Here is a 222,762-nt window from a genome sequence, read left to right on the forward strand (position 1 = left end):
TCATGATTTTGATCGATGCCCTTCTTGTTCTAACAATTTAAGACCAGTTTTATTATGATTAAGGGCCACGTTTGACCTCAAATTGACGACTGTGCAACTCGTCCGACTCCGGGATACCCAACTTCGTGTCTGGAAATATCGGAGCCAATAAATTATTGTGAAAAATTTTATTAATTAAATTCTACCTCTTAAAGTTTAAAATGCATTTCGATTTATCGTGATTATCATCGATATTATCATTAGTGATAATAAAATTTGTAAATAATTGTAAATATTGTAAATAAATGTATTTATTTCGATGAATAAATTCTATGTAACTCAACTATAAACAGTAAAACACATGACAATCACGTGGTCATTTTCTAACTGCCCGCGTGACGCCGGAATATTTCTGTATTCAAAAAGGTTTTTCCAACAAAAATACTTCTGGGCAAAACTAGAACAAAAGAAAAATTGACCTAGTAGGTATATAGCATTAGCCCTTGCCTGTTAAGCCCATAACCCTAACCCTAGCGGGACTTGAACCTGAGACCTCTAGCGTGTGAGCGGAGCACGCTAACCACTAGACCATTGAACTGGTGGTGACTGGAAAAGCAGTCAGGTTAGCTGGCTCGTGACCAGTCAGGTGTGGTGACTACTTGTCAAATGTTCTCTATTTCCACCAACAATCTTTTGTATCAATTTTCTTCACTTGAAAAGGTTTTTCTCCGTCAAAAGTTGCATTTGATATCATAGCGTTTGAATCAACTGCAGCGAGAGAGCGTGGGACTCAATTTAAGATTGAACCCGCAGTCTAATAATGATCATTAAAACCCAATCATTTCACGTCCCATAATTAGCAGAGTTAAACGCGTTATTTGACTTATAAATAGAATGCAGTATCTAACCGAGCGCTTGAGAACCCGAGCGCTGGTCCTGCCGCGCAAATTAGATACAGGCTCCACCGTGATGTCATCCTACTTGCATCCTACTGCGCCCGCTGGTAACCACCACCAGTCTCCATTATTCACTGTTCAAACAACCGAATGATTCAATAATCATTTAATCACATATCACATTATTGTTCCGCAATAGGTAAACAAAGTCACCAGCAGTGAACGTTATAACGTTTAAACATCTGTTATATTTAACTAAATGAACTTCGCTTTCATTAAGGAGATAAAAGTACGAACATGTAGAGATAGTATAGAAACATGCGTGTTCTTGATGCGTGTGCCATGAAAGTAGGGCCAAGTTGCAAGGTCCAATAGTGGTCTTCAATCTTGAGACTGGTTTTACATTATTAGATCGAACTACGGTCGTCTTAAATCCAAGCAATGGCTGAGCAACTGGTCCCAGGACTTCGGACCTATATGTCTTGACTGGGCCCAGGTTCCGCCTACCAGAAATAGGTTTTATCAATTCAACGATGAGCTTGAGTCAATACTAAACTCAGATCTGCCGCACTGCATGGAGAGAGAGAGGAGCCTTTTATAATAGGGAATCTCATGTGGAAAACAAGTTCTAGTGGAGATGATATGTTCTGTCGGAACTGTTATAGCTGGGGGGGGGGTTGAGAGGGTGCGACTCAGTAACTGACAGGATAAGGGATTGAACGCGTTGGACACGGACATACGTGCGTCATATCGTAAGCGAACCACTTGTACTCGATGGTAAATCGTTTGATTTGTCCTCAACAATAGATGGCGTCCTAGTTAACAGTGTCTTACAACTGTTTCTGTAAAAAAACTAAACTCAAAATCCGTCTCTATTTTTACTTAAACAATAAATATTTATTTTCCATTTACATACAATAATAGAGTGTATACACGACTAGATGAAACTCCAAAGAAAATATTTCAAATCATTTTTTAAATCATAACGCATTGTTCTGATGATGGTTCGTAATCTGCCAAATATTTCAAGCCAAAAATCTAGCGGAATAATTTTCAAATCGACAAATTTCAAGGGAAAATCATTGATTCCATTATATATTTGAAGCGGAAAATCTGCACATACAACAATGGGTAAAACAAGTAGAACAGCGTCATAATGCTGATTTTATCTCTTTTCTATCTCTAAGGACTCAAACTTCGACCCGTAACTGATCAAGTGATGTGGGTTCGAATCCCTAAACTGTGACAACGCTTTTTCTAGATTAATCTGATAAATTTAACATAAACACCTACAACATCAATATCGATAACACGTGTTTAAACGAATGAACTCTTTCAATGATTATTAAAACATGCATTTTATACTTCATATCTTACACACTATGTATATTCATAATATATATATATATGTATTAATATTTATAGTACATTATTCATTATTACCTCATTATTATTATTATTATTATTATTATTGTTATTATTGATATCAATGGTTTTTATTATTTGTAAAAAAGTTACCAAATCTTTCTAATCTATGCACGTATGTACCGATATAAAAATCCATGAATCGCCACTATGACTAATGTTATATTATATCTAGAATTGGTATTCATCTGTATCGAGGTTTTTCAATTAGAATTAACTTATGTTTCCATATAACATTTCATATTATGTCTAAACTTTGTTGTTGGAGTTGTGTAGTACATAATGAAGCAACGATAGATTTTGCCAGATTGTCACTAACAAATCAAAATCAAAGAATTGTTAGTTACAAGCGATGTTTACTCTCGAAAGTCTCTCTTTTTGATGTAATCTCCTTTTGGGTTGCTGCTTCCTGGATTGTGGTTCGTAGCTTGATGGTTTGTTGAAGATGTGATTTGTAGCTAGATGCATAGTTGGTGTTCTAAAATCAGTAGTTCATTCTCAATCCTAGATTTATGGCGTATTGAATATTGTTAGACTATGGTGCATTTACTTCTTTCAGCCCAAGGGTTATCCTTTTTGTCTTTTGGCGGAGTCACCAGACCGTCCTTGGCCAGGTTTCCTTGTACGAATTGGATCATGCTGAAAATAGAACAAAATATCATTTTTATAGATTATTGCTATTGACATCGATAAAGCGTGGAAAGCGTTTTTTGTTTTCACGTCGTTTTTTTCCCCGATGACAAAAATTACGCAATATTAATTTCTATTCACAGCCGATGAAATATTGGCACCGACATCAAACAATCAGCAACCCCAGCGCGGTTTTAGAATAAATTCATTAAGACATCTTCTTCGGGCAATGCTCCAAATATTTATGTAAACTTTAAGGACCTCCACAAGAACGAACAAGAACAAGTAACGTAACCGATAGACAATATCTCAAACTCGCTCGCTCTGATGAAATGGGATGAGGTGAAACGCGAGAAACGAAGAGTTTCTTTTTATTGGTTATGACAATATTACACATGATGGACGTCGAAGCAAACAAATTATGCCTTTGTAGATTTTCGAAGGATTATTATGAATTCTAGTACTGGAACATCGCAATCAAAATTCTAATATAGTTTATTCCTGTCATCTACAAACAGTGATGGGTTTATTGAGAACACGACGTAAAGACGTAATTTAACAAGTCGACCGTGGATCAAGTTGCAATGATGAATATGAACTCTGAAGCCGCCACACGACAAACTCGTTTATCGCTGATAAATATGTTACAATCTGTAATACGGTCGTCAACAACTCGTTATGGTTACGCGTAACTAGTTACATGTACAGTATCCCGTACACAACCGTCTCCACACTCCCTTCCACTCTCTCCCCCATCACTCCTTTCCCCTCTCTCCCCCATCACTCCTTTCCCCTCTCTCCCCCATCTCTCTCACTCCGTTCCCCTCTCTCCCCATCTCTCTCACTACCTCCCCCTCTCTCCCCATCTCTCTCACTCCCTCCCCCTCTCTCCTCATCACTCCCTTCCCCTCTCTCCCCCATCTCTCCTTTCCCCTCTCTCCCCCATCTCTCTCACTCCGTTCCCCTCTCTCCCCATCTCTCTCACTACCTCCCCCTCTCTCCTCATCTCTCTCACTCCGTTCCCCTCTCTCCCCATCTCTCTCACTACCTCCCCCTCTCTCCTCATCTCTCTCACTCCCTTCCCCTCTCTCCCCCATCACTCCTTTCCCCTCTCTCCCCATCTCTCCTTTCCACTCTCTCCCCATCTCTCTCACTCCGTTCCCCTCTCTCCCCATCTCTCTCACTACCTCCCCCTCTCTCCTCATCTCTCTCACTCCCTTCCCCTCTCTCCCCCATCACTCCTTTCCCCTCTCTCCCCATCTCTCCTTTCCCCTCTCTCCCCCATCTCTCTCACTCCGTTCCCCTCTCTCCTCATCTCTCTCACTCCGTTCCCCTCTCTCCCCATCTCTCTCACTACCTCCCCCTCTCTCCTCATCTCTCTCACTCCGTTCCCCTCTCTCCCCATCTCTCTCACTACCTCCCCCTCTCTCCTCATCAGTCCCTTACACTCTCTCCCCATCTCTCCCACTCCCTTCCCCTCTCTCCCCCATCTCTCCTTTCCCCTCTCTCCCCCATCTCTCCTTTCCACTCTCTCCCCCATCACTCCCTCCCTATTTCTCTCTCCATCTCTGAGATGAAAATATTATTCCCCAATCGTGCATCCATTCTACTAGGAACCCGCTCCGTGTGTGTGTTCCACGTCAGCAATTATTGCGAAGCTGATAACGGTTGAAACGACTGCCTTTTTGACAACGACTAACACGAACATTCTCAAAGAACAGTAAAGCAACTCGGAAACTAATTAATCTGCACAAGGTTGGCTGACTCTGCGTGCGAACAGTAATTAAAAATAGCAGGGCAGACGCAATGCAATTACCAGTGTATGTAGTTACACGGAATTCGGCGATAGCAAAATTAATGCAGTGAAAAAATGTCCAGACCGAAGGGAGAGAGGGAGAGAGGGAGAGAGGGTGAGAGGGGGTAGATAATCTGATTAGTACATACTCGGTACTAAACACGTAAACAATTCATGAAACACCCATCACCAATTTATAGTTCCACGTGTAGTCAGGTAGGTGATGGTGATTATGTTGATAGTACTGAAGTCCAAGGTGTGACTTGACCTCTGTCAAACAAACGTATCAATTGTATTTTTGGCAAAAGCTGAATTTTTGACAAAATGAGAATTCTACATGCACTGTTAATCCTCGCTTGCCAAAGGCTTGCTTAGTTGCCTTCCACTGATGCGAATAGCAAACTTATTGAATAGTTTCAGTTTTTTAGTTCCTCGAATATCTCTCCGGCTCTGATTGGTCGGTAGGTAGTGGTATCGCGCCTCACCGGACCCGCTTAGCGATTACTGGCTAGTTTTTCCCGATCTGGTCACGTGTGATCTCGATTAACAGACGGCAGACATAACGGGATGATGTGCGGATGTTTTTTGGCCAAGTCATTCACATCCCTGAGGGAAACAGAGTCAAACAGAGTCAAACAGATACGCGCTGACAGTCTATAGAAACCAGAGGAAATTATCACAACATCCGACGCGCGATATGGAAGCCACAAATACCGAATGAAAATGTCATTTGCTCACTGCTATTTTTCTAGGTCTGTTTCGTACAATTGCGTCGTCGTCAAAGACATATTATATGATACCTTATAATATGCAAAAGTCTATTGACGCAACAGACAGACGCATTTTTACTGGAGAGATGTAAAAACCGAAAGACATTTTCTATCTCGTGATGACAGTTTATTAGATTCTATCCGAAATTCTAATACGTTTTATGCGTTCTTTTCTCGGAACACTTAAACGCGCAATTTTATACGTTTTCACCGCCATTAAGAACAAAAATCTTCGAATGACTGAATCTCAGACGGTATTGACAATAACAACGCGTTTTACAGTTTCAAATTGTCGAATATAAACGTTATTTATGATAGCTGCGTTTAGCAATTAAAGTTTCGTCAGACGTCTCTCGTTATTCGCGATCGTCGAGAATTATGGAAATCAGTAGGACATACGCGATCGATTATAGAGTGGCGATCGACGACACTGACTGAGAGGGGACCGATCGTGTGCGCCGTGTGCTGTAACCGTCATGGATCATTAGGGAAATCTCTAAAATTATCCGATGCAGCCGTAGTTCAGTTTATCCGTCAATCCGACAGTCATCATTCTGTCTGTATTCATTACGGTAAATACATTCGATCATCGACCGGATTTAACAACAGACAGTCAACAGTTCAACCTCTGTCTATCAGAGAGTTTGTCTCTTTCCCTTTTCCTCCATCTCCTCTCCCTCTCTCCTCTCGACCCTCTCCTTGTCTCTCTCTACTCTCCCCTCTCGCAATCTTTCGTCCGCACCCCGCACCCTGTCTCTCTCTCCATCTCCATCCCCCTCTCCCCCTGGCTTTCATCACAGCGATGGAAATTCTCTATAATGAATTCTTGACGCGAATTGTTTCTATATGACTGACCACCTTTGAAATTATAAGACGGTCGGTATTCCTGAGTAAGGTCTACGGAGCGTGTTACCTAAGTGTGTTGAGTTCAGTTGACATATCAGTTGTGACGTGGCAATTTCGCGCGGTGAAATGGCGACATTCCTTGCGAACCTATCTGTCAGTTTGATTACTTACTGTGATGTGTCTTTACGTGTAATTGTGTGTATTTTTTATTTCGTACGGTTGGTTTTTTTTTACACACCGACGCCAAAACGAGCGCGCACTCGACAACGCCACGTTGTATTATACCTATGGCTAAAAGACACACTTTGCTCTTTTAAAAGGTTAGAATTACTGGTGGCAACGTTGGGTTTGACATTTGACAGCATCGAGGAGGGAAGTGAAGAAACAATGATGAAACCGACGCGAAGGCATCTGATATATTGTGATCTTAGCGCGGAATTCATCTCGGAAGTGAAGTAATCGAGTCAATCAGACACCATATTGCCACGTCATAGCGCTTTGGGCAGTGAGCTGAATATTGATTGCAGTGTCCGCACCGTGTCGTCTCTAATTCATTGTTTGTTTTCAGCTCAATAGAAAGGGCTTTAATAATTGTGAACCCGTCGATCATGTGTTGAAATCAATGCTATATTCATTCGATGCTATGCTTTGATATCTCATCAGTGAGTTATAATTGACGAACCTATTGATATTGATCCACGCTCTTCTTCCTTATCAATTCCAATAATTCGAAGCAGCCTTGGATCGAAGGCTATCGAATTCTCAGTAGATGTCAACGTGTACCAGAATATCCAGTATTTCAGCAGATGATGTCAAGGCCAAGTTTAAACTAACCGCGATATGTTATCGGTATAAGTGATTGAATGCGTGAATAAATGACCTATAGTTGCTTTTTGTTTTAGCCCGCCCGAACCGTTTCAGCCAGAACCGGTTCAGCCCGAACCGTTTCAGCCCGAACCGGTTCAGCCCGAACCGGTTCAGCGCTCATAACGTGCAATGTACGTATCTTACAACGAAGGTCTATTCGATTTTAACGATTTAAATTCAAGAAATTACAGAGCCGATATAAAATCGATGGTTCGGCGCGTGTTCTAGGTTTTGGTGTCATGTTCAGACCTAAATGAGGCAGTTACCCCAAAAATTCATCAGTTTATTAAGACACATGCAATAGCACCTTCCAACTAGGAACATAGAGTTACAAAATACGTTAGACATGAAGTTGATTCTGTGATGTATAAGGGTCCTATCACGTGTATAACTCATGATTAACACTGATTCAACAAAACGATTTTCTGTCAAATGAAACGTAAACTACAAGTGTCTTTGTCTGCGCCCTTGTTGTAGTAAACAAGCGAGATTTCTCTCTCTCTCTAGTGACGCGTCCTGACTAAATGAACCCTCGATCTAAAAGCTTTTTTCACGCCAGTACCTGATTTACGCATACAATGCTGCTGAGTGATAAAGAGGACTCGTTCTCGTAGTTTGAAGGACCCATCGTTTTATATTCGCATAAATACATCGATTCATGAATATTCATTGGCTAGTGTTGGTACTGGCACTTCAGATTATATGAGCACGTTCAATATAAGGTAGTAATGAGACAAGGAAGGCCTCCGAGCTTAATTCTTTCAATATCGAATTCCAAAATACAAATTTGCCAAAAATATCAGATTGCTGAAATTTTAGTCTTCGCATAGCGATGGCAAATGGAGCATTATACATGATGCAGGTCTATAGAACAAATTCAGCATAACTTTGAATATAACTGATTTTTTATTTGAGTAAATGCAAGTTCCTCTGTTTGGTGGTCGAGATGTCCAATTGTGGGTGGTGTCCCCCCCCCCCCCGGAAATTGGCTACGATATCATGATATTCCGGGATTTTCAAAAAGAGAGCATCGGAGTACCCTGATTTCACGGTATGGAAGTTGCCCGCGATACCATCCGGTTCGAATCCCAGCCGAGGTAGGATAATTTGAGGATTGGTCTTTACCGCAAGTATCTTTTTGATGAAGTGTGTACCTTTAACGCCAGGTAGCGTGTTACAGTTCATATGCTTTGATCTATCTACGTTTTTAATCATGTTCCGTTCGCCGAGTTCTCCATCCACAGTTGCTAAGGGCACCGACGGGACAATGTAACGGAATACTATGAGAGAAGTTATCAATTTCCATCGTTTGTCAGCTTCCCAAAGAGCTACAGAGGCTGTCTCCCGACGAGTAGTATGATATACGGGAACCTGTGTCGAAACGACTACCGCGCGAGAGCTTCAAGGTTACTCGTATCATTCCCAAATGGGAATAAACGCTTTCGATATTCTATGCAGTTGATTTATGAATCTGTCAATCTGTATTTTACAAATCGTGTTGGCGTGTTACCGCTTAGAAACCGCTTCTCAAAACGATAAAATCTTTGATAATTCCGCCGTTAGTTTCGATGTATTTCCGTCAGCAGATTTACTGGGTATGTTTGGACGGGTCACGTGACTCTAAAGATATACAAGTTCCAATCGATGACACCTCAATTTCAACACATATCCTCCGCGAAAATACCATCAGGTTTTTATTATCAACCGAACGTCTGTTTAATTGAACTCCTCTGGGGTAAAACAACCTCCTCACACTTTCCCTTAAAAGCATCACGAGAAGGCGTGGCATATATGCGCTATATAGGTAAGAACATGTTGCCATGGTGATTAAAAACTAGTTCCCTCTTCTTTTTACCGATAATGTTGTTTTCCGCTTCTTGGAATCTGATTTCGTAGAAAACCGAAAAACGGCTGAAATTTAACACGAGTTTGCGCTGCATCCAGTGGGTGTGAAGTATCAACTAGAGTTTGTGGAGATACAGGCACCGTTTCTGTGGCAAGCGAGGATTCTGTAAGGATCCGCCAGGTGGTGTCTTCATAGTTTATTCCACATTTCAATTAAATTCGAATCAACTTTTCCCGTCATTAAATCAATTTTCAGTGAAATCTATACCAAACACTGAGTGTGAAAGCGAATACTGATGACTGATGACTTGTTTGATTATATTTGGATTTAGGGGCTAAAAAATCCAGTTCAAAGTTCATTGTTCAAATCGTTGATGAACCAAGTGTATTGTTGCGCCATCTGGTGTGTGTGACCGATACTTCATTGAGATGATTACCACCATGAATCGCTAGGTTTTTTACGGTTTCTTGAATTCCTCACCAGACCTGTCGACACTTAAACACCATTCTCTATAAACGACACACCGACTGCGCATGTGCCGGCTGTATCGTTCCGCTAATCAAACTGTAATGCGGTTTATTTGGAAATTCAAATAAATCGTGACGTCTCCGGAAGTCGTTATTTAACGGTAAATACAGCGAGCAACTAAATTATCAAACATACATCACAAAGCGTGATTAGGAATATATAGCTGTCTCAGCAGTTAATGGGAAAATAACACGAACGGTGCTTTAGTAGTCATCAAGTTTTAATGGTTCTCTTGCTGCACATACGACGATCTGTCTTTAGGATCAACCGGCTTCGCAAAATGTGCACGTAGCATCCAAGGCCACGTAATTGAACAACGGTGGCTCTTTCCTACACAGGAGATGCATTTTTATATTTCTTCCAAACTACTTATACAAAGTGTAAATTTGAACACGTTTTCTGTTCGGGTCCGATGGGATTTTTAAAATTCAGAAATCTATCGACATTTTGTCGAATATTCATTCTATCGATTGAAGAGTATTCTCGGAGGATTCCATTCGACAATACGAGTGTATGAATTCATGTTTTCCTTTTTTGTTGTCAAAATGCGATGTAAATTGCGAGATGGAAGTCGTATTTATCGGGTCAGGCGCCAGTAGGTTTGTAAATACTGAGGGTAAGTTCTGGATGGAGTATGTTGACTAGGAGGAGCGATGAACCGGACGTGTACTTCACGGCACCGTTACCGGATAATGATTTTGTTTGTATAATCATTTATTCAGCTGCCTGCTCTTCGTTACCTTTCTGTCACACTCATTAAGTGTGATTTTTAGCGGCTTAGTTTTTCCATCTGCACCAGTGACATTGCTAACCCTACGGCCGATGGATTCGAATTTCGGCCAAAACATAGAATTACTACTCTAAAACTTGTATATAGTTGACAAATTATTTGAAAGCAAATCGCACAATGTGTCTCAGGAAATTTCTGCGAAGCGTCCCCCGTCTCTGCTCCGAGCGAAGCTTCCTTCCTCCGGCCCCGGTCTCTGCTCCGAGCGAAGCTACCTTCATCCGGTCCCTGGTCTCTGCTCCGAGCGAAGCTTCCTTCCTCCGGTCCCCAATCTGTGCTCCGAGCGAAGCTTCCTTCCTCCGGTCCCTGGTCTCTATACTGGCCTTTACCGTGTCATCATAAATTCAAGTGGCTGTGTTTGACTTGTAAGTGGTTATACGTGATTCACTCTCACAGATTGGTGGTCATTTAATTTAACCGTCGACTAATCAGATTTACCACTGATAATTAAATCGGTGCAGTCGACATCACAGACACCGCAGACACCGCAGACACCGCAAACACCGCAGACACCGCAGACACTGCCAGCTGCACCGCGCGCGGCCACCAGTGAAAATATCTACAACTCGTATCCATCATGTACATCATAATTAATGAACGGATACCGATGGTGCTTGTGCTGCTGCTGGTGCTGGTGCTACTGCTGCTGCTGGTGGTGCTGCTGCTGGTGCTGCTGGTGGTGCTGGTGCTGGTGCTTGTGCTGGTGCTGGTGGTGCTGGTGCTGGTGCTGCCGTTACTGAAGTTGATCGGAACTGAAATATCCGGCAACGTTTGAACTGTTCAGATTTATTGACTGGATTTCTGATGGACAGAGTATTGATTATGTTAGCCCCTTATGTTATAATAACTTGATTGAACTCGGCATGTATAATTATAATATCTCCGAGTACCTGCGGGGAACTGCGGAGAACCGAGCGGAATATCTGTCGGAGTATCTCGGAGAACCTCGGAATATCTCGGAGTATTTTGGAATATCTGGGAAAACCTCATCGGAGTACCTCGAAGTATGTCGGAGTATCTCGGAGTATTTCGGAGTATCTCCTCGGAGAACCTCGGAGTGCTACGGAGTAACTCGTCCATTTCAATCAAGTCCACTAACTTTAATCTTGACGAATGATATGATATTGGCGCCTTTACTGAAACCGCTGACACTGTGTTAATCAGCGCTAGACCGTGAATCCTCTCCCCCTCTATCCCCCCTGTCTCTCTCCGTCTCGCTCTCCCTCTAGGGTTTTGATGATCGATGTTTAGAACTATTTTAATTTTCGAAAGGCCACAGCATCATCAGTGTTGGATTAATGGATAAAAATGATACCACTCGAGCAACGTTTTTTTCCACTATTAATCCTAGTCGATCTGTCATCACTGTATCGACGCGGCGGCCCTGTCCTAAATAACTACTTAATTAGGCACATTGAAGCTCGTTGCATTCAGCCACAGTGTGGTCCTGTCTCTGGTCCACTGATATATTGATACATTCAGCCACAGCGTGGTCCTGTCTCTGGTCCACTGATATATTGATACATTCAACCACAACGTGGTCCTGTCTCTGGTCCACTGATATATTGATACATTCAACCACAACGTGGTCCTGTCTCTGGTCCACTGATATATTGGTACATTCAACCACAACGTGGTCCTGTCTCTGGTCCACTGATATATTGATACATTCAACCACAACGTGGTCCTGTCTCTGGTCCACTGATATATTGATACATTCAACCACAACGTGGTCCTGTCTCTGGTCCACTGATATATTGATACATTCAACCACAACGTGGTCCTGTCTCTGGTCCACTGATATATTGATACATTCAACCACAACGTGGTCCTGTCTCTGGTCCACTGATATATTGATACATTCAACCACAACGTGGTCCTGTCTCTGGTCCACTGATATATTGATACATTCAACCACAACGTGGTCCTGTCTCTGGTCCACTGATATATTGATACATTCAACCACAACGTGGTCCTGTCTCTGGTCCACTGATATATTGGTACATTCAACCACCACGTGGTCCTGTCTCTGGTCCACTGATATATTGATACATTCAACCACAACGTGGTCCTGTCTCTGGTCCACTGATATATTGATACATTCAACCACAACGTGGTCCTGTCTCTGGTCCACTGATATATTGATACATTCAACCACAACGTGGTCCTGTCTCTGGTCCACTGATATATTGGTGTTTGTGAATGATGTAAAATTGCCTGAGTAGATGTAAAGGGAATTAGATTACGGGAATAGGTCGATAGAGCACCAATTCGCTTCCTTTTCGGTGCCGTGTCATTTTGTATGTTAAGAACGATTTATGATTGATAAATAAATGCGAGGCGCGTAGGAGACAATATGACAACTGTATTTACACACATCTCCATCCATCAATTCCCGGGACTCGTCTTCCTGGGACGCGTGGAGTCGATATAGCGATACTGCTAAACCAGATCCTTCTCCTTCTGATGTTGAAGAATCTCTAACAAAATACAACGAGCCAAAAATATGACACGCTAAAACTTAATTAGAAAATGCAGCTCGCTGCTATTCTTACTGCGGCATGTGAGTAATGAATTAGTTGTTATATTTAGGGGCAGCACGTGACGGTCACAGATCGCTATGTCTACTGTGGCATGCGAGTATTTGATATTCGCGCAGCTAGTCTGTAAAACGTGCGTCTTAAAAAATTTTAAGTCAAAAATGAATACGCGAAAGTAATTGTCATTAAAGACGAGACGTAATTCACGGTAATAAAAGGTTTCAACGCGTCTTAATGAAGTCTCTGTAAATCAGGGGTTTAACTGGCTTAGTGCACTGGGGAACATGAGTTATACAACCGTGGGGAAAATTAGTTCGCGAGAGGATCCATAGATTCGTTACACGCTTTTCACCAAGAGCGCCTTCTGAAGTGGATATTTTTACCTCAGCTAGGATTATGGTAGAGTCACTTCGGCTTTCGCCAATAAATCGTTGATCTAATATAAAACTATTGAAAAGGAAAATGAATGACCTTTTATGAAACCTATAAATCGATACAGTGAATAAATGTCATTTGCGATCGATGTCACTTTCAAAAAGGTCTCCAATAAGTAGAGCAGTTTTTTCCCGTTTATTTGAAAGAACTGAAAGAGATTGGAGTATAAATAATTATTAAAGGCCGAGGAGTATGGATGCTAGTTAACCGGGTGGCAAACACTTGAGATCGGCCGTCCCACTAACTAAAGTATCTTGTTTATAATGTTTAGAGTGAGCGAGGTTGGCACACAACAGAAAAGCAGGTCACACACAGTTAAATTTGACAAATTCATAAAAGTTTTCATATCAAGTTCTAAACTAATTTTAAGTAATCTAGTCATAGTGGGAATGAAAATCTGATGCTAGCGATCTTTTTTTGAAGAGATAGGGCCAAGATTAAAGATTTTAGAGACATTTCAATTTTTTTGAAAATCATTAATTTTTATCCGATTTCGATGAAATTTGGACACAACATTGATGGTAGATAGCTAAACAAGTGTACGAAATTTCAGACTGATCCATTGACCATGAAAAAAGTTTTGATGTTGCCAAATTTTGGTACTATGAATGAGGCTATGTTTTGTTTATGTATACTGATGACTATAGGTATCAAATTACTGTTCATGTGCTCTGTGAGCTACACTAATTCACTGGATAACTCCTCCCTCTATGTCATTCAAAGATTCAAATTTTGAAGGAAATACCAACTAAAAAGCTTAATTTCTCGTAGAGGAGGGCCTAAAACACATTTTTGACTGCAGAAATGAATATATTACACATTAATACATATGTCTGACAAAAAGGAGGGTCCAAATCGGATAACTGACAGAGAAAATAGGAGAATTCCAGTTTCAACCGTTGGAGCTCTCCACTGCACTATTGCTTCATGGGTACTGCCATCTTTGACATTGATTGGGCTTTTATACTGCTCCTCGGCCTTTAAAGGCGATGGCAGTTATTTGTGAATAACGCCGGGAGACCTGCGTGTACATGACTGATAAGGGTCCACGCTACTGTTTATATAGTGTTTATTTACCAGACTCGATCGGGTCTTTTCAAACCAAAAAATGACTGCCACGTAAATTGAGCGTTTCTTTGTCCACAAAAATACACCGACCGAATCCATGAATAAACTGGTTGTAAATAGTTTATCGGTCGGTCACCAAGGTTACCTAATGGTGGTGATAAATTTGATGATTGTAATACGGTGAATACGAGGGTCATGATATACACGATTCACTGACTGCGTGATTTAATGTTATCAAACACGGAAATCTAGACCAGTGCTATCTGCGGAATCTGGGCCGCTATCTGCGGAATCTGGGCCGCTATCTGGGAAAGACCAGTGCTCTCTGCGGAATCTGGGCCGCTATCTGTGGAATCTGGGCCGCTATCTGGGAAAGACCAGTGCTATCTGCGGAATCTGGGCCGCTCTCTGCGGAATCTGGGCCGCTATCTGGGAAAGACCAGTGCTATCTGCGGAATCTGGGCCGCTCTCTGCGGAATCTGGGCCGCTATCTGGGAAAGACCAGTGCTATCTGCGGAATCTGGGCCGCTATGTGCGGAATCTGGGCCGCTATCTGGGAAAGACCAGTGCTATCTGCGGAATCTGGGCCGCTATCTGCGGAATCTGGGCCGCTATCTGGGAAAGACCAGTGCTATCTGCGGAATCTGGGCCGCTCTCTGCGGAATCTGGGCCGCTTTCTGGGAAAGACCAATGCTATCTGCGGAATCTGGGCCGCTATCTGTGGAATCTGGGCCGCTATCTGGGAAAGACCAGTGCTATCTGCGGAATCTGGGCCGCTCTCTGCGGAATCTGGGCCGCTATCTGGGAAAGACCAGTGCTATCTGATGAATCTGGGCCGCTATCTGGGAAAGACCAGTGCTATCTGCGGAATCTGGGCCGCTATCTGCAGAATCTAGGCCGCTATCTGGGAAAGACCAGTGCTATCTGCGGAATCTGGGCCGCTCTCTGCGGAATCTGGGCCGCTATCTGGGAAAGACCAGTGCTATCTGATGAATCTGGGCCGCTATCTGGGAAAGACCAGTGCTATCTGCGGAATCTGGGCCGCTATCTGCGGAATCTGGGCCGCTATCTGGGAAAGACCAGTGCTATCTGCGGAATCTGGGCCGCTATCTGCGGAATCTGGGCCGCTATCTAAGAAAGACCAGTGCTATCTGCGGAATCTGGGGCTATAGCGCAATCTGGAGTATCTGTGGCTAGTGCTATCTGGGGAATCATGATTTTGATGTCACTGTTTGCTAGATTTCAAAGCAAAGCTCAAGCAACTATTTCGGATTCTTTTTTCTTTTGTTACGCGAAATTCTGTATGATCGGATTCAAGGTGTTTCATCAATGGCTATCCTAAAATCAGATGATTATTAAGTCGAAATGCCGAATATTAACTTGATCGTGGGTAGGACTGTTATTCTTAGCGTAGGATTTTGAAAGGACCTTTAAATGTAGAAGTAAGAGATTCGGTTGATAGTAATGTCAATAGGTCTGACACTGCACAGACAGTGTCACCAGCTGCTGCTGCTGCTACTACTGCTGTTGCTGTTGCTGTTGCTGCTGCTGCTGTTGCTGCTGCTGCTGTTGCTGCTGCTGTTGCTGCTGCTGCTGCTGCTGCTGCTGCTGCTGCTGCTGCTGCTGCTGCTGCTGCTGCTGCTGCTGCTGCTGCTGCTGCTGCTGCTGCTGCTGCTGCTGCTGCTGCTGCTGCTGCTGCTGCTGCTGCTGCTGCTGCTGCTGCTGCTGCTGCTGCTGCTGCTGCTGCTGCTGCTGCTGCTGCTGCTGCTGCTGCTGCTGCTGCTGCTGCTGCTGCTGCTGCTGCTGCTGCTGCTGCTGCTGCTGCTGCTGCTGCTGCTGCTGCTGCTGCTGCTGCTGCTGCTGCTGCTGCTGCTGCTGCTGCTGCTGCTGCTGCTGCTGCTGCTGCTGCTGCTGCTGCTGCTGCTGCTGCTATCGCTCGAGTTCAAGCTTCAGATTCCAGATCGTTGCATTCTAAACCTCATTAAGTCGTCGTAAAAGCGATTAATTCGTGAGACGGAATCGAGGGTTTCCATCGTAAATGCTAATAGCGGGATAAGAGTGAGTTTTTACTAATAGTAATTAACTACTGCTCGCCCTACTACCCTCGAGTTCACTGTGGAATAAACATCGGGCGGCAGGAGAATGGACTTATGATCGACAGAATACACTGGGAATTCGATGGCTGAGTGCATGTTATAAGGTCTACTGTACAAAATCAAATCCGTCGAAATTTGGCGGTGTTAATAAATGGAACTGGAACTCGAATCATCAGACCTCTAATTCATCCTGTGAAATTGAATAAAGTGATCAATCACAGATACAGATAGACAGGCAGACAGACAGACTGTCCGATGTCTGTCTAGTTGTCATGCCACGAGCTCTGTTTGAAGTTAAACAGTGCATATAAACCAATTAACCATTTTTAGACTTTGAAATGTAACAGTGACATTAGTAATCGACGTGGGAAATCATTGAGTTAAAGAAACAATATTGCAACAGAGCAGCAGAGGATCTACTTTATAAATAATAGAACATTTTATAGTGGTTTCCTCCATCGACTGATTCACACGCTTTACACAACACTGATAGTTCACAGAAATGCGCTGTTTTATGAATTAAACACGATGGATGACGTTCCATTCTTTACTCATCCATATTACAACTCACACTGGTCTATTACTCGTGCGTAGTACATGTAGCAGTTCATTGAAAAATAGATAATTGCTTTATTGGCAATTTTGAGAACTTGACTTCTAAATGAGATACTGGGCTGTGGTTTCTACCTAGTCATCAGTCAATGGACGATTACTTGTTTTTTCCATCAATCAACACAATACAATATGACGGAGGTCTCATAAACCCAGTCGAGCAACTGAATAGTTAAACTCGGGTTAAAGTTGTCGTAGCTGGATCGATTGTTATAACGATGACTTGTACAAATGAAGGATTAGTAAATCGAATTGAAAATTCAAATTGAGACTGAAAAGATTCGATGACTGTAAGTCGTGAATATGATGATAGCGGCAACTACAACAACATAGCGAGTTTAACGACTGTTTCACCGTTTAACCATTCGTGCTATTCCTGTTCGAAAACGGCAATCTTGCGATCATCTTCTTCAGTTTTAAACACTTCACAAAAAGTGTGTAAAAATCTTCTTTGATCGATCGCGCGATTGATATGAACAATATTGTTAGGTTTAATCACCCGTTCAGCGCGTGACTCTGCCACACGTATGCCTGGAACCTCCACAGGAGATCTATTATAGCGAGACTTTGATCTTTTTCATAAAGGCGTTAAATATGCTCGTCTTAAGTAATACGAATCTTGTCATTTAGATAATTGGTGTCTCTAGTTCTTGGCAACAGAAACGAGTTTGAGCTGAAAGGTTCTGCCGTGTTTGGTGCTCTATCTAAATGGCAAATTGTACGAATTCAATTTCCTCATTTATAGAGTTTTGAATAGTGTTCGAGCCCAGCGGGTAACAGCCACTTTCAGTCAATATTAATATATCATTGTTTAATCATTGTATGAAAGTCGACTCCGAGTAGCAAACAAGACGCCATGCAAGCATATCCATTTCCGGTGGTAAGGCGCCGCACGCGAAGCGCCTTTCACGGTACTAATACTCGGTGTGGAGCTGAGTTATATTGTACTAATTACACGTCGATTCCACATGAATAGTCACCATTGAAACTAGTTTTAAATAGTTAATTACTATTCATCGTAAAAAATTTAATGACACTACAGTTCAGAACAGGTTGTACGACACGAGTTGTCACAGTATTGCTAGAGAAGTGGTTTTTCAAGTTTCAAATATAGCTTTAACGATGGGTTTGATAGTGGATAATGCTTCTCTTGTCAGATATTCGATAATGTACGCTCATTAATATAAAAACAGGAGGATTCACTAGTGCTCTGAACATCATCATCCTGATGCGACGTATCCTGCCTGAATCGGGTAACGTTTCTATGATATTGTACCCATTCACAGTTGCAATTAACGACCTTCTGCCGGGTATAATGTGGCTTTTAAAGATTTAACTACTGCCGACACTGCGGGGGTCATTGCCTTGTCAAGCTCTTCATTAAATTTCATCTTCCGGCTACTTTCAGCGTCCTCTCGTTCAATAAGTGATGTTGTTGTCGTTGCTGTCGTATTGTGATGTGTTAAATTGAAACGGGAGAACGTTTAATTCAATATTGACTCGCGTGAAAGGCAATATCGCGCGCTTATTCACAACAGCGGAAACTTTATATCCTATTGGACGCGATATGAAGTATTAAAGATGTGATTTGAATATTAGAACACCGATGAACTATTTGCTGCCACGACCCCGAACTTGAGCCTGGAGGACCATGCAATAACGCTTCAGCCTGAAAGCTACAGGCCCTATGCAGACATTCAAAACTTATTCACAATATTCTCCCATTTTGGACCGTCGATACCTCCCGTGTTCAGTGCTTCACCTGACACATTATCAATTGAAAATGAACAATACAAACACCAGACATTTTATCAGCACACTTTTAAAAATCGAATGTCCACACTTCACTAAAGAGGTAAATGAGTTGTGGTTCTAGGCTGCGGACCGATACCCCTGCTACAGGTCTATACTAATTATCATCACGCATTTTCTATATATATATAGCACAACGTGGCGATTATCACTGCAGGATTCCCTGTCATGTGACACGTCGGTAAAGATGGCGGCGAAACTACTGCGAAATGCCCGGAGCGAACCATAATTGTATTGTGCCATGACGGATCTGAATTCTTGGCTAATGCGCCATATTTTCTTACACATAAGTTGAGTTGGTTTGGTATTGCACGACGCCCGAAAGGCAAACGCAGGAATTCATTGCTTGATTCTATAACCAGGGTGTAACGTAGGTATTCACGCATAGATAATATAATGATTAGATGGATGGAACAGCCTCCGGTTGTCTGCAACCATCGGCTACTTACCGCAGTTTATTTATTGTTGCGCTGAACACAATGAGACACACACAAATTAAAGACCACGGTTGTGACTAGCATTAAACTTAGTTAATCATTGCATTTGTTTACGTCACAACCGGTTTTAAACCATCTCTAAACCTGGATCAGTTCGTTCTAAAAAAATCGCGTCTCAACAAAGTATCGCGTCTGAACAATTTTGAAAGAAAGACTAGAAAGACAAGAACTAATGATATTTCGAAAGGGCGCTACAGGCAACAACAACACTGACGAGTTTAATTCAATGTTTAATATCGAGCTAATAGATTTTCGATCGAATTTTCAATCAATTGTGGAAACGCTTCGAGTAAATCACACTGGGGAAAGTTTCGTAAGAAGACTCGTAAAATTCCTATAAATCCTGTTAGACAGAAACCGTAAGAGTGGCAGTAATCGATTTCTCCTAGCGCCGTTTGGATTTTGTAATAGTATGATTTTAAAAAACTGATACCGCGCCACGGGAGGAAAAGAAAACATGGACAGACATGGAAATCATCGGGTAGATTCTCATCCGTCGAGTCGTCAGCGAAGAGAGGCAGAATTTACAGAGCATCAATCTTCAATTTGAGGAATAACTGTTGGATCATTTAACACGGATCTATTACACGAAGAATTGCGCCGAATCGCGTGCGAGATCAAGTTTTTCGATATGCAAAAAATTAATCGTTGAAAGGGTAAAAAATGTCTTGCTTTTCTTGCTTCTACGATGGATCTTTTGATAAGAGTCTTATAATAATTTTGCGAGTAGGAAATTAAGCCGACTTGGCGCAGCGGTGGAAAATCAATCTATTTCCCCCGTTGAATTTTAGTTGATGTCGTCCTGTGATCTGCTTTGTCGTGTTTCTTAATGAAAATACAAAATCCGCAATTTATTTCGCACAGATTTAACGCGGGGCAGGAGGCGAAGCTGCCACGAGAATCGGCTAATAACGTTTGGAAATTAAATTCTATTTGACACTTTGTCGCTAATCCTGATCCGGATCCGTCATGTTTTTCTCATTAACAATGCCACATAAAATATCCACTTTAGATTGAATTCGCAGTTTGTATTGCTGCGTAAACAAGCACACCATATTTGGAATTACGGTTGTTTTTCCCTAGTGCTGTGATTGGTTTAAAGATGACCACATATGCATATGCAAGTAGCTCAAGCATTGGGCCTAGTATCATCACTCATTCACCTGATGAAGCTTATATACATTAGAAGCGAAACATCGCGCGTCAAATAAAATAGTTAACCTAAATAGTACTACTCTTCTCGTCTCAACTCGTCTCGTTATTCTAAACCCGGTTAACACCAGGACCCAGTTCCACAATCGTGAGTTCAGATTTGACTCTGAGTTAAAACATTGAAAATGAACTAATTTTAACTCAGAGTTAACTCTAATTCACAACTGTGGAACTGGGTCCAGGCTACTCTACGAATCTTATATGATCATAGTTAGTGATTGGTCGAGAGCTGACCACCTGACAGTACGTACTCGGGGTAGATTTGGGCCCTCGCTGTTTCCAAAGGTTTAGTATGACGTGCCCCACCTCGTATGCACGCTATACTTCCATTAGTTTGTATAGAATAAAAAGAAGATCTTTCATAAATCGAAAATCAATTTCCTTTTAAATCGGGGATGTTGTTTGTTTTTTGTTAGAAAGGCAACACACACACGCGCGTAGCATCGTGTAGTACAATCAACTAGTTGTATTAAATGGATAATAGTTTAGTGTTGAGATGATTGCCGCGGGGATACAACCATCTACTCTACAGTCAATATCTCATCCATTTGAGCTCCTCTTTTTGCTTACAGCGAATACGCGCAGCATTCTACGTTAATTCGAAAATCAATTTGTAAAAATGGAAAACGCCACGCCGCCATTTTATAATTTGAAAACGAAGCCAATTGTAGTAGATTTACGGGCTACATTATTTTAAATCGCATAAATATTAATGATAGAATTTCCTGAATGTCTATTAGTAGGCCCTAGGTCCTCCATTCTAGATATATATATTTTAGAATAAAGCACGATCTCCTTTTCGAAGTTGTGACGCGAAGCATTCTAATTTTCCCGAGCGACCGAATCCTGTTCGTTGTAAAAATCTAATCGATTTAGGAATTTTAACGAAGAAAGATCGCTCGCATTACTCCGACACGTTTCATGAAACTGCGTAATCAATTGTTATTCAATCTATAACAGGACCCGCGGGAAATGAATTGAAGCGGCGAGCATTAGAATATTGTAAATAGCTCATGGAGCTCACATACACACCCACACACACACACAAAGATCGATAATATTCATCGATTGTGTTGGGTTCGAACCCAATTTTTCATAAGCCTGATGTACGTGAGGGTTACATTCAATCTCCAATCGAGCTGACTACAGCAGTCTCCGATCGAGCTGACTACAGCAGTCTCCGATCGAGCTGACTACAACAGTCTCCGATCGAGCTGACCACAGCAGTCTCCAATCCAACGAAGCTTTCAAGTGATGATGAACATAAGATAAATGTTAAAGGTCTCAAATCAAAAGACAACGATGAAGCTCAGTACGGTTCAGAGAAATGTGTCAGTGTTAGGTAGGACTACGCTAGGATTGTATCCATTTCTAGGACTGGGTGAAGGGAATGTGACGTGTCTTTCATCCACCTCCTGTTTAAGGTTCTTGTAGCATTTATTCGTACAGTTAGTACAGAGGACAGTTTTAGAATGAGATTATTGACGGTTCTACCTCCTGGTCTATCGGTCGAGGATGAGAAACACGACTCCTGTAAGCAGGCTCTGGCACGTGAGGAGGGTATAATCTTATCGACGCAAAGATTACGTGTGTATCAGGTTCATGCCTTTCTAATTTAGGCCTACGCAGCATGGCGGCGGCTGCGGCGTGTGGTGTATTAGGCCTACTACAACTTCTTTCATCCTACGAGCAATTATCTAACTAATAATTTATAGATATTAGTTAGATAATTGCTCGTTTCATCGGTCTTAAAACATATAAACTGCATACTGACCACACCTATAAAACAATGGCTGAATCAATGGCCGACTTAAAGCTCGTAATTGGTCAAGAGCTGGCCAATGTAATCACACACTGTTTTCCAACCATCTTGGGTAGAACATGGACTATGGAAGAGTCCATGGGTAGAATTTATGCTCTTTTTGTCCAGTCTTCATCGGTGTTTTGTAGTTACCAGTGAAGGCTCGCTAATTTATAGTCTAAATGCAGTCGCCCAGCAGCAAACAGATCACTGGTATCATTTTAGAAATAGTTCAGTTGTTCCGACAGTGATACACACACACTGCAAGAGCAAGACGAATGACATCATACGCTAATTGAGGATGTAATATTGACAGTGTGTAAGTCTCACGAAATCAGTAACAATAATTAACCCTGCTTCATGTCGACAATTCATTGATTTCCAATTTCAAAGCAATAACTCAAAGCTCTCGTGTATATACATCACAGGACGGGCGGTGATCTGATAATCCTACATAGGTGATCACCAATCTCCTATACACGAGCAGCCAACAGCCCATTCCTACAGCCAATAATCGAAATACTGGCGGCCTGTTCACTCACATCAACCATTTGATACAGTTGTACGTAGTCATCAGTAAATGCATCGATCTTTTCCACTCATCTGCGCAGGAAGAAAGAATCGACGTAAAGGCGACCACCACCGACCACACAGAACATCCAATCAAATCAAGCGTCCTTTGATGCTACATCCGGTGAAAAGAGGTCCTCGAAGATAAAGGTAGCAGCAGCAGCAGCAACCAAAGTTTCCGATTTTTTTTACTCTCTTGTCGTTAGTCGCACAAATGAACGAATAGCCTTAGAGATATCTCTAGATATTTTGTGCATCGAGTACTGTTCAAGTATAGACATGGATAGATTTTCAGGCTGTAATTGGGTGACCTAAGTATCAGTTGCTAGGGGTAATGAAACTGGCGCGGTTGCTGCTACTAAATGACACTTCAATGAGAAGAGTAGTCGCGCCTTCAGCTCGGGATTCGAGACGCCAGAATATTGTTATAGTCTATGTAAAACACGTTCGTAGTGATCCCATGTAAAGCGTAGAATGAGTTGATATAATATAGAACTATGATAAAAACTGATTATGGTAAAAACTTTAAAATGTTCCTGAAGGGTTATTTTCTGCCTCACATCTTTAAGCCGGGCCCCGCGAGCTAATGAATGCATCGTTACGATAGCAAATGATTAACGAATTGACGTAAACGAGATGTTTTTATCAGATATTGTGCAGTAGAACATGACAGGTTGAGGGGTTGACTGAAGCAGTGTTGAAGCCAATGAACTGCGGTAGGGAACGAACCCGTTTACACAAAGCCGAGGAAATTACATTTGAACAACTGCCTCATTAGAGGGGAGCAGGCAGTGGCATGTGTGGCAATAAGTGACGCTGTAAACGTGAGACTGTTGAAGTACATACGGAAAACGTTGATAAATTGCTCTTTCACAGACCGGGCACATAAACACACATAACTCAATATAGCGGCAATTTTTATCAGCAAATCAGAGAAGGAGTTATAGTAAGAACCCCATGAGATCAGTCTCAGGCCATTTCTTAGAGCCAATCTTACGACTAAAGACCAGTCATAAGATTTAAGACCACATTTGGACCTACGTAAGTCACGACTGCGCAACTGGGTTCAGAATCCAGTTCTCGAGATTTTGGTTGCTTTAATATCAGAATATTGTCAAGTTAACCTTTTCCCATTGAAAGTACTTGAAGCTGCTGCAGTTGCTGCTGCTGCTGCTGCTGCTGCTGCTGCTGCTGCTGCTGCTGCTGCTGCTGCTGCTGCTGCTGCTGCTGCTGCTGCTGCTGCTGCTGCTGCTGCTGCTGTTGTTGTTGATGCTGCTGCTGCTGCTGCTGCTGCTGCGTGTGTTGCAGCTGGTGCTGGTGTTGGTGCTGATTATCATGCAAAACGAATCATCACCGTTGAAGAATCTTTCGCGTGCAACAAAGGCTTCATGCTAATAGGATGCAAAGATAATTCAAACGATTGTTATGAATAATTCATCCCACGGCAGAAAATCAGGCTAAAATCCTATCCATCCCCAACAATCCTCTTTACTCGCATAAGCCTAGGGTATTGTTGATCTAAACCCTCAGCGTGCTATGTATATGATGTGTTCTCTCGATTAAACAGGTTCCATTAGTAGCAGCAGCCGCAGCAGCAGCAGCCGCAGCAGCCGCGGGTTCTCTATATAAACATATAACACTCATCAACTTAATGTTTGTCACCTCTATCTCTCACTCTCTCACTCTCTCACTCTGTCTCTGGTTTGTATCGTGAGAAAGCGGAGAGAGTTCGGTGACAAATATGAATTACGATGCTGATCTTCACTCGGAAGTCAACCTGTACAACTTTACACCGCAGCAATCTCTTCACATCTCACTCGTAGTCAATGATCTACAATGATCGCTTTGACTCTCTTATCTACAGTAGACTGCGCACGCGTGTCTAGAATGGATCTCACAGGACCAATAAATTGTCACCGAGGCTGCGAGGGTCGGAGTGACGATGGGTCGTCATGGCGCGAATTCGAGTTGAAGAATTTTAGATATTTTGTCACAAGGGGCATGGGATAATCAGAGGCAATCGACTCGTATTTTCTCAAGCAAACTACAGGTGTGATAGCACCATTGAAAGCGTTTTAACTAGTGCCATATTTCCTTTCAGTAGTGGCCGGAATCACTGCTTTTAGTGGGCACAACCCGCCTGACATTTTCACATAACAACTCACTATTTCCTTTCCGTAGCTGATACCTGACGACGTGGTACTCATGAGCGGTCAGTGTGTATGTGATGTTGTTACGGATGTGTTTATGTCGCTCGTAATGATTTCCTGCGCTATTAGGTCAGGTGCTGTAAAACAGGTAGACCCAATTAGCTCGGCTTGTCCATCCATTAGAGCGACAGAGACAATCAGACCATCTGTCACCATCTACGAGCTTTACAGGATGTTTCACTACTTAATGTAAAAATATCAGGTACAATAGTTGTAAACCATAACACGAGAAGTACAGATACTGACACAGTTTCTGATGCTGATACTGATACTGGTGCAGTTACTGCTACTTATACTGATGCAGTTGCTGATACTGGTACGACTAATTTTGTTGCTGAACCTTCAACATGCCCACTAGAAGCACCTACTGAGCCAGAAAAGAGATCTACCAGTTTAACTTGTGCCGGTGACGTAGTATTGAAGGAAGCAATTGGCACCGTCTGGGGGAGGTTAAAGCGTTCACATAACTGCAGAAACCGTTGTCGGTACACAATTAACAACACATTGTCCACAACCCCTTGAGGAACGGAGGTTACCGTTACACTGTCCTCCAACGTTTTCAAACTTTCTCAATAACTAGTCAATACTTATATGTACCATCAGCCTGTTGGAAGGGTTGGTTTACAACGTGCACCTATTTTACATTATCTCCTAAAACATTTATACACGTGAAGTTGTTGTCGGATACTGCACGCACGCTGTGCAGGAAATACAATACTGATTTACCGGTCTAGTTTACAACTCGATATTATCATCTGTTTGTACCATCGATACTCGCCTAACAACTCTTAAATAACAACAAACGAGTTCTCGTTATTATAATCATGGATGTCTCTCTCGTGCCCATTGAGTGAATCTGCCAATATTCTCTAGACTCCTTTCCTCCCAAACACACTCGTATCTATGTCCAATACATGGAAGGTTTTGTTGTCTTACACTGGTGGTAATAACTCTGAGAAAATATCATCGCGGGTATCCTTTTTCAGGGCTAGGTGAGAGAGAGGCCAGACTTCTGGGCCCATTGCGACTTGATAAGCGCTCTTAAAAATCCTTGTTAGCGACAGAACAAAAGATTGGTTGAATCTAAACCCTGATTTTGCGACTAGCTCTTATATTGCTGCCACCAGCATTCATCAAATTATCTCATAAAAGATGTTTCTTTTTTAGATGGTTACTTTTTGATAGAAATAACGAACGGCTCACGCTATTTTATAATCGAAAATTTATCATTTTGCCCCCGGCTAAATTCAAGATAAGATGAATATTTCAAACCGTTTTCAGCAACAGTAAAGAAATAACGCCCGCGGTGAAAAGCATGAAATTGCCGAGGTTCTGAATAATCAGTGAATTCTTGTCGCAGAAACATTTTACAAAATTCATCAAACCAACCACAATACAAGACATGCAAGTTAACGAGATGTTAACTGTAAACTAGTTGTTTCTTTCAGTTCTTAATTGCCATTACATTCTTAACATTATCCATGTAACTAATCCCTACTAGCAATTAAGCTTAAAACTGTGGCGCATCTATTTCAGTATTTTTGTTCATTTTCAACAGTATTGTCATTTTCTACTATGTATTTAGAAATGGGATTAAATGTAAGAAAGTGATTATTAGTTGTCATCGTCAAGAATTAACCAAACCTCTTTCTTGGCCCATTTGCTCACGGTCGAGGCCCAGAGCCCATTTGCAAAGTCATAGCTTACAGACAAGTCTCATAGGTCTAATAGTCAATCGAACCTCATGACCCGGTTTATAAGCTTAGACCACTTTTGGATTTAGATCGCGACTGCGTAACTTGGGCGCAGGACTAGTTTTTTATACGTTTTATACGTTGTCTAAGCCATGGTGCAATAGGCTCCTATAGATCCAGTTCACCTGTTGTAAGTTGACTCGTGTTAGACTGGGTCCTGATAATTAGTTTTAGTTAAATGTCGTTCTACGTCACTATAAGCACGGCATAGTTTACGTATATTCATGATCGTCTGTCGTGAATTATTGCTGTCACCGGAAAGACAAGATCAGATATTGAAAGATGTGGCTGTTGCTGATCTATGCTTTATTCATAAGCGGATTCAATAGGATAAATCAACGGTGATCTGAAAGTAATGACAGTTACTGCTGCTGCTGCTGCTGCTGCTGCTGCTGCTGCTGCTGCTGCTGCTGCTGCTGCTGCTGCTGCTGCTGCTGCTGCTGCTGCTGCTGCTGCTGCTGCTGCTGCTGCTGCTGCTGCTGCTGCTGCTGCTGCTGCTGCTGCTGCTGCTGCTGCTGCTGCTGCTGCTGCTGCTGCTGCTGCTGCTGCTGCTGCTGCTGCTGCTGCTGCTGCTGCTGCTGCTGCTGCTGCTGCTGCTGCTGCTGCTGCTGCTGCTGCTGCTGCTGCTCCTCATCGCGGTTATAAATAACAAATAATTCATTGTAGTCTTTCTATTGATGCCACCAGATTTTAATCGTTTTTGCCGCTTTGAATTAATTCTATCATATTGTCAACGGTGAAAGGTATTTTCAATCGTTTTATATATTGCTGCTGCTCACATTTTCCTCCTCTTCTCTCTCTCATCCTCTTTTTTCTCTCCTCTCCTTAGTTCTCTTCTCTTTTTTGGAAACAGCATCCCACGAATACTCTTAGTAACTTAACCACCTATCTATGTGGTCTAAATAACCTTCATTTTCGAAATTCTGTCACAAAACCCAATTTGTTACGTAATACATCATTAGGTATTCCATGTCGCATTCGATAATACGATATTCGTCATTCGATATTCGTTATTCGATATTCGTCGTTCCTGGTAGAACTTATCAGCGATCTCTAATTCTATTGTGGAGTTGTTTGGCTTCGATTGGCGACTAAATACGCAGAGCATTTACCAGACCGGATTCGGGTTCGATTAGAACGGTGGTCTCTAAAACGTCGATAAATTACGCGGCGGAGATTTGCAATTCATATATGGAAATTACATAATCCAAATTGAATCTTCTGTTCAGAAATTCTTTGTGGTGGACTAATCAATGAAACTGGATAGACTAATATCATATCGAGTATATCTGCGTGTGTGTAGTTTCTCATAATTAATAGTCGGACGCGATAAGGGACGCAGTGATCGTATCGCCGCTAGTATTTACTAATGGTAACACACGAAAATCTATATAAGCCATATTTCATATCATCCTATTTTCCTATAATCTCCTTACTATATGTTTATCCCCAATCAAATGCAATTCTTTCCTTTTCCTCTTGACGCGTGCAATACCGACCGGCACGGCGTTCTCCTGTGCGCGGATTAGACGGGGTTCTACCTGTATCCATTCATTAGCAGAAGTTATAAAGCTAAAATAAATGCTGGATAATCGCATTTGAAAAATATCGTTTTAATGCAAGTTCCATTTAGCTAATTAATTGTTTTAAGTCAGAACTGAGAGTACCTCTTCACGTGACACCGATGATGTCATATTTGCGATGAATGCGTGCGCACTATACTAATATAAAAAACGTTACTAACGCGAGTCAAACAGTGTTTGTAATTATTTCCAGGTTGTATCGATGTGCTACAAGTGAACAGTGTTAGAGTCATCAGTATAAATGATCAGAGTAAACTATAGTTAATGAAACCAAACACGACCGAGTTATTACTCAAACATATCGTTAATTAACAACTCAAACACGTACAGTTCACTGTGGAGTCAGGAGAGCCAGGAGAGGGAAAGGGTAGGGGAGAGACGAGAGGGAGAGGCGAGAGGGAGGAGAGGGGAAAAGCCAGGAGAAGGAAAGGGAGTGGAGAGCCAGGAGAGGGAAAGGGAGTGGAGAGCCAGGAAAGGGAGTGGAGAGCCAGGAGAGGGAAAGGGTGGGGGAGAGACGAGAGGGAGAGGCGAGAGGGAGGAGAGGGCAAGGGAGTGGAGAGCCGGGAGAGGGAGATGCAGAGCCAGGAGAGGGAAAGGGGGCGGCAGGAGAGGGAGAGGGAGGGGAGAGCCAGGAGAGGGAGAGGGAGAGGGAGGGGAGAGCCAGGAGAGGGATTTTATTTCTCACGCCTCAGATGTATAACTGGTTGGTTATTTGTTTAGCTCTTGTCACAGTCTTTTCCGCTCGCTTTATTTTCAAGTATTCTATATTGTCGCGCGCACGCGCAATCCGCACCACATCGTTGACGTGTAGATGTTTGTTTTATCGAGATGGAACACAGTGAGTAGTGATACACGGCGTATTTCAGCTGATTCTCGTTATTCTCGTGTATAAAACAAGGCAGTTTCAGCATTAATTCAGCATTAGTTCAGATTTCATCTTTGAAACACTTCATGTAGCATTCCTCCCAATATTTCCTTTGTTTGTTTTTTTTTTAATTTACAGAACTCAACGACTTGTTTATCAAAAAAGATCAGAAAAATCTCTGCTCTACCAAGTATTTGCAAAAAACTGATTGAAAAATAATTATTTGCAAAAAGAACTCACTTAAACATCATGTAGGATTTACTATAGATAATTGAACTCTATATAGAAGATTTATTCATTGTTGTGAATTTCAAAATTACTTATAACTGACAAAACGTGCAACTTTAGAACCAGGGGCCACGGTAGATAGATAGATGTTCAGTATTCCTGAAGATGACTATTAGGATAAAGTCGGGACGTCACTAGCTAAAGGAAAATACTTAGACTCTATAATATCGTATCAAATAATATTTGAAAACTGGTCGAATTGAAGTAACTAGTAACTGAAGATGACGGTTAAGATAGAGTTGAAACTTTGAATATTACATTAACTGAAGGAACTTTATTTTTCATTCTTACTGACGGATTTTCTAAATTATTTTTACGCCATATGAACTGAGAGTGTTAAGAATAAAAGTGATAAAAAGCGCACTTACTCAGCTATGGACTCCGACAGTAACATACGATTAATTCCTTGCTGTCGCTGTAAAATATCTCGTTGTCTTTTCAGTTGATCTTTATCCATGTTGTAAAGGAGTTAGTGAAAGTTGTTATCCTGAGGAGCAGTAGTATATAGTTGTATGCGGATGTGACACTGGAGTTGCTGCAGCTGCTGCACGAGAACGATCTAATGATACTGTTTGACTGGAAACCGTGAAAGTATTGCACGACGTCACAAACTCCGGCGCCGACGCGACGACGCAGCGTCTGTTCTCCTCGCGACCGTGACCGACCGACCACTCTAACTAACATTTACCTATTTACACAAACATTAAACAAAGTCCAACCATCAGTTGAATGTTTTTTAGAAGAAGTTTTGAAAACAAACTTTTTGAAAAGTTTATACTGATCTGCAACTGATCTTAATCATCTGTCAATTTCAACTTTAATTTATTCAGGGACGAGTTTCATGAATTGAATACAGTTGCTAGGTTTGTGTTTGACTCTTTGAGTAAAGATTAGTTCGTGTTTGAACCCAAGAGTCACATTTTAACTGTGGAATCGGGTAATGACAGTTTACTTCAACTATTTGGGCAACTGGTCTCGGGTAACGCAGTCACCTTGACCTGTATCGAGGATCTACTGGTTTTAGCCTAATTTTCGGACAATGAGATACATACGTAAATACAAGCAGACTCGCCGCTTCTAATATAAACCTGGCGTCGTCGAGATTCAGAATGTCATTAGCATTCAGAAGTTATCTAATTACATGCAGCGTGTGTAATCTAGTTCTGATGTGGTTTTTCCGGCCATTTGAGACAAGATTGGGGAACAGGAAAGTGTCCTCTAACTATGATACAATTATCAGCTTTGTTGTCGCCAATAAGAACAGAGGAAATCCTGTATTCAATTGCATAGCCGCTAAATATCAGATAATAGAAAAAAATACACGGCACCGTCCGATGATTTGTCAGTGGCTTTTTTGCACGAAATCATCGTCTGGCGAGTTCGGAAGTCATTTGATGCATATCCGCCACTTATATCTCGTGTTTATCGTGATACAAACATGGATGTAATAAGCGATGACGAAACGAAATGACTTTTCATTTTGGCGAGAAATACCGAAAATAATGAGATATATGTATGAATGATTTTTGTTATAGTTTAGTGAGTTTAGTTTGAATTCATGGATTACTTCGAAAACCGATAAATACTGATCATACTGGACGAGATCAGTGTAATGAACTTTTTAAAGCTGTTCTTTGTAAACGGATCTGTTTTTGAATTATTAAATTAAGTCGAAAGAAAGGTCAAACGATTTCCGTGGTATCCCTTTTAATTGAGGGTTTTTCTTCAATACATCGATGTAAATTAATCTACGTGGTGCTCAGGAAATCCTAGTAATGTCTACGTGAACATAATAACCATTTCACATCGATTGTGCCGATGATTTACACAGTGTATGTAATTAAGGTAAGGGTTCGCGGGGATTCATTGAGATAGAGTCAGTAAGACTGCCGCTGCTGTGCTGGTACTCATATTACTAGTGCTGCTGTACGACAGGGCGATGTTCGTCAGTAATTAAATACCAATATAATCATCAACCTTAATGTAATCGCTGTATAGAGAGTAACGTAGCGTAACTAATTTCCCTCTGAGGATTTTTTTGCATATATTCGAGTTGACTGAAGTCTACGCTATACCCCCACCTTGCGCTAATAGATACAGCTCGCTCTAGTCTCTCAATGTTGACCATCAGGAATTGTTTATGGACGACTCTCTTAGTATTATTTCCCGTGAATGGTTCTCCTAGTACGGGAAACATTGACCGATCAATCACAGCTAGTTAACTCGACGTTTCTCGCGTAACTACAAAATGTATTTCATTTCCCTTCGGTAAAAAATGGTCCCGGTGCTTGAATCGATCGCGTATTTCTTTACAGAATAGATTCCGAGATGTCGAACAGCCATTATTTGGGAAATACGATTTATTTCTTATCAGTTTTCTCCACGAGTCCAGGTTCGGGCGGCACGCTTGTCGTTTGTCACTCTTTCTAATTGTCGCACTACGGAGTCTTAAACATTACATGGTAACTTTCATAAGAACATAAGTGTGATGTCAGTGTGTACTAGAGAGACAGAGATTGGCACCCTGTAGTAGAGGGTTGTAGAGGGGTTGTATAGGGGTTGTAGAGGGCTGTAGAGGGGTTGTAAAGGGTTGTAGAGGGGTTGTTTAGGGTTGTATAGGGGTCGTATAGGGGTTGTAAGGGTTGTAGAGGGCTGTAGAGGGGTTGTAAAGGGTTGTAGATGGGTTGTAGAGGGTTGTATAGGGTTGTATAGGGGTCGTATAGGGGTTGTAAGGGCTGTAGAGGGGTTGTAAAGGGTTGTAGATGGGCTGTAGAGGGTTGTATAGGGGTTGTAGAGGGTTGTAGAGGGGTTGTAGAGGGCTGTAGAGGGATTGTAAAGGGTTGTAGATGGGTTGTAGAGGGTTGTATACGGTACTGTGGATACAACCACTTCCTATAGGACTGGTAGCTCTGATCCCAGCCTCCTGGTTTTCTTATTCAAGTTAACATAGATGTGTTTATAGCTCAAGGATATCTTCCAACGATGTGGAAATTTCCATATTCATAATATCAGTAATAAAAGCGTGCCTTGATGTCATTTCCGGTGTCGATGTAAGATACCTCTGTCGGGGAAATAAACACCTAGAATAACGATGTGTTCCGCTGATGAAAAATGAAGATAAATTCGAGGAGAAATTGGGGGTAGGGGGCTATTAAACTCTGTCCCGGTTCTCGTCCGTCGCTGATAAACTGCGTCAGCGCGAAATCGACAGCAAATTACGCGAAGCAAAATTAACGGCATCCGTCAAGGCCAAGGTCAAGGTCAAGGTTCTCGCGCCGGTAGTGATTGGTCATTATTCCGTTGGTGGAATATAAACGAATCTGTCGCAACATCGCGGACTCTCTGTACTGGGCCAGTTCTCTAGCGCCGAGCTCAGATTATAATTAAAACATGATCTGTATTTCATATAGATATTCAAAGTGTATTTAGTTTGGAAAATCAGAATTCTCCATCAATTATTGAACACGATGAAATATGGATAATGAGGTAGTAAATATCAGGCCGTAGCAAGCATTGACAAAGTGGTAGGGCCATGGCTGCAGTGGCCGCTCCACTTTAGTACTACGGCCTTGGATATGTGGTAATTGCTGCCGTCAATGGTTCGTTCTCTTGTTGGAAACTAGTACAGCGTCTTCGAGCGGCTTCCGGTTCGTTTCGGGCAGATACAAAAATACCAGGACTGTCACGGAAATACAGAACGTGAAATATACAGCGTACGGTACTGTCCAATGAATGGCGATACCCTGCAATTAGAAATAACAGAATAACCGCGTCAATATTTCAGCAGAAAGAAACGACCGGTGAATAAAGAGACGATTCAGACCATCAGGACAAGTGACCTAGAGCATGACACAGCTAGCTATAGTAAAACTCGCCACATTAACGAAGTTCTCTCTATTTCTGAGTCTTAATCTTTATTCCTAATTCAATTAACTACATTGTATTGTGTATGTCGTCAACAAAATGACCTTCACGCCTTCAACGACATCGGCAGCGAATTTCGCTGTATCAACCACGAATTTGATATCAATTAGTCGAGTAATTAGTAAGGTCGATCACTTACCATATAGGCGATTTGAGGAGCAATGATTCCTCCTATACGAGACGCTATGCTGCATGATGACATACCTAGATTTCTATAGATAAAAATAATAGAACACGTTATAACAGAAACTATTAAACACCTATATCCATGAGCAAATAGTACATCAATGATCATCTTAGTTGTACAGTAAATCTATCTTAACAACCAGTGTAATCTAACACCTTGAGACCACATTTTGGACCTAAAACTATGCAAATGAGCCCAGTTCCTTATAGGAATTTGCTCCTCAGGTAAATGCGACATCTAATCTGAAATAACTCATATTTATGTAGTTTCGCTCCCCTGATATTTAGTTCATATGTTTACCGTATAACTGTTGGGAAAGCCTCATTACAGTAAATAATAGTTAGTTGCATGCACGCTAGAACTGCACCCTGTCCCACTATCACCAAAATAGTCATCAGGATTCCAATACCGGCTTCAGATTTCTTATCCAGTAAACCTATGATTAAAGCAGATACCAGACACACAACTGACACGGACATATAGCCGAAAAATGACCTCCGTCGACCAAATCTGTAAAAAGATAAACATATTTATTCTGGATTGTTAACATATAACTTCAGTCGTTATGACACTAGTATTCTTGAAGGTGACTGATAAAATAAAGTCGTAACGTCGAATAAACCACGAGTTCGAGGAAACTTTTTCGACTTTATTTTTCATTTGTCAGTATACGAGAGTTTTTCTACATTCAAGCATTTGCCTTTATAGAATAGGTCCTTGTGTTTTTCTCTTACCTGTTGCCGAAATATATAGTAGACCAGATGAACGGTATCAGAGTGCACGAGTTTACTATCGAATTGATGAATATTGAACCTTCAAATGTGTTATACATAGTACTGATTCCATAGAAAATAGCAGAAACACTGAAACTTTAGATGGACAAAAATGAAAGTAGATTTTTGGACAAGTTGCGTCTAGATTCCAGCGAGGCACTGTCGATGAATTCTTACCCGGCATACATCAGTGTTAAAGTCTGAATGGCCAGTTCTCTAGTACAGAATAGATCCAGATAATTGTGTCGTTTTCCCTCCTCCTGTTCAGACTTATCCTGAGCAGCTAACGCGCGTAGTAAACCTAGATCTGGTACTTGAGTTCTGTTCACTCGCGCCATCCAACGTATCGTCTTTTCAGCTTCTTCGAATCGACCTTTCATCGTCAACCATCGAATACTTTCAGGAACCCATCTACAGCGAAATCTCGGTACCGTATCTACGACGACAAACTTGTGACTATATTCTAAACGAAGAAATACTTACATCACGGCGGCCACGATTGCTGGCATGAATATAGCACCTGTCAGGAAAGCAAGGTGGTCCCAACTTCCTACGAAATATGCACAGAAAGCCAGCAACATTGGTCCAAATCCAAAAAGACTAAAACCACCGATAAACGTGCGCCATTTTGGACCACAAAACTCCATCGGTAGCGTGAAACAGATACAGAACGGTCCGGCTAAAATTATAGTCTTCGAAATTAAAATGTACACATTGTGTGATTATACGTCAAAGTTAGACAAAAAAAACTTACCAATACAGAAACCAATAAAGAATCTGAGCACAATGAACATATAATAGTTAACTGATAATCCGACAAGAACTTGTAGAATCATCACTCCGCTACAGTAGAGGAGAAGGATTATCTTACGACCGAGCCAGTCAGCCAGGTATCCGCACACTAGAGCTCCGATAAGTATCCCGGCCATTTGTATACTGATTGATAGTTCCGATATGAATGCTTTATCGCAGACAAGATCCCACTGAAATCATAACAGCATAGCTTCAATATATCGGGAATTAGGGTATAAGTAAAAATGCCCATGGACTTTTACAAACAAGACATGGACCCCGTTTCTTCGAAAGTTTCAAACATTTGGTTTGATTGCTATTGAATTATTTCCCATTATCAATGAGGACAACTATTCTTAAACTTGTCATGAAATCGGACCCACGTGACTCGAGATTCATTGATCTTACCTCTGTGACTATAGAATAAACGGTGGTTGTCGTATCATAATCAAATTCTACACATTTACTTCCATTTATTTGACAAATTCCACTACAAGACGTATTCAATGTTAAATTTGATGAAAATGTCGACGATGTCGTCAGATTTTGACCGGAAAACCGAACACATTTCCAATTGGGAACAACATTGGAAAACATGTAATAAAGTGTAATCCAACCGGCGGAAAAATTCAATATAACGTTTATAGCAACGAGACGTATTTGAAATAGACCGAAATAGCCTAAAACCTTGAGCAAACGTTCGAAATGTAAATCGGTATCTGATGCGAACGTCTCAACTTCAGCCGAATCAACGACCAGAGCTCCGTCAACATCGGCTACAGTAGATACATTCTCATTTTCTTCCTCGTCACCCATAGCAGCTAATCACCGGTCTCGCGACCTACACTAGAGGCACCGTCGCTAAAAATGCTCTAGTTGTGCATTTTGCAAAGGATATCATTTTCCAACTCGGTCACGTGTCAAGATATTTCCATTAGGTCACGATTAGTTATTTACACTTCTACCACACAACCTGAATTCAGTTTATAAACATAAACAGGGCTTTAAAAAGTGTAACTCATAAGGAAGATTTATGAGTTGATGCCGGTGTAGAGTGTATATATCCCTCGGTGCTACAGGAAGCGCGGTATACTTTACAATTACATGTCTGGATATATGATTAATAGGCTGTGTTGAACTGTCGACGGTTTCATCCTCCCCCGGCAAGGTTTCGAACCTGATGACATCGAGACGATCGCGGTATGACGTCACGTGTGGCAGTCTCGTTCTCGATGCCATCAGACTCGAATCCCTGCAAAAGGAGGACGTGCACCTGTCTAAGTATGCTCCATTGCGTTCCCGTTTCAATGATGCACTCAACAGTTGAAACCGTCTTGGCCAACTCGTGTATAGACTCGACTTCTGTGATGCCTTCACGGCAATGTAAGCCTAATCCTCCCGCGCCTGTCCATGTGTTGTATAATATCTAGACCTTTAGATCAGTGTGGTCGACTCTAAATATCCGCTACTTACTCCTTTGCCTGGTGACTCGTTATACAAGCCTACAATGTGATATCATGTAGTCAATGAATTATTTATGAATAGATTGGCTTATCAGCACTGAGGCTACTACTGCAGCGACGTATACGCCACCTGTCGGATTATTCATATGTGTTCTATCTTTCGTTTTTTCTTGTTACTCGAGCAGATGGCTTACAGTCGCGGTGCCCAGGCTGGGGTGGCTCCAGGCTGTCATTCCGTTCAGTAGTGGGTGGCTCCAGGCTGTCATTCCGTTCAGTAATGGGTGGCTCCAGGCTGATTCCCTTCGGTTTAGTAATGGGTGGTTCCAGTCGTAGGTTGGAGCTGAATTTGGCATGCGAGGGTTCACAGAAAATTCTTATATCGGAGGGGGACTAATGTGAAATTTTGACTTAAGCAATGACCAGTACAAATCGGGTTCTGCTTTGTCACAAACTTGACTAGGACTCAAAGATAGTTCTATCTGTTAACAGGATTGTTTATTTCTTGATAGATTAATTATATGAATACAAAAGTAAGTTTCAAAATCAATGTATATACAATTTCTCATGAATGACGCTCTCATCAACTACACAGCATCTTCATTGAGGCAATCAGCTGATGTCTCCTCTTGGATCGGTTCCAATTCGCTTCTGGTGCGGGACATTCTGGCCGTGACTGGCACGGCGTCTTTCAGCGGCTTCTTGTTCGTTTCGGGCAGGTACAAAAACACTAAAACTGTTGCCGAAATGCAGAATATAAAATAGACAGCGTACGGTACTGTCCAATGAATGGCGATACCCTGCAGTTGGAGAAGAAAAAAAGTTTTTGAAATCATTTCATAATTAAAGAAATTCGAATCCCGGGACCCTTTGCAAGACGGGACAGATGCGGCTTTTTCACAGAGCCCAAGTGCCATAGACTGCGTATCTGACAACCACCTTTAACAATGAGAAACCATGGTAATATCTGACAAATTTCAAAATGTTCCCAGCTAGGATTATTTTCTCCCGCACATCCATGAAACTCAGAACTACACAATGATTGAGCACTTACCAAATAGGCGATTTGAGGAGCAATGATACCACCAATACGAGACACTGTACTACAAGATGATATACCCATAGTTCTGTATATGAAACACAAAATTAAAAATAATATGCACAATATAGGATTCTCGTTCAATAGAACGTAAATTCATTGAAGGATCATACGAAATATTCGAGACCAATAACGAGAGAAATCCCACAATAAATTCAGCCAAAAATGAAAAGTTCTATATCAAAATGATTATATTTCGAACAGTGTTTCGGTTTAATTCATTGGAGGATCATTCGAAACTAATACATTTACCGTATAACCGTTGGGAAAGTTTCAATACCATAAATACCGATCAGCTGCCAGCCTGCTAAAACTGCACCCTGCCCTACTATAACTAAAACAGTCATCAGGATTCCGACACCAGCTTCAGATTTCTTATCCAGTAAGCCTATTATTAGAAATATCAGCAGACACAAAACCGGTACGGTCATGTAGCCGAAAAACGAATTCCGCCTACCGAATCTGCAAAATAGAATCAACAGTTGATTGTAGCCTATATTTGCATATGAGATGTATTTGATAATGAAATCTATCCTGATCACTTGTAACGGCCATCTTGAATAATGTCAGAATTGGAAAAAATGTAGTCTTTTTAGTTCTTATTGTGGGTTTTTCGCTTTATTGAATTCAGACGGTCGCCAAAATGATCGTGTTTCCTCCAACTTGCCCGCTTAATGTAAAATATATGGATCATGTTACTTTATTTATAACTTCGTTAAGCCTTGATAAAGTCTATCTCTTCCATACCTGTTACCGGAGTATATAGCAGTCCAGACTAACGGCATCACCACACATGAGTTTAATATCGCATTCATGAATATTGTACCTTCGAATGTACTGTACATCGTACTGACTCCGTAGAATATAGTCGAACAGCAAAAACTGTTTAACAATAAGGAAAACTTTATGAAGAGGTCTCTCGAGGTATTGGTTCATTAGAAAATGATCAAATTGAACTTTATCGGGATCCAGTTTCACCGGGTCCAGTTCTACACTTGAGTTGCGAGGATTTAACTTAATTAATTGAAAATGAACTGAAAAACTGTGGAACCAGAAGCAGGTGAGTTAAAAAATTTGCAGAACTTAGCACATGCGAAGCATTTATTATGGAAATATGAATTTTGTATTCTACAATACATATTACAAGTTAGATAATGTTTTACCTGGCGTACATCAGTGTTAAAGTCTGAATGGCCAGTTCTCTAGTACAGAATAGATCCAGATAATTGTGTCGTTTTCCCTCCTCCTGTTCAGACTTATCCTGAGCAGCTAACGCGCGTAGTAAACCTAGATCTGGTACTTGAGTTCTGTTCACTCGCGCCATCCAACGTATCGTCTTTTCAGCTTCTTCGAATCGACCTTTCATCGTCAACCATCGAATACTTTCAGGAACCCATCTACAGCGAAATCAAAACAAATATGATAATCTAATTCTGTATCTATAAATTTATAGATTGCAAGTGAAGAATGTTATCCACTAAACGTGCATCATGGCAGCGATGACTGCTGGCATGAATATAGCCCCCGTCACAAAAGCAAGATGTTGCCAGTTCCGTAAGTAGTACGCGAAGAAAGCCAACATCATTGGTGCAAATCCAAACAGACTTAGGGCTCCGACAAACGTGCGCCATTTTGGACCACAAAACTCCATTGGCAGCGTGTAACATAAACAGAATGGTCCGGCTGGAATGTAGTAAGAAAGGTGCGTATTACTTCAATTGTGGAGGTGAAGAGAAAGCAGTCAGAAACAAGAGATTACACTTACCAATACAGAAACCAATAAAGAATCTAAGTACAATATACATATAATAGTTAACTGATAATCCAGCGATGACTTGAAAAATCATAACTCCGCTACAGTAAACGAGAAGAGTTTTCTTACGACCGACCCATTCTGCCAGGTATCCGCAACATAGCGCTCCTATCAGTACTCCAGCCATCTGAATACTGACCGTCAGTTTTGGTATAAATGATTGGTCACAGACAAGATCCCACTGTAACAAATGCATAAGGATTTTGAAGGTTATTCAGCATTTCGTAAGGAACTGTATCTTATGAAAGGGAGAGTGGGCTGTATGCGGGAAAATACGAACTTAACATAGAAACCTTTTGCGAATCTTATGAATGCGGTATTGTTATATAAAGTCACACACACGTATATAAGTATATAAGTACACACACGTATGAAGTTAGGAAAATATGATTTAAAAATGTATATCTAATCATGTTCACCCTTCACCTATAGACTGTGCATGCACCCACCTCTTTCACTATGGAATTAATAGAGTCAGTTGTATTGTATTCAAATTTAATACATTTGTTTCCATCAATTTTGCAAACACCGGAGGTTGAATTTCCTACGATATGATTGGAAAAAGATACCACCGTCTGATTTCCGGAATATTCCGCGCATTTCCATTTGGGAACGACATTAGCAAATACATAGAATACCATGATCCAACTCGCGGAGAAATCCAGTAGACAAGTTATAGTAAATAAACGAACTTGAAATTTTCCGAAATATCCTAAAACTTTCAGCAACCGTTCGAAATGTATTTCTTCTGTTGTCGGAATTGAATCGTTACTTTTTAACTCCGTAGCAGCAGATTCGATGACGTCAGGAACCTGCTGGCCTGCAACAAGTCCTCTCTTCGTCATCATTTCGGGCGATTTCACTTTTTTTGTTCTCAATCGCTTCTTCTATTCACGCAATAATAATATTTGCACCCGCTGAAGGTGTTTAGATATATAACTGTAGTTTTGCTCGATACTGGAACAGGTCGACGTAATCACTGTTTAAACAACTGAACGATAAACTGAAGACACTGATCGAATTTATTAGATTTCAATGTCGTTGTTAACCCAGCACGATCACGACTCAAGCAGTAAACGTGACTGGTCGACGTTTATCACAGAGTGGTAAACATTTAGCTGCAGTGACCAGTCAGGTTTGGGATAACCTCAGTCAGGTGTGGGGTAACCACAGTCAGGCATGGTGCCTGGTTTGCAATCATACTCTATCCGTTAACAATACAATTGATTTCAAATAGTAAAACCTGAATAGCAAGTGTTCAGGTCCATTGGGCATTTACCAAAAGGTGCCATCTAGAATAATGAGAATAAAAAAATCATGGGCTATCTCTTAAGTTAACCTTAGCCTCGAATACGGGATGCTAACCAAAGCCATAGCTCTTCAAGCTTAAAGTAAGCCAAACCCCAGCTCTAGCTCCCAGAAACGTTAAACCTAGATTCGAACCCGGGCCTTCGGCGCACCAGCCGAGCACGCTAATCACTAGCTATCACTATCACTTATCACTAGACCAACGAACCCAAGTGACTGGCGTCATTTGGAAGTTTATGCAGTCAGTGTGATGACCAGTCAGGTGTGGTAATCAGTCAGGTTTGGTGACTGGTTGTCAGTCATTGTATTTTCACCAGAGATCCTCGGCTATCATTCGATATGACCTAAATTTCTCTCGACAATCAGTTCGCTTGCTATATTTTTATTTTTTTTTTTGGGGGGGGGGGGGTAATCTTATCGTAGACGGTATTGCACCTCGCGTGGTTTACGTCATTGTAAAACGATATCATTTCCTGCTGCTCTGACGTTGTAAACAATCGTGAAGACAAGACCTCTTTATTCATAGCTTGTAAAAAACGCCCAATTATTCATTCATTAGACGGAGAGAGATTGATCAGACTTAACTCCACCAAGATCAATGAGAAAAGATACCGGACAACACTTAGACTTGGATTACAACAAGACAAACATAAGTGAATTCGTGGATTCTACGTGTTGCCTGATATAAAGCCTATGTTGTTGATCGTGGTAAGACCGGGTAAGCTGAGTGGGTCAAATGGGCCTCTGTAAATTGCTTATGTAACAGTTGCTGATGATCCACAGCAGAGGCAACGGAATACGCTTTGATTTCTTTATGGCTGATATGTACAGAATCGCAGTTTACCATTTTTATTTTGATTATTCCATTTTGCCTTCTATGGATTACTTTATGTTACAGCTGAATTTGAATGATGGCTGATTTGACGACCTGCGATCATGCGTTACTTCAATACCAGCAAACCGCCTCTCCTGCAACAGGACAACAAGGAGGAAACTCTGCAGTCCAACTACAGATCCCACCAGCACTCCAGCCAATGGTGATTCAACTACAATGCATTCAGACATCGGACATACAAGAACCAGCTGATGAGCCACTCTCCCAACGGACTTCAATTTCTTGTAGAAGGATCGATGCCAGAAGGTTCACAATTTGTGGAATCGTACAAATGATTTCTGGCATCATCTGCATTACTTCAAGTTTAGTTATGATTTTTTTTTGTTATTATATAGAAGGTGGTAGTATCGGTATTTGGGGAGGGATTTTGTTCATTGCCGCTGGTGCTTTTGGGATTGTGCATGGTGAAATGTTATTGAAATGTTATATGATCATATGTTTCAGTTTGTCCATTTTGGCTGCAATCTGTTCCTTCGGTTTAATAATAGTGTCTATGATCTGGCTGCCGCACAGAATGTGTTTCACAGACTGGGTACTAGCCATGTACTGTGTATCGGTACTTACTGCATTATCAGAATTCATAACATCTATTTGTCAGGCTTTATTTTTCTGTCGATACTTGATACGAATGTGCAATGATATGGAAATTCAGCAAACCGAATGACCAAGTCCCGATTGTAATTTGTCCGCCAAACCTTCAACTTATAATTCTGTCACTGATGACGAACGTTACTGCTTGATTGGACTTGTAAATTATAAGTTTATCCATCCTCGCCTGCTGTGTTTGATCACCTCACGACGCCGAAGCTCACACCGAAACAAGCTTCGACGGGGATAACCTATTATCTTGTAGGCGAGGATGAAGTTTATTATGATACGTTGTGTACAGAGCTATTATTACCAGTAAGTGCATTATGTAACAGAATTTTAACGAAATACAAAAAGTAACGACCTTTATTTTGTGCAACTATCAGTGTTTCTTGCTCTAGTTTTTATTCGGTGTAAGAATCTCGTCATCTCATCATCAACTTCCTGCTGCACCGGATACTGGATTACACCGGATTACACTTGGCGCGTTGTGACGCAACAACCCGGATGTAGCATCATCACCGAAAACAACTGCGCAGTTAGTTTCATTCTGATTCAACAGACTATTGGGGAAACATACCAGTAGATCCTCTTCTCATTTGGACTCATACAACAAGACGAACAAAGGTAAAATTCGTGGATTCTATTGGGTATCTCGTTAGGCCTATTGCTGCTGAGTGTGGTGGTGAAAACTAATACCGGTTAAATAGAGAGAGGGTTTGATCGCGGCCTCTTCACTTATAGCTCATGATAAACCCTCTATATCTGATGATTCAAACGAGGGTAACGAACAGAAAACGCCGTTTGACTTTCTTCATAATCAGCTCTCACAGAATCGGAAAAAAATTGCGACTAATATCCGCTGTCACAGGATTTACGTAGGTTTCCCTGTTGCCTTATAATGATCCACGATGTTTGAAAGAAACGCACGGGTTATTTCGTAATTCACTTGTTCCAGAAACAACTTCTAAACACAGGATACTGAAGGCACGTGACTTGCTTTATACCATGAATTACACGAAACCATACTATTCGACCTACACGTTTTATTTTTTATTGGCACCACTCGTGAACCAGTCGCCATTTTCTATTGCGCAATCGATCGATAAAACGTCTAGCCGTCTACAAGATACACGGATATCACACAGAGAATATTGATTATTTTGTGGATAGAAAGAAAATACATTGTACGTACATCAACTCAGTAAATTTTTCAGCTAGTTTACCAGGGTTTTGATTATCAGTAGGTGACGCCTTAGTTTTATCGTTGTGAATACAGCATTAGCAGTATTCTCGACAGTACAGTAGATGTATGTATTGTACTGTATTATGACAGCGCGCAGACGAAACTGTGAACGTTTTAATACGTTCTATTTGAAGAAGAATTTTGGTTGAGTATCGTCATTTTTTTTTTTCATTCAGACTCGCGCACAAAACACCTACGATATAACGTTAAGAAGGTAAGTTCCCGGATTGATTGAGTGATTGTTCATTCTATTTCTATGACAATAACTGGTGCCTGATTTAGGCAACATGGTTTTGACAAATTTGTTGATTGTCAAAATCATTCCTATATATATTTCAAAATGAATCATCATTTGGTGGTTTCTAGTGCTTACTTTATGGCCGTAGCGAAAATAGAAATTATTTACATTGACCATATATGTTCGTGTTGTAGGTGAAATAGAGAATTCAAATGATGGCTGATTTGACGACTAATGATCGTACTGTGTTACTTCAACACTCGGAACAGACTACTGTCCCAGCAGCCCAAACTGCTGTTATGTTCGCTCCTCAGCAACAGCTTCAGTACGCCATGCCTGTTGGTAATATGACTTACAGCATGCCCACAGCCCAAGCTGTACCAGTAAATGTTGGTATGCCATCTGCAGCACCAGGACAACAATTGTATGTTTTACAAGGAGGAAACTCTGCAAACCAACCACAGATCCAACCAGTAACCCAACCACAGATCCAAACAGCAGCCCAACCAGGGATGATACAACTCCAGTATGGCATGACACCAGCCGTTCAGACACCAGCCATGCAGATGCCAGCTGATGAGCCACTCTTCGACCAGACTCCAATTCCTTGTAGCAACATCGATACCAAAAGGTTCACAATTTGTGGAATCGTCCAAATAATTTCCGGCATAATTTGCATTGCCTCAAGTATAGCTATATTTGCTTTCCGTAGGTACTTAGATGATGGTGGTATTGGTATTTGGGGAGGGATTTTGTTCATTGTCGCTGGTGCTTTTGGGATTGTGAATGGTAAAAAATTCCTAAAATGTTATATGATCACATGTTTCAGTTTGTCCATTGTGGCTGCATTCTGTTCCTTTGCTGCGATTCTAACATCTTTGACCTGGGTTTACTACCGGTCTTACCTAGGCTGGGCACCAGCCATGTACTGCGTATTGGCATTTGCTGCATTGTCAGAGTTCATTACATCTATTTGTCAGGCTTCATTTTTCTGTCGATACTTGGTAAGAATGTGTAATACATGTAGTATGACGATTCATCAACAGAATGCAGACCAACAAGTCCCGATTGTAATCTATCTGAATATTCCTCCTGGGTATTTACAACAGCCATCGATAGATAAGGAGATGTCCGCCCAACCTCCGACTTATAATTCCGTTACTGATAACGTCACTGCTTAATATGATATGTACCAACAAGTCGTACGCTTATCAGTGGGAGATGAGATCTAAATTGTCCTAATTTCAAATTGATATCTGCAATCGTGGATGTTGTAAAAGAACGTTTTCTTGGACACAAATTAAGATGCGCTCAATATAAACCAGAACTACGATTAGCTTTGACTAATTATCAATAAGCTGTTATATATAGTTTTAGATGGTCTAGCTTTGGTAATATACGTAGTAAAATATGCGGATATGTACACATAATCTATCCTTAAATGGAAAACCTTACCGGTGGCATTATAATATTTTCTCACTGTCCTATTGGGCTCAGTGAAATATCTGATTATTGTTTTGCCTTTAGTAGCAATATACGTTTCTGTATATCAGGATGAATAACAGTTGGATGAATAAATTCCGAATTTCCTTAAGTTCAGTCTAGGATCCCACCTCCCTGGTCCAGTAGAGATGTGGTCCAAAGGTCAGTTAAAAGTAAGCCGTTGCTTCATTTTAACATAATTATATCGCTATCGCTCATGATTTCTATTATTGTTATCATAAACAAAACTAATTCAAGTTAATTATAATTTTGTCAGTACTGAGCGTAATTAATGACACTTGAATATGATAGATGGAAATAAACATCACAGTAAATTCGTCTAAAGGAATTGTTTTTACTTATTCATTTATTCCGGTTGTTTCAACCATGGACGAAGTTTCTTATTTCAATCCTTTACGTTATTTGTGGCTTTAAGGCAAAGTATCTTTACACTAGAATATTGACAATAGACTGACCACTGGAACAGACTTACACGCACCCAAGTCCAGGAAAATGTGAGACAGTATCCAAATAAAGGAAGGACATTTTTGGACGGCCACAATCGAGGGTTTTCCGTCGGTATTAGAAATCTCTGAAGAAACGCATTCGAAAAGATACAATTTCCGAGAGGATCAGTGTCAATTTTGCAGATTATCGACGATCTCTTAGTTGACAAAAATAGCAACCTGAATGGTAAAGGGAAGGCAGGACCTACTTCATTCCCTATTTGTTAACGTTGTTTATGGAATGGTATTTCTATCCAGGAAATGCCTTACAAAACGTTACACGTAATCATGTATTTCACTTGACTGGAAACGTTTACAATAACATGAAAGTAGATGTCCTATTTTTTACTGGCGCTACGTAGTTACGGTTGTTCACCATTCGTTCCCATTTCCCTGAACAAGTCGCCATTTTGTTTTGTGTTATCAATCGATAAAAACGTCTGGCGGCTATCATACAAGGGATTTTATTCATTGTGTGGATAGAAAGAAGATACTTGTACGTACATCAACTCAGTACATTTTTCTGTCGGTTTACCTGGGTTTTGATTGTTATCAGGTGACGCCTTATTAATGTGGTTGAATGTATATAGTATTCATACACTAGCTATTCTAGCATTATCGACTGAGTTAGTGTATATACATGTATTATCAGCACTGTGTATTATGAATGCGTATTGACGGAATTAACTGCGTATGTCTAAAATACGTTCTGTATGAACAAGATTTTTGGTTGAGTATCGTCTTTTTCTTTTTTCATTCAGACTCGCGCACAAAACATCCGCGATATATAGAGTAAAAGAGGTAAGTTCTAATAAAACGAATTCGTTCTTTATACTATTTCTTCTACAGTCAGAGCCTAATTTAGTTCGTATCGACCAATTCGTTAAATTATCAAAACGTTTCCTATATCTACTCCAAATAATCATCCTCCAAACAAATGGCTTATGGAAAAAAGTCGTTAAGAATATAAAGTTCTTCATTGTGTTGCAGGTGAAGTAGATGATTTGAATGATGGCTGATTTGACGACTAATGATCGTACTGTGTTACTTCAACACTCGGAACAGACTACTGTCCCAGCAGCCCAAACTGCTGTTATGTTCGCTCCTCAGCAACAGCTTCAGTACGCCATGCCTGTTGGTAATATGAATTACAGCATGCCCACAGCCCAAGCTGTACCAGTAAATGTTGGTATGCCGTCTGCAGCACCAGGACAACAAGTGTATGTTTTACAGGGAGGAAACTCTGCTAACCAACCACAGATCCAACCAGTAGCCCAACCAGGGATGATACAACTCCAGTATGGCATGACACCAGCCGGTCTAACACCCCAGTATGGCATGACACCAGCAGTTCAGACACCAGCCATGCAGATGCCAGCTGATGAGCCACTCTTCGACCAGACTCCAATTCCTCGTAGCAACATTGATGGCAAAAGGTTCACAATTTGTGGAATCGTCCAAATAATTTCCGGCATAATTTGCATTGCTTCAAGTGTAGGTGTATGGGCAGATCGTCGGTATATAGAAGGTGGTGGTATCGGTATTTGGGGAGGGGTTTTGTTCATTGTCGCTGGTGCCTTTGGGATTGTGAATGGTAAGAAATTCCTAAAATGTTATATGATCACATGTTTCAGTTTGTCCATTGTGGCTGCATTATGTGCCTTTGGTACAATACTTGTATCCCTTAACTGGGTCTACAGAATGTGTTACCTAGGCTGGGCACCAGGCATGTACTGTGTAACGGCTCTTGCTGCATTGTCAGAGTTCATTACATCTATTTGTCAGGCTTCATTTTTCTGTCGATACTTGGTAAGAATGTGTAATAATATGAAGATTCAGCAACAGAATAACCAACAAGTCCCGATTGTAATCTATCTGAATATTCCTCCTGGGTATTTACAACAACCATCGACAGATAAGGAGATGTCCGCCCAACCTCCAACTTATAATTCAGTTACTGATAACGTTACTGCTTAATATGACATGTACCAACAAGTGGTACGATTATCAGTTGGAGATGAGATCTAAATTGTCCTAATTTCAAATTGATATCTGCGTTCGTGGATGTTGTAAAATAACGTTTTCTTGGACACACATTAAGATACTCTCAATGTAAACCAGAACCACGCTTGGTTTGGACTCATTATCAATAAGCTATTATATATAGTTTTAGCATAGTTAACATTTAGTATAGTTCTAGCTTTGGTAATATACGTAGTAAGGTACACGGATATGTAATAACACAGAATATATCGTTAAATGGAAGTTATTATTCCAATTGGATTATCATTATATTCATTGCTATCTATAAGTTACCCTGTATATGATAGCACTATACACCCGGGCTCTGGCTAAGCTAAAGTATGAGTTTCTTTACGTTTATTGTCCTTGGTATATAATAAGCATAATATCTTCTCATTGTTCTATTAGGACGGATATCTTTTTTTGAGCTCAATAAAAAATATCTGATTATTTGTTGGCCTTATAGTATCTTTGAGCGAAAAATTAAATTCCGAATTTCCTTAGTTCAATCAAGGATCCCACCTTTCTGGTCCAGTAGAGATGTAGTCCTATGCAAAGTCGCTCATGATTTCTTTATTATTATCAGAAACAACCCAAGTTAATCATAATTGTGTCTGTACTGAGCGTAATTAATGACACTTGAATATGATAGATGGAAATAAACATCACAGTAAATTCGTCTAAAGGAATTGTTTTAACTTTTTCATTTATTCCGGTTTTTTCAACGATGGACTCTAAACGAAGTTTCTTATTTCAATCCTTCACGTGATTTGATCTTTACACTAGAATACTGGCAATAGACTGACCACAGGAACAGACTATACCTTACCCAGGTCTAGGAAAATGTGAGACAGTATCCAAAAGAAAAAGATGCGATTTCTGAGAGAATGAGCGTCACATTTGCAGGCGACGATCTCCCCTGATATAAAAAGGCAACCTGATTTGCAATGAGAAGACAGCATCCACTTCACCCCCGAACTCGTTTCAAGGATTGGACTGTTAACTGGATTGCAGGGCTAAATACCGAAGTTTATCCGGGACTAGCTGGTGGGGTGCATAACATTTTACATAGGAAATACCTTACATAATAACGTTCCATGTAATTATACATTACATAACCAAAAATTATACATAATTACACATACATTAATATAACTTCGCCTAATTGTTTATTGCATATATTACTCAATAAGTAATTTGCCCTACATAACATTCTAAAGTCGCTCGATTTTTCTTGGCATGATTTCACAATGCGTCATATTTATTTATATGCAAATCAATGATTCCGATTTTTTTCGCTAAAGCGACAGAACTGTTGTGGCGTCAATATATCAGTGCGCCAACTGCTGCCAGCCTTAGTCAATACATAGTTCTTATTTAAAAAGCTACGTGTGGTTCTCTTAACTTCAGTTCTATACATGGAGTCTCGGAGTAAGTTGCACAGACTACATGCACATCCTGCATGTTTTTATTCGTTATATATGTCGCATATTGCTATCGACCTCGTAGCACTGCGACGATGTAAAATAGTACTGTGATAGTGTGCGCAATAACTGCGTCATGGATATATACACAATAATCATATAAGATCTTTCTCTTTCATTTAGCGAGCGCCAACAAAGTTCAATCATAGACCACATAAAACTCGAGGTAAGATTCGAATGAGATTTACAGTTTATCATTTTGGATGATATTGATTGTATTTACGTGAATTGAGTTTTGAAAGTTGAAAGAAAGAAACAAGATATTGAAGAACGTCCTTATTTGGCAGTAGATCGAATGTACATTAAGATAACTTTCACTGAACTAAATTTATGACCGCCTCTAAACAGGATTGTATATGTTAATTTTTAGGTGAAATAGAGAATTTAAATGATGGCTGATTTGACGAGTAATGATCGTACTGTATTACTTCAACACTCGGAACAGACTACTGTCCCAGCAGCCCAAACTGCTGTTATGTTCGCTCCTCAGCAACAGCTTCAGTACGCCATGCCTGTTGGTAATATGACTTACAGCATGCCCACAGCCCAAGCTGTACCAGTAAATGTTGGTATGCCATCTGCAGCACCAGGACAACAAGTGTATGTTTTACAAGGGGGAAACTCTGCAAACCAACCTCAGATCCAACCAGTAGCCCAACCACAGATCCAAACAGCAGCCCAACCAGGGATGATACAAATCCAGTATGGTATGACACCAGTCGTTCAGACACCCCAGTATAGTATGACCCCAGCCGTTCAGACACCCCAGTATGGTATGACACCAGCCGTTCGGACACCCCTTGATGCACCCCTTATCAATCAGACTCCTATGTATTGTAGCAATAATGATGCTAGAAAATTTGCAATTTGCGGAATTTTACAAATAATCGCTGGTGTAGTTTGTATTGTATTGAGTGTTGTTCTGTTGGCCATGCGTGAATTTCTGATGTTATTTGGAGTGAGTCTGTGGGGAGGGGTGATGTTCGTTGTAGCGGGAACATTTGGATTCTTAAATGCGAGGAAGTTTTTGAAGTGCTACATGATCACATGTATGACTTTATCAATCTTGAGTTCCCTGATTTCGTTCATCTCGCTCGTTACATCAGCTCTATCTGTCTATTACTGGTCCTACATAGGCTGGATACCGGCCTTCTTTTGCCTATTATGTGTCGCCTCGGCGATGGAGTTCGTGGCTTCAATTTGCCAGGCTTCACTTTTCTGCAGATATGCGGTTAAATTGTGTAGTAAAATGGGAATTTCTTATGACCAACAACAACAGGTTCCTATTGTAATCTATCTAAACATACCTCCCGGTACCTCTCAACAAACACCTGCTGATGATGGCGATTTCGTTAAAGATGATATTGTTAAGAAAGCCACATAAAGGTTCCATAAGGACAGACGTAATCTATATAATCTATATGCGAAAACCTAAGCTTGTACCACAATCTACGTTTCTTATAGATCTAATGTAAAAACGTTCACCTGAGATTGAAATTCTATATTAACTGAGAATAAGCAGTAGTTGCTTTGCAACATGAATCAGTGGACGAATATATATAGTTGAAATGCATGTGTAACTAGGAAGATATTAGGAACACTTTAAAGTACATCAACTGTCGTCCTTACTGAAGTCGTTTCTATTTAATAATCTCGTTTTGTCGTATTCCTAATTCAATTCACTAAATCGTCAACTTTTAATGATCGTCACAGTTATTACGACTTAAAAGCAGCGAGTTTGACTGTACATAATTTGATGGTTTGATACTGAGGACATACATTTTTTCCGCAACAGTAAATGTAAAAAATGTTACAGTAAAAGTCCTTAGTAACCGTTGGGGCTGATAAAAAGTATGGCATTATAACGAATTTGGTGTTGAAATTCTCCGAATTAGAAATGACAGGGCATTACCGCTGTTGTTTGACGTTTATTGAAGATTATACACCAAAATATGGATACAAAATTGTTGTACATACAGAACTACAAAATAATCGCTTATGTATACGAATAAGGTCAGCGACTCATCATAGATGTAGAAGCATGTTTCTTTTAAGTTTGATATCTATTCGTGTACTAGTTGAAATATGTCCAAGCACTGGTTGTTACTTACGATACAGCTTCAAACTGTTGTGTATCAAATGCGCTTTCATTTTTCTGTAAATTACATTATCAAATAAACAATGTGACAAGAAATTTACGAGTCCTTTCGTTTGTTGTGTTAACTTAGTACCTTGAGGAATAAAAATACAATGTAAAGTACATTCATGTGCAGCCTCTTCAGTTGGAGTCTTTGGGAGGTACATTCATGTACAGCCTCTTCAGTTGGAGTCTTTGGGATGTACATTCATGTACAGCCTCTTCAGTTGGAGTCTTTGGGATGTACATTCATGTACAGCCTCTTCAGTTCGAGTCATTGTTTCTTCGGTTTCGTATAAAAGTACGTCTGAAACATATCATGAACAGTTAACAGATTCAAGGAACATTTCTCCTCGAGACGCTACTTAAGCTTAATTGCCACCATCGGAATAACGTATTAGGTTTCCTATGTCGACTGAATCTGCAAACACGGGTGCGACAGTTGAGAGAGGTATAAAACACTTAACACATCCGTTAGCTGTGACTACGATGCAGTAAGTACCAGCAGTCAGATCCAGGCAGTAAGTACTATACCAGCTACGAGCAATTATCTAACTTGCTCGTAGGTACCAGGTTCTCCATCGTGAAAACAGACGTGAAATCAGACAAGGGTCCTCCTGCTAGAATCGAAACAAAACGGCTACCGGTACATCAATAGCGGAGCACATTTAGACCGATGGATAACTGCTCTTGTTTTAAGTTTTTCTCCAATAGACATGCTTAGATATATACGTGTTATGAAATATAGAATAATTCATCTGTAGTATTCACTGTCGATGGAACCGAGGGCTAATAGTAGATCTACAGACAGAAAGGGGACCGAGCAGCCTTTTATTTTCAAAAAGAACATGTCCTCGCCTGTCGAATCGAATCATCAAGCTTGATGCCTCTCTTCACTTGAATATGGCTCCTGGTTCATACGTAACTCTTCAGCTCCAGTGCACCAGTATGAACACGCATTGAAGCTCAGGTCAAATCAGGTGTAATTCTGATATCAAATTAATGCGTATAAAAATGATTAATGATTCCTGACATCGCCATCAGGCAAAAGATTATTCCGGAGGAATTCATTATCAAAGGAAACAAAACTAAGTAGAGGGGATCGTTGTAGCATCCTAACCCTAACCCTAGCTACAGTTCAAGCTCCACAATTAACCCTAACCCTAGCCTCAGCCCCATCAGGATTTGAACCCGGGCCTCGTATTTGTCAGTCCACTCTCTGAACAACTAGACCACCGGTCTCTAGTGACAATCAGTGTGTGTCAGTTTGTCTGTTCAGTGTGGTGACCCATTATGCTGTGGTGACCAGTCAGGTGTGATCTTCACCCAGTCCTGTAGTCACAGAGATCTCCATCGCTCTACGATCCTAGTGTACCCACCTGTGGTACATCAGACACTAAGGTTCTTGGTGAAGTGTGATCGAATCCAGTCACTAACGATAGCTTTGTTTAATGGCATTTTAACCACCCATTAATGCCTTCAGGCTACATTAAAGTTCTATCTCCGGATGTGAAATATTTAAGTATTTTAACAAGCTCCTCTCTTTTCATCCACTTTCTCCTCGGTATTGAGTTATACACATCGTTCTATCCTGTCCATCGCACATTCATATCGGAAACAAATAAACTTTAACTTCGTCAGTATCCATCGTCATCCGTTCACACTTACAAACTGACAGTGTAGCGGTTTAGAACTGATGTGGAGAGCGTTATGAATACGGTTAATGAGGAGACTCTTATTTAATCAGAGTTGACGGCTGAACTGTGAGAACTTACTCAAAGTCGATGCGGCTTCTCGGTTACAATAGTTTTACAGTATTGAGAGCTTCTATCGAGTCATTTATACCGTTACGAAATCTGTGTTGTTTCCAACAACATCCACGTTGTAAAACAAAGTGTAGCACTTGATTTGAAAAACTACGCGTCCTCGAGTTGGTGCTATGCTACATCAATAAGGTTTTACCATTGCTGAAACGTGGCTGGACTCCCGGGAGGTCGTCGTTGCCTGTATTCGTTGGATCATGAATTCCGCAATTTTATGTAAATAATGAAATCATTTCGCACCGAAATGTTTTTACTCAGCGCGCTACTAAATCCTGCTAAACTGGTACAATTTTTGTTGGTTTTGATTATTTTCGGGAGATTACCAATCGTTTATTCCAGTTACCCTGCGGCGCCATCGTGGAAGTTCGTTTTAATAAAAGATACGCAACTGAAGGCGAGATTTATCACTGTAAATGGAGTAACAACGAGTGATACATCTTTGTACTGCGCAGCTGAGTGCGTCAAACAACCAGATTGTATTGGATTTAGTTTTGATAAACAATCAGCAGGAAACCCATGTATTTTGATATTTGGCATTGAAACTTTCGATAAGAATAAGGATGGAGTTGTTCATCTCAATAAGTTTTACGCTAAAGGTAACTCAAATATCTGTTTATTTGTATAGTCACGATCGCACAGAGCGTGTTTGGCCCGACCGAAAACGCCCAAGCCAAATTTTAGCACGGTACAAAATCATGTGAAACATGTTTCAGGATCCAGTTCTACAGTTCTGAATTTAACTCTGGAGTTATTACTCCAATAGAAAATGAGACAATATCAACTTAGATTTATTTCAGAAGTGTGAAATTTGGTCCAGCACTTCACTCAGTCTATAGCGCTCAATTTGTTGAATTTGTTATTTTGATTAATCATTAAAAAGCCAACTAGAAAGAAACGTCAGAGCGCATGTTGAAATTTCGATTTATAGATTTCAGCGGGTTGAATCTCCTCACCACAAATCCCTGCATCGATGTTTGTTTTTAGCGTTGTTTTCCCTGTTGCAAGTCAACGATTCGTAGAATTCTTTGGCAGCCATCTTGCACTACGAGGTTCTATTTACGTCATTTGATCGATGATTTATGGCAGTTAAATCAGAATGAAATATTTCGGATGATGAGAATTTGAAATATCGCATTATTGTGGTAACAACATTGTAAAAAATGTGTTCGTTGAAATTTATATTCGATAAAATGCATTAATCATTTTTAACAGTTGTCGATCGTATTCGATGTTTAGAAATATAACGTAATTGCTTGTAAAACAGCGACACGCAAGTTCCATTAGGCATATAATAATAAGACCCCATTAGATCAATGGACCGTATATAGCGAACTGGTGTTGAAAAAAATAAGGTTGATTTATCTGAGATCCAGGGGGCTTGTGAGCAACCCCATCACTAGGTGGCGTGGCGAACAGTCGGCCATACTTCACTAGCACAACTGAAGTAATTAACTAGTTCCCTTCTCCTCCGGAATCCAGTTCCACAGTTAAAGCTACCTCTGAGTTAAAATCAGTTCATTTCCAATGAGATAATTCCGTGCAACTGCTCTCAAGATGGGTGCATTATTTCGTAATTTTAATGATAACTGGTTTTTGTATTTTCTATTTTTAGAAATGTATATATTCAAAATCGGTGAAGATTGGTATTTTTTCAATCAACAAAAACAAAGTGGTGGGCTGTCGAAATCGTTCTGTTTGGGTTTGAAACTGATGGGCAAAAACAGTTGTTTGGGAATAAGAAAAATTGTCTCCGCTATCCAATCTGTCGCCGATCATTTAGCGCAAAGTATGCGCGATAGTCAAGGTAAATACGGTTTTATTCGAATTAGGAATCTACATCGAGTTGAGAATCAGGGAAATGAGGGTTTTTGGCCGAATAAATCTCAGTAGAACTTCGTCCTGACTTGATGAGAGAGCGGTTTACTGAGTTCACCGGTACCGAGTAACCAAGTCGACGTGGATTCGATGTGGATTTCGAAATATTCAATTTGACCAATGGCTTTCTTTCAAAACCTAATACAGTATACCAGACACACGAGGCGAGACCGTAATCATTCTCACCAGGCATAATGCTTACGTCATTATCTTCTCTTGTTTCAGACTCACGATTCGTTGATGCTTCATCTTTATTTTTCCTGCGCACGCTCGTCACTTCGAATACATGCGACCAGTTTTGCTATACCAAGAACAGTCAAATCGTCAACATAAACTCTCTAGAAAATTTGAATCAAATCGTTTCTGGATCCTCGTACAACATGCTTTTCATGGAGTTAGATTTGACCGTCGTCGCGGATATTAGAAAAAGTCTCCTCATGAAGCACTATACAGCACCTGCGTATTCACTGTGTGTTGCAACATGATAACCGTGATACTTGGAACTGGGTCCAGGACAGTGGAACAGGGTCCAGAATAGTGGAACTGGGTTCAGTACTGTGGAACTGGGTCCAGAAAAGTGGATCTGGGTTCAGAACTGGGTTCAGTACTGTTGAACTGGGTTCAGAACAGTGGAACTGGGTTCAGAATAGTGGATCTGGGTTCAGAATAGTGGATCTGGGTCCAGAATAGTGGAACTGGGTCCAGAACAGTGGAACTGGGTTCAGTACCGTGGAACTGGGTCCAGAACAGTGGATCTGGGTTCAGAACTGGGTTCAGTACTGTGGAACTGGGTTCAGAATAGTGGATCTGGGTCCAGAATAGTGGAACTGGGTCTAGAACAGTGGAACTTGGTTCACAACAGTGGAACTGGGTTCAGAACTTTGGAACTGGTTTTATTTACAATCACGATTTTACGATGAATTTGCATGTTATTAAAACCAACTTAAAGAAATAAGAAAAAAGCGACGATTTTTTCCAACAATTTACAACTTATATTACAATGATATCACAATATAATATCACAAATAGAAAACATATTGAAATCTGAGATGATCTCAAATGCGGATAACAGCAGCTGAAAAAGTGTCCATGTTTGATTTTCTATTTTATATTACATTTATTCGTTCTTGCGTCGTCGCCGTCGCCGTCGCCGTCGCCGTTGATTTCAGTTTATTAATCAGGTTATCAGCGCACTGACTGTGAACGGAATATAACTTCCAGTGATTTAGTTTCATATCGATCTCCTCATCGACTTCGCGTTCTCCTCGAGCTCCTCGCTTGCCGCAGCATTTACAAACATCTTTAGGGAATTTCGGGTGTTGATAGTATTTGTCCTCCATTGACGAATGACAAGTCAGATCTCGATTCATCGATATCTGTCGAATATGAATGAATTCAATGCGATTTTTAATCCAAGGACATCATGTAACAAGCCAGGGACCCGTTGAACAAGTGAAGTTTATGCTTATGACCAGTCTTTTGTTCTATAGCCAGCAATGATAATAATTTAACAACGTTTATTTCGTCGTCAATCTAAAGTTTCAAAATTACATGGAAAAATTGGTAAGTTGGTGATAGAGACCTGAACAGAGCCATAAATGCTGCTGTACAATCACTAAGACGTTCTGGGGTCCCAGGTTTAGTGATCTCACAACTTAACCACTTTACCTAACCTTAATCTAACAACTTAAGACCAGTCTAAGCTCATTCTGTTTCGAGAGTGAAAGGCCACTGTTTATGATAATTCTCTATTTTCCCTGACCCCAGTTGGCCCTCAGTGAAGTTTTGGCGAATAAAACTTACCGCTTTACACAAACCAGACATTGGATATTCTTCCAGGATCAACGACGAACCACATCGGTAATAATCTTCCCATCTCTGACGTAATTCCAGCATTTCATCCGATGTAAGAGGTCTGTTTGAAGATACGACTCTCCGTTTCTGACAACAGTTACATTTCACATACATTTCCACAACAGTGAAGTCATTCGGTGATGGCGGCTACAATTCAAAATCAAAGCCGATATTTAGGCGACGGTATAAGCTTTATATTTGTTTACCTTTTAACGTGTCATGCGCAGCATATGAGTCATGTACGTAAAACCTGTTGTCAAATCAGTAAATGTGAAAAAACTGTGTGTAGGTTAATTCTAATTGAAAGAACGAGCTTTAGCTATTGCACGTATTATACAAAGTAGCTTCAGCAGGAATATGAGTCTCTAATTGACTCTAATTAGTGTCACTCTCCCTATCATAGATACTGTTCTCTCCCTATCATAGATACTGTTCTCTCCCTATCATAGATACTGTTCTCTCCCTATCATAGATACTGTTCTCTCCCTATCATAGATACTGTTCTCTCCCTATCATAGATACTGTTCTCTCCCAATCATAGATACTGTTCTCTCCCTATCATAGATACTGTTCTCTCCCTATCATAGATACTGTTCTCTCCCTATCATAGATACTGTTCTCTCCCTATCATAGATACTGTTCTCTCCCTATCATAGATACTGTTCTCTCCCTATCATAGATACTGCTGTTGGTGAAGCCACTACATGCACTAGAAGAAGCGAAAGCAAGTTAACCGACAAGTACTTTACATTTGTCTTCACGTTTACTGATATATTGAACTGATGAATCATTTGAGGATTTTTTTGTAGAAATTGTAGAATTCCCTGACCAGAAGTAATGACCACTGTCAGATGATTGGATCCAGCCAGCATATATTCTTCTGCCTAAATTTATAAAATATTTCGAATATTCAAAAATTGTCTGCTTACCTGTTCTGTGCGCGTCGTGTTTCCGGAGTATTCCATCTGAACTATTTTACAAATTGCGGATTTCAAGGAGCAAATGCTGAGAGACAATTTTCTATAGAATCTGGTGTTTCTGTTATCGAGATTCAAGGCGATAGTTTGTTTTTAGTTTTGTGGATTTAACACAGCTTTATTTCTTATGACAACAGAATTTAATGGCACACGTCAAGCCTTCGGTAATAAATATTCGAAAATGGAAAACGCTTCAGCTATAGAGCTTTTATACTGGTTTGGTCTTGTTGACACATAACTGATAGTGGTAAAATCCCAGTTCCTCGTAAACGCAATCAGCACACCTATGTCTGAGCTCGCTCACTGCCTGTATTTCCCTGCCTAAGCTTGTATAGTCCCAGGGGAAAACCCGGTTTCACTATTTCCAGATCGTAAAAACTGTGTTACTTAATTCAGTGGTGCAATTCTAATATATTTATATGCGCAGTACTTTGAAAACGAAAGTAAGATTTGATAAAAATATTTCGAGGAACTTTTTCTTCAGAATACATATTGAACCCACCCGTCTGCGAGTCAAAAATTGGTAACTTTAGGTGAGATGAATAAGAACCTGTCTAAATGTAAAATGTAAATTGTAATTTTAAAGGCCAAATTTTACGGTCAATATTTTATCTGTTTATGCCCTAAACAAAGATCGGGCACGACAAAATCTTACTAAGTTACAAGACAAATTATTAAGTATTCAATGAACAAACACAAATGATTATTATAGGAGGCGATTTCAATTGCATAACAAATAAAATAGACAATAGATCGGACAGGGCCCAACTCGACAGACAGAGCCGAAATAAACGAAATGTGTAGAAACTTGAATCAAAGTAAATTAATAATATAGCGCATACAAAATCTGTTAATCATTTTAACTCTTTTCAATCCGATCACAGACTTGTTGATATCAATGCGTCACTATCCGAATTACCACGAGGCATTGAAAATGATTACTCCAGGCATGGACTCAAGTCCATATGCTCCAAGTTTCAATAGTTCATTACCGCAATTACTAACACTAACCACCAACGTGGAAGCACAATCAGATTTGTCGTCTCTAGGTGAACGGGTCGGACGGCCACAGTAACTCAAAACTAACATGAGCACCAGTTACATAACATTCACTTTAACAGGAACTGACACATTTGTAAAATCATAATAATCCGTTCACATACAACCATTAATCAGCTAGAACAGAATGAAGAACGATCATCTACACGACCGACAACACGAGTCGTGCGTGAATTCATTCACTATGTCAAATCGTCAAATTTTTGCATCTAAATCGTTTTACATATATCTTTGGTAAAAAATAATTAAAAAATTTCAACTATCATATATTTGAAAATTACCCTAAAAACATAAAAACGGTCCTTCTTGTTATTTCAATAAGTTGTAAATCGTTTTTACAAATCTCTCGACTCTCCGAAGTCAGAGTTAGGTATGCTGACTGTTTCCTGGAAACTTGGTACCCGTTGTTAAGGTAACATTGCGGGAACATCCAAACATCTCAGGTCGGAGTTTTTTTTCGTAATTTCATGAGTTTGAAATGAACTCGAAGCCGGCGCCTATGTCCACCACCATTCCAGCATTGTCCGGCCCGCAGAACGTCATATTCCGCGGAGCAGTCCGATAGTTTGTGTCTGGGATTCGAACCTGATCAGCGCTGCGGAGTAAACAATATGGCGGCGCCCATGGAACGTGTTTGAAATGTCAAAATAATGCGATTATAAAAGCGATTATCTGTTCTTTGATCCCGAAATATCACTCAAGATCTGCTTCTGTAAATGTAATACTTTAGCGTCTTATTGAATTTTATTCTGTTCCGTAGTTCATGTGGGTGACGTTCGGCATAATCGACGTCAATCCTGCGGTTTCAATCCTGCGACTGCTGAAGCCTTCCGTTCCGTTTTCCGATCCTACCTCCCCATCCTTAGAGTCTGAATGCCACCAGTTCGTGTTATGGGGTCCCCTTAAGGTTGTTTGGGAACAACGGCTAGTATTAGTCCTCCCTGTTCCTTGGCTCCGACCCCATTCCGGCCCTGGCCTACTAGTTAGTTACCTAATCGTTGGTGGTAAGCATTTTATAATCAGATGGGCTGTGGTTTGTGAAAATATCCGAAACTAAACCACAGACAGGTTACTTACTAGCCCTGGCCATGCTGGCTCGATTAATTTACAATTTAAGACGATATGTATGTTTCTTTTGTTATTATTTTAGAGGCAATTCACAAATTTATGATGGGTAAAACTAACATGAAACAGAGAATTGGTAAACCGCAGAAAGGCAGGAAACACAAGAAGTTGAAGGCTGTAGATAGTAGTTATTCAGCTGAATGGGGCGTGCGAAATGTGAAAAAAAAGTAATCACTCGAACAACTCCTCAGACCTGATTCTCAAAATCAATATGAATTCAATCCTGACCTTGGCCTAGTTGAATTAACACCAACAACTGTGGAGCAGTTTAATAGCAAATAGACTTTCGAGATTTCATATATTCACTGCCATTCTAATCTTTATGGTTTAATCTTTAATCTAATCTATTATGGTAATCTTTATGGTTTTAACAATCTTTTCTGAATTATTTCAGGGAACCGATTAAAATAAACAGCAGACCGAAGAATATCAACGATCAAGAAGTTCCGTTTGCTGCGAAGATGATTTTATCAAAAGATTCTCGATTCAAGAGAAAACGTAATAAAAACCATGGCCCGAAAGAAGGTACAACTAGAATTTCATTCATTGAAGTCATCTTTATTTATTTAGTCACAATTTGTGTGTTTCTAATTCTATTCACTAAGTGTAAGTCGTCATTTGGTTAAGTCGTCACAATACTGAAGTCATCTCTATTTTTGAGTCTCAATTTATATTTCTAAGGCTAAGTCGTCAAGTCATCCACGTATAATGATTGTCCAAATGATGTTTTTGAGCTGATTTTTACAATGTGTGTTTGTTCTACTGTTTAAAGAGTTTCCAGATTATGAACATCTAAAGAAAGAGAAAGGAATGACGCGACCTGTCGAACCGGTTCCTGTTTTCCAGCAGCAGAAAGGTGAAAGTGATTTAAAATTCATGCAGCGAGTTGAATCTAAATGTCAAAGTGTTTTAGATGACGTTAGATTCCAAAATAAATACGGAGTAAGTTTTCAATCATTTTTCACAATGATTCTGTTTTCACTTTCACAGATATCGGTTATGTTTGACTAAAATTAAAGTTAGTTCATTGTCAATGTTTTGTAGACCCAAACTTTACCCGATAACAGATAAGTCGGGTTCAGACTTATCTTACTTTATCTTTTTGTCTACAAGAAAATAAACCTCTTGAAAATATCCATTATTCATCGTCTACAGGTTTATCAGTGAATTTATTTATTTCATAAAGGAAAGATTGGGTTATCATTTACCATCGCTTTAAACTTTATGGAAAGTCTTTATTATTGACAGAACCTATATAATTTCTATTTGAAGCATTTTACAATTTTAAAGGTCTATATCATGAAATATTTACCCACTTCTGGACAAATATGCAATATTACTTAGCACAGTTCATTGAAACATACGGATAATGTCTTGTATATTGTAAAGGGGGGCAGGACCTCTGTAAATGTGCAGACTTGCTGATCATGTGCCCTCGTTTAAACATGTACCTATATTCTAAATATGGAAGTAGATAAAATTATCCGCAATAATGTTTAGGGATCATTTATTTATTACGTACGCATAAAATTTGAAATTTTCAACCCCCTCTCCCTCTGTACGCAAAATCGGACATTTTTTCATATACATTAAGCATTACAGTACGCAGTTGCACTGACCCCCTCCCCCCTCCCCTAATGTGTACGTAATAAATGAATGACCCCTTAGTGCTGTATTTATAATTTCAGTTAGAAACTAAGATGGCAGAAGATGAGACATCGGTCAAAACCGCGGCGTCTAAAAAACAAAAAAAACTCCAGGATGAGTAAGTTTTTATAGGCTGTTCCTGATGAGATATGCTTCGTTCCGAAACGATTATTCATGTTTTGATGTTTTCTATTCGTGCAGGAAAACGATAGAGAAACAAGAAAAAATGAATAGTCAAAAAGTTGAAAAGAAATTGAACACGAAACATGATTTTAGTCAACTTTCAGGTAACAATCAATCATTGTATGAGAATTAAGTATTATTACATCACCCATTTTCAACCCCTCTTATACTGTTTTCAGATAAAGTGAAATTTGGAGAAGTTGTCAACGCACCTCCGACATTAACTGCTAAACCTAGAAAGAGTAATAACATCCAAACAAAGGTAAAACAACAATTAGGTTTTATCAGAAAAACTCATTGAATATAGATTTATTTTTCATATCAAATTCATGCTCACTCCTAGAAAATGTGTTTCTAGTTCTATTAGTTATAATTTGCTGATTTAATTTGTTTCAGCCCGGTCTCAAGAAATCATTGCTACTTCACGAAGTGATTCAGAGTAATACAACTAACACTCTGAGTAACAACCCTGGTCCAAAAACCACGAGCAGGGAAATAGGAAAAACTGTTAAACGTAAAAATCTCTCGGAAACCGAGAAAATTCGAATGGATTCTGAACAAGAAAGAGCCATAAAACTTTACAGAGAAATGAAAGCAAAACGACAAAAAATGAAAAATGATTTTAATACTTGATAATAAATTAAGAATAGTCGTTAATTTAATTCTTCTCGTAAACTTTATTTTGACTTTTTTGATATCGTTTCTAAGATGAGGACATAGAAAATTATGGATGAGGATAATCTGAAAATCACTCGCATGCCAGAGTGTAGGAGTATCGACGGCAACCGTACAGTGCTGCCGCTCGACGGCGGTCACGTCTAAACTCAGTAATATTTTTTCAATTCAATTTATTGGATTGATATTTTCGAATAGTTTTCTTAAAAATGTTAAGGATCTACACGGTAGACGCCTTCGCGAGTGTTGCGTTCGAAGGAAACCCAGCCGGTGTGTGTATTATAGATAATGAAAAGGTTTGTCATTGAATCAATCGAAATAAATCCTCCCTTTTACTAACATCGATCATGCTAATTACCAACCAAAAACATCCCTGAAAACTGCGGTGTTTTTATTTCATCGTTCAGCTTCCATTTGATGACACAAAGCTGCAGAAAATTGCGTCTGAAGTCAATTTATCTGAAACTGCATTCATAAGCCAAGTGACAGATGGAGGAGACTTTAAAGTAGGTAGGTAGGCTCTGTGTAGTAGAAGCCCTACCCCTATTTTAATTCCAGTAAGGTTTATTTCAAAAGGTGCGTACCGGTACTGATGATAAATATATAATGTTTCTTATATTCAATGATTCGATACACGATCGGCAAATATTCCACCTTTAGAGAAATTGATTTGAATTGTGTGAAATTTGAGTTAGATTTATCTATCTTTGAATAGGAGATGAATTCAACTTGCGATGGTTCACTCCGACTAATGAGGTTCCATTATGTGGGCATGGGACATTGGGGGCGGCTGCTGCTTTATTCTACTGCATCGGTAAGTTTTTAGATGGAAAGTAACTTAAAGCTCCTATTTCACCACAGACCAACAATCAACAATCTTTTTTTTCAAAGGAAACAATTCATCGAGTTTGAAGTTTCATACGTTGAGCGGAACACTCCTAGCCAGACGATGCAATGATGAAATTGTATTAGATTTTCCACTGAATGAACCGACACCAATGACTGAGGTAAAAAAGAGAATTTCATCGAAAGTATGTACTGTCTTTTGGGGCAGATCCAATTTATTAGAAATATCTCCTATTTGTTTCAGGATGATAAAGATTTGATGTCCTTAGTTCAGGTACATTTTATTAGTGGGATTTTTCCTGCAATATTCGAAAGAAAATAGACTCTTTACTAATTTGTGGTAATTGATATTTATTGTAGCCAGTTGTTGGTGATTTATCAGTTCATGAAGTTCAACTTTCTGGTTCAACTGTGAAGAAATTGCTCATTCGCCTCAATGATAAAGTAACCAGGTAAAAGGTTCACTTTTCCTTTGGTCTGAATGCGGATTAATGTTTTAACAAATGTATTTATATTGCACTACTAAAGAGCAAATCCCACAAATTATGATAACGAAAAAAAAGACTGAAAATATTCCTTGAGCTAGTGTAGTTTATTCAACGTTTCGACTATATTCTGATAGTCATCTTCAGGAATACTGTATTCCTTGAGCTAGTGTAGTTTATTCAACGTTTCGACTATATTCTGATAGTCATCTTCAGGAATACTGTATTCCTTGAGCTAGTGTAGTTTATTCAACGTTTCGACTATATTCTAATAGTCATCTTCAGGAATACTGTATTCCTCGAGCTAGTGTAGTTTATTCAGCGTTTCGACTATATCCTAATAGTCATCTTCAGGAATACTACATGTATAACTGTCAATTGAGACTTGAATATTGAATATTCTAAATTACCAAATATCTCTGGATTTGTTTAGGTCCGATCTGGAGAAGTTATCACCAGATCCACGTGAGCTGCTGTCACTTCACGATGGCAGCAAAATCAAGAGTATAATCGTCACAGTAGCTGGTAACGAGGCAACTGACGACACCCGTGAAAAGTATGATTTCCTGTCGAGAAACTTCGCTCCGTGGCACGGCATTCCTGAAGATCCAGTTACAGGTAGGAGTAGACTGTGGCGACATCTACCGACGCTTATGATGAACTATTACCGACGCTAATGCAGGAGAATTCAACGTTTCTTTTCTTATCAATCTAGGTTCCGCCCATACCGTCCTAGGTCCTTATTGGTCTGAAAAACTTGGCAAAAAAGAGTTATATGGTATGTTTGATTTAAATTCCTGTGGAAAAAAACAACAAATCATGATATTTGGTAATAATTTGTTTGTTTTTACAGCGCGTCAATGTTCAAAAAGAGGAGGCAATATTCGTGTGAAACTACGTGATGATTCCAGAGTTGATCTCTCAGGGAAAGCTGTAATTGTTATGGAGGGTTCTTTACGTGTCTGAAACTATTCATCCACTTTAACTATGCACAGAAAAGACTGTTATGACTTAGGACTCATAGAATATATATTGATGAATAAATGCAATTTGTTTCGAGTTTATCTTCGAAAACCAGGATGTCTGGATCAGTTTTGTGGTGAAATTGAGCCTTGCGTTAAAGATGGTTAGAAGCAAGTCTACTTATTGAAAAAAAATTGGGTCTAAGGTTGGGTTGGGTCTGCGCTCACTTTTCTTCACTTAGATTGTTGTATCGGTGAAATCCGTCCCATGAGATCTATGGAAACTAATTCGTTAGTAAAATATTGACTAAATGGTATCAAGATATTGGCCAATAAAGATTAATTTGCTTTGAATTCTTCCTGTGGCATGTGAGTCTGCCGCCTTACCGGATGCTAGTACATACTCAGAGCGAATAGTTCTATCAAAAGTGGCTTGAAAATCGTTTTCAAAAGAAGATTCCCCTAAAATGTAGTTTTGGTGTTGCAACAATTGTTCATTTAAAACAAACTAATGTCGAGCGATGAATCAAATTTGACTTGGAAAAGCATCAATATTCCTCGCATTCCACAGTTAGAATAGTGAAGCCTTGTTGGATCTTAACCGTTCAGTGCTGCCCCTATCAAAAACGATAGCGGAATTTCTGTGAACTAAAATCTCACTGCCGGAACTTGAACTCGTACAATGGACTGTCGCCCCATTTCCATAGTTTTATATTATATTTTAGCAAAAGCTCATTTTTTTCAATTGTGTAATATATGTGTATACACAATAAATTATTCATTTAACATTTTTGAATCATATCCGATGAAACATTGACAAAACACGGGCCGAAGAGTCTGGCAAGCGAATATTACGCTAGTTCATGTTTTACCCGCTATAGTTATACACTGGGGCAGCACCAGACGGTCAACACGGACTAACTGTGGCCGGCTAAGATTCCGTGACGTTTTATCTAATGACATTATTCTCTCAATTGAGCCGGGTTTGAACTGAAATAATTGCAATTCAAACCTGATTGATTCTCACTCTTAGTGTTGAAGTTGTTTTTAAAAGATAAGAACTGATTCGTGGCGAACGAAATTGTCATGTTTCGGGCCGCGGCCCGCTTCGGATCGGGCTTGTCAAAGTCGAGAGTCCATGTCAAGACTTACCCTATTTGAGTGTTCATTTGCCATGGCATTTGAAGTGTAGCCTGTATACAACAGGACTCGGGAGAACCCGCTGGCCGCGCAGTATTTCTTGAATACAAAATATGGAATAAACTCCGCCAATACTCAATTCGAAAAAAATCATATTCCATATTCGCGGATGATTACTATATATATATTGTAGATCAAGAGCACATATGGCGATTCAAAATAGTCATGAGGCAGATACTTGATAAATGGGTTCCCAGATGTGGCCATTAGCGCTAGCGAACTTGAAGCACCACTTGTACGGCCTGTTTTGTAGTGATTGAACGTCGTACTGCAAATGGGTGACATTGTCGTCGTCATGAGTGCACAGTTACTGAACGTTATAGAGAACGACTCTATTCACAGCGCGCTGTGGTGTTAGTATTCAGTCACATCTGTAGTTTCTTCGATAATATCATCTCTGATTTAACATTCAACATATCCATGTACTATACTCTGTTGCAAAAAATTGTTGAAGCATCCGATGAAAGATTCCGCGTTTAAAATCTATGATGCCCACAACTATCAAGATGCAGGAATGACAAATCTCGCTTTGTTCAATGTCAGTTTGGAGAAGTTGAAATATCAGCCTTGTTCTGGGGGTCAATTAGAATTGATTAATATGATTCAGTCTCCTTTTTTTCCTGAGAAAAATGCACTGTTTATCAGTGATATCGTCTGACACGTCAACTACTAGACGCGCGGGGCGTCTTCGGACCATTACTGAAATGTGAACTACAAACACCGCTGCTGCAATCTGCGGTTCTTCAAGATATTATTATTTGTACTGATTATAAGTTGGCGATATTTTTACTTTAGACAATACTATCGAGTTAACCCGCAAATATTCATCGGCGGCGCCTAGGTGGTCGTCGAAATAAAACGTCTGGCTCTGTTCCAACCGACGGCGCGTCGGGAGAAATGCAAACATATTACCGTATACTATGTACACACAGCTGTGGAAGCTTTGGCTCAAAAAACTGCAGGTAGAAATCTTTCCGTAGGGAACGTGATACGTGTAAATATACACAGCCGACGTAAAATACATTTTTTATCGTCGAAACCTTTTAAAAAAATTGACGAAATTTATCCTATAGGGATTTCTCAATAGAGGTGGAATTCAGGTTCAGTATACGAGCAAAATTCAATTTTAAAGAATGCGCTCAACAAAGGAGCAGTGGCAAGCGATGCATTATATGGAAAATTAATGCACAATACATTTTTTACGTAATTATGTGTATTTCATTTTATGTATATCATGTACAATATATATTTCCACACTTGCCACAATCACCGCCCGTCGTTACGTCACGAATAAACGGGTCACATTAGGTCGTATTTACGATACGTTTTATTTACTCATATTCAACCTCACCTCGTATCGACTATTACCCCCTTTCCTCACTCGCCCCCTCACCCCAACTCGGGGACGTAATAGCTTTTTATTCCCTCCAGAAATAAGAGACAAAAGATCGATGAAATTCATCAATAATAAACCCAAGGAACTGCACACATCTGTATCAGACAGAGACCAGCTGTGCAGTGTAAGTCATTAACCGCATTCAATGCATTAATCACCCGCAATACGACGACAAAAACCGGGGGACCTGATTTGTGTCGGCAGCCGGTCGCGGTCCTGCGGGCGTACAGCCAGCCGGTCGCGGTACTGCGGGCCTACAGCCAGCTGGTCGCGGTACTGCGCGATATATATATATATATATATATATATATATATATATATATATATATATATATATATATATATATATATATATATATATATATATATATATATATATATATATATATATATATATATATATATATATATATATATATAATATAAGCGAGATATATATCTAAGCGAGAGAGACTGATCGAGGCAGCTAGCGCGAGTTGCTTGGCAGCGCCCATCTGGATGTCACCTCACAGTCATTTACTTGCATATACGCGACGGTACCTCGGTAACTAATGGGAATAGAAACCGTGCATTTTGATTCAAACCAGGGATAGATGATAGAGAGAGAGCTCGAGTGTTCTAAACAAAAGCTTCTGCTGTTCGATCGATTCATTACGTGCGTGCATCGTTCCCCGATATTATGCCAGGCACACCTGTCAGCGCGCGCGCGCGGTGCATAGTCAGGTATAATTGGAAGTAGACTACCATCAGCTACATCAGTACCCACCCATTTCATAGAATATTACGATTATCGATATAAATCTTGTATTACCCGCGATCCGAGTGCAATTCTATTTTTGTAACAAGTTTTACATAGCATTTAGAAAAGTCAATTTTACACCTATAAAAAAGCGAATACTGTTCACCAAAGCTGCCTGTATAACATAGATCTTCAGAATACGAATTTAAGACGATCACTTTCTATCGTATTTGTTTTATTTGCGATATCTTTACCAAATTTTTGGGCGCTGCCTCGATATCAACGGACCTTGACATTCACTCGTGCGTGATCGTATAGATGGCGCATTGGTGTAAATTTTGCACCGGTGCAGAATTGAGCCCGCCATAAATAATGTACGTAATACATTGTAATACGGCTTATGGATTATCATTCTGGCGTGGTTTTTTTTAAATATTAATTCCAATATCACGCGACAAAAGACTGATACATACTAAAATCATTATTATTAATTCCATTATGACAAGCCTTCACAGAATCGCATCAATACAATATGTCATAAAGCAAACCGTTAGTTGGATCGTGGCTGTTGTGCTATAGCAACCTTTGTTGAAAGATGAATTGACACATCTGGCGAATAGAGTAGATTATACACTATTGGTGGTAGACACACGTACTCTCAGTAGCTCTAGCAATACATGTACGACCGCTGCCTTGAACATCTGTGCCACACGTCGCAATATTGTCTCCCGGCCACAATACGAATAATGGCTTTTTTATTATGATATTCCGTATACCGAGTGACACACAACACTCTTTCAATACCCACCCGTTTTTTACCGCTCACAAATGACATTTAGAAAAAAAGCCGCTGCTGAGAGATGGATGATGTGAATTTTATATCATTACAAAAAAATGGAACGACGTTCGATGCTTCTGAAAATACAATACAACAAAAAAAAACGTTCTGCAGTTTTTGAATAGATATTAAAAAACGTCTGTTCGATGATGAATCCTGAAGGCTGTTTGACAACGGCTGCAGTAAATGTGATAACACGACGTGTTGTTTATCTCAAACAAAGACGGCTAAATATAAAAGATGTGACGCGCTGCTATATCGCACAGGAACCAGCAATAGATTCAAATCCAAGGCATTAGTTCTTTAGCCGATTTAGTAGCGAGACCAGTCTTAGGATCCAAGACCACTTTTGGAATCGTAGAATGTGCAGCTGAGCTATGGCTAAACCGATTTTTGCCCAGGGACTCGCTACAGTCGACTCTCGAATTTTGAGTTAATTAAGTCGGACAGCTTGTGGAATGTGTAACTGGAGTCGGTGACAGCTTTCAAGAACACGGTGACATTTAAATATACTTACTCGACTTACAACATCGCGAGGAGACATCAAAATATCAACAGGTGAAACTTAGATGACACGGATGCCTTTCCAGTGGACAGAATAACAGCTGAATAACAGTATAGGCCTACTTCCTGCAACCGGGGCCTTGACACGAAGATCGAATATCGCTTCATTTACCTGTCCCAGGCAAAACCTGCTGCAAACCTGACCGTATGACAATGAATCATCCGGTAGTAACTGTTTATCATCTTACCCCGACTCTTTGTTTGACCATGGACGGTGGTCAAATTACGGATGTGAAGTGAAACTGTATATGATACGTGTCCTTGGTTTTGATGATCCCGAAGAGTAAAACCCGAATACCCAGACGATCTTCACGCTCCTTTCACTTTCGTGACGAAAAAAATAACGTAGTTAAGATTCAGAATTAACCCATATATCACCAACGAGCTGAATATTCAAAGTAGAACCTCGTTAAAACGACCTCGGATAAACGATAAATCAGTTGATTATAAAACCTAGAATGTATCATTCCAACAGTTTCAGTGATTTCGTACTGAGATTTTTAGGTGCCGTGAAGTTCGTTGTAAAACAAGATTCCACTGTTAATAAGACAAATGGTTGAACTGCATCAGTGTCAGTGAACACAGTGGTTTATAATATCACATTTTATTGAATTCGTATTACATCAGATTGATAACAGGAGTAAAGCGCACGTGTTGAAAAACACGAGATGAATTTTTATAGTGTAAGAATAACAAATATCAATTTTTTATATTCGGTGTGCATTTCTTGACTTAGATTACATTATTACATATTCATAGATATAGCGGTGGTATAGTATAGATATAATAGTATATAATATGTGTATATCGATATACGTGTACATGTATATGTACTAATAATCAGAAGAATTATTTACTCTAGAATCAACAGTATATTTGTAACAAGAGATGATCGAACGAAGCACACTCGCTTGCCGGAGATAGACTAAGAGCTCGCTTCGGCAAGCGAGGGCCGCAAGCACATTTTAAAAGCGACAACACGACACACACACGGAGTGAGGAGACACTCGTCCATTTTTTCAAGAGTTAATTTACGGCGCTTCACTCTCAAAAAAAAAATTTGTTCATTGGGCCTTGTAGAATTTATCGTCGAAGTTATTCATGCGTAAATTTCAATTTTCCAATTATCCCCGACAAAAAGCGCGCAGTCCATGCGTGGCTGCGGTGTGTTTCATTTCATATATAGTAATCTAATGGCAGTTCGCGACGCACAGAACCTAGCAGCAGGCCGTCGAGATGACGTTTAATTCCGTCGTCGCCGTATATTTTTCAGATCAGGGTTTTTGAAGTCTAATGGAATGTGGCAGTTATTCGCGATCGACCGTAGAAAAAATTCAGTTCATATATAATATACACGTCTATTATTTATCAGGGCGCCATTAATTCGTGAGTGAATTATTAAACATTGCGGCAGGCCCTTATCTGTTGTTTGCCATTTCCGCATTAATAACCATGTCCTGCATATAAGCGAACATCTGGCAGCGATTAGCATAATAACGGTTGTTATATGTGCCGTGATATATACGTGTGTGAGGAATGAGACACTGTACTCTTTCACACACACATATATACACACACAGCTGGTCTCAAATGTCGCCCATCAAAAACTACTCCTTTTAAACCAGATTTTCAGCGCCGCGTGAAAAAATCTATACTTATATAAATAAAGTATGAAGAGATAATATAATGGTTCTCGTAGATTCGATTATTTGGCGAAGGATACTTGTAAGTGAAATACCGCCGTGCATTCAGCGTGCACACATAACACAACACACACACACCTGTGCGTAAAGGAAAGTATTTATGACAATACATACAGATATAATCGTGCGCCAGTTGTGTACAATATGTAAAAATAAATACAAGTCTTGCATACTCCGGAGGTGTGTATTATTAACAAACATCGATTCATGATTCAAGTATTTTCAAGTTGAACAGTTGTTTGAAAGAGATGGTGGTGGTTGCGTGAAGCTGCGTTTATTTTATTCGAACGCTGCTGCTGCAGATGATTTTACCGATGCCAAATATCGCGGATGTAAATGTTGAAAAAAGAACCCGAATACATTATTCATAAGATGTCTAGAATATCAGAAATAAATGGAAATTCATTACTGAGGTTTACCAAAAATGACAATCGGTGAGGTCATGTGACGTTAGCCGCGATGGAACCCTCGTTATAACGAATTTCAGGGAAACCAGAAAATCTGTTCCGATACAACCGATAAAGTTCGTTGTCCAGTATGGAATTTCTGAAATTGTCCTATTTCGAATGAAATTCTAGATTTGCCAAACGGATAAATCGGTACGTCCGGAGGTCGTTATAACGAGGTATCCACTATAGTCGGAATCTATGCGGGGATGACATGAGAAAGGGAGCTGTATGGTGCTAAATGACAGGCCTGATATAAATGAGAGAACGCGATGCATCAGTTACATCTCTCCCTCTCTCCCTCTCTCCCTCTTCCTTCTCTCCCTCTCTCCCCCTCTCTCTTTCTCTCTCTCTCTCTCTTCATATCGGGTATAAAAATAACAAAGCTTTGACTTAAGATATACATGTATAAATATGTGAATGACGTTGAATGACTGTTTGCGTGACGTCTTATATCTTAAAACTGATAATTTTATCATAGAAAAAAATCGTCTCCTAAAATATACGGAGATAATCTTATCAATATTATCATCACCAGCATGGCGCGACGTGAAGCGGCTGTATGCTGACACAGCTGTGTGTTATAATAGTACTGATTTATCATACATTCACTCCGCTATATCGATTTATAGCTACTTAAAATATATATATATATAAGATAGCGCCAACAATATATTCTCTTCTCTTCTCTAAAAGGAATGCTTCTTAATTAAACAGGACTCTCTTTAGCCACATATACACAATTATTACATCTCATCACAGTCCACATTCAACATACAGACAGTATATATCTATATCTATATATATATATATATAATATTCATTTTCACAAAAATATCCAGTAAATTAATTACACGTATTAATCATTCGATTTAAAACTACTATATAATATTAATAATAACAATCATCATAATATATATGTATATAATAATAGTTATCATTAGTAATAGATTTGTTCGATTTAAAACCAATTTGTTATTGCACATAGATTTATAACGCGATTTCGACGCCTGGCCGAAGCGACCGTCAGTGACCGTCGCCGCCTGGCCAAAACCGGCCCATCGGTGACCGTCGCCGCCTGGCCAAAACCGGCCCATCGGTGACCGTCGCCGCCTGGCCAAAACCGGCCCATCGGTGACCGTCGCCGCTTGGTCAATGCCGGTCCATCTGTGGCTGTCGCCAGCTGGCCGAGTCGGACCATCAGCGACTATTCCAGCGTTTACGGCACTCGGCGTGAAAAAAAACTTTCATTCCCAAATAAATTCCTTCAAACTCCAAGAACTACTTGATATTTTCGCGGATGGCAGGTGGTATTAAAGCGGTGGGTTTTAATCCTTAATGTCGTTTTTTTGCGCGACCCTCAGTTTGAATGGTGCGCGTGCACAAATCGACACATTCTCCGAACGATGGGCGACTCTGATCACGGCTGTAGTCCATCTCGGCTAATCTGGACAACGACAAAATATAACAACAGGCGATTCGTAATATTGCTAATTTCGATAGTTTTTGATTATAAGAATAAGACGGTACTGCTCGTCTGAGATTCTCGAAAGCGGCGCTGATCGTGTGAACCCTCGACCGTTCACGGGCATTAGCCTCGATACGGCGTTCCATCGTCATACTTTTATAATTTTTGCGCGGTTTTCGACCGGACTGGTCCTCGTCGTCTCCCTGATAGAACGAATTCGGAGACTGGTTGCCGGCTCGGTTCATCTCGTCACCGGACTGATTGTGCGAGAAGAACGCGCCGGACATAGCGCCGTATTCGAATCCTTGAGGTACAGGTATAACCCCGGGTGGGAGGCGAATAGCGTCTAAATCCGGATCCGAACTGGACGAGACCCGAGACTCACGAGTTCTCAGCGTTAATTCCTCCTCGTCATCGTCTAAAGACGGAGTCGCCCCATCGTCGGAGCCATCCGAGCGGCGCGGACATATCTCAGGTGGTTCCAACGAACCCTCCATCGACCCAGGACTATCCGGACAAAATCGTTTAGTGCTATAATCACTCAATCGTCGCGGCTGGCTCATTTTGCGTTTATTTTTACGCGGATTGTGATGATTTTTGCCGCTGTTTTGAGAACCGGTCTTTTGGTTAATCCGTACGCATAATACATCATCATTATCGGACGATGTCGAATTGTTCGCATAATTCCCTTCGCTAACACTGCAGGTGTCTAGTGAATCCTCCATTCTCTGACACTGTGTATAATAACCAGGCTCTGAAGGAGAGAGAGAGAGAGAGAGAGAACTCGGCTGCTGCTACCAGATGTTCCACCGTTAAAGAATGCTTTCCATGCGGCGTGATGTATTATTTATCGATAAACCAACTCTAACTAATCCGCATTTTAATCTCGAATAGTACTGCCACATCAGTATTAATACTCATTACAGTCAAAACGTATCTTATACCGGCACCGACGAGGTCTCAATGACTGATGAAATAGCTCAGCTGTTGTTCGAGTTTAAACAACAATAGCTTATGAAAATCACAACTCAACGCGTCCTGCGCAATCGCATGCTATTCAATGATATCACGACCAGGTGTTCTATGCTGTTCGGCGAGCGTAATTATTTAAACACACGGGGTGACGGCTGTCTGTTAGATTTCTGGTCGACGTTCAAATTCAAACCGCACAAAATCAACCCGACTCGACTAACGGTAATTAATCTTGTCGGCGCGTTTTAATTTTCGGAGGCATTTTTGTTTTATGGCGCACTGCGACATTTTACAGCGCAGCCAACAACCTGCCACCCCCAGGCACTGCACAATAGCTGCAACCTTAGCAACACAAAGTCTGATGGAGAGAGAGAAACATCTGTCTAAATGCAAAATCAATGGGGACATAAATTACAGGCAGCTGGCAAGGCAAGTGGTCGCCTGCACCGCGCGGCTGTGTGTATGATTGGTGCACGAATAATTAATAAGGCGCAGCGCGGTTAATTAACCGCTAAAATATTTGCAGCCGAACAAAACCAGCGCCCTAAATAACAGCGCGAACTGAGCGCTTACACGGCGGCACCAGTCAAATTAAACACAGGTCATAGCAGCAATTCCGATAGTTTACTCGACGAATAAAAATCCGCGAGATATCGGTGACAATCCCGATACCGGTTACCAGGGATACTGTCGAAATTTCGAGAATTTTGGACGGGGAAGCGATAACTGGAATTGGTCATCTAATTGCGGAAGTCGCGATGTCACCGATGACTGCGTGGGTGACGCTAAGTCTTCTCGACATAAAAAGGCAAAAGAAAAGGTTGTCGTCGGTTTTTATTCCTAGAAATGGCAATTAATGCCCGCTAATGATTTTCTTATTGACTGCATGTCACTTCGCATAGAACCTTAGCGTCGTCGACAGTTTGGTATAAAACTGGACCGTAGAGTGGATACAATCAGTTCCTCTAGGACCGCGAGGACACGTCGGGGTGTCTTCTACACCAACCCGTATAAAATTCACATAAATGCCTCAACACGATTTGAGGTTTCAAAATTCTCGGATTCCTAAACCTACCCACATTCACTGACTCTGACTATTCGTCACAGTTTCTTGTGGGCGCAGCTGTTTATGTGATATCATAAAATAAAAGCTATGTAAATTTGCCGTGAATCATCAAACAAATATATGTGAATACTATCGATATTCCATTCGGTAAATACTAGACAATACACGATATGTGTAGGACTGATGGGACACAAGTTGAACGAACCGAAAAATCTATAGCAATAGTGACCGCAAGTGGTTGTTGATGTATCCACACCTGGCATAGTAACGACCTTCGTTCCGTGGAGTGCGTGAAATCTATTCTTAAAAAGCCTCACAATCAAATGCAATAAACCAGCCCCGCAGTGGATGATTCAGTTTGGACGATATTTAGTTTATCTTGTAGCTCGAGACATCTGGTCGAACAAAAATCGATCTATTGTATTCGATTGTGTGGTGTTTATTTAGCGCAGTTTCCCGGCACTTGTTCTGACAAATAGCCGTTTGCTCTCGCGACGACCTGCTGGAAAGAAAGGCGAGAACAAGTGCAATATGGGCCGCGGGAGGCAGACACAGGTCATCACTATTCAATCCATTGTTTACCCGGGTTAATCAGGTGTATTAGGACCTCCCGGTGTCGGAAATTAAATCGCGATAGTTTCTGCCCCTCGTTCCGGGTCGAGATTAACGACACCGGATAAATAATTTGACGGATTTGAAATCACCCCGATCCGAATATCAACGATCCGTAAGACCCTCAAATCGACAAATTCCAAGAATTGTTTATTTAGCACTGCTCGCTAAAATGTACGCAGCCATAACGTATTGCGATGATTAATATCACCTACATTGAACATTGCACAGATGTAACGAATAAAATAATACATTTTTAGAAATCCAGATGGCAGCACCTTACAACCTGAAAATTTCAGTCCAACTCCACGATTTTCCGAACACTCACAACGATACCAAAGTCCAAAACCATGATTTAGCGAAAAATTATCATACATTTGATTATTATTACCAAATTAAACACGCATTGTGTGTTATCGGTATTCATTTATAATAAAATCAATATCCCGAATGTTTCTTTTATGTTTAAAACTACAAAATGCAACAAAAATTGCACATGCAAACATCGCCACCACCGACATCCAACGGACCTTCACTCTCCTCATAGCACCTTATATCTGCCTTTATTATGCGGCTGATATGAATTTTGCTGAAATGAAAACAAGAACATCAATATTATAGATAGAATCATATTTTTGCTTATACATTTAGAATTTCACGATGATTTTATCTTCACTTACCAATCGCACAAGTTCTTCCTTAATGAGACGGACAATTTCTTTTTTCGCTTTCTGAATCGCTAGTTCGCTCGTAGCTTCCATTGCCAGATATAGTTTTGGTTCTTCTTCTTTCGGTTGTTTACCGGGAGGACAGTACGTACCTCGTACAGTGATACCGGCCTCAGAATACTCACAGATCTGAGCAAGAGCTTCCTATAATTATAAACAACATGATACATAACACACCAGATCTCTAAATCTGAATTTAACTAACTTTTAACATGTCTGCTGTTTGTAGTTCATTTTCAATTAGAAATATCTCTGGTGAAGCGCTGAACACACGTGAAGTGTGAACGATCAGTTTTTGAATTGAAAAATACGAACCTTAGAAGTGACTTTCCATCGAGCGGTTTGTGGGAAATCATTGATTTCTAATTCTTCCTCGTAGCGTTTAAACGTTTCTACTTGTGATTCCTGTTGTTCTTTCTCCTCCTCGGCTTGTGGTCGATAACCCAACTTTTGATTGATCTTCTCAGCCATCTGTTCAGCTATCGTCTTTGACTGAAAAACGTACATTTTTTAAACGATAACTGAATTGAATTCGACGCTCTCCTCAGAGTCGCTCTCACTAGACACCTCAAGGCAAGACCAAAGTAACCTGGAGGCATTCCGTGTCCAGGGGATCTAACATCATTGTAACATTCAACAGTTTGAAAGATGGTAGCTAATCCACACGCCTAGTCGACCCTACCCAGTATCCCATACGCCAGCTAGGGCACAAAGGGTCTGAAAGAAGAATCAATCTTAATACAATCAATTGCGTTTAGCTTTAAGTAAAACTTACAGATACGTGAGGAGCTGCTGAAACCATTCCACCTTTCATAATAGCAGCTGCTGCCACCTGTGTGATATCCTGAGCCTCCGCTCCCAGATTACGCTGCATGTTGATCTTCGACGCGAGACGTTTCGCTAATTCGAGTTTCTGTTGATTCGTCGCCGTCGGTTGCGATTGTTGATTAATCATCGGTTTAGCGACGTCTGTTACGCGTTTACGACTCGCGAACATATCCTCAATTTGTTGATCGATCTAACAATAGATAAATATTACATTCAAATACGATCAGACTCTGAATTCAAGGAGCACTCGTCGTCAGGTGGATACTTACATCACCCCCGACATCTTCATCATCGGAATCCTGTAAACCTAACGCCGCTTTCTGTAGTTTTTTACGCTCAGCTGCCAGTTGTGCCTCAGTTTCATCGAATTTAAATCCTTTACCCTTAAATCCACTTGTCGTGTTTATTTTACGCCCTTCCTGCAACGAGTAGAATCAAATAAAAATTCATTTATTCAATCGAAATGATGATTTTAGAAGTTGAGTTTTGAATTCTTACTATTTCGGCTTGTAGTTTATAACTCTCCCAAAGTCGTCGTAAATCGAAAGGAACCGGTGAATTCGACAACTCTAAAGCTTTAATGATGTCATTAGCGTGTCGTCCTTGTTCCGGAGACAGGAACGTTACTGCGAATCCTTTATTTCCTGCTCGTCCTGTACGACTACAAACATTGATAAAAATATTACAGTAAAACTTGCGCGACGTCGCCGTCATCTGATTACTGAAGTCATCTCTAATTCTGAGGCCTAATTTCTATTTGCAATTTATTCTACCAAGTATTTATTGGATAAGACATCGATGATTCTCACAACTACAATGACTTTGATTGTATGCACATTTTCAATCAAGAAACACAAAGACTAGATTTACCGTAAAGTACACAATAATTCGTACAACTTACCCACAACGATGCACGTAATCCTCGTAATGATTCGGACAGTCGTAATTAACAACCAAAATTAAATCTTTAACGTCGAGACCACGAGCAGCGACTGAGGTAGCAACCTACAATAATACATTCTCTTTATAGTCGGAGCGATTCAAGTTTGGAAGTGGAGTCAATTATGGGATGAATATTCTAAGTTAACACATTTATAATCACAGTTAAACCTGAATTTCAATCTGCTATTGTACCCTGAAACTAGTGTTTATAAGAAGTAATGAGATCCCTAGATGTTCATTATCTGAGTTTTACAAACACTATGTAACATAACTTTCAACAAAACAGGGCCCAGTTGCACGGTCATGACTTAAGTCCAAAAGTGGTCTCATATCTTACGACTGGTCTTAAGTCGTTAGATTGGCTATAGAACTAAAAGTTGGTGTTAGACTTGTGACTATGCAACCGGCCCCAGAGTCCAACTTCTGTAAATCACTTACCAATAGTTTAATATTACCATTCTTGAAATCGACTATAGTACTATCACGATCGTATTGATCTATACCGCCGTGTAACGACATACACGGATACGAATGTTTCATTAGATTTTTCATTAATTCATCGGCATGTTCCTGTTTATCAACAAATATCAACACGCTGCCCTGTTCCTGATAGATACCCAACAACTCGAGCAGTTTGAAGAACTTCTGGTCATCTTCAATTATAACCTAAATAATCAAATAAATCAACGCTTGATTTAAACAATTCTAGACAGTATCTTCTCAGAATACGAGATCCACCACTGTCAGTATCATTCCCACCACGTCAAAGTGAGTGGTTTATTCCAGTTCAGCCTTCGATTTAAGTTTCTAATCATCAAGAAAATACAGGAAAGAAATGAGTTAAACTTCTTCTGATGGTGAAATCAGTAAACTCTTGAAAATGATAAGCAGATTTGATATGTGTTTGGATGTTATATGGTGAGGTTATTGCTATTTCCACTTATATCTGATTTCAGCCTCTTAAAGCCAAGTAAAGGTGTTCAAAATCACTTACAACTTCTTGAGAAACATCTGAACAAACGACACTTCTTCCTCCGACCTGAATTTCAATCGGTTTTGTTAGTATTCGTCGAGCTAATGCTTCCATCTGACGAGGAAACGTCGCTGAGAACATAACAGTTTGTCGATCTGGACGTATATTATCCATTATTCTCATCACCTACGCAGAAAACATACATTTTTCTATTGTAATTTTCCAAATTTTAATCAAGTATTTCATCATTGGTGATTTTCTCAAATAGACATGGGGCCTTCATATAAATGGACCTCCCATCAAACTATAGGGATGTCAACGTTCTAAATGTGACTGGTTAATAAAAGTTATTTCTAAGAAAAATTGCTGAAGGAAGTTGCCCTCAGCAAATACTAGGCGAAGTGTAGGATGAATTTCCGAAATATTGCCCGAAATCTGTCAAATATTTCAAAACTGTGAAAATATCATTTTGATATTCGCAAGTTTTTCCTGGAAATACGAAAATAAACCAGAATCAGGTATGGATTGAATGAAGTGTTTACCTGCGGTTCAAATCCCATATCAAACATTCGATCAGCTTCATCTAATACAACATACGTACAACGTCTGAGATTAGTTACACGACCTAGAAAAACAGACAAACCAAACCAAACTATAATTAACAATAGAAATCTCGTTAGAACTAAACATCTAGAATCAGTTCCACATTCACAATCCACAGCAAATTGAAAATGAACTTGTTTTTTTACTTCAAATTCAACCGCCCAACAAGGAACTAGGTCAAATTCAACCGCCCAACAAGGAACTAGGTCAAATTCAACCGCCCAACAAGGAAATCGGTCAAATTCAACTGCCCAACAAGGAAATCGGTCCTGATCTTCTTCTCTCCAAAAGGGAATACCGATGATACCGGTATTTGCTTTGCCGACAATCAGTATTTTTGGCTTCAACCACACTTCCAAGTTACAAATAGGGACAGAACTTTAACTGACAAAATGATATTCAATCCTGTTTATACAAATACCTTACATCAAGCCAATAAAGGGCGCACTGAAAACAAACTACAATAGAGTCAGTGGCGACACCTATATTAAAACAAGAGCGAGAGATTAAAAACACGAGATGTGTGGGAGACAGTCGACCGACCAGGTGGCGCTACCTACAACCATCGTTCAGCGTTGAATTCCGTTTTTGATCAGGTTGTCTCTTTTACGATCAGTTTCCACATTCTCTGATGTCTGTTCCAAAAACAATCTTTTCAACATCGCACGTGATCTGTCTACATAACCTATACATAATCGTAAACCTTTTCTATAGCTCTTGTTCTACAGCGTTGAGTTTGGTTTAGGCGCTAAAAAGATACTTCCTATCATCATTTCAAAAATACAGTCTTTATAAGACTTAGGCTATTCTCGACACTTCAAAGAACTTTAAGGACCGAACCTTCCTCCCAGACCTACGTATCTAGCTATTATGAAACCGGCATCAGTAAATTTGATTGAAACAATCTTTACACTTGTCAAACGAGTTTTCTTCTGATCACCTGTCAAACTGAGGAGGTAAAATTATCTACTTACCGCTGTTAGCGGCTAACATGTCGATCATTCTACCAGGAGTACAGACGATTATCTCACAGCCGCGACGCAACTCAGCGATCTGTTCAGATATACCGGTTCCACCATATACACACACTACACGTAATCCTAACGGTTTACCGAACTTCTTCGCTTCCTTAGAAATCTGCATCGCTAACTCACGAGTTGGTGTCATAATTACAGCTACAACAAAATCAATCATAGAATTTAGAAATATACCTCTGAATGAACCCATGATACAAAATAATAGAGAATTGTGACATTTCTGATTAAATGATATTAGCCATTTTCAGTTCGTTTTTCTTCAGTTACTTGTTCATGGAAACTAAGATCTATAAATATTTGTTCGAAAAGTTCCATAGTTTTATAAGTGTTATTGACTCTACAGTTTTAAGATTTGTTACACACAGAGAACTGATAGTTAAACTTACAAAGAGGTCCATCTTCAGCATCTAGAGGAGGCTGGTCTAATATATGTCTGTACATGGGAAGTAGAAATGCTAATGTTTTACCGCTGCCTGTTTTAGCTATACCGATAATATCTCGACCGGACATTACAGCAGGGATCGCCTGAGCTTGAATCGGAGTCGGCTTTTCATATCCATTCCTGAAAATATGCGAAAAAACTTCAATCACGATAGAAACAGGAACCTGAACAGAACTATTTAACATGCACGTGGGGCACCTCACGTGGGGCACCTCTCGTTATCATCAACATATTGATAAATGAAGTAAAAAATTTTATGAGCAAGAGGAGATTCTTCTAGTGTTACATAGTTTTAGTTTTGAACTAAATACAGATTCTATATGAAATCTGGGGACAGAGCTCTAAATGTTTTACATCCTCGTAGTGCACCTCTTTATCATATTGATGAAGAGATTTTAAACTTGACAGTTTGTTTCAAACTGAAAATAATAGATTTCTTGTGAAACGATGACTGTTTAAACCTACTTTTTCAGGACTTCCAGACTCTTTTTAGTGACTCCACATTGCGCCCAGGATTTGATTGGTTTAGGGCAACCCTTTCCATTCACCTTAATACCTTCTAGTTCAATACGCAAAGCGTTTACATCTGAAAACGCGAAGTTTGATATTACGTAATTTGCAATATTTTACAACGATTAATTTGAAATTACGAATGACGAACCTTCTTGTGTCATTTGAGCGATTTCTGGAACCTCGACGTAAAAATCTTTACGGAACGGAGCGTAGTATATTTTATCATGATTTACGACCTCAAGTTCCTGTCAATCAAAATACATCGATATTAACTCCTCCCACTTCAAACACTTCTCAGTTTAGCTCGACTCCTCAGTTACAACAGGGGTCAAAAGGTTCATTGTGCCACCAGTAAGAACAAGACACAAAACCAAAAATTTCCTGATCTTGAATTCCCCAATTATCCCTGATCTGTAAGAACCCTGGACCCAGTCGCACAGTGGTGGATTAAGAGTTGACTCTTGAGTTGAAAATTGTTCATTTTCAATGAGTTAGCTCTGAGTCAAATCTTAACACAGAACTGTGGAACCGGAGCCTGGAATTTGAGTAAGTTCAGTTCTGATGTTTTTGAGTCAGACCATACATGTGGAAGGAATACTATAGTGTTCAGAATTATGGGGGAACAAATAATCTTACAGACCTTTTTCTTTTTGTTATTATTAAAACCAGCCATCGCTGAATCTAAATCTTCTTCTTCTTCTTCCGACGAATACTGCGAATATAAAAACCAATGAATTTTTTAATCTCGCGAAAATTTCAAGTTAAAACCACCACGGCAGAAAACGAACTCTTACCTCCATAGCATCCATATTGTTTAACATCAATTCACCTTTTCGTTTCGACGGGTCAAATTTTCTCTTTGAAACACCAGTTACAACTGTCACCTTGCTCGCCGCAGCCGCCTTTAAAATTACATTCAAATTCAAGTCAACAATTGAACATTGGATGTTTTTCAAATGAATAAAACAGTAAATAGTTTTATCGCTACTGACCAATTCAGCGCCGTTTTTAGCCTTGTCTCCAACTGTTTTATCGGAATCTTTGATAGTTTTTACTTCATCATTGACACCCTATAATTAAACAGATTTATAGGACATATATATATACATAATAGGTTTGATTGATACAAACTCATAGGTTTATCCATAGCAGTCAACCCCGATATACCAGTCAACCCCTGATATACTATTCCCTTATCGGTGATTTATGATTTTGGTAGTATAGATTATGGAGAGTTAATTTGCGGTAGTTCCAAAGATATTCTGTTGACTCTCAGAAACTAGGGGTCCAGGAACACCACTTGGAAAGTGGTTTCAAATGCTCAAAAATCTGACAATTTCAATATTCAAGGCCCCCTGGTAACCATATGCTAAAAGCCTGGAATAAGGCTAGTGTTAGGTGATGGTTTATCAGGGGTTGACTGTAGTTACACAATTCCCTCCCTGACCATAAAATACTTTTCTCAATTCTCCGGACTCTGCTGAAAATTTCCTGAATATCTCGAGAGGAGGGAGAAGTTTTTGAAAAAGTTGATTGATACCTGCATGAACGCGTCTAACGGATCGACCTCATCGTCACCGAGCGTACTCGTATTTCCCTGATCATTCTCATCATCATCGTCATCATCTTCTAAATTCCACGCTTTTTTATTGGCCGGAGCGATATTAATCGGAACAATGTCTGCGTTCTTTCGACGTTCATTTCTCCATTTCTCGATGCGTTCTCGACGTTTACGCATTTCTTCTTCAAGACGTTTCTGTTCGGCTTCCTATTAAAAAATACAATTTCACGTCACATATTTCATCAATATCAACAACTCAAGGGCTAGATTTATACAATTCTACAGAATGGATTCTCCATTGTCAGTAGATCGTCGTGGTAACCTAGTTTCAGGAAAGAATCAAACATCTTCATTAGGCGAAATCAGAAATTTCTTGTGTCCTGTCGGGATATAAACTGAACTCGTACGTACCTTATCGAGAGGTTCATCTTTAACTTGTAAAGCTCCCTCTTTGAATTTCTGAGGAGGTTTTTCAGTTTTTTCTTTGCTTTTGCTGCGACTTTTGCTTCGGCTTTTCTTGTGTCGAGTTCTTTCTTTACGATCTGATCTGTCTCTGCTACGCGAGCGCCTACTGTGAAAATACAACCAAAACCTCAAAATACAACTTTTTAAGGACATCTTTATAACATTTTGAGGATCAACGAATAAAAAAGAAAAGTGCACCTTCTCTCTCTGTCCCGTTCTCGCGATCTACGACGATCTCTGCGATCACGACTACGCGATCTCCTGCGATCACGGGATCGCGATCGTCTATTGTTACCGCTGCGTGGATTATAGCGATCTCTCGATCGTGATCGCCGGGTATTACGTGATCGCGACGACGATGATGGACCGGGTGAATCGATACGTTTCTTTTTCTTGCTGCTCGTCGTCGTTGCTGGACTTCGCGATCGAGATTTCGAGGAATTGTTCGATGAACTCGATTGAGAACGTTTTCTGTATGACCTGTAAATAAAAAATCTGTATCAATTATCTGTGATATGTACTCCAGCCCCACTATAGTGTCAGTGGTAGGTATAGACTATAGTGTCTGGGGGGTCGGGAATATGCGCGAGCCGTTGACGTGACTGTGTGAGTGCCGGTTCGTTGTTGTTCGGTTCACAGATTTCCGAACTCAGAGTCAGAGCAATATCTCAAATACGTTTCAAGAAAAATCAAACATTTAAAGAGCTATTTGGCAAATACATAATCAATTATAGATTGAAAACAATTTAGAGGAAATAATTACCTTCCACTGGGCATTTTAAATGATTTTAAACCTTCAAGCGGCAAAAGGTTGAAAGCCTGTTTTGGTCGATGGCGAGTGACGTCACTAGTACAAATTCCGAGCGGTTCGAATCCCACAATACGCCAAAGTCACTACGGCCGCTCTGAGCGCACATCGCATTTCAACGTTGCCGTTTAATAATTGTAAAATAACTAATAATAGTTTAAGTTTTATAAGGGTTAGAAGTACATTGTATTTACTGCTAGTGTATGTATATATCATGTACGGTTGCGAGAAATCCCTGCCCTGGTTAAACAGTAAGTCCACTAAATCTTTAAATTTTAAGTTGTTTAATGAAACTATTATTGTTTTAAATTGTTAAAACTGCAAACTATGGTTGTCGAAGATGCACCTTCTTCACATCCTTTGAAATCCTGGATAGCATCGCTGTCGGCAAAGACCTTCAGGTCTGTCTTCAACGGCACATCGCTTTGGAACAAGCGACTACTGTGTTATCAAATCTGAACTAGGTAAAAAAATGTTCCCCAAAAATAAAGACAAGTAAACGGATTAATTTGAGGTTTGAATGTTTTTGTTTATTTGTTGGTTCAAATCGAACCCTCGTCATCCTGATCTCCATAAATCTAAGAAAAGTATTCGCACACTTAAAACAATAAAATACGAGCAATAAGCAATAACATCAGACTGGAGTAAGTAACTTTACTTAATTCACAGATACAATCCTACACAAAACAATAGCTATTCAGTGGCGGATCCACCCCTCTATTTTTACCGATGTAGCCGCAAATCTATGCGTTACTGAGTAAAAACCGAATGAAATCTTTCTATTAAATAATGCTCAGAATGCACCTGCTTGCATCTATTTTTCCAAAAAATTTTTAGGGAGGGTCTTCGCGTTATCGGTGCTTGCTCTGGAATGGCTTACAGCCATCTGTTGTTGCTTTCATTTGCCCCCCCCCCCTTCAAAATGCTAAATCCGCCCCTGAGTGCAGACAAAATGATCGACAAAGACATACAGAACTCTAAAACAACAGTTAACAATTTAAGCAACGATAGACAAAACAGATAGCTGATTACTTTACAAACCTGTTGTCAGAACCTTAATTATTTTTACATGTACATACAGAGGACTGTTAACAATTCAACCAATGAAATTGCGATAGAGATACAGAACAAACAGCTTTAACAGTAATTAACAGCTTAATTGTTGGCTAACTAGCTCAGTGAAACTGGGACCAGACCTAATGCATACACCCTCAGTGGCCAGGGCCAGGATTAAACAGTTAGGCTACGTATATAAATAAAGGAATGAAAAGTACTTATCCTGAAATTGGTTAGGCTATCTATCTGCAACAAGAAATACATTTTCATTGACTCTGAATACAGGGAACTACCATTCTTCTGTTTCGAGGCCTTAAAATTTATTGTTTATTTTTTGTTGCTGGATTTGGAATGGTTGTTGGAATATTTAAGGCCTAGTAGGTGGTGACTGTGAACGGGCAACATAGGCCTATACCCAGTGGCATGGCAATGGCATGCCACTGGGTACCCACTACTGCACTATAGTATACTGCCTACGGCTACTGCGACTGGTGGTTCGGTTGGCAGAAATTACTTGTTAACATGGGGGGGGGAGGGGGGAAGTAAGCGTGGATGAAGACAAATTAATTTAGCCGAGTAAGTAGCAAGCAAGTAAAGTAGTGGCAGTACAGTAGGCCTAGCGACAATGTGAGTGTGGTGGTAACGTGGCCGTGGTGGCAATAACAAGACTCCAAAACTGGCAAAAGCCAAAATTAAAAAGCCCTGCCGCCGCGCGGTCGCGACGCCTCGCCTGCACCACCGTGTACGATGCTCGCGGCGTTCACCAGTGTTACCCAGTGAGTTTTTTATAATCTTGCAATCTACCTCTTTTTTCAAACCAATATTCCCACCAACTGGTCCGGAGACAAGCTTAACACGTTCGGAAAACATGATTCACAATCTTTTAATCAACAGCCAGCAAGAATACACTTGACAGCAAATTCAAATTCAGCGGTTAACCGTTAAAAGTGAGTTGTTTAGCTGTGGGAGTAACAAAAAGGCGATCTTGATGACGTCACTAGCCATCGACCAAAACAGGCTTTCAACCTTTTGCCTTCAAGCGCAGAAAAAAACGTAAATTCCACTTGTGATTAGATTCAAAACGCCAAACACCGATTGAACCAATTCAATTCAACCTATATTCGTTAACCCTTTACCCTTTAATCAAATACAAGTCAATATTTATTTATTGGCAGTAGTTTAACTTGGAAGTTTTACCTTGAAGTTCTGAAGGCCTATACAAACTAAACGGGTCCATAAGTTCAGTACAGTAATTCGGTATGCCGTGACACGGTGGTGGTGGAATGACGGGTTGATACGGGTTCAGGAGTAATTCTGGGCCTATAATAGATCATTTGAGAAAAGAACTTATAAACATTGACCAGTAACCACATGCCTCGAGTTCACTAGGTAGACTGTGACCGTGACTAGCGTTGTGTGAAAGCTGAACAACCACTAAAGACACATTCGATCTCGTCATATTCATATGATACACCGTGGTGATAAGGCATCATGGAGAATAAATTTATAGGATTTATCGTTGTTTTAACGCTTGGAAATGTCGTTTTATCTGACGGTCACGATCCCAAATGGCGCAGCGAATATCTCGACAGCGCAAATAAATTCAAGTTAGAATGGCGAATGAAAGATATGAAAGTAGAGTTTCGAGTTTCGGTACACGCTGACGGCTGGTTCGGGTTCGGTATCTCTCCGGATGGGCGGATGGCCAATAGTGATGTCGTGGTTGGCTGGATGTCTGGCGCGACTACAGGAAAATTAGTGGTAAGTATTTATAAGGAGTAAAATGGAACGTGAGCATTTTCTTCGGGGAGCAATTTCGTAGATCTTAGGAGAACAGTTGATAAATAGATTTTGTGGTCATCATGAAAACGCATGCCCCTATTACTTGGGCTCATAAACAAACCTATATTAACGTTACATTTGTTTTATTGATAAATGAAATTCTAATTAAGTCTTGATGAAACCTTACGAACATAAAACTAATTCAACGTGTTCCAGTACGCATATGCGAGTCCCAAGTATTTCCGCGTCATAGAATTCTGCGATTTCTGGGAAGGTAATTTTGCTTAAAACCATTTTCGCACCCTTTCTCTGCACGAACGCTTCTTATGAATCGCAGATATTTATAGTACTAGTTAGATTTCATAAGAGTTTAAGATATGAAGGGTTAATTTTGTTGTGAACAAACCGACGACATGTCACAAAACGCCGTGTTTGTTTCGGTTATTCTGGAATGCTGGAATATTTACATTCTATAGTGCATGCTATAAACTTTTGAATGTGAATGATTGATATCATCTACAACGATACTCACATCTTCCAACTAACTAAATGAACACGAAATTAATTTCAGGATGCCCATGTAGGAGCGGGTCATGCTAAACCAGTTGCGGATACTGATTCCAATTGGTTCCTTACCGAAGCCGCTTCTACCAATCAGCGACTGGTTTTTACCTTTCATAGATTACCAAAAACTGACGACAGTAAACAAGACATGGAAATAAAACCTGTAAGAGAAGTATTGTATATTTGTTTGGATTTATTATGATTATAAAATAGTTTCAATTGTACGTGATTTTGTAGAAATCAAAGAATTTGGCAAAGTATCAGAATTTGCTTTCACGATTGACCAGCATTTCCGAAAGGAAATCTAATTGACATAACCAGTTATTAGATTAACTAGACTCTTCTTTGCCGCTTCAAACAGCGACACAGGGGGTCGCGCAGAAGGCAGACTGTGAGATATATTCAATTATTTATTGAATAGATCTTAATTATTTATAGAGCGCCGATTTCTCTGATCACAATGTCCAGAGGCAAATTCTTTTTTGTCTATTCCGACCACAGGAAATATTTTCTATTCCAGTTTTATAATACATTTTGAAAATCATGGCTTTTTTATAACATTTTATAGCAGGAATTATCAGGAATAAATTAATAGACTTTTAACCTGCAGTGTTTGACTTGTGAAAGCGTATGATATTATGTTTTTAATTTTCATCCTCTTTCGTAACATTAGGGTATGACGAATGTAATCTGGGCGTACTCTGACAGTAAAGCCACATCAATGGACTCGATATCGTATCATGGCCCGGCCAACAGGGGCAGCAAGTCCATCGAGATCCTACCAGCGGTAACTGATCCGATGCCTGAACCAAAACCGGAGCCCACCCCGTCGACAGAATATCCTCGAAAAGCATACCTCGATCATAAAATGAAATATTTATTGGAATGGAAATACGACGAAAAAGAAATGAAGGGTGGTAAAATAACATTCCGAGTGACAGTAAAAACGACAGGATACGTGGGTTTCGGGCTGTCCGAGAACGGCGCAATGAAAGGATCTGATATCGTTATCGGCTGGGTGAACGGTGGCAAAGCGCAACTTTACGTAAGAAAAAACACATCTTATTTCTCTTCAATCTACGTGAAATTTAAACCTCACAGAAAATGTCAGATGATCTGATTTTCTAATAGGATATGCACGGTATCGGAAATCAAATACCCGTCGAGGACAAGACAAACAACTGGAACCTGAAAGAGGGAAAAGAAGAGAATGGTTTTACACAACTGACGTTTTATCGCAGTTTGGACACGTGTGACGAAGATGGTGATATTAAGATCGGGGTAAGGAACCTCGTGACGTGTTCCATTTTTGCCAGTTTCCCATTTCTCAATTGATTCTGTAGCTTAGAAGCTCAACACAAGTTCCATTAACTTACTGAGATTTACGTGAATACGGGACCATGCGGCCAGCTAAGCAGTCGTGACTAAGATCCTGGGGCCGGTTCCATAGTCGAGATTCAAGTCCAATCGTGGTCTTAAATCTTAAAACTGGTCTTAAGTTGTTAGATTTGCTATAGAACTAAGTTGGTCTTAGAACGGTCTTAAGTCTAAGCCATGACCATGGAACTGGCCCCCTGGTCTTAAGATGTCATATTGGTTATAAAAATACGATAACCCAGACTGGTCTTAACACTAAACATGGCCGCGCAACTAGTTTGTTTAGTCGAGGACTCTAGGTGAACATCTAGTGAGCTCGAATTATCTCCTATTCTACATAAACATCTTCTTCAATTGTTATATCAAGAACGAACTCTTTTTGATACATCGATGTCCTGATAATCTTTCTCTCGTTTCACAGTCTGGAGCGACGAGAATAATATTTTCATTTAACGACGAAGACCCGACTGATGTCAGCAATGCTATATACCACGGTTCAAACCGAGGCGTACGCACTCTGTATCTGCTGGATGAACCCGAACCGACCGTTAAACCGGGACCTGACGTAAAAACTATCGAATTAAAACCACGTCAGGTACAATATTTCGTTAAAGTCATGAGTTTAGCATGAAACTAATTCATTTTCGATGACGTCGAGGTATTAAGATAACTGGGCGATAGTTAATCTTGATTTCATCGTTTTGTTCAAGGTCACCCTTACGTCTGCCAGGACGACCTATTTCTGCTCGTTTACTAAGATGCAGTTACCGACCGCGCAGAAATACCACGCTATCCAGGTAAACTGATGGCTTATTACGTGTTTTACGTTAACAAGACAAATCGGAAAGAGTTAATATTTCAGTTTAGGCACAGACCATCTGAAACCACTGCTTTTGATCACATCATTCTGTATTCATATTGTCATATTGTACAAATAGTTGTTATTCATTTCTGAATAGATTCGTAGCTATCATAAAACATTCTGATTGTTTTTGAGTCACAAAACATTTTAGATACTTTTGGTATATTTGCCCTCTCAATACCATGTGCAAAATATCATTTTCTGTTTTTTTTTTTCATAATTCTGTAGATGTCACAAAAGCTCGTTAAAGGCAATGAACCGTACGTGCATCACCTGCTGGTCTACAAATGTGCGGTGGGGAGGTATAATGATTCTATATTAAATGTTTACGGTAATTGTTTCACGCCGGAATTCCGTAAATTGAGATGTCGCGAAATTCTGGTTGGTTTCGCTATCGGTTCACATGTACGTACTTACAATAAACGACTCTTTCAAAACTATTTCAAACTTGTTATATCCGTTATTATAGTGCATTCCAATATACATTAGAATGTTTTATATATCATTCTAAACCAAGTAGAATTGTCCGTTGTGATGTTCGTAATCCAATTACTTAACTCAAGATTTGTGTCTTTCTAATTGCAGGAAACTTCATTCCCCGAAAATGTGGGAATGCCAATAGGTGGCGCTGAAGATTCAATGTACTACATGTTCGAAACCCATTATGATAATCCAGAAGGAAGAACTGGTAAATATTTCATCTTAAATTAAATTTCCGATTTCAAAATCAAACCCTCTGTTTCGTTCCCGGAAGGTGTAACTGGTGCGTTCGTAGGGGTCTGAAGGCTATAGTGTTTATGAATTTAAAAGTGGAACATTTCCCTTAAAAGATATTAAACCATAGAATTCATCTGCGTTACTCATCATGAAGTACATTTCTAGAAATGTTAAAAGTTTTTTTCTGAAATTATTTTCCAGATATCGTCGATGATTCCGGCATAGAAATAACATACACGAGTAATCTACGTGAACAGGAAGCTGGAACGATGTTTATTGGATCGTCAGTGAGTCCTCTAGCTATGGTTATACCGCCTCGTCAGGAGAAATTCATCGCCCGAGGAATGTGCTCAAATTCCTGTTTAAGCAAGGCAAGTGAGATTTCTCTCAAAATGTTAAATCGTTCAGGGAAATATATCCAGAAGAATTCCTGAAAATGAAACACAAATTGTGATGCCGAGTTATCTCTATATTGTAGGCTTTGAACAAGTACACTAGCCAGAAAGAGATTCACATTTTTTCCGTACTAGGCCACGCCCATTTACTGGGTTCAGGCATACGCACACGTCATTTCCGTGAAGGATATGAGTTGCCATGGATACTGAACGATATGTCCTACGACTTCAACTATCAAACATGGCGACCGCTGAAAAAACCCGTGACCATTAAATCGGTAAGAATCTTATTGAAAATGTTAATAATCTATAATCGTAGAGAATCTCAGTGAGCATCAATGATTTCAGTGTTCTACTGCATCCGGTGGTCAGTTTATGCACTGTCATGGTTTAGATTTAGACCAGTCTAAGCTCTTTTTAGTTCTAATGCCCATCCAAAACAACTTAAGACAAGTTTAATGATTTTAGTCAACCGGGTCCCGATATTCAGAAGAGAATGAAAGGATATATATATATACATGTATATTTCGTCATGATGACCGTATTCAATTAGAATTTTCAATATTTTCTTTCATATTTGCAAAGACTGATACAATTGTTACTGATTGCTACTACAATTCGGAGAAAAGAGAGGGCGTTACGTTCGTAAGTTATCGATATAAAATCAGAAATAGGTTCTACAATTCTGAGTTTGAATTTAACGTTTTCAGCCGTTCAGGAGTTTAACTCGCAGGTTGAATACAGAAACATCAATTCCATTGTGAATGTTTCTTTTTCTAATTTAATTTCAAGGCCGGTGAAGGAACTAATGCAGAAATGTGTTACACAGTCATCCTCTACTACCCCAAATTACCGATGTCGTTCTGTACAACAAATGCTGATACAACCACACCCGCCCTGCAAAATATGAACTGGGTCTATAAAATGGGCCAGTAAGTTCGTGTTTCTATCCATGTCGATCTTAAGTCTAGTTTAGTTCACAGTTTATCTTGCTTTTACGTCGTTCGGATATTGGTTTCCCAAGACTAAAGGAACCTCACCACGGCCTTTGAAGTGTTGCCTGATCATGATCTTGTTCTGATCATCATAATTAAAAGAATTTGAATATCATTGCAAGATAGAGTTCTATAGTTTAAGATGGAGCTCATTTGAAATATTAGAATAGTTAATTTATCTAAAACCCGAATGGTTAATTGTGACAATTTTTTCAGAGTAAACAATTGGAACGATTGGAAAGAGGTTCGCGGTAAAATGATGAAAATGTACCAGTCGAAGGACACGTGGAGCGATCAATCCGATATCGATGACTTCCAGGAACGAGTTCTTCAGACTGATTACTATCCGGAATGTTTCGCAAAATATTCAGCCCTTGTAAGTTTCTAATTGATAATTCCAGTCGACTGTGGCAATCGAGGATTCTGTTTGTGGCAAGCGAGGATTGGTGTTTTTGTTTATATCAGTTCGAATCTTGGTTTCCTAAAGACAAACCCTTTACCCACAAACCGTCAGCAGTCCAGGCTCGCTACCGAATCTCCTTTCGGAGTCAATAGAAAATCTTTCTATAATTTCTCAAATTCTATGAATGATGAATGAAAATCAGGCTAGGCTGAGTTTATAAAGAGACAATTTCTGATGCAGAAGCGAGAATTAAAAACTTTGATCCTGCAGGGTTTAGGGTTGTCCTGTGATATTGTTGTCCACGCCAGAGATGGTTGTACGGTTCCTCGAATGAGATTTGACTAAATTCTTTTAAATTCATTCTGTCTGATAAACCGTATCATTCATAATGTTTCTATTCCAGGCCGATCCGTCTAAAAAGTTCAAATTTCAAATGAAACAGAAATACGAACCGATGCGACGAGACATTTGTATGAAGGTCTCTCCAGCTCCCCGAGTACAATCTTCTATCGCTGTTCTTATTCTGTCGACGCTGTCCATCCTAACCCTGATTACACGTGCTTAAATAAATTATTGATTTAATCCATGAATTTGAATTTCGGTTGATTTTAGTTCCATACCGTGTTTATTACTAACTAATCTCCGCAGTGAAAGTGAAGATACTACTCTTATTTATTACTAATACCTCACTGTGAAAGTTAAGATATATTATTCACCTTTACCTCATAATCTCTCGTATTCGTAGTCGAAATGTTCAGGGTGTGTTTTTCCGTAATCAAATGCAAAATAAATCGTTTTGATTTTGAAATATTCGTTGTCTTGAATTAAACGTATGTGATCAGTGTGTTCTGTAGTCCGCGGTGTTTGAATTCTAGCGCGCGGTTTCTGGCTTGTGCTTGTGCGTTATTATGATCGAATAGAAACGTGAATGCAACCTGAACTATTTATTTCATCTCGACCCTTGTAAGTGATAGACCAGAAATGCCTCGTACAAGATGCCACAATAAATCCAGAAAATGGCAGAAGATTCTGAATTATAAGTGAATGTATTGATAAAGAATAAAAGTGTACAATAATCAAAGACCAAAAATAACAGAAAAGAAATTGTCTTGTAATATTTCATAGGTGGTTATCTTATATCGTATCACAGTAGTTAGTTTTATTGTGTATATTATATATTTTGAGTTGTTTTATAAATACAACACATTTAAATACAGGAAGAGGGTTAACTGTTAGTATCGGTGTTAGTCACAAAGGCTTCACGCATTATAATATCTGATACACTCATAATATACTTTAACATTTCACTAAGTATAAATAGAATAATAAATAAGGGAATAAACCCAGGTATTTGTTTAGTTACTTGGAGCACGGATCTTGAGAGGGCTTGGGAACAGGAAAAACAATTTCTCTTTATCATTTGAGTATTTTCCACATAAAAACTCGGAAGGGCTGCAGAAAAAAGAATACTTTTTTGCAAATCACGAGATTGGAATTAAGATGAACATAACATTTACAAGTTACTAGATTGAAAATAAGGATGGGCATAACAAAAAACTTTTGTTTTTTAAAATTTGTTGATGTTTGCAGAATTGTGGGAGGCGGAATCCGTGCTCCATGTAAATACATGAATACATAATGAATATTTTCAAGCATGAACACTCAGCAGCAGCAGCACAAATAGAATCTCATTACATCATTTACCATTGCAGGTTTTTAAGTAATTCTCACGCACCTGACGATGATCTCTGACGAGGGTTCGAAACGTCGTGTCAATCTAATTAAATTAGTATATTATAAATTATATTGAACAAATTCATCTATTCTCTACACGTGGTTTCTTTGTACATTGTATCATTTTCGATGGTTTATGTAAGGTACGACGGACACATATATGACGTCCAGTAAGCCCGGAAGACGAATGAGATGAACATACAACCGATGAAAATTACACAAAATTCATTTTATCGAGAGATGTGTCGTTATGAAAATTGCTAACACTTGAAATTGGTGAGTAGTGTAAAAACGGCTCCGTGAAGCAAGTATAGAAAAAACACTAAAAGCTGAACTGTCTCAGAATTGTGATGACAAAAACCAAGAACGTGAAAGACAGGATGAAATTAGTAGCTTGAAGTGAAGTTGCGTGAGACATTCCATCGTCGCCGCATGTATTTCGCTTTAGTGGTTTATATTCCTCCTTGATCGCGAAAGTAAAAGGTTTGTCCGGTACCTACAAATATAAGACCATTGAATTACTATAGCAACGATAGCAGTAAAATTACGATAAAAAAACATCGGAACAAATAGATTTGTATTGAGGCTAATATCATAACATCACGTGGTCATAATGTTTGATCTGTTTGTCGTTATTTTTCGTCACTTGTATCTGTTATTTTCTATACATCCTTAATTCATTCTCATAATTCCTACATATCTTAAGCCGCATAAAAATGTATATCAGCAGATGAGTAAAATACGCACCAGTTGATTCTTCATCGAACTGCCGCATAGGGGCCAATATTGTGTGTTCAATATTTCATGTTGGAATTGGCGGATCTTTTCCTGGTCAGTCCATGTATCGCTTTCTTCATAAAAACTCAACATTATCTTTTTAAGTTTGGGCCAATTCGTCCAATCTATATTCTTACTAAGAATTCATAGAAAATTTATTTCAGTTATATTCTTTTCGAATCGATGAAGTCAGTTTTCTGATACATACTCTTTGAACTGGTCCCACCAGACTTTAGTCGCTGGTCCTGTTGTATCGGTAGTTGTATGACAATATGTGAACGGTATTTTCGGATAGTAAGATATGAACGAATAACACATTTCGGAGGTCGTAGCTCCACCAGCCTTATAGTAATATCAAAACATGACAAATATCATTCATATGCGGGAAAGATTTTGTTGAGTTAGTTATAGTGAACTGGTGTCAGTGTACAAAATATCTATCATTTCAGGACGTAAATTCAGGATCTTGTGATAAAAATGCGTGGATTTGGCTTCAGTTTTAACTATCTTTATATAAATCGTTTGAACTTACGAAAATAGATTGTAACCATGTAGGCCTATCAAAGATAGCTTCAGTTAAAGACGTTTTCATATCATATTACAATGTATCCGTACTTACGGAAGTCAATCATATCATTTATATCACTATGTACGCGTACTTACGTAAGTCACATTTTCGCGCTCTTCGGTATTGAAAGTACATTCGGTCATAATCGTATCGCCCTAAAATACACAAATTAATATGAAACAAGATATAGAAAATTAGACAAAATTAAAGTAACATTTTAAAAGGCAAACTACATACCGGCTTTACAATGACAGGTTCCCTCAGCGGTCGCCATATCTGATAGTTAAAATCGTATGACGTATCGTCAGATATCCATGGCAACTCGAAACCGTCACGGAAATGACGTGTGCGAATTCCTACTCCGGCCAAGTGCGCATGTCCTAACACTGAGAAAATCTTGATTTCTTTTTCATCACCGGTGTATTCTTTAAACGCCTGAAATCAATATATTCATTTTCTAACATCAAATACTGAAATGAAAATTCTCGTTTTCTGTACTGCATTTTCACTACGTTCTTTCAATTTGCAAATAACCTCTTTGAAATACGTGTTTGTAGAACATACGAAACAATCATCTCACCCCTTCTAGACATCCTTGTGGACAAAATCCACGATATTTAAACTTTTCTTGGCGCGGAGGGATAACTGTAGAAAGTCGCTCGCCAAAAAACATACCAGCCGTCATTAAACCCACGTCGTATTTACGCAGTTTCGACGTGTAAGTAAATCGCACCCCAGATGTATCGTATATACCTGAAATATCATATCCGATAATAATCAATCATAAACTCTGTTATAACAAGTCGACGATGGTTTTTTTAGTGAAAAACCGAAAATTTGAATTTCAATAAATTACAACATTACGATATCTAAGTTTTTCGATTTCGTGATTGTGGGACTTATATTTTACTCTTCTTTTGCGATTCGCATTTGCGAAGTTTTACGCCGTCATGTCATAATGTGTTAAAATGATGTATTTAAAATGTTTTGGTCTCAGCAGAGATAAAACCCATGAATGAACACCCTTTCATAATTGATTGATTGAATGATGGTAACAGATTGATCTGCGCTGATCAATCTGATCACACGCACTAACTGAAGCGGCTTGCAACACTTCAACGCGGCCTGTTGGTCTAGGGGTATGATTCTCGCTTTGGGTGCGAGAGGTCCCGGGTTCAAATCCCGGACAGGCCCAAAAGTTTTATTGTTTTTCCTTATCAAAGGATCCCGCGACAGCATAAATCTGCCGGTCCCGCACTAAACGCATTTCTTAAATGCAGGTTTATTGACGTCGCAAGACATATATTTCGAAAATCTTTCTACGCACCTGATTTCCGGTGCGGGTTATCGTAATGTATTACCAGACGGTAGTAAACACTATCGTGCGTGTCTCCAATCGATAAGCCAGTGTCTCGCGGAAAGATGATCGCCTAACAAACGGAAATAATATGAGCGAAAATGAAAATATATGATTTAGATTAGAATTTAGAAAAAAGCCGGTCATTCATAGTATAACTAATGATAACTTACTTCACCGCCGATACCAAAAACAGCAGTGAATGTCCAACAATCTTTTGAATAACTCCTCACGCGTGGTGACTTATTATCTCCATGAACCGATAAAACTGAATCGTTCATTTTTTTGTTACGACATTCCTTGACGGCCATATGATGGATGTGCAACTCATTTCCAGGCTGCACAATTTGTTCGATCTGCAAAATATTAGAAAAATTATTTGATATGTTGCTATGTTGATATTTCAGGTGCGCCCGAAAAAACACTGCCATTGTTTGTCGAATGGTACGAGAAAATTGCCTCTTGTCCTTCCGTTTGGATCTGACCTTGAGTTAGTACCTTTACTTTAATTTAATGCAAAAAGTGTAAAAAAAGATCAAGATCTCTCTACAATGTCAACATTATATTTTTGTTTTTCCTACCGTGACACCAGTTTCCAATCGAGGCATGAATTGGTTGGTCCCGAACTATACTCAAGGTCATTTTGATTTCATATATGCGCGCGCAAACTTAATCATGATTAAATACCTTCAACACATGATGCTTTCCGGTAACTGGTATCTTGTGGAACGATCGATAATACGTGGTCCTCGCTGAGGGAAGTTCAATCTAAATAAAACAGTATATATTAATCATTCTCTAAAACCAATATATTTGCTCGTTTCAATTATAGATAGCTGTAAACTTACGAGAGGTGTTCTGAATTCAAAGCTTTTGAAATCAGGTCCTGGTGTGAAGGTTGGTTCCGGTTTGTCTAACAGATACAATGTATGAGCACCCCGATTAGATTTGTGATACTTCATTTCATCGGGTCCGGTCGGATCTTCGTCGCTATATGCGTATATGATTCTCTGAGCTCCCGACTGCTCGAAATTTATATAGAAAACAAAATATTAATTTAATCGTGAAACTCGGATTTAGTTCTTTAGGATCCAGTTTCCAGTTGAAACGAAACATATAAAGTTATTTTCACTGATCAAATGAACAACCGTTGAACGGAATCCTGGATTCCCAGTTGCGCAGTCACGACTTACGTCAAAAACTGGTTATAGAACCAAGATGATCGACTGGTCTAGGTCTGGACTGTCTGGTCAACTGGCCCCTAATTGTTTACATTCATATCGATTTTTGAGATTAAAATCTTCAACATAATCTTCATTTGAATATATACCTCAATTTTAAGGTCACCATTTTTATCACAAGTGTCCAATTGGCGGTAGAATGTTAATTGTGTATATCCATCTTTCTCATATCCTTCCTTCAATGTCCAGTTTGCGTATGCGTCAGGAACAGGCATCGTATTACCCACTCCATGCATATCCTGTTTTTAACAAAGACAATCATTTTTTCTTGTTTTTTTTTCATATATAATTCATGCGATTCAATGTGAAACGGTTTCTGTACCCGTATGAACGCCGAGCCATGGTTCACCCATCCCACTACAATATCAGCATCTCTCATGCCACCGTTTTTGGACAGCCCGAAACCCACGTATCCTGTCGTTTTGACGGTCACTCGGAATGTTATCACTGTAGATGGTGGTCCGTCATATTGCCATTCGAGTAGGTATTTCTTGGCTGGATCGAGGTAGGATCTTCTCGAGAAATGATGAGGAGCTGGTAGAAATGTACCAGGCATAGTAGTGGTTGTATATGCTGTAGTAGCATTAACGGCATGTCTAGTTGTTGTTCGTGCGGTTGGACCTGGTGTTGGTTCTGGTTCTGGTCCCGGTGATCGTATTGTTGAATTCACTGCGTCCGTTGCCTGTAAGTTTGATATTCAACGGTTATCTATTTCACTACAATCGTATTAAACGATTTTACGGTTTAAAAACCGACACTTCAATAGGAAAAAACGAGTCCGCAGTTTCCTCTAGTTGTGGTTTAAATCAATGTTTCGAATTTATCCTGGTCATCTTCAGGCATCCTGACTATCGGAATAAGGATATCAATAGAGGGCATAATCTCTATTTACTTGATGATCTTCTGAGTGATCAAACAACATTCATTATATTCACTAAATCTTATTTGTGAAACAGCTTATTCTCACAGGAAACTGTGCGGAACATCGTGAACAGTGCAACATATACCGGTAACTAAAACTATACAAGAGATTTTAACGAAAATACTTGTTGAGAAGTTATTCAAAAAGGTGAAACTAGATCGGTGCAAAATGAACGATAGATACAAACCTTGTATAGTTCGAGCTCTCTGCTTCCTCTGGTGTCATAACCGTGGTATGTTGTATTCCTCAACGAGGGAATCTTAGAATTGGAATATGCCCAAATTATATGCACCATGCCCTGAAATATATCGATACCAATATATCAACACCAGACGGATGAAGATTAATCAGATATAATCAGAAAGAAATATTAGGAAATAAAATTGTACAGGGTTGATGGTCATATCATGGGCGTCGTCTCCCGTGTCCAGATATCGCTCGAATGTAAAATTCATGCGTCCATTTGTGGAAGATGCGTTCAGTAATTTCCAATCGGACATAGGATCTTCAGTAGGTTTAGATCTGCCAGTTAAATGAGCGTCCTTGAATATAAATACAATATCTTCTATTAGTATTTATGCACAATTCGTTAGTATTTCGAGCTTTGTTTTAGTATGAGAAGGTTTAAGTTACTTACAACTAATCTTGCTTTAGTTGTATTTGTATCCATCCAACCGACTACGACATCGCTACCGGGCATGTTCCCGTCCGGAGAAATACCGAACCCGAACCAGCCGTTAGTCGGTACAGAAACTCGAAATATTATCAAATTGTTCTTCACTGCCCAATACATGTGAACTGTATCTCGTTTGTCGAGATATTCGCTCCTCCATGCCTCGGTCACCGCGAAGGAAACTGCCAGCAGCAACGAAAATAGGCAAAATGTTCTCATATCGCCAGCGATTTGATAGATCGATATGGATCGATACTTTTGATTTAGATGAAGAAAGTTACTCTTTTCGATGCTACGTTTTTGACGTCCAGTTTTCGTGTGCGAAAAGATCATAATATGGAACGGTTTTTTACAAGGCAGTCACGTGAGTCGTAGTTCAGATGACGTAATATGTTATATTGTTCGTGAATCTAATTTTGAGTCTGATCGAAATATCGAACTAGTTTTCGTTCGTAAAACAATTCATTGCCGGTTTTCAATTACAAATTCTGAGAATTCTTCGACTGTATTTATCAACACAGTTTGTAACTAGTTTGATATCTTAAAGTCGAATATTCTAATATTGTTTATTGGCCGTTTTATTACATGGACCAAGAAAAAAACATAAAGATTAGCCGCTCCTAAAGAAACTTTTTCGCAATTTCAATGACACGTTCCTGTGCGCATACATCATACACGTCACATTGGCCGTAGGAGCATGTGGCTAACTGGAATTAAAACCCAAAGTTTATGGCCAATATGACGTATGTGAGCTACATCAAAAATACATAAAGCGGTCCTCTCTGCCTGAGGCCAGTTTCACGAACACGTGACTGGGTGTGAGTTTTAATGACTGTCAAGTCTTCCCGTGAACGCAACCCTAAATACCTAATAACCGAAATGCAATTATCTTTCAAATGTCGTCATTTGCGTGGATTGAAGGCCGTGGGAAATGACACGTGGGGATTTAAAACGTTAAACCATCGAATTATATTATAATTATAAATCGTATTCGACTGTGTATCTATGTTTCAGGCTGATTTATACTCAGATGTGATAAGATGTTTTATCTCTATCGACCATTGGCTCTATTTAACGCGCAATGAACGTCATAGAATTCACAAATTCAGTGCTTTCGAGCATTGTGGGAACGTCTTCACAGGTAAATAGATCACTCAGTAACACTATCTTTTAACCTTTTACTTAGCGCAAAGAAATGAACCAGGTTCGTTAATTAATAACCGGTTCTTTTGTCATAGTCGAGCATGGCGCAACAAACGATCTATTGAAAATTGTCATTCGATCCTCAATCGTTACAGATATATAATTTACAATCTAAATATTGACTGAAGCCGCAAAATGAGTCCTAACAAGATTTTTCGAAGATTGATATCTTTTATCCCGCAACGAAAGAAATACTTACATCGCTCGGGGCTTTGAGCTTCAGTAAATAAAGTATTGAATGATAGAATTAATATACAAAAATCAGTCGTGAATTGAGAATGTCTTTTCAAATCAGCAATGATATACAGAGGTGGTAAAAAGATATGTTTAAAAGGGCAAATTGTGTCTGGCTTAAATCCCTGGAGGACCTACCTGTTCATCCCTTCATACAGCGCCAGTGTAAAAAAGGTTAATGGGAAATAGATTCTGAAAATGAAACCGCTTTGTTAAGTATACGGTGGGAGGGGTAACTGTCTCTTAATCCCTTTTTTGTATATCAATGTCTCTTTCTGAAAATTGCTCATGAAAAACGAATTCGCGGTCGGAATTCAACGAGAATGACACTTGTAGCCATCTATTGGAATTTCGTGGAACTAATAGTTCAACGCTACAATTTGACGAGTCCGTAAGCCGGGATGATTTCACTCAATCGCCATCTAGTAGAATAATTAAATAACTGATAATCTTCTGAAATAATTACCCAGATGTATGGAGTTCTAAACATTGAAAATCAACCAACTGGAGACTTAACTCTCAATCATAACTGTGAAAATGGATCCAAAATTCTTCATTCAAGTCAAAACTAAATTGATTTTCATTTTGTGTCTTTTTTCAGTTTTCACCTGAATTCATTGAATATAAACGTAGCTTTAAATTGTTGTTAGCGCGTGGCACTAGGTGTCGCTGTAGCCCACTTTCAGGCTTTAGGTCCTAGTGACCCAATTAACTGATTTCTTTATTTTGGTTGCAGAGACTCATCCTGAAGAGTTTTCCGGAAAAATTCGAAGGTGACATCGAGATTGCACCGGATCAAAAAGTACGTAACATGTATACATCACATTTCAAATGAAACAGAAATACGAACCGATGCGATGAGACACTTGTATGAAGGTCTCTCCAGCTCCCCGAGTACAATCTTCTATCGCTGTTCTTATTCTGTCGACGCTGTCCATCCTAACCCTGATTACACGTGCTTGAATAAATTATTGATTTATTCCAAGAATTTGAATTTCGGTTGATTTTAGTTCCATACCGTGTTTCTTACTAACTAATCTCCGCAGTGAAAGTGAAGATATTACTTATTATTTATTACTAATACCTCACTGTGAAAGTTAAGATATATTAACTACTCCTATTTATTCACCTTTACCTCATAATCTCTCGTATTCGTAGTCGAAATGTTCAGGGTGTGTTTTTCCTTTATTAAATGCAAAATAAATCGTTTTGATTTTGAAATATTCGTTGTCTTGAATTAAACGAATGTGATCAGTGTGTTCTGTAGTCCGCGGTGTTTGAATTCTAGCGCGCGGTTTCTGGCTTGTGCTTGTGCGTTATTATGATCGAATAGAAACGTGAATGCAACCTGAACTATTTATTTCATCTCGACCCTTGTAATGGATGCCTCGTACAAGATGCCACAATAAATCCAGAAAATGGCAGAAGATTCTGAATTATAAGTGAATGTATTGATAAAGAATAAAAGTGTACAATAATCAAAGACCAAAAAAGAAATTGTCTTGTAATATTTCATAGGCGGTTATCTTATATCGTATCACAGTAGTTAGTTTTATTGTGTATATTATATATTTTGAGTTGTTTAAAAATACAACACATCTAAATACAGGAAGAGGGTTAACTGTTAGTATCGGTGTAAGTCACAAAGGCTTCACGCATTATAATATCTGATACACTCATAATATACTTTAACATTTCACTAAGTATAAATAGAATAATAAATAAGGGAATAAACCCAGGTATTTGTTTAGTTACTTGGAGCACGGATCTTGAGAGGGCGCGGGAACAGGAAAAACAATTTCTCTTTATCATTTGAGTATTTTCCACATAAAAACTCGGAAGGGCTGCAGAAGAAAATATACTTTTTTTCAAATCACGAGATTGGAATTAAGATGAACATAACATTTACAAGTTACTAGATTGAAAATCAGGATGGGCATAACAAAAAACTTTAGTTTTTTAAAATTTGTTGATGTTTGCAGAATAGTGGGAGGCGGAATCCGTGCTCCATGTAAATACATGAATACATAATGAATATTTTCAAGCATGAACACTCATCAGCAGCAGCACAAATAGAATCTCATTACATCATTTACCATTGCCGGTTTTTAAGTAATTATCACGCACCTGACGATGATCTCTGCCGAGGATTCGAAACGTCGTGTCAATCTAATTAAATTAGTATATTATAAATTATATTGAACAAATTCATCTATTCTCTACACGTGGTTTCTTTGTACATTGTATCATTTTCAAGTAAGATGATGGTTTATGTAAGGTACGACGGACACATATACGACGTCCAGTAAGTAGCCCGGAAGACGAATGAGATGAACATACAACCGATGAAAATTACACAAAATTCATTTTATCGAGAGATGTGTCGTTATGAAAATTGCTAACACTTGAAATTGGTGAGTAGTGTAAAAACGGCTCCGGGAAGCAAGTATAGAAAAAACACTAAAAGCTGAACTGTTTCAGAAATGTGATGACAGAAACCAAGAACGTGAAAGACAGGATGAAATTAGTAGCTTGAAGTGAAGTTGCGTGAGAAATTCCATCGTCGCCGCATGTATTTCTCTTTAGTGGTTTATATTCCTCCTTGATCGCGAAAGTAAAAGGTTTGTCCGGTACCTACAAATATAAGACCATTGAATTACTATAGCAACGATAGCAGTAAAATTACGATAGCAAAAACATCGGAACAAATAGATTTGTATTGAGGCTAATATCATAACATCACGTGGTCATAAAGTTTGGTCTGTTTGTCGTTATTTTTCGTCACTTGTATCTGTTATTTTCTATACATCCTTAATTCATTCTCATAATTCCTACATATCTTAAGTCGCATAAAAATGTATATGAGCAGATGAGTAAAATACGCACCAGTTGATTCTTCATCGAACTGCCGCATTGGGGCCAATATTGTGTGTTCAATATTTCATGTTGGAATTGGCGGATCTTTTCCTGGTCAGTCCATGTATCGCTTTCTTCATAAAAACTCAACATTATCTTTTTAAGTTTGGGCCAATTCGTCCAATCTATATTCTTACTAAGAATTCATAAAAAATTGAGAATATCAAAAAAATCATTTTTGTAAGATTGACCTCTTTATTTCAGTTATATTCTTTTCGAATCGATGAAGTCAGTTTTCTGATACATACTCTTTGAACTGGTCCCACCAGACTTTAGTCGCTGGTCCTGTTGTATCGGTAAATGTCTGACAATATGTTAGCGGTATTTTCGGATAGTAAGATATGAACGAATAACACATTTCGGAGGTCGTAGCTTCACCAGCCTTATAGTAATATCAAAACATGACAAATATCATTCATATGCGGGAGATTGAGGACTTTTGTTATCAAATGTTTAGTTATAGTGAAGTGGTGTCAGTGTACAAAATATCTATCATTTCAGGACGTAAATTCAGGATCTTGTGATAAAAATGCGTGGATTTGGCTTCAGTTTTAACTATCTTTATATAAATCGTTTGAACTTACGAAAATAGATTGTAACCATGAAGGCCAATCAAAGATAGCTTCAGTTCAAGACGTTTTCATATCATATTACAATGTACCCGTACTTACGGAAGTCAATCATATCATTTATATCACTATGTACGCGTACTTACGTAAGTCACATTTTCGCGCTCTTCGGTATTGAAAGTACATTCGGTCATAATCGTATCGCCCTAAAATACACAAATTAATATGAAACAAGATATAAACAATTAGACAAAATTGAAGTAACATTTTAAAAGGCAAACTACATACCGGCTTTACAATGACAGGTTCCCTCAGCGGTCGCCATATCTGATAGTTAAAATCGTATGACGTATCGTCAAATATCCATGGCAACTCGAGACCGTCACGGAAATGACGTGTGCGAATTCCTACTCCAGCCAAGTGCGCATGTCCGAACACTGAGAAAATCTTGATTTCTTTTTCATCACCGGTGTATTCTTTAAACGCCTGAAATCAATGAATTCATTTTCTAACATCAGATACTGAAATGAAAATTCTCGTTTTCTGTACTGCATTTTCACTACGTTCTTTCAATTTGCAAATAACCTCTTTGAAATACGTGTTTGTAGAACATACGAAACAATAACTATCATCTCACCCCTTCTAGACATCCTTGTGGACAAAATCCACGATATTTAAACTGTTCTTGGCGCGGAGGGATAACTGTAGAAAGTGGCTCGCCAAAATCCATACCAGCCGACATTAAACCCACGTCGTATTTACGCAGTTTCGACGTGTAAGTAAATCGCACCCCAGATGTATCGTATATACCTGAAATATCATATCCGATAATAATCAATCATAAACTCTGTTATTACAAGTCGACGATGGTTTTTTTAGTGAAAAACCGAAAATTTGAATTTCAATAAATTACAACATTACGATATATAAGTTTTTCGATTTCGTGATTGTGGGGCTTATATTTTACTCTTCTTTTGCGATTCGCATTTGCGATGTTTTACGCCGTCATGTCATAATGTGTTAAAATGATGTATCTAAAATGTTTTGGTCTCAGCAGAGATAACATCCACGAATGAACACCCTTTCATAATTGATTGATTGAATGATGGTAACAGATTTATCTGCGCTGATCTATCTGATCACACCCAATAACTGTGACGGCTTGCAACACTTCAACGTGGCCTGTTGGTCAAGGGGTATGATTTTCGCTTTGGGTGCGAGAGGTCCCGGGTTCAAATCTCGACAGTTCAAAAAGTTTTATTGTTTTTCTTTATCAAAGGATCCCGCGACAGCATAAATCTGCCGGTCCCGAGCTATACGTATTTCTTAAATGCAGGTTTATTGACATCGCAAGACAAATATTTCGAAAGCGAATCTTTCTACGCACCTGATTTTCGGTGCGGGTTATCGTAATGTATTTCCAGACGGTAGTAAACACTATCGTGCGTGTCTCCAATCGATACGCCAGTGTCTCTCGGAAAGATGATCGCCTAACAAACGGAAATAATATGAGCGAAAATGAAAATATATGATTTAGATTAGAATTTAGAAAAAGCCGGTCATTCATAGTATAACTAATGATAACTTACTTCAGCACCGACGGCAAAAACAGCAGCAAATGTCCAACAATTATATAAATAACGCCTCACGCGTGGTGACTTATTTTCTCCATGAACAGATAAAACTGAATCGTTCAATTTTTTGTTTCGACATTCCAAAACGACCATATGATGGACGAACAACTCATTTCCAGGCTGCACAATTTGTTCGATCTGCAAAATATTAGAATAAAATCTGAATCAAACTCGACTTTCAAATTTCCATGTGTTGGAAATTAAATCATCCTAAATCATCTCTCTACAATGTCAACATTACATTTTTGTTTTTCTTCCCGTTACACCAGTTTCCAATCGAGGCATGAATTGGTTGGTCCCGAACTATACTCAAGGTCATTTTGATTTCATATATGCGCGCGCAAACTTAATCATGATTAAAAATAATATGGAAAAGATTTTGTAGTTTGAAATAAGAGTTACCTTCAACACATGATGCTTTCCGGTAACTGGTATCTTGTGGAACGATTGATAATACGTGGTCCTCGCTGAGGGAATTTCAATCTAAATAAAACAGTATATATTAATCATTCTCTAAAACCAATATATTTGCTCGTTTCAATTATAGATAGCTGTAAACTTACGAGAGGTGTTCTGAATTCAAAGCTTTTGAAATCAGGTCCTGGTGTGAAGGTTGGTTCCGGTTTGTCTAACAGATACAATGTATGAGCACCCCGATTAGATTTGTGATACTTCATTTCATCGGGTCCGGTCGGATCTTCGTCGCTATATGCGTATATGATTCTCTGAGCTCCCGACTGCTCGAAATTCATATAGAAAACAAAATATAAATTTAATCGTGAAACTCGGATTCAGTTCTTAAGGATCCAGTTTCCAGTTGAAACGAAACATATACAGTTATTTTCACTGATCAAATGAACAACCGTTGAACGGAATCCTGGACTCCCAGTTGCGCAGTCACGACTTACGTCAAAAACTGGTTATAGAACCAAGATGATCGACTGGTCTAGGTCTGGACTGTCTGGTCAACTGGCCCCTAATTGTTTACATTCATATCGATTTTTGAGATTAAAATCTTCAACATGATCTTCATTTGAATATATACCTCAATTTTAAGGTCACCATTTTTATCACAAGTGTCCAATTGGCGGTAGAATGTTAATTGTGTATATCCATCTTTCTCATATCCTTCCTTCAATGTCCAGTTTGCGTATGCGTCAGGAACAGGCATCGTATTACCCACTCCATGCATATCCTGTTTTTAACAAAGACAATCATTTTTTCTTGTTTTTTTTTCATATATAATTCATGCGATTCAATGTGAAACGGTTTCTGTACCCGTATGAACGCCGAGCCATGGTTCACCCATCCCACTACAATATCAGCATCTCTCATGCCACCGTTTTTGGACAGCCCGAAACCCACGTATCCTGTCGTTTTGACGGTCACTCGGAATGTTATCACTGTAGATGGTGGTCCGTCATATTGCCATTCGAGTAGGTATTTCTTGGCTGGATCGAGGTAGGATCTTCTCGAGAAATGATGAGGAGCTGGTAGAAATGGACCAGGCATAGTAGTGGTTGTATATGCTGTTGTATTAACGGCATGTCTAGTTGTTGTTTGGTCTGTTGTTGAATTGTCTACCTGCGTTGCCTGTAACATGAATGAGTTTAACATTCAATGGTTATCTATTTTCACTACATTCTTATTAAACGATTTTACGGTAAAAACCGACACTTCAAAAGGAAAAAAACGGGTCCGAAAGGTTTCCTTTAGTTAGTGGTTTATATCAATGTTTTAATCTATCCTGGTCATCTTCGGGCACACAATAGTTTTTCTATTTTGGGTTTTTACCAGCGAATAAGGCCATCTGAATAATGGTAGGGTATAATCTATTTACTTGATGATCTTCTGAGTTCAACAGTTTAAACAACATTCATTATATTCACTAAATCTTATTTCTGAAACAGCTTATTCTCACAGGAAACTGTGCGGAACATCGTGAACAGTGCAACATATACCGGTAACTAAAACTATACAAGAGATTTTAACGAAAATACGTGTTGAGAAGTTATTCAAAAAGGTTAAACTAGATCGGTGCAAAATGAACGATAGATACAAACCTTGTATAGTTCGAGCTCTCTGCTTCCTCTGGTGTCATAACCGTGGTATGTTGTATTCCTCAACGAGGGAATCTTAGAATTGGAATATGCCCAAATTATATGCACCATGCCCTGAAATATATCGATATCAATATATCAACACCAGACGGATGAAGATAAATCAGATATAATCAGAAAGAAATATTAGGAAATAAAATTGTACAGGTTTGATGGTCATATCACGGGCGTCGTCTCCTGTGTCCAGATATCGCTCGAATGTAAAATTCATGCGTCCATTTGTGGAAGATGCGTTCAGTAATTTCCAATCGGACATAGGATCTTCAGTAGGTTGAGATCTGCCAGTTAAATGAGCGTCCTTGAATATAAATACAATATCTTCTATTAGTATTTATGCACAATTCGTTAGTATTTCGAGCTTTGTTTTAGTATGAGAAGGTTTAAGTTACTTACAACCAATCTTGCTTTAGTTGTATTTATATCCATCCAACCGACTACGACATCGCTACCGGGCATGTTCCCGTCCGGAGAAATACCGAACCCGAACCAGCCGTTAGTCGGTACAGAAACTCGAAATATTATCAAATTGTTCTTCACTGCCCAATACATGTGAACTGTATCTCGTTCGTCGAGATATTCGCTCCTCCATGCCTCGGTCACCGCGAAGGAAACTGCCAGCAGCAACGAAAATAGGCAAAATGTTCTCATATCGCCAGCGATTTGATGGATCGATACTTTTGATTTAGATGAAGAAAGTTACTCTTTTCGATGCTACGTTTTTGACGTCCAGTTTTCGTGTGCGAAAAGATCATAATATGGAACGGTTTTTACAAGGCAGTCACGTGAGTCGTAGTTCAAATGACGTTATATGTTTTATTGTTCGTGAATCTAATTTTGGGTCTGGCCGAAATATCGAACTTGTTTTCGTTCATAAAACAAGAAATTCATTGCCGGTTTTCAGTAAAAAATTCTGAGAATTGTTCCACTGTATTTATCAACGCAGTTCGTAACTAGTTTGATATCTTAAAGTCGAATATTCTAATATTGTTTATTGGCCGTTTTATTACATGGACCAAGAAAAAACCATAAAGATTAGCCGCTCCTAAAGAAACTTTTTCGCAATTTCAATGACACGTTCCTGTGCGCATACATCATACACGTCACATTGGCCGTAGGAGCGTGTGGCTAACTGGAATTAAAACCCAAAGTTTATGGCCAATATGACGTATGTGAGCTACATCAAAAATACATAAAGCGGTCCTCTCTGCCTGAGGCCAGTTTCACGAACACGTGACTGGGTGTGAGTTTTAATGACTGTCAAGTCTTCCTGTGAACGCAACCCTAAATACCTAATAATCGAAATGCAATTATCTTTCAAATGTCGTCATTTGCGTGGATTGAAGGCCGTGGGAAATGACACGTTTAAAACGTTAAACCATCGAATTATATTATAATTATAAATCGTATTCGACTGTGTATCTATGTTTCAGGCTGATTTATACTCAGATGTGATAAGATGTTTTATCTCTATCGACCATTTGGCCCTATTTAACGCGCAATGAACATCATAGAATTCACAAATTGGGACTAAATTCAGCCTAAATCCTAAATGCTGTTCGTATTGATATCAGTCGTGCTTTCGAGCATTGTGGGAACGTCTTCACAGGTAAATAGATCACACAGTAACACTATCTTTTAACCTTTCACTTCGCAAAGCAATGAACCAGGTTCGTTAATTAATAACCGGTTCTATAATTTTGTCATAGTCGAACATGGCACAACAAACGATCTATTGAAAATTGTCATTCGATCCACTGAATGGTTACAGATATATGATATACAATCCAAATGTTAAGTCGCAAAAAGAGAGTCCTAAAAAGATTTTTCGAAGGTTGATATCTTTTATCCCGCAACGAAAGAAATACTTACATCGCTCGGGGCTTTTAGCTTCAGTCAATAAAGTATTGAATGATAGAATTAATATACAAAAATCAGTCGTGAATTGAGAATTTCTTTTAAAATCAGCAATGATATACAGAGGTGGTAAAAAGATATGTTTAAAAGGGCAAATTGTGTCTAGCTTAAATCCCAGGAGGACCTATACCTGTTCATCCCTTCATACAGCGCCAGTGTAAAAAAAAGGTTCATGGGAAATAAATTCTGAAAATGAAACCGCTTTGTTAAGTATACGGTAGGAGGGGTAACTGTCTCTTAATCCCTTTTTTGTATATCAATGTTTCTTTCTGAAAATTACTCATGAAAAACAAATTCGCGGTCGGAATTCAACGAGAATGACACTTGTAGCCATCTATTGGAATTTCGTGGAACTAATAGTTTAACGGTACAATTTGACGAGTCCGTAAACCGGGATGATTTCACTCAATCGCCATCTAGTAGAATAATTAAATAACTGGTAATCTTCTGAAATAATTACCCAGATGTATGGAGTTCTAAACATTGAAAATCAACCAACTGGAGACTTAACTCTCAATCATAACTGCGAAAATGGATCCAAAATTCTTCATTCAAGTCAAAACTAAATTGATTTTCATTTGTGTCTTTTTTCAGTTTTCACCTGAATTCATTGAATATAAACGTAAGTAGCTTTAAATTGTTGTAAGCGTGTGGCACTAGGTGTCGCTGTAGCCCACTTTCAGGCTTAAGGTCCTAGTGACCCAATTAACTGATTTCTTTATTTTGGTTGCAGAGACTCATCCTGAAGAGTTTTCCGAAAAATTCGAAGGTGACATCGAGATTGCACCGGATCAAAAAGTACGTAACATGTATACATCACGGGCCAGTTGCACAGTCAACACCATTCTAAGACCGTATTAGTTCTATAGATAATCCAAATTAAAACCACCCTTAAGATTAAAGACAATTTTTTGACTGAGTCATGAATATGCAACTGCTGCCCAGTTGCTCAAAATTTCGTTAAAGTTAAGCAGTTGACACGGTGATGATTAGGGCGCATTATAACCGTGGTATTTGTGGGAGCAAGTTCTGTCAAACGTGTTCTAACTACGATCCATCAGATTCCCTGAAATTATGTTTTTCTTTGTAACGGAAGAATGCTGGGAAACACATCAAAAAATGGACGAAAGGAATTGTATATTATGACGTCAGTCAGTTAAGTAAGTTTCGTTATGTGACGTCACAAACGTCCTTCAAAAATAAAAATGCGTCTTTCTTAAACATTCACAAAACTGATCGTCGAAAATACTTGATTATCACTTTTTAAGTATAATAGACTCTGTGTGCTAGTGATAGCAATTCATCCTGACGAAGGGTAAGTTTTTTGGTGTGAATATTACCTGTGATATTTTGTTACAGGTTCGAGGGGTAAAAGTGCAGTGAGAAATGCGCTTCGGGATCTTCAAGTTGCTGTTCAGTCGTGTGTTCGATTCGAAGAGAGGACACATCAGAAAAACTACATCAGAGTTTACAGTGGTTCGGGGTAAATGGTTTATCTTGGTTACACAGTTATTAGTGGCAGTATTTTCATCACTGCTTCTAATTTACACTTATTGTGCACTTCCCAGATATTTACAAAGCTCCGAAGAATGGACCTTAATGTTAACAGCGCTGACAATTTTTCTATTTATAAAAAAACCGTAATGTTGACTAGATATGAAATCTGCTTGTTGATATTTCGGTCAGCTTTTTCTTTCCATCTTCACGGATCGATTCAAAATTACAATTAGTTGTTCAAACGAAGATGTTAATATGATAACTAACCGCCATTTTGAATAAACTTCTGAAGACGGAAAAAAAAATTTCTAGATAGACTTCGCAACTAATTTGGTCGTCAATTCGTATATTTGCATTTGTTCGAAGAATATCAGTGCATTTAATTTCAAAACGACGAACTTTTTCAACAAATTCAATTAGATTTTGTCTATGAAATTAATCAAATATGTTTTTAATTATTTCATGTTGTAGATGTTCGTCGTTTGTAGGAATGATAGGTCGTGGTGCACAAGATCTGTCACTGAATGAACATGGGTGTCTCGGTATGGGAACGATTCAACATGAATTTCTACACGCTCTGGGATTTAAGCACGAACAATGTCGAAGTGACCGAGACGAGTATATAGATATTCACTGGCAGAATATCGACTCTAGTAAGAGATAGAAAAACATATATATATATATATATATTTGTTGGTTATCACAAGCCGGTTCCATTGTCATAGGCTTAGACTTCAGATCAGTCTAATACCATCTTAGTTCTATAACCAATCTAACAACTTAAAATCAGGCTTAAGATTTAGCACCTCATATGCTATACCTGCTGCAGTGCTAGTAAATGTTTCTAGTTAAAATAAATGATTTCTAAAACGTTTTTCTTTTTTCTAGAAATGCAATACAATTTTAGAAAGGCTCAAACTGACAACCTCGGTTTAGGTTATGCTTACGAATCAATAATGCATTATGGCAAATATGCTTTTAGGTACAGCAAATTCTCAATTCCATCAGGTTCGAATCCCAGAAATTGAGGATGATTTTTCCTGTTTTCTATTATCTCTTTTTTTAATCCTAGCTCAAACGGCAAACCGACCTTGACCCCAAAAGATCCCCGAGCTATAATCGGTAAGCGTGCACTTCACAAAAGAGATATCGCGATGGTGAGAAAACTTTACGGATGCTCCACAACTATGGGTAATTATATATATGTGAATCTGAGAGCGTTAACGCTATCGCTACGTTTTTCAACCGATCCAAATTTAGCCCGGGCATAAACTGGTGCGAACCAAACGTTTAAACTCGTTCCGAGTGGGTCCGTGTCTGTTTGGCGCCAACAAACGTTGGGAAAAAGCCCGGGTCAAACTTCAACATGAGTCAAATTATTCCGTTAAATGCTCAGGCATCGTTTTGATAGCACTTTGAAACGAGTGAGTGATCTGCACTAATGAAGAGCGGACTAAATCTAACTCGGGCCTGGACCGGGCTAAATCATCTCCGTGTGGTCGCAGTAAACTTCTCGTTTCGGTAACAGTACACTCTTATATTTTGGTTGTAATGAAATAGAATGCGTTTGTTCAGATATTCGTTGTTTCCATTTAAAGAAAAGGATTGTCTTTTTTTCTTTCTATAGAGAAAAATGAGTGCGATTGCGACTATTATACCGGGGGATGTCGTGTGAGTAAACCAGCTCCTAAAGGTTTGGCGTGTAGATGTGTGTATAAAGGCGCCTGGTCATGTTCTGGTGTAGTTACTCGATGTAAAGATCACGCGTCTGCTAAATGTTCTCAACCGGATAAAACGTTTGAATCTTGCCAGAACGGTGGCGGAGACTGCGAAGGTTATCCGTGTGACTGTAATTACAGACGTGGTGGTTGTTACATCAGTGTACCTCCCCTGCCAGGGTCGGCGTGTAAATGCATCTATAAGGGCGCATGGACGTGTCGCGGACATTCGATAGCGTGTAGAAACTCTGATGATGAGAAATGTAAAAATCCGGATAAATCGTACGCGACGTGTGAGCAAGGTCGTGGAGATTGCGGGGGATATTAAACTACAGTGCGCGGATGGACCCAGGGTCAATGAAGGAGGCGCGCCCGAACGGAAGGTGTCCATTTAAGAAATTTAGGGCCATTTCCAAGCTTTGTAGTGATTTCATTGCTTATACAGTAAGATTTCAGAACTTCTCATTAAAATGGTAAAACGTCTCAAAAAATTTAAATATTCTAATAGTTATTCTTTATATTCAATCCCGAGGTAAAGGGAATTTTAAGGGACCTCAAAATTCTAGGTTGGTCGGGCCTGGTCTGCCACAACTGTGCACCCTGTAACATGTCCTTGTTTGTAAATGTGATCATACTTGTTTTGAGTAAAAATAAATCTGCCGCAGTGAAACCGGTTACTTATTAATCAGCTCGTGTGTCTTCCTTGCTTTTCTTTATATTGCATTCATGCGAATCTAGCTTACTTGTGTCGTACACTGTTTCAGAATAATGTATGCCATGTTGTGTAGGTCGAAATCCTGTTTTTTCGGTTCAAAACTCATACATAGTCATGTGCTACGCATATTTTTGTAATTAAAGAGGAATTTTTATTTTGCTTTCGGCATCTCTCTCACCACGCTGACTAATTAGATTGGATTATATATCAGCAGCGCTTAAACGGTCGTTTTATCAATTGCGCACAATCAAAGCCCAATTAAACAATCATTAAACTAAGCAGTGTATGTGCCATAACTTATCTACGAGGAGTCTCTACAACAGTTCGTTCGATGTTATCTACTCAAAAGGAATTTAAGTGAAGTTTAGGCCTCCTTTATATCCACAGTCGCTACCGAATCTCCTTTATGGGTATATCAGAAGAGGATGACGGAGAACGTGGTCGACTCATCGATAACAATGGTGGTAAACACAATAATGCGGGCGCAACCGAAGAAACGCTTGAAACACTGCAAGATGCCACAAAAATTACCGATGATTCTAACAAAGACGATACTTCGTGTATTTTTCACTGTCGCCGAAACCCGATAACTTTGATATCGATCGTCGCTTTAGCTTTACTGATCGACAAGATGGCTATAGCGGCTTTTTTGCCCATTTTGCCGGATTACCTACGAACGATGCCATCGAATGTCAACACTACAACCGCGGCCGGCTACGACAATCAGTCGCAACAAATCGGTATTATCATCGCATTGTTTAATGCTGTACAGATAGCTGGTCAGATATTCGCTGGGATTTTAACTCATAGATGCGGACACAAATGCTCGTTCATGTTGGGGGTCGTATTATCATTCGCTAGTTTATTAGTGTGCGCATTGGCCGATAGGTGGTGGATGTTGATTTTTACGAGTGTTCTATTGGGTGCTTCAGCGTGTCTCACTCATGTAGCTGGAAATTCGTACGTGGCGACAATTATCGAAGAAAAAGAACGTCGCGTTTTTGCATTTTCCATCATTTCATACGCGAAATTACTCGGCCATGGCTTGGGATATTCGTTAGCCTCATACTTGTATCAATGGCTCGGCCGTTCAGCTCCATTCCTGTTCATGTTGTCGCTGGTAGTAATTGACGGAGTTTTGAGAATTTTCGTGTTCGTCGACGTCGATCCGGCGGATGACATCAAAACTGGCACCACCAGCAACAACAACAGCAATACCAGCAACAGCAACAGCAGTACCAGCAACAGCAGCAACAACAACAACAGCAACAGCAGCAGCAATGGCAACGGCAACAGCAGTACCAGCACCACCAGCAACTGTTGCAAATCGGCTAATTATTTCGCTGGCGTTTGTAAATCAATCCTCAGTGATCGTCAAGTTATTATCATGTTCGTCTGGCAGTTTCTAATCGCCATGTGTCTCAGTACGTACAATTCGTTCGTACCATTTTGGGCGATCAACTCGATGGGAGCCAAACAATGGGAAATAGGTACAATGATGACAATCACTTTAATCATATGCGCGTTCAGTTCTTTTATATTTGCAGTAATCGTATCCAAATTCCTCACACACCGTTGGGTTTTTATGCTCATCAATCTCATCCTAACCGGAATATCATTTATAACGTTCACATTTTGCCGCAATATCTGGCAGTCTTTAGCGCCGGATTTACTGTTACGCGTTGCTCATAGTATATTCGGAACTGTATATGTATCATGGTTAACGGATCTGTGTCATTCGAGGTTTGACGATAATTACGAAACGATTATATCGCTGAATCTAATCATAGTTAACGCCGGAGCGGTGACAGGGTCACTAACGCCAGGGACTCTAATCATTCCGTATGTTGGTTTTGTAGTTTTATTCCGGGCGATCGGTGCAGTACTCATCTCCTATTCGTTCATGTCACTGTGTTTGAGAAATGCTGCCTAATTTTCATTCTCGATAACTTTTGGAAAATCAGGTTTAATGACAAAATGGTGAATGCTATGGTGTTATGTATGGTTTATGGTGCATGGATAGTAAGTATTTCTCTCAAGCTCAGACGTTTATATATTGCTGTATTTTCAGAAATAAAATAAATCTTGCCTCAGATCAAAATTTTGTTGCCTGTGAATTTGACCTGATGATATCTTCGTGAGCAAGCTTATGCATCTCGACAACTCGACGTTGACATTTTCCGAAACCTGGACACATTGACGACGCGCGACCTCTCTGAATGAAGAGGAATAAACTTTAATTTGCTATGAATTCTTCCTGTGGCATGTGAGTTGTCACTCTACGCTGCCGCTTTACCGTACGCTGAAACATTCGCTGAGCAAAAGAGTTCCACTAAAAGTGGCTTGAAACCTGATTTTAAAAAGCAGATGTACCTGAAATAAAGCCTTTTGTATTGAAAAAATTATTCATTTTACAACAAACTAGTGTTGGTGAATGAGTGAATTGACTAGGAAATGTTTCAGTATTCCTCACATGCCGTAGTAGACTGACTAGGCTGGACTAGATCTAAACCGTTCGGTGCTGCCCCTATGAATAACGATAGCGGAATTTCTGTGAACTAAAATAGTAGCGCATATTTACGACGGAATATAATTTTCCGTTTAGTAAACAATAGGGATCACTGAGGCGCCTATTTCTAATAAACTACGATACTATGAATTCGTCCTAAATTTTTAATGCTTTTCCCACCTTATTTGGGGTACGGTAACTATAATGTATTTTATTAGCAAAAATTATCTTGGTCAAATCAATTACACTTACATTACATAATTACATCAATATTACATGATCACATGTATTTGTACACAGGCAAAGAGAATGAATTATTCACTTACATCTTAACAAACATAAAAAACATTTGGTAAATATCCACCTTTTTCCTTCCAAAATCCCTCGTTCTCCCAATACAAATTTACTTAGAACTAATTTACTAATTCTATTATAGTCAAATTGCCAGTTGTGTTCTCGATAACCAACCTACATATCATACCTGTCCACTACGGCCGGCTGTCGAAAGACTCTGGCGAGCGAGTATTATTTTAGTTCACGTTTCCCCCGCTATCGTTATACATAGGGGCAGCACTAGACGGCAAGATCACTATTTCTACTGCGGCGGGCTTCTGTTGTTTTAATATCCCGGAACCATTGAACGCTGTTGCTTTACTGAATGAAATAATTCTCTCAATTGATAAACACTCTGAACGCTCTGATTACTTTGTTTAGAAAATATTCAGTTCGTAGGTATAGAGGAGGGAATTTCTAAGGTACCTAAAAAATTCGGACGGCCCATGGAACCGGCCTCGCGTGACATCTCCTTGTTTGTTAAATGGGATTATACCGGTTTTGAGTGATGATAAATCTACTGCAGTTAAAATGTCTACAACTTGTCTCATTTTCATATCATTCTTCATTGGCGCGCAGAAAATTGTTTCTATACAAGTCTGGTATAATTTCAATGATTTAATGCATAATTCTGCTGATTATCAATGTGTGTGTCTATAAGCGATGTTGTTTGGTCCGGGGTCGCGTCAGTATATATGCTGCCTATTGGAATAAACACTCGAGTGTCGTGAATGTTATGGAATTATTTTTTCAGACATTTCTGTCACTACACTGAGACTAATGCATCAACGTATTCCGCTTCGAGAAACTCTAATTAGATTATATATTAGCAGCGCTTTAAAGTTCGTTTGATCAATTACGCACAATCAAAGCCCGATTAAACTATCATTAAACAATCCGAGCTTTCTAATCTACGAGCATCACATTACCATAACTATATCAGACAAGCAGGTGTTCTGTGAAATCAAATACCAATATGTGTGCAGTGTACATGGTATATCTGAGTGGATATGTTTAAAGCCATCTTGATACTGTAATTGGAATTGAATAAACTGTTATATCTGCGCTCATTATATTTACTTTATATGGGTCAATAAACTAAACTGTAAACTGTAAACTCATCTGCGTGGAGTCTGTACAACAGTTCGTTCGATCCGGATCTACTCTAAAGGAGGAATTTACGTGAAGTTTAAGCCTCCTTTATACTCGCGGCCGCTACTGAATTTCAGTTATGGTTATAACAGAACCGGAACTCCGGAATGACGGAGAACGTGGTCGACTCATCGATAGCAATGGTCGTAAACACAATAATGCGGGCGCTACTGAAGAAACGCTTGGAACACTGCGAGATGTAACAAAAATTACCGATGATTCTAACAAAGACGATACTTCGTGTATTTTTCGCTGTCGCCGAAACCCGATAACTTTGATATCGATCGTCGCTTTAGCCTTACTGATCGACAAGATGGCTATAGCGGCTTTTTTGCTCATTTTGCCGGATTACCTACGAACGATGCCATCGAATGTCAACACTACAACCGCGGCCGGCTACGACAATCAGTCGCAACAAATCGGTATTATCATCGCATTGTTTAATGCTGTACAGATAGCTGGTCAGATATTCGCAGGGATTTTAACTCATAGATGCGGACACAAATGCTCGTTCATGTTGGGGGTCGTATTATCATTCGCTAGTTTATTAGTGTGCGCATTGGCCGATAGGTGGTGGATGTTGATTTTTACGAGTGTTCTATTGGGTGCTTCAGCGTGTCTCACTCATGTAGCTGGAAATTCGTACGTGGCGACAATTATCGAAGAAAAAGAACGTCGCGTTTTTGCATTTTCCATCATTTCATACGCGAAATTACTCGGATACGGTTTTGGCTATTCATTGGCCTCGTACTTTTATCAATGGCTCGGCCGTTCAGCTCCATTCCTGTTCATGTTGTCGCTGGTAGTAATTGACGGAGTTTTGAGAATTTTCGTGTTCGTCGATGTCGATCCGGCGGATGACATCAAAACTGGCACCACCAGCAACAACAACAGCAATACCAGCAACAGCAACAGCAGTACCAGCAGCAGCAGCAGCAGCAGCAGCAGTACCAGCAGCAGCAGCAGCAGCAATGGCAACGTCAACAGCACCACCACCACCAGCAACTGTTGCAAATCGGCTAATTATTTCGCTGGCGTTTGTAAATCAATCCTCAGTGATCGTCAAGTTATTATCATGTTCGTCTGGCAGTTTCTAATCGCCATGTGTCTCAGTACGTATAATTCGTTCGTACCATTTTGGGCGATCAACTCGATGGGAGCCAAACAATGGGAAATAGGTACAATGATGACAATCACTTTAATCATATGCGCGTTCAGTTCTTTTATATTTGCAGTAATCGTATCCAAATTCCTCACACACCGTTGGGTTTTTATGCTCATCAATCTCATCCTAACCGGAATATCATTTATAACGTTCACATTTTGCCGCAATATCTGGCAGTCTTTAGCGCCGGATTTACTGTTACGCGTTGCTCATAGTATATTCGGAACTGTATATGTATCATGGTTAACGGATCTGTGTCATTCGAGGTTTGACGATAATTACGAAACGATTATATCACTGAATCTAATCGTAGTTAATGTCGGAGCGGTGACAGGGTCACTAACGCCAGGGACTCTAATCATTCCGTATGTTGGTTTTGTAGTTTTATTCCGGGCGATCGGTGCAGTACTCATCTCCTATTCGTTCATGTCACTGTGTTTGAGAAATGCTGCCTAATTTTTCTTCTCGTTAACTTTTGGAAAATCAGGTTTAATGACAAAATGGTGAATGCTATGGTGTTATGTATGGTTTATGGTGCATGGATAGTAAGTATTTCTCTCAAGCTCAGACGTTTATATATTGCTGTATTTTCAGAAATAAAATAAATCTTGCCTCAGATCAAAATTTTGTTGCCTGTGAATTTGACCTGATGATATCTTCGTAAGCAAGCTTATGCATCTCGACAACTCGACGTTGACATTTTCCGAAACCTGGACACATTGACGACGCGCGACCTCTCTGAATGAAGAGGAATAAACTTTAATTTGCTATGAATTCTTCCTGTGGCATGTGAGTTGTCACTCTACGCTGCCGCTTTACCGTACGCTGAAACATTCGCTGAGCAAAAGAGTTCCACTAAAAGTGGCTTAAAACCTGATTTTAAAAAGCAGATGTACCTGAAATAAAGCCTTTTGTATTGAAAAAATTATTCATTTTACAACAAACTAGTGTTGGTGAATGAGTGAATTGACTAGGAAATGTTTCAGTATTCCTCACATGCCATAGTAGACTGACTAGGCTGGACTAGATCTAAACCGTTCGGTGCTGCCCCTATGAATAACGATAGCGGAATTTCTATGAACTAAAATAGTAGCGCATATTTACGACGGAATATAATTTTTCCGTTTAGTAAACAATAGGGATCACTGAGGCGCCTATTTCTAATAAACTACGATACTACGATACTTCGAGCTCTCTGCTTCCTCTGGTGTCATAACCGTGGTATGTTGTATACCTCAAAGATGGAATCTTAGAATTGGAATATGCCCAAATTATATGCACCATGCCCTGAAATATATCGATATCAATATATCAACACCAGACGGATGAAGATTAATCAGATATAATCAGAAAGAAATATTAGGAAATAAAATTGTACAGGTTTGATGGTCATATCATGGGCGTCGTCTCCTGTGTCCAGATATCGCTCGAATGTAAAATTCATGCGTCCATTTGTGGAAGATGCGTTCAGTAATTTCCAATCGGATATACGATCTTCAGTAGGTTGAGATCTTCCAGTTAAATGAGCGTCCTTGAATATAAATACAATATCTTCTATTAGTATTTATGCACAATTCGTTAGTATTTCGAGCTTTGTTTTAGTATGAGAAGGTTTAAGTTACTTACAACTAATCTTGCTTTAGTTGTATTTGTATCCATCCAACCGACTACGACATCGCTACCGGGCATGTTCCCGTCCGGAGAAATGCCGAACCCGAACCAGCCGTTAGTCGGTACAGAAACTCGAAATATTATCAAATTGTTCTTCACTGTCCAATACATGTGAACTGTATCTCGTTTGTCGAGATATTCGCTCCTCCATGCCTCGGTCACCGCGAAGGAAACTGCCAGCAGCAACGAAAATAGGTAAAATGTTCTCATATCGCCAGCGATTTGATGGATCGATATGGATCGATACTTTTGATTTAGATGAAGAAAGTTACTCTTTTCGATGCTACGTTTTTGACGTCCAGTTTTCGTGTGCGAAAAGATCATAATATGGAACGGTTTTTACAAGGCAGTCACGTGAGTCGTAGTTCAGATGACGTAATAAGTTATATTGTTCGTGAATCTAATTTTGAGTCTGATCGAAATATCGAACTTGTTTTCGTTCGTAAAACAATTCAGTGCTGGTTTTCAATTACAAATTCTGAGAATTCTTCCACTTTATTTATCAACGCAGTTCGTAACTAGTTTGATATCTTAAAGTCGAATATTCTAATATTGTTTATTGGCCGTTTTATTACATGGACCAAGAAAAAACCATAAAGATTAGCCGCTCCTAAAGAAACTTTTTCGCAATTTCAATGACACTTTCCTGTGCGCATACATCATACACGTCACATTGGCCGTAGGAGCGTGTGGCTAACTGGAATTAAAACCCAAAGTTTATGGCCAATATGACGTATGTGAGCTACATCAAAAATACATAAAGCGGTCCTCTCTGCCTGAGGCCAGTTTCACGAACACGTGACTGGGTGTGAGTTTTAATGACTGTCAAGTCTTCCTGTGAACGCAACCCTAAATACCTAATAGCCGAAATACAATTATCTTTCAAATGTCGTCATTTGCGTGGATTGAAGGCCGTGGGAAATGACACGTGGGGATTTAAAACGTTAAACCATCGAATTATATTATAATTATAAATCGTATTCGACTGTGTATCTATGTTTCAGGCTGATTTATACTCAGATGTGATAAGATGTTTTATCTCTATCGACCATTTGGCCCTATTTAACGCGCAATGAACATCATAGAATTCACAAATTGGGACTAAATTCAGCCTAAATCCTAAATGCTGTTCGTATTGATATCAGTCGTGCTTTCGAGCATTGTGGGAACGTCTTCACAGGTAAATAGATCACACAGTAACACTATCTTTTAACCTTTCACTTCGCAAAGCAATGAACCAGGTTCGTTAATTAATAACCGGTTCTATAATTTTGTCATAGTCGAACATGGCACAACAAACGATCTATTGAAAATTGTCATTCGATCCACTGAATGGTTACAGATATATGATATACAATCCAAATGTTAAGTCGCAAAAAGAGAGTCCTAAAAAGATTTTTCGAAGGTTGATATCTTTTATCCCGCAACGAAAGAAATACTTACATCGCTCGGGGCTTTTAGCTTCAGTCAATAAAGTATTGAATGATAGAATTAATATACAAAAATCAGTCGTGAATTGAGAATTTCTTTTAAAATCAGCAATGATATACAGAGGTGGTAAAAAGATATGTTTAAAAGGGCAAATTGTGTCTAGCTTAAATCCCAGGAGGACCTATACCTGTTCATCCCTTCATACAGCGCCAGTGTAAAAAAAAGGTTCATGGGAAATAAATTCTGAAAATGAAACCGCTTTGTTAAGTATACGGTAGGAGGGGTAACTGTCTCTTAATCCCTTTTTTGTATATCAATGTTTCTTTCTGAAAATTACTCATGAAAAACAAATTCGCGGTCGGAATTCAACGAGAATGACACTTGTAGCCATCTATTGGAATTTCGTGGAACTAATAGTTTAACGGTACAATTTGACGAGTCCGTAAACCGGGATGATTTCACTCAATCGCCATCTAGTAGAATAATTAAATAACTGGTAATCTTCTGAAATAATTACCCAGATGTATGGAGTTCTAAACATTGAAAATCAACCAACTGGAGACTTAACTCTCAATCATAACTGCGAAAATGGATCCAAAATTCTTCATTCAAGTCAAAACTAAATTGATTTTCATTTGTGTCTTTTTTCAGTTTTCACCTGAATTCATTGAATATAAACGTAAGTAGCTTTAAATTGTTGTAAGCGTGTGGCACTAGGTGTCGCTGTAGCCCACTTTCAGGCTTAAGGTCCTAGTGACCCAATTAACTGATTTCTTTATTTTGGTTGCAGAGACTCATCCTGAAGAGTTTTCCGAAAAATTCGAAGGTGACATCGAGATTGCACCGGATCAAAAAGTACGTAACATGTATACATCACGGGCCAGTTGCACAGTCAACACCATTCTAAGACCGTATTAGTTCTATAGATAATCCAAATTAAAACCACCCTTAAGATTAAAGACAATTTTTTGACTGAGTCATGAATATGCAACTGCTGCCCAGTTGCTCAAAATTTCGTTAAAGTTAAGCAGTTGACACGGTGATGATTAGGGCGCATTATAACCGTGGTATTTGTGGGAGCAAGTTCTGTCAAACGTGTTCTAACTACGATCCATCAGATTCCCTGAAATTATGTTTTTCTTTGTAACGGAAGAATGCTGGGAAACACATCAAAAAATGGACGAAAGGAATTGTATATTATGACGTCAGTCAGTTAAGTAAGTTTCGTTATGTGACGTCACAAACGTCCTTCAAAAATAAAAATGCGTCTTTCTTAAACATTCACAAAACTGATCGTCGAAAATACTTGATTATCACTTTTTAAGTATAATAGACTCTGTGTGCTAGTGATAGCAATTCATCCTGACGAAGGGTAAGTTTTTTGGTGTGAATATTACCTGTGATATTTTGTTACAGGTTCGAGGGGTAAAAGTGCAGTGAGAAATGCGCTTCGGGATCTTCAAGTTGCTGTTCAGTCGTGTGTTCGATTCGAAGAGAGGACACATCAGAAAAACTACATCAGAGTTTACAGTGGTTCGGGGTAAATGGTTTATCTTGGTTACACAGTTATTAGTGGCAGTATTTTCATCACTGCTTCTAATTTACACTTATTGTGCACTTCCCAGATATTTACAAAGCTCCGAAGAATGGACCTTAATGTTAACAGCGCTGACAATTTTTCTATTTATAAAAAAACCGTAATGTTGACTAGATATGAAATCTGCTTGTTGATATTTCGGTCAGCTTTTTCTTTCCATCTTCACGGATCGATTCAAAATTACAATTAGTTGTTCAAACGAAGATGTTAATATGATAACTAACCGCCATTTTGAATAAACTTCTGAAGACGGAAAAAAAAATTTCTAGATAGACTTCGCAACTAATTTGGTCGTCAATTCGTATATTTGCATTTGTTCGAAGAATATCAGTGCATTTAATTTCAAAACGACGAACTTTTTCAACAAATTCAATTAGATTTTGTCTATGAAATTAATCAAATATGTTTTTAATTATTTCATGTTGTAGATGTTCGTCGTTTGTAGGAATGATAGGTCGTGGTGCACAAGATCTGTCACTGAATGAACATGGGTGTCTCGGTATGGGAACGATTCAACATGAATTTCTACACGCTCTGGGATTTAAGCACGAACAATGTCGAAGTGACCGAGACGAGTATATAGATATTCACTGGCAGAATATCGACTCTAGTAAGAGATAGAAAAACATATATATATATATATATATTTGTTGGTTATCACAAGCCGGTTCCATTGTCATAGGCTTAGACTTCAGATCAGTCTAATACCATCTTAGTTCTATAACCAATCTAACAACTTAAAATCAGGCTTAAGATTTAGCACCTCATATGCTATACCTGCTGCAGTGCTAGTAAATGTTTCTAGTTAAAATAAATGATTTCTAAAACGTTTTTCTTTTTTCTAGAAATGCAATACAATTTTAGAAAGGCTCAAACTGACAACCTCGGTTTAGGTTATGCTTACGAATCAATAATGCATTATGGCAAATATGCTTTTAGGTACAGCAAATTCTCAATTCCATCAGGTTCGAATCCCAGAAATTGAGGATGATTTTTCCTGTTTTCTATTATCTCTTTTTTTAATCCTAGCTCAAACGGCAAACCGACCTTGACCCCAAAAGATCCCCGAGCTATAATCGGTAAGCGTGCACTTCACAAAAGAGATATCGCGATGGTGAGAAAACTTTACGGATGCTCCACAACTATGGGTAATTATATATATGTGAATCTGAGAGCGTTAACGCTATCGCTACGTTTTTCAACCGATCCAAATTTAGCCCGGGCATAAACTGGTGCGAACCAAACGTTTAAACTCGTTCCGAGTGGGTCCGTGTCTGTTTGGCGCCAACAAACGTTGGGAAAAAGCCCGGGTCAAACTTCAACATGAGTCAAATTATTCCGTTAAATGCTCAGGCATCGTTTTGATAGCACTTTGAAACGAGTGAGTGATCTGCACTAATGAAGAGCGGACTAAATCTAACTCGGGCCTGGACCGGGCTAAATCATCTCCGTGTGGTCGCAGTAAACTTCTCGTTTCGGTAACAGTACACTCTTATATTTTGGTTGTAATGAAATAGAATGCGTTTGTTCAGATATTCGTTGTTTCCATTTAAAGAAAAGGATTGTCTTTTTTTCTTTCTATAGAGAAAAATGAGTGCGATTGCGACTATTATACCGGGGGATGTCGTGTGAGTAAACCAGCTCCTAAAGGTTTGGCGTGTAGATGTGTGTATAAAGGCGCCTGGTCATGTTCTGGTGTAGTTACTCGATGTAAAGATCACGCGTCTGCTAAATGTTCTCAACCGGATAAAACGTTTGAATCTTGCCAGAACGGTGGCGGAGACTGCGAAGGTTATCCGTGTGACTGTAATTACAGACGTGGTGGTTGTTACATCAGTGTACCTCCCCTGCCAGGGTCGGCGTGTAAATGCATCTATAAGGGCGCATGGACGTGTCGCGGACATTCGATAGCGTGTAGAAACTCTGATGATGAGAAATGTAAAAATCCGGATAAATCGTACGCGACGTGTGAGCAAGGTCGTGGAGATTGCGGGGGATATTAAACTACAGTGCGCGGATGGACCCAGGGTCAATGAAGAAGGCGCGCCCGAACGGAAGGTGTCCATTTAAGAAATTTAGGGCCATTTCCAAGCTTTGTAGTGATTTCATTGCTTATACAGTAAGATTTCAGAACTTCTCATTAAAATGGTAAAACGTCTCAAAAAATTTAAATATTCTAATAGTTATTCTTTATATTCAATCCCGAGGTAAAGGGAATTTTAAGGGACCTCAAAATTCTAGGTTGGTCGGGCCTGGTCTGCCACAACTGTGCACCCTGTAACATGTCCTTGTTTGTAAATGTGATCATACTTGTTTTGAGTAAAAATAAATCTGCCGCAGTGAAACCGGTTACTTATAAATCAGCTCGTGTGTCTTCCTTGCTTTTCTTTATATTGCATTCATGCGAATCTAGCTTCCTTGTGTCGTACACTGTTTCAGAATAATGTATGCCATGTTGTGTAGGTCGAAATCCTGTTTTTTCGGTTCAAAACTCATACATAGTCATGTGCTACGCATATTTTTGTAATTAAAGAGGAATTTTTATTTTGCTTTCGGCATCTCTCTCACCACGCTGACTAATTAGATTGGATTATATATCAGCAGCGCTTAAACGGTCGTTTTATCAATTGCGCACAATCAAAGCCCAATTAAACAATCATTAAACTAAGCAGTGTATGTGCCATAACTCATCTACGAGGAGTCTCTACAACAGTTCGTTCGATGTTATCTACTCAAAAGGAATTTAAGTGAAGTTTAGGCCTCCTTTATACCCACAGTCGCTACCGAATCTCCTTTATGGGTATATCAGAAGAGGATGACGGAGAACGTGGTCGACTCATCGATAACAACGGTGGTAAACACAATAATGCGGGCGCTACCGAAGAAACGCTTGAAACACTGCAAGATGCCACAAAAATTACCGATGATTCTAACAAAGACGATACTTCGTGTATTTTTCACTGTCGCCGAAACCCGATAACTTTGATATCGATCGTCGCTTTAGCTTTACTGATCGACAAGATGGCTATAGCGGCTTTTTTGCTCATTTTGCCGGATTACCTACGAACGATGCCATCGAATGTCAACACTACAACCGCGGCCGGCTACGACAATCAGTCGCAACAAATCGGTATTATCATCGCATTGTTTAATGCTGTACAGATAGCTGGTCAGATATTCGCTGGGATTTTAACTCATAGATGCGGACACAAATGCTCGTTCATGTTGGGGGTCGTATTATCATTCGCTAGTTTATTAGTGTGCGCATTGGCCGATAGGTGGTGGATGTTGATTTTTACGAGTGTTCTATTGGGTGCTTCAGCGTGTCTCACTCATGTAGCTGGAAATTCGTACGTGGCGACAATTATCGAAGAAAAAGAACGTCGCGTTTTTGCATTTTCCATCATTTCATACGCGAAATTACTCGGCCATGGCTTGGGATATTCGTTAGCCTCATACTTGTATCAATGGCTCGGCCGTTCAGCTCCATTCCTGTTCATGTTGTCGCTGGTAGTAATTGACGGAGTTTTGAGAATTTTCGTGTTCGTCGACGTCGATCCGGCGGATGACATTAAAACTAGCACCACCAGCAACAGCAACAACAGTACCAGCAACAGCAACAGCAGTACCAGCAACAGCAACAACAACGGCAACAGCAGTACCAGCAGCAGCAGCAGCAATGGCAACGTCAACAGCACCACCACCACCAGCAACTGTTGCAAATCGGCTAATTATTTCGCTGGCGTTTGTAAATCAATCCTCAGTGATCGTCAAGTTATTATCATGTTCGTCTGGCAGTTTCTAATCGCCATGTGTCTCAGTACGTATAATTCGTTCGTACCATTTTGGGCGATCAACTCGATGGGAGCCAAACAATGGGAAATAGGTACAATGATGACAATCACTTTAATCATATGCGCGTTCAGTTCTTTTATATTTGCAGTAATTGTATCCAAATTCCTCACAAACCGTTGGGTTTTTATGCTCATCAATCTCATCCTAACCGGAATATCATTTATAACGTTCACATTTTGCCGCAATATCTGGCAGTCCTTAGCGCCGGATTTACTGTTACGCGTTGCTCATAGTATATTCGGAACTGTATATGTATCATGGTTAACGGATCTGTGTCATTCGAGGTTTGACGATAATTACGAAACGATTATATCGCTGAATCTAATCATAGTTAACGCCGGAGCGGTGACAGGGTCACTAACGCCAGGGACTCTTATCATTCCGTATGTTGGTTTTGTAGTTTTATTCCGGGCGATCGGTGCAGTACTCATCTCCTATTCGTTCATGTCACTGTGTTTGAGAAATGCTGCCTAATTTTTCTTCTCGTTAACTTTTGGAAAATCAGGTTTAATGACAAAATGGTGAATGCTATGGTGTTATGTATGGTTTATGGTGCATGGATAGTAAGTATTTCTCTCAAGCTCAGACGTTTATATATTGCTGTATTTTCAGAAATAAAATAAATCTTGCCTCAGATCAAAATTTTGTTGCCTGTGAATTTTACCTGATGATATCTTCGTAAGCAAGCTTATGCATCTCGACAACTCGACGTTGACATTTTCCGAAACCTGGACACATTGACGACGCACGACCTCTCTGAATGAAGAGGAATAAACTTTAATTTCCTATGAATTCTTCCTGTGGCATGTGAGTTGTCACTCTACGCTGCCGCTTTACCGTACGCTGAAACATTCGCTGAGCAAAAGAGTTCCACTAAAAGTGGCTTGAAACCTGATTTTAAAAAGCAGATGTACCTGAAATAAAGCCTTTTGTATTGAAAAAATTATTCATTTTACAACAAACTAGTGTTGGTGAATGAGTGAATTGACTAGGAAATGTTTCAGTATTCCTCACATGCCATAGTAGACTGACTAGGCTGGACTAGATCTAAACCGTTCGGTGCTGCCCCTATGAATAACGATAGCGGAATTTCTGTGAACTAAAATAGTAGCGCATATTTACGACGGAATATAATTTTTCCGTTTAGTAAACAATAGGGATCACTGAGGCGCCTATTTCTAATAAACTACGATACTATGAATTAGTCCTAAATTTTTAATGCTTTTCCCACCTTATTTGGGGTACGGTAACTATAATATATTTTATTAGCAAAAATTATCTTGGTCAAATCAATTACACTTACGTTACATAATTACATCAATATTACATGATTACATGTATTTGTACACATGCAAAGAGAATGAATTATTCACTAACATCTTAACAAACATAAAAAACATTTGGTAAATATCCACCTTTTTCCTTCCAAAATCCCTCGTTCTCCCAATACAAATTTACTTAGAACTAATTTACTAATTCTATTATAGTCAAATTGCCAGTTGTGTTCTCGATAACCAACCTACATATCATACCTGTCCACTACGGCCGGCTGTCGAAAGACTCTGGCGAGCGAGTATTATTTTAGTTCACGTTTCCCCCGCTATCGTTATACATAGGGGCAGCACTAGACGGCAAGATCACTATTTCTACTGCGGCGGGCTTCTGTTGTTTTAATATCCCGGAACCATTGAACGCTGTTGCTTTACTGAATGAAATAATTCTCTCAATTGATAAACACTCTGAACGCTCTGATTACTTTGTTTAGAAAATATTCAGTTCGTAGGTATAGAGGAGGGAATTTCTAAGGTACCTAAAAAATTCGGACGGCCCATGGAACCGGCCTCGCGTGGCATCTCCTTGTTTGTTAAATGGGATTATACCGGTTTTGAGCGATGATAAATCTACTGCAGTTAAAATGTCTACAACTTGTCTCATTTTCATATCATTCTTCATTGGCGCGCAGAAAATTGTATCTATACAAGTCTGGTATAATTTCAATGATTTAATGCATAATTCTGCTGATTATCAATGTGTGTGTCTATAAGCGATGTTGTTTGGTCCGGGGTCGCGTCAGTATATATGCTGCCTATCGGAATAAACACTCGAGGGTCGTGAATGTTATGGAATTATTTTTTCAGACATTTCTGTCACTACACTGAGACTAATGCATCAACGTATTCCGCTTCGAGAAACTCTAATTAGATTATATATTAGCAGCGCTTTAAAGTTCGTTTGATCAATTACGCACAATCAAAGCCCGATTAAACTATCATTAAACAATCCGAGCTTTCTAATCTACGAGCATCACATTACCATAACTATATCAGACAAGCAGGTGTTCTGTGAAATCAAATACCAATATGTGTGCAGTGTACATGGTAGATCTGGGTGGTTATGTTTAAAGCCATTTTGACACTGTAATTGGAATTGAATATAGTGTTATATCTGCGCTCATTATATTTACTTTATATGGGTCAATAAACTAAACTGTAAACTATAAACTCATCTGCGTGGAGTCTGTACAACAGTTCGTTCGATCCGGATCTACTCTAACGGAGTCCGGATCTACTCTAACGGAGTCCGGATCTACTCTAACGGAGGAATTTACGTGGAGTTTAGGCCTCCTTTATACCCGCCGCCGCTACTGAATTTCAGTTATGGTTATAACAGAACCGGAACTCCGGAATGACGGAGAACGTGGTCGACTCATCGATAACAATGGTCGTAAACACAATAATGCGGGTGCTACTGAAGAAACGCTTGGAACACTGCGAGATGTAACAAAAATTACCGATGATTCTAACAAAGACGATACTTCGTGTATTTTTCACTGTCGCCGAAACCCGATAACATTGATATCGATCGTCGCTTTAGCCTTACTGATCGACAAGATGGCTATAGCGGCTTTTTTGCTCATTTTGCCGGATTACCTACGAACGATGCCGTCGAATGTAAACCCTACAACCGCGGCCGGCTACGACAATCAGTCGCAACAAATCGGTATTATCATCGCATTGTTTAATGCTGTACAGATAGCTGGTCAGATATTCGCAGGGATTTTAACTCATAGATGCGGACACAAATGCTCGTTCATGTTGGGGGTCGTATTATCATTCGCTAGTTTATTAGTGTGCGCATTGGCCGATAGGTGGTGGATGTTGATTTTTACGAGTGTTCTATTGGGTGCTTCAGCGTGTCTCACTCAGGTTGCTGGAAATTCGTACGTGGCGACAATTATCGAAGAAAAAGAACGTCGCGTTTTTGCATTTTCCATCATTTCATACGCGAAATTACTCGGATACGGTTTTGGCTATTCATTGGCCTCGTACTTTTATCAATGGCTCGGCCGTTCAGCTCCATTCCTGTTCATGTTGTCGCTGGTAGTAATTGACGGAGTTCTGAGAATTTTCGTGTTCGTCGATGTCGATCCGGCGGATGACATTAAAACTAGCACCACCAGCAACAGCAACAACAGTACCAGCAACAGCAACAGCAGCAGCAACAGCAACAACAACGGCAACAGCAGTACCAGTGCCAGCAGCAGCAGTACCAGCGCCAGCAGCAGCAGTACCACCAGCAACTGTTGCAAATCGGCTAATTATTTCGCTGGCGTTTGTAAATCAATCCTCAGTGATCGTCAAGTTATTATCATGTTCGTCTGGCAGTTTCTAATCGCCATGTGTCTCAGTACGTACAATTCGTTCGTACCATTTTGGGCGATCAACTCGATGGGAGCCAAACAATGGGAAATAGGTACAATGATGACAATCACTTTAATCATATGCGCGTTCAGTTCTTTTATATTTGCAGTAATCGTATCCAAATTCCTCACACACCGTTGGGTTTTTATGCTCATCAATCTCATCCTAACCGGAATATCATTTATAACGTTCACATTTTGCCGCAATATCTGGCAGTCTTTAGCGCCGGATTTACTGTTACGCGTTGCTCATAGTATATTCGGAACTGTATATGTATCATGGTTAACGGATCTGTGTCATTCGAGGTTTGACGATAATTACGAAACGATTATATCGCTGAATCTAATCATAGTTAATGTCGGAGCGGTGACAGGGTCACTAACGCCAGGGACTCTAATCATTCCGTATGTTGGTTTTGTAGTTTTATTCCGGGCGATCGGTGCAGTACTCATCTCCTATTCGTTCATGTCACTGTGTTTGAGAAATGCTGCCTAAGTTTCCTTCTCGATAATTTCTTTTATGAATATACATCTAAAATTATGTTCTCTTCCTTGTGTATATTGTTGTATTTTTTAATAAAAAGAAAGCTCTGGCAAGCGAGTATTGTGTTAGTTCACCTTTTTCCCGCTATCGTTATACAAGAGGGCAGCACTAGACGGTCGAGATCGCTAATTCTTACTGTGGCGGGCGCTAACGCTCTTTTTAATTAAATTATGCTCTGAATTCATTAAGACTTAAAAACCTCTTTTATAAAGAAATGATTCTCAATTTTTCATTTCGCTTTTTGATTGTGGTTTTGAAAGATGAGAATATTTGTACCGGCGGTGGTCAGAGTGTCCAGAGTGAGGATGGTGTCACGAGATGGGGAACAATTCACTAAAAAACGCTTTTCTGCACAAAAAGTGCTGAAAAGTGCTTAAAAGTGCTTGCAACTATAAAACCATGCTGGCCGAGCTGTTCATCACCTAGCGCACCGTCCTGAAAATCACAAAAAAAGAGACTTCTTCACAAATCAACTATTTCTAATTCTGAATCTAATTGTTGTATAACATCAGTATCGAAATCACAAGTCGTCCATAGATTTGTTCCGCCGGGTATTGAGGATAGAACGATCCGGTTATGCGGGTAAACAATGGCGCTGCTCGCACGCTTCCGAACCTGGAAAATGTATATATAGTAATCGGGAGATTATAACAAAAAGAACTCTTTTAGATTTGCTTCAAAGTAAGACTGTCAAAGGGCTGGAAAAACATATTTTGCCTGTTTGGGCTGTAGGCACTTGTAAATACCTGTTGTTGTGACGCTTTTGAAGTTGCCGGTTCTTCCGCACTATAATCTCTGATAATGGTTGCCAATCTTGGTGGTTTTACTGGTGAAATGCGATCTTGGTTTCGTTGAGACTTCGGGCTGGTTAATCCTAGCGTCATTTCCGTGTCCTGGGACGGGGCGTTCCGACGCCCCTTGGCCGCTTTGGGTCGAATGAACATTCGGAATCGATGCGGCGTGCGTTCACCTCGCGCGGCCTTCGGTCGTTTGCCCCGACTCACCCGTAACGAATCCATCGAACTACACGATGTATTAGAACTGAACATGCTGTGAACTTCTAACGAATCGACGGAGGATTCATTTTTCAAAAGATCACCAATCGGCGATTTCGGCCGTTTATAGAGACTTCCGTGGACGCTGTCAACCGATCTTAGCGTTTCTTGTGAAATACTGTTGTCGACTCGGAATAGAATTTCTTCTACAGATGACGCCGTCGATGACTGACACAAACTAGTAAATGACGCGTCCTTCCAAGTGAATACATTGATATCTAGTTTTTCTATAGAGATTGCTGACGTCACGTGTCCTACGCATTGTTCTTGTCCTACGCAAATGTTCGAAGATATAACTTCCAAAGTATCGTCAAATGATGCTTTCTTACCGTTAAATTGATTTGCCAAGTTTACCAATTGCCATTTTTTATTTTTCTTTAAGTCCACTACTTTATTAGTAGCTTTTGATATACAATTCCCCATGTTGCTATGGCTCGGTCGCCCGAGGATACTGCAGTAGGGCCGCTGGGAGAACTGCCTAGTAACTACATGTAGTTATCTCAATCGTTTTTAACATTACAAACACATCTTTCTGAAAAATATGAATGGTTCTAAAAACGAATTCGGCAGTAACTCAGGTGCCCTCAGCAGGATAAGGCTGTTTCCTTCACCATAGTGCCGAGTGATAAGCGGAATTAATTCTTACTTATTCTACTAGATGGCGACTTGGTGAAATCATACCGGCTTACGCGACTCGTCGAATTGCAGCATCAGACTATTTAGTTCCACAAAATTCCAATAGATGGCGAAAAGTGTCATTCCATTGAATTTCGACCGCGAATATTATTTTGGGACCGTAAAAAATGTGGCGTACGACTTCAGAGTGCAGGGATGGCAGAAACGTATTCAAATATGTCCGGCCATAGGAAAATGACCTCTGGAATATTTTGTTGAGGCTAAAAGCAGCGGAAATGTCTCCTATAGAAAGAAAGGGGGGTACGGTTTGAGAATCGGTTTTATTATAGGTGATAAACCACGTCATACTCCAGTTAGTAGAGGTCATCAGGGTAGTCGAGAGATAAAACTGAAGTTTTTTTGGAAGAAAAATTGGAGGAACTGTGCCGACAATAACGCCCCAAATGCCACGCCACCCGTAGAGTGACGGTACCAGGCGGTTAAAATAAACAACAACAAATTTCATTTCGACTTGCATCAAAAATTTATTTATAAAACCATTTGATAAAGGCTTAATTAACATCATCATCATATACATAAAACTGTATACAGAACACATAGAACTCTTTAACTTATGAAAAATGTATTTTTATTCAAAAGCCTAGTATGATATATATTTGTGTTACAGGATTATTTGGTGATGGAACTCAAGCCGTGACTGGAGCACGATTCACGAGACATGTTTGATTTAACACTTGAAGTTTGGTTTACCAGGCATCGTGCAGCCATTATTCTGAATGATTAAATTCGCTGCATAGTGACCGCATTTCACACACGTTTCTAAGTCTTTCTCCTGAACTAATTGAGCGAGAAAACCTGTAAAATATCAAAAATCATGAAACAAATGCTTCTCGACTAAAATGTAGGGAAAATTGCGAGAAGATACAGCGAGTGGTTCTAGGAAAATTGCAAGAAAGGTGGCGTCCTCGGATAGGGCAGCGACATCAAAGGCTGAAAGCGGTTTCAACTGCTGCATTTTTAAAAAGAGTCAAATCTGCAAATTTTTAATTATCTCTATCTTGACAAAAGGGCAACTTCAATATGGTAAGAAGGAAAGGATTCTGGATCCCATAACAAATTCTCTAGAATTGTCAATGAGAGTGAATTTAACATATACAAACCTCCGACAAATGCATCTCCAGCACCATTCGTATCAACGATATCTTCTGGGGCCAATTTGATCACCGGAAATTCTTTTACTTCGCCATCTGAATGGTTACAAAAATATTTCAAACATTAGAATCTGTTGGGTCAAGCAACTTTCAATAAAGAACAATTTAAGAGGGTACTTTAAGTACCTACATTAGAAAGGACACTACATATCTAAACTAAGGGGCTGTCTGTATGAGGCTTATAGCCTTCTTTGACGGTAGATAATATGATATGATATATGACACGATATACTGAGCCCCGAGATATTCTTTATTAAGTTTGATATAACATTGATTTCTCTGACCTTTAGCGACAATAGTAGCTTTATCTCCTTGAGTTATGACAACCATTCGACTTCTTTTATCATTCTTTTTTGGAAGTGCGGCAACTTTCAGCGCTATTTCTTTCAAATCTTCAGTCTACATGAACCAAAAGAGAATTAATCAGTAAGATTCGTTTCCTAGAAATACACTTTTGAAATTGACCGAAACATTTGATTCCTTACATTGAATTTTTGCTGTTCGGAAAATTTAAGGAATTCAGTTTCATTACCGAACAGAGTATCGACGTACGGCATAGCTTGCATCTGTGGTTCTTTGAAGAATTCACAGAGGAATGGAGCTGACAAGTTCATCATGAAATGTTTGTTCTTTTCGCAGGCGTGTTTTCCTACTTCCATGATAGTTTCTGGACTGACAGTGAGGAAAAAACCCTGAAATAAATCAGAAATTATATACATTTTAAACAAAGTAAACAACACCGACAGTGGTGTTGGAATCGCAGGGACTGCAATGCGCCAATAATTTACTGAATCACGTTTTTTTTCTTTGAATACTATGAGGTAAATTGGCTGCAGCAAAATATGACAGACTGAAACCCTGTCAAAAATCTGCTGCAGCAATCAAAAAATTGCTTCCAACACGCCTGACAATCAATCCTCGATTATCAGTTTTTTAACCTAATTTAAAATCATCAATTACAAAGATTGAGTCCATTGTTTCAATTTAAATTAAGTTCAGTGATCCTCTTCCACCCTTGATTATTAACCAACAAAACATAACTGCAAAAGTGGTAGATTAAATCAATGAAGTGGATATACTTACTGCGATGTAATAGTAAAGTGCACTTTCTAAGAGAGCCTGGTTTTTCTCATCGTCGAGGTGGTCCTTCGTAAAATGATTAGCAGCCGCTAAATTTGCGCACAATGATCTACAATAACAAATGTATCAACTTATCAGTTTCATGAATGAATTCCGAGGCTTACGGGTATAATAACAACTTCAAATACAATCTCCGTAATGCTGGAACTACAAAATAGGCCTCCGCGGTCATAGAGGTCATCTAGAGGTCATCTATAGGGCACGATTGATTTCTCAGGTCACATTCAGAGAGGCGCAGTGGCCGAGTGGTTTAAGCCGCTGGTCACTGGTCTCGTCAATCCAGGGTTTATGGGTTTTCATTTAACATCGAACCTGCTTAAAATGCCCTGCGTGGCGCTTAGTGGGTTGAGGGTGTTAAAATAAAAATTTTAAAAAAATTGAATTTGTCGATATTTTAAATGTTTTTCTTGTTCTCACCGATTGGATCCATTGATGAGTACAGCACATGTTCCTGTAGCATGTGTCTTGTTGATCTGGTAACGCGTATTCACGCCCAACTCTTGCGTTTTATCCGCGAGAATTTTACCGAATTCATCGTCTCCAATCGAACCCATATATAACGTAGCATTCTTCACGCCTAGCAACCACTATAAATAAATACATACTCACACTTAGAGATTTCAGATATTTACAAAGCGCTCAGAATCCGGGTCGGAAAAATGTTTCACTCCTGCATCCGTTAAATTAATTCCGTTCATCTTTCATTTGATTTTCAAGTTAATCGTATGTGTGAAACTAGACCCTGCTCTACATGTAGTTCTCACTAAAGATTTGACTCTGAAGCAGACCTGCCAAACCTATCAGTACACATGGACACAATACCGGGGGTGAGGAAAAATGAAGAATAAAGCAATTTTTAGAGGGACAATAAAATTGTTTCAAGGACAGCAATAGATTTTCATTTGTCATCAAAAAACACAAGCAGGGACACGACAGTCCCTGACAATCAGGGACATTTGGCAACTCTGCTAAAGGTTATTACAAAACTTAGTACTATGGAATCAGGTCTAAGACTGTAGAGTTTTTGAGGTAAAAGTTTTAACTCAGAACTATGGAATCAGGTCTAAGACTGTACAGTTGTTGAGATAAAAGTTTTAACTCAGAATTATGGAATCAGGTCTAAGACTGTACAGTTGTTGAGATAAAAGTTTTAACTCAGAACTATGGAATCAGGTCTAAGACTGTACAGTTGTTGAGATAAAAGTTTTAACTCAGAACTATGGAATCAGGTCTAAGACTGTACAGTTGTTGAGGTAAAAGTTTTAACTCAGAACTATGGAATCAGGTCTAAGACTGTAGAGTTGTTGAGGTCGCAGTTTTAATTACCTGAGCGACTTTGATGCTGTTTTGCGTTGCTCCACCAGGAATATATTCAACATCGTATTTTTCCACAATTTTCTTATACCTGAAACAAAATAAATCAATATCTCATAAATTGAACTTCGATTAAAGAACACGATGATAAAACCTGAAAGATTAAGGTCTGGAGGTCGTAGGTGATAAAATTTGACATATCAAACATCATTCGGTTTAAGTATGTCTGAATCGGTTGAAGAAATATGACGGGTTAATGTGATCACTTACATAGGAACATGTTTATCTTCAGCCAGAATAGCATCGTTAGGCTTCAATCCATACCTGCAGAAATATAACAAATCATCTAGAATATTCCAACATTTTCAGCAATGAATTGATGAAAGAATGGATTTTAGAGCAGGATTTTATACTATCGTTGACATAAAACTATTCAATCAATGACTCAGCCATTTCTTTTGTTATTATCAAATCTTAATACATTTAACATTCTTTTATCATCGCAACTGTCAAATCTCTAGGTCTACCAACAATAAAATGTAATTGGCCAAACGCATGATTTATCGAATATAAGCACAAATGCCGATTCATCACTCAGCCTAGGCGTAATTACATAGGAATAAGGATTTATCACTGATACATACTCTTCTAATAAGCCATCTTTCTCTTCTAATGTTGCCGATATATCCAAAAGGGGATTTCCCATTCCAAACAGCATACCTTCTCTGAAAGTGCAATACAATAAAAATATATAACAGACTCCAAATAAATTTCAGGCATTTTGAATAAAAGATATAGTGAAAATTTGAACAAAGTGCAAGTTTTGACTTGTCAATTTTACCTGACAGCCATTCTGCAAGTTTACTGTAGTATGATATAGACTAGAGTGGTATATGGAGAGGACTGTCAAACCAGATGTGACTTGCATATATACTACAGTACAGGCTAGCTTACTATCTGTAGAGGGGACAAAGCTAACAGACCCTCAATCATGTTTGAGTTTATTCTTACTAAAATGAACTATTTCAACTCCAAATACTTATTTCTACTGTTTTAATCGCAAATTAATTTTCATGTTCACCGGCAATAAAATCATGAAATCAGAGCGGATTCTTTTAAGAAGGAATGGAATATGAATATGAACCCCCTCGAAGATATAGGTCAGTCTATCTCTGTCTAATGATTGCACAGTCAGTCAGTCCGAGCCGGCGCCTCTAATCCGAAAGGTCGTTTCAGGTCATTCGGTGGCAAATTCAAATGATTCCAGATCCTGAAATCTTTGACAATTCATAACTGCCTGACGTTACTACAAGCTTCACTCCAGTTTTGTTGTCTTTGAGACTTGGAGTTCAATCAAAGACCACCAAAGAAAGGACCGCGCGGGGAAGGAATGCCGGTCGTGATCCTGTTTTAAGCTAATCACAGTATGAAACACGCTATTTTGAATTAAATAAACATCTACCGTATTGACGTGACATCTGGCTTGTGCTTTTTTGGTTCTGGTTCCCCCATTATATCGTCCTAAAATCACTTTTTAGCTCAGCAGAGAAGTACGACGCCGCAGTATATCCCTGGTTTAGTTATACACGCTATCAATAGATGGCAGAATGATACAGCGCGGGCGGGTGGAGTCTGACAGTTTGGCGCGAAGCTTCAAAAAAGTATCCGCATCCATCCTCTTTTTGGCATCAGGTCCAACCAATCAAATAAAGAAAAAACACCAGTTCACGCAAAATTGAACAGTTTATTTGTTTGTACACATGTATATAACAACTTAAAATATCATCGTGATAATACTAAAGATTACAAATACACAGAAGTCAGAACAAGCAGAGAAAGTGAAGAAAATACCGGTTCATAGTTATCAGAATACAGAGAAACTTAGTTTATGGCACGATTATCAGCAAAAATATCTGAACTAATTGGGAATGGACGCTTAATTCGAACATCTTTTAAATAATTTATCACACAAGATTATAATGGCACCTGATCTGTTAAACGGTAACATTTTGGAATTCTTGAATATTTGGGGAAACTATTGATTTGAAATACACGTTCCAAGTCCATAAAAGAAACAAGAATGCCAAACTTTTTACGATATATTCAGTTGGTCCCAAAACAATAAGATGATAGCGTGCGATATTGAAGTCAATGGACGGCGAATAATTGATAGACAAGCAGAAATTGAGCACCAGATAGCAAGAAACAGAATTAGAATCCGATCGTTAAGACAGGATGCAAAAACTTTTAAATACATTTATGTATGAAGAAAAGATGAAAATTCAACATTCATATATGAAGATTACAGTAATTGAGAGAAAGTTTCAAAGAGATTTAATTAAATTGTATACACCAAAAGTAGTTTTTAGGCTGATATCAACATTTGAGCAAAATCTAGCTAACTTATACATGTAGAACTCGTATTAATTATGCTTTTGGAACATGAAAAGTAGCTTAATTGCTATGAGAGGTGGAGTGTGTATGGGGGAGGCTTTCATGATCAGTATCTACTAAAAACCAATAGATACATGGCGTTTAATGGAATGTTCAAGGAATAGTGACAAGAACTGAGATCAGCCCATTCAAAAGTGAATCTTCCATACAAAATTTTAGGGCTATGAAGTTTTGGGCAGTTCAATACGATATGTAAAATTCTTGGATAATCTATTAAGTAAATACTGTTTAATTATGATATTGCATGAAATCAAACATTTATGTGCCTGTAATAGATGTGGAATATATCAAGGGTAGGCCTAATGCTTGCGTGAACCCATTATAAAATATTGTATTTCTTACAAATATGGTAACTATACAATCATTAAATAAATACATCATCTATATTGTTAAAGCTATATCAAATGATTACATAATAGTTTATTCATAAATAAAACACTTGGACGCAGTTGCACAGTTAGTCCAAAAGGGGTCTTAAATCATAAGGCCGGTTTTAAGTTGACTATAGAACTAAGATAGATTAGACTGGTTTTATTAAATCTAAGCCTTCGCTGTGCAACTGTCTCTTAGTTTCCCAAATCCTTCAGAGCTGTTTGTAACTTAAGTATTTAGCTGATACGTATATGAAGAAAATTTAATACTGAGGTTTGTAATATACTGGTGATATGTGTCTAATTCAGTTTTGGGAAGACATAGAAATGTTCGCAAACATCGTACACCCCCGAGACAAGCAAAATCAGACTAGAGAAATATATGTGGAGGTCCTGTTAAAATTTTTGCACAGAGAAAATTGTTTTCTTGAGATTTTAGACGATTTTCGGTAAATCAATAAATAATATCACACGTGATTAGAACGGACACAAGTTTCACATGATCCGATTTTAAAGCAACGTTTTAAAGTAAGTAGCATTTAAACATGACAGATTTCAACAATTAATATTGAAAGAAAATATAAATACTTTTATCGTAATCAACATTTCCATAACAAAAACGGAAGACCAACAAAGCGCGAGCCTAAAGGAAAACAAATCTATTTCATTTAACGAATACAAATGTCTTTCTTTTCCTAAGATTTCTACTCTAATATTGCACAACACTTTGACTATCAAAACCAATAACTAGTTTCAAATTTGACCTCTGAACAGTACAGAAACCAACCAAATATTTATACTTTGAATTGACAGTTCAGAGTAGTTAACATTTATAGAGTTAAAGATTATTATCCACAAGAAACTTTGAGGGTACAATGAATATCTAGAGTTAGATAATATAAAACAATCATAAATTGTGAAAACTGTACATGATGTGGATTATTCACATTGATGTTACTCAGATAGTGTTGAATCAGACACGCTGATGAATTTTACTAATTAAATTCTCTTAATGACTTCAATAACTCGATTACTGCCAAATAAATGAAAACATATTGATCCTGAAAAATATTCAACAAAAAACAAACATTAATCACTTATAAAAAGTGAAAATCTGGAATTTAAAAAGAATTGAAATTCTTCATCTACAAACCTTGGTCTGAACCATGCCTTGTCGCCTTTCTCTTAGTTCCGTTACCATTTCACTGATATCAAACTAGAATAACATACAGAATTAGTGATCGAATCATGGAATCTTACGATGTGAATATTTCTAGATTGAAGTTCTTACCTCGAGATCCTTTTCAATGTGACGTCGCACCAGATCTATAGCGAACATCGCCCCCGTGCGGCCAATACCGGCACTACAATGAGCAAACATCGGACCGGAACCGCAATAAATATTCATCAGCTTCATAAACTGAAAATAGAGCAATAACAGATTCAGATCAATCACAACTGAGGAAGTTTGACTTTACGAGAAATTAAAATGGAGGATTGAAGATTATGAAAATTGTTGGGAAATTCAGTTGAATTTACCTCCAGTAACGGTCTAGCAGAGCTGGGAGTGCCGTGGTCAGGCCAACTGGTATAATACATATGCATTACTGTTCTACTCATACCGGAATCTATATCTTCAATGTGTATCTCACGTAGTTCAAAGTTTTCAAGGATTTGTAACTTTTTCAAACTGATTTCATATCTACGAAAATAAATTCAGCAACGTCTTTATAAATTCTAGAAAATCTAACAGTTTTATTAAACGGTTTAACGGTGAAAACTCACTTGTTATAAACAGTGAATGGAGTTTCTATCGAATCGGGCCAGTATCGATGACATTTCACTTTTCCGCTCTCAATATCTTGCGTAACCATCGCGATCACCGAAATCCGATACTCCCAAATCATTCTCCAGAAATCGCCGGTCGTCTGCGGAAGTGGACCCTGGCTAGCGATGTAATGATAAATTTCCTGCCCGATCGGTATCTTCAGATCACTAGCATTGATATAGCTATTCGGTTCAGACAGAATCACTCTATTCAAATCATCTGCAATTATAAATCACAACATTCATACCAGGGCTTAACATTTTAATAGTGATTGAGTCTTTTTAAAGATGAGAGGTCAGTTGCGCTGTTTTGAAGTCGAGTCTTCTGATTTCAGAGTAGAGACAACTTTAAAATCACGACAGTGCAACTCAGTTGGTTGAAGAATAACGTGGTAACAATTCACTTATGAGTGTATGATTTGTAGGTTACTGATAAACATCTCATTCATTGAATCAGTGGCCCTTCATTAGTATTAGATGCTTATCATATGCAATACTGATGATACTTTAATGAAATATAAAGCTATTCTGTAAAATGGGTCCCTGAGGCCAATCCCACAATCGAGACTGAAGTCAGAAACTAATCATTAATCTTAAGACTGGACTTCAATTGGTTATTGCTCTTAGGCTGGTATTAAATCAAAGCCATGAGAATGGAACCGGACCAAGCCAAACAAACATTCACTACTCACAAGGTAAAACGTTTCTATATCTGTTTTTTGGTTTGTTCTCGGGCTGTTTAGCGATGTCACACATATCGGTCGGTGGTAAGTGCCGTATTTGTTTATATTGTTCAACAGCGTCGCCGTTATTGATCTGTTGTTGTAAGTCATTGATAACCGTGTCTAGAGCGTCTGCCTGAGCGTAAAGCCGTCCGCGAGGTTTATCCATGAACAACGACACATTCGCTAACCACTCGTCCGACAGAGTTTCCGGAACGTCTCCCACCGATTTATTATCGACGAGCGACGAGTTGACGTCGTTAAACTCGTTCGAAAACTCGGAATCGCATTCGTCGTCCTCGGACGCTTTCGTAACCGTCGGCGATACATTGTTCACTTTAATATTACCGTTTAACGAATCAGTGACGTTCAGCGGTAATTCTTTAGCGGGTAACGACACGTCTGCAGCGAGCGGAGACTCGATCTCATCGTTAGAGTCCGTTACAAAATTCGAATCGTCGGGTATCTCGTCGAGCGTCGCTGACTCTATCTCGCTATCCGTATCGTCCGGTATTTCCCGTTCGTTGATTGGTCGAACTGAATCGATCAATCGACGTAAAGCTTTACTACTTTCATCTTCCAAATCATCATCGTTCGCCGCGCTTCGACATAAACTCGAATTCGAAGCCGCTAGTTTGGTCTGTAATAACTCAACGCCGGATAATGCATCGTTCTCTGATTGACTTCCAGGACTAGTCGTCTCTCTCGCAGGAGGCCTATATAAACAATATTAGAAATCATTATAATCTTAATGTTTGAGTTCAGCAGCTCATCTGTGCTTATCATCTAAAGACTTACATCAGGGCCCAGTTTCACAAAAAGGTTTAACTCTTAAATCGATTTAATTTCTTCATTAATTCAGTTTATCTAAATCGATTTAGGCCTTAATCCTTTCTGTGAAACTGGGTTCAGGTATGAACTATCGAAACTAACGGAGCTAGGCCACTGACTGTCCTTTCAAACAAGTTGAAATAGACATTAGTTACTGATATCTCCTGACAAGGAAACATTACTGATGCTGGATATGTACTGTACCTCGATACAGCCAGTGTAACGGTGCCTTTAGTTTTTCTCAACGTTGCAACAGCTTTGTTCGGACTAACGCCGATAAATGAATCGCCATTAACCTAAAAATACGTGTCATACAGGTTATAATATTTCAATAACAAGAGAAAAATCAACAAAGCAATGAATTTGTAGCAATAAAGACACGAGTAACATAATAATACATTGGTGTTGATGTTGATGCAACCATTGATGAAACACTCCCAGTTAATGGTTACAGAGTCCAAAAGATGACTAGTTGAATATGAGCTAAGGAAACTTTCATGGAATCTTTTTACTATCAGTACACAGGTGAACATGAAACACCGAGCTACAGTCCATGAAACACCGAGCTACAGTCCATGAAACACCGAGCTACAGTCAATGAAACACCGAGCTACAGTCCATGAAACACCGAGCTACAGTCTCGATGAAACACCGAGCTACAGTCAATGAAACACCGAGCTACAGTCAATGAAACACCGAGCTACAGTCCATGAAACACCGAGCTATCTCTACCTGTAATAAACGATCGCCTTTCTTCAATCGGCCGTCGATATCAGCGACACTTCCAGGTGTAATAGATATAACACATATACCAGTAGAGTTTCCCTTCTCTCCTCCAGCCACTCCAAAACCTAATCCACTTCCAGCTGGTTTCACTAATTCTAACCATATTACACCACTCTGTGCGCGTTAAAGAAAATTAAATAATTCAGTTCGATTTGTGATAAAACAGGACCCAGTACAGGGGCATAGCCAGCCTTTCTGAGTAATGAAACCTCGGCTTTGCCAGTGCAGTTCCACAGTAGGAGTTAACATTCAACTCCAGAGTCAAATTCAGTTAATTACTATTACTTTTAGAGATAAATGTTGCACATTCTACTCAGTATGAATACCTCAGGATCATAGATATCCCAGTCTGATGGTGAAGTCATCTGAGCTTCATCTACGAGAGAAGTTTCAGCTTGTACTGCTGCTTCAGTTCCAGTATTCCTCTCCGTCTGAACAGATGAGTCATCCGTGTTGTTGTTATTTTTCTGCCCGTAATTATACGGAGTAATCACGTTTTTTCCTTCCTTTTGGTCGAGATTTTTAATCAAGTCTTCGATTGCGTTTTGTTTCGGTTTCACGATGACTCGCGGTTGAATAATTTCTTCTTCCTCGGAAGAAGACAAATCACTGATATCCTGAAAAAAAAGTAGACACTTCATTGTAGTAAGTATTCCAGCATTTTATCGATGCAATAATTTTTCTTATAAGTTGTAGATTCTTCGATTTTAATCAATTTCTAGTCAAACTTTTTTCTTTTTATTCCATCAGAGATTAGAAAAATAAAACAAATTTAGAATTTTGTTTGTTTTGTGAATTAACGCAGTACATTAATGAAATGATAAAAGGATTCTAAATGTATGAGTAAATAGTGTATAAATGTACTTGTTTTTCAGAGAATTGTTTGTTTCATGTTCCAGTTTTATACGATTTCAATTAACTACTTCTAAAGCTAAAATTGGTCGCGTGCCAGTACGCTGAGAACCTCCCTCATTATGTAATGAACATGATTTCTGACATTTTTGCAATTCATTTCATGATCTTACAACAAAATACAATAAGATCATGTTTGGTTGATAATTCTGGTCTAGTGATTCATGTTAGGTATGATTCTGAGCGTACGCTATCGGCCTAAAATATAATGATCTAATTTCAGAACTCAGCTACACCATACTGCAGTTCTAAAGCCATGCATACAGACTGCATTTCTCAAAGACTTAAGACATTTTCATAGAAAGGACTACGTTATATGTCTAAATTCTACTGGTCAATCATTTGAGTATTATTCATAGTCAATCAGATTTATTGAATTAATGAAGGATAATCAGAGTAAAGCAGAGAGAGAGATAGAGTGCGTACCATCCCGGGATATCGAGCACTGATTTGATTGTACCTGATTGTGACAGCATGGAAGACTAAAACTGTTAGCTATACCACTCACCGCTTTACCCCGTATTGATAATTTCATACCCTGCCCATGGGCGCTGTGTAAAGACACAGTTTTGGGCTACAAGACAGCGTAGATACAAATATTGAATTGAGAATAAAAATAGAGAACATAATTTTTAACATTCGCAGAGAACAAAATGAGAGAAAGATGACAGCAATTTTGTGTTGTAGTTGCGCATGATAATTATGATAATAAGCTGAAAGTAAAAGCAAAATACGACACAAAGCTAAATCTCCTCCTCCTTAATGAAGCTCAGATTCAGAACAGAGTTTATTTCTGTTTATGAAACCCAAAGAGCGAAGGACAAAATAATTTCAATAATAAGGAACTTGATTAAAATGTTTACACAAATTCTCGACGATAAAACAATAAATAAAAGAAAGAAATGAGTGAAAATCGTACCATTATTTTCGGGGAAGGCATCGGGCTTCTTTTCATCGGAGTTCGTGGATTTCGTTGAACTCTTATTTTCACCTCATTCGGAGTCGAACGCAATAAATTCACGGCATCAAAATGAGTTAAATTCGTCATATCGCGACCGTTCACCTAGAAATAATCAAACCAAACACTTGTGTGAGGATAATAAGAGAAACAGTGCGAGTGCTAGACCTGTGTCCGGTGTGAATGTATGCAAATGAATGTAGAGAACATTTGAGGGACTTTCATAAGATTTTCAGAGCTGGTCAGATCGAGATCAGGCCCGTAGCGTCAGAGATACGATCATAGGTTCAGTTTTAATGTCGGTGGAAATGAGTGAGGGTCTGAGGCTCTCCTCCGAACCCTCCCCCACGCTACAGGCACATTGTCTCCAGTATTATTCACTGAGTATTGTATCATATCCTGTCATTGAACCAATTAAACCAGCCGTGATTAACGGGAGCCGTGATTAACGGGAGTGAAGCAGGAATGAAGCAGGAATGAAGCAGGATTGGAGCAGGGGATTGATTACCATGATGATTTTATCGCCCGGCTGCAGCTGTCCGTTAGAAAGCGCCGGCTCTTGAACAATCTCTTTCACGTAACAACCGTTAGTCGTGTTTCCACCACCGGCGACTTTAAACCCGAGACCTCCGCCATCCGGTTTAACGAGCGTCACTTCTATTTCCTGATTCACATAAAAATAAAATATATCCTTTAAGTTCAATTCCAGAATTAATGAATGTTATATGAATATAAATACACCAGTGTTTTACATATGAATATATGCATACAGTAGAGACGGATCAATATTATTGATATTTTCGTTTAAGCGTAAAAAGACCAATTATATCCGATATAGAATATCGTACTAATCATAATACTAATACACGTGAGCATTAAATAGTAATCTTACTCCTTCTTTCAATCGTTCATCATTAATTAAGTTTCCCGATGGATCAGGTGCGTTCTGTAGTGCATCGGGTGCATTCTCTGGTGCAGATGCTTGTTTCTCTTCGACGTGTTCGTTGAAATCTACTTGTATCGATCGTTGTCCGATTTCTGATGACGTCACGGAGTAATCAGTCGTCGGGGTTGACGGCACCCCTTCTGTCTGATGGCTGAACAATTCCAGTAAATCGGGGTCGGTGCTTTGAAATAATGATTGTTGTTGTCGAGATGAGCTACTCGGTATAACCGGGGGAGACGGTGCGAGGCGTTTCTGATTATTCTGTTGTATGTCGTCTGCTAGGGGTGGGGAAGGTGCGTCAGCTAGGGGTGGGGAAGGTGCAATCCGTTTCTGTATATGCACCGGTGATACAGTCTGAAATATCAAATACTTTCTATTATAATAATGCGTCAATTTGTATAACCTCTGGTTTCATTCAAGAAATGTTCACCAGGACCCGGTTCCACAGTTGTGAGTTAGAGTTAACTCTGAGTTAAAGTAAGTTCATTTTCAATGAGTTAACTCCGAGTTGAATCTTAACTCGGAACTGTGGAAATGGACCCAGCACTTTTTGGGTGGAAGTGGAACTGCAGTCCATCCGCTTTACAGAAAAGCAGATGTTTGTGTTTAAATGTGCTGAGGTCATCAATTTTCTGAATCCAAAGAATTCCACATGGATGAAACAATAGATTGGAAATGATTTCCAATAAAAATGTCAAAGTTCTAACAAAAATATCAACATTGATATCTAAATATACAGACCTTGTTCGCTGTTTTATTATTATCAGTAACATCGAACTGAGGTCGACACAACTTCATTTCAACATCGTCACCGGCATTCTTTAAAACATGCGTAACTTCCTACAAATATGAATACAACATTAGCACTATTAGCGACCTCATAGGGAGACTTCATGTATGACATAGTCCATCTTTGATTACTTCATTAGATGTAGTTAACCTGCAGTAAACATGAAGACAGATTGTACTTAGGTAGGTTAATCAATTTTATTAGAAATAAGAGCTTTCACTTCTAGTAGATAAATTTGCTTCATCCATCGGGAAAATGAGTTGATTATCTAATGAAGCTACAATAATGACTACATTAGTAGCTACCAAAAGGTTGTATTTCTAATAAAATCAGTTCACCTACACAGAACATGTACCGTACAAGCAGTGTTCACGTTTATTGGTTTGACAATGAATCTAATATACTAACAGTAATAGACAATCCTTTCAGTTTAACACCGTTGACTTCTAGTAAAACATCTCCGACCTGCATCTCTTTACAGCTCGCCGCTGGACCGACTGGAAATATTCTCTTCACGCGAGGTACAGCTAACTGTCCGTGACCCGGTTGACATTCGTGATCGGCGACCAACGCGAATCCGAGTCCGTGACTGTCTTTCTTCAAATCAACCGTAAAAACGTTATCTGAAAAAATACATAGGTTACAAACGTTTAAAAATATGAAATCATTAACGCCAAGTCCAAACTTTAATAATTCATTTGAATGTTTATGTTGAATCTGAACTTGTTTGAATTGTAACAACAGGAGGGACAATTAGTTTAACAAACCTTTATTAACGAACGAGTAATCTTTCACTGAACTGGGAGTGGGTGATGATAGATTAGATGATGGAGTGTTTGATGAAGTTCCCATTGATCCGACGGAGTTTGTTTTAGCAGACGCAGGTATACCCCGTTCCACTAATAAATGATTTATATCCGGAGTGTCGCGTAATAATTCGACAGCTTGACGATGAGTTACGTTCGTTAATTCGGTTTCATTCACTTTTAAAATTCTATCACCTGAAATAATCATATTTGAAATATCTTAAAACCAGTGCGTGAAGGTCAAGGAGAGAGGGAGGAGTGAGAGGTAGAGGGAGGAGAGAGGGAGGGGAAGTGGAGGAAGGAGAGAGAGTGATGGGGGGCAGGGGAGTGAGAGGTAGAGAGGAGGTAAAGGAGAGGAGGTGGGGGAGAGGAGGTGGGGGAGAGGAGGAGAGGAGGTAGAGAATGAATTTACCGACTAATATTCGGCCGTCTGTTTGCGCCGCTCCACCAGGAACTAAAGATTTCACGTAAATTCCACCGTGTTTAACACTAGTATTAACTCCACCAGTAACGTTTAATCCAAGACTGTTGTTTAATTTCTCGAGGGTCAATGAGTACGTATCTCCAGGTTTCAGATCGCTATTGATCACGTCTCGTTGGTAATGAGTCTCAACTGGTGATATGGCTGTAAATATAAAATTCAACACTTCAGGACCAGGTTCCATAGTCTTAAGTCTAAGCCATGACTTTAGAACCAGCCCCAGGGCTAACTTCTGTAAAGGCTTAGGTTTAAGACTAGTACAAGAACTTGGTTCTAAATTCCCTGATTTTTCTGGGAATTTACTGTAAGAACTCGAATACTCACATACTCCAGCTGTGATCTCTCTTTCTCGAACCGGTTCAGACTCAAATCGATTTAAATCGGCCGCCGGAGTTGTCGTGTTGCGACCACCGAACGATCGGTGATCTTTACCGTTAATAATCACATCTAAATCATCATCGTACGACTTCGACAGATCGTACGGTTCATAGTGACTCGTATAGTTCAATAATCGATCTGGTATTGACGTCTTCTTTAATTCATCAGGAGCCATCCTCTCTTCAACCGTCGCTGCTACAGGAGCCATCCTCTCATCAACCGCTGATGGGGAGTTATGTTGAAACTGTAGCGGGTGCGTTATTAGATTATTTGGAATGCCTGGACTCGTCACCGGACTCATCGCCGGACTCATTCCTCGGTTCCTCATTAATTCGATGACGTCCAGTTTCGGATCAGGATGAATCGGTTGTGATAAGAGAAGTTGAACGGGATTTGGTGAGTCACGGATCAACTCAACCGCTTTATAGTGCGGTAATCCTTCTAAACTCTGCCCGTTTATAGCTATAATCCGATCGCCCGGATGTACTCGCCCGTCCAGATCGGCCGGGCCCGCGGGCGTCACTGATTTAACAAATATTCCTAAATCGAGACGACTAGTATTCTCACCCCCGACGATTGTGATTCCGATTCCATGTTTTACGTCTCTCTCTAAATCTATCAGAACCACTTTACGTTCAGGACCTTCAATCGATGGCAATTCTTCAAATCGTTCTTTCAAGGTGTCTGAAATATGAGATTTTAAATGCTGCATATAGAATAGAGTTTGAGAGGCAGCAACACCAGTAACTCCAGGTATCCCACCAGATGGCGCAACGAGCACTCAGTCTCACGTTGTTAAAATGAGTTTACTAGCAGTCAACTGAATGGAAGTTTTAGGCTCCTGGAATCCATACCTTATACCGAGACCCGCCTCGTGATTATTTTCATTTAAGTGAAAAGTTTATCAAATTCTAATTGAAATGTTTAAGAAATTGAACACCTTGGACCGAGTGACTACAAGCATCGCTAGGCAGAATCGCCACAGTCGTTTTGTAGATTTCCCATTGCAAGAACACACTTTAAACACCGTCAAACTTAATAGTAAAATCTGAACATCTCAGTTTTAATCAATATTTTAAACGTACCATTAATTGTAGAGTCGTTCAATGATGAAGCAGGAAATAAACTACGATCATCGGATTTCAAACTCGATTCTAACAGAAAATAAACAAAAAACCAATACAAAATAGCTCTAAAATTACACACAAAACTCAATTAAAACAGTTTCTAGATATCAGAACAGGAAACTTGATGACAAGTCTTACCTACGACATAAGCACCTCTAGCTGCAGCTGGTGCTGCTGCAGCTGGTGTTGCTGCAGCTGGTGCTGCTGCAGCTGGTGGTGCTGTTGAAGGATTAACGGTTTTATCGACAGTAACATTCTGTTGTATAACACGTGGAGTCGATTCATCATCCTCCCCATCATCTTCATTAGACGAATGATCCTGGAAATCATCTATATCGCTGTCGACAGAAAGACAATATCAGAAATCAAGACATCGAACCTCAACTCTCAGTTTAATGATACATACTAATCTGCAGGAGGAATGTAAAGTAGATGTCTATTTCTAATATCTGATTGAGCGGCTGCAGCGCTGACCGGTCCTAAACGCTCGGGGAAGATCTGTTTCGGTATATGATCCGGTTCGTCTACACCCTTAGAATTACCATTCATCTGAGGAGCAAACAAGTAAAAATAGTTTCTAAAATCCTCAACTCAAATAGAACTAGGAGTTGGATAATAGAAGATATCTGTATCAAATGAATGAAGGAAGTTCTACAGAAAGTTGTTCTTCGTGCCTCTGGAACTTCCAACAATCTATCCCACTAATAATCAATGAATTGAGAAGAGTTCAGGACACATTTAATAAAGGCCTATCCACATAATACTTAACTAAGCTGTAAAACAAGCACATTTGAACTGTTGCATATAGGATACTTTCATTATATAAATAACATTTATCATCTATTATAAATCTCCCTGATTTTTAAAACTATGATATGCTTTTATTCTACAAGTACAAATGATTATTTTAGAGCTTTTTTCCACAATATTCATTTCATACACTTTTAAATGGTCTGAAAGAATGCAGGTCTAGAAAACCTAACACTAGATTTCTACTTCAGTTCTTATCCAAACCCCGGGATCCCAACTAAAACCAGGGTTCGACATTATTTCCCCTTCACCATAAATTCCCTGATTAAATTAAGTAATTAATATCTTAAGTGGGAGATGTTACTTCTAGTTTATCAAGGTTCAGTAAACCTCATATTCTGAATCTCACTAATGTATACAAGTGGTTTCCTGATGTAAATAAACAGGTCACACGCTTTACCCTAACCCTAGCTTCTGATTGGTCAGAGCTGGCCACATGGTATGCAAATTACCAACATGCTTAACCCTAACCCTAGCTACTGATTGGTCAGAGCAGGTCACCTGATAAACAAGACCACATGGTAACCCTAACCCTAGCTTCTGATTGGTAAGAGCTGGCCACATGGTATGCAAATTACCAACATGCTTAACACTAACCCTAGCTACTGATTGGTCAGAGCAGGTCACCTGATAAACAAGACCACATGGTAACCCTAACCCTAGCTTCTGATTGGTAAGAGCTGGCCACATGGTATGCAAATTACCAACATGCTTAACCCTAACCCTAGCTGATTGGTCAGAGAAGGTCACATAGTGTAAACAAACAGACAACACTCGTTGTATGGCTAAAATGTGAACATCAATCGATTTGGATTTCTGTTGATCTTGAGATGAATTCCGAAAGTTTCAAGTATGAATCTGCGAACTCGATATTACAACAGTTGAGATGATTAAAATAATGAGACAGGTAAAAGATTGTCAGGGGATTGGCTAAAATAATCTCACAAGATTTATTCGAGTAGTTATTCCCTATCACTCATTATATAGAGATTTGAAGCTTACCTTGCTGGGTACATTGTCTTCATCATTACTAGAATAATCCTCAAACTCTTGCGGAGGATGTTGAATATTTGAACCCTGTTTCTGATAAGCTTTCTCCGCGTTTGCTAACAGTTCCGGTGTAATAAGGTCGGCCATCGTAGTTCGCGACAACATGCGTGTTTTAAATGAATGTTGATTTGTGCTGAATTGCAGTAAATACTGACCCCTGTGTGTCGTACAGAAAAAAAACAGGCTGTGAAAAAGTGTGAAAAAATTCTCCCGACCGGTGTCTGGGTTGAAATTAGTAAATGCCTGACTGAGATGTTGTCTCTCCCAGTAACTTTCTAAGTTAACCTGTATCTACTGAATGCCTTATTCCCATAAATTGAAATTACCCTATACCTCAATAATTAACGAGCAAAAGCTGAAAATAATCAACCTCAATAAAAGCAGAATTTCAAATATATCATACTTACTTCCTATAACTATCTGTATAATAACTCAATTTTCCAACTTTCAGATTTTTTGATTCCGATTTCGGTAAAACTGAAAACCTGCGACGATTAAAGGATAGTTTCTGCGTTTGCGACCACGGATGACGATGTATCATGATACGCGTATCGCCCTGTAATTCGGCGAGGATGATACCCTCGGTGCTGATACCGACCCACGCCGGTTGATGACGCTCGGACTTACTCTGAAAATATCGTAGATCATGAGATAAAAACCGCAGCCAGATTCAACAAATCACGTTCACTGTCGCTTTTTCCTCCCACTTGGCAGCGGAAGTTTTAACGGAAGCAATTTGTAATAATTTGTATTTATTGTTGTTGAAAGTTGTTAAACTTCCTGGTTGAATATATTTCAGTTTTACGAATAGCTTTCATAAAATTAAATAAACCTCAGCTGAAACATTATCAATAGAATGAATAGAAACTGGAATCAGGCAGTAGGACACAATCAGCTCTAACAGGAAGGAGTGGTCATACTCACTAGACAAACAAATTATTGCTACAAATTTTCCCATATTGACGAGGCAATTTTTCAGAATGAATCTGTTCGAATCTCTGAAGGGGAGAGGTTCAGTTAGAATACAGTAGAAATCACTCAGTGATAACTTGAATAATGAAAAATCCCACAATTGACTGAATACATGCAGAAAAAGTTTATCATTCTGACAGTGTTGAGATTTACCGCTGTATCTAATTCCCATCTTCACAGGAACAGTAATCATCAAATAGATTGAGATATCATCAATTGTGAGATAACTCATCATCAACTACACTGAGAATCTCTATATCAGTTTTCATACCTTGTATACTTTATAGAAATGGACTCCGTATTCTGATAATTGCATGACCTCTTTAATGAAACGTATTTCAGCTTCGTTCTCCGAGAGTCCGTTGTGTATTTTATGCATAGCAGGCAGACGATCGCGACCGTATCCCTGACCGACTCGCCGTACGATACGTTGAGGTATATAGTGCTCGACGAGGAAATAATTACGTCTGCACGTATTCGGGTCGTAATCTCCGTATTCGGCTTGTAACGCCAGCGCTGATATATCCAACGCGTCGTCCTCGTTACACTGTACACGCTCTTCTAGAATATCTCTACGCAGCTGTATGTACAGTAAATGTTTCGTCGTTGGATGCCTGAAAGATTAAATGATTATTAGACACTGGGTTTTCAAGCGTCAACTGAATGGAATACCGGCAAGGCGAAGCGAGGCTAGTGGCACTGGGTTACCGCGCTTCAATTTCTTCTACATTTCAATAAACTTCGAGTCAAATTTTCCGATAAGTAAATCAATTTTCAGTGAAATCAATACCACACACTGAGTGAGAAAGGAAATCTTAAATCAATTCGATGTCGACTCGTTTGATAATTTCCGCATTTGGAAGCCTAAAAATAATGTTCAAATTTCATCGAAAATGAACTGATTTTCACTACGAGTAACCCGGTGATTTGTTGCGCCATCTGGTGTTGCCGGTATCCCATTGAGCCAAACAACTCCAGATTCATCTACTGTATACAACTGCTGTACATTTAGTGGAAAACTCACTTCAATGCTTCGATGTCATTCGTGTAGAATTTCACACGGAAAAATAACGTAAACGAACTTTTACTGTGTATCGTTTTACTTTCCTTCCAAGAAGGTGGCGCCACCTTCGATAACTTTGTGTTACTATCCAGAAACACGTGTTCGCCGTCTGAAAACAAAAACGCAATCAGAATATTGATTAATCTTTCTACAATTTTCACTCAAAATATGATAAAATGCAGCCGAGACTGTTTACCTTGGATGTAGGTCAACCCGAAATAAAAATGTTCGACCAAACCGAGATGTGTAACTATGACGCTATAAAGCTGTTTAGTCGTAACGCTAGGATCACAGTTTATATCGATCACTTCTCCCGTTAATAGATGAACGGCTACTGGCTTCGTGTGAGGTGTTTGTTTTACATGCTGAAATATAAATATTCATTTGAGAATTGAGTGATTTTAAACAGTTTGATAACTCTGTGATAAATGCTTCAGATTCCGTGTTTACCTCTGATACTGGCATCTCTAGTCTGATATGTGGCTCTTGACTCTTAGCGATGAACTCCGGCCCAAAAAATGACTGAAATAAATACGTATCACATTTCATCGATCTTTATTTTACATCATGAGAGTTTCATGAGCTGAGTTAGAATGGAGAATTTCAAAGAATTGTTTACCTTATTTTTTGAATTGTTAGTTGTTTGTGGAACGGGTGGAACTGGTATCGGTGGAGCTCGTCGTTTACTGGATAAACGTTTTTGAAGTCGCGGTGGAATCTGCGCGAGGTCGGGAGAATCGCGACCTCGATTCGCGTTAACGGCTCTCGCGTAGTCCGGCGGAGCGACGACCGGTTCCTGCGCTCGTAATTCAGGCATCGACGAGAAATCGTTATAAAATCGTTTTGAATTCGGTGAATGTTTAACGTCGTCGTCGCGGAATATTCCCGGTTGTGATAGAGGTAACGGTAAACTGAACTCGCTGTCTTCATCCGGCGAGATATCTCTACGCATCCGTAGCGCCACCTGGGAGCCATACTGCGCATTCAAATCAGGACTAAATATACCTGTATCAAATAACAACAGATCAATATCGATTTGGCAAATAACAATTATTACGATAAGTTACAAATTCTGATCTAGTACTTAATGATTTCAAGGATTCAGTAAAATTATGAATACCCCGATAATTCTTCTCCAAAGCCTTTAAAATGATGGTAAATTTCTTAGGGTAAACTTCACATTCTGAATAAACTGAAATTAATCGTGATAAGCTATGATTGAAACAGGGTATGAGAGTAAAGTATTCACCTTGAATGAATGAGTTTTCTGATATCAAAGATCTCCTATCTGCGCCGACGTCTGCGACATCTCCGTATTCAGATACTGATTGTACGCTACTCGTGTAACTATCTCCTGCGTGTTGATCATTGTCTCGTCTCAATCCGTATCTAACGGCGTCTAATCGTTTTTTACGTTCGTGTAACCGAGCGTAAACGCTACCGACCGTACTCGATATCGACGGATGACGTCCCGGTTGTAACGAGATGAACGACCGTACGTCTAGTTCGCTGCTGCGTCGCGCCGCCTGATTCCCCGCGCCCAGGTTCGGCATGCTACCACCGTGATGTTTCAACGCCCGGTGGTTGTAACGCGCGGGCACCGACTCTACCGAATGCTGTCGTAATGCCGAATCATAACCTCGATTACGACGAGAATGATGAGGTAGATTCCCGCCACGATTCGCGGAATCAAACGATGAATCTAACGAATCTAAAACGGAGAAATAATCAAACTTAAAAAAAAAACCTACAATAGAGGGATCTAGTAACACGGCGCTATCGATACTTACTGTGTTTGGCGTTGCTGTAAGCTCCTCGACCGTGTGACCTCGATCTCGGTGGTAGTTTATCGCGAGCGGGAGGGGTACGACTGCGAGAGTGTCGCGGAGTCGTCTGAACGCTACGAGGAGTCGGGATTCGATCGGGATAGTGAAATGATTTCTCTACTTGATCTAACTGTAAACAAACAACGAAGTTTCTATGATCTATCTTATATTGTCTATAACCTGTTTATTGGAATTATTACACTTTTGGAGTGAATCTAAATGAACTATTGTTTGTCTCTATTCAAATTGAGTCAAAGAAGACTTTTTACCAATCCTTCAAAAAACGATTGTTTATTCCGGTCGTATTAAGACCAATATGTACTCCAAGATATCAAGGTTACAGAAAATAAAGTATAGAAGACTTTAGGCGTAAGTGATTTTTCCAGGATTGTTGTCGGTTTGGTTAGAAATGAGTAACTTACGTTATGTGAGCTTCCCATAATCTGTTGATAGAGTTGAATAATTAGACCGGGGTATGGCATCTGACCCGTAAACCGGGGTCCTTGATTGCGACATTCCTGACAAAATACAAACAATTCATATCAAACGTTATAGTTGGAGGAATTCCATATAATTCGACTAATGATTTAAAGCAGGCGTCAATAAATAAAACAATAGCTGGGTTGATATTATCTCTCGCACACTACACATACATCTAGTGAGTGTGAATCATCTATCAGTTCATCACACACCTGTTTATTAAGTATTAAACTATGTCGCCTGTGTAGGCATCGATATTTCACTCCCAGCTGATCAGAAATTCTCCGTTGAAAAAATTCAATGGCAAGGCTCAGTTTTATATATTCTAGAAAGTACATAACACTTTAGTGGTATCCCAGTTTGCCTTTGAAGTTACTTATTAAGAAAACACATGAGAAATGGTGAAATCAGTAATTTCTTGTTTCTTCATGTTGGGGTAGTTTCATTTCAATTTTTAGAAGTCCTCTCGGGATATTGCTAAAACCTCAAATGGAATTGTAAACTCACGTGTAAAAGATCGGCCAATGAAGGTCTGTGTACAGCTTGCTCTTCGCACATCGAATACAATAAAGAATCTAAAACGTGACTGATCTTTGCATCCTGTAAAATATCAACATTTTTAGATGTCGCGACGAATGTTCGGTTCTGAGATGGATCTTCGATAGTTTTTACCTTGTTCGTAGAATTGACGTCTGCGGCCGAATACAGAGTCATTCCTAATGAATAAACATACATCTGAAATAATAGAAAATAAAATCATAACCGTGAACTACAGATCATAATTCTGAATCCAGTATCAATGATATTCACTATTCAGTTTAGATTTTTTGCAGCTAATGAAAACAATATTACGGCAGTAACCAACAACAACAGCTAAATCAAATATTAGAGTTTAACTGATTCAGGGAAGTTGGATGCAGAAACTGGCCCAAGGTTACCAGGTTAAGCCCAACGTACACGTTTTCTGAAAAACGTGTTTTCTGTTTTGGCGAAACAAATATTTTGCCATGTGCGTTGGGCTTTAGTAAGATATTTACCTTTTCGATATAATGAGATGATGAATGGTGTTTTTCGTGTATTTCTGGAGCCATGTAACTGCTTTTAATATAATGATCTACAGAAACGTCAGCTAATTCAACGTGTCCGTCACTGCATAGCATCAGTGTATCAGGTGTGACTACATAAGTAGGTTTTCCATCACGAAATGCTTCATCTGTTTGATTGAATAATAAGCATATTTCTTTCATTATAGATCTACAGAATTGACATAATTGATAAATTACATGTCTGGTTCACGAGTCAGGCTAAAACTTTATTCATGGGTATCAGGTCCTTAGGGTCAGTTCTAGGCTCATCGCTTTAACCTTCAAGAGAAGTCTAAAGGTCTATAGCCAACGTAACGAGTGAAGACCATTCTTAAGATTTAAATTTTTGACTGGCCCTTCGGAATTGAGTTAAAACTGGCCCCTCGGAATTGAGTTAGCTCTGAGACGCCTGGGTAAATGTGACCCTTGGGATGTAGATATCTAGCTGAGTCAGAAAATAGAATTTTTGTCAGAAACCGAAGACAAATGCGTATTGATTATCGATATCAATGAAATATGGTTTAATCAAGTGCGTCTGATTCTGACGATACGATTGACTTTATGGGGGGGGTGCAGGAACGTTCGCTGTCAAGTGTATGTTTTATCTTGATTAGAATAGTTCGAATCAACAATTCATTTCCACGAATAATGATGAAAGATAAAACCAATAGTGATAGAACAGGCGGGATTTAGATATACAGTGGAACCTCGTTACAGCAAACTTTACAGCACCAGAAAATATATTCAATATATCAAGTATGAAATTCGTGAAATTGTGTTTGTTACTTGTGACGAAATTCTATATTTGTTACATGAATTGTTGTATCCGAGTTCATTATAACGAGGTTCCGCTGTAGAACAGACGCGGAGTATTAACTGGAGTTTATATTTTACCTTGCTCGACAAAGTCTTGAATAGTTTCAGCAGTTTGACAGAGAACGGCCCATAATTCACCTTCAGTAATCGGTACGACTCGAACCTCTAACGCCTCGGCGAGGGACACCTGTAAATCTAAACCCGGCATTCCGTCTCTGAAACACAAAAACACAGAATTTTATAATCATTTCATTTTTCTAGATTAGTAAATATTAAGTAACCACAAATTTCGGAAGTATCAATGATATTAAAACATTGACCTATATTTTGAGCGAGCAACGACCAGTCCCTGAGATTTACATTTTAATGAATCCATTCATCGGGCATTAATAGCAATAACTACCAGTGACACATGTAACCAATTAATAGCAATCAGTGAGTATGAATAAATGGTAGTTTGAAATTTATGATGAATTTCTCCAGACTATCCAGTCAGTAACCTGTCTGTGGTTTAGTTTCACGATGGAAGCCCATCCAATAATAAAAGCTTACCACCAACAATTAGGTAACTAACTACAAACTACCGACAACACAGAATTAAAAAAACAGCCTTCGAATAGGAATAGAGAACCTGTGGGTTGGATTTCACATTCCTGGGTTTATTCATCTTTTTATAGTGAATGAGACATTGATGGACTATAGATTGATTGTCTGAAGTGATGTCTGCTCCCCTCCCCCTGAAATGACTAAAACAATCTAAACACTAGCAGCGCAATACTGCAATGGAAATCCAACGTTGTCATCCATATGTTTCATATAGGCCTACACAGAATGAGTATGAGTAAATAGTATATTGTTTCGGAGGGCGTGGTGTATGTGTGAATGTGAGAGAGTGTAATAAATTATAAATACTACACACAACAGCTGTCAACATCTACCATCATAGATAGGCCTATATAAAAAACAGTCCATCATCAGTACTATAAGCACCATACAGTGGTACTGTCATCATCACGGCCCTAGTGGCACTGTCATCATCACGGGCCCTAGTGGTACTGTCATCATCACGGGCCCTAGTGGTACTGTCATCATCACGGGCCCCAATGGTACTGTCATCATCACGGGCCCCAATGGTACTGTCATCATCATGGGCCCTAGTGGTACTGTCATCATCACGGGCCCCAATGGTACTGTCATCATCACGGGCCCTAGTGGTACTGTCAACATCACGGGCCCCAATGGTACTGTCATCATCACGGGCCCCAGTGGTACTGTCATCATCACGGGCCCCAGTGGTACTGTCATCATCACGGGCCCCAGTGGCACTGTCATCATCACGGGCCCCAGTGGCACTGTCATCATCACGGGCCCTTGTGGTACTGTCATCATCACGGGCCCTATTGGCACTGTCATCATCACGGGCCCCAGTGGTACTGTCATCATCACGGGCCCCAGTAGCACCTGAGCTGAATTCAATCCAAAAATGGTCTTATATCTAAGGTTGTTAGAGAGGCTATAAACTGTAACCTAAATGAGCTTAGGCCAGTCATCAGAGATTCACTGACTTCGCAGATCTATGAGAACCTTGTATGAGCCCTTGACTATGCAGCTAGAGAAGGGTTGTTAAGAGCTAGAAGACCAACCGACTAATAAAGGCTTGAACGCCCATGTACAACCTGCAGGGAAGATAAAGCTTATTAATCATCAGAGAACCATTCTACAAAAAAAATCAATGACGATTTCATTAAGTCTTAGTAATCACTAACAGTTGTTATCAGCCAACTTGTGGTTGGCTCCGGTGGTTGGCTGTGGGAATAAAGAACACTCCTTATTTCAATGACTTTTCGAATGAGCTACTTGAAAATTCCACAACTACAAAATAACTCCTTTGGGGTCAGATTTTTCAGTTCCAAATCTCTCAAGTTTGTGCAGCTATTGTTTAGACCCGATATAGGCGAATAGAGAAAATTGTAACGCAATACAACAGTTCAATATGTCTGAGCAAAAACTAAATTAACAAATTAGTTCAAACCATGGACAAATACAGAACGTTTACATTTAATAATCTTCATACAATAAGTCAATATTTAAGGTGAATAAATGTTATTAATATAATACGACATTGTCTCATATTCACAATAGCCACATATAACAATCTTTGACTAACATATTGAACGGGTCATTAAAAATCAGGAATGTTTAATAAATGTGTGACAGTAGGGCATTAACCATGAACTAACAGGCGTACTTAAATACCACATATAGGCCTACTGACTGAGTGCACATGCAATATTCCTATTTCCTGTTCATTTTAACCCTAAACAAAATCCATTTTCTGACTAAAGACTCATTCATCATATAATCATTACCCAATTTTACGTAGGTCCTTATAGAATAGTTTTTCAAGAGACACAAGATAAAATTAAGATTTACCAATCATTCAGATACAGTATTTGTCTCATAATAGTTTAGGTCTGACATTGCGTTCTATAGTTCAATAAACAGCATCACGAAAACAAAAAAAACATTGCAAACAATAAGATAATGTTGATAAGGCTTTATAGTCTGACCGTGACAGGGCAGGCCTCGATGATTGAGTGGTTGTGATATAGGCCTATATTGAGGGGCAGGGATCTACCTGGTTTACTTCACCAGAATGTCTTTAAAAGAAAAGTCACCTTTCTACCTAAAAGCTTATCATTGATTCCAAACAAATTATTTTCAAATGATGAAAAAATGAGGCTTTTAATCTTCTTCGTGTTAGCAGCGTCAAAATCAAATAAATCTTCATTGAAATATGATTTTTGTATGGATAAGATAAGGTGCCTACCTTTTTCTCTTCTATTCCGGCAGTTATTCCTAATTACGATTATCCACGCGCTTCATATTATCCGGTATTTCCTTGTTTTTATAATTCCTGTAATGAATCCATTGACACTCGCAGATTAAACACAAAATATAAAAATTTCTACACGTAAAACTGACATCTCATTTTTGTTTACCAACAGGTGCTGCCATCTAACAGGCGCTGTCTAATGGATATCGTCTGGTACACGGACTCGGGCCCGGCTCCGGCCGGAGCCGCTGCATTCATCTAATGCTGCCCTTACATACAACGATAGCGGGAAATATCTTCGGATTATTTAGATATCAATCCGGCTGTGATGATCGAGATGGCCCTCTGAATCAATGCCATGGGTTCGAACCCGCCACACGTTTGTAGAAATTCTTCCATATTCCGATAGATGGCGCTTGTGAAATGCGGTACATTACAAATATTTTACTTTACAACGGTTAATTCTATTTGATAGTTTATCGAAATTCCAATAGGTGGCGATAATAGTTATATTATAATTGTATCGTACAGTCCTATTTCACCATTCCCAGTATAAGTGGTATCTACGTTCGAACCTAGAACGCCTTACATGTCTTTCACTTTGTTGTCTGCATCAGTACCACTCTGAATCAGTGTCAGTAATTACTGAGTTTGAACCCCGGACACCCCTGTACATCCTCTAATTCAACATCAGGATCACTTCAAGTTCAATCATAAGGTCATCTGATTTTTAAAATGATTTTAAACCATTTTTAATAGAACTGGCTCAGCGGATGTACTAACATCCGGCAAGGCGGCAGACTCACATGCCACAGAAAGAATTTATAGCAAATTGAATTTTATTCCTGAAGATTTTTAGACAAACATATTACTCAAGATCCTACTAACATAATCAATTGTGTTTCCCTTGGATCTCACATCAGATTTACAAGAGACCATATCCTCATGGGTTAGCGACATTTCCGTCAAAATTACAAACACCAAACAAATTAAATTAATCAACATTTATTTACCAAAACCAATGCACACCACCAATAACCATTCCTCGAGTAGAAACAATTTCTTCATCATTTTGTCAGTTTAACAGAAAAACAAACATATAGCACCATAGTTCCATTAGACATTCTTATCATACAGTGTATGACCGATTAAAAGACCATTTAAAATATCCACATCCTTAATCATACATTAGGCCTATTTCAATACATCGACAAAGTGTAAACTTTAGAATTAGCGACAAAACTCGTAGATTTGAGTTTGAATAATTATATAAGTTATAATTACTGAAGCCAGTGCTGATTTATGTAAGCCGGATTCATGTACATGTACACTGAACAGGTCACAGGCAGTACATGTACACTGAACAGGTCACAGGCATGTACATGTACACTGAACAGGTCACAGGCAGTACATGTACACTGAACAGGTCACAGGCATGTACATGTACACTGAACAGGTCACAGGCAGTACATGTACACTGAACAGGTCACAGGCATGTACTCATTATCATTAATCAATCTTACGCATCTGAAGAATCGATCTTAGGCCTTTTATCACCATATTGAAGTTTATGTTACAAATAACTATCAGACAATGTTATTCTAATAGAGAAATCAGGTATCCTTTCGTTGTTTCTTAGCTTTCTCATCAACGACCCACTGCAGAATTTCTTCTTTCAGTTTTGTTTGCGGTTCCACTTGGTTTAAAGTTAGTGGTTGTCGGTTGAATGGATCAAACTGGTCACTGGAAATTATAAACAACAATGATGTACATGAAGCTTTAGATTAACCAAGCATTTTCAAAAAACCAGAGGCGCATTTATTTAGAGGCGACCGATAAGATTAACTGGAAATAGCAATTGTTTAGACTGGCTAGTGACCAGCCACATCTGTTTGGTTGAATACCGATACATGAACTGACCAAACCATTGAAGGAGCAGTTTGCTGGAGTGAACTGACACAACCAAGACCACATAAACTTATTTCTGAACAAATGCACTTCAGAACAAAGGCATGATTACAAGACAACTAAAATATTCATATTTTTAAAAAGACAAACCTTAGAAGATGTCTAGCAATAGTAGAGCGATCTACGATGGTCTGTGAAGCGGGTAGTAAGACCGGGTCAGTCATTAATGTACCCATTATTGGATCGAGATATTCCTCCGGGGCATCGTCCAAAACTTCATCTTCTTCCTTCAATTCTTTAGCATATTCCTGAAATAAGCGTATTCAGCCCAGATGACTCTCTATAGATTCAATATGGTAAACGATGTTTCATGATTTCTATTACCTGTACTTTAGCGGCTAATGTTTTAATAGCGCTGATTTTTACGGGTGGACTGCGTATCCGTGCCAACACTGCTTCAACTTGCGTAAACAGTTCAGCAGAATACGATCGTTCATCTCGGCAAACAGCGCGACAAAATCCGTCCGACGTTTGTAAATTCAAATAAATCTGACTGATATTCGACACGAGTTCGTGCGGTTTAAATTCTAGTTCTTCAAAATCTTTCACTTTGAAATCTCTTCTTTTCGGTCCGACCTGAAAACAATAAAAACATTGCTGAACATATCTCATATCGTATATATTCAATGAAGATAGAGTTAATGATCATTCATTTATTACGAACGCATAAGATTTTAATTTTTCAACACCCCCCTCCCCCTTATGTGCAAACTGGGCCTTGCGATGGCTTGCGACTCACTCTGACCCGACTCACTGCGAATGCCGGTGATCTACACCTGGATTAAAGCAATACGGTATACATTATGCATAAATAATAAATGAATGACCTTTTCCTTAAAGAAATTGATACGAACCAGATTGATCAAGAAGTAATTAAGCATCGCGACCATTCGATCCACTAACACACTATGAGTGAATATACTGTGAATTTCTCTAGTGAGGATTTCTAAAGTCTGCACGGTGCTGTTTCCCATCACGTTGTGATAACGACATTGCATTTCTAACATCCTGAAATTCATTTCTGCCTCGCGTCGTTGCTGCGGAGCCATCTGATTCCAGTCTCCTCGCTGCTTCTCCTCTTGTTTCTCCTTCATCTGTTTCAAATACTGAAACAATATCATAAAACTTCTGTATGCTACGAGCCTAATTAATATTCTCCATTCATATGAACTGTTTTCAATGTTTTCACTTAAAGTGACTATAACATATTAAACAGGGTTCTCTAAAACTTCTATTCATAATTCAATATCAATTTTTATCAATTTTGAACTTTACCTCTAGTGCCCAATCGAGTAGATAGATGGCGTCATTGATAAGTAGATTGACAAATCGTAAGAATACGGGTGGTTGAATATCCTCGATATGTAAAACTGCCTCTTTTTCCAACGCCTAAAAATGAATTCAAATCTTTATTCAACCGTATCTAAAGTATCATCTGATAGTTTATAATTTACAAACCTTTAAAACGTTTTTATGTCGTTGCATCTCCCACATATATTCTAGCACGATATACATCGGTCGCCTGTAACTGAATTTCTGTTCGAACTCAACACTTTCACCGGTCACTTCTATACCGACGAACACGTTTAGTAGAGTCTCCGCTAATGCATCTATGTGTTCATGATGTAGAAACAATTGTTCTCTGTTGTAACTAGCAAATAAACAACAGGAAAACCTTAAGATCTTGCATAAAACGTACAACCAAAGAATATAGAACTCTTCAGAAATGTTTGAGGTTTATTTTCTAAGTTTGTTGACTAACCTCGCCAGAAATCCGGTTCTATTGCTCGACTCTTTGTGCGGAGTCAAAGCCTCTAACGCTTCGGCCATTTTTCCGCGTAGATGAGGATTTTTCAGATGTTCTCTGCTGCCCATAAAAACCAAGACAAGATTCATAAACTCATTGAGATTCGTGCCGATCACCTATAACGAGAAAACATTCACGATAATCATTAGTTTGGGTCGGGAACAAAAGATAATTTTGGGGGTGAATTATCAAAAGTTACCTCATAAAATTCATCCTTAAACCTTCTCAAGAATATCATGAAGTTCAATATATTGTCGATAAGAAACTCGGGTAAACAAATGAGAGCGTTTCGATTCGGTGAGCACAGCGGAAACGAAATCTCCTGGAATGATTTTGCATCGTTACTGACGGCGAGATGACAGAGTAATTTGGCAGTCGCGACGTGAAGGGAACCGAGGTGTTCTAATAACGTAGGTTCAGTCAATACAGACTTCATACTGAGATACACGGACATCGCTGCAAAATATAGAAACCATTCCTAGAATTAAGTCGATTAAATATAAATAAACTGGTCGATTTTATGAAGATAAAAGCATTTCGAGATCGAATCATACTTAAAACAGTCTATAGCATCAGTTTCAGGTGTAAATCATACAATGATTTTCTTACAACAACATAAGATATATTTTCAAATAAGTTTTAGATAACTCTGCGTTGTACCTTTGTCCATCCTAGTTTGAACCATCTGTCCGGCCTCTGTGTTAGCAGTGCCCTGTTCCTGTAAGGAGTGATAAACTCGCTGCGCTTGATGTAGATCGTTATTCAGTTGAACGTATTTCTCATAAACCACGTGGAACCCGAGCATCAAACATCGATGAGTCATGAAAAAACATTCCGTTATGAAATTATAGTGGATTTCCGTTTCTTGTATTTCTTTCAGTTCATTCTCTTCTCCGGGAATAAACTTTGTATCTTCGGACAATCCTAAAAATAGATGTTGTTGTTTGAAAGAATATTGACAACTAGAACGTGGTATTTGCGACGTATGTCTCTCCGGGTAAGCGAACAGTAGAGGGGACAGACAGGTAAGAATTGAAGGTTTAAACCTGTGTCATGCTTATCAGAAATAACCGTAATTTGCAATAGAGCTGGACATCTCAACTATCCCAATCCTCACACCAAATTCCAGGGGAATCGGCAATAAAGAATTGCAGGCTGTATCCCGCTAAAAAGGTCTCAAAGAGTTGGTGCACAATGACTAAAATAAGACCTCTAAGGAGAGATACCAGTAATGAAGGCTGAGTACATACCTTGCATATGTATACTATGAGCCCAAGCATCCTGTTTGTTTTCAGCCTTCGTAACGCAGTAAGTCGGATTGATCGTCAATAGTTTTACAGGAATTTCATTATTCACCGAACAGAAAGGTTGACACAGCCTCAACAGAACGGCGCATAGATTCATGAAGAATCCATCGCTGCACTGACCGGCGTGGAATATTGCCAGTTCAGGCATCTGATTGTGGGCCAGTTTAGCCCGACCTACAAAATATACATAAAGACAAACTGTAGTTCAGGGTCTGGGCGGATCTAGGATCTTTTGAAGGGTTGGATCATGAAATTGGAATGGGGACTTTATTTGAAAAGAGGCAGATTAAGAGCAAAAGGAGGATTTTCAGACCCATCTCAGGATTCTATGGATTTTTTAGAATTTCTATCCATAGAATTTAAATTCATCCTGACTTTTTGGAGGGCTTAAGAACGGGTAGATGAACAGATGAAACTAACCGGCGTTTGAGTGAATACACATCCCGATCCAATCTAACATCAAATCACGAATTTCTCCTTTCATCGACAATAAATTCAGCACCATTTTATAAACCTGGTCGTTAAGTAACTGTAATCTCTGAAATCATGTATAAACAAATATTGAATAAAGGAAGGAACTCACAGCGTTGAATTGTTCCATTCCAAATACAGGGTGAATTAGTGGGTACTATCTATTGACAGTGTGAACGTGGCTACTATACCTCTTGTATTCTGCCCTCTACAGCGTTGTGCTCCTGAGCCGGCTGCGAGGACGGCTGATTGAAAAACTCAAACGGTGGCATCTTATCGCGACTGATAATACAACTGAGTGATAAAACTCTCCCGAGGACAGTATTCTCATACGCGTTACCAGCACTCGATTCTGGTAGTGTGATGAACTTTAAAAACGTCTGAAAATCAAATATGTTTAAAATGTATAATTCTGAGTTAAAATTGAGAGGAATTTTTAGCAGAGGTTGTTAATCTATTTCACCTCAAGGTTTTATCTTTTTAGATTTAAGGAGTTGCAGAGACTTGTTAACGGGGAACCAGTTGCTTAAAGGTTGGTTTAAGTTAACCGCTTGATTCAATGTCATTGTGTCAACCAGTTAACCAACTATTGAGCAAATGTGCCCTGTTGTCAAATCAATAAGCCTGAAAATAGGCAGTGACGATGTAGGTAGGTTAAATAATCTTATTAGAAATACAAGCTTTTGTTACTAGTGCATAGTAGCTTATCCCGATGAAGCTACTTTATGCACTAGTAACAAAAGCTTTTATTTCTAATTAAATCAAGTTAATCTACCTACACAGTACTACCTATTTTCGCATTCTTAGATTTTAGGTGCAAGTCTCAAGAAATCGCCCATAATTATCCATTGACCACTTAACTTCAACGATCAACCTACCAGAGCTAAACACGGCATTTTTGTGCTGGTGAAAAAATTCAGTACATTCAAAATGAAGAATAAATCTTTATGAAATATCGAAGACGGTTCAAGTTGTAGAGATCGTAGACACATCTGCAGAGTCGGAACAAACGCGTCGTAGACACTTCCATCTTCTTCGCAACCGCTCATCTCTAACGCAATCAACGTGAAGAATTCAAATACAACATCTACATCTGTAATTGATAAGAAATATATTTCTTCTTGTTTAAGAAAAATCAGCTGCGAGCATCAGAGAGAATAAAACTTCTACCTAAAGCAGTTCATTCATTCAGTCTTTATGCTGCCTGTCATCTACAGACCAGACATATTCAATGTAGACCCAGTATACAAATATAGCTAACACCTTTCTTATTACTGGTACATCCAGGTACCGGTATAAAATTGTGCAATGTTCATCGGATATTTAGGATAAACTGATTATGTCAATTCAGCTACCTGCATACACAGATACATTTCAGTCAATGATGACCGAAGACTTGATTTCAATTTTTGTCCCAATTGAGCAGAATGTCTGCAAGGTTTATCAGATATTTAGGATAAGGTCATTTACCCGATGAATTACAACTATCCCACAGTAATTGAGCTGCTTGTTGCCTCGTGTCTTGACCATTGTATATATCCGGCTGTTGCAGACTGGTTTTGGCATTCATCAAAATCACCTGGCGACATTTTTCTTCCAACGTTGAATTCAACTGCAAAGATTTAAACAAATGAACATCAGTATCAGAGTCAATACAAAATTTAGTAACTTTTGGGAGAATAACTTTTCATCGCAAACTTTCTGACATTTTTTGAAGAGCCAGACACAGTCAGTAAAGAAAGAGCAGCCAGGATTTTCACAAAAATTGTTGTAGGCACAAAAATAAGAAATACAATTAAATACTTTTAAACACAATATCATAATGGTAGTCTTTGTCAGTTGTTTAGAGCAGCTTAGACTATTAAACTTGTCCAGCTAGTCTATGGATTAGAATTGAAGATATTCTAAAACTGGTAACTCGGAGACCGAAAAAGTGTCGGCCGGAACTTCAAAAACTGGCAACACCCCTGATAGACGAACAAGTGTGAGAATAATGAAAATATATATCGATGAGATATGACGAGGATTGGGAGGAGGGCTAGACGTAAGTTATTGCCGTAGCGCGGTTGTATTTTCCGGCTGGATTCACCGATGAATAGTATTCAGCATTCGCAAGCACGCTTCTAAACGGTCATTTCTATTCATTATGTCACCGAAGTGAACTAATCAGAATGTTGTGTAGTTATTACGTGTTACACGTGAATTCATATAGTTATAACAGAAACCACTAGTGAACGGTGTTAATTAGAGGTCTCTCTTTCTCTCTCGCTGAACCACGACAAAACTTACATACATAAAACGTTTCTCTGCTTTACCGGTATCTGAGAGAACACTTGTGTAGCAATCGTCTGAAATATTTCCTCGAGCTAGTGTAGTTTATTTGACATTTCGACTATATCCTAATAGTCATCTTCAGAAATTACTGAGTTACAAGAGAAATTATGAGAATCTAATAAGATGTAAATGAATCATTAGAGAAGTAGACTCAGAGACTCAGAGTATTTCATTAAAGATTTTATTAGAATTTCAAATCAGTTCTCGGCTGAGCTAAAAACCCTTCATCATATCACCCTAAAAACTGTGGAACCCAGTTACATAATACTCAGTTAAAATTGAACTATGGAACTGGGTCCTAAAATTCTTGGTTCAACAATAGATTCAGCAATTTTTTAACGTGTTTCTCAGAATCAAATGGAACTCATGAATATCATCGCTATCAATCGAGTCATCATTCAATGATTGACATCCCTGGATGTGAACTAGATTTCGGATACCGCCGCCGCCAGAGATTCCATCATTGAACAAAAAAACAATCAAGCGTCGAAAGATCCGGTTTCAACTGCGAGCGTGAAATTATTTCCAGGAAACGAGTTATTGAATTTTATATTCTCAATGGCGCCGTTCTAATCGAAAACCGATGAAATCCTGGCAGAGATTAAAGAGAGGAGAGAGTACCGTCCACCGATGATATTCACAGCTGAGATGAAAATTTCCTGGAATTACTGACTGGGATGAAATCATCACAAAAATATAGCTACGAAGTAACGGGTTTTCTGCTGCCTGGCAAATTTGTATACAGTATCACTGGTGATTATTTGATTCTAGAAATAAATAGATCTATCATTATTAGAGATTTCAAACTTTGATGACATAGAATAAATCAAAGTAAATTAGAAAAATATTCCAAAAAAAGATTCAACTTCTGGAGCTGTTGCTGGTGCTGGTGTTGGTGCTGGTGTTGCAGCTTGTGCTGATGCTGCAGCTGTTGCTGCTGCTGATGCTGCTGCTGCTGCTGGTGCTGCTGCTGCTGCTGCTGCCGCCGCTGCTGCTGGTACTGGGGCTCGTGTTGTTGACCTATGAGTGATTGATGCGCGTGAAGTCAATGGCGCGAATCAACTCACGATGACGATTTTATAATGCGTGATTTTATGAGGTGTCGCGCGCGAGGAGAGAGAGAGAGACTGATAAATTACAGTCAATTATCAAACAGCGAATAGTTTTAAATCACCCGAGTCTCAACTAGACGTTTATTGCTACCACGACGACGACGTTAATCAATTGTTCAGGTAAGAAAAGTTTTTGATTTAAACGCAGTTGGATTGGAAAGTGATTAGAGGTTATCTCACGAGTATCTCACGAGTATCTCGTTATTAATTGTCTTTGTTCGTAGGCTACGTTTCATGTTTTATCGCGCATGAAATTCATTAATGAAATAATTAAAATCACCACTACTAAAAATGATACCTTGTTTCTCCTAATCGGCCCGGTCACTTTTGTAAACCGCGATAAAATCTGTAATCAGTTCATTTTTATTATTCATTGTTAGCTCGATCATGATATACTAAATAAAGTAATATAAAGAGTAGATAGGCAGCCGGCCGGGTCAACTTTTATGCCCAGCAGAAATCGACCTATCAAATTTCTTCGCCTAAACCACAAATAAGATTAATTGAATTGAGAGTGTGATATCTGTGTCTATGCAGCTGCTATGAATATGGTTTGAATAATACGACCAATAAATACTTGAAGGATCAATTATACAAGACAAATATCTGGCCCGATTTCAGCCTGGGCCAAATTGTCTCAGTGTAACTCATTAAATTGAGCAATTCACTAAAATTGCAACATAACAATTCAACTTATCAACTGAAGATAAAATGTCTTATCCGCAATTTATTGAATTACGGTTTCAGATATCGATAATAAAGCTACAAATCATTTTCAAAGAGCTGTCAATGTATAATTGCTTTTATCTTCGAGATTTAATAGTCATCTCACAAATAGTCAGTACAGTTCCCCCCAAACACCACCCCCCTCCCACCCCACCCCCCCACGTCAAAAATATGATGTATTGAAATCTTATTTCATTGTCATCCGATGAAAAGATAATCCGATACGTGATTTATTTCTAAAGAATTGCGTGATATGTTCATTGATTTCTATCGATGCTATCAGATCTAAGCAGTAATTTCAACGGCGAGATTCATTCTGATAAATAGCCTTATACGATATCCAGCTAGGTCTCCAGCTAGGTTACACCCGGTCTCACGACAGGGAACCCAATCACACGCCATGAATTCAGTTACAAGATTTCATGAAACCATCTCATCTCTCCTGCTATTATTACATCTGGAGCTTTTTCTCATTAAATTATCAACCTTTAATTCATACACAGAACCAGTAGGAGGCAGGTAATATTGAGAAATCCGATGAATGAATGAACTCTTTTTATTAGATTCAACTGTCAACATTGTAAAATTCAACTTAGTTTTATCACAGAAAGGACTCAAAGTGACTGGAACATCGACTGCTATCCATGCAGTCACATAAGCTGTGATCACACGAGCATTTTTGCCAAATTTGGCCCGGAACAACCGTTCACACAAGTGCCAAATGGTTCCGTGCCTGTTTGGAACTGGTTCCAGAAGTTAACCACTATGCTTTGTTTGAGCATTGTTTAGTAACGAGTGAGTGGTTTACATGTGAATGTGCTCTCTAATGAAGCATGGGTTAAATTTAACTCGCGCCCGATCCGGGCCATTTTGGTCCGGGCCAAATCATCTCCATGTGATCGCAGCTTTAGTATCCACTTAGGTAAATCCAAAATTGTTGTCAGTCAGATTAACTCCGTTCAGTCAGATTAACTCCTCAAGCAAATGTTGTTTTTATTCATAAGTACAGACGACCATGCATGGGGCTAATTCATCAAACAAGATGTGAAAACTATCTACTGCTGCTGCTGCTGCTGCTGCTAGTCCGGCCAGATTTCCTCGAAAAACTCATTTACGATATTTTCATAGCTCTAAAGAATTCATTGCAGATGACTGATGGGAGGGGGAGAGGGAGGGGAAGAGGGAGGGGGAGAGAAGGGTTTGAGTGTATTGAGCAATCTGTCACCTGGACAAAAACGTGTCGTGAATTTCTAAAGCGACGACATGTGAGTGACTAAACAGTAACAGTTTGTGGAAAACAAACAGATCGTCAACTGTTGCATGAATGATCTCGAAAAACAAATCCAACACGCAATCAACAGATTTCATGATTCTTTTACGTTTATTCCGAATTTCTTAAATCTAGATAAATTGCTCGTTGGTATGCGTACACCTAGGACTGAAACATTAGATTTAAATGCGACCGATAGTTCGAGGTTGACAGCAGCCCTGCGGTTACTGACACAAACATTCTAATCTTTCTTCTTAATACAAACTGTCAAAAACATCACGTTAAACCGAACCCCTGCTTCACTGAATTCTTCCATTCCATCTACCGATATTTGTGGAGTCGTAAAAGCTTCAATCAATGGATTCGTACATCACAATGAATCTATTCAAATAGATAGCAAATGTTTTCAAAAATCCTCTTTAAAAAACATGAATTCCTCTGAACTGAATTCATGATTTCCCTGATGATTTTCATCCACTAATTCACTGCGCGTTTCTTCCTGTGTTTCATGGTAGATTTGCACATTTTTTGCTTGAAGTTGAACCAATGAATAATTGATACGAGCGCGAGAGAGAGAGTGAATAAATCCAAGGTCTGCGTCAACAGGTTAATAAAACTGAGCTCTACCTGTCAGAGAAGAGAGGAAGACATCAGTCTACAATCAGTAGAGATATATCTGAGTGAGACATCAAACAAGAGAGGAGGGTTTCAAAAATTTCAGGGCTTGACGGCAGACAATTAAGAGTCCACAAAGTCTGCTGCCCAGATTCAGCTATTTGACAATCAAACATTGGGTGTTGAGGTCAGTAATTGTAGCCTGTGCCACGAATAAATACCTAGACCTGGATCAGATAAACACTAGAATCCGTACAAGTGGCCGGAATTGTGCTGACATTTATCTCGCTTTTTTTTTCTATCAATTTCTGAGAAGTCGAGGCACATACGGCCTCGAATACGAAAACAAGAAAAGGTAATTTGGATTCGAGCCAGAAAACCGCGTCGGGTCCTGCGGGATCCGAGCGCGATCTACACGGGATCCGAGCCATTCTTTGCCATCAGAAAACAAATCATATCGATAAAATTCAGCGTCACGGCGATTGTCACGTCAGATAATTGAACGCTAAATAAACATCTATTTAATTAGCCACGCCAGACACATTCTACCCTCGTGACTTCTCAACGAACATTCATCAATCTTTTTAACTTGTACTGTTTCCGATAGCGGATTAACAACAGACCGACAGACAGAACCACAGAACCACCGACAGAACCACAGAACGACAGACAGAACCACAGAACGACCGACAGAACCACAGAACCACCGACAGAACCACAGAACGACCGACTGGTATCGAGCAATCGGGTTCTTTACAGAAATCAATTATATGAAACAGGATTCATTTCTACAGTCGACTATTTTTCAATTGTGATTTTTAATGTTGAATTACGGAGGCATCAAATCATGTCGACCCAAACTCAATTCATAGTCATTCACTCTAAATACTTTCTAAATCACTGTATGTCACATCCCTGTATAAATCTATTCACAAGCTGATACTTTGTTTATTTCTAATGCATGGACCTGATTTGTACACCTGTTTGTACGCTGAGATCATTCTTTCGATCAAAGGAGATTTGAATTTTCGACAAATCTTATTTCGCTAATCCAGAAACTGAAAATGGATAATGAATAAAAGACAAAGACAGAAAACAAACAGTTTCAACTATTTTTACAAAACTACGAATTCAAATGGCGAGGATTACGTCAGTTTCACAAACATGATTTGATCCTGAATCTCTTTTAACTTTCACTCTTTCATCGCGTATTCAAAGTAGTTTTAATCTCTACGTGAAACAGTGATGATTAAACAAAATCAAAATCTCTGTGATCAGATTTCAGCGAGACCCTGTGGCTGACTAAAACTAAAAATATTCACAAAAGTTCACAAATGGTTTTTATTTCATTGAAACTTTCTACTCGTTCCCATGAATAATCATTTTAAACTGTATCTAAAACTAGTTGAAATCTAAGTTCACGACAATCCTAATTCTGGGAACATGAGCTTTTCATTTCTGACAATCTGTTGACAGCTACCTTTGCGCCATTCAGGCTGAGAGTGAATTAGCAGCAGTTACTGTTCAATTAAACATGAAACACCACATCTGTGATAGAATTAATGATAATAATCTATAGATCACGGCATCAGTGCATGCCATCATCCAGACAAAACACATCTCATCTCAGCTATTCTACTGTTGCATTCACAAAGAATTTGAAAAAAAAATCAAAATCTTTTGACATTTTACAGACAGAATTTCATGAATTTTACAGATCTATGACTGCAGCCAGTAAGTAGCTGTATGTATGTATCTAGTGAAACTGTATGATAGATGGGAACCTGATACATATACTGAATATCAGTAACGTACCGACAGGTCTGAGAGTGAAATATTTATTGACAGTCGATTACTCAAATATCATCAATACACACAGACTAGACATAGAAATACTTATCCAAGCTACAAAAATATCTTATATATGTCGTATATACGTAGCCATAGACATTTCCAGTATAGGGCTGCGCCGACCTCTGAAAAGTTCTGTCAGTAACGTGTTAAATTTTTTCAAGAACATTTCTTTGAAAGTCAATAATCAATGGTCAGACCCTCAGTTACATCTTTCACATTTCAGTAGACATCGAACAAATCAAATCAGTATTTCTCGGGACACAGAACGAAGAACAGTTCTGAAACAGTTGCATCTGTGAAACGGTACAACCCACAGGGGGGGGAAGTGAACGGCGCTGAAAAACTCATCGGTTCCAACCGACCAATCAGCAGTAAGTATGAATAGAACAGTAAGTGACGACGGAAGCAGACGGATCCAGACAGACCGATTCAAACCGAGTGATACCGGCGACCATGAAATAACCCTCACATGATAATACTGTATAATCAACTTCTTAAAAAGCTTTTATCGCTAGCCCTCGATCTCTCACCACCACCACAACTACCGCTGCTGCTGCCGCTGCTGCTGCATAGGAAAATTGAAGACGACATATTTACGATGCGGGAAATGTTGATTGGTTAATGTCCAAACTGGATTACTGTCATTGACTCGAAGTTTACTTCAAGGATTTATTATACATCTAACATAAAGGTTGGTGTTAAACTCATCTCGTATCTGAAGGGGTCAAATTAGAATCAGTCGATCAGTAATGAAATTCAATATTCGCGTCACACTTCCAGTAAATGTATGAAATTCCTTCATTTATTTCTTCAAACTTATTTTTGGTTTTTCCTACATTTTTTACATTATTATCATGATTGATAAGATAAATTTATGTTCAGTTTCTGACAGTAGAACTGTGGTTTGTTTCTGACAGTAAAACTGTGGTTTGTTTTGTGCACCTGTAACTTCACTATTTTTTCTCAACAATAGATAATCCTGGCGCGCTGTAGTTAATAGTGATTTGAAGCCGTTGAAAGCTGCCGTACGGGATTCTTAAGGATTTCTCGAGAAATCTCGAGTAACGTTAGTTTTCGTTCATTAGATAGTAATTGCTCACGATACTAATCACTGGTGAACGCAGCAGCCTCGGGGTGACTATCGCACCCGTCACCGGGGGTGACGCTGATTATCAGAGGAAAATCATTAATAGTCGGCAGGAACTAAAACTTCACGGCTCAATTTTCATAGATATTGAATAAGTATCAAATCATTTATCACATGAGGAACATAAAGGAACAACTCTTGTAGCCATTTACTTTTTCCACATGACTACAGCTTGTTTAGGTGGTCAAACATCACAAACTATCTCACAGTTTGTAAATCCCCTGATTATCATTTGATGTTATGCACGGCAAGTTTCTAACATTGAAGGGCAAACAAACTATGACATGTTACACCTCTGTTTGATGCCCTGCATAATCCTATTTGTTTTATGCCCGGTCCCTGAAGTGTTACTAGTGGAGATTCCCCGAGATACTCGCTGACCGACTGACCGCTGGAGATCTGGAGAATGAGAGTCCCTGAGATACTCGCTGACCGACTGACCGCTGGAGATCTGGAGAATGAGAGTCCCTGAGATACTCGCTGACCGACTGACCGCTGGAGATCTGGAGAATATAGAGTACCTGAGATACTCGCTGACCGACTGACCACTGGAGATCTGGAGAATGAGAGTCCCTGAGATACTCGCTGACCAAATGACCGCAGAAAACATTACGACACACTTCAAAAGAGTTTCAGTCGTTTTTTGCGACCAAAACTGACAAAACGCTAATGGTTTTATAATATCGTGTGACTATGGGGAATATGAGAGAGGTAGAGCTGAAACTGATCTCCATCAAGTCCATTACTGAATGTGATCAATTGCCATTAGTTATTTACTACTAAACTCTTCACACGCTGCTCACTCGCCAATAGTCTGACCACAAATAAAACCAACACCACAACACGCAATCCTTTCTTAACTCGACTCAAAATTTGTAATAGTCAAAGTAGTATTACTGAAGTCATCTCTATTTTTGATTCCCAAAAGTATAAGTCATCAAGTCACCAAAAATCCAACTACAAGTGACTATAAGGTCATGAGAAGACTTGAAAAGTCCTCGATGAAACAGAGTTCTTACAGATTTGCGCCGGAAATTCTTAGAGTTTTATAAGACGATCAGATTTCCTAGCCTCACAAGTGTAAACGTCAGTGAATGTATCGGATGGATGAATATAGTTATACCCGTTGTTACCCGTTGTTACCCGTCGTTACCGTGGTGTCATGACAAATCTTCTCTAACGATGGAAACGTAGGAGCGCGGACTTTCTCTCGGCGCGAACAATGACATTAATTGAGCGACCGAAATAATTCGATATCAACGTATAATGGCTCGCTGGATAGATAGCTGACCGGCTTTTATACGCGCCTAACTTTCTACTAAGTGACAAAGAATAGAAAAGTTTCCTATGCGTTGCAGATTTGCGATGAGAAGATGAGATTGTGGGAACTCGGATTGCTGGAGCTCAGATTGTGGGAACTCGGATTGTTGGAGCTCGGATTGAGGGAGCTCTATTCGTCGAGACTCCAATAAATCTTATCACCATCGATGAAAAACTATGAATTCACGTCACAACCTTCATTATCCTCAGTTATCTGCATTCTCTGATTTGCTATGTTCCATAGTTCTCTGTGTTCCATTGTTCCACAGTTTCAAGGGTGAATAATGCGCCAAAGTTTGGAACATTAATGAGATTTGATCCAAAATATGTACACAGTTCATCTAGGTAAATGGAGAGATGCATTTCTATGTCGTTTTACTGAAAGGTGTTGAGCTCAGGTGCCGCGTTATTTATACTAATTGATGAAAAGGATTTAATTAGCGGCGCAAGTTGAACTGACACCTGATGCGAGAGAAATAGATAAAAATGAGGTTTCAGATGAAATGTGATGAAGAAAATCAAAATATAGTCATTGCATTTTAGCAGGAATCAGTTGAGTCTTTAAGATATATACTGCCCATTACTGTTTAGAGAGCTGGTCACTTTCATACTAGTTTTACTAGTCAGATAAACCTGACTGACTGAGGTCTCATACTAGTCGAGGTCGAGACATGAATTGGATTACTGTCATAACAAATTACTGTTTACAAGTCTCTCAGTTCTTACAGTGTGTGTGTACACTGAATGATTTACCAATTGCACAATTTCATCTTAACACATACAAATTCCACAAATGTGGCACCAAAACCTTGCGCCCAGTCGGATAGTCATGGCTAGTTCTAGATGTAAAGATTAGCCTTACTGATGTCATAATTATCATTGAACTCTGAACTAATTCCCAAATAAGGGTTTTGGTCATCATTGCACTCTTGGAATAGACGTGCAGAGGAAGAGTTTTATACAACAATAAAGAGAGTGACCGAACAGACGTGAAAAAAATGACTCAAAACAGAACACAGTATCGACACTCAGCCCCTCATGTAGCCACTCGCGTAGCCTCTCGGGATGAAGGTTCTTGGAAGATAACTCATAAACTAACAGTCACAGCAATAAATGAATAATTACTGTAAACTGTTATTTAGTGAAGACATTCATTAGTGTTCATTACTGGCAGCCCATTAGTCAATGATTAATGTGTCTCTATCACAGATCACAGTGACTAAATATGACATGTCTATCAGTTCAGATCTCCAGGCACTATCACGTCCACAGGATCGCTGTATATCAAACATTACAGGTTGTAACACAATCTAATTCATCTGCATTCTATTACAAATTGACTTTAAGACAAGAAATAGATTTAATGGTTCAATTATAGACAGAAAAACCAGCAGCCTTTTTGTCCCCCCTCCCTCTGTCTCTCTCCCCGTCCCTCTCCCTCTCTCGCTTTCCCCGTCCCTCTCCCTCTCCCCGTCCCTCTCCCTCTCTCCCCGTCCCTCTCCCTCCGTCCCTCCCCTCCCTCTCTCTCTCTCTCTCTTCCTCCGTCCCTCTCCATCTCTCTCTTTCTCCGTCCCTCTCTCTCTTTCTCCGTCCCTCCCCTCCCCTCCCCTCCCCTCCCCTCCCCTCCCTCTCCCTCTCCCTCTCCCTCTCCCTCTCCCTCTCCCTCTCCCTCTCCCTCTCCCTCTCCCTCTCCCTCTCCCTCTCCCTCTCCCTCTCCCTCTCCCTCTCCCTCTCCCTCTCCCTCTCCCTCTCCCTCTCCCTCTCCCTCTCCCTCTCCCTCTCCCTCTCCCTCTCCCTCTCCCTCTCCCTCTCCCTCTCCCTCTCCCTCTCCCTCTCCCTCTCCCTCTCCCTCTCCCTCTCCCTCTCCCTCTCCCTCTCCCTCTCCCTCTCCCTCTCCCTCTCCCTCTCCCTCTCCCTCTCCCTCTCCCTCTCCCTCTCCCTCTCCCTCTCCCTCTCCCTCTCCCTCTCCCTCTCCCTCTCCCTCTCCCTCTCCCTCTCCCTCTCCCTCTCCCTCTCCCTCTCCCTCTCCCTCTCCCTCTCCCTCTCCCTCTCCCTCTCCCTCTCCCTCTCCCTCTCCCTCTCCCTCTCCCTCTCCCTCTCCCTCTCCCTCTCCCTCTCCCTCTCCCTCTCCCTCTCCCTCTCCCTCTCCCTCTCCCTCTCCCTCTCCCTCTCCCTCTCCCTCTCCCTCTCCCTCTCCCTCTCCCTCTCCCTCTCCCTCTCCCTCTCTCACTATCTTTCTCTGCTCCTCTCCCTCTTTCTCTGTCCCTCCCTCTCTCTCTCTCTTTCTGTCCCTCTCCTTCTCTCTGTCTCACTCTCTCTCTCTCTGTCTCTCAGTACCCACTGTTTGAGTGTGTTTTTATGTGTTATTTATGACACAGGGTCAAACATAACGAACCTGTTTGTATTCATGAATTGTTCCACTACAGTAATTCTGAAGTCCATCATTGATGACATGTTGTGTGTAGAACAGCCACTCATTAGTTTATTGATACTAAGTGAAAACCTCTATAAACGGTGGCTATGATTAATTAGGTTTTTGAGTTTCGTTTCCTGATATATCCAAAAATAAGACCTTCAGGAAAGGAAAGCCCGATAAAACTGAAAAAGATGAAGATATTAGTGGTTTTTCTCTGTAGGGAACGCGGGTTCTATTGTCTGACTGTAAACCATCAGATGAAAGACGAATACATAAAGATTACTGTAAAAATCTAGTCACATGTTTCTACTTTGTGTTGACGTGAATCGTTAATGAACGGAGTTTTGTCTCGACATCTAAAAACATCAAAACGGATTACGTTCTGACAGTGAGCGACAAAAATAGAGCAAACCTTTGAAACTTTGTTACAGCTAAACACACTTCACGACATCAAAACAAAGCTTCTTATTTTCTACGCAGTATCATTAATGTTTTAGGGAGTGGCTCTGATGAATTGAGGAGGAATAGCCTCTTACTATTGCGCGCTATATGTTTGGAAACCTGTGTTATCCTCCGATATTTCTAAATCTCAACTAAAGATATCATTTTGTTATTGCCTACTCTAAGCTTATTTTTAGGTCTTTAGTTTTGATGTTTTATATCGTTATCTAAATTCAGGCATATATCACTTATTGTTTTGTAAGCCAAAGGCATATTCTATATGAAGGCGATTATTATCATCATGATTATTTATTATCGCGACAAACCGCTGCTGTTTAAACCGATGTTATCAGAGTCGAGTTTCAGCGCTACATGAAAATACATAATTATGATAGATTTCACATTTCAGACCCGTTGTATATAAATGATAGCAGATGCAGCGAGATACAGCGAGAGCTATCATCATCGTTTAATGTTTAATTCCATCACAACCTTGGACAAAACAGAAATCACAAAAACCTCTCATAAATAACAATTCCAATTTCCCCTCACAGAAACAGAGACAGTCAATCACAGACTGCTACATGTGTATGATACATGTATGTATGGTAGATTATTTATATGACCAATGATGGTCCAATCAGCTTTCCAAGCAATAACCGGTCTCAAATCGAGGTAAACCAGCCCCAGTTTCTAATAAGAAGCTATGATTTTAAACAACAAACCACCAGCTGCTCTGAAATACCAGGTTGTACTCCGAACCAATCGGCATCATGTGCCGTCAATTCGATAAGAAAATGCTGCTGCCCTTGTTGATAAATCATAGGTAAATACCGGAACACATTGATACATACACACTGAGAAATAATCAGTTTACTGGCTGAAGTCTCTTCAATCAAACCCTGGCGCCCGCCGTACAGCTATAAATTGTGCCTTTACTTCCGATATTTACATACGGTCACAACTGAAATACTGTGTTATCTGAGCTGGTCTCTGAGCCGGTGGTCTCTGAGCCGGTGGTCTCTGAGCCGGTGGTCTCTGAGCCGGTGGTCTCTGAGCCGGTGGTCTCTGAGCCGGTGGTCTCTGAGCCGGTGGTCTCTGAGCCGGTGGTCTCTGAGCCGGTGGTCTCTGAGCCGGTAGCCTCTGAGCCGGTGGTCTCTGAGCTTGTAGTCTCTGAGCCGGTGGTCTCTGAGCCGGTGGTCTCTGAGCCGGTGGTCTCTGAGCCGGTGGTCTCTGAGCCGGTGGTCTCTGAGCCGGTAGTCTCTGAGCCGGTGGTCTCTGAGCCGGTAGTCTCTGAGCCGGTAGTCTCTGAGCCAGTGGTCTCTGAGCTTGTAGTCTCTGAGCTGGTAGTCTCTGAGCTGGTAGCTCTGAGCCAGTAGTCTCTGAGCTGGTAGTCTCTGAGCCAGAGGTCTCTAAGCCAGTCAGTGATCTCTAAACTGGTGATCTCTGAGTCAGTGATCTCTAAACTGGTGATCTCTGAGCCAGTGATCTCTCAAATGCGATATAGAAATTAGTTGGCAGACACGTAACAAATCACGGAACAAATAATTCATGTTCACACGGCACCCGTGGGCACCCTTCAGGACCCGCGGGCCTCATCTATAACCAAAACACAAATACACACACTAATATATTACTGATATTACTGTTAACAAATTAATCAAACAAACAAACTGTGTATGTGAGGTTTGTGTGAGTGAAGTGATGATGAATTGGTGAGGTCAATGGTGAGGATACACCTCAGCAATCCTCACTCACTGAACATCACTCCTCATCAAATATTGTTTATCATTGTTATCCAATTCCATTTATATTTGCCTTGATTACTTTGAAATACCAGCCCAAAAACATTATAGCCTAAATGATGCCCTTATTTTCGTTCGCGTTATTAAGAATGCCCCTAAAATTCTAAATGGGCTTGTTAGGTATTGTAATTGAGAGAATGATAGCTGGTATTGTTAGTGAAAAGAGCCACCAAGCCTGACTGTTCACTACACCTGACTGGTCACCACAACCAAATGGCCAGACTGACCAGATTAACTTCAAACCCAAATCAGTCACCAACAGTGTGGTGGCCTAGTGGGTAGAGTGCTGGGCTGACAGGCAAGAGGTTCCTAGTTCAAATCCTGAAATAGCTAGGGTTAGGGTTAAGGGTTGCCAAACAGCTAGGGTTAGGGTTAATCACAAGCTAGGGTTAGGGTTAGGGCTCAAACAGCTATGACACAGCCTCGTATGTCAGAGGTGTCTCGGGTGCTGATGAAAATAATTTTTACAGACTTGAGTGAAAATATCATGTTTTGTTCCGCTGGTTCATGAAACGGATTAAGCTAAATTTTATAATTGGTTTCACATTTGAATTTGCCGATTAGAAAGTAAGATTACAAGCTTTGGTTGGTCGACTCACTTCTATAAGAAACCCAAATAAGAGAATAATTTCATCAAATTTTCTTGTTACAAGCCCAACATCATTTCAGCCATTACTGATATACGGAAGTTTGTTGAACAAGCACGACATTTTAATTCGATCAAACGAGAGAAAATTGGACACTTATGCTTTTAAAAGGATGTTACCACGCACACATCGGGGATGCACGTATCCTGTCACTGGTATCCAACTAGAAACGCCTGAAACACGATACAGAGTATAGATAAATATAGATTTCATCATCGAAGCGGGAGGGGGGATGGAGCGGGGTCTAATTACAAAACACAATCCGGTAAAATGGACGATATCACGAGTGGGGAAACTGCTGTCGTTCAAAGTGGGATTTGTGACCGGCGAAGAAGAAGCTTTTAGGTTGAGTAATAGATTAATGATGAGACATTGACATCAGACGGGATTTAAACATCATTCAGATTATCTATATATGTACATGTACGCCCTGTGATGATCATATAACATTTAGTATATGAGTGTTTTAACATTGAGTTAAGCGTCACCTGATACTAATATCTATAAAACCTCTCAGAGATTATAATCTCAGAATCTGGATTCATGAAGGAGTTTAAGATTGTCGTTCTCATTGATAAGATGAAGGAAGCAGTAACTATTAAGCCAAAAATTTGAATTAAAACTTTTTTCAGTTAAAGTTTGACTACTTTTTAGATGAAGGAAACTAAGGCTGTAGAGATGAGATCATCATTATTAACTGAGCACATACACAACGACAGTCAATAATCTCTCACGACCAGCTTTCTGAGTTTTACTCAGTTTTCTCAGATTTCACATGTTGATGTCTATTTGTACTAATTGTTTCAGTAGTCTGTGCAGTTAAAGGGCTTCATTTCACGGAGAGACACGAACAGTCTCTCTATCGCCTGCAGACATATTTCTAAATATCGTCATGTCGCTGATAAACACCGGAAGTCTTAGAAATGTCTCACGTCGAATGAAATATTCTTTTCAGATTCTCAAGAATTAATCGATAAACTGAAAATGTTCGATAGTCGCGATATTACTCCACATTTTAACTAGTTTGGGAAATCTTAGAAAATTCCCTCTCTTCTCATTATGATTATAGATTTTGGCACGGGCCTGGCCCGACATTTTTGGTCGGGCCAGATTTGAACAGGCATGGACCCATTTGGCACCGGTGTCTCAGTGGTTGGCCCGGGTGAACAACGCTCACATGATGCTGGGTAATTGTATATCTAACCCTCGTAAATGCACTGATTCTAGTTTTTACAGCCTTCTCCTCATGGACAATAACTATATATTTATCAGTAGCGTTAAGTAAACATATGAACCATGTTTTTTGTCATCTCGTGGTTCGCGCTGAACTTATTGATATTACACTTATCACAACACTTCACACGACTGCTTGACCAAATGTAAATATATTAGTTATACCCCTCAACATACATTTATTAGTTGTTGTAAGTCATATTTTGCTGTCACGCGAAGCTAATGTTTATGATCAGTAAGTATCTGTGACGAGCTACTCACAATTCCTGGAACTAGCTCTTAGAAAAAAATTCACACTCGCCAAAATTTCCATATCAGTCGATATGATTATACAAGGTCGGGATTTAGTTCGTCGGTTGAATTCAAAAATACAGCTCCGCATCAATATCGTGACTGGCAGCTGGGAAGCTCTCTTCAAACTTGTAGCACGCGAGTGAAGATTGAAGTTGCGACGCGGCGTAAGAAGAGTTGACGAGAAACTCATTAGAGATTTCTGCTCACGAAATCAGGATCAAGGCACAAAATAGAGATCGACGCTGGACTGAATGAGAAAATACAAATAACCCATGAATAACTAACTCAACATATCAATCAACTATCTACATCGAGTTATTCTTGTCAAACTGTAGCAGCCCGGGTCAAACAGACTTCATCATGAAATTAACAAGTTTCACTGACTATTGAACTGTTGAGTTAGATGCTATATTTGGTGTATGTATTGCCGCGTTCATGCTACATAATTCAGAAAGTTTTAGAAAATTTTTTAGAAAATTCTAAATTTAGTTCAAATTTAGAATGTAGTATTGATTAAGACAACCTCAAATTGGTCGGTTCCAGATACGGGTAAAATCAGACCGGACTTGACTCCGCGTTCCTCGAGAACCGTGTGTCCTCCTCGTCTACGCTGGTAATTGCTATTTTTTGTTCACAGTTCTGTGATAATTGAATGAACGAGAAGAGAACAAATTGATAGAATTCTCTCTCCTCTCACTCCTCTCACTCCTCTCTCCGCGTAGAGTTGGTAAAGAGTGAAGCTATCGAGATGATTATCAGATCTTCAGTCAGGTGATCAAACAAAAAACTCATTATACGAACACAGCTGAAGCCCGAGCTGGAGGAGCTGAAGCTGGAGGAGCTGAAGCTGAAACTGAAGCTGGAGGAGGTGCAGGAGCACGAACTGGAGGAGGTGCAGGAGCAGGAGCTGGAGGAGCTGAAGCTGGAGGAGCTGGAGGTGCAGGAGCACGAACTGGAGGAGGTGCAGGAGCAGGAGCTGGAGGAGCTGAAGCTGGAGGAGGTGCCGGAGCACGAACTGGAGGAGGTGCAGGAGCTGGAGGAGGTGCAGGAGCAGGAGCTGGAGATGCAGGAGCAGGAGGAGCTGAAGCTGGAGGAGGTGTAGGAGCACGAACTGGAGGTGCAGGAGCTGGAGGAGGTGCAGGAGCAGGAGCTGGAGATGCAGGAGCAGGAGGAGCTGAAGCTGGAGGAGGTGTAGGAGCACGAACTGGAGGAGGTGCAGGAGCTGGAGGAGGTGCAGGAGCAGGAGCTGGAGATGCAGGAGCAGGAGGAGCTGAAGCTGGAGGAGGTGCAGGAGCACGAACTGGAGGAGGTGCAGGAGCAGGAGCTGGAGGAGGTTCAGGAGCAGGAGCACAAAGTGGAGATGGAGTAGGAACAGGTTTGGAGCAGTAATTGTCAGTTTATTGTAGACAATGACAGACTGGGATGAGGGGTGAAGGAGCCACAGCCCGTTTAAAAACCTGTTACAATTGAGGAATGTTGAAAAACTGACAACAGATGACTTGAGGATATGAGGTGGGTGTTTTAATCTATTATCCACGTCTGAGTCCAGTACGCAGGCTGTTTATTCTACTGTTGACAAACGACTTATCACTTCAATTTACACTTCACATGTTCATATTTTGTCATAAGGATGCAGATTTCTCTCTCAGTTTATTGTTATGACTGTTTAAGAAACCCGTAATAGAATATTATCGGTAAAACTGAGGTAGTTTCTTACCTCATTAGCGCCGCACGATGATTCCATCGTAAAATCATTTCTGTGAAGTTTAATGAGATTGAATTGAAGGGTGGAGTTTGTCGTGTCTGGTATCTCACTGGTATTAATGAAGCTGTGATGAATGTGTTCACCTAGTCTTCTTCTATTCATTTCGTAACGAAAATCTCACGATTAAAAAATCCATCGATTTTGATGAAGCAGTAGTTTATCGATTAACAAGGTAACTGCATTTAACGTTGGGTGAAGTTTGAGAATTGTGCGTTTGTTCTTCGAAACTTTCTTGGCCGAAAACCAAACTTTTGAACCAAAAAGTTCACCTTTAAAAAGATATTACATAACAGTCAGTGCTATTTCAGGACATCGGTCGGATTTAGCCAGAAAGTAAGACAAGCTTTCTTTCTGGATTACTATATGAGGATAGGAAAAAAATTGTCATCGCTATCTTTGGAGACTTGACAGGGAAGATTTTGTCATAAAACTTTAAGTAAGATCTATTTCTGGATAACTACTTCAGAATCCGAAAAAATGTTTATTTCATAACAAGAGTCATATCCAAATATGGAGAATGACTCACCAGAGAGTCTATTAATTCTGTTGAATGCATCGGTGAGTTTTTTACTGAAAATCATGTTACTGTCTCGGTGAATCATGTGATCGATCGAGGCTACATCTGCCGCAACAGGGGAGAGGGGGGGTCGTCCATCGGTCTGTCGGTTACCTGGTATGAGTCATTGTTTGATAAGCCGAGATGAATGGTAAAAACAATCAAATTGACTGATTTTCAGCTGCAGAAAGCCGTGTCACGGGAGATGGCATTCTGATCTCAGTGATCAAAGGAACCGAGCAGCAGCAGCAGCAGCAGCAGCAGCAGCAGCAGCAGCAGCAGCAGCAGCAGCAGCAGCAGCAGCAGCAGCAGCAGCAGCAGCAGCAGCAGCAGCAGCAGCAGCAGCAGCAGCAGCAGCAGCAGCAGCAGCAGCAGCAGCAGCAGCCACCTGTGTGAGTCATGCACACAGTCTCCTGTCTCATTGCTCTCGTTTGTCTTTACATTATTCCTTGTGGCTTTTATTGGCAGTAAATAAGCATGAAACTGATTTAGATGCAGAACGGATACAAGTAATCCATACCATACTCCACCGATATATACACAATATACACAAACACCAGTGTATCAGATTAATTTACAATACTGACCTTTAACAAGAAACTAAACCTCAACTACATCCAAGCATTACCCTGTCTGGTCCTCATCCATGCATTACCCTGTCTGGTCCTCATCCATGCATTACCCTGTCTGGTCCTCATCCAAGCATTACCCTGTCTGGTCCACATCCATGCATTACCCTGTCTGGTCCTCATCCATGCATTACCCTGTCTGGTCCTCATCCATGCATTACCCTGTCTGGTCCTCATCCAAGCATTACCCTGTCTGGTCCTCATCCATGCATTACCCTGTCTGGTCCTCATACATGCATTACCCTGTCTGGTCCTCATCCATGCATTACCCTGTCTGGTCCTCATCCATGCATTACCCTGTCTGGTCCTCATCCAAGCATTACCCTGTCTGGTCCACATCCATGCATTACCCTGTCTGGTCCTCATCCATGCATTACCCTGTCTGGTCCTCATCCATGCATTACCCTGTCTGGTCCTCATCCAAGCATTACCCTGTCTGGTCCTCATCCATGCATTACCCTGTCTGGTCCTCATCCATGCATTACCCTGTCTGGTCCTCATCCATGTATTACCCTGTCTGGTCCTCATCCAAGCATTACCCTGTCTGGTCCTCATCCAAGCATTACCCTGTCTGGACCTCATCCATGCATTACCCTGTCTGGACCTCATCCATGCATTACCCTGTCTGGTCCTCATCCATGCATTACCCTGTCTGGTCCTCATCCATGCATTACCCTGTCTGGTCCTCATCCAAGCATTACCCTGTCTGGTCCACATCCATGCATTACCCTGTCTGGTCCTCATCCATGCATTACCCTGTCTGGTCCTCATCCATGCATTACCCTGTCTGGACCTCATCCATGCATTACCCTGTCTGGTCCTCATCCATGCATTACCCTGTCTGGTCCTCATCCAAGCATTACCCTGTCTGGTCCTCATCCATGCATTACCCTGTCTGGTCCACATCCATGCATTACCCTGTCTGGACCTCATCCATGCATTACCCTGTCTGGACCTCATCCATGCATTACCCTGTCTGGTCCTCATCCATGCATTACCCTGTCTGGTCCTCATCCATGCATTACCCTGTCTGGTCCACATCCATGCATTACCCTGTCTGGTCCTCATCCATGCATTACCCTGTCTGGTCCTCATCCATGCATTACCCTGTCTGGACCTCATCCATGCATTACCCTGTCTGGTCCTCATCCATGCATTACCCTGTCTGGTCCTCATCCAAGCATTACCCTGTCTGGTCCTCATCCATGCATTACCCTGTCTGGTCCACATCCATGCATTACCCTGTCTGGACCTCATCCATGCATTACCCTGTCTGGACCTCATCCATGCATTACCCTGTCTGGTCCTCATCCAAGCATTACCCTGTCTGGTCCTCATCCATGCATTACCCTGTCTGGTCCACATCCATGCATTACCCTGTCTGGACCTCATCCATGCATTACCCTGTCTGGACCTCATCCAAGCATTACCCTGTCTGGTCCTCATCCATGCATTACCCTGTCTGGTCCTCATCCATGCATTACCCTGTCTGGTCCACATCCATGCATTACCCTGTCTGGTCCTCATCCAAGCATTACCTTGCCTGGTTCTACCAAAGAAGGGTGAGCAAGGATACTGTACTAGCTGGACTCTAGGTCCATTTTGTCTACAGTAATCTAGAGTCTAGTAGGTCAAGGGCTTCGATTGCTCATGAACAAGATATACCGAAAAAATTAACTTTCATAAAGCGATGATATTTCTGAAATCTATGCGCCATAAATATCTAATTTTTGCCGTCTGAAAATGGATTTCCATAAAAATCTATTTACGGCAGCAGTTCTACTCCTGTGAGCTCTCGGAGGAGAATTATTAGATGATTTATATTCACTGACAGTTCCTCTAAAGGTTCCTCTCTAAAGGTTAATGCAACATCATTTTCCAGTTTTGAAAATCGTTTTTCAACAATAAATCAATTTTCTCATTTCAGAAGCGATGAAGTAAACACCACTGTTAGACGTCACACACTACAATGGAGACTGGCGCGATTCGGGCGATGATTTCAGCGACAATCGTCATAGCTACGACTCTACAGGTCGGACACGCTACGACGCCACAACTGGCGAGGGAGGGTAAAATGCTGAGTAACGTTCAGTACATCGAGGAACCGCAGAAAACATTAATCGAAATGACCGATATCAGCGAATCGTGTCACGTGAATATCAGTAAAACAAGTCAGAAATTCATCGAAAAACTCATCGTAGACGACAAAAAACGATTCATCTATATGACCTTGACCTTCCCGCGAGGCACGCGAACGAGCGTCGATTATCGTAAAATAACGAAACTGAACGAGTGGATCTGGGTGGAGAACCGATCGGGGAAACCCCTACTCGAGTTAGATTTCAGATTCCGGATTTATTCGCTGACCAGTCTCGGGATCGACGTCGCCAACGCTAAATTAGACGTAGAGTTGAATCCATCTCTGTGTCTGAATACGTTAAACACGGACGAACAAATGTCGGTGATCACGCACTCCCTCAAAAACATGATCCTTAAAATCAAACGAGTCGATATGAAAGTACGACGTCACGCGAAGAAACTGATCTCATCGATCTGTTACTCGCGTATCGCATCATACAGTCAAATGAGGAGTAAATATTACGTACAGAAAGCTTGCTGCGACGTGGCTCCCCCTGTTGACGATACAGTAAACCACACGATGAATACGCGAGGCGAAGACGACGATATTAAATGTGAATACATCGTATCTAATTACACGACTCCATACGTCGTTATTCTATACGTGTTTCTATTTCTGGTCAGTCCGTTATTGATGAAGTGTTTACCGGAGGAGAGTCACGTGTACGCGCTGGATAGACGGGGAAAACCCGTCGATATATCCGTCTGTTCGAATACCGCTCATACGCGGTGTATTAAACGAGTTAATGATGACCTTCACTGCCGCAACAATCACAACAATAATAACGACACCGACGGCGACGCACCGGTTGAACGAGACTGTTCGGCTAATGGGTTATGTTCGCATCAAAATCACATCAACGAAAACAGACGTAATTTTCAAAAAGTAAAATTCATGACGGACGGAGGTGAGGAGTGCCAGCTGATTAACGGACAACACACCGACCCGGAGTGTCCGGCCGTCGTCGGCAACGCCCCCGGACCTTCGGGCATCGGGTCAAAAAAGATCCGCAGCGCAAACGACATCAAAGACATACTGGTTCGTCTGGAGCGGTCGCAGAACGTAGAGGATATCATGACGAGTAGTTTAAACAGGTACAGTATTAACAGTAGTAGTATGAGTGATACAGACGCGTACGGAATCTCGTTACAGAGTTTACACAGTACGTTAGAGAGATTCGAACTGGAAATCCTCGATAGTAACGGCAATCCACACACGCGTTGTAACGGATTCATACGCAACAGTTACAACGGTTTAATCAAAGATAAAAATCAACCGGACGAGGCCGAGAACGAAAGTCTTAACGATAATTCTGAGAGCGATAAATCGTCGTCGACGAAACGTAAATCGAGTATCGCCGCGAGTATTAAAGAAGGTGGCGCTGTCGTAACCGAGATCATCCACTCGGCGCTCGGAGGCGATTCGCCTGAAGGCGTACACGACGAGGTCGTCACGTCGAAATGTCCGTGCGAAACGTGCGTATCGCGTCAACAATTCATCGCCCTGGATACGACAACACCCGTACGTATCAACCATCCTCTCAGATACATGTTCTTACTGCACATCCGTAACGACTGGATCTGTCGTTTTAGACGTATCTGTTTTTTCTGGTTGTTGTATCCGATATTCATCCACGCGATGATCGGAATCGATATCGTTAATTTCTACGACCACATTTCGATGTTAAGTCGAATAGAACACGATATGAAGATCACCGGTCAACTGACCGACCTCGAGGACTACGACTATATCTGGATGGGTACGATATTCACGTGTCCGAAGTTACTGATTGCTGCCGTGTATCTGAGTTCGTACGTACTTATGACTGTTATCCTCGTTATAGAAGGAAACGTCAGTAAAGTACTCACTAAATTAATGATTCGCGACGAATACCTCGGACCTATGAAACTACCCGAACACCTACAAACGCCACCTAGTGACCGATACGGAGTTCACTTACTCTACCACAAAATGAAATATCGGCTGTCGTTAATTTGCGAGCCGCGATTCTGGTCGTTTTGGCTCAGCGAATTAAAACGATCGGTGACGATTAGAAACGACGACAGTCGTAGCATTTGTACGTATTTAAAATGTCCGTTGAGATTCATAACGTGCGTTCTGTCGCTAGCGCTGTTACTACCGCTGTTTAACTGTTTCCCGTGGGACGTCGTCATCGGTCGATTAAAATCAATCCGCGACCAGGAGAAACTAGCGCGCTGTTGTCTCCGGCGTTACAAACGTAAACACTTCGGACGTTTCCTCATCGTTTTAATCGTAATGGCCGTCATCATCCTCGGCGTTATCTTCGCTCTTCTCATCTTCATCGGTACGTGTAAGATCGTGTCGTTGTTTATTCTATACACGATTAAAGGAATCGTAAAGCATTACGTGGAAACGTTACCGGTAATCTCGATTAAAGTAGTCGCTCTCTATTACCTGATGAGCACTACGCATAAACTAAATACTAAATATAAAGAGGTGAAAAAACTAGTATTCGACGAGTGTATTCTGAAACAAAACGAAATCGACGAACGCGCGAAAAAACCCAACGATATCTGCGCGAGTGTTTTACAGCGAAGTAAGAGGTCTCCGCAGCAGCCAGCGCTGGTTATATCACGAGACGACGGAGTACCGTTAATACCGCAGCATCTTTACAATCACATCCTCGATAAACACGTGCCGTTACGCGAGAACGAACTCGCAGCGTTGGCTAAACTTACGATCATCGCCGTGTTTCTCACGTACGTCGGTTCTATCATCAACGTTTATAATATCGGAAACGTAACGAGTCTCGGTCAGGCCATCGCTACGTTCTTCGCCGTCACGTTCCCCAAAGTGTTCGATTTTTTCAACGGTAAAGACGTGTTAGCAGACGACTCTTTAAAGTATAAGATACGAGGCACGATTAAAGCTTATTATGAGCAGAATATCGAGAATACATCGCGAGATCGAGATGACGATCTTCATCGAGATTGTGAGAATATCAAACCGGATTTAATAGCTGATCAGGCTACGACGATCTGTCTGTGCGCGTTAGGAACTGATCGTGAGACTATGGTGTAAACATCTTACAACCCTACATTAGAAATGACAACAATATTCCATGACTGACTTTCAAAGACCTGGAAAACTATTTCCGAATTCCATGACTTTCCGGGATCTTCACTGACCGCAGCAGTACCAGCAAAATGACAACACAACTCCATTCCCTAGTAACTGACGCAGTCTTATAGGAGCTTTCAGCGGGTCAAAGATCCGAGTTAAGCACTCTCCGGGTTGAACGGCACCCAGTCGTAAACCCAAGAAAGTCGAGTCATTTCAAACTTGAATTCTGTGTAAATAAGAATAGAAAAGCGACGTCTAAAATTTGATAAATGTGAGACTTTTTCATTTGATCGCAGTTCCTAGTGAAAAAGAATTTGATAATCATTACTCATTGGCTTAAACTATAGCGAACTACCTCCGACGATGAACAGATTTTTTAAAATAGAAAATATATATATATGTTTACAGATGTGTACATCATTAATATCCTAAAAATCAAAATTGCAAATCAATCAATCTGAAAGTTTATCTTTTAAGTTAGTATTTATCGTTTTTAACATATTGTGCTCATGTGGTCGAAACTGTGTTTTTGTGCTTTTTGTCATTCAGATAATGAAATAAATCTATTGTATGTTATAAACACTCTTCAATTGTCCTATTCTATCATACGTAGATATGAAATACACTGACATAAAGAGTTCAGAAGATTCTTTACATTTCATGTTTTCTTGTGGAAGACGATGAACTGGAAAAATGAAACTATTTCTCAATCCAGGCACATACTGAGTGAGGAATGAAAATGTATGAGTAGCACGAGATAGTGACAATAGATAAATGAACGGAGACATGAGCAGACAGCAGTGTGTCAACATAAAATACACATCAGTCACATAGACAACAGTCTAGACTTCATCATAAACATTCATTCATATTCTACTCCATCAAACAACACACATATACTGATATCGGTGTATCACACATAAACTGATACCGGTGTATCACACATAAACTGATACCGCTACACTAAACCATGAAATAACTGATATCATTCCAGTTTACCCCGATATTTTCTATACAAAGCCAACATTCTTATGTCAACTCATCGTCATAAATACACAAGAGACGAACGGATTGAACACGTCAAATCAGTTCATTTCAAATTATTCCAAGAATACAGCAGTTAATTGATTCACATGAAGACAGTTAACTGTGAACCTGATATTCAGTGTAGTTTGCTGAAGGAAATCCAGTACACGACTGTAGAATCATTACTGATCTCAAAACCTCCAGTTTTCCCTCATATTAGTGAACCTACAGTCTGCCATCTATCTGATATCAGTTACATGAAATTCTGCTAACTATTTCAAAGTAATGGAAATTTTAACCAGCCTCACGCTATGTACAGTTTAATAATGGTGAATTCTAATCTCACCTGAGTGATAGTAACAGTTAGAATGAGAATTGAAGTAATTATCTAAAATCTGACCTTTTTACGCCGAAGTTCATCTTTAAAACGAGTGTAACACTGATGGAGATAAACTAGAACCGATCGTTCACCGGCCGCTTTACGCAATAATTTACTATCATCTCCACCGATGATTTGATTGTCGGGTTCAACAGTCATCAGACGCTCAAAAACTGCCTACAAAAACACAACAAAAACTCACATTATTATCGTAACGATAATTGATTTCTTATATACATGTTGCATGTATATTTCAGCGTGTTCTACCAATGTACAGGGATATAAGATTAATGAAAATATTGCCTGAAGAGATATCAGTATTAGATGATAGAATAACGTAACCTCACAGATACTTACCTGTTCTAGAGATTCTAAATCTAACCATGTTTGTTGGTCGAGGGCTTCATGAAGATCAACTAAGAACACGCCCGGTAATTCTGATTCAGGATCTGAAACAATAGAATTACACACCTGATAATCACGATCGGAATGATGAACTCACAGGAAGAATCTAACACAGCAATCATTTTGACAAACACAATTCTTAAAAGTTTCACATAATTCTATGTTTCTTCATAGAGCGCCACTTACCTGGTTCTAAACTGATCAGAAATATTTTTTGTAGAATGTTGCTATTAGATATTTTCTCTTTAGCCAGCAGTCCTACATCAACCTCCTCCTCAGACGCTGGATAAAAGAAAGTTACATCGATTTAATCTCATCAGTAAAATTCATAAATGGCCTGAAATTGTAAATATTTGGTACCTTCTAATGAAAATGTCTGCGCTCGTTCACATGAAGGAAACAAAGCTGCAAAAGGATTCAAGTTTCCTTCAGCCATAGTGAACAGATCTGAAATAAATTAACAGCAGTTCGTTATAAAAAAGACTGACTGATGAGAAGATAGGGGTCCCTAGTCGGGAGGAGAGAGAAGGGTTGAAATTGAATTTACACGGACACACGTGCACCATTAACATCTACCCCGTGTAGTTTACACTAAGTGATGTGTTAGTTATCAGTAACTGAATGACTTTTCTGCAACATACACTAACAACATGATATCACATTGACACTGACTAATTAGGAGTAGCATAGACTATATAGATTAGATTAGTAGGTCGTCGTCAGACGTCAGTCAGCAGACAGCAGGACCGATTCGCAAAAATTAAGTTGTTTTATGTTAAATATTGCAGTCTCTATGGCTATAAGGGCTTCAAAAATCATAATTATTGATGTAAACGTACATTATCTATCTTCCAGGCTTCAAATGAATTCCGTCGAACGCAGAATTTACTAGAAATTTCTTTATTCTACGCGTCAAAATAGAAATTTTCTAGACGTTGACCACCATTTTGAATGTACTATGTACTGACACGAACATAACGAAAATCAAAGTCATTGACTGGTTGCCGGTTGAATTCTGCGCCACCACCCAAACAGTCGCGGTCAGTGCCCACGGCTTGCATCTAGTCTAGGATGGCTCCTATCCCACCAAGGGTTCCTAGACGGCCATTCCGAGTGCTCGAACCACAGAATATAAAACGAAAACTCAATTTCCATTGGTCCCAGTTTATTATAAAACACTTTGAAAACACTTACATATCATCACTAAACCAGAGTAATGAATAAAAATATATACTGAATATTTTACAAATACACAAGAGAGGAACATTTATATATTATTATGTCTGAAGCGGGTAAAGCCACAGGGACTCGTATCAGAGTTGTAGGTAATGTAAAAACGATAATCTGTTAATCCAATGTATAGTATATATAAAATAACTATATACTATACATTGGATTAACAGATTATCGTTTTTACATTACCTACAACGAGTCCCTGTGGGTAAAGCACAAAAATGCCTGAATTCTAAGAGATTTCAAAGTCTGGGCACGAAATCTTATTTAACAGAGGTTTAGCCTAGCTGGTGCCAGAAAACACTGGGAGGAATGAACGCTTTTTGCTGCTTCAACTTATGAATTACCATCAAATGTATGAAACAAATGGATTGACATAGAACAACAGTTCCTATTTACATACATTGAATAATCAGCAGTTTTGTAATGCAAAGTTATACATATAGAAAAAAACTACGTTTATCACAGAGCATCACAATATTCATTACATCAGGGATCCATTCACAACGTACAAAGATTCACCACTTTCCCTATATACACCTTGTTAAATTTCGCTTACATAATTCATTAATGGCCTCTGATCAATATTCTTAGCACAGCGTGAAAAATCTGCTGGATTGTCACCAGCAGAAAGAGATAAGTCACTATTTCACATGTATTTCTTGAGGAATCTTCTTTTTTAAAATCCAAAATTATGAAATTAAAATTTAGGCAGGTCTCAATTGAATATATTCCAGTTGATCAAGTACGGATTACAAACTCTCTATCGGCTGCTACTATCAGGTTTACAGATTACTCTATTCTGGAATAGATAGAGCGTATTCTAGTCAAAACAAGTACACCATCAGGAGAATTGCGAAACCCGGTAGAGACCAACCTGAACATCATCAGGAACAGTAAACAATGGATGGATGAAGATGAGATAAAACTATCAATGTTGAATCGGTTCATGTTTTGCAGCGTCACCTACGTTATTATTATTAATGTCTTTATTCGATAAATCGACAGGTTTTAAACCGTGTATTTTACCCGCACCATCCTCCGCAGCTGCACCTGCTATATTCGGTGCAGCGATATTGTTTTTATTCGTATCACCAATTTTGTTGATGTCGTTATTTAAGATTTTCTGAGCTTCGTTGATGATTTTTTCTTGCGCTTGCATTTTCTCAACGAGTTTCTGATTTTCTTGTATATTTTTCTGAATAGCGACTTTCGTAACTTGTTGCTGTTTGTCGCCGTGGGCTGCGACGTCCTGTTTGATGACTTCCTCTGCAATATTCTTCTTAACGGGGTTCTCAACAACCTGCTGAACTACTGGGTTAGCCGGTTTGACCACTCCTCCAAGATTGACCCCTCCTGCCTGATTGACCGCTGCTGCAGGATTGACCGCTCCTGCTGGATTGACCACTGCTTCCTCGTTGACCGCTCCTGCCTGATTGACCACTCCTGCAGGATTGACCGCTGCTGCAGGATTGACTGCTCCAGCAGGATTGACCACTCCTCTAGGATTGACTGCTCCAGCAGGATTGACCCCTCCTGCAGGGTTGACCACTCCAGCCGGATTGACCCCTCCTGCCTGGTTGACCACTCCAGCAGGATTGACCCCTCCCACTGGATTGACTGCTGCTGCTGCTTGGTTCCCAGCAGCAGGATCAATCTAAAAGGAAAATGTTTTTGTTCAAATCAAAAGCTGATGAGACGAGTAATAAATACCATCACACTATATATAAATAGTTATTATTCATACTGTGATCATTAGCATTATTAATATATTGAAATCTGCGGCAGTTTGTGTAGTATAGATTATACTTGGGCAGTTCATTAGTCTCAAACCTCCACAGGGTCTAGTATTCAATCTAGTAAACAGTCCCGGGCGGGGTTCACACCTCCACAGGGTCTAGTATTCAATCTAGTAAACAGTCCCGGGGTTCACACCTCCACAGGGTCTAGTATTCAATCTAGTAAACAGTCCCGGGGTTCACACCTCCACAGGGTCTAGTATTCAATCTAGTAAACAGTCCCGGGCTGGGTTCACACCTCCACAGGGTCTAGTATTCAATCTAGTATACAGTCCCGGGCTGGGTTCACACCTCCACAGGGTCTAGTATTCAATCTAGTAAACAGTCCCGGGGTTCACACCTCCACAGGGTCTAGTATTCAATCTAGTATACAGTCCCGGGCTGGGTTCACACCTCCACAGGGTCTAGTATTCAATCTAGTAAACAGTCCCGGGGTTCACACCTCCACAGGGTCTAGTATTCAATCTAGTATACAGTCCCGGGGTTCACACCTCCACAGGGTCTAGTATTCAATCTAGTATACAGTCCCGGAGTTATTGAGTTTAACAAACCTTTTCATTTTCTTTATGGTCCTCTTTATGTTGTTTTAATTCCTTCAATATCTGTTTCTGTTCGACCAATAGTTGTTTTTGTTCTTCTTGTTGTTTTTCTAACTTTTTAATCAGTTCGTGTTGTTGCTCTTCTAGAGGCTGAACGATCAAAATACAATAACAATCAGTAAACACTAACGAGCCGATCGTAAACAGCTTTATTCTTGAGGCTTACCTTTTTCTCTTCCTCATTTTTCTTCGCCTCTGGTGGCGCCTTAAGTCCGAGTTTAGCTTCCGTAACTGGCTCCTGTTTATCTATAACAACATCCTTCTAAAAATAAACAATGACAACGAATGCCTTAAAAACTGATTTCAAATTTCAGACTTGAACAGAGTACCGGTATATATAGCCTATTGTAGAATTTTGAGGTTGTAAGTTTTACCAAATAGTGACCATCCGTTTTCAGAGTTAAGCAGGGTCCACAGTGACCACTAACTGAACTCTAACAACGGTATGATCAGTTTATACGACCGATGTATGATCAGGGATTGTAAAACTTACAAGTTTTTCATTTGGTTTCTGATCTTTTTCTGACTCATCTGGCGGGTGCGGTATCACTGGTTCCAGGCGTTTTTCGTTTCCTGCATCCACTGCAACTAAAAATCAAATCAAAGGTCAGTTTCTAAATTTCAAATTTCATCAAGAGATCCGTACAGATGATATATACCTGGTTTTTCTTCAGGTTTTGCTATTTTCTCGACTTCATTCTTTAGTTGTAGGTCATTCTGCTGTTTTAAGTCTATATGAAATTCAATATAGTTATATTAGACTGATAATGAGTGAAAGGTTACACGTAGAATACAGAAGTCTATTTTCTATAACTCTTAATGTAAACTTCCCTATCACTTCTTGAACTATCTCATAGTTGCCAAAGAGCTATTACAAAATCAGCCATTGTTCAAAACTGACCAAAGAGTATTGAGAATGAAGTTGTTCGCATTTCCAGCCGATCACGAACCGTGTCATCACGTACTGTGTGTCACAGTGCAATAAGAAGGATAATCTATGAGATAACTCGTAGGGGCAATGATGGAGGAACTGGAATAATGAGATATCGCCCAGCCAGCAGCAAACATGTCATTCATGTTACCTGGTTTATTTCTGACTATATCAGCAGGATTGGTAATCGGTGGTTGTTGAATTGGAATGTTGTCTGGTTTGTTGTTATTAGGTTGTACGGGGTCTTGCTGTGATTTATCATGCGACATCAATGTAGTATATGTACTAGCTAACAGTAACGTTACTCCCAGAAACAAAACAAACTGAAACAACAAGAGTTTTTAATTTACTGAGCCATTGAGATTTTACTCAATGTAGCCATTCAGTACAGTTCACTCCTTCCTCTTAACACGAATGCATCTGGTTGCAAAGAACTTTTTGAGTCTAATGTGAAGCGAAATTATTATTTACATCATAATTTAGTTTCCATTTACCTGTGCTGAAGATTTACTGATTTTACTGTTTGACATGACACTGATGAACATAATAGCGGGAAATATAAAACAGATCAGTGAACCCATCGTTGAACCGGTTAAACCAAGTATAAACTCAACTGCAATTACAAAACAGTCATCAGTTACAGAATGAGTGTCACTAACATTCATATAGTTGGATCGTTTTATAAATTCTAAACGTCTTTTTTCCCAAAAACTTACCCTTAGGCACCATTATACCAATAATGAGCGTAAGACCTATGATAGCGAGCGTAATAATTCTAAACTTTCCCTCAGGAATACGAACAACTCCACCGATATTTTCATGATGGTGAGCTGGTTGCTGAAACGAGACGAAACCAAAATCAATCGAGATATCGAATTACTGCTATTGTACTTTTCGCATTATTGCATCCCTCGTTTGACAAAATGTATCAGAGTTTATCGGAGCACTTACCTCAGCAAATAGTAATGTATATATACTAGCCCTGCACGGGAAAATGCATAACGGGAAACTGACAGCAACCGACAAAACGAAACCAAACTTTATTGCTTCAGAAATTATAGTCGGTTTAAAATGCATGAGAATATCTCCTAATATCACCTGAGCGTCACAGTACGCGATATAACCAAAAAATCCAACCTATAAATAGATAACCGGTTATCAGAAATGAATATTTCTACCAATACTGATTGGTACAGGGTCCCTACAGATCGGTCATTCCTGGATATAAGGAGTTTTCAAGGAGAAAACTTCAAGGAAGTGTCTGCATCACTTTCATATCCCAATTACTGTAGATTCCGCCAAAATCACAACTAGGCCTATTCATCTCAGTAAACCATCAATTTGGTGGTTTTGTAAGCACAATTTTATCCTTACATTAACTAAACTTAGTTTCTAATTTGGTAACCACCTAATTGGGTGAAGGAAAACTCCTGGTCCCAAGTGGACCGAATACGGCGTACTAGGTCAGCTACTATACCACTACAAACATTTCTAGTTGCTTATTTCTCAACGTTGAAGGAGTTTTGGGCACTTTTAAAAGCATTTTCTGTTAAGGAGGAGTTTTAAGGAATCGAGGAGTCGTAGGAACTCTGTAATGTGAATTGATACTTACAGCGAGATACACAGAAGTACACATGCCGACCGCACTGCGTATTATACTGTTCATCTGTTTTAAAGATGGATCTGGCAGTGCATCGTACATTACAAATAACTGACTACAAAACCAATAGTTTAAACGCAAATATTACATTTAAATTCAATGAAAATCAATGAGGAATAAATGAATTAATGATCAATACTTACGTCTGGCATCCGAACGCCAGAGCAAATATCGGGACACAACGAAAGACTCCCTCCGGTCTCCAGAAATTCACTTTATTTATCCACGCTCCCGACCAGATCTGAGGGAACGCGCTGCCAAATATCTACAGATAATTACAACAATTAGAAACTATTCACTTAATAACTTAAAGGAATAACTTATAACTTAATTTTATGAAGTCAACCAAAATTCTCTTTTTCTTACCTGCGCGACAAAAACGGAATAAAATCCGATAGAAAGCGCGCTAACGTTGTTCAAACTTTCGATGTTTCGCAATAGACCCAACGGTGCAACGACGCAACACGCTAACACTAAAAGCAGGAATGCACGAAGGGTCTGCGTATTCTAGAATATAGAAAACGATCATTGATAAAAGAATTCGATGACATGAAATCTTTAAGATTTGAGATTTATTTTACTTACTGGAACACTAAAAGCTTTACTGATGATATTCGGCCCCAAATCACCAATAATAACATGGAATGCTATCATCGAACCAATCAGCATACCAATAGTACTAAAATCATTAACAACAACACCATTCGAATTAAACTTAGGAAATATTTGAAAACTTGTCAATTTCCAATTATTCTTTCTCTTACCAAACTTCCACAGCAAGTTTTCCGGCAGCACCAAATGTATGCTGAGCTACAAGGCAAAAATCAAAACTAATGCGATGTTTTCAAAGGGTCGGTATATTAGATGTTTTTTTACCGTAACTCACCTAAAAATTCGTATGATCGTCTTTTCGAAGCGAATGCGGCACGCATGAGTAGAGTGCAGGAGATTTCAGTGATTGTCGCGCTTCCTAATAGTAATATCGTGCCCAGTATAATACCAACCTACAATTCATTTAAAACACAATCCACAAGTGTAAGTTAAACTTAAATCTAAATGGACTTATTTTGACTGAGGTTTCATGAACTCAAAAGCATATTTGAGGAGTAGGACCAGTTGCTGGAAACTTGGTGAAAGTTAAGCGATGTATTGCCATGATGACAATTGAAATAGCATTCCTCCACGGCAGCTATCTCTAAACCACTAACCACCAACTGATTAATGAGCAACTAGATAATGATGCTAGGGGAATGTTTGAATGTATTACCTGATGAAAACAGAATGGCATTGCCAGCACACTGACTCCTATAATGCTGTTCCCTAAATTGATAATATACGGCAATGACCCAGCCATTCTTAATCTCATCTCTTCTTCTTTATAGTCTCAATTAACTGTAAAATACAAAATACATTTTCAATCATCGCCAGTGGAAGGAATTAGGGGGAAGGGAACTCCAGAGAGGTCGGTCTTTATTCAAAATCAACTGAACAGTTAGACTGATTCCCGCGCGCACAGGCCCAGCAAACAACAGTTTTAAATGAATGAATAGAACAAACTAGATTTGCGTCAAGGGTTCTTAAACATCTACCTAAATGATGCGGAACAGATGAAATAGTGACAAGAGCAGAACCACCAAGAGGCAAGACACCAAAATTCTTCTTCGACTTCGTCGTCGTCGTTCGGTGAATTTTGTTTTGCTACTCCTCCTCCTAGCTTTTCTTATCACTGTTGCTGCTCACCTCAATAATGTGAAAACATCCCTCACAGCATAAATCATCAGTTTCCAGTGATTATCAGATACTACGTCATGTTTGAAATATATCTGTCACAACATATGAACTTCGCAATCCAAATAGCAGTGACACGAAGTAAACACCGTACGGTGGCGCCATCACAGTTATTTTGCCGGACACCGACACGGACATTTTAAAGCAGAATGATTGTGCCTCGGCCCGACTAACCGGACTCTCTGCGGTCGTGTTGACTCCTCCATTCATTATTCAAGTACGCTCAAGTATGACTGACATGCACAAAATAAATACGAGTGAATTTTTTTCAAGACCGGTTTTTTCTGAGAAGGTTAACAAGTTTTGGCCCACCCACTGATTCCAGGGAAAATTAGTGTGCCCTAGGCGCAAAAAGCCGGCCCGATCGCTTTGTAGCGGGGGCCGGCGCTGTGGGACGGAACAACCAGTTCATAAGACTCAAATACGAATAAGTATCAAACAAACAGGTGCCAAAGTAAATAGCTATGTGAATTTTACCTTATTTGGTAATGTTCTGATTTTTATTTGCTCGTGGTCACAATCACTCGAACTCAATCGGACTTTCCGTGATAAGATTACGGCGCGGCGGGGTCTTACTCCAGTTGTTGAGTGCCTGGAAATCAGAGATAGAGTCGTCGAAATGATTGAGATGTTTCACCGTGGACAACTAACTTGAATGTTATTGCTGATTGAACAAGCCCTTATCTCAAAGCCCAGAAAGAAAATTTAACCCAAATTCAATTTTACTGCGGTGGTCGACTGAGACCGAAATTGTCTTAATAAGAAAATTAATTTAAGCATCCAAATAATTTCAGCTTCAACTGCGGCATCTAAAGCCAAAGGAGACGTTAAAATGTCGCGTGAACATATTTCACGATTTAAACATTAAACATAATTCGCATTGAACTACAACTAGACTTCTAAAGAGCTGAACTATTGCATACGACTTAGTTCGACGAAGCTCGCGGTTCATGAGTCTGACTTCACAATGAGCGGGTTCGTGTTTAGCCATGAGTGAATACGTAATTGTACTGCTTAATTCCTTAATTGAACTGGCGTGATTTTCCAATACTAATAATAATCGATGCCTAGCATTGGTGATTCATCGAGATGTCCATATAAGGAGATCGTTCCTGGAATCAGACGCCTTGGATTAATACCGGTTCCCTTATATGGAGCGATCCTCGGTTACTCACGTGCCGGAGACGTAGCGCGTACTATATAAAGCACAATACAATCGTAGAGGCGTTGCCAGACACGAGCTCGACAGTGTGCAGTTATTATCCGTGGACATCCCGTTTGTTAAAAATTTACTATGTGTGACGAAGACGTAGCCGCCCTTGTCGTAGACAATGGATCAGGAATGTGCAAAGCTGGATTTGCAGGAGATGATGCTCCGAGAGCTGTTTTTCCATCAATTGTCGGTCGACCCCGTCATCAGGTAAGGATAAGTTTTCACACGATTAAAAATGTTCCGTCATTGTCTTTCCGATGTTCAAATAATGTACAACGAATTATTACAATGTTATCCGTATGATTTGATAACCTATGCCTGCATTCTGTAGTTAATTAATTGACAAATTACTCCATAAAGATAAAATTGGCCCCTGGCCCTACCCAATTTTTCAGACCATTTTCGATTCCCCCCAGTGTAGAAGCCACAGGGGTTAATAGTAGCTCGCATGGCTGGGGGCCCTAAATCAAAGATTCTACCAAGCATATCTGAGGTACCACTTCGGTCGTTTTTTAGATAGTATAAGAATATAGGTGGTAACTAAAAAGTGGGTCGAATTTTTGATTTTGTTCGGACCCCAAGTTATCGTGAAAAGCCCCTGTCATGTAGGCCCTATTTAATTCTCTTATTTAAAGTGCATTCTAAAGATAAGATCAAGTTACTAAGACTAGGCATGCACTCACTCTTCAGCTTTCCAGAGATTGTGGCCCAGTAAATTGACACCAATCAATTCTGTTTTCAACGACTAACCATGTTTTTCTAATTTGTATATTTCAGGGTGTCATGGTCGGTATGGGACAGAAAGACAGCTATGTCGGAGATGAAGCCCAGAGTAAGAGAGGTATTCTGACCCTGAAATACCCGATCGAACACGGAATCGTCACTAACTGGGACGATATGGAGAAAATCTGGCATCACACGTTCTACAACGAGCTGCGAGTAGCGCCGGAGGAGCATCCAGTTCTCTTAACCGAAGCTCCGCTTAACCCGAAAGCTAACCGAGAAAAGATGACACAGATTATGTTCGAGACCTTCAACACACCGGCTATGTACGTCGCTATCCAAGCCGTACTGTCGCTGTACGCTTCTGGACGTACAACCGGTATCGTCCTCGATTCAGGTGACGGTGTCTCTCACACTGTACCGATCTACGAGGGTTACGCTCTACCGCATGCGATCCTGCGTTTAGACTTAGCCGGACGTGATCTCACCGATTACCTGATGAAGATCCTCACCGAGCGCGGTTACTCGTTCACGACCACCGCTGAACGTGAGATCGTCCGCGACATCAAAGAGAAACTGTGCTACGTGGCGTTAGACTTCGAACAGGAGATGACGACAGCGGCGAGCAGCTCGTCCCTCGAGAAGAGTTACGAGTTACCGGACGGACAAGTTATCACCATTGGTAATGAGCGATTCAGATGTCCCGAGGCTCTGTTCCAACCGTCGTTCCTCGGAATGGAATCTGCAGGAATCCACGAGACGACGTATAACAGTATTATGAAATGCGACGTCGATATCCGTAAAGACTTGTACGCTAACACCGTTCTGTCGGGAGGTACGACCATGTATCCAGGTATCGCTGACCGTATGCAGAAAGAGATCACAGCACTCGCACCCAGTACGATGAAGATCAAGATCATCGCACCACCCGAGCGAAAATACTCCGTGTGGATCGGTGGATCCATCTTAGCCTCCCTATCCACTTTCCAACAGATGTGGATCAGCAAACAGGAATACGACGAATCCGGACCTAGCATCGTTCATCGTAAATGTTTCTAAACATGATCTCATGAGTTCCGACGCGGCTCTGAACTCAGCGCATTTCATGACACGCGATCGAGGAGATTGTAGTAATTCTGTGATGATAGAAAAAACAGAACAGCGAATTCAAACAATCAGTTATAAATCTCTCTCAAACTCAACTCTGATTATCTCCGTGTGAAGAACATCAATTTTATACGAACTTGATTTTTATATAGAAACCGAATGACTTGAAACTAATGTGATTCCTGACTAAGCTACTTAAACATGTCTCAAAACCCGGCGAGTGATTTACAATTAACTCTCTTTAAATACAATGATAACTTGTAGGAATTTGAATCGATTCATTGTTGTTTCATTTTGTCGAGCATTTTGTTGTATTTTTTAAATGATGATGCATTTAGATTAAAATGCCTGCTGTAATTCTTGCTAAACAATTTTGTATTCTTCAATAAATTTGTTTTATTAATTTTATTTCGAGTTCATTCCGTTTTCGAGTTTAATCAGGACTATGGGGATTGATGATTTTGTGTATACAGTCGACACTAATGAGATTCAAGGAACCACAAGATTTTGCCTTCTATATCTTATATTTGTTAAGGCTTAGATGTTCAAACAATTATCCATCACGTTTCAACCCCTTCACTTCAGACCTTGACAATTGGAGAAATGTAATTATCAGAAATCTGGCATTTGTAGGAAATTTAGGAGAATTCGTAGAATGTTTCAGAGTGAGGGGGTGGCAAGGTACCACCTATCCTATTGCTGCAACCTAACATCAGATCGAAGGTTCATTCATGATCAGACCGAGAACCAAACCACCAGTAGTATATCAGAAATCCAGTAGATGGCGAATGCAGCTGCATCATCACCTCAGAATAAGTCTAACCATGGACGTATAAACTAGATTTCTAGTTCATACGTCCATGGTCTAACACCGACCTCTAAAGTCTATTAAACCAAACCTGATGAATTTTACAAATATTTCATAGAACAAACAAGTAATTATGATCAGATATACAAGTTGCATTATCATAAATAAATAATAATATAAAATCTACACAAATGACAATCACTTACATCTCTCTTCATTCAGTATTATCAGCAGACGTGGGGTAATTAAATCAAGGAGCAAAGATCGAACGAATTACCTTATCAAATGTAGATAGATATGAATTGTTTTGGCAGGTGATCCCAAATCGATGCCCTCCTGTAGTTAGGTCTGGGAGACGGCCTCCCTGAGTTAAGAGTAGATATTACAATCAGTTTAACCAATAAAGGTTCGCTAACATTTTTAAAGATTTGATTTCATGATGTTTTCAATGTCAAACATGCTGTTTGGAGACGATAGATTTTGTCCACCGTCGATGACGACAGTTTCACCAGTAATTAATGATCCTCCGTCTGATAACAAGAACAACACGGCGTTAGCAATTTCATTTCTCTTTCCGGCTCGTTGTAACGGAATGTTTTTCATATACATATCAAATATCTCTCCTTTCAGTTGCTTTCCACCTGAAATAACAAATAATTCAGTATTTAGTGTAAGTTTTCAACAACTGAGGCCAGTAGAAGTCGAGAGCTGGTTAATGTTAACTATCAGTCACTATATCAGTAACGCACTGGTAAATTTTAAACATCTTGAGGTACACACCACACCACGGTATTCAACTGCACACCACAGTGATAACTAGCTGACCATATGCAGTTGTTTGGCCCGGCTGCCCTGCCACTCAACTATCATTTCTACCTCTTACCTAGTTTTCTGTAACCTTCCGTATCCGCAATAGGACCTGGAGCCACACCTACTACACGAATTCCAAGTGGTCCCCATTCACATGCCAAATGTTTCGTCAAAGCATCTAAAAAAACATAAAAGTTTCATGGTCATGGAATTCTGAAGAATGGACTGTGATGTGTGAGGCATGCGATCACTTATGAAGGTCATCATTTCAAATGAAACAGTAGCATGCATCAAATCAATGACGAATATCCAGCAAACTACTAAACTACATAGGCCTACCTATTGCAGCTTTTGCGGCACCAGCATGAGCCTGTAATACATTGCCTCTGTAGTGCAATGTTGCCGAAATATTCAGGATGACTCCTCCATTTTTCTGAAAAATACAAAGCCAAGAAATATCATAGCTATTAGTCAATGCTCTCAACACAGTACCGCTCAACTTTTAGTAAACATTTTCTTCAAATGGATACCGTAGAAACCTAATAAAATGACCCCTCGGCGTATGGGTAATTCTATAGAAGAATGAAATGACTATTGATACATGTTTAGGAGGACCTGGTAATCAAATTTGAAATACGTAAATATTGGTTTTCAATCTCGGTCCCGGGTAGGGGGACAATAGTATAACACAAAAACCTCTTAAACTCATTGAAAACCACTCAGACACTCGCACAGACGAAAAAATTAAACATGAATAGTATTTATAACATATATATCCGTCAACAGATGTCACTGTCTGACGAAACCGGTATGAAACACATTGTTTTTCGAATTTCTCTTTAACTGCAGTCGCGTATTTCATGAATATTGATTTGAAGAGGGCTGCACCACCTGTGAACGCACAATACTCTCTATAGCTCTGCAATAGCTTCCATATATAGGAACCCGCTCCACCGCGCAGGGTCATCACGAACAAACGGATATCGCGTTTTTGTCACGGACCAGACACTCGAAGGGTGTGTCTGTATTTACCGCGATTCGTGACTCTTATTCGTGGCTTATATCGAAAACAACTCGGATATCGATCTGGTTTTTAGGATTTACGCGTACATCTGATCGAAAGAAATTAAAATTGACGTAATAGTGAATTATCGTCTTTATTTATTGGAATGTATTCAACACTTCTGTAGAAACGAAAGGATATTTTAAGACACACGCATCATATGGATGAGTTTGCGTAAACAAATACTAATCTTCTAGATGACTCTGCAACGCTGTATTTTATACCACTGACTACGAGTGAGATGTAATGACTAATAAGACACAAACGAAAACAATGCACATATACTCGAGAGTTCGCTTAGAAAACAATCGAAAACCTTCCGAGTGTTTTAACGCCGAACCACACTGGTGCCGAGTGGTGAGATGGTAGACCGGAAAAAATAGAACGCGGAACCTATAAGCCAGAGTGTACTAGCAGCATCACTCTCTCTTCATACATAGAGACATGGAGAGGTCGCTGGCTTATTACAGGGAAACCTGAATCCAAATCATTTGTGATAACTACTTGTATTCAACGCATGAATACATTAACAGTATAAGTATGACTGCATGAAAGAGAAAACAAAGCATTGTGATATATACTTCAAATCATTCCTTGAAAGTTTTGACGGTTTATAAGTCTGTGATTCGGCGCGATTTCAATATGGATAAAATCGATAATAATAATGGTTTGGAAACGTTGGACATCGACGTCAAACAGAAACTATTGAATCGGTTAAAACAGAACAGTTCGCCGCGATGCTTCGATAAGATGACAAACCTGGAGGATAACTTACTACGAGCGGTCAGTACGAAATTCGACAAGATACACGAACAGAAACTGGAGGCGATCGGGATCCTCGAAGAGTTGAAACTACACGAGGACAACAGCATCAACAGCGAGAAGAATCGTCTGGCGAAAGAGCGCGAAAATAAAGCCGAACGAATCGAGAAATTAGAGAGGAACGTTCACGAGTTGAAACAATCGGTAGAATTTCATTTCAAATTGACGAGTATAATGCGCTGGAAAATAGACGGGTTGAATAAAGAGCTCGACGATACATCCGACAAAATGGACGATTTATCGTCCGATTATTACGACATCAAACGCGAGCAAATCGAAGAGAAACTTCACAGCATGAAAAACAACCTGATCGTTTTCGGACTTTACGAAGCGAATCACGAAGTGACAGAGAACGCCGTGCGTAATTTCTTCCAGGATCAGTTGAACGTTCGTTACGCTCATATGATAGAACTGTGCGACGTTTACAGATTCGGTAAAATTGGCGGCCATCGCCCGCGTCCGATTCTCGTTAAATTCCAACATTTCCGCGACCGCGAACACGTGAAACGAATGGCGCCGAATTTACGCAACACGTCGTACGCGATCAGCGAACAATTCCCGAAAGAAATCCAGGAATATCGGAAAAAGTTGTATCCGGTGATGAAAGAGGCGCGGCAACTCAACTGTAAGGTCGTGCTACGCGTCGATTGTTTGTGGATCGATGGTGAGTTATACGACGGCGCCGGGCCCGCGCCCATAGGGCTCAATAACGACTGGGATTATACGGGCAGTAAGCCGTACTACCCGGGACGTAATCTAACAATGGATTACCGCGGTAGCGTACAAGATTTATCATATCACACAGACGATGATAACTATTACTGAATTCTACTGATCTCAGAGAAATTGGGACCAAAGGAAAGAAAATCCTCATGATGAAAGATTTCAAGAGGGTATCGGACAATTAGGGAATCTTTCACTCAAGAATCTGATGGCTTGAAGGAAATGTGTTTTATTATATCAACCATCCAGGATTGTGCTTAATTCATGTGCGTGTGATTTTTTTTGAATCTATGTAGTATAATATATGAACAGGCAGGCTGTGTTATACAGTTCGGTGTGTGTGCAGTGGTTTAGACGGTTACAGTAGAGAATTCATAAAAACCATTTGTAAAAATCATTAACCATTTCGTAACGGGTGATGGGATGGTTGCTTCTATTTGGGAAACATAGCGGGCCTGTATTTCCAGACCCCAGTAATATAATAAGTTTATTTAACCTATTCATTTATGTAATTAGCTTCATCGAATCGATGAAGCAATAACTAGAAATTCTCATGAAAATATTCATTGAATATTAATCATCATAATCATCGATATAGAATCGGCAGCGTGATGGTGAACCATATCACATTCTAGGCTCATGTTTTATTTTTGAATTTCAGACGCATTTTTTTGCGCGAAATTTCAGTCTAAACACAAAATGTACCTCGTATTATTTACATCGGAGGTAATTATCGGGTCTGTGGATTTCTAACGAAGCTAGCTATGTTTAGCTTTACTGTTTCTAATTAACAAAAACCGTTCTTTCTTTGCTTTCATTGCGTTGATAAGTTAAAACATTCGTATAAACACACAAGAAAATACAGTCAGACTCAAGCTTTACGTAGTAGAAAATATTAAGAGAAATTCTTGATTCTCTGAAACTAGATCCCTAATCATTGAATGTGGGCTTTAATATGAACGCACCAGTACAGTGCGCGTTATAGATACATAGATTACCCTGGACTGTGCTGCTGATTTTATAGAACATAATTGTAATCTATAATCGATAAATCTATTCTCATTGAAGCAGCTGTATTTTATCATGAAATATATTGGTAATTTCCATATGAATACACAACATACAACACGAAATACATCTCCTATTCTCTACGTTCCACGGAGCAGAATATCTAAACGACTAACTTGTTTAGTTGAGACCAGTTTTTATCTATAATTTTCAAGCAAATATGACTTTGTAAGAAACAAGTGGTTTTAACGCCTGTAGCGGGCGGAGGGAGGGAGAAACCAATCTGCGTTCAGAGATATCAGCTCGCTTTGCAGCAGACGCTAAAAAACAGACAACATTCTTTCAGTGTTTAGTAATGTATTTTATACGTGGTTTTTGAATGACTTATGAAGTGAAAATAGCAATAATCTACAAATACTGTTAACTGCTGATATCGACGACATAAGAAATCAAATACAAATTTGAATTTCAAAAAAATGTGCCCGAAATTTCAAACATTGAAGTATCGGTCACGATTAAAGCCTTGAAATGAAACAAAATGCCACTTTCCTCAATTCAGGACATGACTTAATCAATAACTGATAAGATACTGCCTAAAAATATATAGAGCGAAAACTTTGAACCTTTCGAAAAATATTGTTGTTGTAAAAGGGGTTTGAACGTGTGTAGTTATTATAATGATCACTATGTGATCGGGACTGCTATCAATCTCATGCATAATGTTCCTACTTCTATGTTACTATGTACTGTAAAATGCAAAATATATATCAATAGAAAATAGACCAATCTATTTTTTCACGGAATCAATATCATAAAATGCGCTCGACTCCTTTTTGCGAAATAAAAACCAGGTTATTTTACGTTGTTCTATCGTGTGTGCATTATTGCGTATGCTTCACTATTCATCATAGTCGAACTCGTTACTTCAGAAAACTGCCGGAAATCTCGGAAAACTGTTTCAACCAAAATTCTGTTGTATTTCCAGTGAATTATTGATCCCGGAGTTACACAGAAACCCTGAACCCAGTTCTACAGTAATCCTGAACCCAATTCTACAGAAACCCTGAACCCAGTAACAGAGAAACCCTGAACCCAGTCTTACAGTTGACTCTTCAATTAAAATTAGCTTATTTCCTATCTACTAACAATACAGTGAAATCTATGAAAGCTACAGAACTGGATCGTGTAGAATCAACTGAAGTTGCAGCAGTCGGCCGAGTGTTATACAGGGGATTCTATTTCAATAATTGTGTAATCGGGGTTTAATTAATCTAATTTTGTGAATGGTCTATAGTTCATATGAAAGCTTGAACGAGAACATGCGGTCTGCAGTATGTAGGCTATCAGGTCTATACAATAGTGAATTGCTGAAACTCATTCCAATAATTGTCCGAAAACTGTGAAATCTATTAATAAATCAACTAGTAAGGCGACGAGCACAAACTACTAACACTCTGATGGCCTGTATATTATAAACAATAGTAATCTAGTTCATACTACAACAGTCTCGTACGTATATGCAATAATTGTCAGTTAGTCTATATTTCATCTCAATGAAATCATTCTCTCGATGTCAATCATGTTTTATAATCTACGTAAATGGACTACACACAAAAACTCCAGCTCATATATTCATGACGTGATGAGTTCTAAAATTTCAGATGTAGATTTTTCAGGTATTTCTATATGAACATACAGTAACCACACATACATACATATACACAGTGAACTGTACAGCAGTCACAGCTGTTCATGTAACTGACACTAACTATTGATCATTCAATATGACACAGCTTGCTCTTGTAGCGACCCCCGACCCGGGATTCTTTTACATATCGATATCATAGGAATCAGAAATTTCAAACGGACAGATGCAACAAAACAGGTCTAAAATATGGACACTGCATGTACTACTTACAGTACGTGGGCTTATTAGGTCAGCGAATCCAGATCCCTGATATTTCCCGGGGCCCTTGAACAAAAGTTCCTCAATCAAATTACGAGATATCCTCGGTATAAGTATAAACTCAATAGGTTCCTAGTGTCACTCATATCCAGCAAGGACAACAAGTGACCATGAACTCTAAGTCTCAGTTCGATGGTCTGTAAAAAAAGAAGAACCCACGGGCCAGCTTTCTGGACTAGTGTCATCTTTAGCACAGGGGTTAACTCAATTTGTTATTATCAATTCAGTTCACCCCAGGGTGAATTCAAAAATATCTACTTGGTAATGAATGATTTCTTCAAAACGTGATAAGTTTGTTCTACACATACCTGCATATACTTATCGAAGACAGCCTTCGTAACATTGAAAGTTCCCATTGTGTCGATTTCCATCACTGTTTTAAAGGCATTAGACGACATGGACGCAACCGGACACAGAAAATTCCCAGCCGCATCTTAAAAATAGAGTTAAACACTTTATAGAAATCAGCGCAGCACTATTTGTAAGTTCATCATGTTATACTAAGTAGCACTTATGAGGGATCATTCAGCGGGTTAGTGGTTCAAAATGGGCAAATGTGTGTTTTGAATGATCCCTTATGGTATCACGTGCTGGAGAGCCTGTTATGGTTTCAGCCATCATTACGATAGTTGAATACTAACATTATCTAAATGAATTCAGAGAGAATTTCAAAAAGTCTATTCATTAAATGACAAATACTTACTGTTTACTAGATAATCAATTTTGTTGTATGTTTTCAATGTTTCATCAACTGCATTTATAACATCTTCAGGCTGAAAACGATCATTGGTTAACGCACTTTCTCTCTCGCATGATTCAACGTCAAAATTAGTTTGCTTTCATCGATTCAAATGCTGTACCGGTTAAACTTACCTTCCTAACATCCATCTGTATCGTGTGACATTTCTGACCAGTTGTAGATTCTAACTGTTTAGCTGCATTTTTCAGTTTCTCCAGATTTCGACTAGCGATGGCTATATCGCATTTGTGCCTGCAGAAAATACATCGCATCTCTCAGAGACTGGATGGAAATGGTTTAATTAAGGGCTAAAGATATACATACTTCATCAGCTGTTCAGCTATTGTATATCCAATACCGGATCCACCACCAGTAATCAATGCCACTTTATTCCTGAATAATAAACAATTCATCATCGTCCTCAAAAATTACTGATCACTTACAAAAAATCTGATAAAATTAGGATATCTCTAGTATCTTATATATTTTAGGATATTTTTTAGTCATTAAATGTATCCTTACTTAAATAGGTCATCTTTGAAAATTGAAGCGCTGCTACATCGTTTAGCCACAGATTGAGACATCCTAGCTGTTAAATAAATACAAGCATGTCATTAAAAGATGTAACAGGGCCACATCCGCAATATATCCATCGATTGAATATGCAATATAGAAATATGACAATATACTCCACAGCATTTAATTCTTGATTTCTCAACATGCAAATATCCATGGATCGAAACTTTTTTGCCTCAATTAGGTTGTACATTATAGTTAAACTAATTGGTAAAAAATCGGCCAATTATTTCTAGTTGATGTCATAAAATAAACAAACTGTCTATGATCAACACTCGTACAGTACAGCACTTTTACCAAGTGAAGTATGGGCCTTAAAACTAGGAAAGCACCATCACAAGAATTCTCCAAGACCAAAGAGCAGCTCACTCCTCCAGACTAAATGAGAGCTCAACAAAATAGGCTGCTACTAACAAGTACAGCCTGACAGAACTGACCTAGCTTCTTAATTTCTTAAATTTTTCATAATCATATTTAATGATTGTCTTATAAAGGCGCTTGTGTAATCCGAGGCCAGACTGAACTGAAAAGCCTGAAGGAAGGGTCAATAAAGAGAGTTTGAATTTGGTCTTCATGTGTTTATGACACTATTAAACGTTGTCAACTCGTTTTAATCCTCATTCATAATTCTCTAAATATCAATACACTAAAATCTATTTCAAAACCTGACTACATTTAACACATACCGGCAGCAAAAAACGATTTATTGCCGAAAATCTGCGCGCTTGAAATTCGTAACACGGACGCGGCCATATTGGATTTATCGAAGATTCAAATTCAAATGACTTTATTGAACCACAAAGTAATATACATAAGACAGACATACAAGGTCTAATGCGAGAAAAATTATAGCCCTATAATATGTAATAGATGAAATCGAAGTGACGGACGCCTCGTCACAGCTTGATTAAATTTTTCATGTAAGAAATCATAGCGATTCGGGAAAACAACCTCAGATAAAACTAACTCCTGAAAGTAACTGTAGGAATCTGAAAGTAACTGTAAGTTTTGATTCATTTCTGAAATTTGGGCTTATTTATAATATAAGCCCAAATTTCAGAAATGAATCAAAACTTACAGTTTAAACTTAAAGAATCAAACCTCATAATTTTCTAATCTTATATTATAAGATCAAATGAAATTAGATTTTTTAATTTTTGCGAGAAAAAAACTTGAACAATTTCTTATAAATTATGTCGATCGGAACCACTGTCTGCTAAACAGATTATTCTTTCGATTTAGAAAAAGTGTCATTTTTTAATGGTTTAAAACTCTTTGTGAAACCATAATGTAAAACCAGGACATTTCTATGAAGGAAACTGAGAGGGGTTTTTGCAATATTGAAGAATTTTAACCTGGTAGTTAATTTAGAAATTAGCTCCATTTGGATATAATAAAAGGAAGACGAGATGATTACAACGCATTTCTTAATTACCTTCAAAGAGAAAAAAATCGAATACCCGTTGAAACGCACAAATCGGAAAATTATTTTCTCCTAAAAAAAAATCGAATTGGCAGGAAATGCGAATGTCAGTATAAAAATTGATTGCTCTTGCGAAAAATATACATTTCTTTTTTAATCCGCCGGGAATACGGTTCAAAATAAGCAGTGCCGTGGCCAGCGGTACCGAATTCCTCATTTGGTGAAGAAGGCCGGGGCGGAGTCTGTTTTTGCCGACCGCGATGTTGCTGCTGCTGCTTTCAGTGAAGACTTTTTGGATATCACAGTCTGAAAACTTCAAAATTAATCTGTAAGATTGGATTAGAACTGACTGAATAAGTTGAATTTAAGACTGTTACTATCTCGAGGACAAGTGTCTGATGAATTGTGTGTTTTATATTTTGTAGTCTTATAACATGGATAATTTGATGCCTGTTTCGTTCAGTTTAACTGAATTGTATCTGTCTTACAACAAGTTGGATAGTTACCCGACGTGGCTTAATGAAAAACTGCCTCACCTCACGACTTTATACCTAAACAGGTCGGTACTCAGAATATTCATCTTAGTACTGGAGAGTTACCTCATTAATATTCATGAGTTGATGATAGTGCGCTGTGCTATTCGCTCCTGTTGCTAAGGGAATTTCAGCTATTTGCAACTCGATCGATCAACGCGGTTCATTGTTAAACTATTCATCGACCCAATCTTGTTCGGAATTTCATGAAATAAATACATTCTGAAATAACCCGATCCATAAGTTACCTTATTTTAGTTAGTGGAATGCCGGATTTTAGCGTGACGTAATTCTACTTCCGATTTCCCCATGAACTTCAAACCGGACGTCAAGTGACGTCATTTTTTTCTGACTTTGTCAGCTAGTCAGAATCGGTTAAGAAAACACTTTGTAGTATCCACATATACGCGTTTACCAAAGGGACGTCTTCCGGGCGCCCGGCGTCCGTCTATAAAATTATTACCCTAGTGTTGGCCTGATCAATCAACGCAGTAACCCTAGTCTTGGCCTGATCAATAAACGCAGTAACCCTAGTGTTGGCCTGGTCAATAAACGCAGTAACCCTAGTGTTGGCCTAGTGAATAAACGCAGTAACCCTAGTCTTGGCCTGATCAATAAACGCAGTAACCCTAGTGTTGGCCTGGTCAATAAACGCAGTAACCCTAGTGTTGGCCTAGTGAATAAACGCAGTAACCCTAGTCTTGGCCTGATCAATAAACGCAGTAACCCTAGTGTTGGCCTGGTCAATAAACGCAGTAACCCTAGTGTTGGCCTAGTGAATAAACGCAGTAACCCTAGTCTTGGCCTGATCAATAAACGCAGTAACCCTAGTGTTGGCCTGTTTAATAAACGCAGTAACCCTAGTGTTGGCCTAGTGAATAAACGCAGTAACCCTAGTGTTGGCCTAGTGAATAAACGCAGTAACCCTAGTGTTGGCCTGGTCAATAAACGCAGTAACCCTAGTGTTGGCCTGCTGAATAAACGCAGTAACCCTAGTGTTGGCCTAGTGAATAAACGCAGTAACCCTAGTCTTGGCCTAGTGAATAAACGCAGTAACCCTAGTGTTGGCCTGTTTAATAAACGCAGTAACCCTAGTGTTGGCCTGGGACAGGCAACCAGTCTACCCTAGTGTTGGCCTGGAAAGGAAGTTACCATGGTTGCCCTGATGTGGATATTCTCGGAGCCACCCATTTCTCGCGAAACCTGCAAAGGCGACCCTGCGATTGAACTTTCTTATCTTTTTTCGAGCTGTTAGGTATGTGTATGTTCAGGTAACTTAAGAAATAAAAGTTTTTCCATACATATATATTAAAGCTTCCATTTGAGTATTCAATCGTTGACATACTGTTAAACTTGTTATATTTGACAGCTGAATTTCAGTGAAGATGCATTTCTGTTGCTGCCCGTGTTTGACAACAATTCTTCCAGCCTCAATACTGGCGATTGTCATCTATAAATGGATGACCAGAAAGCGTACATCAGTTACAGGAAAGCTGGTCTTCATCACAGGAGCGAGTTCTGGAGTTGGAAAAGGTAAACCGTCCATCGCCGTGGACCTGAATCACACTCTGCAACATTTCATAAATTCTAAACCTTGTTGAAAACATTTTTCAGCTTGCGCATTTTTATTCCACAAACTCGGAGCCAAAGTGGTTCTAGCTGCCAGGAATATCGATGCATTGATGTCAGTCAAAACAGATTTAATGAAGAAAAATGATGTCAGTTTTTCTAATAGCTCTATCCTATATATACAATTCCAGGAATGTTGAATTTTGATGATATCAAATTGATTACAGATGAATGAACCAATAGTTGTCCAGTTGGACCTGTGTGATATCGAGCAAATAACCGAAGTGGTGAAGAAAGTTGAAGATGAACACGGTCCTATTGACGTTCTAGTGAATAACGCTGGTATGAGTTATAGAGGTGAAATCATTGATACCGATATCACCGTCCACCAGAAACTGATGCATGTCAATTACTTCGGTCATGTGGTTCTTACTAAGGGTACGTTTACTTATAGAGAAAGTTTGATGTTATTGACGATTAAAACAATAATAGCCCGCCACAGTAGAAATATCGATATCGACCGTCTAGTGCTGCCCCCTACGTGTAACGATAGCGGGAAGAACTAATATAATACTCACTTGCCTATCATGATTTATGTTTGAAATGTTTTTGTTTTATTGCAGCTGTCCTTCCTGCTATGATTAAACAGAAATCTGGTCATATCGTAGCAGTTAGTAGTGTACAAGGGAAGCTTTCGATACCGTTCAGATCAGCATGTGAGTTTAGTTTACACCGACACATCTTGAGTCCGTGTTGTAATGAATGATAGGATATCACTATTCGGAAGGGTTTCTTATTAAAACCCGGGTTTTGCGGAACATTCTGCATTGAACCCGTGTTTTGAGCGTAGCATAGATGTACAACTCAAGTCTTAAGGAGCATATTAGTTTATAGTTGAAATTGGAGTAAACTTCTCCTTCCATTCTTAGAGTGTGTGAAATGTTTATATTCTTGTGAGGTTAGTTACTGCTGTATCTTTGCACTGAATCAATGAGTGTTTTTCGTTTTAGATTCTGCGTCGAAACACGCGACTCAAGCGTTTTTTGACTGTTTACGAGCTGAAGTTGCCCATCATAATATACAAGTGTCAGTCGTCAGTCCTGGCTACATCAAAACTAATTTATCACTGAACGCAATGACGGGAGATGGTTCATCTTACGCCAGTAATTAATTACTCATTATTTCGATTTTTTAGATGTTAAAAATGCTTAGAAATCTTTACAATTTGTTTTCATCATAAATCAGTTAATTTTATCTGTTTTGCACTTTTCCAGTTGAAGATGCGACCACTGCGTCTGGGATGGAACCATCAGTAGTTGCTGAGTCTATCGTCGACGCGATAGAGAGAAGTAAATATGATTTGATATTGGCCCCGATTCATCATCGACTCGTCGTCTATTTCAGATCATTATTTCCTGCTCTCGTTGTTTATATTATGAATTTAAGAGCTGCTAAACAATTCAAACTGAAAAATAAATCATGAAGTTTTTAGATACGTATAATGTTTATGATATTCGGTGTTCAGTGTTTATTTCAACAAGAGGAGTCGGGGTACGATATAGTAATCTGGTCATTGACTGACAGTTATGGCTTCAAATCATGAGGAAAAAAAGCATTTCTTTGTTTATCTCCTGTGAACTGAACAAGTACTGAGTGTGGGCACTACCACGGGCCCGGGCTGACTCCAAGACTGATGAGACACTGTCCAGACTGGAAGTGTTCTATACATTATGAGACATGGTTCAGACTTGACATTACATGACATTCCCATCTGTTCTACTAGACTGAATATTGGTGGTCAGGAACTACCAGAAATATTTCTATCAAGTGTGGTATCGTACGTCTTTATCTATTAGTTCCTGATTTTTCTACTAGATGGCGAGGGTGTGTCGTGATAAAAGCGTACGACGATCCACACAAATATCTCGCCAAACTATTAGTTCCACGAAATTCTAATAGATGGCAACAAGTGTCCCGCCATTGATTAGAAAGAACTTTGAGATTGAGAAATATCTCATTGAGTTTCCGCCAAAATTCTGTCGCTATTAGCTACGATACCGAGCTAATAATCATTGTTTACCGATCGATAAGGATAGATATACGAAAAAGAAAGAAGAATGTACAATATGTAATTCTGGTGCAATTGGTGATGAATACCATTATCTAATGATCTGTCATTCTCACACCAGGCTGAGAAGAAGATACCTAACAAGTTACTATTACGAAACTCTAACCGAGCTAAAATATTACGTTATTGAATAAGAAGAAACCGAAATTATTAATGAATATCATAAAATGTTCTGTAAATATTTTGTTTCCTACATAGTGTATTAATATGCATGTGTTTCTATATCCTTACAATTGACATTGTCAAGATGAATGAATAAAGTTAAAGTTAAAGAATCTTATCATCTTATATTAATTAATTAGTTTGCACCAGGGAAACGACTTGCCGACCTAAGTGATGCATTTGAGTGAACTCCAGATAGAACGGTCTCATAAAAAACATGATCTTCTACCACAGAATATAGCGCCCTAAAATAATGATTTTAAGGGGTGCCACACGATAACTAGCTCCTTGGTGAGTGGTTTCGTCCAATATCAGATATTCACCTACTGCAGCATGAAACATCACAACCACAGATGAACAAACAGACTTCATATATTATGTATTACTTTTATTAGATAAATAGGGATATTCAATGGCTTCAAATCATGAGGAAAAAAGCATTTATTTGTAAATATCATGTTTACTGAACAAGTACCGGTACTGAGTATGAGAGAACTACCGCAGGGGCCCGGGCAGATACCATCCAGACTGATAGGAGACCGTCCAGACTGGAAGTGTTCTATGCATTATGAGACATGGTTCAGACTTGTTACATGACATTCTCATTTGTTCTATTAGACTGAAGATGGGTGGTAAGAACTATACCAGAAATATTTCTATCATGTGTGGGATTTTGCGTCTTTATCTATTAGTTCCTGAATGTTCTACTAGATGGCGAGGGTGTGTCATCATAAAAGCGTACGACGATCTACACAAGTACCTCGCCAAACTATAGTTCCACGAAATTCTAATAGATGGCTACAAGTATCACGCCATTGAATGGAGACAAATAAAGTTATCTTTTCTTATCTTAATCAATTAGTTTGCACCAGAGATTCATGATTATGCATTTGAGCGAACTCCAGATAGTTAGAACGGTCTCATAAAAAGCATGATCTACCACAGAATATCGCGCCCCAAAATGATGATTTCAAGGGGTGCCAAAGGATTTAACTAGTTCCTTGATTAGTGGCCTCGTCCAATGTCAATTATTTACCAGCCTATCACCTAATAGATGAATAGGAATATTCAATGGTTTCAAATCATGAGGAAAAAAGCATTTCTTTGTAGATATCGTGTGTACTGAACAAGTACTGAATACTGAGAGCACCACTACCGCAGTACTCAGAACGCATTATGAGACATGGTCCAGACTTGTTACATGACATTCTCATTTGTTCTATTAGACTGAAGATGGGTGGTAGGAACTACCAGAAATATTTCTATCAAGTGTGGGATTTTACGTGTTTATCTATTAGTTCCTTATTGTTCTACTAGATGGCGAGGGTGTGCCGTCATAAAAGTGTACGTGATCTGCACAAATATCTCGCCAAATTATTAGTTCCACGAAATTCTAATAGATGGCAACAAGTGTCACGCCATTCAATCAATTTGTTTGCATCAGGACCTAAGTGATTATGCATTTGAATGGACTAATGATAGTTAAAACGGTCTCATAAAAAACATGACCTTCTACCATAGAATATAGCGCCCTAAAATAATGATTTCAAGGGGTGTCACACGATAACTAGCTCCTTGATGAGTGGCCTCGTCCAATATCAGATAATCACCTACTGCAGCATGAAACATCACAACCACAGAATATACAAGATGAACAAACAGACTTCATATATTATGTATTTTTTATTAGATAAATAGGGATATTCAATATACAGGTTTCTGTTTCGTGTGATTAAGATTGCACTTTCTCTGTACAATAGGGAGTATAATAATATAACATAATTACACGGGACAGAACGGAAGACAAATAGAGAGGAGAATTAATAGTTCATTTAACCATCTAAAACACAAGTCAATTTAACAGAGCTTTCATTTTTTACAAGTTTTAACCTTTGTCTAAACTATAAACGTAGTGGTTTATTTTCGTAGTTTCAAATCCGTTG

At 39.5% G+C, this 222,762-nt stretch overlaps 27 protein-coding genes and 1 non-coding gene across 49 annotated transcripts; 15 read left to right on the forward strand and 13 right to left on the reverse strand.

Annotated features, from left to right (window-relative positions):
- Positions 1-2,422: 2,422 nt before the first annotated feature.
- Positions 2,423-30,191, reverse strand: LOC141904721 (guanine nucleotide-binding protein subunit gamma-e-like). The gene is made up of 2 exons (XM_074793361.1): positions 30,081-30,191; positions 2,423-2,939 (listed from the first exon to the last, which is right to left on the reverse strand). Exons 1-2 carry the CDS (start codon positions 30,167-30,169, stop codon positions 2,831-2,833), a joined length of 198 nt encoding a protein of 65 aa, XP_074649462.1. The 5' UTR covers positions 30,170-30,191; the 3' UTR covers positions 2,423-2,830.
- A 2,979-nt stretch (positions 30,192-33,170) lies between these two features.
- On the reverse strand, positions 33,171-36,884 carry LOC141903766 (solute carrier family 22 member 7-like). 6 transcript variants are annotated; one of them, XM_074792049.1, is made up of 9 exons: positions 36,662-36,884; positions 35,797-36,361; positions 35,351-35,579; positions 35,080-35,275; positions 34,774-35,007; positions 34,558-34,692; positions 34,124-34,333; positions 33,776-33,848; positions 33,171-33,455 (listed from the first exon to the last, which is right to left on the reverse strand). In XM_074792049.1, exons 2-9 carry the CDS (start codon positions 36,202-36,204, stop codon positions 33,306-33,308), a joined length of 1,635 nt encoding a protein of 544 aa, XP_074648150.1. In that variant the 5' UTR covers positions 36,205-36,361; positions 36,662-36,884; the 3' UTR covers positions 33,171-33,305. The 6 variants fall into 6 exon arrangements, with proteins under 6 accessions (XP_074648150.1, XP_074648149.1, XP_074648153.1 ...); XM_074792048.1 differs by having other exon boundaries at positions 36,493-36,884; XM_074792052.1 differs by having other exon boundaries at positions 34,774-35,032; positions 35,117-35,275; positions 36,487-36,884.
- Positions 36,885-37,319: 435 nt separating this feature from the next.
- LOC141903764 (organic cation transporter-like protein) lies at positions 37,320-42,995 on the reverse strand. 2 transcript variants are annotated; one of them, XM_074792046.1, is made up of 8 exons: positions 42,916-42,995; positions 39,713-39,941; positions 39,435-39,630; positions 39,111-39,344; positions 38,695-38,829; positions 38,200-38,409; positions 37,903-37,975; positions 37,320-37,648 (listed from the first exon to the last, which is right to left on the reverse strand). In XM_074792046.1, the coding sequence occupies exons 2-8, from the start codon at positions 39,885-39,887 to the stop codon at positions 37,436-37,438; spliced, it is 1,236 nt and encodes a 411-aa protein (XP_074648147.1). In that variant the 5' UTR covers positions 39,888-39,941; positions 42,916-42,995; the 3' UTR covers positions 37,320-37,435. The 2 variants fall into 2 exon arrangements, with proteins under 2 accessions (XP_074648147.1, XP_074648146.1); XM_074792045.1 differs by lacking the exon at positions 42,916-42,995 and adding an exon at positions 40,210-40,809.
- Positions 41,529-51,733, forward strand: LOC141903767 (uncharacterized). 9 transcript variants are annotated; one of them, XR_012619095.1, is made up of 4 exons: positions 41,529-41,786; positions 41,967-43,178; positions 49,653-49,695; positions 49,900-51,733. XR_012619095.1 is itself a non-coding variant. In XM_074792059.1 (4 exons), exons 3-4 carry the CDS (start codon positions 47,032-47,034, stop codon positions 47,998-48,000), a joined length of 936 nt encoding a protein of 311 aa, XP_074648160.1. In that variant the 5' UTR covers positions 43,052-43,178; positions 46,785-46,824; positions 47,014-47,031; the 3' UTR covers positions 48,001-48,730. The 9 variants fall into 9 exon arrangements, 6 of the variants coding, with proteins under 6 accessions (XP_074648160.1, XP_074648155.1, XP_074648159.1 ...); XR_012619094.1 differs by lacking the exons at positions 49,653-49,695; positions 49,900-51,733 and adding exons at positions 43,974-44,011; positions 44,230-45,852 and having other exon boundaries at positions 41,529-41,776; XR_012619093.1 differs by lacking the exons at positions 49,653-49,695; positions 49,900-51,733 and adding exons at positions 43,974-44,011; positions 44,230-45,852 and having other exon boundaries at positions 41,530-41,786.
- Positions 51,734-53,733: 2,000 nt separating this feature from the next.
- Positions 53,734-56,182, forward strand: LOC141903324 (uncharacterized). Its single transcript, XM_074791428.1, has 3 exons — positions 53,734-54,085; positions 55,102-55,293; positions 55,590-56,182. Exons 1-3 carry the CDS (start codon positions 53,734-53,736, stop codon positions 55,847-55,849), a joined length of 804 nt encoding a protein of 267 aa, XP_074647529.1. The 3' UTR covers positions 55,850-56,182.
- A 164-nt stretch (positions 56,183-56,346) lies between these two features.
- LOC141903957 (uncharacterized) lies at positions 56,347-58,705 on the reverse strand. The gene is made up of 3 exons (XM_074792369.1): positions 58,148-58,705; positions 57,168-57,365; positions 56,347-56,740 (listed from the first exon to the last, which is right to left on the reverse strand). Exons 1-3 carry the CDS (start codon positions 58,181-58,183, stop codon positions 56,471-56,473), a joined length of 504 nt encoding a protein of 167 aa, XP_074648470.1. The 5' UTR covers positions 58,184-58,705; the 3' UTR covers positions 56,347-56,470.
- Positions 58,706-59,839: 1,134 nt separating this feature from the next.
- On the forward strand, positions 59,840-62,842 carry LOC141903325 (coiled-coil domain-containing protein 137-like). Its single transcript, XM_074791429.1, has 8 exons — positions 59,840-59,966; positions 60,405-60,546; positions 60,774-60,904; positions 61,152-61,321; positions 62,068-62,144; positions 62,228-62,313; positions 62,389-62,471; positions 62,606-62,842. Exons 2-8 carry the CDS (start codon positions 60,422-60,424, stop codon positions 62,840-62,842), a joined length of 909 nt encoding a protein of 302 aa, XP_074647530.1. The 5' UTR covers positions 59,840-59,966; positions 60,405-60,421.
- A 182-nt stretch (positions 62,843-63,024) lies between these two features.
- LOC141903948 (phenazine biosynthesis-like domain-containing protein) lies at positions 63,025-65,246 on the forward strand. Its single transcript, XM_074792356.1, has 9 exons — positions 63,025-63,180; positions 63,292-63,394; positions 63,600-63,698; positions 63,776-63,891; positions 63,975-64,004; positions 64,091-64,182; positions 64,649-64,833; positions 64,931-64,993; positions 65,069-65,246. Exons 1-9 carry the CDS (start codon positions 63,094-63,096, stop codon positions 65,179-65,181), a joined length of 888 nt encoding a protein of 295 aa, XP_074648457.1. The 5' UTR covers positions 63,025-63,093; the 3' UTR covers positions 65,182-65,246.
- Positions 65,247-73,279: 8,033 nt separating this feature from the next.
- On the reverse strand, positions 73,280-74,256 carry LOC141903326 (uncharacterized). Its single transcript, XM_074791431.1, has one exon. It carries the CDS (start codon positions 74,254-74,256, stop codon positions 73,399-73,401), a length of 858 nt encoding a protein of 285 aa, XP_074647532.1. The 3' UTR covers positions 73,280-73,398.
- A 2,183-nt stretch (positions 74,257-76,439) lies between these two features.
- LOC141903609 (putative ATP-dependent RNA helicase DDX46) lies at positions 76,440-85,107 on the reverse strand. 2 transcript variants are annotated; one of them, XM_074791807.1, is made up of 21 exons: positions 85,037-85,107; positions 84,472-84,753; positions 84,220-84,376; positions 83,788-84,015; positions 83,240-83,317; positions 83,042-83,149; positions 82,888-82,959; positions 82,396-82,492; positions 82,200-82,320; positions 81,679-81,854; positions 81,230-81,430; positions 80,195-80,277; positions 79,674-79,838; positions 79,118-79,345; positions 78,639-78,742; positions 78,236-78,398; positions 78,007-78,156; positions 77,685-77,927; positions 77,225-77,401; positions 76,862-77,053; positions 76,440-76,770 (listed from the first exon to the last, which is right to left on the reverse strand). In XM_074791807.1, the coding sequence occupies exons 1-21, from the start codon at positions 85,048-85,050 to the stop codon at positions 76,723-76,725; spliced, it is 3,087 nt and encodes a 1,028-aa protein (XP_074647908.1). In that variant the 5' UTR covers positions 85,051-85,107; the 3' UTR covers positions 76,440-76,722. The 2 variants fall into 2 exon arrangements, with proteins under 2 accessions (XP_074647908.1, XP_074647907.1); XM_074791806.1 differs by having other exon boundaries at positions 84,220-84,379.
- A 2,521-nt stretch (positions 85,108-87,628) lies between these two features.
- Positions 87,629-94,004, forward strand: LOC141903327 (DBH-like monooxygenase protein 1). The gene is made up of 14 exons (XM_074791432.1): positions 87,629-87,898; positions 88,491-88,646; positions 89,157-89,528; positions 89,615-89,764; positions 90,282-90,455; positions 90,571-90,657; positions 90,951-91,127; positions 91,308-91,410; positions 91,641-91,810; positions 91,918-92,112; positions 92,420-92,479; positions 92,627-92,766; positions 93,046-93,205; positions 93,636-94,004. The coding sequence occupies exons 1-14, from the start codon at positions 87,629-87,631 to the stop codon at positions 93,795-93,797; spliced, it is 2,376 nt and encodes a 791-aa protein (XP_074647533.1). The 3' UTR covers positions 93,798-94,004.
- A 2,277-nt stretch (positions 94,005-96,281) lies between these two features.
- Positions 96,282-109,921, reverse strand: LOC141903331 (uncharacterized). The gene is made up of 27 exons (XM_074791435.1): positions 109,574-109,921; positions 109,326-109,478; positions 109,124-109,234; positions 108,339-108,653; positions 108,106-108,255; positions 107,624-107,797; positions 107,463-107,543; positions 107,016-107,198; positions 106,814-106,916; positions 106,064-106,236; positions 105,715-105,912; positions 105,573-105,632; positions 105,106-105,239; positions 104,828-104,993; positions 104,403-104,575; positions 103,697-103,785; positions 100,469-100,686; positions 100,221-100,373; positions 100,019-100,129; positions 99,232-99,591; positions 98,999-99,148; positions 98,517-98,690; positions 97,842-98,024; positions 97,639-97,741; positions 96,892-97,064; positions 96,549-96,746; positions 96,282-96,466 (listed from the first exon to the last, which is right to left on the reverse strand). Exons 1-27 carry the CDS (start codon positions 109,826-109,828, stop codon positions 96,389-96,391), a joined length of 4,419 nt encoding a protein of 1,472 aa, XP_074647536.1. The 5' UTR covers positions 109,829-109,921; the 3' UTR covers positions 96,282-96,388.
- On the forward strand, positions 97,434-97,505 carry Trnap-ugg (transfer RNA proline (anticodon UGG)). The gene has a single exon. It is a non-coding gene; the product is annotated as a tRNA-Pro (tRNA).
- Positions 109,922-111,147: 1,226 nt separating the features above from the next.
- On the forward strand, positions 111,148-114,795 carry LOC141903332 (hatching enzyme 1.2-like). The gene is made up of 8 exons (XM_074791436.1): positions 111,148-111,163; positions 111,828-111,892; positions 112,191-112,254; positions 112,454-112,577; positions 113,063-113,244; positions 113,480-113,573; positions 113,664-113,782; positions 114,219-114,795. The coding sequence occupies exons 1-8, from the start codon at positions 111,148-111,150 to the stop codon at positions 114,635-114,637; spliced, it is 1,083 nt and encodes a 360-aa protein (XP_074647537.1). The 3' UTR covers positions 114,638-114,795.
- A 635-nt stretch (positions 114,796-115,430) lies between these two features.
- Positions 115,431-116,957, forward strand: LOC141903333 (vesicular acetylcholine transporter-like). The gene is made up of 2 exons (XM_074791437.1): positions 115,431-116,235; positions 116,572-116,957. Exons 1-2 carry the CDS (start codon positions 115,431-115,433, stop codon positions 116,955-116,957), a joined length of 1,191 nt encoding a protein of 396 aa, XP_074647538.1.
- Positions 116,958-119,097: 2,140 nt separating this feature from the next.
- On the forward strand, positions 119,098-120,639 carry LOC141903335 (vesicular acetylcholine transporter-like). The gene is made up of 3 exons (XM_074791438.1): positions 119,098-119,820; positions 120,109-120,196; positions 120,566-120,639. The coding sequence occupies exons 1-3, from the start codon at positions 119,098-119,100 to the stop codon at positions 120,637-120,639; spliced, it is 885 nt and encodes a 294-aa protein (XP_074647539.1).
- Positions 120,640-121,888: 1,249 nt separating this feature from the next.
- Positions 121,889-126,885, forward strand: LOC141903336 (hatching enzyme 1.2-like). The gene is made up of 8 exons (XM_074791439.1): positions 121,889-121,916; positions 124,076-124,140; positions 124,439-124,502; positions 124,702-124,825; positions 125,311-125,492; positions 125,728-125,821; positions 125,912-126,030; positions 126,467-126,885. The coding sequence occupies exons 1-8, from the start codon at positions 121,889-121,891 to the stop codon at positions 126,883-126,885; spliced, it is 1,095 nt and encodes a 364-aa protein (XP_074647540.1).
- A 793-nt stretch (positions 126,886-127,678) lies between these two features.
- LOC141903337 (vesicular acetylcholine transporter-like) lies at positions 127,679-129,211 on the forward strand. The gene is made up of 2 exons (XM_074791440.1): positions 127,679-128,486; positions 128,826-129,211. Exons 1-2 carry the CDS (start codon positions 127,679-127,681, stop codon positions 129,209-129,211), a joined length of 1,194 nt encoding a protein of 397 aa, XP_074647541.1.
- Positions 129,212-131,394: 2,183 nt separating this feature from the next.
- LOC141903338 (vesicular acetylcholine transporter-like) lies at positions 131,395-132,933 on the forward strand. The gene is made up of 2 exons (XM_074791442.1): positions 131,395-132,211; positions 132,548-132,933. The coding sequence occupies exons 1-2, from the start codon at positions 131,395-131,397 to the stop codon at positions 132,931-132,933; spliced, it is 1,203 nt and encodes a 400-aa protein (XP_074647543.1).
- Positions 132,934-135,186: 2,253 nt separating this feature from the next.
- Positions 135,187-139,915, reverse strand: LOC141903518 (uncharacterized). Of its 2 annotated transcripts, none has more exons than XM_074791644.1 (10): positions 139,800-139,915; positions 138,982-139,062; positions 138,608-138,661; positions 138,350-138,428; positions 137,441-137,610; positions 136,967-137,072; positions 136,369-136,575; positions 136,168-136,282; positions 135,833-135,919; positions 135,187-135,527 (listed from the first exon to the last, which is right to left on the reverse strand). In XM_074791644.1, exons 1-10 carry the CDS (start codon positions 139,847-139,849, stop codon positions 135,400-135,402), a joined length of 1,077 nt encoding a protein of 358 aa, XP_074647745.1. In that variant the 5' UTR covers positions 139,850-139,915; the 3' UTR covers positions 135,187-135,399. The 2 variants fall into 2 exon arrangements, with proteins under 2 accessions (XP_074647745.1, XP_074647746.1); XM_074791645.1 differs by lacking the exon at positions 139,800-139,915 and adding an exon at positions 139,179-139,276 and having other exon boundaries at positions 135,188-135,527.
- Positions 139,916-140,071: 156 nt separating this feature from the next.
- On the reverse strand, positions 140,072-157,208 carry LOC141903517 (tyrosine-protein phosphatase non-receptor type 13-like). 2 transcript variants are annotated; one of them, XM_074791642.1, is made up of 29 exons: positions 156,871-157,208; positions 156,241-156,626; positions 156,072-156,143; positions 155,818-155,986; positions 155,583-155,730; positions 154,830-155,172; positions 153,994-154,214; positions 153,539-153,743; positions 152,133-152,275; positions 151,865-152,064; positions 151,685-151,753; positions 150,546-151,283; positions 150,153-150,365; positions 149,702-149,935; positions 149,343-149,557; positions 148,886-148,984; positions 148,091-148,498; positions 147,707-147,862; positions 147,160-147,303; positions 146,749-146,814; positions 145,655-145,945; positions 145,275-145,442; positions 144,747-144,838; positions 143,682-144,427; positions 142,948-143,209; positions 142,702-142,864; positions 142,454-142,582; positions 142,316-142,378; positions 140,072-142,223 (listed from the first exon to the last, which is right to left on the reverse strand). In XM_074791642.1, exons 1-29 carry the CDS (start codon positions 157,172-157,174, stop codon positions 142,158-142,160), a joined length of 6,513 nt encoding a protein of 2,170 aa, XP_074647743.1. In that variant the 5' UTR covers positions 157,175-157,208; the 3' UTR covers positions 140,072-142,157. The 2 variants fall into 2 exon arrangements, with proteins under 2 accessions (XP_074647743.1, XP_074647744.1); XM_074791643.1 differs by lacking the exon at positions 146,749-146,814.
- On the reverse strand, positions 157,176-160,039 carry LOC141903340 (tyrosine-protein phosphatase non-receptor type 13-like). The gene is made up of 8 exons (XM_074791444.1): positions 159,907-160,039; positions 158,965-159,140; positions 158,600-158,662; positions 158,435-158,527; positions 157,870-157,965; positions 157,412-157,577; positions 157,270-157,332; positions 157,176-157,237 (listed from the first exon to the last, which is right to left on the reverse strand). The coding sequence occupies exons 1-8, from the start codon at positions 160,034-160,036 to the stop codon at positions 157,176-157,178; spliced, it is 849 nt and encodes a 282-aa protein (XP_074647545.1). The 5' UTR covers positions 160,037-160,039.
- A 3,641-nt stretch (positions 160,040-163,680) lies between these two features.
- On the reverse strand, positions 163,681-196,388 carry LOC141904167 (ubiquitin conjugation factor E4 A-like). 3 transcript variants are annotated; one of them, XM_074792706.1, is made up of 19 exons: positions 196,276-196,388; positions 195,797-195,883; positions 195,623-195,718; positions 195,389-195,480; positions 195,053-195,208; positions 169,688-169,829; positions 169,096-169,310; positions 168,409-168,597; positions 168,167-168,284; positions 167,690-167,920; positions 167,100-167,363; positions 166,639-166,895; positions 166,395-166,555; positions 166,091-166,283; positions 165,908-166,021; positions 165,487-165,738; positions 164,957-165,208; positions 164,723-164,880; positions 163,681-164,407 (listed from the first exon to the last, which is right to left on the reverse strand). In XM_074792706.1, the coding sequence occupies exons 2-19, from the start codon at positions 195,870-195,872 to the stop codon at positions 164,278-164,280; spliced, it is 3,096 nt and encodes a 1,031-aa protein (XP_074648807.1). In that variant the 5' UTR covers positions 195,873-195,883; positions 196,276-196,388; the 3' UTR covers positions 163,681-164,277. The 3 variants fall into 3 exon arrangements, with proteins under 3 accessions (XP_074648807.1, XP_074648808.1, XP_074648809.1); XM_074792707.1 differs by lacking the exon at positions 196,276-196,388 and adding an exon at positions 196,013-196,107; XM_074792708.1 differs by lacking the exon at positions 196,276-196,388 and adding an exon at positions 196,078-196,096.
- LOC141904715 (uncharacterized) lies at positions 190,351-193,584 on the forward strand. Its single transcript, XM_074793355.1, has one exon. It carries the CDS (start codon positions 190,351-190,353, stop codon positions 193,582-193,584), a length of 3,234 nt encoding a protein of 1,077 aa, XP_074649456.1.
- Positions 196,389-196,597: 209 nt separating the features above from the next.
- Positions 196,598-204,482, reverse strand: LOC141903560 (putative sodium-coupled neutral amino acid transporter 10). The gene is made up of 17 exons (XM_074791728.1): positions 203,399-204,482; positions 202,926-203,050; positions 202,545-202,662; positions 202,423-202,468; positions 202,244-202,337; positions 202,025-202,165; positions 201,802-201,923; positions 201,611-201,713; positions 200,950-201,135; positions 200,715-200,835; positions 200,493-200,611; positions 200,150-200,321; positions 199,727-199,798; positions 199,561-199,655; positions 199,234-199,329; positions 199,020-199,157; positions 196,598-198,326 (listed from the first exon to the last, which is right to left on the reverse strand). Exons 2-17 carry the CDS (start codon positions 203,022-203,024, stop codon positions 197,601-197,603), a joined length of 2,448 nt encoding a protein of 815 aa, XP_074647829.1. The 5' UTR covers positions 203,025-203,050; positions 203,399-204,482; the 3' UTR covers positions 196,598-197,600.
- Positions 204,483-204,639: 157 nt separating this feature from the next.
- On the forward strand, positions 204,640-206,897 carry LOC141903561 (actin-5C). Its single transcript, XM_074791729.1, has 2 exons — positions 204,640-204,866; positions 205,437-206,897. Exons 1-2 carry the CDS (start codon positions 204,741-204,743, stop codon positions 206,439-206,441), a joined length of 1,131 nt encoding a protein of 376 aa, XP_074647830.1. The 5' UTR covers positions 204,640-204,740; the 3' UTR covers positions 206,442-206,897.
- A 497-nt stretch (positions 206,898-207,394) lies between these two features.
- On the reverse strand, positions 207,395-215,768 carry LOC141903750 (peroxisomal 2,4-dienoyl-CoA reductase [(3E)-enoyl-CoA-producing]-like). The gene is made up of 9 exons (XM_074792027.1): positions 215,691-215,768; positions 214,951-215,017; positions 214,753-214,821; positions 214,563-214,680; positions 214,393-214,462; positions 213,998-214,122; positions 208,447-208,540; positions 208,181-208,285; positions 207,395-207,938 (listed from the first exon to the last, which is right to left on the reverse strand). Exons 1-9 carry the CDS (start codon positions 215,755-215,757, stop codon positions 207,718-207,720), a joined length of 936 nt encoding a protein of 311 aa, XP_074648128.1. The 5' UTR covers positions 215,758-215,768; the 3' UTR covers positions 207,395-207,717.
- A 2,377-nt stretch (positions 215,769-218,145) lies between these two features.
- On the forward strand, positions 218,146-220,014 carry LOC141903800 (dehydrogenase/reductase SDR family member 7B-like). Of its 3 annotated transcripts, none has more exons than XM_074792117.1 (7): positions 218,146-218,215; positions 218,330-218,493; positions 218,575-218,678; positions 218,757-218,967; positions 219,153-219,245; positions 219,540-219,692; positions 219,804-220,014. In XM_074792117.1, exons 2-7 carry the CDS (start codon positions 218,346-218,348, stop codon positions 220,010-220,012), a joined length of 918 nt encoding a protein of 305 aa, XP_074648218.1. In that variant the 5' UTR covers positions 218,146-218,215; positions 218,330-218,345; the 3' UTR covers positions 220,013-220,014. The 3 variants fall into 3 exon arrangements, with proteins under 3 accessions (XP_074648218.1, XP_074648219.1, XP_074648220.1); XM_074792118.1 differs by having other exon boundaries at positions 218,148-218,231; XM_074792119.1 differs by having other exon boundaries at positions 218,168-218,215; positions 218,341-218,493.
- Positions 220,015-222,762: the final 2,748 nt, after the last annotated feature.

This window comes from Tubulanus polymorphus, chromosome 4 (genome assembly GCF_964204645.1).
Source record: "Tubulanus polymorphus chromosome 4, tnTubPoly1.2, whole genome shotgun sequence".
Taxonomy (NCBI): domain Eukaryota; kingdom Metazoa; phylum Nemertea; class Palaeonemertea; order Tubulaniformes; family Tubulanidae; genus Tubulanus; species Tubulanus polymorphus.

What these genes read in the sequence shown, in the direction of transcription:
- LOC141904721 (XM_074793361.1), bottom strand. Translation starts at nt 30,169, where the DNA reads ATGGATAAAGATCAACTGAAAAGACAACGAGATATTTTACAGCGACAG. An exon ending in CTGTCGGAGTCCATAGCTGA is followed by an intron (nt 2,940 to 30,080) that starts GTAAGTGCGCTT and finishes TTCTATTTTCAG; the next exon opens with CATGATCCAATTCGTACAAG.
- LOC141903766 (XM_074792049.1), bottom strand. Translation starts at nt 36,204, where the DNA reads ATGGGTGACGAGGAAGAAAATGAGAATGTATCTACTGTAGCCGATGTT. An exon ending in TTTATTCTATAGTCACAGAG is followed by an intron (nt 35,580 to 35,796) that starts GTAAGATCAATG and finishes TTATGATTTCAG; the next exon opens with TGGGATCTTGTCTGCGATAA. An exon ending in GCAATCGTGGCCGCCGTGAT is followed by an intron (nt 35,008 to 35,079) that starts GTAAGTATTTCT and finishes ATTTCGCTGTAG; the next exon opens with ATGGGTTCCTGAAAGTATTC.
- LOC141903764 (XM_074792045.1), bottom strand. Translation starts at nt 40,608, where the DNA reads ATGATGACGAAGAGAGGACTTGTTGCAGGCCAGCAGGTTCCTGACGTC. An exon ending in TTAATTCCATAGTGAAAGAG is followed by an intron (nt 39,942 to 40,209) that starts GTGGGTGCATGC and finishes CATTTGTTACAG; the next exon opens with TGGGATCTTGTCTGTGACCA. An exon ending in CTCCTCAAATCGCCTATTTG is followed by an intron (nt 37,649 to 37,902) that starts GTAAGTGCTCAA and finishes CTCCAACTGCAG; the next exon opens with GGTATCGCCATTCATTGGAC.
- LOC141903767 (XM_074792054.1), top strand. Translation starts at nt 47,032, where the DNA reads ATGATGGCTGATTTGACGACTAATGATCGTACTGTGTTACTTCAACAC.
- LOC141903324 (XM_074791428.1), top strand. Translation starts at nt 53,734, where the DNA reads ATGTTTTTACTCAGCGCGCTACTAAATCCTGCTAAACTGGTACAATTT. An exon ending in CAATAAGTTTTACGCTAAAG is followed by an intron (nt 54,086 to 55,101) that starts GTAACTCAAATA and finishes TTCTATTTTTAG; the next exon opens with AAATGTATATATTCAAAATC. An exon ending in AAGTATGCGCGATAGTCAAG is followed by an intron (nt 55,294 to 55,589) that starts GTAAATACGGTT and finishes CTCTTGTTTCAG; the next exon opens with ACTCACGATTCGTTGATGCT.
- LOC141903957 (XM_074792369.1), bottom strand. Translation starts at nt 58,183, where the DNA reads ATGGAATACTCCGGAAACACGACGCGCACAGAACAG. An exon ending in ACACGACGCGCACAGAACAG is followed by an intron (nt 57,366 to 58,147) that starts GTAAGCAGACAA and finishes TTTGAATTGTAG; the next exon opens with CCGCCATCACCGAATGACTT. An exon ending in TGTCTGGTTTGTGTAAAGCG is followed by an intron (nt 56,741 to 57,167) that starts GTAAGTTTTATT and finishes CATATTCGACAG; the next exon opens with ATATCGATGAATCGAGATCT.
- LOC141903325 (XM_074791429.1), top strand. Translation starts at nt 60,422, where the DNA reads ATGATGGGTAAAACTAACATGAAACAGAGAATTGGTAAACCGCAGAAA. An exon ending in GTGCGAAATGTGAAAAAAAA is followed by an intron (nt 60,547 to 60,773) that starts GTAATCACTCGA and finishes GAATTATTTCAG; the next exon opens with GGAACCGATTAAAATAAACA. An exon ending in AAACCATGGCCCGAAAGAAG is followed by an intron (nt 60,905 to 61,151) that starts GTACAACTAGAA and finishes TACTGTTTAAAG; the next exon opens with AGTTTCCAGATTATGAACAT.
- LOC141903948 (XM_074792356.1), top strand. Translation starts at nt 63,094, where the DNA reads ATGTTAAGGATCTACACGGTAGACGCCTTCGCGAGTGTTGCGTTCGAA. An exon ending in TGGAGGAGACTTTAAAGTAG is followed by an intron (nt 63,395 to 63,599) that starts GTAGGTAGGCTC and finishes ATCTTTGAATAG; the next exon opens with GAGATGAATTCAACTTGCGA. An exon ending in ATTTGATGTCCTTAGTTCAG is followed by an intron (nt 64,005 to 64,090) that starts GTACATTTTATT and finishes TATTTATTGTAG; the next exon opens with CCAGTTGTTGGTGATTTATC.
- LOC141903326 (XM_074791431.1), bottom strand. Translation starts at nt 74,256, where the DNA reads ATGGAGGATTCACTAGACACCTGCAGTGTTAGCGAAGGGAATTATGCG.
- LOC141903609 (XM_074791806.1), bottom strand. An exon ending in CGCTCAAATGACACAAGAAG is followed by an intron (nt 82,321 to 82,395) that starts GTTCGTCATTCG and finishes TCGCGTTTTCAG; the next exon opens with ATGTAAACGCTTTGCGTATT. An exon ending in AGTCTGGAAGTCCTGAAAAA is followed by an intron (nt 81,855 to 82,199) that starts GTAGGTTTAAAC and finishes GCATATTTTCAG; the next exon opens with GAATGGATATGAAAAGCCGA.
- LOC141903327 (XM_074791432.1), top strand. Translation starts at nt 87,629, where the DNA reads ATGGAGAATAAATTTATAGGATTTATCGTTGTTTTAACGCTTGGAAAT. An exon ending in AAGACATGGAAATAAAACCT is followed by an intron (nt 88,647 to 89,156) that starts GTAAGAGAAGTA and finishes TCGTAACATTAG; the next exon opens with GGTATGACGAATGTAATCTG. An exon ending in TCGCAAAATATTCAGCCCTT is followed by an intron (nt 93,206 to 93,635) that starts GTAAGTTTCTAA and finishes TTTCTATTCCAG; the next exon opens with GCCGATCCGTCTAAAAAGTT.
- LOC141903331 (XM_074791435.1), bottom strand. Translation starts at nt 109,828, where the DNA reads ATGAGAACATTTTGCCTATTTTCGTTGCTGCTGGCAGTTTCCTTCGCG. An exon ending in GAGAGCTCGAACTATACAAG is followed by an intron (nt 108,654 to 109,123) that starts GTTTGTATCTAT and finishes TTCATGTTACAG; the next exon opens with GCAACGCAGGTAGACAATTC. An exon ending in TCTCAAGATCCGTGCTCCAA is followed by an intron (nt 100,687 to 103,696) that starts GTAACTAAACAA and finishes TGCTGCTGGCAG; the next exon opens with TTTCCTTCGCGGTGACCGAG.
- LOC141903332 (XM_074791436.1), top strand. An exon ending in AGATTGCACCGGATCAAAAA is followed by an intron (nt 111,893 to 112,190) that starts GTACGTAACATG and finishes TTGTAACGGAAG; the next exon opens with AATGCTGGGAAACACATCAA. An exon ending in CGGATGCTCCACAACTATGG is followed by an intron (nt 113,783 to 114,218) that starts GTAATTATATAT and finishes TTCTTTCTATAG; the next exon opens with AGAAAAATGAGTGCGATTGC.
- LOC141903333 (XM_074791437.1), top strand. Translation starts at nt 115,431, where the DNA reads ATGGGTATATCAGAAGAGGATGACGGAGAACGTGGTCGACTCATCGAT. An exon ending in CACCACCAGCAACAACAACA is followed by an intron (nt 116,236 to 116,571) that starts GCAATACCAGCA and finishes TTATATTTGCAG; the next exon opens with TAATCGTATCCAAATTCCTC.
- LOC141903335 (XM_074791438.1), top strand. Translation starts at nt 119,098, where the DNA reads ATGGTTATAACAGAACCGGAACTCCGGAATGACGGAGAACGTGGTCGA. An exon ending in TCCTGTTCATGTTGTCGCTG is followed by an intron (nt 119,821 to 120,108) that starts GTAGTAATTGAC and finishes TTCGTCTGGCAG; the next exon opens with TTTCTAATCGCCATGTGTCT. An exon ending in AGCCAAACAATGGGAAATAG is followed by an intron (nt 120,197 to 120,565) that starts GTACAATGATGA and finishes TTGGTTTTGTAG; the next exon opens with TTTTATTCCGGGCGATCGGT.
- LOC141903336 (XM_074791439.1), top strand. Translation starts at nt 121,889, where the DNA reads ATGCCGAACCCGAACCAGCCGTTAGTCG. An exon ending in TTATGACGTCAGTCAGTTAA is followed by an intron (nt 124,503 to 124,701) that starts GTAAGTTTCGTT and finishes ATTTTGTTACAG; the next exon opens with GTTCGAGGGGTAAAAGTGCA. An exon ending in CGGATGCTCCACAACTATGG is followed by an intron (nt 126,031 to 126,466) that starts GTAATTATATAT and finishes TTCTTTCTATAG; the next exon opens with AGAAAAATGAGTGCGATTGC.
- LOC141903337 (XM_074791440.1), top strand. Translation starts at nt 127,679, where the DNA reads ATGGGTATATCAGAAGAGGATGACGGAGAACGTGGTCGACTCATCGAT. An exon ending in CACCAGCAACAGCAACAACA is followed by an intron (nt 128,487 to 128,825) that starts GTACCAGCAACA and finishes TTATATTTGCAG; the next exon opens with TAATTGTATCCAAATTCCTC.
- LOC141903338 (XM_074791442.1), top strand. Translation starts at nt 131,395, where the DNA reads ATGGTTATAACAGAACCGGAACTCCGGAATGACGGAGAACGTGGTCGA. An exon ending in CACCAGCAACAGCAACAACA is followed by an intron (nt 132,212 to 132,547) that starts GTACCAGCAACA and finishes TTATATTTGCAG; the next exon opens with TAATCGTATCCAAATTCCTC.
- LOC141903518 (XM_074791644.1), bottom strand. Translation starts at nt 139,849, where the DNA reads ATGGGGGAACCAGAACCAAAAAAGCACAAGCCAGATGTCACGTCAATA. An exon ending in CTCATCAATGGATCCAATCG is followed by an intron (nt 137,073 to 137,440) that starts GTGAGAACAAGA and finishes TTGTTATTGTAG; the next exon opens with ATCATTGTGCGCAAATTTAG. An exon ending in CACTTTACTATTACATCGCA is followed by an intron (nt 136,576 to 136,966) that starts GTAAGTATATCC and finishes GATTTATTTCAG; the next exon opens with GGTTTTTTCCTCACTGTCAG.
- LOC141903517 (XM_074791642.1), bottom strand. Translation starts at nt 157,174, where the DNA reads ATGCCGAACCTGGGCGCGGGGAATCAGGCGGCGCGACGCAGCAGCGAA. An exon ending in CTAACAATTCAAAAAATAAG is followed by an intron (nt 156,144 to 156,240) that starts GTAAACAATTCT and finishes TATTTATTTCAG; the next exon opens with TCATTTTTTGGGCCGGAGTT. An exon ending in GTTACACTGGCTGTATCGAG is followed by an intron (nt 144,428 to 144,746) that starts GTACAGTACATA and finishes TTGTTTATATAG; the next exon opens with GCCTCCTGCGAGAGAGACGA.
- LOC141903340 (XM_074791444.1), bottom strand. Translation starts at nt 160,036, where the DNA reads ATGCCGGGTTTAGATTTACAGGTGTCCCTCGCCGAGGCGTTAGAGGTT. An exon ending in CATCTCATTATATCGAAAAG is followed by an intron (nt 158,663 to 158,964) that starts GTAAATATCTTA and finishes CTATTATTTCAG; the next exon opens with ATGTATGTTTATTCATTAGG. An exon ending in CATTGGCCGATCTTTTACAC is followed by an intron (nt 157,966 to 158,434) that starts GTGAGTTTACAA and finishes GTATTTTGTCAG; the next exon opens with GAATGTCGCAATCAAGGACC.
- LOC141904715 (XM_074793355.1), top strand. Translation starts at nt 190,351, where the DNA reads ATGGAGACTGGCGCGATTCGGGCGATGATTTCAGCGACAATCGTCATA.
- LOC141904167 (XM_074792706.1), bottom strand. Translation starts at nt 195,872, where the DNA reads ATGGCTGAAGGAAACTTGAATCCTTTTGCAGCTTTGTTTCCTTCATGT. An exon ending in GACATAAAAACGTTTTAAAG is followed by an intron (nt 166,022 to 166,090) that starts GTTTGTAAATTA and finishes ATTCATTTTTAG; the next exon opens with GCGTTGGAAAAAGAGGCAGT. An exon ending in ATTGCTAGACATCTTCTAAG is followed by an intron (nt 164,408 to 164,722) that starts GTTTGTCTTTTT and finishes TATAATTTCCAG; the next exon opens with TGACCAGTTTGATCCATTCA.
- LOC141903560 (XM_074791728.1), bottom strand. Translation starts at nt 203,024, where the DNA reads ATGAGATTAAGAATGGCTGGGTCATTGCCGTATATTATCAATTTAGGG. An exon ending in GTAAAGCTTTTAGTGTTCCA is followed by an intron (nt 202,166 to 202,243) that starts GTAAGTAAAATA and finishes TCTATATTCTAG; the next exon opens with AATACGCAGACCCTTCGTGC. An exon ending in AAAATGAGGAAGAGAAAAAG is followed by an intron (nt 199,158 to 199,233) that starts GTAAGCCTCAAG and finishes TTGATCGTTCAG; the next exon opens with CCTCTAGAAGAGCAACAACA.
- LOC141903561 (XM_074791729.1), top strand. Translation starts at nt 204,741, where the DNA reads ATGTGTGACGAAGACGTAGCCGCCCTTGTCGTAGACAATGGATCAGGA. An exon ending in TCGGTCGACCCCGTCATCAG is followed by an intron (nt 204,867 to 205,436) that starts GTAAGGATAAGT and finishes TGTATATTTCAG; the next exon opens with GGTGTCATGGTCGGTATGGG.
- LOC141903750 (XM_074792027.1), bottom strand. Translation starts at nt 215,757, where the DNA reads ATGGCCGCGTCCGTGTTACGAATTTCAAGCGCGCAGATTTTCGGCAAT. An exon ending in TACAGATGGATGTTAGGAAG is followed by an intron (nt 214,463 to 214,562) that starts GTAAGTTTAACC and finishes GATCGTTTTCAG; the next exon opens with CCTGAAGATGTTATAAATGC. An exon ending in GGAAGGTTACAGAAAACTAG is followed by an intron (nt 207,939 to 208,180) that starts GTAAGAGGTAGA and finishes TTGTTATTTCAG; the next exon opens with GTGGAAAGCAACTGAAAGGA.
- LOC141903800 (XM_074792117.1), top strand. Translation starts at nt 218,346, where the DNA reads ATGCATTTCTGTTGCTGCCCGTGTTTGACAACAATTCTTCCAGCCTCA. An exon ending in ATTTAATGAAGAAAAATGAT is followed by an intron (nt 218,679 to 218,756) that starts GTCAGTTTTTCT and finishes AATTGATTACAG; the next exon opens with ATGAATGAACCAATAGTTGT. An exon ending in GATACCGTTCAGATCAGCAT is followed by an intron (nt 219,246 to 219,539) that starts GTGAGTTTAGTT and finishes TTTTCGTTTTAG; the next exon opens with ATTCTGCGTCGAAACACGCG.